Here is a 288,358-nt window from a genome sequence, read left to right on the forward strand (position 1 = left end):
CTGCTTATGAAGGAGCAATACATGAACCCACTCGTGTGATTGGTAGTCTGTTGGATATGGTCATCTTACAGTACAGGTGACCAGACTTTATGTTGTGGTTGGCAGGAGAGCCAACACCGTGTTACTAGAGGAGGCCGAAAGGCACGCGTTTTAGCTCACGCAGGCTGGCGTGAGGTCTGGAACAGGACAAGGAAATTAGAATTTAGAAAAACGGACGTAGCTGGTGAAATACTTAACTTTAATCCATTAATGACGAACGTCAGTATTGACGGTACATAATTCACTATATCAATAGTAACTGATAATGGCGCCTTGCTAGGTCGTAGCAAATAACGTAGCTGAAGACTATGCTAACTATCGTCTCGGCAAATGAGAGCGTAGAAGTCAGTGAACCATCGCTAGCAAAGTCGGCGAGTGCTAGGAAGTCTCTCTAGACCTGCCGTGTGGCGGCGCTCGGTCTGCAATCACTGATAGTGGCGACAACGGATCCGACGTATACTGCCGGACCGCGACCAATTTAAAGGCTACCACCTAGCAAGTGTGGTGTCTGGCGGTGACACCACACTTTACATCGGTCTGTGGAAGCGACTTCGATCACGAACCACCTGCTCCATGTATGTTGCGGGCTGCAGAATCCCTCTGCGGTCAGCTTCATATGTCATTTCTCAATAGTGTTCCGTTGAAAAGTACATCGTGTTCCCTCCACGGATTCCCATTTGACATTCCTGGTGAGTGTAATCCGACTACAGAAGAAACAAAAACAAAAATCACTCTCCATGCAAAGTGACTCTCACGATTAATTTAATTTCGGAATAAAGAGGACATTCTGCGGCGATTGGTAGTTTTCGCATCAAAACAGTCGAAGTTTTTTTCCTGAGTGTACAGAGTGTGGTTATACCTCTGCTGATCGTTTGTGATAGGTGGCGGTACACTTCGCTGGACGTCACAAACTAATGAGATGCGAGTGCAGTCGAATGTAAAAACCTATACCGATTTTGCTCATAAAATTAAATGAAAATGGACTTCATCGATTTTCTTGGAAAAAGGACATTTATTATCGTTTTGAATGCTTTTTTTCGTTTTTTGATAGTTGCTTTATTATAGGAGTCGAGTTGATGTTAAGTAGTCCAGCGGAGAACAGCGGGCGACTTCTGTACGAGTTCGCAACTCCCCCTCGTTCCCAGCTAGAGTGTCCTACAGACGTTGAACAGAAGTGTTTTCCATCCCAGAACGAGAGACCTGTTGGGGGTGTTGGGGACCTGTGTAGTCTGTGATAGCTCGTCGCCACAGCTGCGCCCCCTAACCATTAGGGGCGGCTGTGTCACTATGCTTTAGACGACCAAGATGCACTTGGGAAAGCCGTCCTTTTATCTTATATTCTTAAGTTAAATATACCTGCTTTTGTGTTGGCGAAGGACCTTCTTATTAAGGCGGATAGCGGCCTTCACGAGTCGGGAGGCTGGTGGTAGTGTACCTCCCCCCTCGGGTAATCCACCCTGTTGGTGAAGAGAGGGCCTCGATTTTCGGCAGTTTGTGATTTTCCCCAGTACATGTGCTGCACTGTTATGTGTTCAATATGAGTGCTGGTTTATCATGACAATTTCCACTTGTAATTAGAGCTGTGACGCATTTTTTCCATGAGTTGTGATATCGTGTGTGTGCTTCGGTTATCTGAGCTGTAGGATAAGTTTTAGTAGGTGTCTGCATCGAACTCTGATATTTAACAATGATAGATGCTGTTTGCTTGCAGGTAATACACTTTTTTAAACTCCTCTCTGTCCAACACCAGCGCCTACTCAGTTGAACAGATTTCCCACCAAAATGAATAAAAATAGTACCTTACATCCCAGCCGTTTCCCCCTAGCTTGTAGGCGTAGGGTAGAGATTGAGTGATTCTGTCACTGGTTTCGAGGATAACACCAGTTGTATGGTATCGTCAGTTTTTGTGTCGTATTGCGCTTTTTTGATGGCCTTGTGTAGCACTATGCATATAGTTGTGTAATTAGGCCCGATCTTTGTGATTAACTACGTAATTAGGATCGATGTTGGGGTCAGTTCCGAGTGGTATTGCGAGATTTTTTCCGAGCAGGATAAGACGAGTTGTATGGTACCATTAGTTTTTGAGCTGTATTGCAATTTTAAGCCGTCATTGTGCAGTGGTATGCATATAGCTGTGTAATTAGGATTTATCTTTGTGATTAATTATGTAATTAGGATCGATATATGCATCAGTTCCCAGACCAAAATAAATAAAGTACACTAACCTCTCCCGCATCTGGGCAGCTACCATGTGTTGGGGAGGGGGGGGGGGTGTACTTAGGCTTTCCATTCACTAGAATCAGGGTTCGAGTTGCTGATATGTTGCGTTTTGTAGGTTCACTGAGTGTTTGTTCACTGCATTATTTTCGGGTGTTTGAATAGCGTTACATATGCATTATTTCGGTGATCTACGAGTAGTTTGCACGCCTGTATGCTGTGTACTGGATTACTTCGGTAATTTACTAGTTGTTTGCGTCTCTGCACATCAATGTTCTGGATTATTTACGAGTAGTTTCTAGGTATGTAAACTGTATATTGTGACCTCAACCATGTCAGAGTGAGTGTTTTGTGTAAGCGTAATAAATAGTCTAGGTGAAAGCCGTCCCTAAATAAACTGTTCCAAAAACATGTAAAGTACACTCCTTCCTTTCTCCAGCAGCCCAGAACAAGCTGATTCCTTTTCCCACCAATTTTCCCCCTCCAGACCACCCTGGGGATGAGGATGCAGGGGCACACATGCAGCTGAGAAAAACACATGACGTCATCATGATGCTGTGCTCCTATTGACTGAACTGCATGATCATTGTTTGCAGGATGGTATCCTTCCTCTTCACATATTAAGGCATTAATACTCACTACCATTCTTCATGCAGTGAGCTGTGGATGCACTCCTTGGCTGAATGAGTGCATCTGATACAGTCCTGTCTGGCACCAACATCTTGCTAATTGAACACATGCTCCTTCTTCACTGACAACTCAACAAGCACTCATATCTCAGCCTCTTGTGGTGGTAACACTGCAATAAGATGTTAATGCTGTAAGTAGATAATAAATTTAAACAACTGTCAACACATTTAAAAAATTATATTCGAATTGAATGACATCATGATCAGTTTCTAGTGGGGGCAACGCCATACTAACTCACCTCAGCAACAGGAGTAAGCTCGTAGAGCCAAATCCCGTCAAAATTCAAAATTCCCGCCCATTTTCCAAGAGGATGACATGCCATCATACAAAAATTCGGGAAGAGGGGGAGGGGGGCTGTCGAGGGACCCGTAGAAGCACACAATTCAATTTCCCGCCAAAATTCAAACTTCCTGCCAGGGGGCCGTGCTACTTTCATGCAAAAAGCCACCATCTTTGATAACGGTACTCGCATCATCAGCTCACGTCAGGGCCGCCATCTTGAATGACGTCATGAGCTGTTGTCAAGTCTACAGACCACCATCTTGGATGACGTCAACGCCGCCATTTTTTATACATCTGGTCACAATGGAGAGTGGGGTGGTATGAACTTTGTCCCACAACTTACCTTACCGGCAATCGCTCTTCTGCCGGACCATTGGCGACTGGAACAGGAAAGAGGAAAATTACATTTGTTAACAAAGTACCCTCCACCACACACCGCAAGGTTTCTGCGGAGTATAGATGTAGATGTAGATGTAGAATGGAAAGCACTCAGTTAAGGATGGTCTACAGTCCTTATAATTTTGAATCTAAAGGTTTGGCATACCTTCATATGAGTGCAGCCTGTGCTTTCAAATGGTTCAAATGGCTGTAAGCACTATGAGACTTAACATCTGAGGTCATCAGTTCTCTCGACTTAGAACGACTTAAACCTAACTAACCTAAGGACATCACGCACAGCCATGCCTGAGGCGGGATTCGAACCTGCGTGCCCGCATCTCGTGGTCGTGCGGGAATCGAACCCGGGAACCCGAGCGTGGGAAGCGAGAACGCTACCGCACGACCACGAGATGCGGGCACGCAGGTTCGAATCCTGCCACGGGCATGGATGTGTGTGATGTTCTTAGGTTTTTTAGGTTTAAATAGTTCTAAGATCTAGGGGACTGAAGACCTCAGAAGTTAAGTCCCATAGTGCTCAGAGCCATTTGAATCATTCTGAACAAGCTCGCATTATGAAAGAATGGAGAAGGAAATTGCCGGTGTCCTTTTCAAAGTAATCTTCCTGGCATATACCTTAAACGATTTAGGTAAATCATGCAAATCCAATATGTGGATGATCGGATGGTGATATGAACCATCATCCTTCTGAAAACGAGTCCAATGCGCCACCCTATTTTTCCATACCTGCACCTTTCGCATTCAACAGCCAGCTTCTGTCATATATTTCCCAAAAATAAAATTTTCCGGTATGCAACATCATTACATTTTCTTGTTAACAGCTATCCGTTTTCCTTTAGAAATGCAATTAATAGAGAAAATGAGAACTTCATAGTGACATTCACTAAATGTAACGTGTCGTAATTAATTGAAAATGCTTGTACATTGCTCTAATTACAAACTGAAATAAAATTTCACCTCTTCATAAGGAATAAATTTAAATACTTTTGTCTTCTATTAACATAAAATAAGAGTTTCCAATGTGGAAAGAGTTAAAAAGGAATTAAATGAAAAATTAACGTTCTCTTGACGACCTTGCTCAGTCTCCGGTTCATAAGTAACAGATTCACAGCCTTTCCCATTAAAGAACTGTAACTGATCCACAACAAATTGCGATTAAGAGTACAGTCAATTCTGTACAAGGCCCGATTACCTAATTACTAACATCACCAATACTACAGACATCAAAAAAAGTTTTGCATCACTTCGGTTCCGAGAATTCCGAAACCTGTACAGAAAATTGGAATAGAGATCATCTTAAACAAAATTTCTGACCTTTTTATTGGTCATTAAAACCACACATTGTATATTGCACCACCACAAAGCGAGAGCCTCAGAGGTGGTGGTCCAGATTGCTGTACACACCGGTACTTCTAATACTCAGTAGTACGTCCTCTTGGATTGATGCATGCCTCTATCCGTCGTGGCATACTATCCACAAGTTCATCAAGGCACTGTTAGTCCAGATTGACCCACTCCTCAACGGTGATTCGGCGTAGGTCTCTCACAGTGGTTGGTGGGTCACGTCGTCCATAAACAGCCCTTTTCAATCTATCCTATGCATGTTTGATAGGCTTCATGTCTGGAGAACATGCTGGCCAATCTAGTGGAGCGATGTCGTCATCCTGAAGGAAGTCATTCACAAGATGCCCACGATGGCAACGCAGAATTGTCGTCCATGAAGACGAATGCCTCTCTAATATGTTGCCGATATGGTTGCACTATCGGTCGGAGGATGGCATTCACGTATCGTACAGCTGTTACGGCGCCTTCCATGACGTCGGCCCCACATAATGCCACACCAAAACAGCAGGGAACCTCCACCTTGTTGCACTCTCTGGGCAGAGTGTCTAAGGCGTTCAGCCTAACAGAGTTGCCTCCAAACACGTCTCTGACGATTGTCTGGTTGAAGGCATATGCGACACTCAACGGTGAATAGGACGTGATGCCAATCCTGAGTGGTGCATTCGGCATGTTGCTGGGCCCATCTTTACCGCACTGCATGGTATCGTGGGTGCAAAGATGGACCTCGCCATGGACGTCGGGAGTGAAGTTGCGCATCATGCAGCCTATTTTGCAGTTAGAGTGGTAACACGACGTCCTGTGTCTTGACGAAAAGCATTGTTCAACATGTTGGCGTTGCTGTTATGGTTCCTCCTAGCCATAATCCGTAGGTAGTGGTCATCCACTGCAGTAGTAGCCCTTGGGCTGCCTGAGCGAGGCATATCATCGACAGTTCCTGTCTCTTTGAATCTCCCCCATGTCCGAACATCGCTCTGGTTCACTTCGAGACGTCTGTACACTTACCTTGTTGAGAGCCCTTCCTTGCACAAAGTAACAATGCGGACGCGATCGAACCGCGGTATTGACCGTCTGGCATGGTTGAACTACAGACAACACGAACTGTGTACCACCTTCCTGGTGGAATGACTGGTACTGACCCGCTGTCGGACCCCCTCCGTCTATGCATGGTTGTTTATATCTTTGGGTGGGTTTAGCGACATCTCTGAACAGTCAAAGGGACTGTGTCTGTGATACAATATCCACAGTCTACGTCTATGTTCAGTAGTTCTGGGAGCCGGGGTGATGCATAACTTTTTTGAAGTGTATATATTCTGCATCATTCGTCTTTTCAGCAGTAGGCAGCTGAATTGTTGTAACATTAGACTACTTCTTTGCACAACAAATCTTCGGAACAAAATACAGCATTCAAACTTTCACTAAACCGTTTTCGGTTTAGTTATATGCCTCTCCATTAATTTTTTTCTCCTCTCTCTCTCAACTATAACGACTACTATAGAACATTCTGCGTCTTGTAATAAAGAATTGAAATCCTGAACAAAAATGTTAATGAATACGAAAGTCTTTTGCCGTCTCTGTTTCAAACAGATGTGCTATAAGGAATATCATAGCAACACCAGCGTTAGGTTGTAAATGATGGGCTGCTTCCCCTGCTTCCAAGACTAAATAAGGCTGTGGCTACTCGTTACCTTTGTACGGCGCACTGAAGCTCCTATAGATCAAAGAAGTCGCGACGCCCCGTCTGGCAGCGGGTTTCTCTCAGATTCCTTAGAGGCCAGTCGCAACGGAAAGTGGAATTGAAGGAGAGTGAAAGGAAGCAAATATGCGAGAAACATATTTTTCACCCACTAGTTCTTCCGACGTACTGAATCGTTAAGCTGAATCACAATTAGTCATCCATACGTAATAGCGGTATTCTGTGTACTTCATACTGTAGCCCTCGGTAAAGTAGGGGGATTATAGGTTAGTGAAGTAGAAAACAAGATAACAGTTCCTAGATGTGTTGGTATACAGAAGATCTCATAACACTCTAGGTCACAGAGTGTACAGAAAGCCGACTAACACAAATAGGTAGTTAGATGCCACTTCGCACCACCACCCAGCCCAGAAGCAAGCAGTACTCAGCACTCTGTCTTCACGTGCGTTCCGTATCAGCGATGACGAGAACTTAGAATCGGAGTTGAATTTTTCAAAGAGGACATTGAAGGCAAATGTGTATGACAGTTATTCAGTCGACAGGGCTTTTAGGCGGAATATTTATACCGCTAATAAGAATGACGAGGAACCGCCTTCTCACTCCTTCAGGTTACCGTTCGTTTCTGGGTTCACTGACCGCATAAGTAGAATTATAAAGAATAGTGGTATTCTGACATCTTTCTTCAGTCAGGACAAAATAAAAGACTTTTTCCGACGGAAAACGGATGCACACGATTACCTCCACAATGCAGGCGTCTATCAAGTGTCATGTGGCTGCGGCAAAGTGTATATAGGGGAAGAACTGTTAAAGAACGCATTAAGGAACATGAACGGCACATTCGGCTAAATCAAAGTGCAAAATCGGCAGTAGCGGAACATCACGAGAACTGTGGCTCTGACATCGATTTTAATAACATACGTGTACTGGCTAAAGAAACAAACATTTATAGAAGAAAGGTCCGAGAAGCGGTTGAAATTTCTAAGAATTCATCTAATTTCAATAGAGAGGGCGGTTATAGGCTTCCGGCATCGTGGCTCCTCGCCATCAACGAAGTAAATATGCGGCCGCGGTGTGTAAGTGGCATGAACAACGCGCCGCAAGTCATCTCGGCGGACAATAATATTTTGGGTAAACGTTCCCCCTCTATTTCTCTGTCCGTTTCGAATCTAGCCACTGATGACGACCAACCAATAGTGGTAGCAGGCATTTCAACCAATAACCCTTCTCCAGCATAAGTGTGGAACAGTGCCTTTCTATCCAATGACGATGAATGCCAATGGCATCCACAGGAGATGAGCCACCAACGCCCCTTCTTCTCTATTAGCCTATGACTATGGCCCATCAATGGTAGCCACATGTATTTTAACCAATAATATCACTTCTCCAGCACGAACGCCAGAAAACTCCCCCTTCTTAAGTGGACGTGACACTCGTCTCTGACAGTGTTCTAGCAGTAGTGGACACCAAAAGATCCTGAGGAAGATCCCAGCAGTGGGGTCGAAACGTCGAACATTTTAGCAGAAACATGACGCGGCCTAATAACCCAGAAGATTTTAACTTCAATAACAATTTTTATTGTTGGGACTTCAGATTTCAGTGAAATATAAACAAGCTGCGAGCGTCGTATTATGCTTTAAATCGTATTTAATGTAATTCAGCACTGCACAGTTTTCAGATATATCCAATACCTTGAGCTAGGTACTCTGTTGGGCAGAAACGGTCAATATTGTATTTTCCGTATGAGGCACCAGGCACACCGATACTCATGTAAGCCATCTTCTTTCCACCCTTTACAATCTTCATGGGTCCACTTCTCAAAGTTTATATATTTTACCCACTCATCTGATTTTCTTGTTGACGAGTAGGTCTCTCTGCAAACAAGACAAGGCGTTTCACTTCACATCTTCAGAAGAGCTTTTCGGCTCACGTCTCCAGGCTCTTCTGACTTTTATGTTCTAGATCCAGAGTCCTTCAAGAATTTTTTGAACCCTCTGGGAAGATGCCTTAGCTGCACTAAGTTCATTTTTGAAGGGAGACTCCGTGAACACGGCCCATTTTTTCTTTTCACCTGTTGAAAATGGTCTCTCGTAATGAGACACTCTCCGGTGATACGGTGAATGAAGACTGTATTTGCGCATCAATCGAAGCAGTAACTGACTTTTTTGGTTCTAGGAATCTGGTGTTATTCTTTTTGTTGCATCTGATGGTGCAAATTCCTCTTCGCCAAATACACAACTGATCTCTTTGGTACTTTGTTGCCACTCTTCGTGGGTTGCTTTTAAGCCACGTCTTAAGTTCCTGGCCGTATAAAGCGCTTAATCGTCCCATATCAAATGAAAATATACATCTTCAATTAGGAATAATTAATCAAATTATTAGTGACAAAATAACCTAAAAATTTGTGCAAAATAATTGTAAATTCTAAATGTAATTATTAAATGGTTGTTATTAAAACGTGTACACACAAGAAGCGTACCGTTAAAGCATATACTCCTTACATCGCACATACTATAAGTTATATGTAACGAAGTCATGGGGTAATATCAGTTAGTTCCGGTTTTACTTCATTGTTTCTACCCGGTTTTACCCCAACTGTACCTTATTCGTAAAATTCCTTCTGCAAAAGTAGCAAGATGAAGAATCATTTTGCAAGGCTAATGTTCATAGAACCCATTAAAATTATTACTCATTGTATTACTAGTTTCAGCTTGTAACTTCCATACTGAATACAAAATATCACAAAGTAAGATACACAACTACAAAAATGTAACAAATTGTTTTGCTAAACAAAACGAATCTGACAGTTCCAAGCCCAATGGCTGTTTTGAAGTTGCAGGTTGTCTTCGTGGTGTAACGGCAAAAAACAATTTTACCAACTATTAAATACCAATATGAGGGTTCACGGTTTCACTTTCATACCCAGTTATACCTGTTTCCCTTACTATGCACAGTACTGCGACTGACACATCATAAAGAAAAGTGCTACTAGAATTATATCTCTTGTGACTTAGAATAATTACTACAGTTAACTTTTGTTTAAGAGAACTTTGACTCCCTCTACAATTTGCACCCCCCATATTTCCCTCAGTTAACAAACTGACTATTCCTTGATGCCTCAGGATGTTTCCTACCTCCCTTTCTATTACGAGGAAACTTCGTCAACTCGACCTCTTATTTTAAGGACAAAAAGTACACTTGCCAAAATATCAGCCCCGGCTATTGATCCCGAGCGAAAACTTGGGCGATAATTCTGATATTACGCAGTTATGACCTTCTGAATTGCCATACAAATGATGATGATGATGATGATGATGATGATGATGATGATGATGATGACCTTCTGAAAGAACAGCCTTTAAACTTTCGCGCGTACCGTTTCTTTTCCATTTCCTCCGTCTCGCTGCAGCCGCCTGCTTCCCGAACGCGACGTATTGTACAGCGGAGTAAGTTACAGGGCTGTGAATTATTTTTTCGACATTGGTAACCAGCTTTGTTCATTGTGTCAAAGTCTACCGTTTCTAAACTGTAGCTGCTGCCAGAGATCTCTTTGCTTTGAATATTTTTATGGTGCGCTTCATAAATTCATTGAAATGAATGAAACTAATACCTGTGTTATTAAAGGAGTAGTGTAATGGTATTTAATTATTAACATCGCTGTTGTGTAGTTTTTTTTTAATTTTAAAGCTGGTATTGTTGATGTGAAGAACATTTGCAGGAGATGTGTTATTCTTCAACGCGATTGGCATGATTAAATTCTCAGTTACTTAGCTTTATTACGTTTTGTTTTGAGATGTATATACAGCTGCAGAATATCAATATGAGTATATTATTAACATAATATTGTGCGTGCAGTTGACATATTACATCCTCGTATCACTTACTATATTTCGCATAGAATAACATGGTTGTTCTTGAACAAGACTGCGAACCAGGTTAGGTAGATATGCCCATCTATCCCCTACTATTCAAGACCCCGCGAACAGAAGGCCGCTGTTAGTCATTCAGCTGTACGCTTCGCGCTCGGGCATTAGATGGCTGCAGTGAGGCGGACGGATGACAAACAACTGGTGTGTGCGAAGTTTAAAAGCTGTACTTTCACAATATCACAACAACGTGCTATCAATATTATGGCCCAGGTTTTCATCCAAGAGTGATTGCAGCGGCTGATACCTTACAAGCATGCCTTTTTCTCCTTAAAATATGATGTCGACTTGGTAACGTTTTCTTGCTAGTCAAATTGTGCCATTATTTTCTATCTGCACAATTCTATTCAGTGTCTACTCATTACTTATTCCATGTAACCTTCAGCAATCTTCTGTAGCTCGAGAGTACTAAATCATCTATTCTCTTCTCGTTTAAACTGTTTATCGTGCACGTTTCACTTCACCGAGCGATTTGAAGCAGTGGCTAGCGCACGGGACTCGCATTCGGGAAGACGATGGTTCAAACCCTCATCCGGCCATCCAGATTTAGGTTTTCCGTGATTTCCTTAAATCGTTCCAGGCAAATATCTCGATGGTTCCTTGACACAATCTCAGCTTGGGCTCCGTCGCTAATGACCTCGATGTCGACGGGAAGTTAAACCCAATATTGCTTCCTTCCACGTTTCACTTCAGACAAATACCTCAGAAAATGCTTATTAACATTTACATTTGTATTCACTGGTAACAAGTTCCTCTTTCCAGCAATTCTATTCTTGTTATTGCTAGCTTTTATTTTATATCATCTCTGCTTCGGCCACAATCATCTAGTTTGCTACCCAGATAGCAGAACTCATATACTATTTGTAGTGTCTAATTTACTAATCTCATTCTGTCAGTATTGCCTGATTTCATTCGACTACATTTCATTACCCTTGATTTACCTTTAGTGGTCTTCATTTTATAACCTTTTTTCCAACATACTGCCCATTCCGTTCGAAGGCTCTTCCAAGTACTTTTCTGTCTCTGAAAGAATCGGGAAAACATTATGACCTCAATACTCACGATTCATTGTCATTGACTCAGTGCTTCATAGTTTAATACACTGATTACAAAAGAGGGTGTTCAGAAGCAAAATAGTAACACTGTATAAACGATTAAACTCAGTTCGAATTAAATAAATGTTGACAGAGAATTATGAAACTATTCTCATGGACAGAGTTATTGGCGTATCACGAAAGTATTACTCACGCATAGTCGCTGAGTGACTCGGGGTAGTGTCCGTCTGGCCACTCCAAGTAACACGACCGCGACTCTTCCCCGTCAGCGTACCTGGAACACACACGGCGACATCCAGCGGTACATAACGCTTACAGAACGTAAGAATTCTGCTTTCTCTAGCTGCAGAACGAAATCCTTAAAACTTTTGTGTGAAATACATAACATATTCATGGTTTAGGCACCACGTTTCAGCCATCTTAGCCGGCCGCGGTGGTCTAGCGGTTCTAGGCGCTCAGTCTGGAACCGCGCGACTGCTACGTCGCAGGTTCGAATCCTGCCTCGGGCATGGATGTGTGTGATGTCCTTAGGTTAGTTAGGTTTAAGTAGTTCTAAGTTCTAGGGGACTGATGACCACAGATGTTAAGTCCCATAGTGCTCAGAGCCATTTGAACCATCAGCCATCTTAACCTTGCTGCTGCTACAAAAACAATATTATTATATAATTTAAGAACCTATTCTTTCCAAATCAACTTCTGGAATATTTACAGATGAAAAACACCACTGAGCGTGCTAATATTTGAAAGGAAGGTTCTACTTACAGTAACAGTTCAAATGGCTATCAGCACTATGGGACTTAACATCTGAGGTCAGGAGTCACACACGAGTGGCCATTTTCCGTCTTTTTTGATCGAAGGTTCAAAAATGGTTCAAATGGCTCGGAGCACTATGGGACTTAACTGCTGAGGTCATCAGTCGCCTAGAACTTAGAACTACTTAAACCTAACTAACCTAAGGACATCACACACATCCACGCCCGATGCAGGATTCGAACCTGTGACCGTACCGGTCGCGCTGTTCCAGACTGAAGCGCCTAGAACCGCTCGGTCACAGAGGCCAGCTACAGCAAGAGAAATTGTTTTAGGTTTATTGAATATTCTGTTGGTACCTGGTCGAACATAGACATATTAAACTTTGAAATACACGGTATTAATGTTCCTTTATATATGCAGGGTGGGGCAAAGAAAACTAACCCGGACGAGTGGCGTGTTACATTGCCACCATTTCGGAACCCTTTGTGGCAGCATTGACGGAGGCTCAAAAGATACACTTCCAATAGGATGGAGTAACTAGCAATACAGCTGGCCGAACATTGGAACACACATTCACAATCTTCACGCCTGACAGAGTTGTTAGCAGAGGTCAGTCTGGTCACGGTTCTAGCTGGCCATCCAGGTCATTTGATCTACCAGTGTGCGATTACTTTGTCTGGAGAACCCTGAAGTCTAATGTGTGTCGCAACAACCCCAATAGTCTTCAGAAACTGCAGCAGAACATTTCGGATCAGACTGTAGCAATTTTAGCAATCCGGCTTCGATCTGCCTTCAGCAACTTGTGACCAGGGACCAAAGGTGCCGGCCGGAGTGGCTGTGCGGTTCTAGGCGCTACAGTCTGGAGCCGAGCGACCGCAACGGTGGCAGGTTCGAATCCTGCTTCGAACATGGATGTGTGTGATGTCCTTAGGTTCGTTACGTTTAATTAGTTTTAAGTTCTAGGCGACTGATGACCTTAGAAGTTAAGTCGCATAGTGCTCAGAGCCATTTTGACCAAAGGTGCCAAGAGATGAATGGTGGTCACTCTCAACATTTCCTGTAGTCAGGTCAGTACTATATTTCCTTTCCTCTGCTATGTTTCTTTGCAACCTGGAACTCTGTTGTCCGGGCCACTTTTATTGGCCTCACCCTGTACTTATTCTTATTATTTACGATCTGCCTGTGAGTACCAGTTACATATCGAGAAGGGGTGTGAGCCAAGGTAAAATTCAGACTGGGACTGCTGTGACCTTTTGAGGCAAGAGACACTGTATTTGCCTTTTCCAAGTAGTGGTTAGCAACTGACTAAATGTCTCTGATCACAAGCAGATGGTTAATCTGAAGTCAGCAACTACGGCGCACAGCGGAAGTGTCCGCAACGATTTCGAAAATACCTATGGAGTGGGGACAAATCTGGTGTGCCTAGAAGCACGCCTTGAGGACTGAGCGAATTACAGTACAACAATTTTAATGCTTCGAAATTCTTTTTTAAATCTGATAAAATTCATATCGCAGAACATAATGTATGACAATGCGGAGGCTATAAAACTCATACATTTTTCGAATGAATCTGAGTTGACCATTCAAGCTCCCTTTCAATTATCTATGTGGACAGCGAAAATTATTATAAATAATTATAACCGCGATTGGAAGAACTTAACTCATTGAGTTTGTCTGTTGTCAGTCGGACCTGGGACGACGTTGGGTTCGATTAAAGGCACTGCTGTAGCAAATACTGGTTTGGTAAGAACTATTTAACTGTAGACGAACTGTATTCGCAAACTGTTAATATTATTAGACATAAGCTGTGATGTCATTAGTGACACATGCAAATCTTTGCCGGAGCAAGACTCGAACCCGGATTTCCCGCATAGCACGAGTGGTCGCTTTATCCACTTCGGCCGGCCTCGGTGGCCGTGCGGTTCTAGGCGCTTCAGTCCGGAACCGCGGGACTGCTACGGTCGCAGGTTCGAATCCTGCCTCGGTCATGGATGTGTGTGATGTCCTTAGGTTAGTTAGGTTTAAGTAGTTATAAGTTCTAGGGGACTGATGACCACAGCAGTTACGTCCCATGGTGCTCAGAGCCGTTTGAACAACATGGTTCCATGGCTTCGTGGGGTCTGCGCCACACTCGAACCTTATCATCAGCTCTTACCAACTGAAATCGGGACTAATCGGTTCAGGTTACTGTTTTCCATTCGTCTAGGGCCAAACCGATATAGTGACGAGCCCAGAGGGCGCGCTACAGGCGAGGTCGTGTTGTTAGCAAAGGCACTCACGTCGGTCGTCTGCTGCCGTAGGCCATTAACGCCAAATTTCACCGCACTGTCCTAACGAATACGTTAGTGGAACGTCCAGCACTGATTTCTGCGGTTATTTCACGCAGTATTTCTTGTCTGTTTGCAGTGCATACTCTACGCAAACGCTGATGTTTTCGGTCGTTAAACTGGAAATTTGTGGTAAGAACTATGGGACCAAACTGCTGAGGTCATCGGTCCCTAGACGTACACACTAATTAAACTAACTTCCGCTAAGGACAACACACACACCCATGCCCGAGGGAGGACTCGAACTTTCGACGGGGTGAGCCGCATGAACCGTGACAAGACGCCCTAGACCGCACGACTAACCTGCGCGGCTTGGTCATTTGTCGTTAACTGCATTGTCCGTGGTAATGAGTAGTGGCCGATATTTATAATTGTTGGCCCACTTTTGCTATTGTGGATCTCCGAATATTACCTAACGATTTCCAAAATGCCATGTCCCACGTGTCTAGCTCCAACTACCACTCCGCATTCAAAGTCTGTTAATTCCCACCGTTAGGCCATAACGATGTCGGTAACCTTTTCACATGAATCACCTGAGTCCAAATGACAGCTCAGCCAATGAACTGCTCCTTTATACCTCGCGAAAGTGACACTACCGCAATTTGTATATGTGAATAATACTATCCCACGACTTTTGTCATCTCAGTATATTCCATACCAAGACAGGCTCAGACAATGATAATAGCACTGTCCCTCCCTGTGAGAGCATCACATATTTTGGCGATCATTAAGGGTACAATGTGGCATACGGAAGTCCGCATCGATGCTGGAGCTATGCAAGTATTTGCCTTAATGATTCACTGAGAGTTCCCATCGTGCGGAGCGGCGCGGGCGCTCCAGGCTTGTTTACATCGCCGAGTGATGCTTGCGGAGCGGAGGCGAACTGCATGCAGAAATGTCTATGTGGTGAATTGCAATATACTGTGCCAGCCTGAGTGGCTGAGCGGTTCTAGGCGCTACAGTCTGGAACCGCGCGATCGCTACGGTCGCAGGTTCGAATCCTGCCGTGGGCATGGATGTGTGTGATTTCCTTAGGTTAGTTAGGTTTAAGTAGTTCTAAGTTCTAGGGGACTGATGACCTCAGAAGTTAAGTCCCATTGTGCTCAAAGCCATTTGAACCATTTTTACAATATATTGTGAGTAAAAGTGTCGACATTCACTAGAGCCAACACGGCTCAGTGTGTTTTTGACCGCAGTGCTTATCTAGTTGGGCTCTATACATTACTCGCTGTTTTTAAAATTCTGAACAAATGATATATGTTAGCAGTTTGTAAAAATAATACGGTGGCGCACGTCAATTGAGCATTGTTCAGATTGTGTCATCTGATTATGGTGGTCAACAAGAATACCCGAATGAATATAGTCCTATCAGTGAGTACAGAGAAATAGTCTGTTGCCTACCGATATAAAGTTAATAGTGACGTGAGAAATGTCCGCGTTAACATCAAGAGGAAACATTGCCTCTTACGCCCACATTGGTGGATGTTGCGCTCAGGTCACGTGTTTTGGTCAACCACCAATTCGTTCCATCTGTCATTCTATGGAACACTTAAGGATGGACTGTACCCGTAGAATCCGGCCACATCTTCGTACGAGTAGTATGGTCAGTGGTTTTGTTTCGTTATTTAGTGAGTCACGGGCACGGTACCTCAATCCCGACAGACGGCGCAATCAGATGAAATGGAAGCGCCTGTTCCTTACTAGTGAGGCATAGGAAAAGATGGAGATAAGTCCCGTTCCGTCACACCACAGAAACAGTTACAGGCGGCACACCAGGAAGCACCGGTTGAAGTAAAAAGTAGTGAGGTTCCTGAACAAATGGAGACCTGTTTACCTCCGCCGGCTCCACAGGCATAGGTTTCTGTGGACAACAGAAAATGACGCAGGAGGGGTAGCAGAGGTAATAGTGCAAAGATCAGACACCTCCGTATTGGAAAGCGAAAGTGAAACGGAAAGTCACTCTTCGTGCGTTCCGCATGACGAGAGAGTTGCTCGGAAGGCCAGCATCCACGATCAACCGAACACTTTGAAAAAGCTTGTAAACGCGTTGAAAGAGTAGACTGCGGCGCCCCCTGAGCGCAAAAACGAACAGAGTAGCGAGCACATACTACAACGCACATGTGGACATCAGGTTACGATACTCTCGAGCTCCGCCGTTAGCGGCGGTCAGGCGGAAGTGGCCACCTCAACCGATGCTACCGGGGACGGTGGTGGGCATGGTAGCGCGTGCTCAGCGCGTCACGCCTACGCCCGCGGGCTGTCGTAGGAGCTGGAGAAGGAAAACACGCATTAGCCTTCCTCTGTCCTGGCATCGTCTGTCGCGAAAGAAATGTTTTACACAAATGACTAGTAATAAAGTTGTGATATGATTTCAGAATTTTTACCATGTAATGTCTGTTAGTTTTGCCAATCACCGTGTCATAGGTGTTTTCTCAGAAGCAGTAATTGCAAGTCGGTTTTTACTTCAACGCTTGTTTTGCTTCTTCACCGGTTTTGCTTCTAGAAGCAAATAGCTGCACAATACTATTTAATAATTTGTTTAACGCCTTATATTAGTGCTCAATTTTAAATGCCTACTAGTAACAGCTATTTCAGAATGTTTTCCATTTCAACATTCAGTATTACAGCTCTTTAAACTCTGCATAAAACAGCATAGCAAATTTTATTGATATTTCAATGTAGGGAGATTTTACAATAATTTTACTTCAAGAAGTGACTGCCAAGAATTTTGGTAATATAACTGGTAACTATGCCACCTAAAATATAAAAATGGACACTAAATGTGCCACCACAATCCTTTGTACGATCAGAATCGTAATGTGCAATCAATGGTCCTTCATTGCTGTTTATGGTCTACGTTAGTTGGCGAGAAAGGCACCGGGCACACGTCTTTGAGTATCGCAACTAGTGGACGGGTGGCTCAGCACTACTAACAGACACGTCCAGTTGTTCAGCGAGGTTTTTATTGTGATCCGTCGAACAACTAGAGTGAGAGTGTCCGCACCTTCCTACATTGCACGAGTCACAGCTGTGTGCGTCCGGTCGGCACGCGGGACATCGGACAACTTTGCTCGACCTTGTTACGATGATGACAGACCCCTCGCCTAACGAATCGCCGTGCTTTTTTTTATTCACAGACAGGTCTCCGTAGACATTCTGTAAGTGCCTATGAATAGCTGCGATGCTCCGGTCTTCCCCCAAAAGAGACTGAATGACAGTGCTCTGTTTTTAACGCACGATCTTTACAGAAGACTACGTGTAGCGCAGCCACTTATGCGATACTATAGGGGGTGAAGCAGCAATATTCCACGATATCACACAACAAATTTCGGGTTTTCCAACCGTAACTGACTAATAAAAAAGTGTGTTGCATTAAATATTGGACGCTTTTTTTAATGGTGGTGCCAGGAGGTTCTGTGTCTCAAAGTGACTCAAAGACGATTTACAGAGTGTTGCAGTGACCACTATGACTTTGCATGTAAAATGACATTGCAGGATGTTAGTTCTCTGACCACTTCGCTTTTCTGGAAGTGGAATACAAGTCACCTTGCTACGGTCGGTCCCCGCGCGGAAGTACATCTTGTGCGGCAGCACGGTTTACAAAGAAATTGGCCCCTCCCTAGAGTGGTAGACCGATCTTGTAAAGTCACAGTGCAGGTTTGCTGCGCAGGGTTACATATGCGAAGTACCCTTCTGGAAATAGCCCATGTTTGCATTTTATCAACAATGTCTCCCACATGCACTCGACCCTCCTGTAGGTCTCAACGCAAACCTTCGCCTGTCTCTCATTAAAATTAGAAACAAGGTTATTCGCATCCATTGTGAACAGGCAAAAGGGATCCTGGTCCGCAGACACTACTGGTGTGGCTTCGACGACGAGTTGCCCTCAATCTACCACCCTGGGCGTGAGACACGACAGGCGCGCAGGGAACAACTTACAACCATAGTAACGGATGCTGATGTCCGTCTCGCAGAGAAGACAGTTATTGTAACTCATGTGACGGACTACTTTACAAACCTTTTTCGCACTATAGAAGATGACAGTGCTACAATATCCTCTTTGTTGGAAGGAATACCTGGATTATCTGTAACTCTGATCGCATTGCATTATGCGAGGAGGTGAATCAGGATGACGTCGATATGGCGTTGAACGGATGCCCTATAGAATAGGTCCAGACCCGGATGGTCTTCCAACGGAATTTTATCAGGTATTCTTGGATATAATGGAAGACACAATCACGGGCGTGGTGAAAGACACCATTCGTCGTACAGCGGCACCGAGCAAATTTCTAGCGCGCCGTATAATGCTGATACCAAAGTCACTGGAGACGTGTGCTGTTGCATAGCTAAGATCCATAACACTCCTGATGACCGATTATAAACTGGGGTGACATTAGTGATGGCTGGGTGTTGTCTGATGTCCTTAGGTTAATTAGGTTTAAGTAGTTCTAAGTTCTAGAGGACTGATGACCATAGATGTTAAGTCCCATAGTGCTCAGAGTCATTTGAACCATTTGAACATAAGTCATAGGATGTCTCCAAATGCCGTTTCGGACGTGCTTTGCCCCGCGTATTGCAGCAACTCGACGTGGCATGGACTCACAAGTCGTTCGAAGCTCCCTGCAGAAATAATGAGCCATGCTGTCGCTATAGTTCTCCATAATTCCGAATGTGTTTCCAGTGCAGGATTCTGTGCACGAACTGATCTCCCGATTGTGTCCCATAAACATGCGATTGGATATATGTTGGGCGATCTGGGTGGCCAAATCATTCGACTGAACTGTACAGAATGTTACAAATAAACGTAGGCTTCCGTGGCCATTGTTACAGTCAATCATAATTTTATGGGTTTGTGACCGCATTGTCAATATGTAAAACTACCGACGTTTCGGTCACTGCTGCAAGTGACCTTCCTTAGGATGTTTTCGTTTACTGAAACAAAACCCAGAAAATTTTTATTGACGGTACGTAATGTTCTTCAAACCAATCGGAAACAATTGCCGCCTGGTGACATGCCACATTGTCATCCATAAATACTCCATCTAAATGACTGCAGATGTTCTCCAAGTTCCGAACATAGCCATTTCCAGCCAATGATCAGTTCATTTGGACCAGAGGACCCATTCAACTCCTCGTAAACACAGTCCACACTATTATGAAGCCTTCTTGACAACTTAGGTCCATGGCTTTGTGCAGTCTGAGCCACACTCGAACTCAACTATCAACTCTTACCAACTGATATCGGCACCCATCTGACCAGGCCACGCCATTCCATTCAACAAGGGTCCAACCAATATGGCCACGAGTCTCGCAGAGGCGCTGCAGGCCATGTCGTACTGTTAGCAAAGGCAGTCGCTGCCGTCGGCAGCTGCCATAGCCCATTAACGGCCAATTTCGCCGCACTGTCCTAACGGAAACGTTCCCCGGATATTTCATATTGAATTCGGCGGTTATTTTACGAAGTGTTGCTTTCTGTTAACACTGACAACTATCCGCAAACGCCGCTGTTCTCGGCCTTTAAGTGAAGGCCGTCGGCCACTGCATTGTCTGTAGTGAGAGTTAATGCCTGAAACATGGTATTCTCGGCACACTCTTATCACTGTGGATCTCGGAATATTGAATTCCTTAACGATTTCCAAAATGGAAAGTCCCACGTGTGTAGCTGCAGCTACCATTCCGCGTTCTATGTTTGTTAATTCCCGCAGTACGGCCATAATCACTTGACAGTTCCGCCAATGCACCATCCTTTTATATCTTGTGTACACAATACTTCCACCATCTGTATGTATGTATGTCGTCATCCTGTGACTTTTGACATCTCCGTGTAAACTTGCACGGCGTGGCGAATGTAAGCTCGTCATGGACATAGTTATCTGCCCATACCAGCCGTCATACAATCATCTACGCTGCATCTGCATACAGGCACACAACCTCCAACACTGCACGCAGTCGTCTGTCTGTGGGAATTCTGACAACTGACTTCACCAATGCCTTCGACCACATCAGCCCCAACTATTTATTGTGTTTATAGCTAAAGTAGGCTGTGGTCACTAGGTCGTGTGTATCATCAAGAACGCAGTGTAATATTTATGGATTTGTAGCTATAGCTATAGCTGTTTGACTTCTTATGAGAAATACTTTGTCGAATTTAATGGTCGGCAATGTGATGGTAGTAGTTCACTGCCGTGTAAAATTTTGGGATTGAAACTTGATTAGGAGATGGTGGACTGCAGTAGAATATTCTTGCAGAAATGGTACACTGTAGGTTGACAAAAGACTACAAATATCATAAAGGTGCAGATAATGATACTTTGAAAATCTTTACTGCTAAAGCAATAATGTAATTAGTACTGAGAGTGTAGCTAATGTTTAATGATTTGGGGATATAAGGTTATGCACGAAATTATTGAGGGTAATAATCAGATTTTTTCTAATCACAAAATATTTATGTCTATCATTGTATAAGTAAATTAATAATCGGACAATGGAAAGTTAAAAAGTACAGGGATCCCTAAAGTCCCTTAACAACTGCAAAATTTTATTACAACGGCAGTTGTTGCAATATTTTAACAAAATTCTTTTATTGTAATCACTGTTTACTAAAATTTTTATATAGACTAAAATTTGGTGTTTCAGATACTCTGTTGATGGAAGGAACTGAACCTTTATAAAATGGTAACTCCTCAAGGGACCGAGCGAGGTGGCGCAGTGGTTAGCACACTGGACTCGCATTCGGGAGGACGACGGTTCAATCCCGTCTCCCGCCATCCTGATTTAGGTTTTCCGTGCTTTCCCTAAATCGTTTCAGGCAAATGCCGCATGGTTCCTTTGAAAGGGCACGGCCAATTTCCTTCCCAGTCCTTCCATAACCCGAGCTTGCGCTCCGTGTCTAATGATCTCGTTGTCGACGGGACGTTAAACACTAACCACCACCACCACCACCTCAAGGGAAGGCACAATGCGTGTCCGGGTTTATTAAGACAAAATCAGATGTTCAGAATCAACGAAACTTCAATACGTGCATGGTCAAAAAAAAAAAATTATGGAGACAGGGACAGTGTTGGATAAAGGGAGGAGATGTCGACCAAGAACATCCGAGGAAAACATCGATCGTGTTTCAAACATCTTCAGTCATTCACCTTTGAAGTCCATCCGCACAGCTGCCAGACAGTAGCAACTGCCACGTTCAACTGTGCATAAGGTCCTCCACAAGAACTTACGGTTGTACGCTTACCCCTCCCGTTGGAGGTTCGAGTCCTCCCTCGGGCATGTGTGTGTGTGTGTGGTTCTTAGCATAAGTTAGTTTAAGTCAGTTTAAGTAGTGTGTAACTCTAGGGACCGATGACCTCAGAAGTTTGGTCCCTTAGAAATACACACACATTTGCACATTTTGTGCGCTTAAAAAGTGCAGCTGTTACAGACACGTGAGCCAAATGACAAGCCAAAACGGACAGAGTTTTCACTAAACATGCTGGAACGCCTTTCGGAGGATGAAGCATTCCTCAAGTCAGTTCGCTTCAGTGACTAGGCAACATTTCATTAAACAGACACAATGTGAGAATCTGGGGATCTGAACACCCTCATGTGACTACGGGGCTTCACCGGGATAGTCCAAAAGTGAATGTGTGTGTGGAATCATGTGCAACCAAATAACCGCTCCTTTTTTCTTTCAACGAATCAACAATTACTGCAGATGTTGATGTCACACTTCTGACCGAATATGTAGCACCACAACTGATTGACTTACAACCAACTATCATTTTACAGCAAGATGGTGCACAAGCACATTGGGGACTGCATGTTCGTCGGTTCCTCAATGAAAAATTTTCAGGCAGATGGATTGGGAGGGATGGACCAATTCCTTGTTCACCGCGTTCGCCAGATATCACTCCCTTGGACTTTTTTTATGGGGGTATGTAAAAGATATCTGTATCAAACACAGATACGGGACATTTCTGACTTGAAGCACAGGATTCATAATGCCATTGCCACCACTGATGACGCTAAGCTACAGCGAACATGGCAAGAAAGTGATTACCGTCTTCATGTGCTTCGTGCAACTAAAGGCGCCCATATAGAGGTCTATTAAACACGGTCAAAAAAACTTTTATAAACTCTGATTACAATAAAAGAAATGTTGTTAAAATATTTCTGCAACTGTAGTCGTAATAAAATTTTGAGGTTGTAAAGGGACTTTATGGATACCCTGTAGATTCAACTTTTGAAAAAGATAAGAAATTGGAAGTATAGTGGAATGGTAAGGCTCTTGAGAGACGACAGTTGAAAATTTTTGAAAATTCGAATAAAAATTGTTTATTTCTTGTTTGCAAGAACAGCCCAATTTTTGAAAATCTTAGAATGAGGGGGATGTATAATATTTCTGGCTTTAGAGCCATAATATTTAGCTACTAGATGCTCTTTTTAGAGCAGTTGAGAAGGCAGCAGCAGCAAGATAACATGATGTGTTGTGAGGTATTGATGACAGAAGGTTAGTTCGGTACGGGTATCGTTAGAAAGACCGCTTAAATTATGGTTCTGCTCCGCGATTGGCTGCTGCATTCCGAAGCTGCGTGCCAAAACGATAATCGTATGTTATTAATATTAAACAAACTAAAGAGTGTATTTACTTGCATTTCATACTGAAGCATCTCCCAATCGCGTACTACCATACCATTATGTCAAAAGTATTAATAACTAGCAGAATAATAAACAACTTCGCTGATCTTCGGATAGCGCCTAACTTGGATGGCTGGCGAAGTGGTTGGGATCAGAGCTAAATCGGCAGTCTCGGAGGACAGACATGTTACCTGCTAAGGACGACATCAGTTAAGACTTTACAGTATAGTATGATTTGTAAATGTGAAAGCTGATTCTGCAGTCTCGGAGAACAGGTATGTTGTCTATTAGCAATTTCTAGCTATTTAGACACGTAATTGAGAACAGGGTGATAGTAATTACGGAAATACGCATTCATTATTTTGTTGAAGAGTGGAAACTATTTGTGACTCTAATGTGGAATGCAATTGTGCAGTTTCTCAATTTCTGCTAATAAAAAGCGAGTGGCATCCCGTATAAACAAACGAATTGGAATATTAATTATTTCTAAAATATTTCTTCCTCGCTAAGATTTTATTAAAGCCTGACGATAACGGATTCACGACCAAAGTGCTGTTTTCTGTGCAGGGGACAACAGCTATAGAAGACTGCAGGCTGGTGAACATTTATTAGAGCTTATGCATTCCACTCAGGGCGGTGGAAGCAAATAGGCACCTCGCGTGTACTGCAATCTTAGTACAAATGAGATCAGTGACGCATCATGTGTGATAACACAGAATAGGTATAAAGGAAAGAAATTTTCGAGGGAAAGGGTTTATCATACACACATACGTATATCTCCCTCTCTCTCTCGTTTTTCAACTTGACATGCATGGTAACCCCTGGCGGGAATTTCGAAATGGAAGGGCTTTGCAACTGTGAGATTAGATTTTATTATCGAGACAACTGTGATATACAACCGACCAGCGAACTGTGTAAGGACAGTGATCCGTGTGTAGAGTCAACGATCCGAGAACTGCATAATAACTATGATAAGTAGACTTGGGAATGTGTTTGAAATGGTTATGAATTTTAGTTGTAATATAATAATTGGTACCACAAAATCAAATTTTTTGTTACTATTAAAATGGTATCGAGGTGAATCAGAAACAGAAGCCCGCCAGGGTGGCTGAGCGGTTCTAGGCGCTACAGTCTGGAACCGCGAGACCGCTACGGTCGCAGGTTCGAATCCTGCCTCGGGCATGAATGTGTGTGATATCCTTAGGTTAGTTAGGTTTAAGTAGTTCTAAGTTATAGGGGGGTGATGACCTCAGATGTTAAGTACCATAGTGCTCAGAGCCACTTGAACCAGAAACAGAAGGTGCTGTAGTGCTACGGGAATAAAGTTAACGTTGACTGCGCGGTCCATGGGACTACGCTATTAATCATCGCTTCAACATTCTTCATGCTACGAGATGGTGCAGCGTGCAGAGTAGCGTGAGACAGCCACGGACAACAGGTGCGGCGACAGCAAACAGCGGTCCGTGCAGTTAGCAATACAGGGTGGTTTTGAAGTGCCAGCTTTAGCAAATCACAACGGCGTAGTTGCAGCCAGCGGTGCAGCCCATAACAACGAGAATCAGCGGCAGTGTGCCGACGAAGAAAAGTAGCGAAAGTGTTGCACTTACATATAGCAATCTAAGATTTGTAATTGGAAAATTAGTATTAGTAAAGTGTCAGAGGAAAGGGAAGTAAGTGACGGTACATAATTAGCTGACACTTCGCCAACTCAGGATGAGCAGGATATAAGGTCCATGCTAAAACTAATTTTGCAAGAACAAAAAGTAGCAAGAAAACAAAATAAGCAGGGGTTGAAAGAAGTTAAGATAAGAATAGCTAAACTTAATTCTAAGTTCGATACTTTGGAACAAGAGCTTACAAATGGTGAAGCTAAAACTGAGGAATGTTAGAAGAAAACACATGATGAAACAAAACAACGGGGTAAAAGAGGTTGACCATGAAATCAGAAAGTTAAATAAGGATTTGCAGGATCAAAATGGGGCAATACAAACAACAATTAATGACGCTAGTAATGTAAGATAGGAACAAAGCACAGCTACCAAAACAATTAGTGATAACTGTATACTTAGTCATAATATTTCAAATCTAGACTCCCCTTGTAAAGGTAATACAAGTGCGATTCAAAACGAATTAAGAGAAATAGAGCAAAAAGTGCTTCCTGTGATGCAAGACAAAATAGGAAATGAAGTTAAACAAGAGGTCGAAATTTGGTGTGATAAGAAAGAAAGGTTTTGTTCATGTAAATGACGTACAAATTCCACTATTTCTCTAGTAAGGGAACTGTACACCCAGTAGCCTTTCTAGACTATTTCAGGGCATTGTTCTTGAAAGCATGACTGAACAGCAAAAATTCAAATTCGTGACCAGTGAGTTAGAAGGAGAAGCAATATCATGGGAAACAAGGTCCAGTAACACAAGTGAAACATATAAAGAATTCGTGCAAGCATTCTTGAATCTATACTGGCCTTGCAGCACAGGAAACAGAGCGACAGGTGAAGTATTTGTGAGCGGAAGGTTCAGTGGTGAAAAAAGGGAGTGAAGTGTTAGTAGGTCCCGTACAGAAGTTGAATGGCGTTAAGATGTCAATAAATATAGACTTGATATCCAGCTTCTTTAAGTGGCAGCTAACAAAAATTGGTCAAATTTATACTGCATTCGTCCATAGGAGACGAAGCTATCAATTCAGTTCTAAGTAGCATCAGATGTGGGTAGATTACGTGCTTGAATCTGAAAAAGTTATGAATGAAGTGCTTCATTCTACCACGGAAATACCGCGACAACAATTGTTACGTGAAATGTCAAGCAGTGACAAGAAAAAATATTACCAATACTAACATCAGGGGGCAATAACGCTCTTTAGATTGCTAGGTAATAGACGATTACCAGGTGCCAGAGTTAACTGACAGCATACTTCATTTTCTTTTCCTGCTGTTAGTTCTTATTCAGAATTACATCTGTCATCTTTAACATTCTTCCCTTGTCAAAATTAAGATGATCAAATTTTCTTACATTGAATGTGACAACAAAGAAACAAGATGATAAAAACAAAGTAATCCAGCAAAATAAATAGCTGCATAGCATGGGTGAAAAACAGACATTTGATGGAATATATGTGGAGAAGCCAGAATATACGAAGTATAGACTACAGATACACCAACGAGAGGACACAATATATAGTTTTAACAAGACACCAGCACCAGATTGTTTGACAAAACAAAAACATACTATAAAGTATGTAGTGGAACAACTTTTTAATATTCACAACAACGATACATAAACCTTAATGCCTGAAAATATTTTAAGAATAGGAAAGCAAGACGAGGCCTATTACACAGAACACAAATGAAATAAACGCATAAAAATAAGCTAAAGGCTGCAGAAGAAAAGGATGACGCTAAACCAGGTACGTGAATATAACAATCTGTAATACAAGTAAATCTGGTGGCAAAATTAATGGAAATAACTGTTATCTTGAGATAAAGTACAGATTGTGTCAATACAGACATATCGTTACTTTTTAGCATGATTTGAAACGGCGAATTGGTCTCCGCTGTAACGAATTATGATACACTGATAGGTTAGGACGGTCGTGCCAAAGACATTTATGGTAAATGGAAACTTATCGTTACTAGGCGACAAAAAAGTCGGCCTATTATTTACATAGAGAGAGAAAGGAGAAGTACGGTTATTAGGTGACAGGAAAGTTGGCCAGTCATTAATGAAGACTGAGGGTGGAAAGGCAACAGGCGACGTGTAAGTCGGCCATTGCGTAGTATTTACGGGCGAAGTGGTTTCCCCTGACTATTTTATGAAGTACAAGGGAGAAGACATATTGTCGATATAGGACACAACACAGACATGGAAATTTCATAAAAGACATAAACGTAGTAAATAAGGATTACATGAAAGGCCACGTAATATGAAGGATAGAGAGTAAGGCCGTACACTGGTTTTAAATATGAGAGGATTGTGGAATAAAGGTCTAGCTAAGCATAAGGCATTCAGGCCCTACATATTATAAAGTCACATAATGCTCGTATAGTCAGTAGAAAATAAACAGCCATTACTTGAATACAGTTACACTAGTACGGTTGGTAGCAACAATGACACTCAATTATTGAAGGAGTGATAACCTCATACCATGGAATGAAGCGGCGATTTGGTAAATGAGTGTTTGTGCATTAAACTTCAATAAAGATTCTAAAAGGTTCCCTCAATGTATCTGTGAATCACAACGGTAAGCCTCCGTAGGTAAGATTTAAAGAGCAGAGTAGGTGACAGCGGCTTAGTCGTTAGCGAAGCACATCGGTAGTAACAGATGGTGCGAGCAAGCACAGAGCTCTTAAAGAGTGTGAATTGCAATTTCCCAGTTGTAAGTAGCTAAAGCTGTGACCAAAACAAAAATATTTATGAACTACTGTCGTAGGACGATGTAAACAGCGACATTGTTTATAACCAGCCAAAATCAAAACAAAACATTACATGTTATTTATTTATTCTGTAATAGTGTATGAAAACACGTTTATTTAAAATTTATTTAAAATTATTAGCAGTCTAATTTAAGGCTTGTTGTATTGTTTCATGAAGTTGTACTGGAGCTGCATACTGTGATTGGAGATGGCAGAATGGACAGACAGATAATGAACGCAACACCACTTTGCATAGTCTGGAGTTTCACAAGGCAAGGCCACATCATGGACAACAGAATCATCAGTATGGGTTGCTGTTATGGGCTACTTGCTTATGTTCTGGTAAAAACGTGTGAGCGTAATTTTCTTCCGTCTCCACGTATTTGTGAAATGTAGAGGTGTTGTGTGTCTTTCATTTGTAACCATGTGAAGTGGAAGTCTTTACGACGCATTCAAATATCAATAAGTGTACAGCGGCATGGTGCCAACATAATAGTGAGGAAAAGTGTAAAATGTAAATAATGTTTCATCGAAATGAAAGGTCGGCAATGCGCCGATAGCAGTGCTATAGCTGTTTAACGTCTTACGAGAAATACTTTGTCGAATTTAATGGACGGCAATGTACCGTTAGTAGTTCACTGCCGTGCAAAATTTTGTGATTGAAACTTGGTTAGGAGACAGTGATGTACTATAGAGTATTCTAGCAGAAATCGTACGCTGTAGGTTTACGAAAGACTACAAACAACATCAAGGTGCAGACTAATGATACTTTGAAAATCTTTACTGTTAAAGCAATAATGTAATTAGTACTGAAAGTGTAACTAAAGATTAATGATTTTGAGATATAAGGTTGTGTACAAAATTATTGAAGGTAATAATCAGATTTTTCTAATCACGGAGTATTTAAGTCTATCATTGCACAGTTAAATTAATAATCTGACAGTGAAAGTTTTAAAAGTAGATTCGACTTTTGAAAAACATAAGAAATTACAAGTATACTGAAATGGTAAGGCTATTCAGAGATGATATCTGAAATATTTATAAAAATTCGAATAAAAATTGTTTATTTCTAAATCTGATTGTTGCTTGCAAGAACATCCCAATTTTTGGAAATGTCAGATGAAGCGGGATGTGTAATATTTCTGGCTTTAGAGCCATGATATTTAGCTGCTAGAAGCTCTTTTTAGAGCAGTTGAGAAGGCAGCAGCAGCAGCAAGATGACAATGTATTGTGAGATACCGATGACAGATGATTAGCCCGGTACGGGTATCGTGAGAAAGACCGCCTAAATTGTGGTTATTTTCCGCGATTGGCTGCAGCATTCCGAAGCTGCGTGCCAAAATGATAATCGTATGTTATTAATATTAAACAAACTAAAGATTGTATTTACTTGTATTTCACACTAAGGCATCTCTCAATACCGTGCTAGCATACTATTATGTCAAAAGTATTAATAACTAGCAGAATAATAAACAACTGCTAAAAGTAAAGGCAGACGAAGCCCTTCAGTGATCTTCGGATAGCACCTAACTTGGATGGCTGGGAAAGTGGTTGGGATCAGAGCTAAATCGGCAGTCTCGGAGGACAAATATGTTGCCTGCTGCGGACGGCACCAGTTAAGACTTTATAGTAGTGTATTATTTGTAAATGTGAGGGTTGATTCTGCAGCCTCGGAGGGCAGACATGTTTTCTGAGCGTTCGGCGTCAGTTGAAACTCTGTTAGCAATTTCTGGCTATTTGGACACGTAATTGAGAACAATGTGATAGTAATGACGGAAATACGCATTCATTATTTTGTTGAAAAATGGAAACTATTTGTGACTCTAAAGTGGAATGTAACTGTGCAGTTTCTCATGTTCTGCTAATGAATAGCGAGAGGCATCCCGTATAAGCAAACGAATTGGAAATTTAATTATTTCTAAAATATTGGTACCTCGCTAAGAGTTTATTAAAGTCTAAAGAAAACCGATTCACGACCAACGTGCGGCTTTCTGAGGAGGGGACAACAGATGTAAAAGACTGCAGGTTAGTGAACAATTATTAGAACTTATGCATTCCACTCAGGGCGGTGGAAGCAAATAGGCACCTCACGTGTACTGCAATCTTAGTACAAATGAGATCAGTGACACGTCATCTGTAGTAACACAGAGGAGGTATGAAAAAAATTTAAATTTGTAGTAGGATCCTGTGGGACCACACTGTTGATTTCATCGGTCTCTATTCTTACACACTACGGAATCTAACTTAAACTAACTTACGCTAAGGAGAACACACACACCCATGGCAGCGGGGAGACTCGAACCTCCGACGAAACGTACAAGGCGCCCTAGACCGAGTGGCTACCCCGAGCGGCAGGAGGTACGAAGGAGAGAAATTTTGGAGGGAAGATGTTTAACATACACACGTATATGTATCTCCATTTCCCCTCACTCTCTCGTTTTTCAGCTTTTCGTGATAGGAGAAAGGTCTGTGTTGACCATTAATGAATGGCCAGAGAACGAAGGCAGTTGCCATGCAACGATGTGTCCGGCGGGGCCGCCTGCCGTCTACGTTTTTCTTTGTGATTGCGATTGACTCTCTGGTACGAGCCATAGGCCACTTGGTGGGTGGAGTGAGGACACAGCACGCCATCATGATGTGTATAGTCTAACCCGATGATATGGACGTCTTCATCGAACAAGCCAATGACACTGATTTAATTCGTCAATTGCTCAGTATGAACTCGCCTCGGGTGCGACACTCAGTCGCCGTAAAATCGTCCTTCTCCCAACTGACCAGCATGGAACTGACGTCGGTCGACCCTGATACGCGATAATGGTGTTTGATGTCACTGCATGCCCGCAACATATGCAGGAACGAACCTGGCTTCGAACCCTTGTCACTATAAAGCGTCTTTACGGAATCCATGCAAGTGGGCGGCTTAACCTGCATCAAAAATTCATACCTTCATCCTGTACAAGGCCTAGTACGTTGCTGAAGCCACAAGTGCACCAAAGCATCTCGGCGGGTCAGTCTAGCAAGTTGTGTATTGGCAGGTATGAAGACACGAGATTTTTAAAGCCAGTACAGTGAATTGAGCGCTGGACATGTCACCTGGAAGCCTTTGTTTGGTCGACTTCGAATGCAAGTGTGCGGAGCTGTTGGTCCACCGTACAAACACCTTGCAGGTAAGCAGCCCGGATGAATAGACGGCGCACTTCTGGTAATCTATCGGCCGCAGTCCAAGTAGGCCCCGATGGCGGTGCTGGGGATTCCGTACCAGATTCCTTTTCAATGAGAGTACTTTCTCGGCAGGAGTTGAGTTTAAAATACGGCCACGGATATGCCATACTCGAACAACCACAGGTCGACAAGCTGCAAGTTCGGATAGCTACAAGGAACTGGCAACAGGTGTGTAATAATAACAATCACCCAGTGCTGCCACAAGATTTTCGAACGAGTAAATAATACAATACCAACGAACCAGCGACTCGTGGAAATCAATCTACGTGCTTCAGCTACTTGTGGAAGGTGTGATGAACCCCACACATTAGAACATCGATTACGGTGTCGCTCTGTATAAGTAGTGTGGGCACTCTGTCAAATCATGGTAGCATTCGTTAACAAGACCACTCCTGCAAAAATGACAGGTTCAGTGTTTTCCTGTTAACTTAAACCCTTTCTAAAGGCGAGGCATAACACGATAGTGTAGCTCCTCGGCCTCATGGTCTATGCTGTCATATACGTTCAATTTTGTGGTGCGATTTCTTAATTGGCTTGTTTATGGCAACACTACTTGAAAGTTAAAAAAATCTGACAAACATTGAGAATTCTTTCCCAACATTTTGTCGGCTGCCCTGTAGCATTGTTATGAGCAAGTTCTTCGTACTTCATCATAGAATCAGTTTTCAGGGATGGAATCCAATAGATTTATCTTTGAAAAGTATTCGTTAAAGCAGATGAGTACCAATAAATTTATCTTTGAAAAGTATTCGTTAATGCAGATGAGTGCGAAAAACAAACTTATAATGTCCGAGTACAGCATTAGCTGTGTGTTACTTGACAAACACGTCGATTAAATATGTAGGCGTAACGTTGCAAAGCAAAATGAAATGGTAAGCATGTAAGGATTGTGGTAGAGAAGACAAATGGTCGACTTCGGTTTATTGGAAAAATTTTAGAAAAGTGTTGCTCATCTGTAAAGGAGACAATATATAGGACACAAGTGCGACCCATTTATGAGTACTGTTCGAGTGTTTGGGGTCCGCACCAGGTCGGATTAAAGTAAGACATCAACGAATTTCAGAGGTTGGCTGCTAGATTTGTTACGGGTTAGTTAGAACAATACGCAAGTATTACGGGGATACTTCTGGAAGCCAAATGGGAATTACTGAAGGGAAAGCGACGTTCTTTTTGAGGAGCACTGATTAGAAAATTTAGAGAACCGGCATTTGGGGATGACTGCAGAACGACTCTACTGCCGCCAACGTACATTTCGCGTAAGGACCAAGAAGATAAGATCAGAGAGATAAGTGCTCGTATGGAGGCATATAGATAGTCGTTTTTCCTTCGCTGTATTTACGAGTGGAACAGAAAACAAAATGACTAGTTGTGGTACACGCTACCCTCCGCCACGCACCATAAGCGGGTTCGCGGAGCAGGTATGTAGATGTAGACGTAGATGAACGCGGGTGTTCTTTTGAGGGTATCATTCACTTACGTCATGTTGTGGGCTGGTTGGCTCTGGCTGCAGATTTGTGTGTGTGCAGGAAGCTGTTCATCGAGCCCAGAGTCCATGATGCCTTCCATACAGTACCTCAACTGCAGTGGACCAGGTGCCAATCAGTGGACAGTGGGTAGCTACATCGTCGTCGCTGGTATGCTGAGGCAGTGCCACATCACCTTGTCAGCTTGGTGACGTAAGGGCAATCTAGACGGCACTCCGTGACACTGGGGTGAAGTGTGGTGGCTCCACGGCGAACGCAGGAGCCTTGGTGGCTGACATTTTGTTTCGGATGATGACTCCCACTGGTCAATCTTGCCTCGGCGGATCAAGTTCGAGGCCTGGAATCATCAGAACTCAATTATTGGCTTCACCTAGTTGCTGATACTGTTCGAGGAGGTTGGTATAGCTTAAACATACATTCAGCCAATGGCTGACGTGGAGACTGTGCCAGCTAATGCACGATGCCAATGGAATGATGCAACCTGTTAAGCTGGGATCATTTACACTTCCTCTGGCTGGGAGTATTACAAGAGATGGTAGGGTCCCGTCATATACTCTGCTGTGGAAACCTCGCTTTGTGCTACTGCATGTAGCATCACAGTCAGCCACTATATGGCAGAAAGCTACATTATGGGGTGCTACCCCAGCACTGTTGCAACACCCAGCTGCAGTATTAAGTTGGAGGTCGTGCATTGGTCACTACTCCTTCCTGTACAATGTCCGCGACTAGCAGGTAGTCTGTTCCAAGGCCTCCAGAGCTCCTTCTTCTGAGACTGCTTGCGGGCCTTGCTAGTACATCGTATGTTATAGACACTGTACTGATTACAAACCATTTATTGACAGGTTAAATGTTAGCAGGCGCCACCAGGAGCACCATCATCGCTCATAGGCGATGCCCGTAGCAGCAAGAGCGGTACTGCAATCGAGGGAACTATCTTACATTTGCGGGTTACACGGATATTCCTTCATATGCTGTGTACTTAAGTGGCGGCTCAACCTGCAGAAGGCAGCTCTTCGCTCAACTTCGGGGCCTTCCACACAACCTTTCCACCGAGTCTGCACTGCTCTGCGCCTTGAGACTGCTCCAGCAGCCGGGGTGACACTCCAGCTTAAGTGGCCATAAATCTTTCTTATAGCTCCCACTTCCTCCGATCCTGGCCTCCCCAGGACTCTGTGCCACTGTATCGGTGGAACGTTGACCGTCTACTTGTGCTCATGAGATGACTGGACCAACGTTACTGTAGACTCTTATTCTGTTACTCATATCTGATCATGGACGATCATTTCAGCTGTTACTCAAACTCTGTCTTATGTGGAACTTCACTTCTGTTGTGATGCTGTAACAAAAATACACTTATTTGCAATCTGAGCTCATCAGTCATAAATTATGTGCATGAAGTTTACAATAAAGGATATACGAGGTGGCTACCTTCATATTTCTTGGCTGGTTGCGAAGTAATGCCTGATTCTCTGGCTACAACAACTGTGTCCCACCTGTTACTGAAACCTTAGTCTGTCCATTCTTTTTGTAGTTTGGCGAAGTCTTCTTTTATCATTTGTTTAAATGACACCAACCTATGCTGAAATTTAGAATTCTGTACAGTTCAGCTACAATGGGATATTTCCAAGTTCCTCGAATTTCAGTAGTTTTGTTACTTCTCCAGGCGTGGATGTTTCAATTAACAAAGTAGTACTCCGGAATGTCTTAAATTATTTTAGGCCTCTTGTAATACAGTCTAGAACTTTTCGCATATAGAATGAGATACCACGCCTTTCAATAAGCCCAAAAACATTTAGACTGTCCTGGTCCTGTTACAATAACTGATTCTTACTTTGTAGCAGGGTGCTCAGGTGGCCTACACTCTCGAGGCCTTTCATTGTTTTGAATGTTAGTGTCTGGTCCACCCAATGCACTGGGACTGATATGATGAAAACATATATGCTCAGTAGAAATCCAACAAGTAGCTATGGAACTAAGAGCCCAATCAGGATGGACAAGACGTATACAACTGAAGTGCGGTAGGAGACCGAGAGATTACAACCTAACGACTGTTTCGCAACAGCCATTTGCCCCACTGTCGCGCAGCACACGTTGAGGGTGAGTTTTTTTTATGTGTAGCGGACTATGCTCTCATCACGATCCATCTGTTAAGCAACGTACCACCGCCATGCCGAACGGTGGTCGCTGAACCGTGCCCAGAGCTTACGATTACAGAGGACTGGCGGTGCTCACCTTTGGTTCGTCAAACCTGCATCCAGCGAATGAAGACTGAGCTGCCTGAGGTGCTTGCTATTTGGAACTACACAGGAACCACGTGTGGCTTATCGAGTATCACGGACGCGTTCAAAATTAATCTCTCTTCCGCCCTACTTCTCATTCACTACTGCCATCTCTCGCCTCGTAATTCAGTCGCGTAAAAGCACCTGTCAGACTGAAATGCGGATTGTATAATTACTTATCTAATAACTCACCTCAAGAGCTTGGAAAATACGGATTACAACACCAATAGAGATAGCAAGTAGCGTATTATATTACGCTCCAGTGGTCAGATCTGTGAAGTTTGATGAGTAACAGTCGAACTGCTGCAGGGGCCATATTATGGTAACTGTACAGTAACTGTGTCTCATTACCTTGTTTCACTGGCCATAGCAAGGCTCGCAGTACGTTCAAAAATAATTTCACGGGTGTAGGAATGTAAGAAGATAATCTGGATTTGATGAATAATGTTGCCTTCACCGACGGTGACGTAATTATGTCGCATACTTAATTGGTGCGTGCCGCACCTCGCCTGGAGCACTTGGACGGCGCAAGGAGACGCTTCTTCTTAGCGCATGCAGAGGAATTGAACATTTGGGCTCGCTCTGTATTATTGTTACTGCATGCCTCAAATAACTTTAACTTTCGCCATCTACCACTACTGCATTTGGCATTTGGAAAATTTCCACCTTTTCTGGAGGACCCCATTTAACCCGTGTACTGCAATAAACGCAGATTCTGATTCTAGATATGACTGTCAATCACCTCTGACACAACCACCTACTCATATTTTATTCGGTATTCAGTACAACCCGCTTGCAAGCTAACGTTCATCTAAACGTTGTCAAAAGATGTGCTCCTACTCCTCACGGCCTCCAGCAGCTGCTGTTGTGGATAATTGTATGCAAAACCCACTATTATCAAAAATAATTATCACTCACTGATTCCCATGGAATCAGTAAATGAGAAGATTCAGTAAGAAATTCCATGCACGCATGTCCGAAGGAATAATAAAATGTTCAGCCACTGCAATATCGTAATTTTCTGCCAACATCGGGCAGCTACTCTCAATTAAAATGCCCTCCCCTATATGGGAATTACATAATGCGTGTATGAGATGTTGTGACGCAGGAACGACGAAATACGGAAGTTTCCGTGTGGCCGTGTGTTATGTATGGATACCCAAGCACTTAAGGCGACCACTCGCGTAATGCGGAAAAACCATGTTCGAGTCCCGGTCCACCACAAATTTTCATTGTCGTTATCCCCTTATACAATTGATGGTTGTTCGTATTCGCAGTTCCAAATTTAGCAGTTGTGAACTCCTCAAAATGTAAAAATGTTATTTCATTAATTATTTCAGGACCATTCAGGTAATACTTCGATTATGAATGTACACGTTCGAAACTAACGCGAATAACCCAAATTCTCAGTGTAACTGATACGCGAAAGGAAAGGAATAACAAAATCACGTTTTTGATCTCTTGCTCCTAGTCGCGTTTGCATACACACTCACTCTCAAGCGTTCAAGCATGAAGACTGGTAACACAGTCACTGTCATAAGATGTACTATTAAAATAACAGTGCAAGAGCAGAGAAGGCACAAAACAGTGAGTTCGGATATGTTGGTTGACTGGTCACATACATAACTATATGAACCTGTAACACTATTATTCAGTCAGTAACATAATTTACAATTTTTTTGTTGCCTTTAACGCTTGTCATAATATAACCATGATATGCAAAGACGATATGGAAAGTGTGATATATGTGATGTTGGAATGCTTTACTAATGTGTGTTTGCAACTTATGTAAAGAAATGTGTAAAATATATAAAATTTACAAAATAATATTTTGTCGTGGATTAATCAAATGAAAATGATCGTGTGTGTAATTTTATATATTTGTGCAAGGTGCCATTTGTATAAAATGGTACAGGCTTAGGGACAATGTGTAGGTTATGTGTTATGCAAAAGATGGAATGCCTTTGTACCGCACGGAAATTACTGTGGGAAGCTTAAAGGGTGGCTTCGGTTTTTTTGCGCGCTACCTGTAGAGTGAGCGGTTACAAAAGGACACAGTCTGTAGGCAGCAGTGAAAGAGGCAACATTCGGACGGAGTAGGCGATGCCTTGCCTGTAAACTGTTGCACAATAGCCTCGGATGACGAACGCTGAGTTATTACGACTTTGGTACAAGTAGTTGTGCTGTGCTACGGACGTTAAAACGACGCCAAGAAGATTTAATTAGTTCATACTTCAAGAACCTTGTTTCCCATTCCACGATAGTGTAGCCGCCATCACTATCCGCTACACCCAACGACTACAGCCAACAGACTACGAACTGTATAATTAGAATTTCAGAAGTTTGAACCATTAATTTAAATTAACTTTTTTTGAATAATTATTGTGGTAAACATAAAATATGATTCACACTATATTATCCCTAATCATTCGCCTACACGGAATACATTCCTGGTGTTTGATTATTTCGAGTAAACCTGTTATTAAAACATTTGATGTGCTTTATTCGGTATCTACAAGCACCAGTTTTCATCTTTGAATAAATGTCTGAAAATAGTTGGTATGGGCTTATTTTTAAAGTGCAGGTAAAAGTACTGCATAATTTACGTAGTAGAAGTGTTGAAGCGAAATTTTCCTTAAGGACTAAAGTATATGTTTTCACACAAATTTAACGATTTTAATATTCTTACTCTCTTTGTGGTAATAAGTAAAGTGAAAGTGAGTATCCGCGTGGGATTAGCCGATCGGTCTTAGGTGCTGCAGTCATGAACTGTGCGGCTGGTCCCGGCGGAGGTTCGAGTCCTCCCTCGGGCATGGATGTGTGTGTTTGTCCTTAGGATAATTTATGTTAAGTAGTGTGTAAGCTTAGGGACTGATGATCTTAGCAGTTAATCAGATAAGATTTCACACACATTTGAACATTTTTTTGAAAGTGAGTAAATAAGTTTTGCTTAAAAGATGAACTTAGCATACATAAATACTGAGGTTTTGCAATCTAAATTTTCAATAAAAGCAAGATAATAATCTTTCAGTTATAAATGAAATTCGTTAAAGTACAAAAAGCCATAAAAAGAAAACTGCTTATGTGGCTCGGTAGCACCGAAGTAGGTTTGCATAAAAACACTGAATGACAGTATAGTCACCAAACCCTACCTTTGGCTTTTGACTGATCATTTGTTAAGCGAAAGTTATAAACAACGTGTCTTAATAAATTCAAATGTGTGTATTACACTATTAGAATAATTTAATTTGTTGGTTATACAAAATGCAAACATAGACGTTTCCTTTGCCATATTTTTTTAGCACATACTGATCATTAAAAATTCGTGGTCTTTCGAGATCAAAACTATATATTCCTGTGTCTTTCTCAGAACCATATCAGGAAAAGTTATGTTTATTTGTGAAGTTATGTTTAGGAAAAGCAGGAAACTAGGCTAAATTTACTTCTTCTGCTATTCTGAAACTTAACCATTTCTGTACCTAGATAGGCTGGCGACAGTAAATCCATTAACCAAAGCACTTATTAAACTTGTTATAGAAAGGTCCTAAATTCAGTATTATTCCAGTTTTGCTGCGTTTCTTTCTAACGGTTAGAAAACTAATAGTCTGATTTCCGTATCCATTAGTTATACATCACGGTCAAATCCTGGAAAAGGGGTAACATTATACGACAGTTGTGGAAAGTAGGCACATGTATACTATATGCACAATTCCGCGTATATGAGTGTTGTACGTGGATTTTCCCGTGACATGACTATTTATTTTGTTGGGGTGTAATGTTATAAGCCTTGCACCCTCTCTGCAAACATTAAAATTTCCTTTCCACCAGTTTAGGGAGAAGGTCAGACACAACATGAAATTTAAAAACACTAACGACATTCATCTCATCGTCACGTAAAACTCGGAGCAGGACTGCCAATAAACTGGCGTCAACCTTCTCGACGTGTTACAAATACAAGGTGTCCCATGAGGAAAGCTCACCATTCAGACATATGACAGGAACGATCATTTGAAGCAAAACACTTCATGTGGCCGTATACTGAGGTGACAGAAGTCATGGAATACACCCTGATGTCATATCGGAACTCCTTTGGCCCGCTAGTGTAGCAGCTCGACGTGGTATGGTCTCAACATGTCGTTGGAGTCCCCTGCTAAAATACTGAGCCATGCTTCCCCTACAGTCGTCCGTAATTGCGAAGATGATGCAGGATCCCTTGCATGAAATGACCTCTCTATTATGTTCCTTAAATTTTCGAAGGGATACATATAGGACCATCTGTGTGGCCAAATCTTATGCTCGAGTAATCCAGAACGTTCTTCAAATCAATGGCGAACAAATGTAGCCCAGAGAAATGACACGTTGTCATCCATAAAAATTCCAGCGCTATTGGGGAACATGAAGTCTATGAATGGCCGCAGATGGTCTCCAGGTAGCCGAACATGACTAGGACCCAGTGCACTCCATGTAAACACAGCTCACATTATTATGGAGCCTCCACCAGTTTGCACAGTACCTTGTTGTCAACTAAGATCCATGGCTTCGTGGGGTCTGCACCGCTCTCAAACTCCCTATCAACTCTTACCAACAGAAATCGGGACTCTTCTGAGCATGTCACGGTCTTCCACGCGTCTAGTGTCCAAACAATATGATTGCGAGCCCAGGAGACTCGCTGCAAGCGATTCGTGCTGTTAGCAAAGTCACTCGCGTCGGACGTTTGCTGCCATAGCCCATTAACCCCAGATTTCACCGCACCGTCACAACGGATACGTTAGTCGTATGTCCCACAGTGATTTCTGCTGTTATTTTAAGTATTGTTGCTAATCCGTTAGCACTGACAACTCTACGCAAACGCAGCTGCTCTCGGGCGTTAAGTGTAGGCCGTCGGCCACTGCACTGTTCGCGGTAAAAGATAATATCTGAAATCCGGTATTCTCGGCACACTCTTGACACTGTGGATCTCGGAATATCGAATTCCCTAACGATTTCAGAAATGGAATGGAATAAATAGGCTATGCGTCCAACACCAACTACCATTCCGAGTTCAGAGTCCGTTAATTCAGTTCGTGCGGCCATAATCACGTCGGAAACCTTACCGTCAAATGAATCAGTAGAGTACAAATGGCAGCTCTGTCAATGCAATGCTAATTTGGACTTTATGTACGCGATGCTACCGCTATCTGTGTGTGTGTATGTGTGCATATCGCTATCCCATGCCTTCTGTCACTTCGGTGTACGCCGTGTTACGAATGCTTTGCAAGACAGAACACATTTTAAGCAGATTGTTACTCATTTTCTGTAATATTCAGTACAGTGTCAGTGTCGGGTTTGCTCATGGATACATGTACAACAATTAGTAAACATTATAAGATGCGGTTTACAAAGTGTCAATTGAAAAATCCGAATTTTTACACATTCACCTCTATGCATTATCGTACAAGCACATTATAGCTGTTGTACAGTTCACAATAAACATTCAAATATCCCATTATCAACTTCAATGTATTTGAGCAGTATTGGGAGAACGTCTTGCTTGTGTCTGTGTCTCTGTACGCTCCGTAATGAGAGTAACAGCGTCCATGATGCCGCCAAGCATTCCATATCGCGTATTCACCTTTCGTTTGTATACCTCAGATTTCATCCACTTCCAGAAAAAAATCTAACGGCGTAAGGTGTGGCGATCTTAGTGTCCAGTTAATTCTATTAAACAACCACGGCCAATCCAGCGATTAGGGTAAGTGCACCACTAGCCCAAAACCAATGTTCATTACATGTATTCTATTTGGGAAACTATTCGGAATAGGGCATATGTCCAAATGAATTTCTTTTGCTTCAAATAAGCGTTCTTGTCATATTCCTGGATACTGGCTATTCCTCTTCGGACACCCTGTATAATGAGTTAAAATGTCGTGAACTGTTATCTGTTTACCACAAGAACCTGAAACTTGTGAGTATTCACCTCTGAGAAGTAAGATCTGCGTCTTAATCAGGCCTCATCGGGTCTAAACGGGTGGAAGGTTGTGAACCAGAGTCTTATATTCCATTTTATTGATCGTAACTTATTATCCTCCGTGCCTCTTCATTCTTCCTCCCATAGACACATTCTCAGCAATGAAGCTATAGCACGCAGAAAGCTGGCGCACCGCAGCACTTTACGGTTTCATGACGCCGTGGGCCCAGGTTTACATAAATATTTGTCTAGGTTCGTATGATCCTCGTTCGACCACGTCATCTTGTCACACTCCAGTAATGCATCTGCAGCATGGCCACTCAGAGCCATGTTCGCTGTGTTGATCACTTGTCTTTGGCGTGTATTACCGTCTTATTAGTGTGTATAGACTCTGTCAATCGGCATTGCCGTCATGGCTCCAAGTTGTAGCTGCCAGGTCTCTTCCAATGCAGCGACCCACATTGTGGCGAAGAATCGCCTGCCGATGTGGCGAAGTGTCGCTTGCAGTGAAAGGCCGTGATCGAGAGCGGCTGCCGCTGCTTTTTGCTTGCGGTGCGCAGTCCACATCGCATCAGCGTTCTGTTATCTGAAGTTTGTGTAGCCACTGGGCGATGTTAAGTCCCCACTTTTTTATTGTGTTGCTCACGCATCTAGAGTTAGTGTTGTCTTAACTTCTGCATTTGTGGCTGTTGTGTTTGTTCCCAGTAAACATTATCCCGTTCTTTGCAGTGCTAGCGGTAGTTTTTACTGCGATATTTCCTGCTGTACATGACGTTTCTGCTCAGAGAAAGTTCCCCTTTCCCCCTGTCGGGCGACGCACTGAAATTCTCAGTGGGTGTCGGAACTCGACAGGGAAAGTGAGTCGCTATTTGGCGACCTTGGCTGTTTTTAAGAATGAAAATGGAACTGATCACACAAGACCTGTATTTCTTTGTGTTGAACTTTCGCAGTTGAAAATACTGATTTCTATATAGCGATTAGTGTCTCAGTATATCACATAGTTAAATTAATGAGATCCTCAGTGCGTCTTCATGTTACTTCCTGGACTTAATTCAGTTTTCACCCCTAGCGAAATTTTGTGCTAGCAAACACTACTACGTTTCACCGTAGGTTTGTTTGCACCTGAATGTAGGTCCTTCCTTAACGGAATCAGATCGCCAGGAGAAAGTGACACATCACAGTCACATATAGATCTACACTTGGAGCGGCAGTGAGGTTTTCTAATAATACTACATCCACATAACTACAGTCACTCCTTCCTCCTCTCTCTGTCTTGCAGCTAGTATATCGGCTCTTCATCAACCACACAGAGCGACAGGGGAAGAAAAGAGACAGAAGGAAGTATTACGGATTCAGATTCGATTCATCGACAACCTAATTTTAGGTATTACGATAGAGAATGGCATTACGGATCAGTCAGCTGTAACTACACAGTAAATTCTCATTACTGGTACAGTAATTGATATTCTTTCGTAACTTATTGTATTCTTTCTTCGAGCTGTCTTGCAATATGCGAAGTTGTTCAGTCAAATTAGCAATCACATGCCGCACGTAAATGATGTGTATAACTAAACAACTCTCTATGGAATCTGCGCAAGAAAAGTTTTGACAAAAAAAAGAAAAGAAAAAAAGAAAATGCTCAAACGTATTGTCAAGTGGTTTGTCTAAAAGTAAGAAGTAAAATAGATTGGAAATATAATTGGCGAGCTTCTGAATTATGCTTGAAATCATGTACAGCGAATGACGAGAGACAAATGTTTCTCTAATTCTTTTTATTTCTTACTTTTATATGAATCATTTCACTAAACATTTTACCGTCTTTTTCCGAATTTATTGTATCATCAGGTTTTGTTCAGTAATCATGAAACATACTATGCGAGTATTTAAATGTCGATTAGTGTTCTGTTAACGTTATTATTAAGAGTACATCGTTCAAGGCAAAACAGAGAAATTGCAATTTATGCTGTAATTTGATATTTATTTGATTTTTTCAACATTAAAATTATTCCAAAATTTCTACATTAGTGTAACTTTTTATGTGCAAAATGGCTAGGCCTTGAAGAGATAAACTTTCTGACATGCTGTTTACAAGTTACAGCTGTTCGTGAAACAGTTCAATTTTCCCGTAAATCTCTAAGTTTTCTAAATAAACCACATTCCTTTCAAGTAATTAAATCTACTTTTGTATTACTAGACGTCATCCTGGTCAATTTGATACCTCATTTTTCCATTTCTCAATCTTTGTTCGGCTACGAAAAATCGGACATAAATCAAGTAATTTAAGGAGTGTGCTCAAAATGGTTCAAATGGCTCTGAGGACTATGGGACTTAACATCTATGGTCATCAGTCCCCTAGAACTACTTAAACCTAACGACATCACACAACACCCAGTCATCACGAGGCAGAGAAAATCCACGACCCCGCCGGGAATCGAACCCGGGAACCCAGGCGCGGGAAGCGAAAACACTACCGCACGACCAAGAGCTGCCGACTGTGCTCAAAGATTTGACAAGTAAAATAATCTATTTGTTTAGTAACATTTGATGATAAAATGGGAACCGTTTTATTTAGTGCTTGATTCTAATGTAAATAGTAGGGTGTCTAGAGTGAACAGAAAACTAGCTGGTTAGTTACGTGTTCCAAGGGTCATTTTGTATGCTAGATTGTAATGATGTAGAACGAGTCATTTTACATTCACATCGCAAATTAATTTGTACGTATGGTTTCATTCTGAACACTTCGAAGTCTTTTTTTTTTACAAATAGAAAAAAAAGATATACAGATGTTAGTAAGTCATTCCTACCCACTAATCTATACACATTACATTAATAGAAAATCTTCTACGGAATAGAAGGGGTTGTCAAGAAGAAATTTTCTCTGTTTGTTTTCAAATTTAGCTTTGCTGTCTGTCACACATTTTATATCATTGTGTACGTGATCAAAAATTTTTGTTACCGCATTGTGGACCCCTTTATGTGCTACAGACAATATTAATCTGTAGTAACGAATGTCACTTTTCCTTATGATATTGTAATTATGTACGTCGTTATTCCTTTTGAACTGTAGTGGATTACGTACAATAAACTTCATGAAGGAATAAATATACTGCGAAGCAGTAATAAGAACGCCCAACTCCTTAAACAGATGTCTGTAAGATGATCGTGGGTGAGTGCCACATATTATTCTTACAGCACGTATTTGCCCAATGAAGATATTTTTCCTTAAAAATGAGTTACCCGGGAACACTATTCCATATGACATTATTGTGTGAAAATATGAAAAATATGCCAAGTTACTGATTTGTCTGTCGCCAATACTTGCAATGATTTCACGTGCAAATGTGGCTGAACTAAGTTGTTTTAGGAGCTGCTAAATATGCTTTTTCCAATTTAAAATCTCATCAGTATGGACACCTAAGAATTTTGAAGTTTGTGTCCTATTTATTATTTCCTCAGCATGTGTTACACTTATCATTAATGTAGCACCCGAGATGCGCAAACTGAAGATACCGTGTCTTTTTAAAATTGAGGGTATGACCATTCGCAGAAAACAGTCTATGATACTTTTAAGAACTCTGTTTACCATTTCTTCTGTTTCTGTATGTATGCTTGGGCTGATTACAATACTAACGTCATCTGCAAAAAGAACTAATTCTCTTTGTTGTATTTTAGACGGAATATCATTTACATAAATGAGGAACAAGAGTGGACCTTTGAAATTTGATTGAGTTGTGATAAATTGGTATTTATGTTTAAGATAGATTTTGTTCCTTGCTGGCGAGGACGAAGGGATACTGAGTCAATCGGTCAGAATATGTGAGTCGCAGCAGTCGGTGTCAAATATGTGGTACGCTGTATTCGGGGTGGGATATACTGTGTCTCAGTTTTGTAGATGGAGCTACTACAGTACATGGATTGTCAATACCTTCGGTGTAATTGATAACGCTGTGATGGAGTAATCCTTAAGTGTGCCAGTGTAAACTTCGTCGACAACACCTGCACTGCGTTACCAGGAACATTCCATTAACCCAACTCGTTCTCTGTGAATATTATTTGGTCTAGAAATGAATAAATTACCAAAGTCTCATGGCATTTCAGACTTTGTAGTTGACGCCTATAACGTTACGTAAAAAAAGAGTGTAATTCATGCCAAAGGTACAAAATATATTAGCGCACAGTGAATTCTAATGAACGAACACGTTACGGTCAAACAAGCCACAGGATTATTTTATTAAAGTAAATACTCTTCGACTAAAAGTGATAGCAGTTTTCAGTGAAGCCTGTTCAAGTCGAGCTAAGTGGTTCAGTTGTGTGACTTTACCTATTAAAAGTTGTGAAAGGATTCCATATAAATTTTTCAAAAGAATAAGTAAGAATTTCAAGTATAAATGCCGCCTGTGTTCGTTACTGAGCTACAACTACTGGCACAAAAATTCATTTAAACATTCGTTGCTTCCATTTCACGTAATAGATATGATAGCGATTCGAATCTGAAGATCACCACAGTTTTATCACAACGACTACAAAAATCTTCATTGTTATTTTGCTTAGGAATTTTGCATTTCTTTTATTTTTGTGTATATTTAATAATAACGTAATGTACATGTGTCTGAATGCAGTTCCGTAGTGCTGCCATATTATTTTTTACGCAAGTATTATGCAAATGAAGTGTTTTTAGGTCTTATCGTAAGTCACTGATAACATCACCGCCACCTTAAGTAAATTATATTTATTATTTTGAACGACTTCTTTTCAAAACAACACTCGTTAATGTACAGTACTGGTGCAGTCGTGTGCTTGCATTTTGTTCATTGCAACACGACGTTGCATCTCTGAATCGTTATCGGTCAATATTCTTTTCTAGGAAGGTATTCTACTTTTAAAACCTGACGGCCGTGCTACGCGTCGATGTGAACCAACCCCATTTCTCAAAGACTGAACGGCTGTTACCACATCTTGGTGTTCAATGTATGCAGACGGACACATTCCTGAATTTGCTGTCCAACTTTTCTCATACGTCTATTGCATTTGGTAGAAACCACTGGTTTGACAGCTATCGTTTATCTTTATTGGAGCCTTCATCTTGGTTGCTATTGTGTGGCCAACAAAAGCTTTCTTCAACATTGTGAACCTATTCTGCAAAGAATGGAGCTTGAGTGTGATTTTGTACGGCCCCTCACGAAACTTCCACTCAGAAACTTCCCATAAATATTCAGTTGAATGCAAATTCGGTTTCTGAGCGTGACTATCCATAATGACAACGTTTTCTTGCCGTGAAATGGCTCCGCTGTGAACAATGCGGACTAGTCTATTACTCATTCATGCTGAAACCTTCAGTCCATACCCTACAATAGTTCTTCGATGATTTTCGGCGAGTGTGTGATCTTAAAATACTTAGAACCATATAATACTCCTTTTGTGATGTTTCTACGCTCTGCAACGAGAGCACTCGCTCAGCTGATCTTGTTTGATGTCCGTGAGCTGCATAAAATGTGCTACTCTAATTCCTCATGCTGGGGCGACGCGCATGGAACATGCAGTGAATTTCCCACAAAGCGTTTCTCACTCCGTAGCGGAGTGTGCGCTATTTTGAAACGTTCTGGCAGATTAATAGATATGCCGGACCGGGGCTCGAATGCGGAACCTTGCCTTTCTCACGCGATGCTCTTATGCACTGAGATATCCGTGTAATTTTACGACCCGCCCTCGCAGTTTCACTTCTGTCAATAGCCCCCTCCCACCGTGCAAAGTTCAGAAATGAAGCAGTGAAGAGTTTTACGTAGGCGATTAATGAATTCGATCATATAGTGCATATATTGTTCAAAAAACCTTTCGACCAGCTGCATATTTGCTAACGTGTTTGGGCTTAGATACAGGGAGAACAGGGAATGAAAAAATAGGTGATAGTGCACTAAAAAGTAACTTTGCTGTGAGATAAAAATCAAATAATAACTAAAATATAGGCGTTCTGTTAGAAATTGCACATCTTAGCACACGTGTAAAATCAAAATCTGCTTCTGGGTGACATTCAATATCATGCTGCTGCTCGCCGAGCATTATAACGTGTTTGGAGCCCTTTCGTATGCTATCCACAACGTGGTCGAGACGTTGCTGCTCAATCTCATCCCTCTCTTCGACGGTGGCTCTCCTGACACAATCCATCACGTGACAGGGTTCCTGCAATGCTGCACTTCTGTCAGTAATGCTCATTTCATTTCCGTAGATACGGTACGTCATTCCATTTGGGTGTTCGTGCCTCCAGGACGAAAGTGTTAACGAGAGCCGGCCCTTGTGGCCGAGCGGTTCTAGGCGCTTCAGTCAGGAACTGCGCTGCTGCTACACTCACAGGTTCGAATCCTGCCTCTGGCATGGGTGTGTGTGATGTCCTTAAGTTGGTTATGTTTAAGTAGTTCTAAGTCTAGGGGACTGATGACCTCAGGTGCTAACTCCCATAGTGCTTAGAGCCATTTGAACCATTTTCTTCACGAGAAGAGCACTGCGTGCTCACGTATAATTGTCTTGGGAGACTAACCCACTGCCGAACTGTTGACAGGAGGGCTGGAAAATAGGTTGAAGGATCCTGTCCCGATACTGCAAAGCGTTCAAATTAGCTAGACAACGATGAGACGCATCTAACATACGACATTATGTAGTTCATAACAAGACTTATTAACTCCATCCTGAACCAGCGTACTACAAGCATGGGACCCCCGTTGGTACTTGACCATCTCCACACAATTCTAAGACGATCGTCAGTGACCAGGAGAAATCTTTCACTCGTCAGTGAAGAGAACACGTCACGAATGACCCAAGTTCTATTCCAGTTGTTTTCTTGTCCACTTTCTTCGAGCGCCACGTCACTAGGTGTTTGTACTGTTATTCATAATGATCACCTGGATGCCCAATTGATCTTCTGGATACGATTGTGTTCTTTCTAGGTCGCCATAAACCTCCCAACTGCTGCCAAAAATGCACCGTTCAGCTCTGTTGCATTCTCCTCGGGGCACCTACGAGCCATATTTTGTTGGTAGCGATCATCATCTGGAGTTGTTGACGGCGATCGAACTCTCTCCGGCGGACATTCAAAGTTCTGTATTTCACGTTGAATATCTGAATTACATTGCTGTGGTTTATGCCAATTCGACGGGAAAACTTTCGTGAGAGCAACTCTTTTTGCCGTAAAGTTCGAGACATGCTGACCAACTGCTTTCCCGACTGAAGACATTGTGTACTCCGTTAAACTGCACTGCGAACGCAGGTTTACTATTACCCCCATTACGTAGATAGCTGAAGGTAGCAATTCCTGTGATCAAAAGGGTATTGAGTAAGACAATTCAACTTTCACTGGTGCGCAAAACTTGCGAAGTGACGGCAATACATGCCCTTGTAATCTCCCTCTTCCTTCCTAATTCCAGTTATTGTCCACAATATGCAAAGCCTTTTACGAAAAATTTGAGAGAAGTGAAGTTTACAGTAAACTTTCTAGTTTACGTTGCTTTTCGTGCAGAGTTGGCTCCAGTTATTCTTGTGTAGGGGTCTGTTTCTTGAAGCTGAAATTCTCGCATTTTAGGTCCTCATGGTTGAATTGATCCAAATATTTGAAGATTGCTGCTGCAGAATTTTTGTTGTTACGCTAATATATTTTGTCACATTTTAGTATTTCATACAGTCTTTTGAATTTTCACATTAGCAAAGCCGAATTTACATTGTTCGCCCAAAATACAACAGTACGTACGATCACGCCAGGGGCATGCTTACGTCTACTACACTCTGCGGTAATAACAATATTCAGAAGGGTTTACAGTTTTCTTGACAAGTAAATTTTCGTTAACTTCGATTATTATTTTATAAATGAATCCAGAAATAAACATAGTAAACAGTACTTCACTGCGTAATAAATAATAGAAATTTTAAGTGTACCAAATAATTTGAAATTTCAAATATTTAAAAAAAATTTAACTGTACATTCAGAGCTAGTACTTATAGACTGTAACATCGAAAATAAAGTAATTCCTTTTCATAAATTTTAACTTGAAATATTACACATTGTGTATAAACTTATATTAAAGTTTTCAGAAAAGCAGCTGAAATAATCCTGATCTGTCCAAAATTTGAAAAATAAATCTGGTATCGACAACTACTGTTGAGGAAAAATAGGGTGTGTGGATTATACACCATTCTTTCATGTGTGTAAGCGTTTGTGAATATTTCCCACAGTTCCTTTCTCTGCAGTAAGAAACTCAATGACGGCACGTTGCTTGTAGCCTACAGATGACATGCTCAATCAAAAATTGTTGAAGAAGAAAATGCGGTGTATTACTTTCTGGGCAACCATCGTAATTCTTGAGTTTGTCCCTAATTTCGTTATAAATACAGATCAAACAAAATGTATCAAATCTTTAGTAAGAGAATGTTATCATTTTGAAACAACAAAATCTATATCCCTCCTCATTACGATCTGGTTGTCGATGAAATGTTATCGACATCTTCATTACAATACGAGGGTTGCCCAGAAAGTAATGCACCGGTTTTTTCTTCTTGAACAACTCTGTATTGAACACAAGGGGAATTACACACACGAAAGAATGGTGTTTTATCTATACACCCTATTTTTCCACGTAATCTCTATCCCGTTCTATGGCCTTCCTCCGGGGCGAAACAAGGGCGTCTACTTATGTGCTGTCGGTATCAATCCTTGTCCTGGTGGCGGAACCAGTGCTTTACTGTGTGAATCACCTCCTCATCGTCCTCAAAATGTATTCCACGAATGCTTCTGTCCTCGCGAATGACCTCAGCTAGCTCCAAGATGTGACAGCAGTGATGCCCCAACCGTTGGAAATCATGAGCTCCGCCGAATCGCCTTCTGATCATCTCATCCTCCGTGCCTAGCGACTAACTGTACTTCTGTTGACAGCACATGCCCCATAGACGTCGCACAAGCGTTTGTGAATATTCCCCACAGTTTCTTTCTCTACAGTGAGAAATTCAATGACGGCACGTTGCTTGTAACCTACAGATGACATGTTGAAACTTTCCTAGGCTATCTATCAGAAGTAACGGAAACTTGGTGCGCTCACTCAGGAGACCTCGCCGCGCGGTCAGGGGGGCCTTGTCACGGTTCGCGCGGCTCCCCCCGTCGGAGATTCGGATCCTCCCGGGCATGGGTGCGTGTGTTTCCCTTAGCGTAAGTTAGTTCAAGTTAGATTAAGTAGTGTGTAAGCCTAGGGACCGATGACCTCAGCAGTTTGGTTCCATAGTCCTTACCACAAATTTCCAGTTTTCTCAGGAGAATTCAAACAATACGTACGCAACGTTTCGCATTCGTAATATTGTTCTCGGATGAGAAAAACATGCAGTGCATTACTTTTGGGGCAACATTCGTAAATTCGCGAAAGTTATGTCGTTCAGCCAGCCCTACGATGTATACTTTTCCTGACAGTTGGTGAATTACATTTGCTCATTACAAACCTACCCTTCTCTCTTCGCACAAGCGGAAATCAAAAGCAGAAACGACAAAATTAATAAAATATATGCCAAGATCGGTGATCAATTGCAGACTCCAGCTTTCGAGAAAACGCTTTAATAGGGTTCGTTTGCTGCGAAATTATCACCAGATCGCGAATATTTAGCGGTGTTTACGAAGCCGATTTTCCTAATAATATAAATATTAAAGAATGTGACCTTGCACGTTGTTGATGGAACTTCGATTTTTATGCTTTGAATATTTTATGATATAGATCACCTCAAGGAACAAATTGGTTCTTTTGAACTATAAAAGTAAAACTCAGATCAAAATTTGATATACCAGAATATATAGGTTATTTTTGTTTTCAATCACTGTTACTTACACAAGGCTATATAAGATTTGTGATTATACAATCCATTTTTAATAAATTTTGAAACGCTTATTACCTTTCTCAATAATTCCACAGCACTTCTTCTATGTCGCATAAATATTCATGTTACTGATGACAAATACTTCTGCGAAAAAAATGAAGATTTGAACATGATGCACAAAAATTCCAAAAGCGTCAAAACTTTTAATGTCATATTCTCGGAGACTATTGAGTGTAGGCACCAAAGACAAAATAAGTGTCCCTTCATTTTCATCTTTCTTTGACCAAGTGAAGTTTCGACTGTTTGGGAGAGCGACCTATTGCAGGTTACTCTTGTAAGATGATGTTTAGGAAAACCCGCTGAAGTAACTCCACGCACACGCGTGGAACATGGTGCTCGGTCAGTATTTCCACAGTCCAGCCCCGGTAGCTGAGTGGTCAGCGTGATGGAATGTCAATCCTAAGGTCCCGGGTTCGATTCCCGGCTGGGTCGGAGATTTTCTCCGCTCAGGAATTGGGTGTTGTGTTGTCCTAATCATCATCATTTCATCCCCATGGACGCGCAGGTCGCCGAAGTGGCGTCAACTCGAAAGACCTGCACCAGGCGAACGGTCTACCCGACAGGAGGCCCTAGCCACACGACATTTCATTTTCAGTATTTCCAAACGATAAATTTTAGCTCCCCCAATCCCTACGGATTCCAAATGTCTGTCCTGAGAAATTAATGTGCTATCGAAATTATTCAGCACGTCCTGCACCCTCAAGGACTCCTATGATGAGATTAGGCTTGTTGAAGTAAAATTAAACAATGCATGATGAGATTAGGCTTGCTAAAGCAAGTACGGATTCCTTGGAAACTATATGTTTCATTTCCCGTGATTTATACCCTTTTTATACTCTCTTTTGGGCTCTTTTCCTGAATATATATAATACTTGAGCTCTATGGTGACACTGTAGGGTGCTATTTGGGGATTGTATCGCACTGAGGCTGGGATAACGATAATGTAGGGTAGCAGAAACTCCCAACTGCAAAATCGACTTACCACACTCAATGCTTAAAACCACTCAAGAGAACTTTAATCACACGCACTTGGCTTTTGTTACCTTCGGAAGAAATGATCTATATTTCATTTCTAAATGTTTATTTTATTCCATCAAATTCGTTTCATCTGAATACTTAGCCTTGTGAGCGCTGAAATTTTTCAATTTATTCCACGGTGATGTAAAGAGTAAAGTGTCTAGTCTCCACACTTATTTTTACTATTGGTTTAACTCTGTTTATGTAATCATCAACTTTTTGGTTAAGCAATAGCTGATGCTATTGCAGATGTATCAGGCGACAAGTTAGCGTGCGCAGTGAAAGAGTTATGAAGCCTTTCCAATAGTCTCCTAGATGAATTGGAACTTCACTTAGCGTTGTCCACTGAGGAACATCAACCCCACAAGTGTCGTAATATTCAAATCAGAGATCTGTCTTAACAGTTACATTTCGATATTTCTCATATGAATGTTGTGATACTCCAGTGGGGGCGTTTGCGTGAAACAACCAAGAAATCAACTACGAATGCGCCCAGCCGGCCGTTGTGACCGAGCGGTTCTAGGCGCTTCAGTCCGGAATCGCGCGAGTGCTACGGTCGCAGGTTCGAATCTTGCCTCGGGCATAGATGTGTGTGATGTCCTTACGTTAATTAGGTTTAAGCAGTTGTAAGTCCTAGGGACTGATGACCTCAGATGTTAAGTCCCATAGTGCTCAGATCCATTTGAACCATTTGAAAATGTGCCGGCTGAGAGATACTACGCAGATATTCCCTCCGTGCTCACCTGGGACAATTGCTTCTTTTGCATTGGTTCCTCTCTGTCAAGTTGTCACTAATTGAAAATCTCAGTCTTCAGGTGTTTTCGCTTTTTTTCCGTTGTTTCACCCTCACAGCAAAACTGCTTCTCCTTTCGTGTTACCAGAAATTGGAATCGAGCTTACACTCCAATGATTCACTTGTTTAATTACCTTTGTGGCTTTTGAGTCCTAGTTTTTAGTCGTTGCAAAAGATTTTCTTGCACAGTTTGCTTTTGTGATTTGAAAATATATGTTGTTCGCAGCTTAAGAAATTTAATTACGAAATGAGAACATCCACAAATAGTGATATGTTGTCTTAACGTTTGTGTTATTATGTATTAGAGTTGTTGTCAATGCAATCATTCACAAAGAAACCTGTTTCCAAGTATTTAATATAAAAATAAATGTTATTTACGCAAATGTTGACAGCGTCTGGTGATATTAAAAAAGGGAATCGCTTCCAGTGAATGAGTTTTTTAGTTTTCTGTTCACTTAATGTGAAGAAATGAAAAAAAACCTATGACAGCTACTGAAGAGGATAACCACCCAAACAATTTTCATTTCTCTTTATTTATGACATTTCAATTGTGGTCGATCATTTGGATATTACTCGTAACTACGGTTTAGACTAAAATCATAGTTTCAGAAACTTGAAAAAACACATTGATCTACAGAAGTAATTTTTGCTCTCAGGCAATACAGTAGCAGCTGATTATATCCTGTCTTCGAAGGGTTATCTACCCCAGTGGCAGCCAGTCGCTAGTCTAATGGAAAATTGGCAACATTATAGAATACATTTGGCAACTATATGACCGTCTATTTACTTCCTGGGGTGTATCAGAATTTTCCGGTAAATTCACTTGATATATTCCGAATTATTCTCACTTAAATAAGGACATAGAAGTAACAAATTTTTGTTTCTGATTACAAGAAGCTGGTTCCAATACAAACTGCAAGTTACTTCGCCATTTAAGTTCCGAATAATTCTCCGCTTTGCCAACATTTGGGCAACAAATGAATCACCTGACAACTCCTCCCCCATAAGTTCTGTCGCTACCTTGGGTCTGTACCCTGTAGATCTGACGGTGGAAACTTGTAGAATTGCACACTTGTTAGTGCTTGCTTTTTCTGCTTCTGCCAATTGTGCTGGTTTAGTGTGGCAGTGAATGATTTATTAACTGGATTTTGTTATGTACCTATTGCTGCATTTGCATACTTTCATGATAGTCCTGTAACGCCACCTTAGTATGACTGTGGACTGAACGAAGACACAGACCGTTTAGAAGCCGAAAGTGCTCATTATCCTGCTAATTCGTTACAGTTTGGGATACTTCGTTTTATTTTCATAACATTATCATGATCAGTTGTAATTCATTTTTACTATTACAGTGTATTCTAAATAGGACTTTTCGTTAGGTTGTTGAACGCAGCAGATAGACGTAAGAAATAAATAAATCAGCAACTATACAGTCTCCCACACTGTCTACAACATTCTGTTAATGTTCGGATACATTTTCGATTTCACGCATGTAGACAATATGTTGGTAGCACTTCGTCTCACACATGTTATGCTGCGTTAACAGACAGTAAAGCTGTGTGCTTCAGCATAACGATAAAGCGAGGGCTCTCGCGATTTTTATCATCGACTCTATACAGCGTATCGTCGCACAGTGCGTTCAGTGAAGCATTCGGAGACTTCTAGGCCCACGGTGAAGTTCCATTCCTGGCTCGGACAAAAGTAGTAATAATCTTGGTCAATACATGGTGAGTCAAAAGGAACATTGGAATAATACAGAAATTTATTGATATGACTTACAGAATCGGTAGATGTGTCATTTTGTAGCAAACAGCGTCAAGTTTCATATAAAAATGCCAAGTGTCGTTTTGGTTCGATGTGACAACTATTAGTGAAGCGGCAGTATCCGACCGGTAATCAATATCTTCCCACACTCGTTGCAGAAACTCAGGCGTAGCTTGTACAATAGCAGCGTAGATTCGATTTTTCAGGTCGGCTAAATTGTTTGGTAGGTGAATACGGCCTTTAATGAAGCCCCAGAGAAGAATGCGGTGGTGTCAAGTCTGAGGAGCGATGTGGCCATGCAATTGGCCCTTCACGGCCAATCCACCGAGATGGGAAGCAATTATTGTGGAAATCCCGAACTTCCGTGAGGTAATGACGTGGTGCACTATCTTGCTCGTAATAAACCACCCCACTTGATCATCTTCATCGATCTGCAGAATTAAAAAGTTTTCAAGTATAACCAGATACACCATATCAGTGACAGTTATTTTCAAGAAGAAGAAAGGGCTGAACACTTTCAGTTTGCTAAGGGCACAAAACACGTTAACTTTGGGGCCGTCACGAACGTGTTCCAGGATTGCATGTGGATTTTCGCTGCCCCATTTTCTGCAGTTGTGGGTGATCGCCGTACCACGTCAGTGTTCTTTGTGGTATCGTGACGATACCAGGCCAAGCAGGCCTGCAGTTTCCTCTTGGCACAAGCAATTTTGTTGAGAGAGATTGTTCACTGCGACATGATGAATGACCAGACCGCCAGCGTGTCGATGATTATGTTGAATGGATGAGGGAGAGCTTCGCCTGCAGACCACAAAAATCAACACGACGTGCGTCTCGTGAGACTGGCATTCCACAAACGACTGTCTGGCGAGTGCTGTATAGACTTTACACTTGAAACCATACAGATTCACAATGTCACTGCACATCAGATATGCAGATAAGGTTGCTCGTGAGAAATTCTGTGCGGAAATGTTGCATCGGATAGAGGACGACGAGACATTTCAGAACACAATAACCTTCAGCCATAAGTCCTGTAGTTGGCCAAGGAGCCGTCATGATGCCAATGAACTTCCATATGCTACCAGAGATTATGTTAATGTCCATGACTGAAGGACATAGGTAGCGGCGCTGATTTCGTTGCATGGTGGATGACTCAGCTTATTTCTTTATTCTATTTCAGCATGAAGTGCCCGTTTGCATGCACCATTAAGGAAATAGCCGTTATCCCAATTACAATTGTTGTTCCACATTCTGATCTCAACTGCTTACTAGTAGGTAGATGCATAGGATAATGAGAGGGCTATTCGGAAAGTTAAGTTCCAGTCGGTCGCGAAATGGAAATCACTGTGAAAATCCGATGAAGTTTTTACAGATGTGTTGCAACGCGGCACGTTGCTCTTTTCAATTCTGAGCGCACAGTGAACACACAAAAATGCCTAGAAAATAGTGTCTCCCGCCAAGTATGGGGGCCTGGTGAGAGATTTCGCCTGACATCGTACAGCCCACATAACATAAGTGTCATGCGTTTCTTCTCGATGACAGTTCTCGGCTGCATTCTGTAAGGGCAATGAAGATGCTTTTGCACGTTTTAGATGGGAAGTGTTTGATCGCCCACATCAAAGCCCATAATTGGCTCCTCCTGAGTTTCATCATCTGCTCACATGAACCGCTGGCATTGAAGACAACATTTTGGCAGAGACAGCGAATTATAGACGAACGTAGAGAATTGACGGTAAACAAAGGCGGCTGCCTTCTATGACGATGGTATTGGAAAGTTGGTACAACGCTACGACAGATGTCTAAGTCGGAGAAGTGACTACATAGAGAAGTAGCTGTAAGATGTAGCTTACTGTAGCAAATAAAACACTTCTGATTTTCACGGTGGTTTTCATTTCGCGGTCGATCGGAACTTATTTTCCAAATAGCCCTCATATTCCCATTTCATAAAACGTAATCGTATGTTTGTTCATCGGGCCGTGTTCGGCAATAGTAGAGTTGCCAACATCGAAATATGTAATATGGCCTCGGTGCTCTGTGCAGCGTTCTGAAATCGTTCGGGTCGACTGACCTCTGTAGCTGCTGTCACATTCACTGGGCGCAGTATCTCTTTAGTTTTCTTGCATGGTCGTAAAATTGATTGAATACCGTGTACCCCCAGGACTCTGTTAATTTTATTTGTTGTAGCACCGAAGAAAGGAAGGACTGCTATAGGCTTATCTCCTTGTGAGGACTCACTATTTTTGTGTTTTTATTTCTGAGAAATGGATAAGTTAATATCTCATTCGATAGAGCCGTTCTTCTGGAATACTGTTCTTATATATCTAACACTGCAATCCAGATGTTTCTTCTCACCATTATTTTTAGCTCTATGTATCAGCGTGTTTAAAACTGCCTGCTTTTGGGTTGGCTGGTGAAAGCTTTGCTCACTGAGATACGGGCTAGTATGTGCTGGCTTCCAGTAAACATGGTGCCCTGGCTGCCCACCTAATTTACGGTCAAGTAGAATATCTAAAACTGGTAATTCGCTTTCCCTATGCATCTGAGCGGTGAACTTGATATTATGGAGCATACTATTCATATAATCACTGAACATGTGAAGACCTTCGATTCCGTAAGTCCAGATCATAAAGGTGTCGTGAACGTAATGAAAAAAGTAAGCAGAACGGACAGAAGCTGAATTTAACGTATTTTCTTCGAATTGCTCCACAAAGAAACTAGCCACTGCTGGTGACTATAGGAAACCCATGGCTATTCCGCCCGTCAGTTCATAAAATTTACCACTATACCAAATGTAGGTGGTCGTCAAAGTCTAGAGAAACAATTTCACAGTCTCGCAAGGGAAGCAATTTGTAATAACTTCAATGAATCTCCCTCAGGGACTTTTGTGAACAGAGAGATCACATCAAAACTGACCATAATTTCGTCTCTATTGATTCTAATTTGTTTAGTTATGAAATTTTGAGAGCTTTTAATATGATGTTCACAGCGACCAACAACTGGCTTAAGTAACAGGGTTAGATATTTCGAGATCCTGTTGCACAATTAGCACAACTAGTGTAAAAGAGACAGTGGGATAAAAAACATATCTTTTATTGTAATTTTAGAAAAATTTTAATATTTATTGTATTAGTTCCTCAAAGGTTAGCGATGACCCAAAATAAACATAATTCTCTGTGGAATACTAATCTGTCATCAAAAACTGACAATAATAATTACTTAGATATTATTATAACTTCCATACTTCTTAAAATTCCTTTGAGTGAGAGTTCAGTTGCTGTCTTAGCACTACTGTGTGCTCATGTGTAGGGTAATTAAACGCAACAGATAGTCAAACTGCAAACCAGAAGTCTGATTAAGAGACCAAGTCCTGCAGTAGTGCAGTATATCAAATTACCTAGCAATAAAACTAGACAGAACTCTAACTTTCAGGTAGTATCTTTCAGATGTAAGGCCTGAATTCAAAACGAGAAACAATATTCTTCAAAATCGTGCTGGTATCTCATAGGAACCCAATGCTATGTTTTAAGATTGTCAGCCTGAATACTGATGTTCGACCTGAATCTATAGTACTCGCTTGTAGAACATAGACGTACAACTTAATCAGAAAATGGGAATTATTAATGGATGTATTACTGTTCTCAGTAATATCCCACCTGCAGCTCTAAGAAGGCCAGAAAATCACCTGACTGGCTAGAACAAAGAAGAAGAACCATCAGCTACCCATTTCTCGAGATATTGCACTAGCAGGGCACCAATGCTTGAAATCAATGAAACCATCGAGGTGCACAACAAATAACGTTGTTGATTACTCTTCCATTGTCAACCGCTCATGTAAAATGGGAGCACTCATGAGTAGTCTACAAACATCTAGTTGAGAACGTCCCTTACTGTCTTATGGCGTTGCTACTTTGATATAAACAACTGCATCATCTGCGAGTGCCTTAAAGAGCACCCGACAGTTTCTACTAGATCATTTATATACACTCCTGGAAACTGAAATAAGAACACCGTGAATTCATTGTCCCAGGAAGGGGAAACTTTATTGACACATTCCTGGGGTCGGATATATCACATGATCACACTGACAGAACCACAGGCACATAGACACAGGCAACAGAGCATGCACAATGTCGGCACCAGTACAGTGTATATCCACCTTTCACAGCAATGCAGGCTGCTATTCTCCCATGGAGACGATTGTAAAGATGCTGGATGTAGTCCTGTGGAACGGCTTGCCATGCCATTTCCACCTGGCGCCTCAGTTGGACCAGCGTTCGTGCTGGACGTGCAGACCGCGTGAGACGACGCTTCATCCAGTCCCAAACATGCTCAATGGGGGACAAATCCGGAGATCTTTCTGGCCAGGGTAGTTGACTTACACCTTCTAGAGCACGTTGGGTGGCACGGGATACATGCGGACGTGCATTGTCCTGTTGGAACAGCAAGTTCCCTTGCCGGTCTAGGAATGGTAGAACGATGGGTTCGATGACGGTTTGGATGTACCGTGCACTATTCAGTGTCCCCTCGACGATCACCAGAGGTGTACGGCCAGAGTAGGAGACCGCTCCCCACACCATGATGCCGGGTGTTGGCCCTGTGTGCCTCGGTCGTATGCAGTCCTGATTGTGGCGCTCACCTGCACGGCGCCAAACACGCATACGACCATCATTGGCACCAAGGCAGAAGCGACTCTCATCGCTGAAGACGACACGTCTCCATTCGTCCCTCCATTCACGCCTGTCGCGACATCACTGGAGGCGGGCTGCACGATGTTGGGGCGTGAGCGGAAGACGGCCTAACGGTGTGCGGGACCGTAGCCCAGCTTCATGGAGACGGTTGCGAATGGTCCTCGCCGATACCCCAGGAGCAACATTGTCCCTAATTTGCTGGGAAGTGGCGGTGCTGTCCCCTACGGCACTGCGTAGGATCCTATGGTCTTGGCGTGCATCCGTGCGTCGCTGCGGTCCGGTCCCAGGTCGACGGGCACGTGCACCTTCCGCCGACCACTGGCCACAACATCGATGTACTGTGGAGACCTCACGCCCCTCGTGTTGAGCAATTCGGCGGTACGTCCACCCGGCCTCCCGCATGCCCACTATACGCCCTCGCTCAAAGTCCGTTAACTGCACATACGGTTCACGTCGACGCTGTCGCGGCATGCTACCAGTGTTAAAGACTGCGATGGAGCTCCGTATGCCACGGCAAACTGGCTGACACTGACGGCGGCGGTGCACAAATGCTGCGCAGCTAGCGCCATTCGACGGCCAACACCGCGGTTCCTGGTGTGTCCGCTGTGCCGTGCGTGTGATCATTGCTTGCACAGCCCTCTCGCAGTGTCCGGAGCAAGTATGGTGGGTCTGACACACCGGTGTCAATGTGTTCTTTTTTCCATTTCCAGGAGTGTATATATCGTGAACAACAACGGTCTTATCACACTTCCCTGTGGTACTCCGGATATTACCTTTACATCTGTCGATTTAGTTCCGTTAAGAGCGACCTGTTGAGTTCTATCTGCAAGAAAGTCTTGAATCCAATCGTAGGTCTGCTCCGATACTCCGAAAGCTCCTATTTTTTTCATTAAACGGCAATGCGGGACGGTGTCAAATGCCCTACTGAAATCAAGGAACACAACATCAACCTGATCACCGTTGTCGACTGCGTTGGGGATCTCATGGAGGAACAGAGCGAGCTGAGTTTCGAAGGATCTCTGTTTGCGAAATCCATGTTGATTTTTATAGAGGAGACTGCGTTTTCCAAAAACGTCATAATTCTTGAGCATAAAACATGTTACATCATTCTATAACAGATTGACGTCAACGATATAGGTCTATAATTGTGTGGGTATGTGTTACAGCCTTTCTTGGAAACGGGAATGACCTGCGCTTTTTTCCAGATGTTAAGTACCTTTCGTTGCTCAAGCGACCTACGATAAATTACTGCTAGAAGGTGAGCAAGTTCTTTCGCATAATCTTTATAGAATCTTATCGGTATCTCACCTGATCCTGAAGCCTTTCCACTACTAAGCGATTCTAGCTGCTTTTCAGTTGTGAAATAACTTCGGAAGACCGAATGCAGTATGTCGGCCTTCTCTCTGTTATCTTCCGTTTCGGTGCCGGTGTGGTCACTGAGAGAATGAATAGATGATTTTGACGCACTTACTGAGTTTACATACGACTAAAATCTCTTAGGGGTTTTACTCAGGTCGGTTGACAACGTCTTACTTTCAAAATCATTGCACACTTCTCTCATTGTTCTCCTTACGCTCATTTTCACTTCGTTCAGCTTTTGTTTGTCAGCTAGATTTTTACTTCTCTTGAATCTGAGATGAAGTGCTCTTTGTTTACGTAGTGCTTTTGTAACACGGCTATTAAACCATGGTGGATCTTTCCCATCCCTTAAAACCTTACTCGGAACATCCTTGTCAAGGGCATATTGAACGACGCATTTGAATTTTTTCCATTTATTCTCCACATCTTCGTCCTCATCAGCGAATATTTGATGCTGACTGCTGAGATATTCTGAAATTCGTATCCTGTCACCGTTGCTGAGCAAATATATCTTCCTACCTTTCTTAACATTCCTTGTAGGACCCGTCGTCATAGATGCTGTCACAGCCTTATGATCACTGATACCTTCCTCTGCGTTACCTGATTCGATAAGTTCAGGTCTGTTTCTTGCCAGGAGGTCTAAGACATTACCCTCACGACTTGGTTCTCTAACTATCTACTCAAGATAATTTTCGGACAAGACATCCAGAACAATGCCACACGGAAATCTGTACAGCATCGTGTGAAGGAGGGTTTGCCACAGCATACGTCGTTAACACTGCTGAAGATTTCACACATTGGCAATAATTTCAAGGCATTCCACACAAAACGGATAATTTTTCCGAAAACTGTCACTTGATTATACATCCAGATATACTAAACAAAACAGAAAACAATTTCATATAAGTTTTTTCATTAATTTATTGTTTTCATTTCCTTTAATTCGGTCACCAGGCATGCAATTAGTAGACGAATAAGGACCACGTCATTTCTGCATAAGTTGGAAACCATTCATATCAAGACTGGTAAACAAAAAGAAGTAGAAATATTTTTAAAGGAGATCACAATTCTAATTTTACTAGTTAATGAAACGAGGTTCCTAGATGAAAATGTAGTAGATACACTGAAGAGACAGAGAAAATGGTACACCTGCCTAATATCGTGTAGGGCCCCCGCCAGCACGCAGAAGTGCTGCAACACAACGTGGCATGGACTCGACTGATGTCTGAAGTACTAGTCGAGGGAACTGACACCATGAATCCTGCAGTTCTGTCCACAAATCCTTAAGAGTACTACGGGGTGGAGATCTCTTGTGAACAGCATGTTGCAATGCATCCCAGATACGCTCAATAATGTTTATGTATGGGGAGTTTGATGGCTAGCAGAAGTGTTTAAATTCAGAAAAGTGTTCCTGGAGCCACTCTGTGGCAATTCTGGGCGTGTGGGGTGACGCACTGTCTTGCTGAAATTGCCAAAGTCCGCCGGAATGCACAATGGACATGAATGGATGAAGGATGCTTACGTACGTTTCACCTGTCCAACTGCACACGCCCCACACCATTACAGAGCCTCCACTAGCTTCAGCAGTCCCCTGCTGACGTGCAAGATCCATGGATTCATTAGGTTGTCTCCACACCCGTACACGCCAACCGCTCGATACAATTTGATACCAAATGCGTCCGATCAGGCAACATGTTTCCAGTCATCAACAGCCCAATGTCGGTGTTGACAGGCCCAGGCGAGTCGTAAAGCTTTGTGTCATGCTGTAATCAAGAGTAGACGATTGGGCCTTCGGCTCCGAAAGCCCATGTCGATGATGTTTTCGTTGAATGGTTCGCACGCTGACACTTGTTGATGGCCCAACATTGAAATCTGCAGCAATTTGTGGAAGGGTTGCACTCCTGTCACGTTGAACGATTTTCTTCAGTCGTCGTTGGTCCCGTTCTTGCAGGATCTTCAACCGGAAGCAGCGATGTCGGAGATTTGATGTTATACTGGATTCCCGATATTCACGGTACTCTCTTGAAATGGTCATTCGGGAATATCCCCACTTAATCGCTACCTCGAAGATGCTCTATTCCATCGCTCGTGCACCGACTATAAAGACATGTACAACTTCACTTAAATCTTGATAATCTGCCATTGCAGCAGCAGTAACCGATCTAACAACTGCGCCAGACACTTGTTGTCTTATATAGGCATTACCGACCGCAGCACCGTATTCTGCCTGTTTTCGTATCTCTGTATTTGATTACGCACGTCTATACCAATTTCTTTAGCGCTTGAGTGTACTTGTAACTACAGCATCTTAAAAGGCAAACCAGCAATCAAAATTATGAATCAGATGCTATTATTGGGTACGGCTTTTCATGTTTATAAAAGTATAATAGGAAATGTAACAGAATTTAAATCCACCTCAGAGAGTGTATCTTCCATATCAATTACATGCAGAAATAAGATATACGCACTTATTAATTGCCTTGCACCAATTAATGAAGACAACAGGAAAAATCCACAAAAAACAGAGGAATACTGGGATCTTTTAGAAACTGAAATATCTGAAATTACTATTACGTGACTTCAGTGCACAAATAGGAAGAGAAAAGAAATTTAGAAATGTGGTAGGACACTACCCAGCTCCTACAAGAACCAACGTAAATGGTATGAAGCTAATCAATTTGTGTCAAAGCTCTCACCTGAAATTAATGTCAACCTTCCATAGGAAACTCCCAAGAAAAGCTAAAACGTCGATATCTCCTAGCCCAATATTAGGAGACTTCCAGATGCGGCTATTGCACAAAAAAGTACAATGGAAATTATGAATCTGAAAGTACTAAGGAATGGTAAATTTGATTCTGATCTTTAGTTCTCTAAAATTAAAGTCAAACTAATATCTAATAAAAAACAATGTTACAAAACTTAATAAAAATAATGCAGACAGACTTACTATAACAAAAGAATAAAAAAAACTATCAATTTAACTGGCTAAAATGGCAACTGGAAGGAAATATCCAAAACAGTTAATAATGCTGGACAGAAAACATTTGGATCAATAAAAAATAAAAGGAAAATATGGTGGAATGAAGTATGTGAAGAAGCCATAGCAGAGAGAGCGAAAAATGGGAACAATGGAAATGCTCCAAGAAAATAGAAAATCATGATTAGTTTAGACAAATTATGGTCATTTCATTAGAAAGGAAACAGTCAATAGCAGAGAGAGCTAAAAATGGAAAAAATGGAAATGCTCCAAGAAAATAGAAAATCGTGATTAATTTAGACAATAATGAAAGGAAACAGTCGGGTTAATCAGAAATACCAAACAAGCCTTAGAATAGAAGAAACTTTTGGAAATAGACAAAAAGTTTCTAAAAAATAATACTAGTGACTTTTATCAAACTTTTAAGAACAAATTAAAGGGGAACCAAACTCCACATGTGCTTCAAAAATGAAAACTATAGAATTGTGTTACGGAATACTGAAAATTGTGGAATACTAGCAAGATATTTTCATCAGCTTCTGAATTGTCCTGAACCAAGTCACAAATTGGAATACTCAGATATTAATGAAAATCAGATTTCTCCAAACTGCAGAAAACCAACTACAGAAAAATTGAAGAAGTGATTAAAACCCTAAAAAACAACAAATCTACCGGAGAAGATTGTATTACAGCTGAACGTTTGAAGTGATCCTTGCCATATATAGCAAGGAGCTAAATTTAATCTTTTAAGAAGTCTGGAAGACGGTAAAAATCCCAGAGGAATGGAAACTTCCCGTGTTACATAAACTCCACAAAAAACATAATATACAAAATGTGAACGACTACAGAGAAATCTCTTTACTGCTATTAGCGTATAAAGTATTTTCCAAGATTTTATTAAGCACAATAGACACAACACTAGACAGTCATTTACACTATGTGGCCAAAAGTATCCGGACACCCCAAAAAAATATGTTTCTCATATTAGGTGCATTGTGCTGCCACCTACTGCCAGGTACTCCGTATCAGCGACCACAGTTTTCATTAGACATCGTGAGAGAGCAGAATGGTGCGCTCCATGGAACTTCGAACGTGGTCACGTGATTGGGTGTCACTTGTGTCATACGTCTGTACGCGAGATTTCCACACTCGTAGAAATCCCTGGATGCACTGTTTCTGATGTGATAGAGAAGTGGAAACATGAAGGGACACGTACAGCACAGAAGCGTGCAGGCCGACCTCGTCCGTTGACTGACAGAGACCGCCGACACTTGAAGAGTGTCTTAACGTGTAATAGGCAGATATCTATCCAGATCATCACACAGGAACTCCAAACTGCATCAGGATACACTGCAAGTACTATGACAGTTAGGCGGAAAGTGAGAAGCCATACATCACTCCGGTACATGCCAAACGACGCCTCATTAAGTGTAAAGAGGGTAAAAAATGGACGATTGAACAGTGGAAAAACGTTGTTTGGAGTAACGAATTACGGTACACAATGTAGTGATCAGAAAGCAGGGTGTGGGTATGGCGAATGCCTGATGAACGACACCTGCCAGCGTGTGTAGTGCCATCAGTAAAATTCGGAGACGGTGGTGTTATGGTGTGGTCGTGTTTTTCATGGAGAGAGTTTGCACCCCTTGTTTTGCGTGGCACTACCCCAGCGCAGGCCTACATTGATGTTTTAAGCACCTCTTGCTTCTTACTGTTGAAGAGCAATCCGGGGATGGTGATTACATCTTTCAACACGATCGTGCACCTGTTCATAATGCACGGCCTATGGCGGAGTAGTTACACAACAATAACATCCCCGTAATGGACTGGCCTGCACAGCGTCCTGACCTGAATCGTATAGACCACGTTTGGGATGTTTTGGAACGCCGACTTCGTGCCAGGTTTCATCGACAGACATCGATACCTCTCCTCAGTGCAGCACTCCGTGAAGAATAGGCTGCCATACCCCAAGAATCCTTCCAGCACCTGATTGAACGTATGCCTGCGAGAATGGAAGCTGTCATCAAGGCTAAGCGTGTGCCAACAGCATACTGAATTCCACCATTACCGATGGAGGGCGGTACGAACTTGTAAGTCAATTTCAGCCAGGTGTTCGGATACTTTCGATCACATAGTGTAGGTGATTATCAAGGTCGTTTTAGCAAATGAAGGTCATGCTCGGAACAAATATTTAATCTCAAGTCAGTAATTCGCCACAGCAACTTAATTCAAAGAACAAAGTAGTTAAGTTTGTGGGTTTCAGAAAGGCTTTTGAATCTCTTAACAGAGAAACTATAGATATAAGAGTTCAAGAATTTGGCTTGAAGTCTAAACTGGCAAACCTAATCCGTGAAATACAGATACAGTCTGTAAAGTAAAATTTACAGCCTTTCAGAATAAGAACTGGTGTACATCAAGGTGACGGCCTATCCTCAATTCGTTTTAATAGTATGTTAGAGAAAACAGTGAGAAATTGGAACTAAAAACTTATTGAACTGAACATCTCACCTATAACGTTAGGTGAGCGCACCCGCCAGTCTCAGGGGAGTGGTGTAGCCACTTGGCACGTGTTTCTTAGTGTTCAAACGTAAGAAGCGAGGAGGTGGTTCTCTGCTCGGGCTGCGGACGACTATAACTATCAAGTGTCTGTTCAGAGTTATTTGTCACCAGACACGTCTGTCAAAATATTTATTTATTTATTTATGTAACCTGATCAGATTAGGGCCATCAGGCCCTCTCTTACATCGGACCAGTGTTCCACACATGCAGCATTTCACACATCAGAGTTACATCGTGACAATAGTTTAAATGAGAATATTAGCTTACTCTAGTGACAATATGAATAAAGAGTAGTGGCTAAGACCTAATAAAGTAAATGCGGCAGTATTTTTACAACAGGTGCTATACATACAGATTATGATAAAAGCAATAATAATAACAGTAAAAAACTGAATTGATAAACATGACTAAGACTTAATAAATTAAATGCTGGCAGTATTTTTACAGCAGGTGCTACACATACAGATTATGATAAAAGTAATAATAAGCAATAATAATAACAGTAAAAAAATCAAATAATAATGACAAACATGAAAAGGATTGGCAATAGAAATGAAGGTTTGTGCAGATGTACATAATATCTTGATGTGTAAAGTAGATGTTTACTAGTTTAGCGTGTTTTGGGGAATGGAGATTTAAGGAGGGGGAAAGAGGGAAGTAATGAGGTGAAGTGCATTCATGTACAGAGGAAGGCATTACTGTTGCTTAAGTAGATACGTCATTTACTGTTTTTTGAAGCTGTACATGTTTTTAAGTTCTCTAACACAACGAGGGAGGTTATTCCAGAGTCGGGTTCCCGCTACTGTAAATGACTTGGAGAAGGTGACTGAGCGATGCAGTGGAACGCAGAGGATTTTATTATAATGGGAACGTGTGTTTCTGTCACGTTGTTCCGACATGAGTGTTAGGGATGAGGAGAGATATGAGGGACAGTTTACATTTATAAGGCAGTAGATGAGACAGAGTGTATGGAAATCTCTGCGTTTATCTGCACACAGCCAGGACAATTTTGCATATGCTGGTGAAATGTGATCAAAAATTCGAACGTCACAGATATATCGGACGCAGGCATTCATGACCAGTTCTAGACGTCGGGAATTTTCCTGAGAGATGCCTTGTAGGATAATATCGCTGTAGTCAATGATTGGGAGTATAAGCGTTTGTACTAATTTCTTTTTCAGATCGAAAGGGAAGAGTTTTTTATATTTTTGTAGAACATGAAGGGATGCTGTTGCTTTTTTGCACACTGCAGTTACGTGCTCTGTCCAATTTAGATTTTCATCTATTATTACTCCCAAACTCTTTGCTGAGGGAGAGAAGTTAATATTTGTTCCATTTAGGATAAGAGGTGGTAAGGATTCCCGATGTTTTGGGCTAATGAGCTTAGAGTGACCAACAAGTACCGCTTGGGTTTTAGATGGGCTTAGTTTTAGACCTATGTCCTGTGCCCATTTTGACAGTGCATCGAGGTCAGTATTGAAATTTTCAATAGCTTTCTTGAGATTGCTTGGTTTCGCACTTAGATACAACTGAAGGTCATCAGCATACATATGGTATTTGCTATAGGTCAGAACCGATGACACATCGTTGACATACAGAGAGAAGAGTATAGGACCTAATACTGAGCCTTGGGGAATGCCTGACACTACCTGCCGCCATTGTGATTTTATATTCCCAGATAGGACGCGTTGTTGACGAGACGTCATGTATGAGCGAAGCCATTGCACTGCACTTGGTGAGAAATTTAGACCGCTAAGTTTGGCCAGTAAGATGTCGAAGTCGACAGTATTAAATGCTTTGCTGAAATCTAAGAAGCAAATGATAGTCGCTTCTTGTCTGTCCATGGCAAGTTTCAGGTCATCTGTCACCTTTATCAGAGCAGATGTTGTGCTTCGATGTTTACGGAAACCTGATTGGTATTCGTCTAGTAGGTTGTTAGTAGTGAGGTAGATGGTGAGCTGGTCATGAACTATATATTCTAAGGCCTTTGATAGTGCAGGAAGAAGGCAGATGGGGCAGTAGTCAGAGGGTGCTGTGGCTATGTCCTTTTTAGGCAGTGGCTTAATTTGTCCCAGTTTCCAGGCCTCAGGGAAAACACTTGTGATTAATGAAACGTTGAAAATGTCTGTTATAGAGGGCAGTAGTTGGTCAGTAATAAGTTTTACCATCTGGATAGTGATACCATCATGTCCAGTAGATGCTGATCTAATCTGCATTATGGCTTTCTTGGCAGTACTGCAAGTGACGTGCTGTAGATAGAATTTTTCTTTGCTGCTGTCGTTCAACCCCATGAAGTAATCAATGATTCTCTGTTTTTTGTTGCGGTACAATTTTGGTTGTAAGTAACGTGATGAATCGGTTTAGTTCTTCAGCTGGGACCATGTGATTTTCTGCAACTTTTATTTTGCCTAAACCGAGACTACGAAGATTTTTCCACAGGATAGCTGGTCTACATCTATTGTCAGCTAATGTACGGGCATGTCTGAGCTTAGCATTTCTCACCGCTTGACTGGCTTTGTTTCGTTTCTGCTTGTATACAGCATGATTTTCAGGTGTAGGGTGTATCTTGTATGCTCGATGTGCAGCATCTCTGAGATTCATGAGCTGTTTTAGTTCATCAGTCAGCCAGGGTGCAGGTTGCCTTTTTACTTTTCTGGTCTTTATTGGAGCATATTTGTCATACAGTCGAGTAATTTTGTTAGTGAAATCCTGGAGTTTGTCGTTTATGTCCATGAGGGGAGTAGAGGTCATCCCCCAAACTATTTCTTGTGCCTTAGTTTCGAGTTCAGGCAAATTTATGCGTTTGAGGTCTCGGAATGTAGACAGTTTTTGTTTCTTTCTAGGACATTCTAGTGAATACGTCATGGAAATGATGTCATGGGCAGATATGCCAGGCGCAGAAATTTGGGAGGTGCGGATTATTCTGTTAGGAGATTTCGTTGCGAATACACTCCTGGAAATTGAAATAAGAACACCGTGAATTCATTGTCCCAGGAAGGGGAAACTTTATTGACACATTCCTGGGGTCAGATACATCACATGATCACACTGACAGAACCACAGGCACATAGACACAGGCAACAGAGCATGCACAATGTCGGCACTAGTACAGTGTATATCCACCTTTCGCAGAAATGCAGGCTGCTATTCTCCCATGGAGACGATCGTAGAGATGCTGGATGTAGTCCTGTGGAACGGCTTGCCATGCCATTTCCACCTGGCGCCTCAGTTGGACCAGCGTTCGTGCTGGACGTGCAGACCGCGTGAGACGACGCTTCATCCAGTCCCAAACATGCTCAATGGGGGACAGATCCGGAGATCTTGCTGGCCAGGGTAGTTGACTTACACCTTCTAGAGCACGTTGGGTGGCACGGGATACATGCGGAAGTGCATTGTCCTGTTGGAACAGCAAGTTCCCTTTCCGGTCTAGGAATGGTAGAACGATGGGTTCGATGACGGTTTGGATGTACCGTGCACTATTCAGTGTCCCCTCGACGATCACCAGAGGTGTACGGCCATTGTAGGAGATCGCTCACCACACCATGATGCCGGGTGTTGGCCCTGTGTGCCTCGGTCGTATGCAGCCCTGATTGTGGCGCTCACCTGCACGGCGCCAAACACGCATACGACCATCATTGGCACCAAGGCAGAAGCGACTCTCATCGCTGAAGACGACACGTCTCCATTCGTTCCTCCACTCACGCCTGTCGCGACACCAGTGGAGGCGGGCTGCACGATGTTGGGGCGTGAGCGGAAGACTGCCTAACGGTGTGCGGGACCGTAGCCCAGCTTCATGGAGACGGTTGCGAATGGTCCTCGCCGATACCCCAGGAGCAATAGGGTCCCTAATTTTCTGGGAAGTGGCGGTGCGGTCCCCTACGGCACTGCGTAGGATCCTACGGTCTTGGCGTGCATCGGTGCGTCGCTGCGGTCCGGTCCCAGGTCGACGGGCACGTGCACCTTCCGCCGACCACTGGCCACAACATCGATGTACTGTGGAGACCTCACGCCCCACGTGTTGAGCAATTCGGCGGTACGTCCACCCGGCCTCCCGCATGCCCACTATACACCCTCGCTCAAAGTCCGTCAACTGCACATACGGTTCACGTCGACGCTGTCGCGGCATGCTACCAGTGTTAAAGACTGCGATGGAGCTCCGTATGCCACGGCAAACTGGCTGGCACTGACGGCGGCGGTGCACAAATGCTGCGCAGCTAGCGCCATTCGACGGCCAACACCGCGGTTCCTGGTGTGTCCGCTGTGCCGTGCGTGTGATCATTGCTGGTACAGCCCTCTCGCAGTGTCCGGAGCAAGTATGGTGGGTCTGACACACTGGTATCATCGTGTTCTTTTTTCCATTTCCAGGAGTGTATATCAATGAAAGTGTGACTGGTAGTCGTGTGATGAGTAGGTGCCAGCTGAAGTAGCGTCATATTTGAGGAAGAAAGCATCCTCTTAAATTTCCCAGTGGAAGGACTATTGCACAGAAAATTAATGTTAGTGTCACCTGCTATAATTACATGTTCATATGACGATTCGAGACTAGAGAGGGCAGTTTCGAAGCAGGCGAACCCACCTACTTTAGGAGGTTTGTAAAGGACACATATTAAGCACTTTATGTTAAGTGATTTGATCTCTATGAACATATATTCCACTTGTTTATCTACATTGTTGTCGGATGTGTGTAGTACTGCAGGTGACAAATCAGAGCGTATGTGCGCCCCTACTCCGCCCCCTCGTATGTTGCATCTGTGGTGCCTGAGAAAGATATAGCCATCTAGGTTTACGGAAGTTGTAGGAATACTTGGTTTGAGCCAAGTCTCTGACAAAAGTATTACGTGTATATCAGCAGTTTGAAATATATATATGAACTCGTCGAAGGGAGCTGGCAGAGACTGGACATTTGCATGTGCAATATGCAACTTGGTGCGTTCGGGTGTTGATTGCCCGAGGAGGCTGCCGACGGATGTTTGAGGGTCGTGGTTGGCGGTGACAAGAGGGTCTGGCATGAGGAATGCGGAAGGCGTGTGAAGGAGGGGGGTGAGGGAGTGTCCTCCCAGTTCTGTGCAGTGAAAGAGTTCGGGAAGGGGAGGGGGTAGGTCCCCGGGGAGGCAACGGGATCTGTGGCCAAGGTCAGCAAGGTCTGCAACGGTTCTGGAAGCACCTGTGGGCTGGCAGGGGAAGGAATTTCGCTAAACACAACGGGAGTAATCTGCACGTTACGACAGAGTGTGATATTAATTTCACTTATGAGGATTGCAACTAAAGTATGATGGTGGGTTGCTAATTAAGCATGGAAGTGAGACTACCTCATGTAATAATTAACAAAATTACATGAGAAAAACAATTAAAGATGAAAATAGTTATGTGGAGAAACGAAAAGTTGATAATACAAATAATAACAAAAATTACACGAGAAAAAATAATTAGAGATAAAAAAATAGTTATGTAGAGAAACGAATAATTTGATAATACATTAGTTAAGATATAGTTGAAAGTGTAAACAGTATAAACATACACGTTAGTGACAGCAAGATTAGACATGATTTAGCTTCTAATGCACAAGCTTTCAAGTTCATTAACACTACAAATTGTTTTCTTTCCGTTTTCGGTCTTAACCATTATCCTGCCGTCATTTGTCCATACGTTCTGTAGCCCAAATTTCGAAATCGTGTTCTTCAAAATTTTTAGTCTTTCAGAGGTCAGATCCTCGCGTACTGTCAGACCCGACTTCGTGAGATTCTTCTTTGCTCTGAAGATTTCAGATCTTTTCCTATACGACATAAACTTCACTATTATAGGTCTTGGTTTTGTAGATCCTGGCGACTTACGACCCACTCTATGACTTCTGTCAATGTCACTCAGAGTCACCTGCACGCCTAGCTTTTCTTGGACAAGGTTTATCACAGCTTCATCTGTGCTCTCTCTGCTGCTCTCTGGAATGCAGAACAGTCTGAGATTATTGCGTCTCTGATATTGTTCGAGCTCGTCTGTCTTCTTGATCAATTTCTGTTCGAGCACTAGTGCTTTCTCCTCACTTGCTTTTAACGATGTGTCCAGTGCACGGATCTCGCTCGCATTCGCCTCCAGAATTTTCTGTATTTTGCCCGTCACTGCTGCAGTGACAGTATCAGTGATGGTTTGAACTACGAGCCCGAGCATCTCCTTCGCCTGCAGCGCGGCACTCACCTCAGCCTTCACGAGTGCGGCGATGTTAGCGATGCCGGGCGAAGCGGCCGCAACTCCCGGTGTAGACTCCACGGCTGCGCTGTCTCCGGCCTGGCCGTTGGCTGCACTGCGCGTTGTTCGGCGATTTTCCATTTTAAGTGCGATTCCGTGTAATTGGTGCTCAGTACGTTATGTGAAATACGACACTCGGCAGTAGATATACGGCTTTAGTATATGTAGACTAGCCTAACTGTTTAAAACACCTCCAGATTTCACGTAAACTTGCGAGCCAAGCTAACGCACGTCACTCACTCGCCGCCATCTTTGCACCTGTGAGGTGAGGATATGGTCAAGTCCCAATGGAAATACGTGGCCTGGTTCCTTTGTGGTCGCGTGAATTGAATATGCCTGTCTATCGAATACTTCGAAACATTGGCCATTATAACAAGTACACGAAGCACTACAGCTATATATGTGATATGCATACAAAATAAAGCTCTTTTCAAGACAAAATAAACGAGCACTTGCTGAACTTTGTAGTCCCGTTATTTCAGCCGGCACAGACTGACAAGAAACGTAGCTCTTATTGTAAACTGTTTAATACAGAATCAATACCTGGCAGTTAATCTTACTGACATTCATCACTGCTCGGATATCTCAAGAGTTTGTTAAGTTTTTGGTCGGTGTAAAGTAAATCAAACATCACCATCGCTGAATTCCCACTGCACACCTATAAACTTTAATGACCAATAAAATATAATACTGAGTCCCAGTAAGATCACACATTGATGTTTTTTTCTTATTTTTTTAATTATTGTTATAATTATAATGTTTAATTTTCGTGAGGAATAAATGACATTCGATGAAGACAGTCTACGAAATATTTGGAGGTTTAATGCTTCTAATGATAGTCTGTCAAAGGATATTCTTACTGGGTTTTGGAATTATTTATACTGGTATTTTTTCACATTTTCCACTAGGCCACTATTAACTCAAAGTGACTTTCAACTGTCAACCTTTCTAATTTGATACTGTAAAGGTTTACCTGATACAGCTGTTACTCCAATTTCTGCTAGTTCCGTTGTTCATTTATCATTTTCTGTCAAATCCAATATTTCACAGGGACACAGTACTGTAAATTTTAGCACCTCACCATGTAACCCCATTCTTAGCCTTTTTCTCGTCGTTTCCACTAATATTTTTTATGCATCAATTTAAGCTACTGTATTTATTACATCTTTTCTCCAATTTATTATTATTCTAATGATCACCTGCCATGAGTAATACTTCACATACAACGAAGACAGCCTACAAACTATTCGAATCAAGTCTGTAAAAAATAATTCCCCGTTTCATTTCTACATCACGCTCTTGATCACAATGAATTAATGTGGTATGGAATACCTCGTGGTCTGGTCATATTTAAATGTGATTTGCAGAGTATCCATGTAGATGTAGATGTAGATATTTTATACTAGTCAGAAAAAGTCAGATGATTCTATATAAGCAATGAGCTTAGCGTGGCTTACGTGCGGACGTTGGTGGTGGAGAAGACAAGGCAGGGAGCGGCTAGCAGGGCGCTGGCCATCCACACTGCCAGTAGCGCCATCAGGGCCCTCCGCCGCGTCATGCGGTGCTGCAGCGGCTTCACGATCGCCATGTACCTGCGACACATACATATCATCACACACATTATATAGGTCATGTACCTTAATACCTACAACACACACACACACACACACACAAATCCCCAGATACACACCATACTATGTGGGCCACATGAGCCCCATGTACCTGCAATTCACTGACATTATTGCTGCTGCATGACCGCTATGAACCTTGAAGACACACACACACACACACACACACACACACACACATTACGTGGGCAGCATGATTGCTATGTACAGTCGTGGACAAAACGAGCGAGACCCCTCGCCTTTTCGTTATGCTGATCCGCACAGCTTTAAAGTCTCCCACACAGCATAACAGGCAAGGCGACGAAGTGCTACCAACATACTATGAAAGTTCGCTCAGCTGATGTGCTGAGATAGCTAGCATAGGAGAAACTCGCGCTTCCAAGACGCCACAGCATCGTCTGCCACTTCTTCGTGGGAAACGAAATGCCTCAAGTATAAGCCAATGCGTTGTATTCGCATATCTGTGACTGTGACTTGGAGCTAAAGTGTGATTATGGATAGTTCGTATGCTTAGACTGCGAATCTAACACCATGAATAAAGACAAGGGGAAATGAATTAGGTGTTCTTCCTCTTCCCTAACATCAAATATATTTTAGTTATTCTTTCTTAAACTGACTACGCAGAAAATCATTCACCAGAAGTGAATAACTTTTTAGCAACACAAGACGATATTAACAGCTTGCAGTCGCGGGTTAGCCGTGCGCTCAACGTCGTAATATCGCGGACCGCACAGCTGCTTGCGCCGTCAGCTCGAATCCTTCCCAGGGCATGGATGTGTGTTAGGTTAGGAGGGTTGAAGTAGTTCTAGGTCCAAGGAACAGATGACCTAAGCAGTTTGGTGGCATAGTTCTTAAAGCCATTTTTTGACCTTTCGCGTAAATTTTCTTTACATAAACGGCCGTATCTTTAGATTGCGTTGACATAGCTCACTTTTTACACCACCAGGGGGCCGTATACAGCAGGAAGTGCGATACATTTCCGCTTATTATGTCCACCCGTACTCGAAGTAAACGGGTTTTAAGGGTTGGGTAGAAAAATAGACGGTCGAGAAAGTGAGACTAGTAAGGTACCATTTTTACCGATTTACGTGGCGAAATCCTAACAACGAAAGTAGCTACCACAGTTACTGAAGATGAGGGCCGCATAATAATTTCCCCTACTCTTTATTCGAAATGTTCCAGTTGCAGTCGATACATCAGCATATTAATCGTAGCTACGCTTTAGATCCAAATCACGTTTACAGAAACGCAAATAAAATCCATTTGCCTATACACGTGGTAATTCAGATCCCACTATTAATCACACCGCGTTTTAGATGTGCAAGCCTTCCCATTGCTAGCTACCTTAAGGAACACTTCGGCTCTAAAGGAGAATTCTAAACATTGTAGAATACGTTTGGCAGCTACGTCTCCGTTTATTTCCTGGGGTGGTGAAGAATTATCCTACTATATTTACTCGCTAATAACAGTTTTTTGTTATTTAGATAAACATCCCGAATGATTGTCACATAAGCGGTGACATAAAGCCAGACAATACATGTTTTTCAATCCAGAAATCTCTATGCAACAGAAACTGTGAATCATTTTGCCATTATCATTGCGAAATTGCCGGCTTATTCATGTCTGGGGCAATAATAGAGGGCTGTTTGCCTGGGTTGTCTGCTAGCGAAGTGAAATGTGTTTCCTACTGCAAGGGAGGTTTGGTTTGTTTTCGGTTCTAATCTCGATGTTGGCAGATAGACTATCAGTAAAGGAATTTTAAGAAATTCTCGCGTCCCCAATACGTTTTAGCGCTACATTTACTGTGTACCGGCGCCCTGTGGATGTCTATATGAAATCCTTGTAGAATTTCATACTTGTTACTGCCTACGTTTTTCCGCTTCTGTCAGTAATTGAATTGACGTAAGTGTGGCACTGAATGATTTTTAACTGAATTTCGTTATGAATTTTCACACACTGCTAAATTTGCGCACTTTCATGGAAGGTCAGCAACGGCAAATCAGTATGACTGGTCTGAACGTTGACACAGACCATTTCGCGGCCGAATGCGCATAATATTTTGCTAATTCGTAATGATCTGGGTTACTTTGTCTTACTAAAACAGTTATGTTATCTCGATAAGCTGAAATTCATTTTTATTAGTACAGTTCGTACTAATTAGCGTTTCTTCTTTCATTTATATCTTATATTTAGGTGTTGTGGTTAACACACTAATCAGCATTAATATAGTCTTGCACATGATTAAAAACAGTCTGACAAATTTCGGATAGTTTTTCAATTTCACGCCTGTGCATAGTATGTTGGTAGCACTTCGTCGCCTTGCCTGTTATGCTGTGTAGCAGACTTTAAAGCTGTGCGGATCAGCATAAGGGAAACGCGAGGGGTCTCGCTCGTTTTCTCCACGACTGTACTTACAATACATGCACAAGTTACATGGACCACACTATCGCTCTGTACCTTCAACACACATACAAACGTCCATCAAATGTTGCAACTTCAACTATGACATATGGTACTGCAGGCGCTGATTTGATATCTTGTGACTGCAACACATATATTACATGCTATAACTTCCGGCACGTCCCAAGAGTCTACAGGACAATAATATAGCCAGACGAGAGCCAAATACACACTCAGTAAGTGTTACAATGCATAGCACACCATGTGGTTCTTCAATCGACACTCGACTTTTAGTTACTTGTGGCACATTGTGTTTGTTGCACCAGATTGAAAAAGAGATAATACGGCGATGAAGTTTCGATACACGAACACCTTCCCCTTCTGATATTCGTGTTCACAATTAATCTTCTTCTGAAACTTTAAATATTAACGTACATATAGAATATATCATCTTTATTACAATATGTTGAAGACCCTGCGAATGTAGATTCCGAAAAATTCAGTTCTCATTATTCTATACTACATCCTTCTCTCTCTTCAAATTGTTGATAACTGTAGATACACTGGTGAGTGACTGCTGTATCCGGCGGGACACAGGCGGGACACAGAGGCTACGCGCTGTAGTTTGTGTCGTTTGAGTCGCCAGCTCAGCGGTCGCTAAGCGGCGAGAGGGCGTACTACCAAAACCGTGGTTTCCGTCTGGCCTATAGCGATCAACACCTTTGTCGCTCTACTTTGCATCCCTGTCACACGGACGGGAATAGAGTGTTGCTCGTATCCTTGCGCTCGCCAGTTATTTGTGTGCCCTTCACAGCAAGGAGAGTCGACTGGAGAGTCAATCGGTAGGTCTGCTTCTGGAGCCGACGCCTAGCCTTCCAGTTACAACGAGCGCTGGCGGATAACAGTCTTCAGCCAGTCCAGTCTTCAGCCAGTCTCTGGCGACAGCTTCTTGTCCACTACTTAATCGTTTCGCGAATGGACTCTGAAGAATTTCATGGAAGTGCTATCAACAGGATTAGAAATTTGGTTGACAGGGGTACTAGTCAAATTGTGTATATGAGATCTGATGTCGTCCAAACGAGAGTTAAGTATTGTATGTAATTGATTCCGTAATAAACAGAGTGAACTTCGACTCTCAACAGTCGCTCAATATTTGAGTTAGTCGTAGTCACCATGTTGGAACTGCTGAAGTCTGTTTTAAGTTACGCATATGTAGTGTAGTCCGCTGAATCCTATTCAAATCTCGTTGCTAATGTGTATTCTGCAACAGAGCACAATACAGCAGTGATGAAGCAGAAACGCTGTCACACAAGCAGGTATAAGTGACTTCGAGTTTCGAATTTTTATGTAAGATATTTATTTATTTATTTAGTGTATAGCATTACACATGAACAGCGACTAGCAATGGTGGACTATATAGTTTTACAAAATTTTAAAAAATATATTTATTTCATAATTTATAATTTAAAAAATAAGTCTATAAATTAATATCTAATTTGTCGATCCATTCAGGGGGTGCCTCTGTCACTTCAAAGAAATCTACCAGGCTCTTCTGCTACAGCTTGTTACAATGTGATCGATCGTCTGGTGTTCATTTCCACAGTCGCACTGTGAAGATGAAGCCCTTCCCCATCGGTAGAGGTTTTGAGCACAGATGCCACGGCCGGCGCGGATCCGATTAATTGTTTTCCAGGCACGTCGCGTTAGTTCCATACCGGCTAGTCTTGTGTCCTTACATCTTTGGAGGATCTGACTTTCCTCATGGGCAATAGTGTTCCACATTTCTGTCCACTGTTTGTTGATATTGAAAGTAGCTGCCTGCAGTGATTCTGCCAGTAGGACAGATGGCTGCCTAGATTTTAATCGGTTCATTCGGAGTGCAGGAACGTCAGAGTGCGTTGGAAGCTAGGGATTTTAAGTGATTTTTGGCATTCCTTGAGGAGGGCATTCTGTCTTCGGAGGTCTGGTGGCGCGATGTTGCTTTATGTAACATAAAGTGCCTTTGGGAACGATATCACCATACCGAACCAATAGTTTAGGACCTAGTGCACTAACCATTATTCCATCTAGTGTGTATCCGAGAGGCTACAACACATTTTGTGGCTAAGACGTAAAGTTTCCTGCTTCTATGTTTGTCACATATCGTCTGCGGCTTCACCATAGTGACATTATTTACTTATCTGCATCATCACCTTAAACTTGCAGGTGGGTCGTCCCGTCACCAAAACTACCTGTTTCATAATGATTGCTGAAGTGCGAGGTGATAACACACATAGCGTAATTGACGGTGGTGTAGATAGGGGCTGTCTACGAATATAATGTGCAAGTAACTTTACGATGTGACGTGGAGGACATTTCTGGTACCACTGTAATTTTCCCCTCCCCCTTCTGTTCTCGAATGGAATATGAGAGGAATTCATGTAGATAGACCTCCGTACGAGCTTTTATTTCTTTGATTTTCTTGTACTGGTCATTTCGCGAAATGTATGTAGGAGGAAGCAATATGTTGCCTAACTTTTCTTGGTAGATACGCGCTAGGAATTTAGCAGAAAACCTATTTTTGATCCACAACGCTTCTATTGTAGCGGCTGCTACTGGGTTTTTCTTAGAATCTCCGTAACTCGCACGCATTTACTAAACGACTCTGTAATGTTTACGCTGCTCTGAATTTCACGGACGAAGATAGTAAGCTGAATTTCGCCAGATACCTGTTTTTGAAATCGATGTTGTTTTTCATAGGGTAGATATTCGTTGTCCAAAACCAACATATTCCATAAACTTACAACATACTGACATCAGCGAAGTAAGTCTGTCATTATGAGCACCTGTTAGAAGGAGAGTAGTTAACTATATATAATCTCTGTATAAACTGATATGTATCTCATTCAGCCTAATTGCCTTTCGACTGCTGAGTAGCCACTGTATCTCATACATCAACAATGTGCTAGAAAGGATGTGTTTCTGGGGAAGAGCTAGCCAGGATTATCAGTTGTCAATAAGTAATTATACTCGCCTTCGTAGCTGACTGGTCAGCGTAGATGGCTGCCAGTAGGAGGAACCGGGTTCGACCCCTGGTACAGCCAAGGATTTTTCCTTGGTGCGAGGACTGGCGTGGGGTGCCCTCAGACTCGTGATGTCATTTGAGGAGCTACTTGACCGAGTAGTAACGTCTCCAGTGTCTGGAAAGTCTCTACACCGCATCCGCATGACGCCGCAATTGAGGATGGCAAGGTGACCGGTAGATACCCCGTGACCATCACGGCCTTGACAAGGAGCTCTTCATCGTTATAATAAATAATTAGCTGGACTGCTAGTCGCACATACCGCCACAGTTATCAAGGAGCCTTAACTACTGGGACAGAAATTTTATGTTGGTCTCCTTTTTTGGATATGTAATTGAATTTCCAGAATATTTTCTGCATAAATAGTTAGTTACGCTCAAAACCTCGTTACACTAGTAAATTATTTTCACTAACCTCTGTTCTTGGATTCGCAATTACTTAACTAGAACACAACATAGAAGTCTTCAATAGGATTTCCGGTGAGTATTAAAGGTTACCAGTGTTTTCAGAAGTACTGACGTATCGTCTTCTGTACTTCATCTGTATTATTAAATTTCCTTTCTTTAAAACTGTGGAATTTACACGCCATTATTACAGCGAGCACTCACCAACCAATCAAATACACACACACACACACACACACACACACACACACACACACAATACTCAAAAAATCTTATTTGTTACTTAAAATTAAAGTTCTACTAAGCAATGGTTATTGTTTAACAGACAATACTAGTAAAGCATATTCACTGGTCAATCTAAAAGGAACGCTCGTGTATTTTAACTGAAAAACGTATCATAATGTGGAAATGTGCTGAAGGACAAAATGAAATGGAACTCGAGAGTACACATTCACTACTGCAGAATCTGAAAATATTTTTTTTTTCTGATGACTGGAATATCACTAACGTGGAAATACAAATGTGGTGAGGACGTTCTGTGTCCAGGAAATATGCTTTTGGCGTCAGTGGTAATATGCGAATTCCAGTGAGAAACTTTTTCTCTCTCAGCCAACGAAATTAAATTGACTACCCGCAAATCGTTGCCCTCACGTACTTTTTTTTTCTTTTTCGTTACTATAGTTATCTTAAGTCTCATTAGGACATTAGTTGCAGCTCCACGATTTTACATTTCCCCACTTTTCTATAATTCTCTTTACCCAGTGAATATTTAAAGCTTTGACTCCATAGTGTCTGCCACGGGAAAACAATTTCCACTATGGAGAGTACTAATTCTTACATAGTTGCCAAATGAGCTTGGTTCCAAATCTCTTTGAAGACGTATCTCTCTACTTTATAGTTTCTTTATGACCAAGTGAATATCACTTTGAAATTTGCCTCGACAGTCAATATCGAGAACCCAATGCCGTCTCCAGGACGTTAGCCGCGAATAGGGTATGCAGTATTACACCATACAGACAGTGTCTTCAATACCGATTTAGTTTTCCGGACGCTAACCGTTCTCCAGGAGGTGTTAGAGTGAATGAAGAACGCGGCAATATTCGTTTTCCGTATTAAAACGAGAGCTTCATGATACTGAAAATTTGCAGCAGTGCTACTCATTACCTATGACAAGACCACTCTAACAGTGTATAAATCCCCCAGCTTGTAGAGCAGGTCATCGTCACGGCAGGGTCATATACGACACACACCTTGTAATCAGTAACCACTACGGGGTTACGATGGGTTGCTGACGCAGTTACCGTCATCGCAGTCTGGTTGCGAAGCAACGAAAACGGTCTGAAGTCCTCGTCATCAGGCCCCCCTACACTCTGCTGGTGTCTAAATGGTCCGAGGCACAAACGGAGGTCTACCCAACTCTGTACCGCTGGGATATCACGCCGCCTGGCGCAACGCCACAAAAAAAATTGAAAAATTTGGAAATTTGTGGTAAGGTCTTATGGGACCAAACTGCTGAGGTCATCGGTTCCTAAGCTTACACACTACTTAATCTAACTTAAACTAACTTACGCTAAGGACGACACACACACCCATGCCCGAGGGAGGACTCGAACCTCCGACGGGGGAAGCCGTGCAGACCGTGACAAGATGCCCTAGACCGCTCGGCTACCCCGCGCGGCAACGCCACAGCCAACGGTCCAGAGTTCGTACCCTTGGCAACATCACATCCAGTACGTCGGCAACATACTGGATACGTGGCCACCACGCAATAAGACCTCGATAGGCTGCCGCCTGCCGATTGCTATGACCAGCCGGCACCACTTGAGAATCCAGTGCGCCATGTAAGTACACTGCCTTCCAGCAGCGTGCATCAGCTGCAAGGGCTACCACCATGCTTGTTGCAGCGGCATCGGGACATCATATGTTGTGTCCAGGACTTCGATTCCCGGCGGGGTCAGGGATTTTCTCTGCCTTGTGATGACTGGGTGTTCTGTGATGTCCTTAGGTTAGTTAGGTTTAAGTAGTTCTAAGTTCTAGGGGACTGATGACCATAGCTGTTAAGTCCCATAGTGCTCAGAGCTATTTGAACCATTTTTTTGTCCAGGACGAGGGCGCTCACATGTAGGTATTCGAGTCTAATGAAATAAGAAAGAACTGTTACGTTCAACGACTGTTTTGCTGCAGCCAACCACTATTGACTCCCGTCTTCATCACCAGCAAACAAATCCAGGCTACCTCAGGTGGAAGTTCAACGCCTGCTCACAATCACGAATATGTGTTGGCGTGCCACAGGGGAGTGTTATGGGACCATTGCTTTTCACAATATAAATAAATGACCTAGTAGATAGTGTCGGAAGTTCCAAGCGGCTTTTCGCGGATGGTGTTGCAGTATACAGACAAGTGGCAGCATTAGAAAGTTGTAGCGAAATGCAGGAAGATTTGCAGCGGATAGGCACTTGGCGCAGGGAGTGGTAACTGACCCTCAACATAGACAAATGTAACGTATTGCGAATACATAGAAAAAAGGCTCCTTTATTGTATGATCATATGATAGCGGAACAAACACTGGTAGCAGTTACTTCTGTAAAATATCTGGGAGTATGTGTGCGGAACGATTTGAAGTGGAATGATCATATAAAATTAATTGTTGGTAAAGTGGGTACTAGGTTGAGATTCATTGGGAGAGTCCTTAGAAAATGTAGTCCATCAACAAAGGAGGTGGCTTACAAAACACTCGTTCGACCTATACTCGAATATTGCTCATCAGTGTGGGATCCGTACCAGATCGGGTTGACGGAGGAGATAGAGAAGGTCCAAAGAAGAGCGTTACGGAGATGTTTAGCATACTCAAGTGGCAGACTCTCCAAGGAGGCACTCTGCATCGCGGTGTAGCTTGCTCGCCAGGTTTCCAGAGGGTGCGTTTCTGGATGAGGTATCGAATATATTGCTTCCCCCTACTTACACCTCCCGAGGAGATCATGAATGTAAAATTAGAGTGATTGGATCGCGCACGGAGGCTTTCAGACAGTCGTTCTTCCCGGGAACCATACGCGACTGGAACAGAAAAGGGACGTAATGACAGTGGTACGTAAAGTGCCCTCCGCCACACACCGTTGGGTGGCTTGCGGAGTATAAATGTAGATGTAGGTGGATATGCTCACACCACCCATAAGCAGTCATTGCACCCCAGACCGACGCCATTCTGATGTCAGAAAGCCGCGCGGGATTAGCCTAGGGGTTTGAGGCGCTGCAGTCATGGACTGTCAGGCTAGTCCCGACGGAGGTTCGAGTACTCCCTCGGGCATGGGTGTGTGTGTTTGTCCTTAGGATGATTTAGGTTAAGTAGTGTGTAAGCTTAGGGACTGATGACCTTAGTACTTAAGTCCCATAAGATTTCACACACATTTGGTGTCAGAAGCGAGATGGCGTAGACGGAGACAAAGTAGCGAAGAATCAGCGTGGACATCACCCACATCTGTGAGTAGCAGCTTGGACTTCAGTTTAAAACTACTTGTGGGATTCCGTACATCCTTGGGCTTGACGACTGTCTACCTTTCCCATAATATCAGGATTAGACTGTTGTAGTATTCAATAAAAGACGAAGGGTTGAATCGTTAACGCCTGTAGCATGCACTCGGTGCGTTTTTCCTGGGTGCTCCACTCTGTGCACTGGGTCACACACCACAGTGTGGTGGTTATGCCACTGAAAAGGGCACTTTGCCAGTCAATGTCGAGAGTGCACCTGGCTCAGCTGAGATAAACTTGTGTTCCCTGAAAACTTCGTATTGCATCAGAATAGCCGTTGGGGTTTTCTTTGAATAGTAATTTTATAGAGTAGAATGAAGGTTCTAGGATGATTAAGGATGATACGCGTACCACATATATCAATAATTAAGGTTAGATATCACGTAGGATTTGAGGTTAGAGGTATTAAGTATAATTCACGTATATTAGAATAAGTCGAAACAAGACCCCTGGAGTGGACAACATTCCATTAGAACTACTGACAGCCTTGGGAGAGCCAGTCCTGACAAAACTCTACCATCTGGTGAGCAAGATGTATGAGACAGGCGAAATGCCCTCAGACTTCAAGAAAAATATAATAATTCCAATCCCAAAGAAAGCAGGTGTTGACAGATGTGAAAATTACCGAACTGTCAGTTTAATAAGTCACGGCTGCAAAATACAAACAGGAATTCTTTACAGACGAATGGAAAAACTGGTAGAAGCCGACCTCGGGGAAGATCAGTTTGGATTTCATAGAAATATTGGAACACGTGAGGCAATACTGACCCTACGACTTATCTTAGAAGATAGATTAAGGAAAGGCAAACCTACGTTTCTAGCATTTGTAGACTTAGAGAAAGCTTTTGACAATGCTGAGTGGGATACACTCTTTCAAATTCTGAAGGTGGCAGGGGTAAAATACAGGGAGCGAAAGTCTATTTACAATTTGTACAGGAACCATATGGCAGTTCTAAGAGTCGAGGGACATGAAAGGGAAGCAGTGGTTGGGAATGGAGTGAGATAGGGTTGTAGCCTCTCTCCGATGTTATTCAATCTGTATATTGAGCAAGCAGTAAAGGAAACAAAAGAAAAATTCGGAGTAGGTATTAAAATCCATGGGGAAGCAATAAAAACTTTGAGGTTCGCCGATAACATTGTAATTCTGTCACAAACAGCAAAGGACTTGGAAGAGCAGATGAACGGGATGGACAGTGTCTTGAAAGGAGTATATAAGATCAACATCAAAAAAAGCAAAACGAGGATAATGGAATGTAGCCGAGTTAACTCGGGTGATGCTGAGGGAATTAGATTAGGAAATGAGACAATTAAAGTAGTGAAGGAGTTGTACTATTTGGGGAGCAAAATAACTGATAATGGTCGAAGTAGAGAGGATATAAAATGTAGACTGGCAATGGCAAGGAAAGCGTTTATGAAGAAGATAAATTTGTTAACATCGAGTATAGATTTAAGTGTTAGGAAGTCGTTTCTGAAAGTATTTGTATGGAATGTAGCCATGTATAGAAGTGAAACACGGACGAAGAATAGTTTGGACAAGAAGAGAATATAAGGTTTCGAAATGTGGTGCGACAGAAGAATGGTCCGCAGCTCGTGGTCGTGCGGCAGCGTTCTCTAATCACGCGCCCGGGTTCCCGGGTTCGATTCCCGGCGGGGCCAGGGATTTTCTCTACCTATTGATGACTGGGTGTTGTGTGATGTCGTTATGTTAGTTAGGTTTAAGTAGCTCTAAGTTCTAGGGGACTGATGACCATAGATGTTAAGTCCCATAGTGCTCAGAGCGAGCCACAGAAGAATGCTGAAGATTAGGTGGGTAGATCACATAACTAATGAGGAGGTATTGAATAGAATTGGGGAGAGGAGGAGTTTGTGTCACAACTTGACTAGAAGAAGGTACCGGTTGGTAGGACCTATTCTGAGGCATAAAGGAATCACCAATTTAGTATTGGAGAGCAGCGTGGAGGGTAAAAATCGTAGAGGGAGACCAAGAGATGAATACACTAAGCAGATTCAGAAGGATGTAGGCTGCAGTACGTACTGGGAGATGAAGCAGCTTGCACAGGATAGAATAGCATGGAGAGCTGCATCAAACCAATCTCAGGACTGAAGACCACAACAACAACAGAATATGTACTTTTGGTTAACGAGTCCACCAGGATGTAGTCAAGGCAAGGTAATTTTAAGCAATGGTACAGCGCCAATGAGTTAGAACAAGAATGAGGAGACGAAACAGCATTGTTTGGTTAGATTTTGCTGTCTTCACATCAAATGGGATTCTCCCATAGAAAAAAGGACAGCGCTGAGGTATCACACGGATGTAAATAGTCCTCATGGGTGACGTCATCATTTAAACTGCTCCTAGTTCCACTAGAATCAATGTTCATGATAGTGATATATTCACCGACAACAGAAAACCAAGCGAAGAATGTGACATAGTTGGAAAGCCTATCAGATATTAGGAAGATATGTGGAAGTAATGGAATTAAAGGGATTTTTTTATACGGCACAGATGGAGCTGTAGCCAGCGAAAACCGACAATTACGGAATTACTGGACAGTGCAGGTGGAGCTGGTACAGCGCGTCTAACTGCGAGAAATATAGGATTAAAGACAGCACAAGCGGAGTTGATACAAAGCATGTAATTGGGTCAGTGGTACTGGAGACCTCTTGAAGTGGGGTCAGTGGATAAATCTCTTCGAGTGAGAGGAATTAGTAAAGAGTTAATAAAAATTGAAAACGCTATTTGGTCACGAAAGTTAGAACAGATTCTGCAGCCACGATCTCTCAGAAACCGAAGTAATGCAAGGTTACCACAGATTTCTTATTGTTGAGAACAATTTTTTCCTAACTACTAATATATAAAACGTAATTACGGTGCATTTGTACATAGTACAAATTCCAAAGTTCATGCGTGCCAGCTATAGAGCAGTGTACATACATTTCAGTTCACGTATATCAGTTTTGTTCCCCTTAAGTTAATGGAGAGCATCGTTCATAGCACATGTATTCTTCCTGTCGTTGGTTAGAGTTACTGTAGGTAGTAAATAATAAAGTGAACGTTTGGTTACCGAGATTCGACAGAAAGTTAGGAAAGACCAAAGAACTCTCTGGGTTGGAGCGATCGGCCGGAGGTTGTCAACATCGGTTTGCCTTCTATGAACAGGACAACAACAAGAGGAAACATAATAAGAACGATATGAGAGCGCACCGAATACACAAATAAGACAAAACCAGTGCACGACTAACTTCATAGTCCGATCGCGGGCACTAATTGGCTAGCAAGGGGGGGGGGGGGGGGGGAGATGGGGTTTCATGGTCTTTCTGCCGGCCGCGGTAGCCGAGCGGTTATAGGCGCTTCAGTCCGGAACCACGCGGCTGCTACGGTCGCAGGTTCGAATCCTGCCTCGGGCATGGATGTGTGTGATGTCCTTAGGTTAGTTAGGTTTAAGTAGTTTCTAAGTCTAGGGGACTGATGACCTTAGATGTTAAGTCCCATAGTGCTTAGAGACATTTGAACCATTTGAATCATGGTCTTTCTAAGGCATCGCGCGGCGCGGCCAGTGGTGCAGAGGTGGTACCAGCGCTCGCAGGCGAAGCAGTGCAGTCTAGCAGCCATCATAGAGCTCCACGTCCTCTGACAGGCTTTCAAATTGATTGTCCAGGATACCAGACCGCTCCCACCTAAAATGGGCTCTTAGACCCAGAAGTGTCGTGGACAGTACTTGAGAATTGGAACTGCTGACACAGTTGGTGTCCCAGCGTTTCAATCCGCCAGCTGGTGGGAGGAGCTAGCAGCCTCCAGCAACATGATGGGATGCGACGATGTGAGCGACGATGGCCGAAGTTCCTGAGTCCTTGTAACACGCCAGCTGTGTTCTGGGGTGCAAGTTGTACATGTGTAGTGTTCGGGCCAGCAAAGGTGGGCTTTCCAGGTCCGATGGGGCCACCAACAGTGGTGCAGTCAACAGTCGTGGATGGAGTTGGCTGTAATGATGCAGCCCCAAAACCCTGGGAGTAACTATCGTAAGGTGCCGCTCATGGGTGGAAACCAACGTAGCCAGCGTCCACGCGTCTTTTGCCCTGTACGAATGTACCCACACTGCTGTGCTCAATGCGTAGCATACAGTATACCATGTCCGTGCTTCGTGGGTCTGTGAAGCTATAAGATGAAGGAGAGTATGCAGCTACTGTCCATGGTGGATCTCCGTTGGGCTACCATCGTGGACAGGAGTGGTTCTGTATGTGCTTGGGAACCTCAGGTAGTACAGATGTAGAAGTGTTGTGTCACACTACTTTAACATTTCTTGTTTAAAATTCTACACCATATGCTTTGTTCTTGGAGAAGAGGTGAAATGGCGGAATAAACACGTGTTTGATGCCGTTTGAGGAGCAGAACTGCTCCAAATACGTCATCGTGAATTACGGTCCACTCTCCAGCACGATGGTGCAGGGAAGCTCCTTCGATGGCGAGAATCTGAACGAGTGCATTAATTTTGGCGTCTGTGGTGACGCACACCATGCCGGCCACATATGAGCAGTTAGAGTAAGCGTCCACGCAGTAAGCTACATAGAGGTCAAATGAGGCCCACAAAGTCAAAATAAATGTGGTCCCAGTGGTAACAGTAGACGGCCAGTGGTGAAGGATTGGGGTGGAGCGGCCTGATGCGGAGCACAGGCGTAATACCTGTGCAACATGACTCTCATGCCTGAAGGCACAGACACGGCAGTGACTGCAGCATGCATGTCCGAAGGAATATTGCACCCTACTTCTCAATAACACGGACATTGCAATATCGTATTTATCCGCTGCCAGTGTGCAAGCATCTTTCAACTAATATGTCTTTCCTGTAAGGGAATATACATCATGAATGTACGAGTGCAGGTTGTAGACAAGTGGTTGACCATATATGGAAATTTGGATCTCGCCAACAGCTGTGCTCGTGATAAGCTGGAAATCCGTGTTCGATTCCAGGTCTGGCACATATTTTCATTATTGCCATTCCATTATACAGCTGACGGTTGTCCATATTCACAACTGCGAATACGTTTCATGTTATTCATCCCCGGCAAGTAGATGTGTCGCCGCACAAGGACTGAAAAATATATAGGCCACCAAAAAGCGGAATCCTAGAGTGAAAAAATAGGAAAACGATACGAGGGCGCAGCGAATACACATCTGAAGACAGGAACCACCGCTCAGCAAGCTTTATAGTGTGGCCGTGCAAACTACTTGGTCAGCAAGTGTGCGTGGCCAGCAAGTGTGCGTGGCTAGCTCCGCGGAGGCGATACTAGTGCACGCAGATGTAGCAGTGCTTCTAGAGGCCGTTGTTGTGTTCCATGCCTTCCGGTGGGCTTTCAGATCGCCGATTGAGATACCAGAGAATAGGTAGAATACGATACAGGAAGTAGATAAACGTAAATAAAATCGCTGTGCTAGGAAGCAACCCTGATAGCCACTCTCTCCCATGAGGTGAAACGACACAGATACTCATCGACTATAAAGAAAGAACTGAAGTAAGATAGTGCAAAATAAGGGCCTAAAATACACCATCTCTGTGAGACAGAACTTGAGCAGAAGACAGGGACACCAAAAGGTGATGGTTATGCAAAAGTTTTTACTCCACATTTGAGTAGAATACTGTGGAGTGCAAAACAATTGTAATATATTAGTGCTCATGTTGCAGTCAGTTTCTCAAGCATGAATCTGGAGGGCCTGATTTTGCTTATGAGGGAGGAGATTTATCAGCACAGGACAAAACCCTGTGCCTAGCACCGTCTACAGGGCATTAGCCACAAATAGCAGATGTATTATTTCACCGCTCCGACAGCGCCCTCAATACCGACCCAGTTTTCCAGGCACTGACTATCCCACGGAAAGCGTCAACATCCTTGAAGTATGTGGCAGTACTGATCTTCCGCATCAGCAGGGGTATCCGACGGCACTGAAAATATGGGGCAGGGATTGTCTTCCTCATAGAGTAACACACTCTGGCCGCACGTAAAACCCCGGGCTCGTAGAGCAGGTCGTTGGCACAGCAGGACCATTCACGACACCCGTCTTGTTCAGTCCCCGCCGCGGGGTTACTTGTCAGATTACATCAGATGAAAAATCGAAGGAGAGACTGCGAACTCATTGTTTCTATAACGCAATATCTTCCCTCACCTCACGGGCTTGCAATGACCACACAAAATTGTTTTTAATTGGAGCTATAATTATTGTAAATAAAAGAAGCAAGCAGTGCAAATTCGGATGAGAAGTGCATGTTCAGTGACCGTGACGTTTGTACAGACAAAAAAAAAATCTGCATTGGTAAGCCATTATGGCCGGGTTCTTTGTCCTGATACTAAATCCATCCATTTCTTCACAGCTGATGACGTTTCTCCAGATGTTTCCGTAATTTTTGCAAAAATCGCTGAACGACAAACCACAGTCTCAGTAGACCACCATACTGCCGTTGTCGAATTTCGATATCTGCTCGTAAACATCTTTCTTTCTTACACGAGGTAAACACGATCTTCTCCTAAACAACCAACATTCAAATGCGATTGCTGAATTAGAAAGCAGCCGAGTAATGTTTCCTTCTATACAGATTGTAGATGAAATTTCAACTACCTACTTCGTGCGGTTGCTTATCTGAACACATAGCAAGTAGATTACATGCCAATTCGACATTTGTTGCTTGCCGTCTTTATGACGGTGCAAGAGTGATAAACAACGGTGTACATCTGTAGCTGACACACTAGCCTACTACACTCATATTTTGCTATAAGCAGTTTTGCGTGAAAATATTTTCTTGTCTCCAATAGACACAGGATAGTGATTAACATAGACCAAGAAAATACCTCAAAAGTTATAACACCTGAAATCTTCATATCTTGAAACTCACGAAACTTAGAATAAACATAAAAATACACATCCAAATTAAGAATTTTCGCCAGCACTGTGGCCGAGCGGTTCTAGGCTCTTCAGACCGGAATCGCGCTGCTGCTGCGGTCGCAGGTTCGAATCCTCCCTCGGGCATGGATGTGTGTGATTTCTTTAAGTTAGTTATGTTTAAGTAGTTCTAAGTCTAGGGGACTGATGACCTCAGATTTTAAGTCCCATAGTGCTTAGGGCTATTTGAACCATTTTAAGAATTTTCGTTTGAGCTTCGTGCTGGTTAGTAACGTACTTAGTGAATAAGTCAATTTGGTACAACACAACTAACGCCAATACAGTGTTTGATTACTATAAACATGGTACAGCACCTATTTTGAGGTCCGTGTATATATGAAGTGAATGGAAGGGCCTAGAAATGAGGTGAGCAAGCAGCTAAACATGCGCAAAAGGATTAAGGATGGAAAATCGTCATGCTTTGAATTTTTTGCAGTTACAGATACCCATTTACGTAACAGTAACCCTTTTCTCAAGCGTACGAATTTTTTTGTTTTTGGAGAGTAAAGTAATTGAAAACTATTTACAGAACAGGCTTGTATACAATACTCAGTTTTCTTCCCTGAACAATTTATGGACCTGGTGTGTGCACTTTATAGTACAAAGGTTAGCAAACCGAGCGAGGTGCTGCAATAGTCAGCATACTGGACTAGCATTCGGGAGAAAGACAGTTCGAACACACGTTCGGCCATCCTGATTTAGGTTTTCCGTGATTTCACAAAATCCCTGCAGGCAAATGCCGGGATGGTTCCTTTGAAATGGCACAACCGACTTTCTTCCCCATTCTTCCCCAATCCAATGGGACCGATGACCTCGCTGTTTGGTCCCCACCACCAAATCAACCAACCATGGTTATCAGTCTTCTTTGGTTCAGTTGGGGTATTTTTTATTACAATACTGTGACAATTTTAGTGACATCCAGTCCTTCAGGCATGGCGATCGTTAACACATGCTTCCACAAAGTGCAAGCATCATGTTCTTTATTACAAATTGAGGTAGCATCATTATCACTATTAGGTATTTCACCACTAAGAAGACAGTCAGTGTACTGCGCACAGATGTATCATGTAGACAGGTCAATGCATGTGAGGCAAATTTCGAGTTTAGCAGTTCATAGCGTCCATCCAACACTTTCCTGCCCCCATGACCTCACTCTTGAAGGCAACAGTAACAAATTTTTTCATATTTTATGCAATCTCCGTGTGATGATGAGCCTGTTCCGATAACAGGTCCGGCGTTATCTCGAGCCTCGTGGGGTTTCACCTCATGGTTGTAAAAAGATCTAGGTGCGTTTAACCTAGATGAAAGTGTCTTGTGCCCTCCCAAATAACTACTTCAGGAAGGCAACAAAAGTTGTGTAATTAGGTGAACTGCATTAACCACTTCATCATTAGCAATTTCGTCCCTTTGTCCTTCCTAACTCTCAGTTCTCTTCCGGCTGTGGTTGGGTTTAATATAAACAAGTCGATGACTCTCAGTCTCGGGGCGTATTTCTATAATAAACTTGTTTAAGAGCTTCTTGTTTTAAATCATGATATTGTTTCCTCAGATCTTCAAAGGACGTCTGTAGAGGTCCATACCCGAAACTGTCATGTTCCTCATAGGTTGGACTCTCGCTAAATTGATTAGCAGAATTTCAAAATAGTAAAAGCCCTTGGCATTCTGAAAAACAAGATTGAATATTGCGTCATGGTGTAGTATCGATGCAGTGCTGCGACTTGAATCAGGCTTTCATCAACGTTCCATAAATTAATGTCGCGGTTCTAACGTTCATTAGTACTATCATTATTTTTAGCTCGTGTCCTATTGGAGCGCTACTGCAGCGGTAGAACTCATCAGGCGGTCGGTGATTGCTACACATAACGAACTCGTAGTCTACGTAGTCTATGGTGTTTTTAAAAGAGCGAACAGGCTGATTTTCTTCATGAGAAAGAAATTAAACCTTCATATATGCCCACGAGACACGCAGGGAATGCTATAGCAACGAATACTTTTTTCATGGTCATGGTTACACACACAAGTAAATTTAGAGAAACCTTTGATGCCGATTAGGAGATAAGCGTGCGAAATGAATTGCTGTGTAAATTAGGCTTTTAAGAGTGAAGGGGGAAAAAATCATCGAAAACGCTTGAGTAGTCCAGAGGCAAAAGCCGCTAAATGAATTTTTTGTCGATTTTGAGTTGAACATACTACCGTATACATTTTTTTCAGCGCCGACACGATGGAATAAGTTGCATGGTGCAAAATCCACTGTAAACCGTTGAAATTGTCTGTAGAAAATCGCGTTCGGTTGTAACAGCTGCTAACTGCACGTTGCCTTCGGGTGCAAAGCCCGCTAAATGTCCAACGTTTGCAAAACCCACCAAGTTCAATAGGCATGGCGCTCGCCGTGCCACGACAAACGAGAACTGTTATCAGACTTACAAGTCTAGACATTCAATGCTACTTGTCCGTTTGTTACGATTCTAAGTGGTATTTTTCTTCAAATGGTTCAAATGGCTCTGAGCACTATGGGACTCAACTGCTGTGGTCATTAGTTCCCTAGAACTTAGAACTACTTAAACCTAACTAACCTAAGGACATCACACACATCCATGCCCGAGGCAGGATTCGAACCTGCGAACGTAGCAGTCGCACGGTTCCGGACTGCGCGCCTAGAACCGCGAGACCACCGCGGCCGGCGTATTTTTCTTATTCAGAGTTAGGTTGACTGCGCTGTAACGAACGCGTACGCAAAAATGAAGCTCTCGCTGCAGATTATTTATTTTTAGAAAAGAATTGAAGTCTTTAACTTTATGTTTGGATAGCGAGAGTTTTTCGCGATTATCTCAGTTTCGTCTATCGTGCAGTTAGCTTCTTTTGCGTCTAGGCTACTCACTTGATAAGATGCACCGAAAGATGTCATCTGGAAGAACCTGTACTTAAAAATTCTTCTTTTTCTCATTGTTTCCTCAACAGCAAGATATCAAATGCTTCGGATGATTCTTGTAACACAGCAAGCTTCTCATGTCCATTAGCACAACATAAATAATTGGATTAATTTTTCCTGCTGAAATCATCGAAACTTACAAATTTCATCATTGCTTCCAGTGAGGAAACAACCTATAATTGTTAAAGGGTTCAGTAGGTTTATATCTAAATCCAGTAATCTTAAATCCATTCGTTGATATTCTCCGCAAATTTTATCTTTCAGGCCTACTCTTACGAAGAATGGTGCTTTGTTCTTCAGAGGTTTGTGATAATTTGTTGGCTATATATTTAGTAGCGCCGTCTTCTGGTCGGGACTGTACCTCTTACATGGTTTATGGCGAACGCTGGAGCGGTATTCTGCCTGCATTATCCACCAATAAGCCCGATGTGCTGAGATGCAACCTCATTATTGTTAACGCCTAATCACACGCGACGTGTTTCTGATGACGCTCCTCTGAGCTTTCAGAATCATGTTATTAGGCTTGTTTCACAGCGTTCAATTGTAATCATTGCGCTAGTACTTTTTCAGATTCATTGCTCACACAGAGATAATTTACTTCTTCAGCTGTCGTTCTTTGTGGGTGATTACTCTTTCTACTATTATGAATGAGGTTTGCTCTTTATTAGTGATAAATCAATAACTTTCAAAGCTGAATTATTCATTTAAGTTGTCTATTGTGTAGAGGGACCACTATTAGGAAATCAACATTTAAGACTAATGCAAATCCAAACATTAGATGTGAAAAAGAGAATTCTAGAGCTAAGCAGATCCAGTGTGTTCAGAGCGCAAAAAATGAGTTTTTGATGTGTTATATCACAGTAGAGAGTCTTCATCACACTTTTATGCCACAGAGAGCTGTGAACGTTACTTCATAAAGGTGGTACATCAAGTTATAAATTCTGTACGTCAAGATTAGCTACAGCACTCTTGTTTCAACTGTACAATGGTACAACAGATACAGCCGACAGCACCGTGAATTCCTTGGAGCAGTGTATTCGTCGACGACTGATCTCGAAGGAGTTAGGGCCTCCTAGGTCTAATGATTTATCTATATGATTTTACCTTGTGAGGATAGCTTAAGAAAGTTGTTAACAACACTTAAATTCTCATTATTCGCAAACTACAAAACGAAGCTGCTCGATGTGATGCAGCAATTTCCACAGTAATCATTACATTCCCTTTCGCGGGCAAGTGCTCAACCTACAGATGAGCTATCTAAGCATGACTCACGACCCCCTCTCACAACTTAAGCTTACCCGCGAAACCAGGTTCGAATCCCAGTCCTGCACACAGTTGTAATCTGCCAAGAAGTTTCAGTTCGGTGCACACTCCGCTGCAGAGTGACAATTCATTCTGGATTTTGATATTTCTTTAATAGGAGATCTTTTTTTTTACATGAAGCAAAATATGCGATAGGATTTAAATTGGGGATTATGCCAATATTTTTGGTATATTTATACTATATTGTATATGATTAAGCACGGAAAGGTCTCCATGTAGTATAGGAGGACACAGAACTTAGATGTGAGTAAGTGGTCCCACAGTCCGTTATAGCAATATTCGTCGAATGAGATGAGATGAACGGTTATGGCCCCAACAGAGCAAGCTAATACCTTAAATGTGCAATTCTGAAGGTTAGGTAAATAATACGCTGCGTGCACACATGAAGTAGTCCGAACATGAAAGACATATATTGTGCATACCGCCAGTTTACCATCGCGTAAGAACTGCACTTTCCAAACCATTATGTAATACAGTGGAAGGACGTGGTTGCATCAAGACTTTGTAGTGTTGAGCATAGATTTATACGGCTGTTAGAACTTACATCATTCATGTAAAATTGCTGTGGAAATACAAATGAACTTTAATTAACACTGCAATTACAATAAACGGTCATTAATATCCTTATGAAGATTGTATGTATTTAGAAAGCTATTCATCCCCCAGTTATCAAACCAATAGCTTCGGAGAATTATGGAAGCTTATATGGCAACAACACCAGGAAATACCGTGTTAAAAGATGTTTCTTTCATCGTGTGGCATTCAATGAATGACTTTTGAGATTAGTCTTGTGTTAGCCCTAAATAGGAGTCGTCATTGTAAGATTTCATTAGCAGAACACAATGCGATTGCGTGCTGTGTTCTAGTTTTAGACTCGTTGCACGTTATAAGATTACGACGTGTGAGCCTTTGTTTGCAAAATGGCCGTTACATCACTGCAGGACATGATGAAAGATTATATATTACCCTTCATGTGTAAAATGACTGATCAACCAGAAATCGGCATGACATCTTGTGACCCGTTTCTGCTGCCTTTGCTTCAGTTTACCCTTTTTAGTGTCCTTTTCGTAATATTTGAAAGAAGTGTGGTTGCAATTATTAATACAGCTTTCCAGGTTTGTGATTACATTTGAAAATGACGACTCAGTGCGTCGAAACTGGTAACGTAACCTTTTACAAGTTTTATTATTTTAGTGACTGTGGTTTGAAGACCGTTCGCGGTGTCAAATAAACATTTTATCTTCTTAAGTTCGTTGGAATTCGGTCACCGAATAGCTAACCAATGCAGTTCGGCGAAAGATTATAATTTACAATCAAAAACACACATAGAACATCCACCACACCAAACCATACCACTCCAGTCAGATTCGAATTTATTAACTGTTTCTTCACACAACAGCAAGCACTATTTTTCGTGTCGATGAAACGCCTTTCCTACCTCATTAGCAGGTAGGTAGCGTGTATCACTACAGTCCGCTCCATAGATAGCAGGCTAGCAGTACTCTCGTTCTTACTAATGGAAGATTAACATCTCGATGATAACGAGGTCAGAAGCAGAAGCTTGCATTGTGGAAGAAAATCGGTCGTATCCTTTTCAAAGGAAACCTTCCAGCATTTGCCTTAAGCCATTTAGGGAAATCTCAGAAAAACTAAATCTGGAGTGCCTACTCTAGATATCTCCATTTGTTCCTCGTCTTCCATCCGTCAATTCTCTTCCTTCGCAGCCCCTTTACGCGCATCCCGAACTTGATGTAGGCTTTGCTGCAGCCGGGGTTCATAAATAACAGAAAGATAGGTGCCATGTACGCCGTCAGACACGCGATACGACAGCGGCACGCGGCCGATGAACTGGAATAACGACCACAGGTCTTCATTATAGCTTCCGCATAACAGCCGTTACGCCTCTGCGGTCGCGTTCCTCGAAAAGGAATGAACAGCGGGTTTTCAGGCAGAGCACGGTAGCGAGACAGCACATATCGGAAGCGTTCATATCGGATTTAAGTTTACGCTCCATTTCCGTACTGCTTAACGTCAGACGTAATGCTATGCAACAAAATTCCAGAAGTGGTCATTTTTCTTTGTCTGATACCATGGTAATTGTTCTCAATATTTTACTATGTGTTGCTGAGATGTCTGAGCGTAACTATATACCTATCTACTATTATATTAGAAAGAGAATAAGTTATTCGATGACGCTAGTATGTATAGGATGACAATTATCGAACTATATGAGAGAAATGTAAATTCGTTACTATCTACGGCGTGCAGACACTTTACTCAACATGTAAACGTCACTACATTTGTTGAGGTTTAGGTTATGTTATGTTCGATATGCCTGCCATCATTGGCGATGATGTGGAGCAGACAAATAACGAAATTCTGCATGATTCACAAGTGTGTCGGAACATCGATGCTGTTGACCTCCAGAATGGCCGTTTTCAGCTCAGCAATGGTTTTGGTGTTGTTACTGTACGCCTTCTCTTTAATATAGCCCCACAAAAAGGAATCGCATGTGTTCAGATCCTGGGAATATGGCGGCCAACCGAGGCCCATGGCAGTGACCTCTGTGTACCCCAGAGCCAGAATGCGGTCCCCGATGTGCTTCTACAGGACATCGAGCGCTCTCCTGCTTCGATGGGGTCGAGCTCCATCTTGCATGAACCACATCTTGTCGAAATCAGTGTCTTTTGGATAATGAGGATAAAATCACCTTCCAAAACCGTCACGTATCGTTCTGTATTCACCGTGCCATCAAGGAATATCGCACCGATTATTCCGAGACGGGACTCTGCACACCACACTGTCACCTGCTGAGGGTGAAGAGACTTCTCGATCGCAAATTGCTGATTCCCAGTCCCCCAAATGCCCCAATTTTTGTTACTGACGAACCCGTCCAAATGAAAGAGGGCTTTGTCACTAAATCAAGCCATACTAATTCCCATCGTGTCCCATTGCCAACCGTACAGTTTGAACGTCCCAAGGCAAACCGCTCAAACGTTATGACGATTTATTTCACATAGTTCAATAATTGTCACCCTGTAAGAGGGACCTCAATAAACAATAAGTATTTGAGTGTCAATTGGAGAAACACTGAACTACCTATTAGATTCGTTTACTACTTCATGCAATTTACACAGACTGCACTTTAAAAAGAAACTGTGCCTACTTTTTCATGATTTAATGCAGTCTGAAAAGTACACTGGCGTGCAAAACTAAAGGCCTAAAGTAACTTTTGCATGACGTATCACTGCCAAGTAAGGGAATGACAGTCTACTGAGTTTCAGTGAAACCAAAACAAGCTGCTTCCCACCTGCTTGCTAAGTTTGACGTCGAGCCGAAGCCATCCTGATGCAAGCAACGGTCGTGGTCTGCAGTTGCAACCCACTTGGACGTTACGGATGAGCAGAAGACGGAGGTGCCGACAGCCCTCCTCGTACTGAGAGTCGTTCATGGATGATCTGCAAGCTGTCGTCCCCACAGCGACCTAGCGTGGTTCGTTCGTGCAGCCCAATGGCCATCCCGTGAACAACTGCAGCAGTCTGGTGGGAGATCGGGACCTGTCCTACAAGATGACCATCGTCCTGGACCACCTAGATGACTACATTCACCGGAGCACTCGGCGGACCATCTACGATATCACTGAGATGTGGAACTGCCCCTAGTTGTCAAAACGTACAGTGAGGCCGTGTCCTACGTAAGCGTCAGAAGCGCCCGACAACGAGCGACGTCTGGATACGCGACACTCCACCAACAAGCAGCAGCATCGGGCGAAAAGCTCGGGTGTCCTGCGTGCGAGCGACCATCTCCCGCTACAAGACGGCTGCTTAGAGCCGACCAGCTGTTCCTATAAAACGGCGCCCCTAAACTGTAGAATACTGTAACTGGAGAGTAAGGCTACAAAATTAGCTTTACTTAGGACAATAAAGTGAAACGGAATGCTGTACATGAAATTTACAAAAGGAGGAGTCTTCATGGAGAATTTCATAATTTATATCATCAACTACGAAAATCACCAGGTAAATTCTTCGAACACACGTGAATGAGCAGAGGAGCATTCAACTATCTCATCAGTAAATTAAAGACGAATGGTTTTTTTTTTAGATGATCAAGAACTTTTAACAGCCTATAAATGCGGTAGAATGACTAACTAACTTAAATACAAAAGAATGAACATGGCATCAGAGAGCTAGCTTTGGTGTACCAGTAGCTGGTTTATCCTCTGGGGAAACGGTTTAGAGGGAGTTCCCCCTCCATTCATTACGCGAAGACGACTCGGAAGCTTCTGGTGGCGGTAGTGGGATCCAGTTAAAAATAATAATAAGAAAAACTGTATATATATATATATTATCCGTTTACCTTAAGGCTTTCCTCTTTCTTGTTGAAACTGTTCGCGTGTTTTTGTATTTCTACTGTCTCTCTGAACAAGCGCGTGTTATAGTGCCACTCGTGCTGGCAAAACGTCAGTAAAATCATTAGATGAACGTCAGCCGAAGAACCCGAGACAGAAGCCAATAGGCAATTTTTCAACAAGTGGACACGAAAGCCTTAACAATTTTGTACTTCGCAAAATATTTGAACGATTTCTTTCATTTTTTACCCAGAAAACATGATCTTACTGACACCTCATTTGTCTTCCTAACTTCTTCTGTTCTCTAAAATCCTAACTTAGGTGCGTGATTCGAAGGAAGTATTTTTGACATTTAAGTATCGCACTAATGTATCTTTTTATGTGCAAAATAGCTAGGACTAAAACAGATGAACTTTTTGACTATTCATTTACATAGCTGGGCATCAGCTTTTTGTGAAATATTTCAATTTTTCCTCAAGGCAGTAATAAATTTTTCCTTACTTACCCTGAGTACTTTCAAGTAATTAAATATTTTAATGCAAAATGGGACCTCACGCTGGTCACTTTGATACTCCGTTTGTCTGTTTCTATCTCTTTGTTTGGCTATGAAAATTCGGACAAAAACTCACGGTTTATTATAGGGACCCTAGATTTCGCTGTGCTCACACGTTTGACAAAAACATATGAAAACATATGGAGGATTTATCATTCGAAAAAATAGTTCTTTCTGCGTGCCGTCATTTCCAAAGGACGTCGTTAAGCTATCTTGAACCGTTTATGAGATACGACGATTTTGACGACCACTTGATTCCCGAAGAGGAGGAAATGATCCGGTCGCGCCGAGCGACCGGTCCATAGATATAACAACCAATATCTCAAGAATGAAAAGAGATTTCATTCTTCTCACAACTTTAAATACAATTTAAATATATTCGTTACATTGCATACGCTATAATGTATGGCCTAGAATGAACTATGCGGAAAGTCTACGCTATGTGATTTTATTTCAGCAATCCCTTAAAAATTCCGTACAACCATGTACTCAGTTTCGTGCAACACAGTAAGTATGACGAATAACGAATATAAATTCAGACCGAAGATATCAAGCTGTAAGATGCGGAAGGCCGGGCGCGGTTCTAGGCGCTTCAGTCCGGAACCGCGCGACTGCTACAGTCGCAGGTTCGAATCCTGCCTGGGGCATGAATGTGTGTGCTGTCCTTAGGTTAGTTAGGTATAAGTAGTTCTAAGTTTTAGGGGACTGATGACCTCAGATGTTAAGTCTCATATTGCTCAGAGCCATTTGAACCATTTATGATGCAGAAGAATCAAATTTTTTCGCCGAATAGTTTTCTTAAAACTTTATATTTCATAGCTGCCGGTGCGTTCGCTCCACTCCTTTGACGATAAAACTTGCTGTCGCTCTCATTGTCGCGCGTGCTGCAGCGACGAGGTTCAAACACATTTGAATTAGAAAGCCGCTGATTGTAGTAGAGGACAGGCAGCGCCACGGACGTCGCCCACGTAGGCCACTTCCGTAACCACACCTGCGGTGGTGTTTTGTCGTCTGAAGCTGTCGCGCGCTGTCGGTCCCTTCTCTTGCTTATTACGTAGGACGCGGCTGAATGGACAACACCTAATGCCTAGTCTTCTCCTCGCTGCAGAACGCACACCTCGCCGGTGGCCACTCACTGATCTGCGGATCACTAACAAGGTGCATCAGTGGTTCTCCCCAGTGCGCACTGAGGTCCACAAGATGCACGACGCTACAGGACAGCTATATTATTCTTTGTATTCATCCTCACAATAAAGTGTCATTTCAAATGTTAATGTGTTACTGATTCCTCCAGACATAGCACCCGACCACTCTCTCGCCACCACTCAGCACTCTGACCTGTAGTGGTCTTGGCTAATCTGGGCCGCTACACATTACACATAAACGTTACTCTCATGATCATAATCATCATCATCATCACCATCATCATCATCGTCGTCGTCGTCGTCGTCGGCATCATCGTCATCATCGTTGTCATAAGCTACTTGACATCCACAGCTGTACTTACACACTTCTAGACTTTTCCATGCTTTACGGTCTCAAGTGTACGCATTCCTGCTGCTCCTGCGTATCTCATAACGTTATCTACACACCTTCCATTATGTCATTTTGTAGGTCTTTTCTTCTTACTGGGACTCCAGAAAAGAACTTTTTGGTTAATCTACCATCCATTCGTCTCTTTGAATACCCCATACGCCTCTATTTCATTTCCATTACGTTCGTAATTATGTCTTCCATTCCAGCCTGTACCTAGATATACGTCTTTGTTTTTCTGTCTCTCACAGTTGTTTGTAGTATGCCTTTTTCCATTCATCGTTGACTTATCCTCAGATTTCGATTAGTTTTTGCATGTACCACCGCCATAAGTCAAAACACGTAACAGACGCGGTTTTGAGACTTTAGGTTTCAGATTCATCGGAATTTTCGTTTTGAAAATACTAGTTACTTTACAAAAACACTCCAGGCCAATTTTAATCTTACGATTATTTATGTTTCTCTCCATCAAGTCATTTTCCTCTTGTGTCCATAATATAAAAAACAGTCAACTGGTCCTGTAGCCTCGTAGATACAGTGTACTATTTTATTTTCGGTACATTAGTTACATGTTTTCAGTTTTGTAATTAATTTTCAGGCCTGCTTTAGAACTATGAAGTTCTTTCTTTCGTTGTTGAACTTCAGCTACGTTACAGGCAAGCAGAACAGTGATCTAGGCAAAACGAAGACAGTCGAGGCATGATTCATTAACATACATTCCTTTCTCGTCATCCTAACTTAGAGATCTGAATATTTTCTCTAGGATGCTGAGAATGATTTAGAGTTATGAAAACTTTCTGTTGGAGGCTGAAAGTAATTTGTTTATATGGACTACAAATTCATTTCTGGATTTCTCTCTATCGTTTAAAGGTTGAGCTGTTACCAACCTGCAGATTGGTTTGTACTCCACAGTGCTTTACTAGATATCATGCCGTTGCCTTCCTCCGATCCTTAAACTAACTTACCCTGCAGTTTAACTTGGATTAAGAGTCACGACACAACTTGGAATTTTTCACGTTGCAAAGCGAAAAAGGAGTGATAAGAAACTTACCAAAATCCTTCCCATGAGTGGGATTGAGCCGGAGTTCATTGCATCGGTAGTTTGGCACTTAAGCGTAGAGTCACTTTCCTGACGACCTCGAATGAAAGCTGGAGTAGGCCCTACACATAGTTTCGTCAGTGCAAGATGATAACATAGGTTACTTAAAATCTACGAATCCCAGATAGAACAGTAGTTTCCAAAGCGAATTTGTTTCGCTTCGTTAAAATCCAATGAAATTAATATGAGATCGGTGTTAAAACTACCGAATAAGGTGTAGGTATCCGACATGATGCTGTTTTTGAGCATTCAGATCTGAAAACCGTTTTTTTCTAGATCCTGACAAAATTTCATATGACAAGGAACACTTTTCGTCGGAGCGTTTTCGTCGATTTCTGTTAGTTTTCATACAACGCCGTGAATTATCCTGCCATGTGGGAAGGAACTCCAATAAACATTTTATTCGATACTATTTTCACATACGTCGAAATATTTTCACGTTTAATTACCGTCAGTTGGGTCTTATATCAAGCTTCGGCATGGAACACAGTGTTGAAGAATCGTGGCTACGCGTCGATTCATCCAAGATAAGTTTGAAACTAGTGTTATTACACAACGGAAGCAGACATGCGGAGAAGTACATCCTTGCATCGCGTCTACGTAACTGAGAGACAGTAGCAGGCAGGCAGTCTGTTTCACACAAGTTATGTCTCGCATGACAGATGCGCCCTGATCAAGTAGACAGCAGTTACTAGTTAGAACTGTGACCGAAAGGAGTCAGCATCTTACGGACTATGAAATTATCAAGTAGTTGAAACATTTATTGGAAACAAAACTGTAATTATCGTGATTATTATGACTGTCATTAATTATTGCTAATTTGTTTATTAGTGTGAATAATGTTTTGACTAGAAAATAAGATAATAAATGTATATCGTTATATCTACACTCCTGGAAATGGAAAAAAGAACACATTGACACCGGTGTGTCAGACCCACCATACATGCTCCGGACACTGCGAGAGGGCTGTACAAGCAATGATCACACGCACGGCACAGCGGACACACCAGGAACTGCGGTGTTGGCCGTCGAATGGCGCTAGCTGCGCAGCATTTGTGCACCGCCGCCGTCAGTGCCAGCCAGTTTGCCGAGGCATACGGAGCTCCATCGCAGTCTTTAACACTGGTAGCATGCCGCGACAGCGTGGACGTGAACCGTATGTGCAGTTGACGGACTTTGAGCGAGGGCGTATAGTGGGCATGCGGGAGGCCGGGTGGACGTGCCGCCGAATTGCTCAACACGTGGGGCGTGAGGTCTCCACAGTACATCGATGTTGTCGCCAGTGGTCGGCGGAGGGTGCACGTGCCCGTCGACCTGGGACCGGACCGCAGCGACGCACGGATGCACGCCAAGACCGTAGGATCCTACGCAGTGCCGTAGGTGACCGCACCGCCACTTCCCAGCAAATTAGGGACACTGTTGCTCCTGGGGTGTCGGCGAGGACCATTCGCAACCGTCTCCATGAAGCTGGGCTACGGTCCCGCACACCGTTAGGCCGTCTTCCGCTCACGCCCCAACATCGTGCAGCCCGCCTCCATTGGTGTCGCGACAGGCGTGAATGGAGGGACGAATGGAGACGTGTCGTCTTCAGCGATGAGAGTCGCTTCTGCCTTGGTGCCAATGATGGTCGTATGCGTGTTTGGCGCCGTGCAGGTGAGCGCCACAATCAGGACTGCATACGACCGAGGCACACAGGGCCAACACACGGCATCATGGTGTGGGGAGCGATCTCCTACACTGGCCGTACACCTCTGGTGATCGTCGAGGGGACACTGAATAGTGCACGGTACATCCAAACCGTCATCGAACCCATCGTTCTACCATTCCTAGACCGGCAAGGGAACTTGCTGTTCCAACAGGACAATGCACGTCCGCATGTATCCCGTGCCACCCAACGTGCTCTAGAAGGTGTAAGTCAACTACCCTGGCCAGCAAGATCTCCGGATCTGTCCCCCATTGAGCATGTTTGGTACTGGATGAAGCGTCGTCTCACACGGTCTGCACGTCCAGCACGAACGCTGGTCCAACTGAGGCGCCAGGTGGAAATGGCATGGCAAACCGTTCCACAGGACTACATCCAGCATCTCTACGATCGTCTCCATGGGAGAATAGCAGCCTGCATTGCTGCGACAGGTGGATATACACTGTACTAGTGCCGACATTGTGCATGCTCTGTTGCCGGTGTCTATGTGCCTGTGGTTCTGTCAGTGTGATCATGTGATGTATCTGATCCCAGGAATGTGTCAATAAAGTTTCCCCTTCCTGGGACAATGAATTCACGGTGTTCTTATTTCAATTTCCAGGAGTGTATTAACTGAGCATACGTTACGGTGAGAACTGTAATGATTTGGTGGTAATTTCCTATGGGGCCAAACTGCTGAGGTCATCGATCCCTAGGCTTACGCACTACTTAATCTAACTCAAACTAACTTACGCTAAGGACAACACACACACCCATGCCCGAGGGAGGACTCGAACCTTCGACCGGGGGAGCCGCACGAATCGTGTCAAGGCGCCCTAGACCATGTGGCTACAATGTACTGAGAGAGTGAATCATACTTAGGGGAAATTGTAAAGTGCAACTGTCCAGTTTATGGGACTGAGAAAAAAAGATATGTTTTTCGATAATTATGTTATTTAAAGATGGATTTATTTCGATATTTTCCGATTTTATAAATTTGTTCTTTTGATAAACTGTTCATAAAAAGTATTAGGTTGTGATTGGCCAAAAGTAAAAGAAGCGGGATTGGGTTGTTTAATACTACTATTGGACTGGTTACGATGTGTTTCAGCCAGTCACATGACTTTCGTTCGCACGTATTTGATGGGATCAAAGAATTGCTTAGTGAAGACTAGGGTCAGTTCGGATCTCGGCCGTGATCACGTCTGGTTGTGGATATAAGGAACTCTCAATAGATGTGCAAATTTCACGATATAATAGTTAAAACTTGACCGTAAAGTGCGGCAAAGTGGACGCAAACGTGTGAAAAGGACTAACACGTGAAATTCCGATTTTAATATGTAAGTTGTGACTTTTAATAAACAAAATCCGCATGGCGTCTTATACAAGCCGTGACTGTAAACTGAACATTAGAAGTGGTCAAACTGAGTGATATCAGAGCCAGCATTCTGTCACAGACAATCTGTTTGTTAATGCTTTTCGTAACGGATTTGGTTAATTACCATAAGCTGTCTATTATGAGTGAGTATGATGCGTGTGAATGACGAAATTACCACCGGCTTGGCGGTGTTTTGTATATACGTCGAAGTCTTCACTCACAAACTACCTTTCACTTAACCTGATACTGACATACATTTATTGCAACTGATGGACTCGTATGATGCTATCGGATCTACTGCACGCTTTCCTGTAGAAAAACATTCATTTTCAACGCGGAAGGCGTATGGACCGGAATTCAGAAGAAGAAATCACCGCAGGGTGAGTGAACATTGTTTTTGTAGAACGGGCACAAATAACCGAGCCGTTGCAATGCGTCCGAACCTGCTGACCTACTCTGCCAACTTGAAAGAGGCATAAGAAAGTAAGTTGTTACTTATTGAAAATATTGGCAAGTATAGTTCGTGTATATGCAGTGATTTTACAGTAATCGCCAATGTCATGGGAATGCAGACAAGGCACAGTAGGTACTGCTGTTTTTCCTGCGTGTGGGACAGCAAAGATAGAAAGCACCGTTACATGAAGAAGAAACGGACGATCAGAGATAGAATACGGCCAGTAAATAAAACGGTTTGCCTTTCTTCGACCATCGCAAAGCACCAAGCCACAGCTTCGCATACATCTGATATTCGTGAAAAATCTCGTAAAGATATTAGAAAGATTCTCAGATGTTTTTCATTACCTGTGTAACAGGTTTCCGGAGTTGAATTGTGGGAAAGGGAAAGAAGGTGTGTTCATAGGTCCAGAAATAAGGAAGACCATCGCTGATAGTCATTTCAAGACTTACCTAGTGGTACTTAAAGACATGCATGGAAAGCATTCAAATAAGTCGTTGCCAGCTTCCATGTAAATTAAAACCTATAGACTATTTGGATGTTTTGCGGAAGGATGTTAGGGCACACTGACGACTCAGTTGCAACCTTTCCCTCGAAATTCACCTCCTCGACTTACAACTTGTCATCTTCTCCAAGAACGTATGTCCGCTCAGAGACAAACATGGTGAACGTTTTGACCAGGGCACTACGGTAACGGACTCGTACTATCAAGGGCAGTGCAGTGTAGTGATAACAACTGACTACTGCTGGAAGCTTCAGCGCGACATGCAAAACGTTCAGAACAAATGCAAGTCCATTGCCAAGAAATTCAAATCAAACATACTTTAAACTACGGAAGTGTCTTCTATAAGAATAAGTGTATATTTTCTATGAATATGATACGTAAACTCATGTCTGTTACTACTTCATGTTGTAATTATTTCTCTAGTGAAATTACTGACAGGCTGTGGTTTGTCTTCATGCAGAATTACCCATATATTGTATATATAACAGCTGTTGCACATTTCAAAAATGGTGTGCAATAGAGGTAAATGGTTTTGACATTATAAATCAACATTTTGCAGTTGTCTTAGAACACATTCTGAATACCAAGACATGCACTAGTTTTTAAATATTTTTATCACAGTAATTTCATTGAATTTACACAGTATATTGTAAGACATCACTGGCAAACTGTGAGAAATGACAGCTGGCATGTAGCGAATTATTACGTTAAGGCATGTATTCCGTATAATACATAAATTACACTTATCTAAAGGTATTCGGCAACAGTTATTCGAACAGCCTTACCTGGGCCCCACTACTTCGCGTTTCCACTCTAAAGTCACATCACGTTTGACATGGGCAGCTTTAGAAGGGTTGAAATGTCCTTGATGGATTTGTTACTCAGCTATCATCCAATGACTAGTTCACGTTCGAAATCAGTAAGTTCTCCTAATCGTTCCATTCTGCTGTTACTACTTCACTGCTAAACACACGCTACTACTCTAAATCCTTCCTCTATCCTTAACGGTTGAGTAAGGAGAATGGTTTTGTCTCCATTAAGACATGTATTCTGTAGAACCCGTTTTTTATGACTTACGTGCGCGAAACTTGCTTAAGCTTGTGTGTGTGGTGTGTAGCTGTGCATTTATGTTGGGTGTTCTTTTGTTTTTAGAATGATGTGCTTTCTTTGCAGCTACTCGATAAGTATTGATTTTGGTCTTTTGTATTTGTCGAATTCTTGGTCGTTATGACCTAGTGTATTTATCAGTTCATTTCGCAACGTTCTCGCTTTTTCGCAGAACTGATCTGCCAGGGTGTAGAATCCCGTCTGCCGATTCTCTATGTCTGCCGCAACATGTAAGTCTTCTGCAGGGAAGCTTGGTCGTACATGTAGGGCTCGTCAGAGTGCTCTGTTTTGTATCATTTGTGGGTGTTCTGTCGTCGATCTGCCTTCATAATCCCATACAGGGCACCCATACTCCAGTATCGGTCTAATTAAGACTTCGATAGACCGCTACTCCAGTGGTTGGTTCTAGGGAACTGTTGCTCTTGAGGATAGGATCTGCATCCTACCAAAAGCTTTCTTGTGAAGTTCCTCAGTGTGGCGTCGTTCTTTTTTTTTTTTTTTTTTTGTGGCATGTTATGTACATAGAGTGATCGCCTTTGGCGATTTTTTTCTTCTGGACTGTGAAAAATAGTTTCGCTTCCAAAGGGACTTGGTCTCTCCGTGGGTCCTTGAGCCCTTTGAGGGTGTTGGTTAGGTAGTTATACGAGTGATTGCCAGTAAATATTTACATGTAAAATATCGAATAACTGAAGATTACAGGTACATCATCTTTGATGGTCCTGTGGGGGTGCAATAATGGCTCGAGGCACCTTTTATTTGTGTCAATGTCGTGGTAGGGCCTGGCCTACATTCGCAAGGTGGCGGACATTTCCCCGATACTAATTTGTGAAAAAGACGAGTTGCCTGGTCTTTTATCTTCTCAGCGACGCATTTTTCTCCAGTCAGCTCGTGTTTTTCTCTCGTCCTGGCCCACCGTGGGGCGCCTAGACTCCACTTCAGATATCTGTTTTGTAATGGTTACAAACTGCGTATATTAGAGTCACATGATGTTCCTCAAGTCATCGAGCCATACAGCAGGAAGGGTTGTACCGTTGCTCTATAAAGTTTTAATTTCGTTGATGGGTTTAAATTCCTGCTCTTGGAAAACGGCGTGAGTGCCGGATCATCTGCATAGTATTCAGTTTTCTATCTGGAATGTGTGGGTAAAAGTCATCCCTTTATCCAGTATCACTCCCAGATATTTCGTCGTCGTAGTGTAGGATATTCGCTGTCCATTGATGGCAAGTCGCGTCCTCAGGTCCGGCCGTTTCTTCGTAAACAGTACTACTGCAGTTTTCGTAGGGTTTGGGGTGATTTTATTGTTCTTTGCCCATTGTTTGGTGACGACAAGTCTCTGAATCCTATTGACAAGTTGTTCGATGTTCCTTCCAGAGGTTAGGAAGGCCGTGTCATCGGCGTACAGACTAGCGGCGAGGTGCGAATGGTGGGAATGTCGTCAACATACAAATTAAAGTGACAGGGCCATATCACCGCTCCCTGTGGGATGCCAGCTCTGTGACGTCGTGCTCCCCGCCTCCTCTTCTGCTGGTGATTCCGCCTCTCGTGACATCTAGTGGTCAGTTCCGCATTACATAGTGGAGTCCGAATGCTTTAGATCAGATAGTGTATATGGCCCCCCTGTCACTCACCTGCTTTTGCATACATGTCATGTTCATCTGCATTTCATTTTCAGTACAGTCATAATCACGCCTTTTACTCCAGTCCTATTCTTAATTTTACTATGTTCCTTGTCTCTCTACATTGCTCGCTGAGCATTAAAAGTCTTTGTTAGACTATTGCAAGTCGAAATTCACTAAGAGATTCTAAGAGTTTCGTTTCAGATGGGTTGAAAATTGAGTTCTTAAAACTATGTTTCATTCAGCGAAAACATTCTAGAACATTATCACTCTTCTTTATTATTTCTTTTCCTGTCCATTCGGTTATTGCCTTCGTTTACCCTGTTACAAATATTTAGGTGGGTCTATGACTTCATTGTTACCAAGTACCATTCTATTTTCATTATGTTGACTACAAACTGTTTTAGTCTTATTGAAATTGACATACAGAACTACTTTCGAACTTGTTAAATAAAGCTCTTCCTTGAGTTGTTGCAGTTCATCTGCATTAGGGGAAAACAGCATAACGTGGTTTACATCTATATAGATAACCCGCAAGCTATCGTACGGTGCTTGGCGCAGTGTACCCTGTACCACTTCTACTCATTTCCTTTCCTGTTCCATTCGCAAATAGAGCGAGGGAAAAACAACTATATATACGTCTCCGTATGACCTGTAATTTCTCGTATCTTATCTTCGTGGTCATTAAGCGCAGTGTATGTTGGCGGCAGTGAAATCATCCAGCAGTCAGCTTCAAATGCCGGTTCTCTAAGTTTTCTCAATAGTGTTCCATCGAGGACAACAACAAAAAATGGCTCTGATCACTATGGGACTTAACATTCGAGGTCATCAGTCGCCTAGAACTTAGAACTACTTAAACCTAACTGACCTAAGGATATCACACACATCCATGCCCAAGGTAGCATTCGAACCTGCGACCGTAGCGGTCGCGCAGTTCCAGACTGAAGCGCCTAGAACCGCTCGGCCACTACGGCCGGCCGAGGACAACATACTGGGTCCTATTACTTAAGAAATCTATGAGCTGCTCGCATATTTGTAATCTTATTCCATAAATTCGTACCTTCGCTAGCAGCCTGCAATGGGGCACCGTATCAAATGCTTTCCGGAAATCTTGAAATATGGAATCTGCCTGTTGCCCTTCACCCATGATTCGCAGTATATCATGTGAGAAAATTAAAGTTGAGTTTCGTACGAGCGATGCTTTCTAAAACCATGTTGATTCGTGAACATAAGGTTCTCATTCTCAAGAAAATTTATTATATTCGAACTCAGAATATGTTCAAGGATTCTGCAGCAAACCGAAGTTAGGGATACTGGTCTGTAATTTTGTAGGTCAGTGCTTTTATCCATCTTATATACAGGAGCCACTTATGCTTTTTTCCAGTCGCTTGGGACTTTGTGCTGGGCGAGAGATTCGTGATAAATTAAAGCTACGAAGGAGCCAATTCCGTAGAGTACGTTTTGTAAAACCGAATTGGGATTCCATTCGGACCTGGTGACTTATTTGCTTTCAAATCTCTGAGTTGTTTCTTTGCGTCAGGGGTGCTTATTACTATGTCGTCCATACTGGAGTATGCCCGGTGGTTAAATGACGATATTTTTGTACGATTGTCTTGAGTGATCTATTTCTTGAATGCAGAATTTAAAACTTCGGCTTTCGTTTTGCTATTTTCAACTGCCACACAAGACCGGTCAACAAGGGACTGACTGCAAGCCTTACACTCGCTTGGCGACTGTTCAGTGGGCAGATTATATCTGAAGTGATTGGTGTATCAGAAATGTACAGATGCCAGTTTCTGAATGCTGACACCTATTTTGGTCGGAACTGAGGTTAGAATTTTCTACACGTCGGTCAGGGGGGCTGAAGATGGCGTAAGATTACGCCGAAACTGGCAGACCCATAAAATAACAGTTTGGAAATTAGACGATCGAAAGTTGTTTGAGTTGACGTTCTCCCAATAACTTGTAAACCACTCCCTCCATGTGTTTGTTCGGCCCATGCTGAAGCGGCACCTACATGTGTACTCGCAGAGTGAATGGGCGAGGCCAGACGGCCATTCCCCACATTGGTCCTCCGCCGCAAGCGACGCGAATGCGTTACCACCCACCACTCACTCTGCAGTGAGGACGGATCAACCTCGACGGGCTACACTTGGAGGTGCCTCGGCAGCAGAGCCCATGGGCAAAATAAGCGACACCTGAGGTGTCCCGTGCTTCGCGCCAGATTCTCCGCCACCGCTGCACCTCGAGGCAGCAGCGTGAATGTGACTGACCTTAGCCAAATGCCCATTCATCTGTTCGTGAACTGCGGCCAGCTCCTCCTGAGTCCGAACACAGCATGCACACATTCTAACCATCCTAGCAAGACTAATTGAGGAAGTAAACTATGTGAGCAGACAGAATCCCAGATATGCAACTTGCTGCCCTACTGATATGTCACCAAACCACACTGATGCTTTAATGGGGTATGTAGCTGGCTGTTCAGTGATCAACTACTGCGCTACAGACTGAATGAATTTACCCTTACAGAAACGTGAGATTAAACCTCTTAAACAAAACAATACGCACGAACTTTAATAAATATACTACTAGGAAAAGTCAGAAAAAGAGAAACACATAACTTGCTGATCTCTAGATGTTTATCAGCCGAGAGCTGCGGCCTGACACAAAACGAAGGTAGTGTGCCGATAGAAGTGTGACAAAAATTCGAAAGCCAGTTTGTGTTGCCTATACAACTTCCGATGAAGCCAAGTACAGTTACGTCGTCGTAGCTCTCAACGAGCACAAGCCCACGGGAGTTAAGGACATTTTGGCCTCGCCACCAAGCGCTGACAAATACGTATCTATTAGAAATGCTCTAATCAATCACTTGTCTCAATCTGAAACCAAATGGTTAGATAAGTTACTCCGCACAGCAGAGTAGTATAATCGTACCCCTTCATAACTATTCTGTTGTATACGGACCCCGGCTAGCAATGCTGTTAATGAAGATATTCTACGAAACATCTGGCTGTCACACATACCGCCTGACGCATAACAGATACACACCGTATGTGCCCGTGCGTGACCTTCACGCCCTAGCACGAACAACGGACCGTATTGCCAAGACGTGTCCGTCCACAAGCGTTGCAGCCGTATGTCCACAGGCAGGCAATGTCCTGACTTCATTACAAATATAAATCGCTCACCTTGCCGCGCAAGTTGCCGAACTTCAAACATAACATTCCAGTCGACCAAGCGAGGGGACGCAGTGGTTAGCACACTGACTCGCATTCGGGAAGACGACTGTTCAAACCCGCGTGCGGCTATCCTGATTTAGGCTTTCCGTGATTGCTCTAAATTGCTTCAGCCAAATGCCGGGATGGTTCCTGTTAAAGGATACCGCCGACTTCCTTCCCCATCCTTTCCTAATCCGATGTGACCGATGACGTCGCTGCTTGGTCCCCACCGCCAAATCAACCAACAATTCCGGTCGCCTGTCGCAACACCAACGGTCGCCGTAGAAAAGCAGCCGGTCGCCTTCCGCTGAAAATGTATGCTGCTACATCAGACGATTTGGGTCTGAAGCTTGTGAGTGCCGTTCCCTGGGAACGGCACATAGGCCTGCGGGTCAGTAATGATAGCAACTGGCATCCCAGACGACAGCCATCAACTGTTTGTCGCCGTATGCTGTACAAAATTACAGTTTCTAGTGCACACAGGTGCTGACGTAACGGTGCACCCGTCTCCTCGATTACCTTGCTGCAACAGTGATGGCAGTCGCTTCTATAATGAGATGACAAAAGTAATGGGATACCTCCAAATATCGTGTAGGACTTCTTTTTAGCCGGCGTAATGCAGCAGTTCAACGTGGCATGTACACAAAAAGTCGTTGGAAGTCCCACGCAGAAATATTAAGCCATGCTGCCTCTACAACCGTCCATAACTGCGAAAATGTTGCCGGTGCAGTATTTTATGCACGAACTGACCTCTCGATTATGTCCCAAATTCGATGGGATTCATGTCGGGCGATCTGGGTGGCCAAAGCATTCGCTCTAATTGTGTATAATGTCATTCAAACCAATCACCAACAATTGTCGCCCGGTGACATAGCACATTGTCATCCATAAGAATTGAATCGTTGTTTGGGAACATTAAGTCCATGAACGGCTACAAATGGTCTCCAGGTAGCCGAACATTACCATTTATAGTCAATCATCGGCTCATTTGGACCAGAGGACCCAGTCTATTCCATGTAAACACAGCTCACACCATTATGGAACCACCACCAGTTTGACAGTGCATTGTTGACAACTTGGACTCAGGGCTTCGTCGGGTCTGCACCACACTCGAACCCTATCATCAGCACTTACCAACTTATTTTTGGGACTCATCTGGTCAGGCCATTGTTTTCCAGTCGTCTAGGGTCCAACTGATATAGTCACGACCCCAAGAGAGATGCAGCAGGCGATGTCGTGCTTTTAACAAAGGCGTCGATCGTCTGCTGCCATTGCCCATTAACGCCCAATTTCGCCGCACTATCCTAACGAATATGTTCCTCGTAGGTCCCACATTGATTTCTACGGTTATTTTACACAGTGTTGCTTGTATGTTAGCACTGATAACCCTATGCATACGTTGCCCATGGTGAGGGGTAATGCCTGAAATTTGGATCTCAGAATATCAAGTAACCTAATTATCCCTGAAATGGAAACTACCATGCGTCTAGCTCATATTAACATTCCCCGTCCAAAGTCTGTCAACTCCCGTCGTTCGGCCATAATTACATTGGAAACCATATTTATCAAATGAATCACCTGCGAACAAATGACAGTTCCACCAATGCTCTGCTCTTTTATACCTTGTGCACGCCATACTACCGCCATATGTATTTGTGCATATCGCAATCCGATGACTGTTGCTACCTCATTGCAACAGCATGGTTCAATATTTTTGCAGGGGACTTCCAACGAATTGTTGTGTCCATACCACGTCGAGTTGCTGCACTACATTAGGCAAAAGAAGGCGCTACATAATATTAGGGGGTATCCTATGACTCGTCAAGTCAGTGTATTCTAAGAACGAGAGGACCTTCGATTCACTCTCGACTTCATCAATTACCACCAGAGTAATTGAAGATAGCGGAGCAAGAATTTTCTTTCATCCTCACTCAAGGAATCCGTCGTCCGTTAAACAGCAGCGGGGCCTCATCTCACCAACAGATGGAACCCATGTAGTAATTACCAGCAACTTATGGCTGGAACAATTCCTGATCGCAATCCTGTTCCACACGTTGAAGATTTCTCGTTCAGTACCCACAGTAAACACGTCTTCTCAGCAATAGACTTGCTGAGTGTTTTGTACCAAATACTCATTTCTCCGGAAAACACATCTATGACCAATGTCCGTTCTCTGCTTGGCCTATCTGAGTTCACTAGGATGCCTTTTGGATTATGCAATACTGCGCAAGCCATACAGAATTTTTCGATGAAGTTATACAAATTTTAATTTCTGCTGCATTTATGTTTTGGTTATGTCCAACTCCGAAATAGAACATCTGCAATATTTATCACAAATCTTCATTCGCTTCTATTCACATGGTTTACTCATCAACCCATCAAAGTGCGTGTTTGGAGCACCAGAAGTTTAATTATTGGATCATCCTATTATTGCTGAAGGAATTCACCCATCACAGGGAAGAGTGGAAGCCGTAAGCTACTTCCCACAGCCTGTGACAGGCCATGATTGTGAAGGTTTCTTGGAACTGCTAATTTTTATCACCATTTTGTGCAGAACCATGCACTGCTGGCTGCTCCACTGACAGACGTCTTACGAGGTTCTCCAAAACCAAGTGACAAATAACAGTGAACTAGTGAGGTAGAAACTGCATTTAACAACATGAAGGCATCTATCACTGAGACCACACTTTTAGTACACCTTGTTCTGCACATGTCTCTCACTTTGATGGATGACGCATCTTCTACTGCAATAGAAGCTGCACTTCAATAACAAACAGACCAACACTGGGAGCCGTTGGAGTTCTTTAGTCATAAACTATCTCCATCGCAGCTGAGCTGAGCTCGTCAACATGCAACGGTGAGCTGTATGCAGCTTATGCTTCCATAAAGAAATTCCACCTAATGCTGGAAGGACAACAGTTTACTCTGGTCATTGACCAAAAAGCCGCCAGTTTATTCTTTTTCTCATAGACCAGATGCAATTATGGTCAAAGTCGACTACAAAGCATTTTCCTTGGCACAGCAACATGGCAGTGAGCTGTAAGACTTCCTTGTACACCAATCTCATTTACAGCTTCAACACATCCAGGTACTAAATTCAAACCTAATGTTCTATTGTGATGTTCCTACATCAAACGCACACCCATTAGTGACAACGAACTTTCGTCAGCAGGTAATCTGTCCTTTCATGATTTGTTCCACCCAGGTTACAAACTATGACAAGGTTGGTGAAACGAGTTTTTGTGTGGCCAGATATGAACAGACACTATAATGCTTTTGTGGACCAATGCATAGCCCATCAGCCTGATGAGATAATCTCTCATGTCACCTCTTCGCACTTTTGGTTCATCGAACCAATAATTTTAACACATGCTCATAGACACTGCTGGGCCATTAACACCAACTAAGGGACGCACCTAAAACTTAACTGCCAAGGACCTCTTGACCCGTTCACCTTAAATTTTTTCATAGTTTAAACCACCACTAACACTGTTGTAGCTACATTCTTTTGGAGATTGAATGCTCGTTCTGCAATACCTCTCCGTATCACCACTCACCAAGGCAGACAATCTGAATCATGTGTATTCAAATCATTCACCGTTTTTAGACATGAACTGTATTTGAACTGCTGCTTATTACCCAGTAGCAAGCAGCTTAGTTGAGAGTGTGCACCGCCAATTAAAAGTATCTCTATGACACCGTGAATCATAACATTGAACAGAAGATCAGTGGTCCTACGCACTTCCATCAAGTGAGACCTTAACGCCACAACAGCAGAAGTGGTTTATGGTCATTCAATTCAATTCTCAAGTGGATTCTTCAGCAACATGACTAACCACCTGATTGAGGCATCAGACGTTATTCAAACACAATTTTCGCTAGCTACGTCCAGTCACACAGAGAGGGCAGCATATTCACTGCCCTTTCATTTACGTTGACCTTTGGGAATGTAGCCAGGATTTTGTTAGACATAAAGGTGTGCAAGCTGCTATGTCTGTGAGTTCGCAGATAGCAGAACATGCAACAGAACACAGCTGAGAGTTGGGTCATGTCACAAAGTGTTGTTCTTTGACAAATATATTGCCTGTATATCTAATTAAACATGGTTCGTTCTATGTGTACCTGTATTATTACGTTATACAGCGTGCCTCACAGTTCCTATTACAGACTTCTACGAGTGTAGAGGGAACTTATTAGGTAAAGTTTAGACAAGGTACATATTTCCTGAAATGTACCGTTTGGGAATAAAATATCAGATCAGTTTCAAATCTCCCGCTTCACTATACATACACAACTGAGGCGATGAACTCTGATCTGTGTGCTCTACAGAAGCGAGATGGCGACCATGCTGTTTATTGCTCATGGTGTATCTGCCAACTTCCCCCCCCCCCCCCCCCCCACACACACACGCACTCAAACACACACAATCCACACAGTCTACGAACCCCTGGTGAACATCCTTGATGCACCACAGTCAACCCTCTCTATCTGCGAGTGCACCGGTTTCTCGCAGTTGTTGTAGTCGGCCGAAAATGATGAAAATGATTCTTAAAGGACCGAGGCGATCTGGAAAACGTTCGCGATAAATTTTGTTTCATATCCAAATGATACATTGCTGGACATAGGTATCTTATCAAAACTTTGTGTGCGAAATCCACTCTACAACCCCTACAAGCCTTTAATAGTAATTGTGAAATACCATGTATACCTTCCAGGATCCATTTTTCTCATAAATTATAAATGGTACGAATTTCAACTCTGAAATACAGTGGTCAGACAAATATTATTACCACCGACTTACCATCGATATAAACTCGTCCAGGAGACTGCAGCATCACCTGGCGGGGAATGACTGCTAGGCAGACACATGCACGGTGCATACAGTATCAGTGAGCGTGCTGTCCGTGAGTACAATGAAGAAGGCACGTGATCTATGTAAATTTGATCGAGGGCAGATTGAGACGACCCGGCATTTCGGAAACTGCACGACTTGTCGAGTGTTCGAGGAGTCCTGTGGTGAGTGTCTTCAACACATGGCGAGAACCAGACGTCGTGGGGTTGGGCGTCCACCCCTCATTACAGATGTCGGATGTACTAGGCTGGGCAGGCTGGTGAAACAGGATAGGCGGCTAACTATGGTGGAACTAACATCACACTTTAATACTGGGCAGAGTAAAAGTGTGTCTGAATACACAGTATACCGAACAATCCTAACGATGGGCCTCCGCAACCGACGATCCATGCATGTGCCAATGTTAACACCATCGGTAATTACGAGTGAAATGGGCACGTGAACATCTGCACTTGGCTTTGGCGCAGTCGCCGAGCGTTGCATGGTCTGGTGAATCCCGATACTTTCTTCATCATTCTCGCGCGAATCCGTCTTGTTGCACAGGAACAGCTCCTTAACACCTGTCCTGCGGAACAGAGACAAACTGGCGGAGGCTCCATTATGCTCTGGGGAACATTCACGTGCGCATCCATTGGTCCAGAGGAACTCATTCAAGATACCACGACGGCCAAAGAGTAACGTACACTGATTGCAGATCATGTACACCCCTTTATGACGATCCTCTTTCCCGAGTGCAGTAGCATTTTTCAGCAAGATAATGCGCCATGTCACAAGGCCAGGTGTGTGATGGTGTGGTTCGAGGAACACAGTGGTGAGTTCCAGTTGGTGTGCTGGCCTCCCAACGCGGCAGATCTGAACCAGATTGAAAACATCTGGGATGTGATGGATCGTGGAGACAGAGTCCGTCGCGCCTCCTCGGAATGTACTGAAATTAAGTGACTTGTGTGTGTAGATGTGGTGACAACTCCTTCCAGATACCTATCAATGCCTGATTGCTACCAGACCACGACGCGTCGCAACTGTTATCCGTGCCAAAGATAGACATACCGGCTATTAGGTAGGTGGTGAGAATGTTCTGACTGATCAGTGTATGTATACACGTTACATGCGAGTGCATCTTTAATGTTTTACATATGATTTCAGTGTGTTTATTGTATGTTGTACTTAAGGAGTAATCTCTGGTCGTGTTCCAGAGTAAAAGGAGTTGATAAAGTTTCCACTGAGAGCCTAAAATAAATCCATGCATCAGTATTTGAAGTAGTTTGCATTGCGCTATATGAACAAATATAGGACATACTACGATTTAAAGTCAAATGTAGAATGTTAATGAGTAATGAAATTATTCAAATGACTCTGAGCACTATAGGAATTAACATCTGAGGTCATCAGTCCCCTAGACTTGGAACTACTTAAACCTAACTAACTTAAGGAGATCAAACACATCCATGCCCGAAGCAGGATTCGAGCCTGCGACCGTAGCGGTCACGCGGATCCAAACTGATGCGCCTAGAACCTCTCGGCCACATCGGACGGCAATGAGTACTGAATTTTACTAGTAAATTCATAAAAATATTACAGTTTCTATTAGCAGACATCAAATTGATTATGTAACGGTGCATTAAATAATCCATTTATTATGACGCATGCCTTGTAGTTCAGTTGGCATGTCAAGACAGTTTTATGGTACATTAATTATTAAAATGATGTAGTCAACACATTCGAATTAATCTTTTACTAATTTATGTCTACAAAGACACACATCAAAATCTCATCCAGGAATACCACAAAACTGGCCAAGAACTGAGCAATACTACGACATGTCTAGGAGGCGTTATATTGAGATACCACTGCTACTGCCGTTGGTCCCTATGTAACATCTAACAATTACGAGATCACTTAAGGCGTTGTTTCAATTGAACATAATTAAAATTACAATTGAAATTTACATGCTTTCATAAAAGCGGTTGCAAATTTGAGGTTAATAAATCATGACAACATCTCTGAAATTATTAGTATGTTGAAATATTTCGGTTTTCATAATGTAATTTCATGTAATGTATTGTTACTGTTCTGTATATTGTTTTTACAAGGGATGGTTGGTTGGTTGTTTGGGGAAGGAGACCAGACAGCGTGGTCATCGGTCTCATCGGATTAGGGAAGGATGGGGAAGGAAGTCGGCCGTGTCCTTTCAGAGGAACCATCCCGGCATTTGCCTGGAGTGATTTAGGGAAATCACGGAAAACCTAAATCAGGATGGCCGGACGCGAGATTGAACCGTAGTCCTCCAGAATGTGAGTCCAGTGTCTAACCACTGCGCCACCTCGCTCGGTACAAGGGATGCTTTCTGTCTATGTTTATATTTGATTTAAGATATTTTTGGTTTATAGCACAACATTTCTATAAATTAACCATAACTGCAACTATTGGTTTAGACACATTAAGCAAGTAATCATACAACTGAATCTTCAGCATGTATATAACTTTGCTTAAAGGTCGCATGATAGTATCACAATCTCTGAAATGTTCACAGTGATACATTACTGCCGCATTCCTTCCCCTCCCCCCTCCCTCCTCCCCCAACCTAAGAATTATGGGCGAGACTTTGTCATGACCGGCATGCACAAGAGTGGACGTTTGTTATACAAAGGGACTGTAACGTCTGTATATGTTTTCATATTTTTATTTAGTTAATTTTTTTTCTGTAAATGAAACAATGATAGATTCTAATCTATTGTTTACATTACATAAAAATTTTATGAAACGTACTCCTTTAACATACATATATCATAACATAGATTGTTAACACATTTTTCGTATACATTCTAAGGCAAAGAAAGCGAGGCACCCTGAAGGAGTTATCTGAACGAGACGGAAATCAGTAGGTGTGATGCACTTGTACAGACAAACAAATGATTGCAATTTCAGAAGAATTGAATGATTGTTCAAGAAAAAGACCTTCATAAACTGAGGAAGACAAAAGCACGTTCATCCACTTATGGCACTTACGCAAGCAGGTATTCAGCTTGCCAATGATTGAGAGAATCGTTGGATGTCCTCCTGAGAGATATCTTGCCGCATTCTGTCTAAATGGCGCATTAAATCATCATAATCCCAAGCTGCTTAGAGGGCACTGACCATAATGCTCCAAACTTTCACAATTGTGGAGAGATCTGGCAACCTTGGTGCCAAAGTTAGGGTTTGGCAAGCATGAAGAAAAGCAGTAGAAATTCTCGTCTTCTGCAGGCGGGAACTATACTTGTTGAAACGAAAACCCAAGGTGGCTTGCGAATATCGCCGACGTACCACTGTGCCTTAAGGATGCCGTGGATGACAATCAAAGTGGTCCTGCTATGAAAAGAAATGGTATCGCAGAGCATCGCTCCTAGGTTTCAGGCCATTTGGCAGGCTGATCTCCCACCGCTGTTCAGGGCATCTCCATACACGTCTTCGCTGGTCATCGGGACTCAGTTCGTAGCGTGACTCATCACTGAAAACAATGGTACTCCAGTCAATGAGTTCCAGGTTGAAGTGAGCTGTGGCATACCAAACTGACTCTAGCCCATCATACGGTCCAACAGCCAGGACTGATGGTCTTTGGTGGAATTTCTTCTTATAGCAGGACCTCTTCGGTTGTTCGCGGCACCCTTACAGCACAGTGGTAAGTCAACGATTTTCTACGCCACATTTTGTTGCCTTTCATGGCAACCCATCATGGGCTTAAATTTTGGCAACATAATGTCTGCCAGCACACGGCGAGAGTTTCTACTGCTTATCTTGGTGCTTGCCAAATCCTACCTTGGCCTACAACGTCGCTGGATCTCTCCCAAATTAAGAACAATAAGAGCATTATTGGTAGGGTCCTCCAACCAGCTCGGGATTCTGACGATCTACACATCAATTAGGTATAATTTGGCATGATGTCACTCTAGAGGACACCCAACAACTCTATCAAGCCATGCCAAGCCGAACAACTACTTGCATAAAGACCTGAAATGGAGCAACACATTATTGAGTTGCTCAGTTTGTGAAAGTCTTTCTCTTCAATAAATCGTCCAGTTTTTCTGAAACTGTTCTGGACGATTTATTGAAGAGAAAGACTTTCACAAACTGAGCAACTCAATAATGTGTTGCTTCATTTCAGGCGAGGAGAGGGGATAGTGTAATTGGTTTATACAAACCATAAAAAAATGCACGGAAGTATGTTTTTTAACACAAACCTACGTTTTTTTTAAATGGAAACCCGTTAGTTTTGTTAGCAAATGAACATATAAACAAATACGTAATCAGTGCTGTTTGTTGCATTGTAAAATGTTAATTACATCCAGAGATATTGTGACCTAAGGTTGACGCTTGAGTACCACTCCTCCGCTGTTCGATCGTGTGTATCGGAGAGCACCGAATTACGGAGGGATCCAAAGGTAACGGTGATGGACCTTAGGTACACAAGAGACTGGAACAGCACATTACGTCCACATGCTAACACCTTTTTATTGGTCTTTTTCACTGACGCACATGTACATTACCATGAGGGGTGAGGTACACGTACACACATGGTTTCCGTTTTCAATTACGGAGTGGAATAGAGTGTGTCCCGACATGTCAGGCCAATAGATGTTCAATGTGGTGGCCATCATTTGCTGCACACAATTGCAATCTCTGGCGTAATGAATGTCGTACACGCCGCAGTACATCTGGTGTAATGTCGCCGCAAGCTGCCACAATACGTTGCTTCATATCCTCAGGAGTTATAGGCTCATCACGGTACACATTGTCCTTTAAAGTACCCCACGGAAAGAAGTCCAGGTGTGTAAGATCAGGAGAACGGTCTGGCCAATTATGCGTCCTCCACGTCCTATGAAACGCCCGTCGAACATCCTGTCAAGGGTCAGCCTAGTGTTAATTGCGGAATGTGCAGGTACACCATCATGCTGATACCACATACGTCGACGCGTTGACAGTGGGACATTTTCGAGCAACGTTGGCAGATCATTCTGTAGAAACGCGATATATGTTGCAGCTGTTTCGGCCCCTGCAATGAAGTGAGGACCAATGAAGTGGTCGCCAATGATTCCACACCATACATTTACAGTCCACGGTCGCTGTCGCTCTACCTGTCTGAGCCAGCGAGGATTGTCCACGGACCAGTAATGCATGTTCCGTAGATTCACTGCCCCATGGTTTGTGAAACCCGCTTCATAGGTAAACAGGTAGAACTGCAACGCATTCTCTGTTAATTCCCATTGACAGAATTGCACTCGATGATTAAAGTCATCAGCATGTAATTGCTGATGTAGCGACACATGAAACGGGTGAAAGCGGTGACGAAGCAGTATGCGAATGACACTACTTTGACTCAGTCCACCGGCTCTCGCAATGTCCTGTGTACTCACGTGTGGGTTCATGGCAAGAGCAGCTAATACACCAACTGCACCTGCTTCTCCTGTGACGGGCCTGTTACGGACCCGTTTGCGTGCTACGACTATACCTGTTGCATACAGTTGGTGGTACATGTTTTGCAATGTGCGGCACGTTGGATGCTCTCTGTCCGGGTACCGTTCTGCAACCACCCTGCAGGCTTCAGCTGCATTTCGTCGACACTCGCCATACATGAGTATCGTCTCCGCCTTTTCAGAGTTCGAATACACCACGGTCACAGTTCCTACAACACTACACTATCACAGACGTCTGGTAACACGGTGTACTACAGTTGGTCTGCGTGCGGAGACGAATGCAGAATAACAATAGCAGCAAGCGCTACATGCGGACTCTGCGACAGCTAGACCAAACCACAACAGTGCACTACAGCCACACTCGTAAACACGGTCGTCATCGTAAACATGTCCCTGCAGATGCTGCTCGCCGACCGTGGCTCGTGTTGGTTACAATACGCAACTGAACGTCGGAGGTTTCAAGCGTCAACTTTAGGTTACAATATCTCCGGATGTAATTAACATTTTACAATGCAACAAACGGCACTGATTACGTATTTGCTTATATGTTCAGATGTGCTAACAAAACTAACGTGGTTCCATTTTTAAAAAAACGTAGGTTTGTGTTAAAAAACGTACTTCCGTGCATTTTTGTATGGTTTGTATTAAAGGATTACACTAGCCCCTCTCCTCACGTTCGGTCTGTGGAATCGGTTCGTCAGTATTTGATGTGGTTTACGAAATACATCCAGCGGTAATGTTAGGTGACTCACCCTATATATATATGCTCTAACACAATAAAAGCGACGCACCACAAACGAATTATCTGATTGGGAAGGAGGAAATGTTCATCAACATGACATTATAAGTGTTCAATCAGGCATAAATTGTTTTATATTGTTTATTCATTAACATTCATTAGTAAATGTAACAGTAGTAATTAGATCTATCTTCATGTTCTTAGATGCTCCCCTTTTACTAAGACAGTTTGCTTCTGCAAGGAAAAGTGTTTCCTCATGTGAACATATACCAGTGGTAAATCAGTCTCACCCTAGAATCCCCCTTCCTAGTGCAGTCACCTCTACATCTTTTGGCCAACATAGGGTACACAAATGTTTCATCCTAATTTTTGTACAAGATGTTTCAATTTTCTGCATATAATGGCCATAATTATGTAAGTGTGCACCTAAATAATAATGATGCACAAATATTATAAATAGTATCCATCATATTATAATGTTTTGTTTCATTAAAGCGATTTCTCACAATTATGAATCAGCTGTGTTTGTTACTTCAGCTATGTAACATATCTTTTTGTAGGACATTACGTGTAAGCAAACGACATGGCAAGAATTTAAACACAGAAGCTGTCATTAAAAAGATCGTGTATCTTAAATAACAATAGCCATTTTACCTTGTAGAAAAGTTAATGCTATGTTTTTGTTCCTGTGAAAGGTTTTACTGTTTTGAATTAGTTTCCTAAAAGGTAATAAATTCAATAGAACACCAGTGTGTTTATTCTTAACATATAAAAATTTCTTAGCTTGTACAACAATAGTTGTGTGGTTTATAATTCAGATGATAACGTTATATTAGATTCAATATTAACAGCTGAAACAGGTTGTCATCATTTGATAACAGCTTCCTCTCATCATTTCTTATGTAATTAGACATTTATAATACAAACTTCTTACAAACTATCTTACAAATATAGTCAAGCGTGTTCACATGCAAATCTCATATAATTAATGTACAATCAACTCGATTGCATCGAAAATTGAGTCATGTAAGTATTTCTTTCACAACAGTACAGTTCTATAGCAATGGTACATCTTATTATACTTCTTATAGCTTTGAGAATGTAATGAAATTGTTGGACATAGTACAAGCTACTTCACATTCCTTTCTTAAGAGTGTATTGGAATTGACAAGTGTTGACGACAACTAACAAGAGAAAATTTTGCATTTATTTCTTATGGGTATATTGGAATTGAGAGAACTAATAAGCGAAAGCTTTTGCAGTGTCTTTGCTGTACTTCATGTATCATTTGTTCATTTCAAGAAGGAGATTTTCATTTTGAGTTGGACATTTGATTTCAAGATGGAGAACTGATTTTTTCCATATAATAAGTTTAACAAGATATGTATAAGTGTGATTTTGTAATCATATTGCCAACATAGTTTTCAGGATAAACGTGGTAATATTTCGTTCTAACGCTATGTCATTATTTGTACAAAGGTAGGAACATCTAGCAAGGCCAAGGCAGATATCCCTCCCAAATGGAACCATTCATATTTGCTACGACACCACACATACGAAACAGAATCATGTGTAAGCTGGTTACTATGCTCTAATGAGTGACCGACTAATCCTTCTCTGTTCAACATAATGATGGTCTCATATAAATTTTAGATGAATAGGACAGCTCAGTGTAAAAGTGGTATAATACTTGCAGGATATTCATAACTTGATATTACTGATTCAAGCAATAACTTTAGTGATGAACAGAGTATCAATATTATACATTTTCTGAATGCATATAGTCATATAAATCTGTATATTCAACATGCATAAAATTTGTGTAAGTTTATGATAGTGTGTGTCAAAGTAGTAATCGTGTTACATGTTTTACTAATGAAGTTTACAATTAATAAATGTGATTGTTTGCTAAGCATCCAGTTGATCTTTGAGGTAGCTTAGTGTGTACATTATTTTGTTAAGGTGTGCAAAATACAAACTGGTAACTCTACTCCATGTGAGTGTTCAACAGACCTCAAAACCATGTGAATTCAACACCTCTAATAGCTGTGAATCATCTAGGATTGACTAGAATAATTCTATGAATGTAATTTGAACCCTGAAGATATAATTCTTTCAGTAACATTGGTATTTATTCTTCATTTCTGTGCCTAAATAGATAGCTTTCCAAATGCACATATATACACTCCTGGAAATTGAAATAAGAACACCATGAATTCATTGTCCCAGGAAGGGGAAACTTTATTGACACATTCCTGGGGTCAGATACATCACATGATCACACTGACAGAACCACAGGCACATAGACACAGGCCACAGAGCATGCACAATGTCGGCACTAGTACAGTCTATATCCACCTTTCGCAGCAATGCAGGCTGCTATTCTCCCATGGAGACGATCGTAGAGATGCTGGATGTAGTCCTGTGGAACGGTTTCCATGCCATTTCCACCTGGCGCCTCAGTTGGACCAGCGTTCGTGCTGGACGTACAGACCGTGTGAGACGACGCTTCATCCAGTCCCAAACATGCTCAATGGGAGACAGATCCGGAGATCTTGCTGGCCAGGGTAGTTGACTTACACCTTCTAGAGCACGTTGGGTGGCACGGGATACATGCGGACGTGCATTGTCCTGTTGGAACAGCAAGTTCCCTTGCCGGTCTAGGAATGGTAGAACGATGGGTTCGATGACGGTTTGGATGTACCGTGCACTATTCAGTGTCCCCTCGACGATCACCAGAGGTGTACGGCCAGTGTAGGAGATCGCTCCCCACACCATGATGCCGGGTGTTGGCCCTGTGTGCCTCGGTCGTATGCAGTCCTGATTGTGGCGCTCACCTGCACGGCGCCAAACACGCACACGACCATCATTGGCACCAAGGCAGAAGCGACTCTCATCGCTGAAGACGACGCGTCTCCATTCGTCCCTCCATTCACGCCTGTCGCGACACCACTGGAGGCGGGCTGCACAATGTTGGGGCGTGAGCGGAAGACGGCCTAACGGTGTGCGGTACCGTAGCCCAGCTTCATGGAGACGGTTGCGAATGGTCCTCGCCGATACCCCAGCAGCAACAGTGTCCCTAATTTGCTGGGAAGTGGCGGAGCGGTCACCTACGGCACTGCGTAGGATCCTACGGTCTTGGCGTGCATCCGTGCGTCGCTGCGGTCCGGTCCCAGGTCGACGGGCATGTGCACCTTCCGCCGACCACTGGCGACAACATCGATGTACTGTGGAGACCTCACGCCCCACGTGTTGAGCAATTCGGCGGTACGTCCACCCGGCCTCCCACATTCCCACTATACGCCCTTGCTCAAAGTCCGTCAACTGCACATACGGTTCACGTCCACACTGTCGCGGCATGCTACCAGTGTTAAAGACTGCGATGGAGCTCCATATGCCACGGCAAACTGGCTGACACTGACGGCGGCGGTGCACAAATGCTGCGCAGCTAGCGCCATTCGACGGCCAACACCGCGGTTCCTGGTGTGTCCGCTGTGCCGTGCGTGTGATCATTGCTTGTACAGCCCTCTCGCAGTGTCCGGAGCAAGTATGGTGGGTCTGACACACCGGTGTCAATGTGTTCTTTTTTCCATTTCCAGGAGTGTATATTGTTACAATATTATTTGACATCTCTCTGCAGTTACAAGGCAACTCCATCATAACAAAAGCTAGGCGGTATCTTCATTTAAAAGTGTGTATTGCCTGAAGTGTGTATTTGTAGTTTTTGATTTAATACACCACATGTCATGTAAGACTACTTTGTACAATGTTTCATTTCTATATCTTGGACTGTACAAATTTGTTACAATCTCCAAATTAATATAGAGTACCATGACAATATATATGTGTGTTTATAAGTCTTCGTAGTGTAGCCCCAGTAAGTGTATGTGTGGTTTAGCATCTCTAAATAATAGTAGCATATAACCTTGTTTACAGGTGGGTTTAGAGAACTGTGCTACAGTTAAGCAAGTAATATTAGTCTTTGTAGGAGACTAGATTAATTACTTGGTGTAAAATATCCTTGTTTACATTTTTTTGCTCAAATGGTGCATGACTAGACGAAAATTCTTGTTTGATTACCAACTTTTCATTATACAAACAGCTTGACATCACAGTGGGTACAACTATACCATTTCATTTACAAGGTGTAATATCAGGTTCAAGTATAGTTATTTTATTCATGAGTGTGAGTTATGCAGTAACAGTGAGTTTGATGCGTGCCAAATCAGTGTCTTACCAATGCAGAGTCTAGAAAAGATCGGAAATAAAACTCTACCAAGGTAACATAGTAATCCTGCCTAATTAAGTATGAGATTACAATGATGTAATAATTCGTAAATAAGTTTGTAACGTCAATCAATAGGCGTACAGTGTAACATAATGAAGTGTAAATACAATAATTGTAGGTAAGTGCAGTGACCTTAGGTACATTTGAAAACAATCTGAAATCCGTGAATTTAGCTTTGAAAACGATGTGTAAACAAAATATTGGAAGTAGTACATCTGGTTTTCATTGAACTGATCGTTTGGCTAACAGCTAAATACGTGCTGATTCTGAGTCTATAGAATGTATCTAATACCTTTCCATCTTCCATTGTGAGGTCACCTGGGATACAGAGTAATTTTTCATTTTGAATATATATTTGAATGTAACATAAGCCATATAAATATTTTTGTGAATCAGTTAGCTCAAATATTAGAAGTTTCATGTGACATGGTTCATAACAACATACTTCTATTACATTATTTCTTACCCTTTTCATGGGGTTAAAATAATAACACAGATTCAACATGACTGAGCGCATTATCACTGAGTGAAGGTAGTACGTAGTGGGTGTTGTGTACATTGATGAGCCAAAAAATTATGACCACCTGCTTAATAGCTTGTTTGACCGTTAAGGAATATATCACTGATTCTGCGTATTATAGCGACAGTTTGTTGGTAGATTTTTGGAAGTACGTGGGATTAGATGTCTACACACAGGTTATGTAATTCGTGTAAATAACGGGCCGCTGATCTGAATATGCGATGATGGCGCCCGATAACGACCCAGATGGATTCCATAGGATTTAGATCAGGCGAATGTGGTCACCGAGGCATTAACAAGAGTTCATTATAATGCTCCTCAAATCACTTTAGCACGGTTCTGGCTCCGAGACACGGGCAGTTATACTGCTAAAAGATTATATTGGCTTCTGGAAAAACATCAAGGGACGCACGTGGTTCATAGGAGTCAGTACGTCTTCGATTACTACCACAAGTCCCATCCAATAGCAGGAGAATGTATGCCATATCATAATATTGCTCCCACCAGCCTGCGTCCGTGGAGCGCTGTCGCTTCGAGACGCCGTTAACCTCGATGACGGTGTTTGTGGAGACGATCATGAGCTTAGTGTAGCAAAAATACGATTCACCCGAAGAGCCGACACGTTTCCATCGATCGAAGGTCGAAGCCCTATGGTCCCTTGCCCACTGCAGTCGTAATTGACGACGTTATTGGGTCTACATGTGAATAACATACAGGGGTGGTCTCCTGCAGAGCTCTATGTTTAACAATATACGCTGAACATTGCGCTCCGAAACACTTATGCGTGTACTAGATTTGTGCTCTTTCGGCAGAGACGCCACAGATCATTATCCATCCTGCTTTAAAGAGAAGAGAAGCTGTCGAACCTCGCATTTTGTGAAGAGTCGTGGACATCCAACCATTACCGTGTAGTGGTAGTTTCACTGTCCTTCTACCTCTTTCCGTAGCTGCTCACGGGAGCAGCATGTGAACATTCGTCCAGACTCGTCGTTTTCGAGATACTCGTTCGCAGGATCTGCATAATAATAATCTGCCCTTTGTCAAAGCCGCTTATCTCAATGGATTTCCCCATGTGCTACCCATATCTTCGCTTGGGTGATCCCCGTCCGAATCTGCTTGGATTACATACTTCTGTTATCGCGTCATGTGCTCGCATGGCCACCAGGCGGCATCCAACGTCGCGGTGGACCGTGGTCATAATGTTTTGGCTCATCAGTGTACAACAGAGTGAAAGACGGAACAAAGAATAATGAGCCTCTAGAAACCGAAATTTGTGAAATGAGTACCACATGGCTAGGCACATATTTTCTGCCACACACTTGATGCATAAAGATGATGGATCCTCTGAGGGTATACTTTGATTCCAAAAAAGCATATAGCATTACTTATATCATTTAACATTAGTGGTATGATATTTCTTAGCCCAAATAACTGTCTTTATTTTGGATAAATTTTCCCGTAAGTATTTGGATGAAAAATCGGCAATATTCCAATAAAAATTCTTAATTTAAACAATGTCGTGCAGAGTGACCGCGCGGTTAGATGCGCCATTTCACTTATTGTAAGGCCTCCCGCCGTAGGTTCGAGTCCTTCCTCGGGCATGGGTGTGTGTGTGTTGTTCTTAGCATAAGTTAGTTTAAGTTTTGTGTAAGTCTAGGGACCGATGACGTCAGTAGTTTGGTCCCTTAGGAATTCACGCAAATTTGAACATTTGAATTTCCTCACTGACTGATATTCGTTTTTTTCTTGTTCTCCACAAAAAACAAGCTTACATATCTTAAATTATGTTACTTTCAACCTCCCATGACGTCTCTACTTCCTAATGTTCAGTGTCTGTCCATATTTTTCCTGACTATTTGTTCTCTTCCTTGCACAGTAAGACTTTTGCATGCAGAGACTTCTATCATGTCATTTATCAAATTAGTCGTTTTCTTGTTACATATGTTTTCATAAGATAGAAATCCAGTCAATGAACGTTGAAAACCAAACTTATTGTCGATTCGATCGAATTTGAATGCTCTTTACTGCAGTAAGTCCTACATAACATTCTAATTTCCCTCATATATCTTCCAGTGTGGTCGCTTGGTGGGTTATATATTAAAATGTGCTTTACATTTTTTCCTAGATAACGATTTTCTATGATTTAGGAATAAACTGAGCTCCATTATTAGAATCAATAGTCAATGTGATTCCTACATTTCCAAAGCAGTCCTTTTTAATGTCTAGTTTTATGCTTTTACTGAGTGCTTTCTTTATGGGGTACAATTTTATGAATTTAGAAACTAAGTGTACCATAACATAAATGTAACCGTAACTCCCTTTATCTTTTGGCAATTCCCAAAGAATTCGGCTCCTACTAATTCCATCTATTTTTTTCGGAATAATGTCTTCTTTACTGGACTGGTTACTGACCTTCTTACACATCGACATCTGTTACAATTGGCTAAATTTTTTCTGACTGTTCTGGTTAAGACGCAAAAATATAAATTTTATTGAAGACTTAGGATACATTTCAAGGGTCCGCAGTATCCATAACTTTGGCATAATGGGCCGCTATAATTAAAGTGAAGCTAGTCACAGAGGTCTAGTGCGGTGTGTAATTATCATATGGCAGAGAAACTTGATAGATATGCTAACGTATTAATGCGGAATCGATTTACCCTGAAAAAAAATGTATTTACAATTGTGTAAGTCTGGTGCCGTACACTGTTTTTATGTTGGTATATCATCCATGCTGTGATTTAACAAGACATAAAATGATGAATAGCAAGGCTATCGAGAAGAGAGACCATGCGCTGTTAGTGAAACTGGTTTACGTGAACGGCAGCAGTTACAGTGCTGCACTGAGATAGTATTGCCAACTGAAAAGTCTGAGGAGAGGCCCGATCCATTAAATGGTTTAAAGAATTTGATAATTAAATATGAAAATACGGGTGAGTTTGGTATGGTACCTGGTAGAGCAAGGCTTCCTATCCTGGTGGAAGTTACTGCCGAGGTTGCTGTTGCTGTAACTGACCAAGCAGCACGTGGTCTGGATAGTGCTATTGCTCGTGCAGTGTCACGAAAATTGTCCACCCGGTGGCTAACAGTATTACAATGTTTTGGGGTATGTTATACACTGGTACCCGTAAAATATCTAGAAGATGTCGCAACTGAAACCACATGATCTGCAAACGTTCTGAATTTGCTCTTCAGTTTCTAGCACGAATCGAAGTTGATGGCATGTAGCTGGGCCATATTCTATGGGGGGATGAAGCACATTTTGCAACACAGGGTGCAGTGAATACACAGAACTGCCGAGTTTGAGGTACTGTTAAACGACATGTTGTGCACGAAGATCCTTTACACTCGCGGTATATGACTGTGGTGTGGTTTGACAAGCACCTCCATTCACAGTCTATTCTTCTATATAGAGAATATACCCAGAGGGCCCGTTTGGTGTACCGTGACGTCTGCGCGTTATCGACATAACATTGAACAGCATATGCTCCCTGCCTTATAAGAGCGGAACTGTGTGTAAACCCCTGTTTTCATGCAAGATGGAGCAAAATCTCATGTTACCCATTCAGTGAAAGATCTGCTTAATGCAACTTTCCACGAACGTGTTATCTCCAGAGGTTTTCAAAGTGCATGACCTACATGATCACTAGAACCCATGTGTCTTTTGGCTCTGGGGATAGCTAAAAGAGTCGCTTCCGGGGGACACGTCGTCTCTCTACATGATCGGAAGGCCAATACACAGGAACACATTGCTCAGATTGCACCAGAACTGCTGCGAGCAACTATTGATCACACCGTTGTACGGATGCGACATCTTGTCGACGTCTCCGCTGCTCATACTTAAGAAACTGAACAAACTGTATAAGCGGCGGTTGATAATAAAATCTAAATTATGACTTTCTCACCTGGTCGATCTTTATTACCCATGCCGTTTTCCTAATTTTTTATAATATTTTCAAATATTTCTGTACGCATTTCTTACAATCACAGCGCCGAATTCGCACCTGGTGGCCTAAATTGGAACAAATTTTTTTTCCAGTGCAAATCTGTTCTGCATTAACCCATATAAATATCTTCCACGTTTTGCTGCCCTACCATAATTACGGCCCACGCTGGACCTCCGTGAGTAGCTGCATTTTAATTATAACCAATCAATACATACTTTATGAGAACATCTGTATACTGTTCTGGCCAGTACAACTTCAATTTATCACTGTCTGGACTGTTTCTCTTAAATAACATTCCTTTGTAAACTTTATAATATTTTTCCACTTTTTCGTTTCCCTTCTTTCAAATAACTTTTTACGGGTAGCCATTTATTATCATTGTTTTGGTTTCTTCTTACCTCAGTACAAATCCTCCTACTTCCTTTCTCATTTTTAATTCCTTTCATATACATAATCCTGGAATCCTTCTCTCCTATATTCCCACTCTCTTCGCATTCACCCACCTCCCTACCACGTAAATCTAGGTAACGTATCTGCAGTAAGATTTTCCTTGCCTTGTATGTATGTTATTGAACAGTGAAATTGTTTTAAGCTAAGTGCCCACCTTGTAATTCTACTTTGGTGCAACATACACTCCTGCAAATAACTTAAAAACTAGTTATCAGAAAATACAACCGTTCTGTCTCCAAATAAATAATTTCTAAACTTGGTGAAAGCCCAATATACTGCCAATAACTCTTTTCAGTCACATTATAACTTTGTCATAGTTCTGTCATGTTGTGCTTGCAGATGCTACAGCATAATGTTCTATTCTACTATCTAAGACTTTCTCTTGAAATAAGGAAGCTCCCCCTCCGCGATTATTACTGTTGTGTCATACTGAGAAACATTAATGTCAAATTTGGCCTGTACAAAATTCTGCTATCACATAACTGTCTGTTTACTTCATCAAAATATACTGACATTCGTTACGCCATATCCATAATACGTTATTCTTTAAATCATTATTCGAACCAAGTGCATTCAGAGCTTGAGTCCTTACGTACTTTCTACACAAATTAACCAACCTGAGGAACGATTACAACTCCTTTTGTTACTGAGAGACAGGAAATTTTGCTCTGGCTAAAATCTTATCACCGTCAGCCAAAATTCTATCCCCAGAAAGGCTGTGGCCAAGAAATTTCAACTGTTTCACAGCAAATTTAGACTTTTTCAACTTTGATGACATACTGCTTCCCTTAACTGTCTCGCTACTTCTCTTAATAGCTCCAAATGCACTTCCCAACAATTTCTTGTGGTTAAAATATCATCTACATAAACAATTTTGCAAATTAATTCTTTCCCCAGAAGCCTCATATAAACTCTGCAACAGAAATATTTAATCAAAAAAGGTATGATACAGTACTGGTAAAACCCACTCTCATGTAGAAAATCACTGTATTTTCTTAAATTCGGTGCACATGATAACTGACGAAAACCTGAGGTAAGGTCAGACTAGTCATTAAGTTACATCTTTAAATTTATGCAATAATTCGTCTATATTTTCTGGGTGGTCAGTTTCTCTCTCTAACATTTTGTTTGAGTGCCTTGAATCCAACACAAGTCTTACCCCTCTTTCTCTTTTACACATCACAATGAGTGGGTTATTGTATTCGCTACACCTCCTTTATATATTTCCCCAACTTTCCACCTTCTGTAGTTCTCCTTCTCCAGCCTTCCATATACCTGTAGGTATTCCATCGGGTTTAATAAAAATGGTTCATATGGTCTTAAGTCTGTTTCGTAATTCTTCAGTCTCCCAGGTTCCTCATTAAATACATCACAAAATCCTCTTCTTCACTCTTGTTAAGTTCCTTAGTGGTTTCATCTACAGTATGGAAATATTCTAGATATCTCCCTCTCATTTAAACAAACTTCCTCCTCTATCAGGTATCCTCTATCATCCATACAGTTTACTCCCCTGACCTCATTAGTACTACTTGTGCTACCTACATTAAGCAGTTTTGTTTGAGAAGAAATTTCTCTTCTTGGTTCAGTAAATCTTAATTCTTTATCTGTTCAACAGAATCCTACTTCAGCTTTCATAATCCACCTTCAATCTTAATTCCTATTACAGGTAAGTTAAAAAATTTGGACTGTTTTATTCTATCTCTTAATTTTCAGACACTCCACATACTAGACTTCATGTATCAGTCAGACAGTTACCTTCCCATTTATCAGTTTCATTATGAATGTATGGACGCTCCTGCATATCACTATCACCTTTGTTTCTTGATTCACACAGAAGATCTTTTTCAGTTGCTCTCAAACCCATAGCTTTACCTCATCTTTCTTTATGTATGTTTCTACTTCCAGTTGCGTGACATATCAGTTTTTTCTAAGTTCTCTAAATTATTCCTTATCTATTCATACCATTCCGGATACAAACTTTCACACACCTTTTTCAGTGCATCTATTACACTACTATCACTAGCTTCATTACCTTCATGATCGCAAGCTACCTTTAAAATTTCATTCAAAAATGTTCAAATGTGTGTGAAATCTTATGGGACTTAGCCGCTAAGGTCATCAGTCCCTAAGCTTACACACTACTTAACCTCTAAGTTATCCTAAGGACAAATACACACACCCATGCCCGAGGGAGGACTCGATCCTCCGCTGGGACCAGCCGCACAGTCCATGACTGCAGCGTCTCAGACCGCTCGGCTAAATTTCATTACCTACACTTTTTCAGACTCCCCCTCATCGTTACAACTGTTTACTGTTTTACTGTTATCTGCAGGCCAAATTTCACTTTGATGTACCTCCCTATTACAGTTTTGACCTCTCTGAATGTGTTCATTGGTATCCCCATAAATACCTTCCTCTAGTACTTTATCTTTAACTTCCACATTCATGCCATCTAATCCTCCATGAAAGTCAATCTCACTTCCTATTTTCTCCTGACTTCACCAACTTCTTCACTATTCTCATTACTATTGACAGTCCCATCTTCTATACTGATTTCATAATAATTATCTAAGATATCCTCTCCAGTCTTCTTACTACTACTATCCACTATAACTACCCCCCTCTCTCCCCCCAGGTGCAATAAATTTTCCTTTGTATCTGCTTCACCCTCCATTACTAACTTACAAATTCATCAAAATCACCATCCGTTCTCTCCTCTCCCACTAAAAGTTCATTACTTGATACACTGCAAACATTTATTAATGATTCTGCATCTGTCTATACACATATATGTTGAGTAACTTTCTTTTATCTCCCCCACACATGTCAATGTTAATTGCCTCCCAAAATTTCCTGTTAAAATTTAATCTATTAATTTTGTATTTATCCCTATCTAGTTGCCTGTAGAATCCACAATTTCGCCGTCTCTGAATTTCTTTTGTGATAATTGGCCTGATTTCTTTAATTTTTCCTCACCCTTAACTGAAAGGGTCCCAATGGGACGATCCCTGGGTTACCTGTTCTTTACCACCATTCTCATACTTATCATAGCTAATTTTTAAGCAAAAGATGTGACGGTGACAGCATAGCTCTGTCGAGACCAGTCATGCAATAAAATGCTGTTTAAGTGATTTTGGCTTGCGAAGTTTTCTTCAGTTATCACACATTGCAGACCTCTCCCAAAATGACAATGTCAAGAACCTATACCTACTGTGGTTAAATGGTCTACAATTGCCTTCCCACATTCTGTTCCCATTTTCATGTATTCTGCTCTCACCCATGTTCCTGTCAGTCTACGGTGGCTCTCTGCTGTCACCTCCTCCCTTATAATTACTTCTATAATGTCACCCTCTCTCCTTCCATTAGTACCTGTATTTTTGTAGTCTTGATTCGTCCCCCCCCCTTTCACCCATCCTGATTCCTAGAATGCCTGATTAAACTTACGCTCATCATTTGTTTCTAGTGTTCTGTCAAGTTTATCTACATGTTTCAGAAACTGTTCAATACAATCATGTGGCCAATAAACCCAACCCTACTGCACTTTCCCTGGTAATCACGTCTTTAATGCATCTATTTGTGTAAGCTCATCAAATGTATTATATAAGATAATTAACCGTCTCAGTTGCTTTGAACAAAACTCTTTCGCATACCATTCCTTCCTCAATAACATTTTAAAAATTCACTTTTGATCCTTGCTTGTTCAGTTTTTGACCAGAATTTATTCAGAAAGCTTCTTTCAAAATCATGATAAATCATGTTTGTATCAGGGTTTTTGTTAGCCCAAGACAGTGCTTCTGCACACAAAAGCTTTTTAAAAATTTCATCTTAAGCAAAGCAGTCATTCCACTAACAAAATTATCATGACAGTGTTATAGAAAATCAACTCAATGAAGTTTATTATCTCTTGCAAAACATTTAATTGGCACATTGACCCACATCCCACCACAGTCACTACTGAAACGCTTAGTAGCAAAATTTCATCTCGTTTTCTATAAAAATTATATACATTTCTCTTACATGCATCCACAATGCTTGTTACAAATTTCTCCTCCTCGACACTACTACTATTAATTACCAAAATTTAATTTTCTGTTTTAGTTTCTAAATTACTGATGTTATAGTCTACGTTTTCATTATTTTGACGTATTTCAAATCTTAATACATGATCCTCCTGTTTTATTATGTTGTGCATTATTTCGAAACTTTTGCCAGTTTTCTAAACTGTATCATATTTTTTTAAAGTCACTTTCCACTCTACTAATCCATGCATCTGACTCTACAGGTAATTTATATACATGGAAATTCTCTCTTATTTTAGGCACTTGAACACCAGTATTTAAAGTTTTCTTGCTCGGTATCTGTGACACCGATTTTACAGCTTAAATCACTTCTTGACATTCCAAGTTCATCGCCCAAATCATTAATTACATCATTTCTTGAAGCCTTGATTCTTCCGCCCAAGTATTTATGGCGGTTACTTAGTTCACTTTTTATTTCAGTCATTTCTTTACTTTGGTTCTTAAATTGCTCCGTCTAAATATCAGTAGCTGTTCAGAAACATCGAATTTGGGTCCTTAACGTTCTATGGGATTAAAAACTCGGAATGAACTGCAAGCACTACTAATATTCTCATCCACTGCACCTTTGTCACAACTCTGATCACGTTTCTCATCACTGTTCAAAATTATTTCTGCCTCACGAAGACTATCGCTAATGTCCATATTGTCATTTAAAACTGGTTCGTTGTTAACCGCTTCTTCCTGATTTTCCGTACCTAATATTGTTTAAATACTTTACAACGTAAAAAGTATTTCACACAACCTAATCACTGTGTTTCACTACATAACTAAAAAAAATATGAAAATACAGCCTCATATTGTTGTTCCCGATGAGGACATCCCACGTCATCAATTTGTAGTCATTTAATTCGTCACTTTATTTTGTTGTCGTGTCCATCACATTCTCGGCCAGTCTTGCACTTATTGTTGTCCAAATCGTTCTACAAAATTTTATTTTTGTTCTGATTACCAAATTGTATTTCTATTCTTCCGACATAGACCTGGAACTGAAAAAATAGTTAGTATAGCAGAGTTTGTGTTTTCAGCACATCCCAGCTCGTCTCCTCCACGTTATAATGTTCCGCTATTCTGAGAATAATATTGAATACTTAACTTTTTCGTTGAATGGGTGATGTGACTGTGCATTAAATAAATGATCTATCCATTATGATTCATGCCTGTTAATTCAATTGGCATGTCAAGCCAGTTTTTACGGTACACTAATTATTAAAATTATACAGTCAAAACGTCAGAATTACCCTTTCACTAATTGATTTTTCCAAAGACATGCACCATAACCTCATCCTGGACTAACACAAAATTTTAAAATTCGGTCTCCATAGTAAGCCCTGCAATACAAAGTGGTTGAAATGGCTCTGAGCACTATGGGACTTAACATTGGAGGTCATCAGTCCCCTAGAACTTAGAACTACTTAAACCTAACTAACCTAATGAGATCAGACGCATCCATGCCCGAGGCAAGATTCGAACCTGCGACCGTAGCAGTCCAGCGGTTCCGGACTGCAGCGCCTAGAACCGCACGGCCACCCGGCCGGCCCCTGCAATACAATAGAAATACATAAACAGAGGGATTTATGTACAAAGATACCGTAATATGACTAAAAAACATCTAAAATAAAAGCTGCAATAGTAAATTGTACGATATTATACCCATAATGGCGGCTAGGGGGGAGGACGGAGCAATACTGCTAAATAGCCAGCATTACTCGAGAATATATCCTAGTTAAGAAAATTATGGCTGTACGTATTATCGTACCATGGCTATACCCAATAATGGCCACTTAAATTCTTTTTCTTTTAACAAAATATTTTAGGGTTTTAATGTTTTTAATATGAATACTGCATGGTTCGACAAACTGATATGTATAGCAGTCATTCATTCTCTTACTTGTGTTACTGGCACATATTTTACGTACACCAGACGTGTGTCTTCTATTTAAACGATTTTTTGTCGCTAGTTAACGTGGTGACACATTTGCAGTTTTTGGAGTACCTTACTTTCTTGTTGTCGCACACAGAAGTTGTGTATAAGCAGAAGCGTAAAATCCATGCGAATGATTTATTCTGATCACTGGAGGCCGAACTGTGGCAGCCAGTTTCTTCACTGCTGTCGTCTATCAGAGCTGAAACACGACGATCTACTTCCATGCCATCGGGTAGCGGATGCCTCCTCAGTGTTCCGTCCACTGGCATGGTGTCTGTGGTGCGCCTCTCTGCAGCATAACTGTCAATAGCGGCAAGCCCTTGTCGTGGTAACTGAATACAGCCATCTCTGCTACGACTACTGTCAACAAGTTCATAGAGTCTACACACAAAAACCATCCAATCATGTCCGTTACTTCGTTTCTTTACTTTAAAATAATTATGCTACGATTTGTTGTGTACCTTTATGTACGTAATTCTTGTATAAATTTCTAAATCTATTTTTCTTGTAAATTCGACTACGCCATTCAAAGCAGCATACCTCACGTAGGTACACGTTTGCTTCTCAACGACGTAATGCTGTATACGATTGGAAGAACTTAACGGTGTATATTTTCGAGTAACGCTGTCTTATTTAGCAGTTGACGTCTGTGCTCTTACGGATACTGCTCTGTCCACTGCTACCGGCCACCATCGTGGATAAAACATCGTACATTTTTATTATTGTAGTTTTTATTTCAGATTCTTTTTAGATATATTACCATCTCTTTGTACATTAATACTTCTGAATATGTATTTCTGTTGTATTGCAGGCCTACGAACGGAAGATGGTCTAAATTATAGACAGAAACGGATGGCCAGCCTAAACATAACCAATAGGAGACTGTATGACATTTTACCGTAATGTCTTATACTGGGTAGATTCCGAGGAGCACCATCAAAGCATCGATTGGTGTAGTGGCAAAGGGGTCTGTGAGTATGAGGAGCACACCCCGCCCTGCACGTCGCAGGGATTTTATGTTCCAAAGTCTGTGTGCAGAAAACACTTGCTCCATAGCCTGTGATAAGGCATCATGATAGGTTATTACTGCATGCAGCGGCTGCTTATAGTTTGCTGTTGAGATACAGGCAATTCTGTGCACATTTTTGCTTGCTTTGTTTACGATTGTTTGAATGCGATGTATGAAGTTATGTTTACGAAGAAACGAAATTTATATTTTCAATCATAACATGCTAAGGTTCGTCACAGCTGATGCAGCTGTCTACTGAGGTCCACATAAACAGATGGCGGTAGTATCACGTACACAACGCATTAAAGGGCAGCGCATTGGCGGAGCTGTCATTTATACTCAGGCGATTCATGTGATAAGGTTTCCGACGTCATTATGGCTGCACAACGCGAAATAACAGACGTTGAACGCGAATGATAGTTGCAGATAGACGCAGGGGACATTCTGTTTTGGAAATCGTTAGGGAATTCAATTTCCGAGATCCACAGCGTCAATAGTGTGTCGAGAATACCAAATATCAGGCATTACCTCTCATCGCGGACAACGCAGTGACCGACGACCTTCACCTAACGACCGAGTGCAGCGGCGTTTGCATACAGTTGTCAGTACAAACAGACAAGCATCATCGAGTGAAATAACTGCAGAAATCAATGTCGGACGTACGACGAACGTATCCGTTTGGACAATACGGCAAATTCTTTTTCGTTAACGGTCTATAGCAGCAGATGACCAACGCGAATGCCTTTTGTAACAGCACGACATCGCGTGCAGCGCTCGCCTGGGCTCTTCACCATATCGGTTGGACCGTAGACGACTGGAAAACCGTGGTCTGGTCACATGAGTCCAGATTTCAGTTGCTAAGGGCTGATGGTAGGGTCCAAGCGTGGCGCAGACCCCCACGAATCCATGGACCCAAGTTGTCACCAAGGCACTGTGCAAGCTGTTGGCGGGTCCAAAATGATGTTGGCTGTGTTTAGGTGGAATGGACTGGATCCGATGGTCCAACTGAAGTGATCATTGACTGGAAATGGTAATGTTCCGCTACTGAGAGACCATTTGCAGCCATTCATGGACTTCATGTTCCCAGACAACAATGGAATTTTTTATGGATGACAGTGTGGAGTGTCCCCAGGCCACAATTATTCGTGATTGGTTTGAAAAGCATTCTGCACAGTTCCAGCTAATGATTTGGCCACATAGAAGGCCCGACATCAATCTCATCGAACATTTATGGGGCTTACTCGAGAGATCAATTTGTGCACAAAATTCTACACCAGCAACACTTTCGCCATTATGGACGGCTGTAGAGGCAGCACAGCTCAATATTTCTGCAGGGAGCTTCGAACGACTTTTTCAGTCCATGACAAGTCGAGTTGCTGCACTACGCCAGGCCAAAGAATATACGACTCGATATTAGGAGGTACGCCATGACTTTTGTGACCTCAGTGTACAGCAGTCATGGTAGACTTTGCCGAACTGCTGAGAGACTTTGAGTTGACACTGGATTTATAATATACAGGTGAAGAAATCTATTACTGTTCTAGTACACTATTGTTGGAGACAGTAGTTATCATAAAAAAACTGGAAATAGTCTACCTCAAGTGGAAAGGATACATATGGCAGAAGTAGTTGCCAGGCTGAGAGAAATGAAATTCACGCAGGATGTGGTTTTGCAAACACTACTACTGATAAAATCGCATTACATGATTCGTTGTGGCTTCTCGGATCATATTAGGTAGGTATACTCTAGTCTCCCCCTTGTCTTGTAACTCTATGGTGGTGGTGCTATGCATTTTTCATTGGAACAAGCAGTATTTCGTGCTAAGTTATGTAACGTGTCAACAGTACCATAGTATGCATTTAACGGTTGCGAGACGGTTTGCTAATGTGCCCTGACGATAAAAGAAGATAATGTTAGGCTTCGATATATAACCAATGTGTTTGAGACTGCACACACAAGAAACATTAATAAAGTGCCAATTACAAATCCAGTGAAGAGCAGCATGCATGCAGTCGTATAGTGTAGCGAGATGCTAAATAGACTCCAGGGTCGGTGGCTACAAGAGAGACATTGTGCATCACGGAGCGTCATACTGTTGGAAAAATCGGACAGAATGTGATTATTGCGGGTAATATACTGCTTCCTCCAACAACTAGGAAATGGGGCTAATCTGGGATTTTTATACATACTGTCATTCTTTCCATATGAACGGACATGGGTTAAATGTCACATGTGCACTCTATCACACATTCTAAGGTGGTGTGAAAGTCTTACGAACCTTTCTTCTCAATATAGACACTAGCTTTGGACGTTCGAATAACTATGGTATTGACCTATGTGTTGCAGGCAAAATGCTGCAATCCAATCCTCATGTCACCTACAGGCTCTAACATTGCTATTAGGAAAGATATGAAAGTAACAGATGTGTTTCTAAGCTAGCCAGCACTACATGCATGCGTACTGTCCATGTGCTCTGGCCTGAATACGATATCAGGCTCATTCCACACTTGAACAGAACATGAGGAAAAATGAAAATTCTGTGATTAATCTGAATATCATAAAAAACACTAACCCAACCTAATCTGTATATCATTCCATACTCTGACAGCAGGTTTGCATTGTGGCTGATGTGGAAAGCAGCCACATCAGTGTAACTGATCCAGTGCGTAGTTAGTGTCGGAAGCTGTCTGACATTGATAGGATCGTATTATATTGGCATACCCCACTCGAAAAAAGACAGTGCGTTTCCTGTGAAACGGTATTGGGTAAAATTAAAGAAACTACATTCAACCAAGACTCTGCTACCATTATGCCATCACCGTCGTATATCTCACATATCGATCATAAGAATATCGTAAGAGATTTATGACGCAATCATTTCTTTTCGTCGATCACTACGTTACAGTGGGATACAAAGGAAAATCTATAATACTGCTAGGATGTACTCTCCACCATGAACTGTATAACGGCTTGCAGGGGATTTGTTTGGATGTAGTACTGGATGTTCGCAGTTGTTTATGAGAAGGAAGTCGCAAATTGTGGAGGATCAGGAACTTGTAGTTGACCAGAACGTAAATAAATGTAACTATCGCACATAAATAGGTCTAGACATAGACTGCTGTACAATTACACTATCTCTCGAAACATTAGCTACCGTAAAATACCTATGAGTAGGCATCTGGTCTGAGCTAAAGGCTTTGCTATGTTGGAGTACTGGCTCTTCTCCTTTCTTAAATGTCCCTGTTAATACATGTCGATTGAATGAATATAGAACTGGACTAATTCGTGATCCCTCTATCGAATGACTACTTAACGTTCCGACTTAAAATCGCTATTTTTTATGAAACAAATAGACTCTTTCCATCGACAATGGGCGTTGCATTAAAGACTCTATGAGAAGTATTTATCTGTGATGACTACACCTACAAATTGCAAAAACGAAATTGCAAATATCTGTTGAAACACCTGAGAAAAGGCACATAGCGACTGTTACGAGCGATATGCTGTATTTCCGCTCACTAAGATAGTTGGCGCAGTATTAGCAGATGTTCAGACAGTTTTCATCAGGTATCGTATGCAAAATATAGATTACACGTCGGTAAGATCACGCGCTCTATACTCGAACAAATTTTGTAGTTAAACTGGCAGTTAGCAGGACGATGCACGACAATAATGCTCCCGCCATGGGTAGAGGCAGGAGGCATGACCCGAGCTCAAGTAATCTCATGTTATCGGCATCAGTTAGTAGTAAAGAAAGCTGCTCTGTTCGATCACAACGGCAATCGACGTAGGAAGTTTCCTATAGCTCGTGCAGGATACGGTGACCGGTTCATAGTGACTAATTTTATTCCAAAGCGTTGGGCGAGCTCACTCGTTTGTTCGGCCAGTCAGCGATGACAGAACCGAGGCGCGCACCCTACAACCTTCCTCAAATGATTTTACAGAAACCATTAGGTAAAAAAAATCATTTTTGCCTCACTTATAGCTATAGCTTTATATTTCAGGTTCATGAGGATGTGCCCATCATTTCGTTAATGGTCATAGTTATTGTGATGCGTGAAAACTAAGACACTGCGCAATATCCAGAGAAGTGTGCAATGAAAAATAGATGTCGATATTATTTGCGTTTGGTGCACGTTACATAAAATGTTGTTGCATATGAAATTTTGCCAACATATTGAATTTTTCTTTAGACTTCGGTAGCGGTATATATCTCTCGCCAAACCACAGAAAACTAATCGGATATAGCACACTCATTTGCAATCGCGCCGTGCCAGCGGTAAGGCCAAAGTGAAATATCCACAATGTTCTTCATATTTCATAATCGGTTTGAGATATAGAAATGGGATTTTGGCAAACGATAGCGCGCAAACTGGAGAGTACTTTATCATATCGTTATTATATAAAACTTCATTATCTATCATGTTATTCCAATATCCTCAGACTTTTGAGGTGCAAGAACGTAATTTTTAAGGGCCATCGATAGCTGGTGAAAGGAGAAAGGCAATGGGTTTTGGAACAACATATGTGAATACATTACACGTTTTTTTGTACCGAGAATGTGCTTCTTCATAAGCTACTGACTTTACTTTTCCTCAGTTCATCACTTAATAAACCACTTTTTCAGAATTCTCTCGAAATTCTGTTTGCACAGTACGTTTGTGAGGTGAGACAGTGTAAACTCCGCTGAGTTTTGGCAGAAGAAACAAATTTGCAAATGGAAACTCGAGAAACATGTAAGTTTTACACAACATTCGCCACTCATGACGCTTCTCTGACAGTTATAACCGGTTAACAAGCCAGACGAAAATAAATCGCAGCATTTTCAGCAGAGTTCTATTTAATTACTAACGAAAGCAGAAGCGACAGTAGATCTCTTTGAACGGTCTTGTGATGCATGTGTGGGCGTAGAGGGCCCACTCAATATTTACAAAAAATGTGAGTGTACGCATCAGTTTAGAGCGGTTCTTCCCCTCCAGCGCTAAGCGTTTTCCCTACAGCGCTCTGAGCGCCCCCCACCACTGCCACTCCCTCCACGTTTCCACTACCGACTGTGCATTTAGTGGCCATGCCATTTTGGGTGCACTATACTCTGCTGATGCCAGTGCACATGAAAAGTCTGGCCTTCCGGATAAGTCATGGGCACAGTGCTGCATTGCATTCGCTATGAGTGTGAGGGCACTCCATTGTGCTGTGTTCACTTAAATATGGACGTTCCAATTACTCCTGTCCCATTCCAACACTATTGTTGCTTACTTAGACATTAAACATAGGTATCACCAGTGCTGATAATGTTGTATGATGTGGGCTTAAATTCCTCACACCTTCCAAACGTCTCTCCTAAAAAGTGGATAGTCAGATGAACTTGAAGTGTAGCCAAAACTATGTATGCAAAATCATAGCAATCCTCATTTCTTACCTATATGAATTCACAGTGCTTGGAGTATTGTTTGTCAAATCTAAGCACGAGGCTGGTACATATATTGAATGATAAGTATTAATTACTGAAATCATAGAAGGCTGTCAGTTTTTTAAATGGGTATATTATTTTTTTGAAAACCACCATGGTAATTACTATACATTTATTTATAATCTCGAAAAATGAGTATTTTGGAAAATCATGAAAATTGTAAAGAAAAGCCTCAAAACTGTAGATAGCATTGAAGAAGGCGGTCATGAGTTATACAAATGCTACTGGGCAAAATACTCTAGTGAAAATTGAAAAAAAAAAATAGATTGCATGAAAGGTTGAGGGACATGACATAACATGAGTGACAAATCTGTCTTTATATATAGTGCTCCACAACACAAGATCAGTCTCTGTTTGGGTTTACCATTGGTGTGCCTCCCACTGCGGAATGAACGTTTGTTTCAGCTTTTCACCCTCTCTTAATTTAAAATGTACATTCGACAAAACAAAGCTGTTCGCATGTTCTGATAACATCAGGTACCTTCGGTTGCGTACAGCTCGCACGAGTGGTGACACAAGATACACTGGACGCGGCGGCAGTACCACATGTAATACACATTTAGCATTGTATTTGTCCCCTTCTTATTGTAACGATATTTCTTATCGATCTTTTTAGTTTTCTGTAATTGCATAAAATTACCACATGCTGTTTCATATGTGCATTATAACAAGACCAGTATTTGAAATGCGGAGATATTTCTATGTAGAATAAACAAATAATAGTTGTATGGTAGACGCGTGGCAGCCTTCGAGGAGTTGCAATTCAGATGAAGTAATTAGGATTCGCATCCTCTCGATACCATATTTAATTTACAGTTCATTGTTAGGTGATGTGTTGCAAGCGTAACACGAATATAGCTGAGTGATGCCAAACATAACACACTATGCAACAAAGAGGGATATGACAAATACTCATTTGCTGCCAGGATGTCTCAGTATATGCTGGTCACGAAAGATAGCGTCCTGACACACGGGCAGTGCGACAGCTTCAGTAAGTGTGAAGCGGCAACCAGGTGCGGTGTTCAACCACACGGTTCCCAGAAGTGGATAAAGCGGTTGTGCGAGACGGGGAAAAATGGCCAGCTTCGATGGTCAGACTTAGGAAAGGTGACGATGCCTCAGCAAGACAATGTGTTAGTTCACACATAAGTGGTACGTCTCATATTAAACACCAGCCAACTCAAGAATGAGACTTTGGAAACTACTCACAACTCCTTACATACAGGACGCTGGTGTTAAGAGTCCATACTGAGGCGCAAACTTTATAGGCTTGTCTTGGCTGAATTGAATGTAGACTATAACTTGCACCATTTCATGTTCTCAGACGAGTTAAAAATTTAACTCACTGAATGAGGCTCCGAAGATGGTCTACATGTCATGGGGAGCACATTTCGATCCACAGTACATGGTGCAACATTCGCGTGTTGGCCACATCACAGTCTCGTGCTGGTTGCGGATGTCACCACATGGAGTAGGTTTCTTATGGAATGGCACCCCATTCTTCACGAAGTACTGCACTGACGAGAGGTATCAATGTCGGTCGGTGAGGCCTGGCACGAAGTCGGCATTTCAAAACATCCCAAAGGTGTTCTATAGGATTCAGGTCAGGGCTCTGTGCAGGCCAGTCCATTATCAGGGATGTTATTGTCGTGTAACCACTCCGTCACAGGCCGTGCATTATGAACAGAGGTGTTGAAGAATGCAATCGCCATCCCCGAATTGCTCTTCAACAGTGGGAAGCAAGAAGGTGCTTAAAACATCAATGTAGGTCTGTGCTGTGATAGTGCCACGCAAAACAACAAGGGGTGCAAGCCCCCTCCATGGAAAACACGATCATACCATAACACCACCGCCTCCGGATTTTACTGTTGGCACTACACACGCTTGCAGATGACGTTCACTGGGCATTCGCCATACCCACATCCTGCCATCGGACCGCCACATTGTGCGCCGTGATCCGTCACTACACACAACGGTTTTCCACTGTTCAATCGTCAAATGTTTACGCTCTTTACACCAAGCGAGGCGTCGTTTGTCATTTACCGGCGTACAGTGTGGCTTATGAGCAGCCGCTCGACCATGAAATCCCAGTTTTCTCACCTCCCGCTTAACTGTCACAGAATTTGCAGTGTATCGTGATGCACTTTGAAATTCCTGTATGATGGTCTGGATAGATGTCTGCCTATTACACATTACGACCCTCTTCAACAGTCGATAGTCTTTGTCAGTGAACAGACGAGGTCGGCCTGTACGTTTTTGTGCTGTACGTGTCCCTACACGTCTCCACTATCACATCGGAAACAGTGAACCTAGGGATGTTTAGGAGTGTGGAAATATCGCGCACAAACGTATGACGCAAGTGACACCCAATCACCTGACCACGTTCGAGGTCCGTGAGTTCCGCGGAGCGCCCCATTCTGCTCCCTCACGATGTCTAATGACTACTGAAGACGCTGTTATGGAGTACCTGGCAGTAGGTGGCAGAACAATGCACCTAATGTAAGAAACGTATGATTTGGTGGTGTCCAGATACTTTTGATCACATAGTGCACTTCACCGAATTATTGCCATCTCGCCACGGATGAGTATGTGCACATGAAACATACTACGATGCCAGTTGTGAGAATGAGCTGTCCCAATGCAGTAATCCAGTTCCAGCAGGACCACTCACCACTTCACTCGAGCCGAATTGTTCAGCAATGGCTTTCGCAACAGGCTGAGGTCGACATGATCGATTGGCCTGTTCGAGCTCCGGACTCGACTCACATTGTAAATTTATGGGGCAAAATTAAGCGTCACGTAAACATACACTCTCCAACATTGGCCCCACGCATATCTGACCAACTGTGGAACCTAATACTGGATATATGAAAGAGTCTCGTAGACGTTGAGACAAATTTCCAGAGGCTTTCCTCGTCTATGGATGCTGCAGGTAATTGATGCCAGCTGTGTGTGGACAACATACCAGCCTCATCTCTAATGTGAAGTTTCCTCATCTCACATTACTCCACTTTATATTTCAATATTTGATATAAATGTATGTTTTTAAATTGGAAATCTACTTGAAGTCGTGAAATTATTGTACCTTCAACTTTATTTATTGAATTCTTACTACCTAACAATTAATACACGTAAATTGGAAAAAAAGTACAAACAAGTCAGTTTGAATCGAAATATGAATCGTGTCCTAACATGGGACAGTAAGAGAAAACTCTTAATATCCACCAACATAAGAACATGTCAGCCCCAAAAAAAAAAAATTCTGTTTCTTACTGCAAGTATTTTTTGCATTTATTGTTCAAAAGAAGTGCAACCGGGTCATAAAAAGCTGCTTCACAGGTTAACTTTTTTCGATAGCTCAAGGATAGTATTCCGCGCACTATGCTCTATGTTAGTCTTGAGACTAACGACCGCTGCATAAAACGCATTTAGTGTCTTCTTCTTCAGATTGCACGTCTGAAGCATTGTCGTCATTTAAATTTGTAGCAGACTCCCAATGACTAGAATGTTATGTTTCCTGCGATTCTATCATTCTTTCTTTTCCAAGAACAATACCTTCGCTTCTGTCTTCTTAGATACCGCTACAGGTTTCCCCTCAAATTGTTTCAAACGTTCCCTCTATGGAGACGATTTTAGCTACTAACCAGATTCAGAAAGCGCTGATTTTAATAGAGCTGGTGGCTCCTGATCTGGCTTGCTGATTTTGGGAGCTGGCCGGATACTATTTAGATTGACATTTACTCCTTTGTTTGCATCTTGTATGTAAAACTCCTGGTGTATTGCAAAGTCATTGTCTCCAAGTATAAGCGGATCACACTGGAAAAGTTTCGCTTTCCAGAGGCCGTTTATAGCATTTTCCATTCTTACTGCTTTCAAATAGGTAGCTCCAAATAACCGCGTAATTTAAAATGAGGTAACTACTTGACCTGGGTTATTTGCCCATCAGGTTTCTATTTCTTGGGGATAGTGCGTTTTTAACGCTCCCACAAATTCCACACGAGAGACAGCATTTTATGCGTGGAATGGGGTGCTAAACAGATGATGTGGACACGGTTTTCTCTTGCGCAGTCTATCACACAAATGTGACATGATGCCCATCATGTATTACCACAACAGGATTATCTTCAGATGGCTTCAAAGAGCTCACAAAATTGTCAAACCATTTAGTAAAAAATTGAGTATGAATCCAGCTACCAGGATTGCAAGCTGAAATTATCCTAATGCGAGACAGCATATGCGATACCGTCGCTTAATAGGATACCCATGGTATAGCATATTAGGAATGAGACATTTTGCGGTGGAAACCTAGCCTCATAGTAACACTGCAGAGTTTGAAGAACAATTAATTATAGAAAATGAAAGAATATTTTGCTAATAATGTAAACATGTTGTATACATGGAAGAACCCTGGAGATACTAAAAGGTATCAGATAGATTATATAATGGTAAGACAGAGATTTAGGAACCAGGTTTTAAGTTGTAAGACATTTCCAGGGGCAGATGTGGACTCTGACCACAATCTATTGGTTATGACCTGTAGATTAAAACTGAAGAAAATGCAAAAATGTGGGAAATTAAGGAGATGGGACCTGGATAAACTGAAAGAACCAGAGGTTGTACAGAGTTTCAGGGAGAGCATAAGGGAACAATTGACAGGAATAGGGGAAAGAAATACAGTAGAAGAAGAATGGGTAGCTCTGAGGGATGTAGTAGTGAAGGCAGCAGAGGATAAAGTAGGTAAAAAGACGAGGGCTGCTAGAAATCCTTGGGTAACAGAAGAAATATTGAATTTAATTGATGAAAGGAGAAAATATAAAAATGCAGTAAATGAAGCAGGCAAAAAGGAATACAAACGTCTCAAAAATGAGATCGACAGGAAGTGCAAAATGGCTAAACAGGGATGGCTAGAGGACAAATGTAAGGATGTAGAGGCTTATCTCACTAGGGGTAAGATAGATACTGCCTACAGGAAAATTAAAGAGACCTTTGGAGAGAAGAGAACCACGTGTATGAAGATCAAGAGCTCAGATGGCAACCCAGTTCTAAGCAAAGAAGGGAAGGCAGAAAGGTGGAAGGAGTATATAGAAGGTTTATACAAGGGTGATGTACTTGAGGACAATATTATGGAAATGGAAGAGGATGTAGATGAAGACGAAATGGGTGATACGATACTGCGTGAAGTGTTTGACAGAGCACTGAAAGACCTGAGTCGAAACAAGGCCCACGGAGTAGACAACATTCCATTAGAACTACTGACGGCCTTGGCAGAGCCAGTCATGACAAAACTCTACCAGCTGGTGAGCAAGATGTATGAAACAGGCGAAATACCCTCAGACTTCAAGAAGAATATAATAATTCCAATCCGAAAGAAAGCAGGTGCTGACAGATGTGAAAAATACCGAACTATCAGTTTAATAAGTCACAGCTGCAAAATACTAACGCGAATTGTTTACAGACGAATGGAAAAACTGGTAGATGCGGACCTCGGGGAGGATCAGTTTGGATTCCGTCGAAATGTTGGAACACGTGAGGCAATACTGACCTTACGACTTATCTTAGAAGAAAGATTAAGAAAAGGCAAACCTACGTTTCTAGCGTTTGTAGACTAAGAGAAAGCTTTTGACAATGTTGACTGGAATACTCTTTTTCAAATTCTAAAGGTGGCAGGGGTAAAATACAGGGAGCGAAAGGCTATTTACAATTTGTACAGAAACCAGATGGCAGTCATAAGAGTCGAGGGGCATGAAAGGGAAGCAGTGGTTGGGAAAGGAGTGGGACAGGGTTGTAGCCTCTCCCCGATGTTATTCAATCTGTATATTGAGCAAGCAGTAAAGGAAACAAAAGAAAAATTTGGAGTAGGTATTAAAATTCATGGAGACGAAGTAAAAACTTTGAGGTTCGCCGATGACATTGTAATTCTGTCAGAGACGGCAAAGGACTTGGAAGAGCAGTTGAACGGAATGGACAGTGTCTTGAAATGAGGATATAAGATGAACATCAACAAAAGCAAAACGAGGATAATGGAATGTAGTCCAATTAAATCGGGTGATGCTGAGGGAATTAGATTAGGAAATGAGACACTTAAAGTAGTAAAGGAGTTTTGCTATTTAGGAAGTAAAATAACTGATGATGGTCGAAGTAGAGAGGATATAAAATGTAGACTGGCAATGGCAAGGAAAGCGTTTCTGAAGAAGAGAAATTTGTTAACATCGAATATAGATTTAAGTGTCAGGAAGTCATTTCTGAAAATATTTGTTTGGAGTGTAGCCATGTATGGAAGTGAAACATGGACGATAACTAGTTTGGACAAGAAGAGAATAGAAGCTTTCGAAATGTGGTGCTACAGAAGAATACTGAAGATAAGGTGGATAGATCACGTAACTAATGAGGAGGTATTGAATAGGATTGGGGAGAAGAGAAGTTTGTGGCACAACTTGACTAGAAGAAGGGATCGGTTGGTAGGACATGTTTTGAGGCATCAAGGGATCACAAATTTAGCATTGGAGGGCAGTGTGGAGGGTAAAAATCGTAGAGGGAGACCGAGAGATGAGTACACTAAGCAGATTCAGAAGGATGTAGGTTGCAGTAGGTACTGGGAGATGAAGAAGCTTGCACAGGATAGAGTAGCATGGAGAGCTGCATCAAACCAGTCTCAGGACTGAAGACCACAACAACAACAACAATGTAAACATATGAATATTGTTGAAGTATCGACTCAACTTCAGATATTAAAGCCCTACAAGCACAAACAGTGAAAAAAAATTGAAATTCGACACTTATAAAATCAAGGATTCTCGACAATCTTCAGATACGTAACGGCCTAACTGACACTCAGGCGCTGTGCGAACTAAATTCTGTTACTTCTTAATAGAGATGAGCACTTGCTTTAGTCAGAGTCTAGCTGTATCACATTATCGATCTCTCCCATAATAGGCATATTTCCTCGACAGAACGATTCATAATTCCTATTACAAGCTTCCAGGAGTTGTAGAAGGAATTTAGTAGGTGAGGTTTTATAAGGAATCCATGTCCTAAAATATACGGTTTAGATATAAAATAAGTTTGAAGTTCGGATCACTTTAAATTTCCCACTTCAAGGTAGGAACACAGTCTAAGAAGAGGTCCGTCGTCAGCCCCGGTTATAATTATGACATCACATAACACCTTCATCCGACTACAGCTATGGCTGCGAGACATTGATACGTTCGAAACTAGGAAGGTTGGCTGTGGTGCTCTAAGGGCGCTCTGCACTCGACTTTGAAGAGGACGTCCGTAATGTAGAAGAGAACCCGAGGACATATACTCGAAACATTGCTCGTGCCACTTGCTCCTACAGCACACAGGTCAGAGCCCATTGTCTCCTGTATGTGTGAACCGTGACGTGGGAGATTTTGAAGTGATCCGATCCTCAAAATGACTTTATATACAAACGGTACATTTCCGGACATGGGTTCCTTATCTAAACTTCATCTACTGAGACTCATCTACACCTCGTCGAAACGTGTAATAAGTATTTTGAATCATCCTGTATATTTAAAATCACTTTCAGCAACGATAGTATCTCGTGGGTAAATTTAAAAATGTCAAATCAGAAACATTCGTATTCTGTAATTAACTCACTGTAGTAAGACGAAACGTGGTGGATTCTGTCGTTACTTTCATACCCGCAGACAACAGAAATTATTGACTTCTGTTTTCGTTGGAAGTTATGGAGAAGCGAACCATCATTTCCGTTGGATTACAATTTTCTACGCTTATCCTGTCAATTGAAAGACAGTACATTTTCGTACCTGATTACTTCTTTCGGATCATTTATAAACGTCCAACCGAATTTTAATAAATATTGTCTGACAGAATTTAAACTTCTTATTCGGACTCATGAAGCGTATAGCTGAACTTGTTTCTCCCAACGTATTTGTAAATTTACTTCGCGACCTCAGTTTATGAGCTCATCGTCAAACATTTATTCTCTCGCACTCAGTTTCATCTTAATCAGTTTTTCTGCTGCATTTGCATTTCTATTATGTCTGCTACTTCTGTAAATAGATTTAAGCATACAGACAAAACAGAAAAACGCCGAGAATGCGCGGCATGTGACTTAGCCATTTCCTTGCGAACAGTTTTTGTTTGGTCGACTGTGTGTTTACGAAACCTCTGTAAGCCCTCTTAATAGTTAGAATATCAGTAATCAGGAAATGTGTTCACCTGTCGAGAGATATGGCAGCGAGCGTGAAGGCGCTGGAGGAGACGGTCACGTTGGCAACGAAGTTGTTGACCGAGCAGTAAACGACCCCGAACGGCCAGTCAGAGTTGAGCATGAAGGCGAAGTTGAAGGCGCAGTTGAGCAGCGCCATCAGCAGGTCGGCCACGCTCAGGTTCACCAGGAAGTAGTTGGTCACCGTGCGCATGCGCCGGTGTGCTGTCAACACACAGACAAGTATCTAAGCGACTGTAAAAGCTACCACAACTGATATTTCTAGATAGTTTTTAGCATTTTTCAAATAAGACATTTTCTGTTAAATCGTGCCGTTTTGTGGATAACTTCACAAAGCACTGATGAGGAAGTCTTGTGTCTGGAAAAGGGCTCATTCATTATCGTGAGGTGAACTCAGCAAAACGTCATCGGACAGATGGAGAAGCTAGAAGTTTACCACAAGGTTTCGAGGCACTTAAACTTGTTTCTATTCTTGTAACATGAGTAATCCATTAAACGTTGTAAACAGAAGATATTTCACTAAACAGAATAAATCTAATATTTTAGAAACAGTTTCTTTATTTGTGTGAATTTGATAACATTCCATTGCGAAATGGGAGAAATTTGTCTTAAACTGCAAGAGGTCGTGCGTAATCCAACGATATATTTTAAAATTCTATTTTATGACTTTAAAAAACGAAATACTCTCAGTATGATGTATAATTTGATGCAGAAAAACTTGACTATTTAAAAAAATTATTTGTTGACATATTCCCACAAAGCAGTACTCTTAAGTATAATATATTTGTCCAATGAATACCCGTTTATCATCTGTATTTCTTCTAGGTGTAGCAATTTTCATGGCCAGTAGTGTATTACATGCCACGTAAATTTTATGTATTTTACGTAATTATAAAATACAATTTAAGTACCGGTCGTGGAGCCTGAATAGAATACGAAGAGAACAAGAAGTTCAGAGTTCAAAATAGGTTTGAAACAGATCTAGAATGGACGTGCGAAGCGAAAGAAACAAACAACACCTCGATACTGAACCATGAGCAGTCGGCAGTGGAACTGTGACGAGTGGCAACGCGAAGAAGGACGAGGCCGGCCGAGCGAGAGCAAGACCGAGACAGGCTGGAACGAGACCGACCGACGTGCCGTTCCTAGGAACTATAAGTAGAAAGCCGTGACCGAAGTTAACTATGAAAGACCGTTCCTTAGAATTCGTTCCTCGCTCGTTCCGTTCATCTTGGTGAACCGTTCCTTTGGACCCGTTATTTCGCGAACGGCCCATCTCTAGTGGATAATATCAGGTGAGACAAATACCGAGATTTTTTATAATTATGCTGGTATCGAGTGCAGCAGGCGCACATCTTGTGGTATGGACAGTAGATTCCTGTCGAGCACAAGCTCGAGCCTTCACTCATTCCACTGCACGTAGTGGTGTACAGCCAAATGTGGTCGTCTGCGAGTTCCACTGTACGTTGTCTCCAGCTCTTACGCGCTTCACTCTAGTCTTGTGCAGGCTACATGAGTCTTTCTCAGTAATCCATCCTCCAGTGATCTACATGCTACTGGAAACGTAACAGTTCCTTCTCTGGTCTCCATGGCGACGATTGCGGATTCTATAGCGGTCAGTGCAGGTGCAGGTATCTGATAATGTGCGAGCGCGTTGCGTATATAAATTGTTGTTGGACGACTCGCTGTTATTCGGTGTATACAGTAACACGTGACGTTCGCAACTTTTTACCTGGTTTCAACTGAGTTTGAGGTCCACAGCAGATGGCACCTTTCTCTTACCAATTGTCTGAACTCGAGGTGGTATATTTTCAAAAGCTCCGTTTCTCGTTAGGACGATTTTTAACGTTCAAATGTAGGGTGGAGTTAGTCTTCAATGGAGGGGGCAATTGTCTCTGGGAGACTATTTAGCAATGCAGACACCATTTGCAGTCGGGCAGTTAGTGTCATAAACATTTAATAGAAGTTTCGAAATACATAAAACCTGTTGAAAATAATGGAGTAATCACAAAGGGAGAGGTCCAGACTCTATAGAGGGTGGCTGAGAAGCTCCCCTTTGAATTTCTGCTGGAGTGCCGTGACTGTGTTGGCCGTATGAGGCTTTGCTTTGTCGTGGGGCACAATGACTCCACGGGTGAGATTGTCTGGTCATTTTGATTTGATCGCTTGGCGAAGAGTGGTCAAGATTTGCGAGTAACGCTGGGCATTCACTGTTGTCCCTGTAATTACGCCATTTTTGGTCCCCTTAAAAAGGCTCTGAGCGGCAAACGATTCACCTCGGAGGACGACGTCCAGCTATACGTGCGGAACTGGTTCACATCGCAGCCGGGGGAATTTTAAGAGACAGCCATTCACCGCCGTGTGTCACAGTGGGACAAGTGTCTCAACAGCCAGGGTCAATACTTCCAATATACAGGTACTGGTTTCTGTAATTATGCCTCCTGCTCGTTTCGTTTTGAACGCCCGTTATAAAATAAATCCCCTGAACAGTTAACACACCTCTGCTCAGACCACAAAGTGTTTCTCCCTCACTACAGACTGCTAACGGCGAATGACGCCATCAAACTGTTGTTGAGCTGTAGTTGAGCCTCCCCTTTTACTTTTGCCCAATTAGAGGCCAAGAAAGACAACGCTACTATACAAGGCCATGTTACGATCAAACAATGAGAGGTTCTCATGTGAACACCCACGCCTTAACTCTTGATCACGATGCAACAAGCTATACTGTAATGAGATTTAAGCCATGCTGAACGACTTTACACTTTCCAACAGGAAGTTTACCCATAAATATTACAAGTGTACCTGGATTCATGGTTAGTGGATAGAATAATGTGTGCTGGGAATTGGTTTTGCGATTAATGTACTAGATGCTAAACTGTGGAAAGTGCATAAGTCGATATAGGATGCGAGATGGGGAAGATACTTGGACGCAGAAGGCAAGTGTGGAATGCACGTCTTTCCAGAATTTCAAGGGATTTGTAAAATTTAGCGGAGCCAGAGCTCCGGGCCATGTTGGCATAAGTTGGTATGGGGAAGGTGAGAGACTTGTTGGTGAGGATAGCGGTAGAAGGTGAGGACTGTTAGTAGCCTTAGTCGGTTTCGGTCTTTGTGTTGGATAACAATGAAATGCACACTTCTTACTAGTTTTCTGTAAATGGTACTGTGTTAGATGGAGCGATGGGTTGGTTGTAGACTGATAGGTGAAAATCTGGGCGACGAAATCGCTGAGTGTTGCGACTAAAGATGTTTTTTTTTTACTTTTCTGTGGATTAATTTCAAGTTCCCTAGTATTACACCACTCGACCAGGAGTTTCGTGTGGCTCTGGTGGGAGGCATCGGAGAGTTGTAAGGTGTGGTTGCTATCTAGGTAGGCGCTATCGTCAATATATTGCAGGAGCCAAGTCGGGGGGAAAGGGGGGAGGGGGGTTGGGAATGTCTACGACGTGCAGGATGTAAATGAGGGTATGGGAACAGGAGAGACCCTTGACGCACGCTTGCAGGAACATAAATAGTTATTCTACGGTAACATATGTAGGACAGTGGTACGGGAAAGATGCTAAAAGGTGGATGTAGTTAACAGGGCATGTGTAGGTTTGTAGCTTGAATCGCAGTCCAGAAAGCAATACTTACTTATTTTCTTGAGCGCATAAACCACAATTGGTTTTGGTCTCGCCAAGTAGCCTCCCATACAAGGTTCTGTACTTGACACCTTATTCCAGTTATATGACCATCCTTGACTACATGGTATCTCCATTTCATTTTCAGTCTGCCTAAAAGATTTCGTCCTTTTGCTTTCTTCCCTGAGATTTCATTCAGTCTTGATTCTTCCTGTCTTTTACAGATGTGACCGGCCCACTTCAGTGTCTTTACCTTGGCTTCTGCATCACATCTGCTCTCCGTTATTTCTTCTTCGCTATTCTCTTCTCTCACAAATTGGTCCAAATATCTTCTGCAGTACTTTATTTTCAGAACCTTTTCCTTTCTCTCTGTATGCTTATCTATTCTTCATATTTCTCATCCATATATTAATACTGGTCTGAGTATAGGTTTATATAACCTTACTTTGGTTACTCTTGAAAAAATTTTAGATGACTAATTTGTTGAGCTAATATGACGCTCGGGATGCTGCTTTGTTCCTCGCTTCTACTTCTTGTTTCTCATCATTTCTGTTCTTTATTACAACCCACAGATATTTAAACACTTATGCTTCCTCAAACACGTGGTTACCAATCTGCGTGGTATCTCGCCTTTCTGTCTTGTAATTTCTTTCTACTCTCATGAATTTTGTTTTCTCTCATTTACCTGTAATCCAGCTTCCTTTGCTTCCCAATATTTCCAAGTCGTCTAGATTTCCGGCGAAAAATGCTACATGATCTGCAACGACCAGCTCATTCATTTTTATTCCTATGTCGATTTCCTTTTCTGTTTCGTTTGCTGCACCCAGTGCTTCTTTCATAATTATGTTGAACAGGAGTGGTAGTATTTCACCTCCTTACCAAACTCATGGTTTTACTTCAAAAAGAGTGGAATATTCTCCATCCATTTTCATTATCCATTCAGAGTCTTCCAGTATAACATTTACAAGATTTGTAATTTATCTTTGGTATTGAAAACTTCTGCATTTTCCCCCACAACTTTTCTCTCGTTTTGCTGTCATAGGCTTTCTTACAATAAACCAATACCGCCATTGTTTCAATGTATTCCCTGTATTCTGACATAGCTTCTTTTAGTACAAATATCTGCTGAGTGGTGCAAAGAATCTTCACAAATCCCGCTTGTTTCTCATCTGTTACTTCTTTTAATATGGTTCTAACTTAGTCTGGAGAATCTTGGAGAACAATTTATAGGCTGTGGTAATTAATGAAATGTCTCTATAATTTCTACGTTCCTGTTTCTTGCCATTTTTATGGACAGATGCTGTCATCGCTTCTGTCTACTAAGATGGCATTCTTTCTCCGTTGGTCACGAGTTTGTGTATTTCCTTTGCAATTGTCTCCCCTCCATTTTTAAGTACTTCAGCTGTTATTCCATCTTTCCTTGGAGGTTCCCTGTTTTTTAGCATGTTGATTGAGCCTACTATCTCTTTCACTGTCAACTGTGCAACTAAGAGCTCTAAGTTCGGATATTTTTGTTGTTCCTCCATTTCTGCACTTCCGTCTTCAGAATTTAAAAGCTCCTCAAAGCAGTCCTTTCAAATTTCCATTTTTTCTTTCCAAAACTAAATTTCCGTTTTTATGTTTAATACCATACACCCACGGTATTTATTCTTTTCTGAAGAACCTAAATGTACGTATACTACGGATGTATCCAGTTAGGTTTCTTAGAAGAGGGTATATACCACGGATATATGGCTTAAAAGAAAAGAACTGTAATACAGATTTGGAAAGAACAAAAGATATTCAGCGTGTTTCGTTAACGAGTAAGAAGGAATTCTCTGTAGAGACTTCGGCATCCCAGGAGGAGAGCAGGAACACGTAGAGGGAGAAATGGGAGGTTATAGCAGATATTTCAGAGTGAAATATGGTTGTTAATTGCATTTACGATTGTGTGTTGTAGGAACTCAGCCTCACGCTGGGCAGAGTCAGGATTTTGAAGGTTGGATTCATGGATTTTCATTTGGCCATAGTATGAATTGCAGCTGGCACTGGAATAGCCCTCAATTTGTCAGCGTAAAAATTACGAGAGATTTTGGTCTCGTTCGGTACATGGCATGAAATCGGGAAAAGGACAGGTAGATGATACACTCTCAGTTGGATCTAGGACTTTCACTGTGGTGCACCTCATGTGGTTAAGGGAATCAATAATGCCGTCTGTGTCAGTTCTGGCGTGGGCAGGGATGTGGATTTCATGGTCATTGTGGATATATATTGATGTATTGATATACTGATGACACTGTTGTTTGTCGGCAGGTGTGCGTAAGCGCTGGTTTAGATTGGAAGCCATTTTGGACATGTTTGGATGGTTAAGACAAATGGTGATTATAGCAAGAGTTAATACAAGTTTTTGGAGAAAGATGGCGAGGGTGATGTGGTTATTATGATCGTTTCAGAGTGGCTGGAGGTAGAAGAGATATTTCAGAGATGGACGATGGTTTCTCAGCCAAGGGAGATGGGACTGGTATTATTAGTTCGTGAAGGGATGTAAGGAGACTAGCGTATGAGTTGGTGAGATTGGAAGAAGGTTCCGTCGGTGAGGAGGGCATGGATTTTGGATTGCCTGAAGATATGGATAAGGAGATATTTATTGGTTCGGAGGGAATGGATATTTTGATATATCGTATTGTATGGGTGCTGCGCGATTTTCAGTTAAAATTGGAAGTATCTGAGGACTATGTTCTAAATATTCATGGTGGTGTCTGTTTGTTCTATATCGTGTCTCCCTACCACTTTCGCGCAACGACGCTGTGAGCGTGTTTTTTAGGGAATTAACTAGTTTGAACCTGGGACCTGTTGCTGGTAAGGAGACGCCAGACCACACATGACATGTAGAATTCAGAAGAGTTCAGTGAGACTAGCGATGATATAACCAAATACTTAATGATCTCAGCGTCAGCTCCACTGCACTCCCTGTAAAAGAATCTTAATACTAACTAAATTTAGTGGAAAGGGTTCACGGCTTTCCTATTTTTAGTTAGCTGGTAAAATAACGTCGAAAAAGCAGTTAAGTTTACCATTGGAAATTTTATTCTACTCACAAAACATCGTTTATAAATTGCACTATTGATAAAAGGAAATGTTTTAATACAGGATGGTAAAAACCAACTGCGTTCAACAAAAATGTGAACGAATATTCCCTGAATGGGTTTCCAAGTTCTACAATCGATCGAAGGATGACCTATGCTATATCACATCTATAATCTCGGTTTAATTTAAGTTTCACAAAAGAGAAAACTATCAAAATGGTCTACAGTGACCCTCAATTATCTTTAATTACTTATCTAACTTGTCGTAAATTACAGTGGCTTCTCAATAACTATATAAAAGAAAAATCATCGCGTTTCATATCTGTTCTTCAAGTGGCAAATGTGAACACCATGAGTTTTAATTAACGATCGACACTAGTATTACGCAAAAAAAGGGGGTGTAACAGATGAGTCTTCTGCAGTTCTGAGTGAAGCTTTATGCGCTCAAAAATGCGGCATCGCGTGCGTTCATTACCTTGTCGGTGTTTAAGCAGCGTCAGGGCGGCAGCGGCCGGCGCAGCAGCCATCCAGCTCGCCGTCTCGGAACCAACTCTCATCTAACTTCTCCTTACTACCATTTACCGAAGTTGGTTTTAAAAAAACTATCTGGCTATGTTTTCATCTGACCAATCAGTGTCTCAATGTTAACCTTAAGCTTCGCCTACAAAAATTCTGTCTATCCAATGAGAAACGTTATACTTTTCGTGGTGGGGCAATGTTTTTAAAGTTTGCAACGTAACAGAGATGCTAAAAAGTCTCACGCTAAAACCTGCAGCTGGTGTGGTCCTTTTAGCGTTATCATGAGATCTGTACTGTTCTTCTGGAGGGCTCTATCTTTTAACATGGGCTGGAGGATTGTCCTAATGTAACAGACACGCGAAAAAATCTCACGCTAAAACTTGCGGGTGGTAGTGGCCCTTTTTGTGTTATCGTAAGAACTATACTGCTTTTCTGGAGGGCTCTAGCTTTTAACATGGGCTGGGGGTGGTCCTTGACGTACCTGAGACGCGAAAAAGTCTCACGCTAAAACGTGCGGGTGGTAGTCGTACAGGTAGGCTGGACTGTCCGTCCCTCATCGTAGGGCCTTCTACCTTAACACGGTTCTGCTCTCGGCTTCTGTCCTCGTTTCTCCCCTCGGAACTGCGTCTGCCTCACGGTGGGAAGGTATGACATGCATTTAGGCATTCTTGTGTTAGTCTGTGGTATTCCATTTGCTCACTCGTTACTCATATTACTTTGGTTAATTTAATGTCACGATTTATTCGGAGCTATGTGATATACTACTGTATTTGCTTATCATGTCAGGGTTTTCATGGAAGGTGTTGGATTTGCCTGAACCTTATAATGTATAAACGATATTTAGAAGCGATCAAAAAATAAATGTGTTTCATTTTGGGAATAGGTAACGTGTGTTTTGAGATGGAAGACAGTGGGTATGCCAAGGCTTTTTGTTGTAGAATATGGCGTCCCTCAGATGTGTGGCTATTTTGGAGGACTGAGGTCACGAAACGGATTATGTCTACAGTAGTGGATGGAGAACGAAGGGAATGGTTTGCCTTGACTGTTTTATCGGCAGTTCATGTGGGGATAGAGAGTTCAGGTTTTTGAAGTGGGGGTTTGGATTTGCACTTTGAGAATAAATATGATGTGTGGTTCACGAGTGTTGCAGGTGGGTGATGATTTTAGGTTTGGGTGTTGTTTTGGAGGATGGGGTTACTTGCAGTGAGGACAGGTGGTTGGATTTTTGTAACAGATGGTCGGAATATTGCAGACATTGCTGACATCTGTATAATTGTGTCGTTATTTTAGATGCTTCTTCATGATTCTTCCTGTGGTAAATCAAAGTCACAAATTTTTGTAAGTTTGTCTGTTGTGTCGGGTGATTCTTGAAACGCGTTTACCAAGTAGCGAGGTACATTATCATTCCGAATTAGTAATGTATCGCGTACATAAATTTGTGACATCTGATTCGATTCACTTTCGATTTTTTCGTCAGGGTATTCTAAATCAGCCTCTTTAATTACTTCTGTCAACGTTTGAAGGCGGCTGAGAGGCTGTGGTAGGTTTGAAGAAAGGGTTGTGTGGGTGAATCCGTGGATACATATCCTCCAAAAGAGGGATAATTCTGAGTAGGGTTGAACGGGAATGTGGGTCATTGGTTTTGATGTTGATTGTATCTAACCTGGGAATCAGTTGTTGGATTTGCAATGCTGGTATGTATCTTTGAGTATGCCTGAGGAGTTTCTTGGCTTGGCTAAGCTTTGCTTAGTCAAAAGAAAATGAAGATACTGGGATTTGTGATTCTGGTGTGGTTTCGATCTGAATGTCGTCAGAGTCTGATACGATTAACTGAGAACTTGTAGTTTCACTCTGACGCTCACTTGTATTGGGCTTGTTATTGTCTTTTGTAGTAGGATTATATTGGGCGTGTAAGTGAAGTTGTGAGATAAAAGGTGGAAGGAGATGTTTAACAGCAGGTGGTATTGTAGGCGCTGTAGCTGGTGTTGTTGCTGGCGGCATTGCAGCTGCTATTGGTGATAATGTGACTTCTGCTGCTGCTACTGCTGGCGAACTTGTGTCCGATGCCGCTGCTGGCGATTTTGGGGCTGTTGGCACTGCAGACGAAGTTGCAGCTAATGCTGTAAATGCTGGCGGTGGTTGTGCTGCTGTCTGTGGAGCCAGTGGTACAGGGAGTGGAGCTGAAGAGTTTTGGAGAAGTCCAGCAAATATCCGTTAGTTGTTGTCCAGGTAGCAGTTGGTGTAGTGCAGATTGCGGCATATATAGTGTACAAATGAACATCCTCCATCCCTATAGCATATGGCTCCTCTGACTTGATGGCTGATGTTCTATAACTCCTACTATCGTGTTGGTGTTTGCAAAAACGAGCACGCGAAGAGCTCTCCTTTACACATATGTGCAACTGAAAAATAGTTCTTTCATTGGGGAAGGACTTTTGCCGGTGGGCCAATCAGAAGAGATTTATAGTTTAATAAGAAACACAGTGCACTTACAGGTGCCGTGGCTTGGTTGGTTGGTTGATTTTGGGGGAGGGGACCAATGAGTGAGGTCATCGGTCCCATCGGATTAGGGAAGGAAGTCATCGGTGCCCTTTCAAAGGAACGATCTCGGCATTTGCCTGAAGCGATTTAGGGAAATCACGGAAAACCTAAATTAGGATAGCCGGACTCGAGTTTGAACTGTCGCGCTAACCACTGCGTCACCTCGCTCGGTAACGATGGCTTGCTAAAACGGTACATAAAGAACAAACTATCAAGTTGGCGTCGAGTTTTGAACCTCTTGTGCTCCACCGAAAACTAGAAGTACTGCTCACTTTAACCTGATACTGCCAAGCGGGTCTTACGTATTAATTCACGACTACAAAAATCTCACCAAATAATAGAGCTTTCTCAGCAGAAACGTTATTTATCGCGATCCAGCGGTAATTAGCTGTTTAAGTACCATCGTCAAGAAGACCCAAAACAAGAAGCGCTAGCAAGTCAAAGTCTTATTTGTGAGGTGAGGAAAGTTTTGGAACTACGCATCCACCTCACGCACCACGGGATGGCATAACTCCAGCTGCTGAATTCTGGGGCTGCCCTCGGCGGAGTACATCGTGATAGAACACCAGAACTGTATGGTAGCTTCCCTGCAGTTCTTTTAGGGATTAGGTCCAAAGTGTCTATACCGTTCTCATGGACGTCGTTTTTGTATCGATCACTCCGACACAGACTTCTGTCAAGTGAGCTGCAGAAACTTCTTCCTCACAGAAACAAGAAGGCGCCCCCACTTACAACCTCTGTTAAGTGATACTCAGTTACTATTTTAAGTAAATTTTTTTCTGTAAATACCTACAGAGCTTAATAAAGTTCATTTATGCATCTTGCCACGTATCCTTCTGTCCAACTCTAAAAAGAGCATTTGTAAAATAAATGCTGTGCACTATTTTGCGTCTCACTCCACTCGGGTAAACGGTCGGTCCCATTCTTGGAGAGGAGGGGTGTCCTCGCAAGAAAAATGCGTCATAAACTAAGGAGCCAGCGGAAGTATTAATGTGCCACTGTTTTGGAAGCTTCCAGATGTGGAATCCGACTTGTAACTACAGACAGAAGCCACGTCAAGGACACGTCTCTAGCGGGTACAGTAAGTCAGCCATAGTGGCTCTCAGTTCGTTTATTCTTAACACACTCCTCCGATGCAAAATTTAAGCTCACACTCGCTCATGAAATCAGCTACATAGCCAAAGTTGTTCAATAAATATTGGCTTCCACATCGTCATACATACCCTGAATTCGTATTTGCAACTAAATAAACTACGCAACAAGTGTCATCTTGGTGGAATGAGAGGAAACGGAGTGTGAACTCCAACTCAGTGTCACGCTACAAGCTTACCTCTCGACTTAGATCTGGCGACGGATGTAGTAGCGACGATGAGATTAATTTGCAGTGATGGAGTGGTTTTAACAATCAGATTTCGAATCTAGAAAAGCCGCTTCTAGCACTTTAGTGACTGAGAGTCAACGGACGTCAACCTTTCCTTGGGCTGTGAAGTATTCCCGCACACCTTGTACAGGATGAATCAGGAGGAAAGGTAAATGCTTTGACGGGTGATAATATTGGCGATTCTGAACAAAAAATTTCATTTGGACATATGCCATATTCCGAATGATTCCTGAAATAGAACTCATTTAATGTACATTGTTACTTATTTTTGGTATTATTCAGTACATTGTTATTGTTTACAAGGTATCACAGTAGTGTAGAGGTATTCTAAATGAACAGTTTGATACAGGACACTTGTGGTCTATCAATTCAGGAAACTTCTTTAAATTGTCCTACAGTAACTACCTAAATTACACCGCATGCCCGTCGCGCGAGATTTTCAATATTCTCTCTCTCTTTTCGCGCAAACTATTAGCCCTAGAGAAAATATAGATAGGATATTTTTCGTATGATATTTCTTTTGGTTTAATTTTGTACTGCGCCACGTCTTCTCTAGAGGCGTGGTTTTCGAATTATTCACGAAAATCTGACATTAAAGGCTTTCTATCTCGGAAGCCATTTGGAACTGGGCATATGTTCATATGAAATTTTTCATTTGGATTTACCAATACTATCACCCTTAAAAGCATGTACCTTTCCTCCTGACTCACCCTGTATACTGGCAGGGCGACTCAATTGTGCATAATAGTGGAAGAAATACCACACGGCTGGCAGAGATATATGCTATCATGACGCCTTCTGTAATGGATGTCGTGTGACAAATTCAGGCCGACAGTGAACAGTATCGTTGTCTGTGACAGTTAACCGTTGCCAGTTGTGTCACTGTTGACGGTGATCAGTCGCTCGGATGGAGACGTTAAGGTCGACGACTATTCCAGAGGAGATGGTTATGTGCTGGCACCGGGTTTCACTCTATCCTTTCTCTCATCATTATCCGACACAACGTAACATCACGCCACATATAACCATTACACTCTCCTACACTTATAATAAACACTTAAACGCGCAACACTCTCACACTTCAGGAAGGAAAGACGCCACTGGGCGCGAAAGACAGAAAAACCTTTCCAATTCGGGGGCTGAACTTTGCCCCTCAGGGTCTTCCAGCCAACAAGCCTTACGAGTTTACTCTTTTAACTATTGCCAGTGCCAGATTCCACATTTTATCAAGATTGAATTAATTAAATGACTCGTCAAAAGTATTTCAACATCTTTCCTGAAAATAGAATAGCAGACGGAAAAGATAATACAGATATTAAAATCAGAAGTTCTAGTCGCCCATAACGTAATCTGTGTGAATACAGCGCTCGGCCACCGCAGATTTATCAGACTGTAGCAGGCGAGTATGGCGTCGTCGTTCCACGCAACGTTCTTGCACAGTATGTAGAGTGCGTTTGAAGTATGAAAATCGACACTGGACAGGGAGTGTTACACACGCGTGAATGGTTTTTACTGATATTAAAAATGGTTCAAATGTCTCTGAGCATTATGGGACTTAACTGCTGAGGTTATCAGTCCCCTAGAACTTAGAACTACTTAAACCTAACTAACCTAAGGACATCACACACATCCATGCCCGAGGCAGGATTCGAGCCTGCGACCGCAGCGGTCGTGCGGTTCCAGACTGCAGCGCCTAGAACCGCTCGGCCACTCCGGCCGGCTTTGCCGATATCATTTAATACCATTGCACTTTGAACGATTTAATTCAACGCGTTTAATTCAATTCACATAGTCTTTTTAGCCAATAGTTTATCAGTTTCACACAAGAGATGCTGGTAGAATTCGCAGAAACATTACCAAAAATTGGACACAAATTATCTTTCACTGGATGTGAGTTTCAACGAATTTACAATGGCTGCTCAAATGATCTGCTTAGAGCCTCATTAAGTGGTTGGTACCTTCTCAGTAATGTCCGTGCAACAATATCGAGCATGCCGGGTTCTGATTCACGTCGTGAAACATGTAATTGGTGACCAACTATTCCGTACAATATTTTCTCGAAAATTATTTTGTTTAATCTCACTAATAGTAATTTCATGTAGGTTCATGGTTTAAAATGTGACTATTGTAATTGTTGAAGCGATCGTCACGTGTAAAGGAGACCTCAATTCTTTCACTATAATTTTTAACACTTCGGTGACTGTCTGGCACTGACTAAACAAGCTTGTGACTTGAAATGTTTCCACATGCCAAAACCCATAACAACAGTCCGTCGGAATACAGCCCATCAGTCGCAATGTATTAAACCTGGAGGAGGATTTCAAACTGGAATCAGGCCTACATAGTAGATATTAACTGCTCGGAAAACGTTTTGCACCATTCTCACGATCTCTTTGGTTTATGTTTTCTCGATGAGACACCGCTTTCTTAATACTTATTTGAGTACAGGAAATCGCTATACACAGAAGCGTGTGTAATGGACGTAAAAGTAAACGTATACCATTAAGTCCACCAACATTTGTTGATGAACCATTTCTAATTTAGACTGTGCGCCTATAGTCACTTTTCATCAAGGAGGGTTGTCAGTACAGAAAGTTGCCCGTCGAATCGACCTGCACCGCAAGAGGCGTCACTCGAAAATACAGTCGCTATCGCGAGACGCTGTCTCTCCTGTCATACGCGGACGACAGCACTAGCAGATTCCCTCTATCTAAAAATTATGGTTCGTGGGTACAAACGCAAGTCTGAGACGTAAAATCCTCGAACCCACTCTTCAGTCTACAGCCACAAATACAGCGGCTGGTTTATCTCCCAAGAAGGTAACGCACGAGCATATCGTGACCACCGAACACCTTCCTACAGGAAGCAGGAATCAACTTAATGGAATGTCCTGTGGTGTCCGCTGATATGAAACCGACCCAGTATACTTAGGACCAGCTGAAACATACGTTGGTTGCATGATTGCAGGAACTTCCCTCCATATTGGATTACCTCAAGAGGACTGGCGTCGCCGGCCGCGATGGTCTAGCGGTTCTAGGCCCTCAGTCCCGAACCGCGCGACTGCTACGGTCGCAGGTTCGAATCCTGCCTCGGGACATGGATGTGTGTGATGTCCTTAGGTTAGTTAGGTTTAAGTAGTTCTAAGTTCTAGGGAACTGACGACCACAGATGTTAAGCCCCATAGTGCTCAGAGCCAGTTGAACCATTTGAGGACTGGCGTCGAAGTGCGTGACACGCTTCATCAGCAACGTCATGACCAGTTTGTGAACACACGGCCAAGGAGGATCCAAACATCTTCAGCTGCATGGGGTGGAGCATTACGGTACGGTATTCAACGTTACTCAGTAGCAAAATTCAAATGGCTCGGAGCACTATGGGACTTAAAGCTATGCTCATCAGTCTCCTAGAACTTAGAACTAATTAAACCTAACTAACCTAACGACATCACACAACACCCAGTCATCACGAGGCAGAGAAAATCCCTGACCCCGCCGGGAATCGAACCCGGGAACCCGGGCACTCAATAGCAGATATTGATTTCGCATTGTACAGTTTTGAATAGACTACTGTATTTTAGTAGTACTTTGATTTTATTTCACGAAGAAGATTTTCTTTCAATTTCAATTTTCTTTCTATTTCATTCTCTCCTCCTCTTGATTTGAAACCCACTCTTCACAGATATTCAGGTGATGAAAAATAGTATTCAGAGAATTTGCATTCACTTGCGTTTTTGTATGTAGGGACCAGCTATATAAGAATATACGAATGCTTAGTTTCGCGGCGATATATACTGATAACATTTTTTTGGTCTTCCATTCGCGTCCAGTGGTTTAAAATCCACGAGCTTTCGTCCGAGTTCTCCTAGGCCATTGTCTAGTGGTAATTGCTGCCGTCCTTATATTTAAGCTCAGTCTGACGTCATCGTGTTTTTGTATGATGGATATTATTTTTACCAAACGGACGCGCCGCGATGGCAAGACCATTAGCTCCAGTTATGGCCAACCTCTTCATGGAGTACTTTGAGAACATAGCCCTGGACACGGCTACTGCAAAGCCTAGTTGCTTTTATCGCTACGTCGACGACACATTGGTTGTCTGGCCCCATGGGCGTGAAAATCTGACAGAATTTTTCAACCATATCAACAGCGTCCATGATAACATCAGATTCACGATGGAAGTAGATACCGATGGTGTCTTGCCTTTTCTAGACGTCCTTGTCCGCCAGAAAGAAAATGGGTGTCTCAGCCATCCTACCAGCTATCACCACCCTTCGCAGAAACGTTCTGTTCTGAGGACATTGGTGCATCGAGCGGAAGCCATTTCTGACGCTGAAAGCCTTTCGAAGGAACTGAGCCACTTGCGGAAGGTCTTCAAAGGAAACGGCTACAACAACTGCCAGATTTCGCATCTTGCGGAAGAGACATAAGCAGAAGACCTCCGAGGAGGGTACGAAGAACTTGCGTTCTTGCTGTCCTGTAGCTCAATACCAATAAATAGTAGCCGGCTTCTAAAGAAGCATAAAATCGATACAGTTTTTAGGGCACCGGCTAAAATTCTACAGCTAATGAGGCCTGTGAATGATGATGTTGGACTCAGAATGCCAGGTGTATATAAAATACTGTGTGGGTGTGGACAGTTCTATATCGGACAGACTGTACGTACTTGAACAGCGGAGTGTGGAACACGAGAGATGTTTTCGCCTACGGTATCCTGAGAAATCAGCTAAGGCGAGACATGTTTTAGAAAACGGACACCGTTTTGCATTTGCCGAGACATCTGTTATTACGCGGACTACTAGTTTTTGGAGCAGTACTATAAAAGAAACAATAGAGTTAAAAATTTATGACAACACCTTCAATAATGACGGCGGCCTGCAGCTAAGCACAGCTTGGAATCCGGCTATCGGAAAGTTAAAGAGGTCCGGCAAGCGAGCAATGAAATCATTACCATATAATGCGCTGGAGAGAGCACCAGTGACGTCACTGAAGACAGCGCAGCTATATAAGGATGGCAGCAGCAATCATTCGACAATCACCACTTGACAGTGGCCGAGGGGAACTCGGTCGAAAGCTCGTGGATTTTAAACCACTGGACACGGCTGGAAGCCCGAGAAAATTTTATCACTATGTTAAAGCAGCACAACCTTCACGCAATCATAGAAGTGGAATCAAACCTTCGACAATCGAAATAACTTACGTTTAATATAATTAGTTTTCATAAGCACATCAGACAACAATTTGTACTCCCCTATTCTTCACGCACTCCACACGCGAATGCGAAGAAACCTAATATTTCGTGCGACTGGGAGCACTCTCTGACAAGTTACATTGTGGTTGGTTAAATATAGACGCATGAGGAGAATTTAGATTTTTAATTACCACTTCGAAAAATAAAGTTCCGTAATTAATGTTTTTTAGGTATATGTATGCAATTCCAGTAAACACTGAAACTTAGCGCCACAGTATCATAGTACCGTAGCACCTTGCAAGAGGACGCAAAACAAACCGTACTTGCCCATCTATAAAGGTGTATGTGCGGTAACTCGTTTTCTGCATTTGAGGGGAACAACGTCGCAACAATCAGTGCTGATTTGGTGGAAGTGTAGGCAACAATGCACCACCGTATGTTTAGGTGATACAGGCGCCTCCAGTGAGATCGCATAAGTCTGACAGACGGAGAGCGAAGTGGGGCACTATATGTATGTGAAGAACCGAAAATCGCAAGAGAAATGGATGTCCTACTGCTGCAAGACTGGCGTATCACAACCGAGGTGCAAGTGCAAAAAGATGATCAGTCTTGGATCAGTTTTCTACTTAATGCACGATGTTTTGATAATGACAAAGTTTGCCTCCTCTGGGCTTGCGATTGTTCCCATCCATTTGAAAAGCCATCCGAATAGAGGCTGAAGCGGAAATGCTGCAACTGCATCAAGGCAATCCAAATTATTCCTTAGCTGCCTAATCACCATGGACGGGTGCTCGGTGTGTAACTATGATCCAGGGACAAAGGAGCAAAGCAAGCAATGGAAACATGTGAATTTATTACCTCCGTGGACGGTGAAGACCCAAACATTATAGGAAAGGCGATGGTGGGTGTTTTCTGAAACAGTCATTCTTCGGTACTAACAGGATATGCTCATACCTGGAAAAGTGACAGGAGACTGTCATGACGAATCGTTAAGGGAGGCTGTCCAAGGGGGGAGTTTTTGTTCCACGACAACGCCACAGCTCTTTCTGTACAGGACATTCACACAGTCACATATGTTGCTTCTATGGGCTATCAAATTTTGTCTCTCCCCGTTTCCCGCGCCCTCCAGTTTTCTTGCCGAGGCACTCAGTCATTTCCTCCTCTTTCCTCTCATCCAGAACCCCCTTCCGTGGCAGCTATTTCCTTAGTGACGACAAGTTAATTTTAGAGGTAGAAATTTTCTTCAACAGACAAAATGCAGACTTCTGAAACGAAGATCTTCGTCAAGTGATTCATCATTGGGAAAAATGTGTCGCACTCCAGGTTGAAGAAAAGGCTTAACACTGTCAGCGAGTTCCACGGTCGCACTTTGATTTTTTCGCGGTAACAATTAAAATCTTATGACTGTGTCTCGTAAATGTAGATCCCTAGTAAAATTTTACATTATCGTATTACGACAGTTACACAATGACAGAATTTGAAAATCTTACACAATTAACACCTCTACCAAACGTTACCAAAATTATACTCCAGTACTTCCATGCCTGTGACATATGTTGACTGAAATGTCATCCTTACGAGAATATATTTTTAATAGAGAAAACTGTCATTCCTACATATGAAGAGCGGAAATTTCAAGCGTTCTAAGTGCCATTTTTCCCACAAAATTCGTTTTCTGTACTATTGAGTTCTCGTTACTCTGTTGCATGTCCCTAGACTTGTTTCTAGGGTCAAAATGTGGAGAAAATGTTGCAAACATTCATTGCGAAATGACTCATTGTGTTTATGCCAATGCAGTAGTGTCGTCGCTGCAGACACCATCATATGCAAGGATGGTCATACTGGTCCAGGGACCATGTGCAGGTCGACGGGTTACGTACTGTATGCACTATGGTGGGTACAGAGTCAGGAGAGCTCTATTAGCAGTAACATTTTTTATGCCGAAGGTTGGCGATGACAGCTCGGTGGCGTGCATAGTCTCGTAGGCTGTAGTTGGTACCTCTGCATAACACATAACACATTGACTCCGGCAATGCGAACACACAGGCAAGAGTGCTGCTTCAGTAGGATAGCAACAGATGCAAGGTTGACGTCAGGCGTCCAGCAGACAGCATTGTATGTGAAGTGTCGGCCGGCTGCTGCGCTGTCGCACAACGCCGAACCCAGGACCCCTCGGAAGCACACAGAGTGACAGATACAGACGCCCAAGAGGAGGTCTTCTCTTGATGGCACAAGCTCGATGCCCAGAAACAACAGCTCTGGTAGCAGCTCGTGGACCATTGGCTAGCTGATGACGCTGCTACACTTAGTAGAAGCTGCTTGGCCTCCATGGGACCGACGGCTGACGTGGAGTATGTCACGGCATCAGCAGAACAGTGGACTGTGGTCTTGCACACTGCTGTGTCACTAATAATTTAATAGGCAGCTCGCCTGACGGCTTCTCAGCCAGTTGCGAGGGCTGAACGAAGGGTGTTGCTGCAACACCAACCAGTGCTTGACACTGGAGTCCCAAGTGCCATGCGTCCAGGTCTCCTCCATTTAGTTTTTAATGGTGTTTCTGGTAAACGTGAGATGGTTTGGAAAAATAACACACAAGTTTCGGTGAGTAGGCACAGCTGTTTGAACTATGACACAGATTTTAGAATTATGGGGAAAGGAAGACTGGTTAGCTTGGCCATTTGTTCTGTAAGAATTACTGACACGTATTCAGTCAGTTAAAGCGTTGAACTCATCTCACGTAATTCCAATACAAACAATTGATTCCTTTGATTTTAAAGTTTAAAGACGCTGCTGAAATCTTGCTGTCAACGCAGGCATGTAAGATCTCGAAATGCAGTATGATCAAAGTCACTCAAATTCATCCATCTCAAACAGGTTTTCAAAATTCTTACTCTAAAACGAAAGAACTGAAAAAATCATTGTATTCAAAAGAGAACGACTATGGCTAACGTACGCCATACCGAACGTCATCTGAAATTCCAGCGATGTTTACCGGTTGCAAAACAGAAGGATCTGTTGATGATGTTGCCATTTCTTCCTGGCCATCACAGGAAGGTCTATAGTAATTTTTGCAACACCTAATATGAAGGCTGGAGCTATGTAAGAAACAGATGTCAACACTGAAATCATTTTCCCTGAGTTTAATTGTTACTCTCTTGCAAAAAAAAAAAAAAAAAAAAAAAAAAAAAAAATCTGAAAAGATATGATAAATGGTTTTCTTTGACTAAATTTATACTGGTTAAAATATTACTGTCGTATTTCTGTACTTGTATTATAACAAATAAAACGTATTACCTCAGCATTAATGGAATTTGAAACAAAAACTAACTTATTGGCATCTAGAATCAGTCAGTTCCCTGGTATGGCAATACAGTGTTCTTAATAAATTATTTATTTCTAATTTGTTCCATTGTTTTATGCTATGATGAGATGAGTAGCTAATTCTGTGATATCAGAATCCATTCTCAATTTTTGGATGCAAATAAATTTTGTACTAAACAAAATACATTGTTTTGTTCATTCTTCTGACTAATGTGGAATATGGAACTTAGTACATTTGACATCTCCACTCTTCATATGAAGTATGGAATGGGTACGTGACAATTATTGTATGGTGTAACAGGAGATTTTCAGGTAGCGATTGCATGCAGAGACGACGTGCACGCGTAGTTTATCGCCATCTTCCGAACTTTGAGAAAGATCTAATCATTGACATGAGGGATAGGGCAGCGACATCACGCGAGAAAATCATGCGATTGGTTGACTAGCTCTGACGAATAGGCTGATAACACAACAGCTACAATTCGGTCAGAGATTACAGGCAATTTCATCACGAACCATCGGGAACAGATTACTGGAAGCTGGGTTAAGATCTCGTACTGCCATGCGTTGTTTACCACAGGCAACAGAGACTTTAATTTCATAGATCCAGAGGTAACTCGAACACTCAGTGGCTTTCTGTAGTATTTAGCAATGAGTCTCACATCTGTTTGCGGCTATCACATTGACGCCAATATGTCTACAGAAGACCCGCTGAAAGCTTACAGGAAGCAACGGTTCTGGAGACCCATAACTCTCCAACTCCTGCAGCTGGAATCATGGTGTGAGGACTGATTTAATAATCGATGAAGGGAGCCTGAATGCTTGACAGTATGTGGCTAGAAGGATAAACTCTGTTGACATAACCCTTTATGATCAGGGAACCAAGTAGCATATCTCAGCAGGATAATCCAAAGCCTAACACTGCAGTTCACACCACAAAGGCCTAGAGGAATGCATGGGTCATTGACTTGCCTTTTCAGTCCCCTGATTTGTAGCCATAGGGCATGTCTTAGATTCGGTGGAAAGACGCATACTTTCATATCAGCCTCCAGTTGGCCTCTTCATGAATTTCCGAGATGTTACTCCAGGCGGGTGTGAAATAAATGTGCGCAGTGGAAAATACTGAATGCGAAAATCAATATTTGGCCCTGTCTGACTATCCCCTGAAGCAGATCTTAAGATCTCTTAATTGTGATATTATTTCCTCCTTCTTGCTCTATAACATATAAATTACAACCTAAACATGAGCGAATGATTAAGGGAACTAGTAACTACTAAATGATAATTGTTGTTTCTGCTTATACATTTATTGTAGATTAAAAAAACCTTTATATTAAAAATGTTTATATTTCCTAACTAATATTACTGATCAATTGCCCAAATCTGCCCCTTTTTATGGTTACGTGATCTAATACAAATAACGCGAGATGACTGACATCATGTACGTACCAAACACTAGAAAACACTACATTCAAGGATAATCTACAATAGTGTGCAACCTCAGTGGACATAAAAGTTACGTGATCACAGCTGTTTAGCTTTATAGCCCTATCAAGCCGAAGCAATTAGCAATATCACCGTATGTACTGCGTCCGGTGCATTGGAGTGATGGTTCTCGTACACGTCTGTGACGACGGAAGAACTCCAGCCACAAAATATAAAAACAACTCATTGAAACACTAGGACGGCAAAAGGGCGTCCTCTGACTATAATACGTTCATCGTAAGAATAAACCTGATGCAAGCAAATACAAACGCGATGATTGGTCAGAAGCCGTAGCACACGTACACTGATGTTGTTACACTCTTGCAAGTAGGTCCTACTTAGGTATTATGTATCTTATTACTAATTTACGTTAAATGAAACTTTAAGATGTTCAAACGTATTAACAGCCATCAATGTTTTTCTTAATCACGATTTAGCTACATAGTTTTTATTTCAAAAATCATGTACAGTCACAGCCTCTGTAGCGTTGTGCACTGATTGTCGCGCTGTTAAATGGCTGGGGCTGCTTTCTGTTCAGTAGTGAAACACGCGTGTGGAAGACGGTTAAAAACTGGCGATAAATAGACTGTTCTTAATGTTTTTCATAAATTTACGGAGATAATCGACTCTGAAGTTTTCCCAGAGTCGTATATAATGTAGGTGATAAACACACCAAGATTGGACGGGTACCGCAGTCGGTAGCGCAATGAAGTATGAACACAATGCGGTTATTTGTGCGTTGGTTCTAATCACCCCACAATCAATTCTTTCTCCTTCAATTTGGAACACCTACATCTCGTAATTATAAAACTCATCATCATTTTTTATGAATAATGCACTTTTTCTTGTTTCTAATTACATATTGGACGCGAAATTCCTGTTTCCATTTCATATAGAAAGTCTTAATCATCAATGTTTTATTAAAGGTTATTCATAAAAGTTGTTTTCCTAAAACATGAGTTTAATTTTTAAGGCAAAAATGAAAAATCTAATCCACTTTATTTTGACTATGTCATTGGTTTTATACCACATAGGTAGATAAGTATCGTAGAAACATGAAAAGCAATCTTTTTCACAGCATCGAGCATATCATACAAATGCTGCATTTTTACATTTGCTACTGTTCCATTACAATATGAACCCAAGAGAATTGACCTGGAGCCAACCTGCGGGATTTGGACCGAAGAGTAACAAAGACTGTTAAGCTGCCAGACATATTAGAACTAACGCATGCAGCTTTTTCACGCGTCACTGCCGAACGCTGGCGGGATATAGAAAGGCTCGTCATAAAAGAGAAAATGCTGCACCTGGTTCGCTTCCTGGATTCTGTTGTTGATAGGCTTGTTATCAACGTAGCGCGTGACACTTCCAGAACTGAAATGTATTTCTCGGATTCGGATAAGGAAAGAGCTAAGAGATTACCAGACGACTGACTGTAAGTAATACTCGTACCTTCGGTAACTTCAATATTTAAATATACGGTGAAATCCTTTAGTACTCTCTTACGTTACTCATAGCTTATGCACAAAAATTACCCTGTGGGTAAGTCAGGAATTTTCATCATTCTTGTTTTTAATTACAATATTACGTTAGCTAAAAACGATAACGTGTTGCGGTTTTCGCCTAGTCGTCCAAGGAGCGTATTATGGGAGATTTGCAGTGTATTGTTTCGTTCTACTTAAAAATTAAATGACATTCGAAGCTGTATTGTTCCTTCACTCGTCTCTTCTTACGTGTGAACTGCAGCTGGCCACGTTACTGCAGCCTAGCTGTACCAGCTGACCAGCCAGCTCTGTCCAAGCAAAATGCGCCGGTAAAGCTGTTGTCCCGTATTATCGCTAAGTCGATGTGCACGTAAAGCACAGCACAAAACGTACCCATTTTATCGTACTTGACAGTACTCGAGACAACTTGGCTGCAGTCCCACATGAAGCGGATATCCAATGAGGTTCTAGCAAATACGGAAGAATACATAGTGCAATGTTTGCATCAGGTTTATTCTTATGATGAACGGATTATGGTATAATATAATACTGTCTTCTCCTCTCTGTGTTCTACAGACTAGAAACGCGAACTTCCTGGCACAAGGACAGTATTCAGATAATGTCTCTACGTGAGTATAGACAAAGGAAGTGCTCTCAATCACTGAACGCTGCGTACTCAACGACGATCCCTACCCGTAGGCGAAGTCCAGAATCGTATAAGCTGTCAACAGTACAGTACCTAACCGTTCTAACTATATAATCTCCTGAGAGCAAAGACAGCAAGTCCGTCTGTACCAACAAAAGCTGATACTAAGTGACCTTCAAACAAAGGCGCACAAAACGGAAGACCTCTTTCTCTCCACCGCTGGCTTCCCAGTAAAGCTCGGCTCCCCTCCCTCGTAACTGCAGAAGGCGTATCATATTCTCGAAACCACAGAATATTCTCCCTCTCTACAGATTCTTCCGAACGCCGACCAACCATATTTTAGTATTTTGTTGTCCAACGCGGAAAGTTTGATGGGAAATATCTATACCTGTTAATTAGGAATTCATACAATGGTACGCTTCTCAGAGTAAAAATCCTCGGAAATAACCCAGGGCTACTTCGTCTGTTAAGCAGGGCCAACACAACTGAGCAGGCTTCTCCTCCCAGGGTCTGAGTTACGCTTAACTTTTCATTTCTACTGGCGTTCCAACCTCTACTAGTACAGGCAATCATTCATCACGCCATTTTGATAATAAAGGCACTCCATCACATTTCATGCAATAAGCGTTAACAAATATTTACAAAGTGTACATGACAATGTAAGCCTTCTTTAAATATTCATATATACGATGTACAACCTATCAAATGATACCTAATTCCGGTTGTAAATCACTGCAAAGTATGTAGATGAGTGCTTGTAAGATGCGAAATTATAGTCACCTTACAAATTGACAAAGCATGTTTTTCAGATGTGGCAAGAAAGTACCCAAGATACATTTTTAGTGTTCGTTGCTTTCATCCCCAACATACAAGAGTGTATTAGGGAACATTCTAATGCTTACGATGGATATCATCAATGAATGGAATGAGAGTATAATAATTTAATATAAGATGAGTGATAAAAATCTCCATGAATTATGATAAATTTATTACTGCTGCTCCATGGTGTAACATTTCCATTACAGTCCTTGTGTGTTGACATAAACTAATAGCTGCCGAAAGACTTAACGTATTAGAGCTGAGAGTATTATGGTGCTTGTTATATGGCTCTGAGCATTATGGGACTTAACTTCTGAGGTCATCAGTCCCCTAGAACTTAGAACTACTTAAACCTAACTAGCCTAAGGACATCACACACATCCATGCGCGAGGCAGGATTCGAACCTGCGACCGTAGTGGTCGCGCGGTTCCAGACTGTAGCGCTTAGAACCGCTCGGCCACTCCAACAGGCTGCTTGTTATACTATGTGTTAATACTATAAGGGAAGAAATGGGGGACCTAAAATTTACCATCTGCAACGACAGTAGTGCCATGGTTAGATCCAAGCTTAGGAGGACTGGAAGATCGGCTGTTACCGAGTCCCTCATCTACATTAACAACACCAAGATAAATATAAACACAAACCAAAGAAAACATTTTGAGGACACTGTAACAGCAATTATATATGGCAGTATTAATAAACTGTTACAGATACAGATGGCAAAAAACGTAAACACCAAAAAATAATTAATGTGAGTAATGTAATTTCGGAAATACATTTTTATAGGTAACTTAAGTGATTAATATCGCAAGATCACAGCTTAATGGAACCGCGAGACAAGCCTTTGCAAATGTCAAATGCTGGTACTTTAATATAAGGTGTAACCGCCAAGTTGTCGAATGCAAGCATGCAAACTTTCATACTCTATGCTGTACAGGGGCCGAATGTCAGTTTGTAGGTTGGAGTTCCATGCGTGTTGCAATTGGTCGGTCAATACAGGGATGGTTAATGCTGTTTGTGGATGACCCTGGAGTCGTCTGATGATTTCCCATATATGCTCTATTGGCGACAGATCTGGTCATCGAGTAGGTCAAGGCAACAAGTCGACACTCTGTAGACCATGTTGGGTTTAAACAGTGATATGAGGGTGAGCGTCATCCTTTTTGGAAAACATCCCTTGGAATGCTGTTCGTGAATGGCAGCACAACAGGTCGATTCGCCAATTTGACATACAAATTTGCAGTCTGGGTGCATCGGAGAAGCACTAGAGTGCTCCTGCCGTCATAAGAAATCGCATCCAATACCATAACTCCAGGTGCAGGTCCAGTGTGTCTAGCATGCAAACAGGTCGGTTGTAGGCCCTCAACTGGCCCCTTTTTAACCAACACACGGCCATCACTGGCAACGAGACAGAAGTAGCTTTCATCAGAAAACACAATAAACTTGCATCCTGACCTCCAATGAGCTCTCGCTTGACACCAATAAAGTCGCAAATGGTGGTGGTTTGGGTTCAGTGAAATGCACACTACAGAGCGTCTGGCTCCGAGCTGTCCTCAGAAGTAACCTATTTCTAACACTTCTTTGTGTCTCTGTGGAGCGAACTGCTGCTTAAATAGCTGCTGCAGTTGCAGTCCAATGCGCCAAAGCCCCACGTCGAACACGACGGACGTCCCTTTCGCCCATCCCTCCCGGTAGTGCTACGTGGTCGTCTGGAGCCCGGTCGTACGGTGGCTACATTCCTGCCAAGCCTTTTTGCAGTATCACAGAAAGAACGTCCAGCCTCTCGTTGACCTATTACACGACCTCGTTCAAACTCAGTGAGGTGTTGATAATGGCGTCTGACGCCTTAAAGGCATTCTTGACTAACATTAACTCACCACGTCCAATCTCAACGACGACTAACGCTCACGACCGTTACAACGCGTATTTAAAGCAAACCTGACTTGCATCCTCATAGCTGCGCTAATAGCGCCACTCTTATGCGACTCGCAAGAAATCTGAATAGACACAATCTTTCAGAAGTGGAAATACGCGTACCAACTTTCGTTTATGTCGCACAACTCCTTCTTGGGGCTGCGATTTTTTTTCCGTCAGTGTATTTCAGTTTACCTACAGTTATCAATAAAGTTCTTTCCTCTTGCTCGTCATGATAATTGAATTGTAAGATCTATAAAACGTTCAGCACATTTCTTTTTTCAATTTTAAAACGTTAGTGAGCTGTGTGGCATTGTAGTGAGACACTGGATTCATTTTCATAAGATCGGTAGCTTATTTCCCGCCCGGGCACCTGCAATCAACCTTTCCGCTGGTTTCATAAATCCCGTAAGTAAAATTCTGTGATGGTTCCTTTGAAAAGGACAAGGCCGATTTTCACCCCAGTCCTTTCATAATCCGCCCGAAACACCCATACCGAGCGTGTTGGAGCAGTATTCAGACATTGTGGAACTTCACTGTGGCTACTGCAGCAATAAGTGTCATTAAGCTCCACTCGATACCACCTAGTTGCTGACTAATCGGCAAGGGGCAAGTACACGACCTCAGATTTTAGACTGGCTCGCTTAATCAGCTGTCGCTTTAAGCTCTAATAAAAGCATGGCTAAACCATGAACCGCACTCTTTAGCAAAGACATTGGTAAATAATTAAATAAGCCATAAATAGATATTGAAAATTAAAGGATAAACAATATAAAATAATGGGCTACAAAACATGGCTTAAACATATTTATTCAAATGAGCACACACAAATTATTTCGACTTGTGGCCTCACATCGAGTGTTAATTTAACACAACGCTGATTCAAGATAGCAATTAAATATCGATCTGGAGACAATTCGCAGACAGTGGCTAGTACAGAGTAAATGCTTAAAGCCGAGCAAAAAAGGCACGAAAACCTGCAGATAAAATCTTAAAGTTCGATGGCTGCATACAAGCCTTTAAACAGTAACAAACTGAGTGAGGCTGGAATATATTCAGATGTTGATAGCCAGGCTGTGATCTAAGTACAACAGCATTCAGAGTTCCGAAATATTGGTGTTCTCAGCTGAACTGAAATATTTGCAAGCCAGAAGTAACACTCTTTGAGACCAATAGGCTCTGTGGCAGCACAGTACCTCCAAAACTCCTTACCAATCCAACCTTAATCCAACAAAGCCACTGAGCTCTCATTTGTATGCTTATTTAAAAAATGGTTCAAATAGCTCTAAGCACTATGGGACTTAACATCTGAGGTGATCTGTCCCCTAGACTAACTAACCTAAGGACATCACACACATCCATGCCCGAGGCAGGATTCGAACCTGCGACCGTAGCAGCAGCGCAGTTCCAGACTGAAGCGCCTAGAACCGCTCGGCCACAGGGGCCGGAACTTATTTAAAACCTTGGTCACATTACCACTATGTTAGTTATCGTAGTATGTTTCAACCTGACCACCATTCGTGAAATTAGTCATATTATCGCATTTGTACAACTTAAATACATACACCAATAAAAGTTTTCCGTTACCCCTTGGTTTCGAACGTCGTGGCACAGAAAATAAAATTGTCTTTGAGATATGCATACATATTCATCTGAAATGTGTCCATATGACCAGATCATTTAAAAAATAATTGTGTAACGACAAAATCGTCTGTTTCTCATGGGGGGTTTTTCACAGCACTCCTGAGCATCATCAATACGTGGTGTAACGTCCCGTTATCAGATGCAGGCTTGAATCCGAAGTGGTACACCATCGATGAAATAATCAAGTCAGACCCGTCCAAGCTGTACCTGTACAGCAGAGCAGTGAGACTGCCCTCAACAACGACAAGAAGTGTGCAGTGGCCCTAAGTAATGCCACTCGAGAACACCACTCCACCACTGCCTTGCTGCACATGTATTAAACAGTGTTGGAGGCGTTCGATGTTACTGCTCTGCCTCCAGACACCTATTCTGTGGTTACCATGATACAAACAGATCAGACTTTCGTAGGTAAACAACACCCGATGTCAATCCTGCAGCGTCCGTTCTGCGCGATTTCTTGCACATTTGTAATGGAGTCCATGGTCCTGTGGTGTACGATGTGGTGTTCGCTAAAGTCGCCATAAATGGAGATTCAAACAATACAATAGTCTTCTAACAGCACTATGCGATACTTGACGTCCCGTGGCCTCTTCAAAAACCAAATTCATTTCTGGAGTACTCATTTCATGTTTCGTTAGACTCAAAAGTCGCACATATCCACATCCTGTGCACCTATCGAACGTGGGTAGCCTTTGAGATGTACGCCTTCAACATTACATGTCTTTTGGAACCGATTCCTCGGCAACAGTCCGCAGCTCGTGGTCGTGCGGTAGCGTTCTCGCTTCCCAGGCCCGGGTTCCCAGGTTCGATTCCCGGCGGGATCAGGGATTTTCTCTGCCTTGTGATGACTGGGTGTTGTGTGATGTCCTTAGGTTAGTTCGGTTTAAGTAGTTCTAAGTTCTAGGGGACTGATGACCACAGATGTTAAGTCCCACAGTGCTCAGAGCCATTTTCCTCGTCAACATCACATCACTTTGAATCAAGAACACACATCGAGCAGTTTGCTTAGTTGACAAGCCTTTTGTTTGTACTATGATGGTGCAGAACCTATGGATGTTCACGCTACTGTTCTACAGACATGTCTAATGCATCCCTACTGGTGCTTTACTTACAACTGAACTGCTGCAGTCCATGTAAATGCAGCACTCTACCTATATGTACCGCTCATGTACATCAATAAATATGCATTACCATTTCTTGTGAACTTTTCACAAAGTTTGAAAAATTATTATACTTCACAAAAAATCAGTCGAAAAACAGCAAAAGAATCCAAAAAATAACATTTTACCAAAATATCAGAAAACCACAACAAAAAATGGCCATCACACACACATGAATAAAATTATCACTTTTCTGTTGGTGTTCATTATATCTCATTTTTCGAATATTTTCATCATTTTTCGTATATTTTCAATTTTTTCACCAACTTTGTTTTCGAAATTCTTTTTAACAACAAATATTCTGCTATCATTTCCCAAATATTCTGAGGAAAAATCATGACATTACAAGCAAAAACATTCAAAAAAAATTTCAATAATAAAATCTGATATGAAAGTTTCAAATCTTTTCCTCACTGAAAATGTTAACTGAGAAACCTATGAAAATTTAATTAGCGAAAACACATTCGATATTGAGAATTACGATGACACAACTTTTTAAAATTTTATTAACATTATGAGTTTAAAAGATTATTATGATGGTTGAAAATATAGCTTAAGAATCGGAGAACATACAATTGATGTATTTTTAAAGATAACATGAATACCCCACTCATACGGTTATAGTTGGTGGGACTTCAACCTACCCTCGGTATGTTGGCAAAAATACTTGTTCAAAACCGGTGGTAGGCAGATAATATCTTCAGAGATTGTCCTAAATGCTTTCTCCGAAAATTATTTCGAGCAGTTAGTCCACGAACCCACGCGAATTGTAAATGGTTGCGAAAACACACTTGACCTCTTAGCCACAAACAATCCAGAGCTGATAGAGAGCATCATGACTGATACAGGGATTAGTGATCACAAGGTCATTGTAGCTAGGCTCAATACCATTTCTTCCAAATCCATCAGAAACAAACGCAAAATAATTTTATTTAAAAAAGCGGATAAAGTGCCACTAGAAGCCTTCCTAAAAGACAATTTCCATTCCTTCCGAACTGACTATGCGAATGTAGACGAGATGTGGCTCAAATTCAAAGATATAGTAGCAACAGCAATTGAGATATTCATACCTCATAAATTGGTAAGAGATGGAACGGATCCCCCGTGGTACACAAAAAAGGTCCGAACGCTGTTGCAGAGGCAACGGAAAAAGCATGCGAAGTTCAGAAGAACGCGAAATCCTGAAGATGGGCTAAAATTTACAGACGCGCGAAATTTGGCACGTACTTCGATGCGAGATGCCTTTAATAGGTTCCACAACGAAACATTGTCTCGAAATTTGGTAGAAAATCCGAAGAAATTCTGGTCGTATGTAAAGTACACAAGCGGCAAGACGCAGTCAATACCTTCGCTGCGCAGTGCCGATGGTACTGTTATCGACGACTGTGCCGCTAAAGCGGAGTTATTGAACGCAGTTTTCCGAAATTCCTTCACCAGGGAAGACGAACGGAATATTCCAGAATTTGAAACACGAACATCTGCTAGCATGAGTTTCTTAGAAGTAGATACCTTAGGGGTTGCGAAGCAACTCAAATCGCTTGATACGGGCAAGTCTTCAGGTCCAGATTGTATACCGATTAGGTTCCTTTCAGATTACGCTGATACTATAGCTCCCTACTTAGCACTCATGTACAACCGCTCGCTCACCGATAGATCTGTACCTACAGATTGGAAAATTGCGCAGGTCGCACCAGTGTTCAAGAAGGGTAGTAGGAGTAATCCATTTAACTACAGACCTATATCATTGACGTCGGTTTGCAGTAGGGTTTTGGAGCATATACTGTATTCAAACATTATGAATCACCTCGAAGGGAACGATCTATTGACACGTAATCAGCATGGCTTCAGAAAACATCGCTCTTGTGCAACGCAGCTAGCTCTATATTCGCACGAAGTAATGGCCGCTATCGACAGGGGATCTCAAGTTGATTCCGTATTTCTAGATTTCCGGAAAGCTTTTGACACCGTTCCTCACAAGCGACTTCTAATCAAGCTGCGGAGCTATGGGGTATCGTCTCAGTTGTGCGACTGGATTCGTGATTTCCTGTCAGGAAGGTCGCAGTTCGTAGTAATAGACGGCAAATCATCGAGTAAAACTGAAGTGATATCAGGTGTTCCCCAGGGAAGCGTCCTGGGACCTCTACTGTTCCTGATCTATATAAATGACCTGGGTGACAATCTGAGCAGTTCTCTTAGACTGTTCGCAGATGATGCTGTAATTTACCGTCTAGTAAGGTCATCCGAAGACCAGTATCAGCTGCAAAGCGATTTAGAAAAGATTGCTGTATGGTGTGTCAGGTGGCAGTTGACGCTAAATAACGAAAAGTGTGAGATGATCCACATGAGTTCCAAAAGAAATCCGTTGGAATTCGATTACTCGATAAATAGTACAATTCTCAAGGCTGTCAATTCAACTAAGTACCTGGGTGTTAAAATTACTAACAACTTCAGTTGGAAGGACCACATAGATAATATTGTCGGGAAGGCGAGCCAAAGGTTGCGTTTCATTGGCAGGACACTTAGAAGATGCAACAAGTCCACTAAAGAGACAGCTTACACTACACTCGTTCGTCCTCTGTTAGAATATTGCTGCGCGGTGTGGGATCCTTACCAGGTGGGATTGACGGAGGACATCGAGAGGGTGCAAAGAAGGGCAGCTCGTTTTGTATTATCGCGTTATAGGGGAGAGAGTGTGGCAGATATGATACACGAGTTGGGATGGAAGTCATTACAGCATAGACGTTTTTCGTCGCGGCGAGACCTTTTTACGAAATTTCAGTCACCAACTTTCTCTTCCGAATGCGAAAATATTTTGTTGAGCCCAACCTACATAGGTAGGAATGATCATCAAAATAAAATAAGAGAAATCAGAGCTCGAACAGAAAGGTTGAGGTGTTCGTTTTTCCCGCTCGCTGTTTGTGAGTGGAATAGTAGAGAGATAGTATGATTGTGGTTCGATGAACCCTCTGCCAAGCACTTAAATGTGAACTGCAGAGTAGTCATGTAGATGTAGATGTAGATGTATCAAATGCGAATTTTATAAAAATAAAAATATATTAAATGCATGTTTTATCAAACTATTATTTTATAATGTGTATTCGGTAATGTATCTATTTTACTTTCCAAAATATATCCATTTACATCATATGGACTCAGAGGTTTTTTACTAATCACAACAGAATAAATTATATACTTATTGCCAGATCATAAATTCATTGTTCCATATTATTCTTTATTTTTAAACAAGTAATTTTATAACCCTGTAAGCTTATTTTATTTTTGCAGCATATTTCTTAACCCCTTGCAATTCTGTCTCCATTAAATCACCAGTTTTAGAAGTATACATTTTTGATATTCCATTATTATTCCATCACACTCACTTCCACTTTCTCTAAAACTTTTTTTAATTTCTGAATTGGTGTATAATTATCATCAGGATAATCACTTATATTACATTAATAAAGAAATTTCTTCATATCTTCATATAAATCTTCTTTTTCTGTACTATAAATATAACTGTCAGTATCTTGGTAACAAAGATCAATATTTTCCATATATTCTTGATTTATAACACTGTACTGAAAATTATACATCGATCTTTTAGATAAATTGAGTATGGTCATCCCAATATAAATGGCTCATCAAATGTTAGTTTACTTTCATTTATGTGAACTGCAACAAGATTTTCATTAAATATTAGTCTTCCTTTGAAATTTGATTCTGCTATAAGTTTTACATAATTCCATGTACTTGAAACTAACTTTCTTATATCTTCCATTATTTTTTCAAAAACTAAATTATTCAGCAACTGTTTTCAAAAACATTTTTCTCTTTAAACCCCATTCCTTTATTCAAATCTATAATTTTTCAACCAATCATCAAATAAAAATTAAGAAGAAATAAAAACTTTGAGGTTCGCCGATGGCATTGTAATTCTGTCAGAGACAGCAAAAGGACTTGGAAGAGCAGTTGAATGGAATGGATAGTGTCTTGAAAGGAGGATATAAGATGAACATCAACTAAAGCAAAACTAAGATAATGGAATGTAGTCGAATTAAGTCGGGTGATGCTGAGGGAATTAGATTGGGAAATTAGACACTTAAAGTAGTAAAGGAGTTCTGCTATTTGGGGAGCACAATAACTGATGATGGTCGAAGTAGAGAGGATATAAAATGTAGACTGGCAATGGCAAGGAAAGCGTTTCTGAAGAAGAGAAATTTGTTAACATCGTGTATAGATTTAAGTGTCAGGAAGTCTTTTCTGAAAGTATTTGTATGCAGTGTATCCATGTATGGAAGCGAAACATGGACGATAAATAGTTTGGACAAGGAGAGAATAGAAGCTTTCGAAATGTGGTGCTACAGAAGAATGCTGAAGATTAGATGGGTAGATCACATAACTAATGAGGAAGTATTGACAGGAATTGGGAAGAAGAGAAGTTTGTGGCACAACTTGACCAGAAGAAGGGATCGGTTGGTAGGGCATGTTCTGAGGCATCAAGGGATCACCAATTAGTATTGGAGGGCAGTGTGGAGGGTAAAAATCGTAGAGGGAGAGCAAGAGATGAATACACTAAGCAGATTCAGAAGGATGTAGGTTGCATAGGTACTGGGAGATGAAACAGCTTGCACAGGATAGAGTAGCATGGAGAGCTGCATCAAATCAGTCTCAGGACTGAAGACGACAACAGCAACCATCCCAATTCAAAAATAATAGTGGAGTGCATAGCTCCAAGACTACATGAAAGGATAATCTTTACTGTGTTAAATCGACTTTGACACAGATTAGGGTAACTAAGCTGCCACAAAAATTTTCGTTCTTTGCCAAATTACATTAAAAGTCTGACAGATAGCCAACCAGCATTTAAAAACAAATTAAAAGCATTTCTGAATGACAACGCCTTCTACTCAAAAGATGACTTTCTAGATATTGAGTAGTAATGGGTAGTAACTATAAAAAAATTATATTGTGTAAAAAAAACTTATGTTAAACTGACATGTTCCACATCATTTTGATATGTCATATTCATGATGTATGGAACAAGTTTTACTGTAATGCAATGTAATATAATTATTTCTACAAGATATATATATCTTGACATTTGTTTATCATAGTTCTTGCTTATAATGATTTCCTTTTATAACTTTCAAATTGTATGTAACTGGGTATGAAAACATAATATCTTCAATTTCAAAAATTTCTGTAGACCACTTTTCAGTATATCTTTCACCCAATATCCTTTCTTGTTGGTTACTCTCACTGTACCTTCTGTTTTATAACTGTGGTTAATAATCATTAGATACAGTATTATTCAGACTTAAATGAAATGTGTTTTCATCTTTTGGCTTCCTTTTTAGTGTCAAATTTGGTATTATTGCATTTTTCAAACAGTCTTTTAGTTAAATCCACCCAATGTAATTATCTTGAAGAGCAACTTATTACACATTTTTGTTTCAATATCCTATTAGATCTTTTAATAAGAGCTGCTTTTAATTCTGAAGAAGTTAATATTATTAGTAAGTTCTAGAAAATGTTTGTTCTAAAATGCTTTTTCTTCATCTGTTTAAAGATTTATCAGCATTCCTAATATCTAATATCATTCAATAGCTTCTCAAACATTTTTACTTGTTTTATCTGTAACTGGTATAGTCCAAACTCATCCTGAAAAAACACCAGTAACAGTTAATAAATCTTTATATTCTTTATTTATTTTTTATTCTTTATTTATTTTTTATTTTTTGTTTTTCAAACTCTACAAATTCCTTCAATTCTCTGTATGGAATTTTTCGTTATTCTTCTTTGATGAAGATGAATATCAGTAAATTTTTGCTCTTACGACACCAAATACAATCATCCTTAAGTACAGACAATCACTTTCGATCATCCATTTATATAGATTACATTTCACCAGTTACAATTATTTTTACATCTACTGCTACAGTTTTAAGTATATTTTTCAATCTTACAGTTAGAAAATTTAACTTATCCACTATTATTGATTGATTATCATTACTTATTTCATTTACATTGTCATATAAACATAATTTAATCTCGAACTATTATACTATTAAAACTTTGGAATATTTTTACTGTTGACAGTAATTATTACATATTATAACATATTCAAAATTAAACATTTTTTGCTTATTTCCTGTCATTAATGAAAACACAATTATTTGTTTACCAAATATCTTATATTAAATTACATGACCAAAAATCTCTGCTAAAATTATTAATCTGCCATTAAGATCTGTTAAGATAGTTATTTAATTGTCATAAGATACTTGTGTACTGAGCTTTTGAAACCAGATTACTTAATTCAGTTTCTATTCGTATTTTGTAAACTAAATCTATTTATCAGTTGGATCATTTACATCTATTAATCTTCTGTCATTTAAGACAATATAGCTTTTAGATACTTTAAAATATTGCTCAATTCATTACGAAATCAACATTATATTTTTTAATTTTAGATTCAATCCTTTTTAATCTAGTATAATTTATTTTTTCTAATTTTGTTCAATTTTATTTTTCCAATATTTTGCCGTTATTTTACTTCTAAAAATTTTCATTAAGTAGATTCAAAATATAATGAAATCTGACAGTAGTTTTAACACAAATAACACAAATGGCCACTTCTTTGTTCCTCATAATCTTGTACACTCTCAAAATTGTACTATATCTCATTTTTCCAAAATAATTTACATATTTTTGGTGTATTCCTGCCAAATGATTCAAATACATGTTTATTTATGTAATTTTCATGACAGAGTCATTGTGCACCAACATGATTTGAAGTATCTAAATTAACTATTGCAAATTTTAATTTTATTTTATTGCATAATTAGTCAATTCTAAAAACACCATGAAAGTGTTTCATTTCACTCGTGGAACAATATTTTCTATATAAAAATTAGTTAATACTTTATCAATTTCTTAATAATGCCTAATGTAGAATCTTGCACACTGATAATTTTTGAAAAAAAATTACACTTTATTTATTAAAATTCATGATGAAGTTCAGGATTCAGAAAAAAACATTACTGATGAAAATTGGTAGTTTGAATAATTTCAATGGCGCTACTGTAGCTGTTATTTTAAAAAGAATTAATGAATTTTAATCTTTGTAAATGAACAAGACTGAGTGCTACCAGTTTTATTCTTTATCTGTGAATGAAGAAAGTCAAAATAATTGAAATATTCTTATTGAAGCTGTAAAAATTAACATTCTTATTGATGACGGATGGCTGCATCCATATCATGCTCAGTTGTGCATGAACTTTTAGGTAATTAGCATTGGTTGAAGAGATTGTCCAACATATGATAGAATATCCAATAGCAAATTAATTGATAACTGTATAGCAGAATTATTTGAATTTGTCACCTTAAAGAAACAAAGTAATATTTTATCTAAAATTCACTTTTTCATTATCAGTTTTATTACATTTAACTTCACCTCTTGCTGATGAAATATGTATGGAAGAACATACTTATCAGTGGTAAAATAAAGAGTAAAAAATGAAACACTTTATTCACATCAGATTTTTGGTGTTTTGTTTAAGTCTGTAATAAAATAATGTGGGAAGGCACTATAACTGTAATTTTTATTCAATTACAAGTTATTTTGCAAGGAGCTGGATATAACGATTCTAGAGTCGAAATGAAAGATACAGTACCAAAAGAAGGTAAAATTATAGTTGAGAATATGGAGATTTGGGAGTTAGTTGTTAAATATGAACCAAATTATGAAGATGAACAAGTTTCAATAATATAAAACTCTAGAATGTGGATTTCTTTTTATGAACTACAGATTAATGAGGCAGTTGGATTAAGAAAGATTACCAGATAGATATAAATATTAGTGTAGTTCAATAGAGTTTGATTATTCTTGATGTGCTTCAAACTAATCATAAAAATAATCAGTTAACTGATCCATCATTACATGATTATGTTAACTCATGTTCATTATAATTTAAAAATGCAAGAAGCGAAGTATTTCCACAAAAAATGTGGAATTTAGTATGAGCCATGAGGCAATAAAGGAAAGCTTAGGATTTGTCTTGTGCTTTTAAATGGGTTACACAATTAAAAGTAGATGTTGATAATATTTCATTTAATCATATCACAAATTAACCTATTTATATCATAAATATAATATGTGGAGAAAATATTGTAGTGACATAAAAAATGACAATGAAATTATACAATAGTTTTAATGCTAATATGCTAGTTGATAACTTATGTACATAATTATCTACAGAAAAAATAATGTAACTTATGATGCTCAACATGGAATATTATCTCAGATTTTTTACAGCTTTTAAATTGATCAGCTTTCCTTAATCTTCCATTATATTCTTCAACTTCATGATTAAAAACTGGAATATTTATCTTTTTCTCTTGAACTTCAAAACACTGAACATTATTACATGTCATATATGCTGTTTCTTGAATTGCATAAATGTTTAGTTTTGATTTATAGTTTTTGTCTAAACTAAAGCAGTTTTTGGACTGGAACTTGTTTTTGAGTTCATTTATAATAAATAAAACTTTACTTAGAAAAAAATTTAAATTCTATTGTGAAGAAATTAAGATTTTTATCATTAATAATTTTTTCTATAGAAATGGAGTTTTTACTTAAAAATCACAACAGTATGAACACTGCAAAATTGTGTAAGGAAATTAATGAGCTATCGATAGGTGTTTTCTATAATATTACTAGATGCAGTTATTTTAAAATTATGGAGAAATATGGAAAAAAGCTGTATTGAAATCAATAATGAATTTAAAATTATTTTGCCAGATATTTGAAAGTAATAAGTATATGGGATTTCAATTTTTGAAGATGGAAATATTGAACTGAGAAATGAAGAAAGAAAAAAAACAATATGATTATAGTGAATTTCATGATATATAAATTTTAGTTTGAAAATTACTTTTTTTGAAATTTTTGATCTTTTTACCCAAAATTACATGATTGTTCCTTGAAATGTCTAGAAAATGAATGGGGAATAATTACCATAAAAAGAATTTAGAAAATAGTGAAAATATTTGATAACAATTATGAAAATATTTGGGAAAATTATGAAACATGATGTAAATTACCGAAAAACGGGTAATTTGATACGTTCACATGTAATGACACTTCTTTGTTTCGATTTTCTGATATTTTTGTAAAATCTTGGGTGTTTGGTGTGTTTTGCTGGTTTCTGACTGTTTTTAGTGAAATTTTACAATTTTTCAAAAGTTGTTAACTGTACATTCGAAACAGCAATATATATCTTCTTACATCTACATATATACAGTGCAAGCCACTATTTGGCGCATGTGGAGAGTACCATTACACTTACTAGTCATTCCCTGACTTGTTCCACCCTCAACTAGAGCAATTGGAAAACTACTGTCTATGTACCTTCAGCAGCAGAATTGTTCCCCAGTCAGCTTCAAACGCCTGTTCTCTAAATTTTCTGTATAGTTTTCCTCAAAAAGGACGTCAGTTCCCTCCAGGGATTCCCATTTGAGTTCCCAAGAGGTCTCCGTACTACTTACATGTTGTTCGAACCTACTAGTAACAAATCTAGCAGACCGCCTCTGAACTGCTTTGATGTGTTTCTGTAATTCGACCTGGTGCTGGTCCTGAAGACTCGAGCAGTTCTGGTTCTCAAGAATAAGTAGCACTAGTACCCTATAGGCAGTATTCGCTGCAGATGAACCACACTTTCCTAAAATTCTCCCAATAAACCGAAGTCAACCATTCGCCTTCCCTAATACAAACCTTCCATGCTCGTTCCATTTAATATCGCTTTATAACGTTAAGCCCAGATATTCAAATTGTGTGACTGTGTCAAGCACCACACAGAAAATAATAGTGGTCCTGTCACACTTCAATGGCGAATTCCTGATGGTACCTTGGTCTCTGGTGAGCAAGTCCACAGCTGGTGGTCTAGTAGCTAGCATTGCTGTCTCTGGATTACGGGATCCCTGGTTTGATTCCCAGCTGGGTTGGGGATTTTCTCTGCCGGAAACTGGGTGTTTGTGTTGTCCTCATCATTTCATCATCATCATTCATGTCAGTGGCTAGATTGGACTGTGTAAAAACTGGGACTTTCTACGGGTGCTGATGACCATGCAGTTGAGTGTCTCGAACCAAAACATCTTCAACATCATACGATGATCAATCGCCATCGAAGACAACGTACAGAGTTCAATTATTTGAGAGGTCTTCGAGTCACTAACATATCTGAGAACATATTCCATATGCTCCTATCGCCATTATCGGTCTACAGTTGGACACTGTGTCAAATATTTTACGGAACTAAATAAATATGAAATCTGTCTGTTGCCCTTCATCCTTAGTTAGCAAGACATCGTGTGAGGAATGTGACAGCTGAGTTTCTCACTAGCGATGCTTCCTAAAACCATACTGATCCTTGGACATAAGCTTTCCGGTCTCTAGGAAATTTTTTATATTCGAACACAGAATAAGAACTTTAGCAGTCACTTATCTTTTTTCGCTGCTAACCTATCAAAATCATGTCAAATAATAAATGGCACTTATAGTAACCTAAGTCACATTCTTTAATTTTGCAGAGGGGAAAGGAACTGGAGTCTTCATTTCAAGCAGTACGGTCATCACTTGTTATGCAACACAATCACATAGATACCTTGTGAATAAAGCAAAGCAAAGTCTGCGATTTACTCAGAGAACACTTTTAAAGTGCAACAGGTGTCCTAAAGCGATACCCTACACCCAGATTGTACTCACTCATCTAGAGTAAAGCTGTGTGGTGCGGCATCCGCATCAGATGGGACTGAAGGAGGACATCGCAAAAATTGAAAGAAGGTTCAGCTCGTTTTGTATTGTTGAGAAATAGGGAGAAAGAGTCAACAGCCTTGCCGCAGTAGGACCACCGGTTATCGTCAGATCACCTAAGTTAAGCAATATTGGGCTTGGCTGGGTGACTCTCCAAGTCTTGTACTGGATGACCATTTGAGTCTGCAGAGCGTTCTTGGTAAGTCCTTGTTAGGCCACTGGAGAAGCTACTTGCTTAAAAGTAGCAGCTCAGGTCACGAAACCTGACAATTGCCAGAAGAGTGGTAAACAGACCCCGTAAGTAGTGGGGCAAGGTTCGTACCACCCCACTTTAAATTGTTGCCAAATTTATTCAATATGGTTGCGATGACGTCATCCAAGATGGCGTTGTGCAGACTTGGCAACAGCACATGACGTGATCCAAGATGGCGGCTTTTGGTGGGGAAATAGGCCAGGTGTGCTATGTACACTAACCGAACCCCCAGAAAAAATGGCGGGAATTTTGAATTTTGGCGGGATAATAGGCCAATTGGGCTACCTCCAATAACCTAACCCTCCAGAAGAAATTGGTGCAAAATTCAAATTCAACACGATAAGGCTTGCAAAACCATATTTTTCCTTATTATTCTTGATTATCATTTATTATCATTTATTATTATAATTATTATCTATTATTATTGGTCTACCTCCACTAGAAAAATCGTGCAAAATACAAATTCCAGCACGATAATGGCTGCAAAACCGTACTTCTCTTTATTATTATTGATTAGTGTTCACTATCATTCATAATTTATTATTATTATTGGTTTACCTCCACTAGAAAATTGGCTCAAATTCAAATTCCAAAACCATAATGTCTCGAAAATCGTACTTCTATTTTTTATCATTTATTATTACTTATTCAAGATGTCCGACTTTCACGGTGAGAAAGCCAGTTGCGTTACATCGGTAACAAAAATCTATCATAAGTTCAAATCCCAACACCATAATCGATCACACATACGAAATAGTCAACATCCCACGAACTTTCGCGGTCACTTACCTTTTTTTACTGCTAACCTATCAAAATAGCGTCATATAATAAACTGCACTTATAGTAACCTAAGTCACATCATTTGATTTTGCAGAGGGAAAGGGACTGAAATTATTTCAAGCAGTACGGTCATCACTTGTTCTCCAACACAATCAGTACACATCTTTGAGATCGCAGCAACACCCAGTGCAGTGGCCACGACATCTGCGCTCCAACAGAATTAGCTCAAATCGTCGCCACCCCTTGGCCCCGCCAGCCAGCGCGCGGGCCGTTGCTGACGGCGGTCACATGAGGCGGCTGCTTGCGCGCTGGATTGGCGGCGCACTGGGGCTGGCCCGCGCTAGCCACTGGACCAGCGATCACTCCCACATCGTAAACACGTTTTTGCTGGACACACTGGAACTTGCCGAGGTTGACGTCACAACGGTCCCTTGTTCGTTCACCACGTGTATTCGTCGCCTCCGCACGTTTCCCGCCAAAATTGTTTGCCTAGGAGCAGAATCACACAACGGTCGGCCGTTCGGTTCAGCACGTGGTTCGAGAAAGAACGCCCTGCCACTCTTTTGGAGCGAAGGTTCTTTTCCTGGACACGTTGAAACCTGGCAATGCCGACCGTTTGCCATCCTCTACATGTCTTTGTGCGACCGAGAACCCTCTCCACGTGTGCCAAAACTAACTTAATGATAAAAAAATCATTCTTCCTTTCTAAGAATAGATGAGTATGCATTTAGAACAAATAGGCAAACATATTTCCAAGCAGAAGTCATACATATAATTAAAAAAGAAAGACATCAATTTAGGTTATCCAACATTTATGTAGATGTCATGATACAGTCGTAGATGAGTCGTGTCCTCCACTCGCTCATTCCTTCAACACACACTTTCACAGAACGTGTCCTACTTATATGCCACCCACCCTGTTATAATAATTTTTTACAAGCATTTACGCCCCCACACACAATCCAGCTTAATAGAACATAATAATTCCTTTTTCCACAGATAATCATATTCGGTGAAGAATTGAACATACTAAATTACGCATACATGTAGTCAATTAAACAAATACCTTCACTGACATACACACCCCTCTCACTGGGTATAGGTCATTTAATATTATATACTTAAACACAGACCAATGATAACAATATTCCGGCGTGCACCTTATCCTTGTAGGAAAGATAAAATTCATTTTCCTATACCAGACAAAATGACCATTCTGCATCAGAGCACCCTCAGTCAACCCAAGTCACTCGCAGAACAGTTCAGCTAATTCGAGAACCTTTTCCCGTTGGCAGAAACGTGTAAGGAGTAAATTAGATCTTATTTTATAAAAAAATGTTGTAAAGTTAGAATAATATTGAGAAGGTTTTAAATGGCTGGTCACGCGACGAGGCGAGAGCAGGGATGTGTAGTTATGTTTACTTAAAGGGCCGTATAATGTCGAGTCAGGGCAATGCGCAGTGTGCTATTGTGTCACAGGAGGTAGAGACATGTGCTGCTTTGATGTATGTAGCGTATGGAGGCTGCGCTTTGGAATTATTGGAATTTGACTTTCACCCGCGTTCGGTGGTCGCGGCTCGGGGTTGTGACGGATCGTGGTCCTGGACGGACGTCTGTGTGTGCTGTGACAGCTGACGAGCGCGTCGACCGCGCCATCTCACGCTTGCAGAAGCCAAGCAGGGGCTGTGCGTGGTCTGAAATCAGACGGATGCATGACTTCACGATCCTGTGGACAAGGTGTGGTGGGGGGTATCTTCGTACGTCTGCTGAGTTATTTTCGAGCGGATCTGCAGGCTCTGCTATGCGTTATTTTGATAGTTTACGTGTACCATACTGAGCGTATCTACACATCCGTGTGAAGAATTATTTAGTAGCAGTATGCTATTGTGTGTACTGAAATTATGAGATGGGTGCGTGTCTGTGGGCTGTGCAACATGGCCCAGGGCACATCTGGGTGAGTGTTTTGTGATAGTGTGATAGATATACTGTATGGTTAAATAAGTTGTTTGAAAAAATAAATAGAGTGCTGTCAATCATTACACGCCCCTGCAGCGCAGGTAAGAGTGATTGATTTTCCGTCACCATCTCGGTTGCAAGCGAGTAGTAAGTGTTTTCGCTGCGGCTTGAATCATGTGTATCAACGAGCTATGGGCTATTCTGACAATAGACGTGAAGGCAGGTCCAAACTTGAGACGCCGGCGGTATACATGAGAAGAACAATGCAGCTTTCACATGTGTCAGAGGAGAGTGGCCTTTGTGGTCGGCTATCACGAGCGAGCGGAAGCTGAACCTGGCTGGAGGCTCTGGAACAGCCCCCCCCCCCCCCCCCCCTTCCCGCCGACCGTACGCGCGCGTGGCCTGCCTTGGAGAGTAATCTAAGGGGCATAGGTGATATGAATATCTCCGGTGTCAGAGACGAATGCGACTGTGAGGAGGTCATGTTTGGGGGAGTACGAGTAGAGACTTTTCGTCAGTTTGGCAGCTGGGGGCAGGGTATTGGGTGAGGGTGTTTGGGCGCGTCTGTTGCACTATTTTGCGAGCATGTCTGTGAACTGTGCTGTGCATTATTTGGAGTGTTTAAGAGTACAGAGCTCGTCTGCGGATATTGTGTATAACATTATTCAAGAGCAGTTTGCTATTGTGTGCTGAAATTAGGAGTTGTTAACGTGTTTGTGGGCTGTGTCACATGACCACAGACAGATCAGTGCGGATGTTTTGTGACAAATATACTATCTGCCTAAATAAAAGGGCTCGAAATAAATAGAGTGCAGTCCTTCCTTATTTCCGCGAGCAGCAAACTGCAGTCTGAGTGGTTTTTGCGCAAGTTTAAAGCAGAGGATCTTGCTTTACGTCAAGAAAAGGATGAAAGAGTAGCGTGGTGGTGGGACTGAGACCTAGTGGACAACATGCTGTTTGCCTACATCATGGATAACTGTGCTTGGGAAATGATCCGATGTCAGGGGTATGTACTGTGTCGATGTTTCTGTGTACTAAGTCAGCTGGGCCGTCGACTGAGTAGCAAATACAGAGTGTGGTGGTGCTGTCTATATCTAGTTGTTTAAATAAAGACAGGGGTGTGATTTTGGAAAGTTGATGATTAGCGAGCAGGGTATTTTAGATGGATTTTTTTTTAGCGAAATTAAGAGCTCTTTGGTTCTATGGGCGTGAATGTTTAGAATTATTTAGGTGTGCTTCACATGTCTGTAGGCTGTGCAGTGACTTTTTTGACGGTTTACAATTAGCAAGCGTGTGTGTAGAGCCTTATACATGAGTTATGTAGGAGTAGTTTGCCGGTTTGTATGCTGTGGGGACATGTCAGAGCGTGGTCTGTGATACATATACTCCATCCCTAAATAAATTGCTCCGAAATAAATAAAGTACACTCCTTCCTCCTTACATCATCCTAGTGCAGGCTGAGTCCTTCTACCACCTGCCCCCTAGGAAGTGGTGGATGTGGTACGCTTCGTTTTCAGCAGTTTTCTTTCATTGGTAGGAAAGACGCAAGTGAGGTTTGTTTACTGGCAGATTTCACACTGGGCGCCTCATCTTGGAGGAAGTGGTAGTCGGATGGATGAGGTTAGTACTAGTGCGAAAGTGCAAGTGACTTTCCTTCACCGACAGAATTCAAACTCGGTGAAGGTTCCTAGGAGGAGGAGGCGGTCTCGCCCTCCTAAAGTAGTTGAAAGAAGGTAGTTGAATACATTTTCATATGTATATGGAATTGTAAATTGAATTATTTAATATGATTAAAACTGAAATGGAATTAAGTACTTTGGTAATTGATAGGTTAGATGCGGGATGTGGGTGTTAGCATATTTACAGAAGACTATGTCCATCGCGTGTATGGAGTGGGCAATTGAGGGTGTGTGACGTACGTTGTCAGACGTCCGCTGGGCGGAGGCGTGGCGCGGGTCCGGCTATACCGCGTGCGCGCGAGAGTGAGTCAATTATCATAGCGAGGGGTTTCGTGGCGACTAAACATGCTCTTGTACAGTCATCGCGGATTCAACTCTCGAGCCAACTTTTGCGCCAAAGGTGTAGCACGGCGTTCCCGGTCGCACAAAGACACATGGTGGATGGCGAATGGTCGGCATTGAAAGGTTTTAACGTGTCCACGAAAACAACTTTTGCGCTAAAAGTATGGCAGGGCGTTCTTTGTCGAACCACGTTCTGAGCCGAACGGCTGACTATTGTGAGATTCCGCTCCTAGGCAAACAATTTTGGAGGGAAACGCGCTGAGGCGACGAATACATATGGTGAACGTAAAACGGACCATTGTGACGTCAACCTCGGCAAGTTCCAGCGTGTCCAGCGGAAACATGTTTACGATGTGGGAGCGATCGCTGGTCCAGCGGCTAGCGCGGGCCGGCCCCAATGCGCCGCCAATCCAGCTCGCGAGCAGCCGCCTCACGCGACCGCCGTCGGCAACGGCCCGCGCGCTGGCTGGCGGGGATAGGTGCTGGCGACAATTTGAACTAATTCAGTTGGAGTGCAGATGTCGTGGCCACTGCACTGGGTGTTGCTGCGATCTCGAAGATGTGTACTGATAGTATTGGAGAACAAGTGATGACCGTACTGCTTGAAATGAAGACTCCAGTCCCTTTCCCACTGCAAAATTAAAGAATGTGACTTAGGTTACTATAAGTGCCATTTATTATATGACATGATTTTGATAGGTTAGCAGTGAAAAAAGATAAGTGACTGCTAAAGTTCGTAGGATGTGGATTATTTCGTACATATGATCGATTATGGTGTTGGGATTTGAACTTGTGATGGATTTTTGTTATGGATGTAAGATCTTGAATAAATAATAATAAATGATAATTAGAAATAGAAGTACAGTTTTCGAGACAATATCGTATTGGAATTTGAATTTGAGGCAATTTTCTTGTGGAGGTAGACCAATAATAATAATAAATGATGAATGATAATGAATGATAATCAACAATAATAAAGAGAAGTACGGTTTTGCCGCCATTATCGTGCTGGAATTTGAATTTTGCACGAATTTTCTAGTGGAGGTAGACCAATAATAATAATAAATGATGAATGATAATGAATGATAATCAACAATAATAAAGAGAAGTACGGTTTTGCCGCCATTATCGTGCTGGAATTTGAATTTTGCGCGAATTTTCTAGTAGAGGTAGACTAATAATAATAATAATAATAATAATAATAAATAATAATAATAAATGATAATCAATAATAATAAAGAAAAGTATGGTTTTGCAAGCCATATCGTGTTGGATTTGAATTTCGCGCCAATTTCTTCTGGAGGGTTAGGTTATTGGAGGTAGCCCAATTGGCCTATTTTCCCGCCAAAATTCAAAGTTCCCGCAATTTTTTCTGGGGGTTCGTTTAGTGTACATAGTACACTTGGCCTATTTCCCCACCAAAAGCCGCCATCTTGGATCACGTCATGTGCTGTTGCCAAGTCTACACCACGCCATCTTGGATGACGTCATCGCAACCATATTGAATAAATTTGGCAACAATGGAAAGTGGGGTGGTACGAACCTCGCCCCACTACTTACGGGGTCTGTTTACCACTCTTCGGCAATTGTCAGGTTTCGTGACCTTAGCTGCTACTTGTTAAGCAAGTAGCTTCTGCATTGGCCTAACAAGGGCTTACCAAGAACGCTCTGCAGACTCAGATGGTCATCCAGTACAAGACTTGGAGAGCCACCCAGCCAAGCCCAATATTGCTTAACTTCGGTGATCTGACGATAACCGGTGGTCCTACTGCGGCAAGGCCGTTGACTCTTTCTCCCTATTTCTCGACAATACAAAACGAGGTGAACCTTCTTTCAATTTTTGCGATGTCCTCCGTCAGTCCCATCTGATGCGGATGCCGCACCACACAGCTTTACTCTAGATTAGTGGGTACAATCTGGGTGTAGGGTATCGCTTTAGGACACCTGTTGCACTTTAAAAGTGTTCTCCGAGTAAATCGCAGACTTTGGTTTGCATTATTCACAAGGTATCTATGTGATCGTTATTATTTTCGTTATTTGTAATTGTAATCCTTAGTACTTAGTTGAATTTTTGCAGTCTTTGAATTTGTGTGATTTATCGTGTAACCGAAATTTAGCGGATTTCTTTTAGTACACATGTGTGTGTGACTTCACACTTTTCATTATTTAGAGCCACCTACCACTTTTCTCACCATACTGATATCTTGCTTAAATCATTTTGCATTAGTTTTTGGTCATCTGATGACTTTACGGGAAGGTAAATGACATCATCACCTGCAAACAATGTGGGAGGACTGATCAGATTATCGGTTATGTAGTTCAGGAACAGCAGAGTGCCTATAACACTTCCTTGGGGAGCTCCAGATATTACTTGCGTTTTACTCGATAAATTTCCGTCAGTTACTACGGAATGTGACCATTCTGACAAGAACTCACGAATCCAGTGGAACAACTGAGGCTATACCCAATAATCACGCAATTTGATCAGAAGACGCTTGTGAGGAACGGTGTCAAAAGCCGTCTGAAAATCTAAAACTACGGAATCAGTAACATCCCCTGTCGATACCACTCATTACCTCATGGGAATAAAGAGCTAGGTGTATCTAACAAGAACGATATTTTATGAATTTGTGCTGACTATTTGCCAATAAATAATTTTCTTGAGGTGATTCATAAAGTTCGAAAACAGAATATGTTCTAAAACTCTATTTCAAATCGAGTTTAGTGATACGGGTCTGTAATTCAAGGAATTATTCCCGTTTCCTTTCTTGGGTGTTGGTGTGACTTTGACAAGGATATCGATAGCGACACCCTTAAAACGACAGGGTGGCCAAATTAGTACTTGTTTCAAGTATTTTGCACGTTTAGAGATAACTGAATCTTAAAAGAAAATAAAAACGAGCCTTAACACCAAAAATATCGCTCAGGTGGATGACGGTCTGCTGAAAGCTCTGTTAAAATCGAAGTTACCGAGTACTGATTCTGACTGTGACTGAATGAAGCTTTGAGTTGTGAGTCGAGCCAAGTGTTCCTGCTGGCGCCGAAACAATGGTGGAGTTATCACATTTAACAGACGTCATGGCAAAACGAGCGGACGGTAGGTAATTACGTCAGTTTTGTGTCAAGTGATACGTCGAAACAAGATTGAAAGTGTCATTCGTGTTTGTGCATTCGGGGTGCAACGTAACTAATATACTGTGCCAATCCAAAAGGTTTCGAGACTAGATTAATAATAAAGAAAGAACAGCCGAGGTGGTCGTTTTAATACTTCACATATTCTACATAGTCTTCCACCACTTGAGTACAGCACAGAACGTTCATAGAATCGTGTGAAACTGACATAAAAGTTATTCTTTGGGATTTTATTAAACTCTCGCATCACATTGAATGTCAGTTTGCCGTCAAAACGTTGACCTTTCCTGTGCATTTCTTCACTTTGCCGTTTTGTTGGTAGTTCGTATTGGTAACACCAAATCTCGTCATCCTTAATGACTTTTTCCAGGGTTTTGCATTTCAACCAAGTCGCGTCAGGCGTTCATGTGTTGTTCTTTTTGTTCGGAAATCAAGGTGTGTTGGACAAGCTCTGCACTGTTTTCTCTTCTTCAAAACACTGTGAAGAATGTCTTGAACCCTTGATTTAGAGATGTTGCTCCATTAAGATTTGCGACACAACAACGTTGACACACTATGGCCGCACGTCCACTACTTAGCTCTGCCTGCTCACAACTGACTAATCGAGTGCACATCTGTTGCTCACAGATGTTAGTTCAAACTGACAACGTAGCTACTCCGCTGTAGTCGCTTATGCACCAAGAATAAAATCAGTCTCGGAAATTTATGGACGATCGGTGTATACCAGATGAAGTTTAATGCAGAGAGAAACAGTAAGTACCTGACGACCAGTACCAATCGATTGCACCGTGGATATGAATTGAAACGACGAGATTAATGCCGGAATAGACTGTGCGTTTGTTCTAAAGGGACTTCAATATTGTTCACTGACTGCTTATGAGGGTCTTTTGCTCCGGAGCATTACGCAAAGTGTCGACAGTGCGGCAGAGAGTTGTTCACAGAATGATACATAATCGCTTTTAATAACAATAACCTTCTACTAAAGTATGGACAGACAGAAACATTAACTATGCTTATGACAACAGTATACCAGTCTGCCTTTATACTGTGGCTCATAACTTTACTTCAAACGTGTGCCCAATTCTAGAGAATATTCATCAGTTTCACTGCACCATATAACCACAGTGACTGGGAAGAACAGTAAGAACGATATTTGTGGGTGAATAGACGTCACATGCCCGAGCTAAGTGAAATTAGCAACTAGTAGTATCATTTTCATCGTGATGATTACCAGATACACAGGACAGCATGTCTGAAGGAACGGTCACTACTACGATCTGCAACTGTATAAAATAAAATAAAAGTTTATTCGCAGTTATGAATATGATTAGACTTCAGATGCCCAATTTATTCAGAAATGCATGCATGTCATTGCTGTACAACGTAAAACACTGGACACTGCAAAATAGTATTTCATGCCCAGACAGACCGCGACAATAATAAGTAATTCGCGCGGCTCCCCCCGTCGGAGGTTCGAGTCCCCCCCGGGAATGTGTGTGTGTGTTACTTAGCGTAAGTTAAAGTTAGATTAAGTAGTGTGTAAGCCTAAGGACCGATGACCTCAGCAGTTTGGTCCCATAAGACCTTACCACAAATTTCCGAAATAATAGGTAAGTACCTCACTGTGCGAGCGTGACTGCAACTGTGCGAGTGCAGGACGTGGACATAAAGTGACTTGCGGGGCTTTGGGTCGGTCCGAGAGGCTGCATGGATAGGCTAAGTGATTAAAGCGACCGCTTACGTAAAGCACGAAATTCTTGTTCGAGTCCTGGTCCAGCCCGAATTTTCATATGTCACCAATAAATTGTGGGGATGAAATGTAATCGTATTCGCAACTGTGAATACATTTCTTCTAATAAAGAGTCTGTTTATACCATCTGTGTGATAGCCAGTCCGCTTACAGCAGGGTCGGCCATGGCGTGACAAACTGCTCGCCAGCATGACGTGCAGGCCATGCGTGGGTACTACACTACTGGCCATTAAAATTGCTACACCAAGAACAAATGCAGATGATAAACGGGTATTCATTGGACAAATATATTACACTAGAACTGACATGTGATTACATTTTCACGCAATCTGGGTGCATAGACATCAGTGCCCAGAACAACCACCTCTGGCCGTAATAACGGCCTTTTTACGCCTGGGCATTGAGTCAAACACTGCTTGGATGGCGTGTACAGGTACAGACGCCCATACAGCTTCAACACGATACCACAGTTCATCAAGAGTAGTGACTGGCGTATTGTGACGAGCCAGTTGCTCGGCCACCATTGACCAGACGTTTTCAATTGGTGAGAGATCTGTAGAATGTCCTGGTCAGGGCAGCAGTCGAAAATTTTCTGTATCCAGATAGTCCCGTACAGGACCTGCAACATGCGGTCGTGCATTATCCAGCTGAAATGTAGGGTTTCGCAGGGATCGAATGAAGGGCAGAGTCACGGTTCGTAACACATTTGAAATGTAACGTCCACTGTTCAAAGTGCTGTCAATGCGAACAAGAGGTGACCAAGACGGATAACCAGTGATACCCCATACCATCATGACGAGTGATACAGAACGGCGTTCCGTATTACGCTCCGGAACCCACCGATTCCATATTCTGCTAATAGTCATTGGATCTTGACCAACGCGAGCAACAATGTCGCGATAGGATAAACTGCAATCGCGATAGGCTACAATCCGACCTTTATCAAAGTCGGAAACGTGATGGTACGCATTTCTCCTCCTTACACGAGGCATCACAACAACGTGACGATGCAGCGCCGGTCAGCTGCTGTTTGTGTATGAGAAATCGGTTGGAAAATTTCCTCATGTCAGCACGTTGTAGGTGTCACCACCGGCGCCAGCCTTATGTGAATGCTTTGGAAAGCTAATCATTTGCAGATCACAGCATCTTCTTCCTATCGGTTAAATTTCGCGTCTTTAGCACATCATCTTCGTGGTGTAGCAAATTTTAGTGGCCAGTAGTGTATTTTCGAATTTATGAAGGAAAAAGGAGTGCAGAACGAAAATTATAACATACGGAATGAATTGCAGACCTCGCATTTTAAATGGAGTTGACTGCCCACTGCCCACAATAAGACATTTCAAGGTGAAAAACAAATTATTTATGATTTGATGCGGCTGCATTTAAAAAGAAAATCATATTTTGGAAGGGACAAATTCCAGGAAAAACGCCATACATTTCCCAAAACTCCTGGCATTAAAGGTACGTGATATATGACAATTCGTTGTGGTCTTGAAAGAATTACAAAGATATTTTTCCAAACTTCTGAGAACACTGCCCACCTTACATCTGTTTTCGACAGCGTTGGCCTTTCCAGTTCAAAGCGCCCTTGCACATTTGCAGATGTAACTGACTGATCTGTAATGTAATTCCCGTTTAACAGACTTTTTCTTTTACATTAAAACTGCATAGAAGGTCTACGTTCTACCACATCTCCTTAATGACGTTGCAAACATGACAAAATATTTCAGTCAACGTATGTGTGTGAAAGTCCTTTTACCGATTATGAAATTAAATGAGTCAGGGTTACATAGCAATCTGAGTGCGCAAATCAGTGAAATTTTCTGTATCTGTCCGTATGCCGACTGTTTGCGCCAGATAAGAATTATATGATGTCCTCAGTGAAAATGATGAAGAATTGCAGGACCTATTGAGTGGAATGGACAGTCTAATCAGAACAGCTGTGGATCGGGAGAAAAGTGAAGAAAGACTGGAGTAATAAGGAGTAGAGTTTGTGAGGCGATGTGTGTGTGTGGGGGGGGGGGGGGGGGGGAGGGAGGGGAGGGGTGACAAGCGAGATCCACCGAACCACACTCCTAACCTAACACGCACCGATATTATCTTACCTTCACGATCTACTGCTGCCCCAAATCATATTTCTTCATTTGATCAGTCGATCTTTCCTCATTAAAGGTAACACTTTCAGTGTAGCTTTTTCACTACACTACGCAGAATGATTCTTCTGAGCCATCATCTTTATCGATAGCTGATGTCATAGCGAAACACAATCTGCTACAAATAACCTCCAGATCGGTGCCATTTATTTATGGCTAGCGTTGGTTTGGTTATATCGTGGATTTTTGGCGTTAGTTCATCGTAAGTTTCTAAACTTAATCAGCCTCGTGATCTGCCTCCATTTGCGTAAAATTTTGTACCAGTAAGAAACCTTAACCACCCAGGAGAGGCGAGGTGACGAAATAACATTAAGTAAAAATTTTCCGATTTCAGTTTTTCATAAACATACATGTGAAAATATAAATGAGCGCCTTCATTACAGTGTTTTGTTCTGACAGATCCGATTAACTTGTCAGCCCCAACACACAGTTATCGCTAACGAGATGCGGGGCCTACAGCTTATGGAACACGATCCATGAAATTAGTATCTGCATTATAAACTAGACACTTTCGTTCTTCCCGCGGTGTTCCCGCCGGCGTGACATCACGCCTCAAATTTCTCACTCCTAACAATAATCAGCTGTCAGATGAGGAACTGTGTTCCTCAATATCATCCGCGAACAAATAGATATTATTCCACTGTGCAGCTGATGACCGCTGGTTGGTTAGCAGACATTTGCAGCGAAACGAAAGGTGCTATTTGTGGCAGCAGATACATTTTAAATACGGTTTTCACAGTATGCTGGCGACAGGACAGCACTAAATGAATCTAATCTCCCATTTACAAAAATAAAATTATCAGAAAAACGAAGATTTTATTTTGTTTTCCGCTCCCTATGCAGAAAGAAGACGTAAGGAAAATTTGCGTCTCGTCAACAACGAAGATACTAGAGATGGGAAACAAGTGGGGATTGGGGAAGACTGAAAAAGGAAATCAGCTGTGCTCTTTCAAAGGAACCTTGCTGGTATTTGCCTAAAGTGATTTAGAGAAACCATGGAAAACCTAAATCTGGATGGCCGAACCATTATTTCAACCTGCTCCCTCTCGAATACATGTCCAGCTGTGACGTTATATGTGGAAAGTCCACTAAGAATTATATGAGTCAATTGGTGGCAGGCGAGTTGCCGTAGTGTGGCCAAGCAAGGTGAGTGAGGCTGGTCTCCAGGCAGAGCGGCCTAGCGGTCGTGGCAAGGGTTGGCACAGGTCTGGCGCTGGACGGTAGGTAATGGCGACTCAGCGGAAACCCTATGGAGAGGGAACTAATGTGTCATGTCTTTTCAGGAAGAAACATGGTGAAGTGACTGAATATATAAAATGAAACCTTTACACGGTAAGGCGCGGCGTTATCCTTACTTGAAACGTGTGCCACATGGCTGCTATTACTCGTTTCTGAGTGGCGCTGAGCGCATTCGAAAGGCGGGACGTAACTTTTTTTTAAGGTTACTATAGAAGCGATCATAAAGTGCATAACGTGTTCGAAAGAGGAGCGTATGACCTATCCTCAGTGAGAGGGGTGTGTATGTCAGTGAAAGTATTTGTTTATTTGACTACATGTATGCGTAATTTAGTATGTTTAATTGTTCACCGAATATGACTATCTGTGGAAAAAGGAATTATTATGTTCTATTAAGCTGGATTGAGTGTGGGGGCGTAAATGCTTGTAAAAAATTATTATAACAGGGTGGGTGGCATATAAGTAGGACAAGTTCTGTGAAAGCTTGTGTTGAAGGAATGAGCGAGTGCATGACACGACTCATCTACGACTGTATCATTAGGACATCTACATAAATGTTGGATAACCTAAATTGATGTCTTCCTTTTTTAATTATATGTATGCCTTCTGATTGGAATTATGTTTGTCTATTTGTTCTAAATGCATACTCATCTATTCTTAGAAAGGAAGAATGATTTTTTATCATTAAGTGAGTTTTGGCACACGTGGAGAGGGTTCTCGGTCGCACAAAGACATGTAGAGGATGGCAAACGGTCGGCATTGCCAGGTTTCAACGTGTCCAGGAAAAGAACCTTCGCTCCAAAAGTGTGGCAGGGCGTTCTTTCTCGAACCACGTGCTGAACTGAACGGCCGACCGTTGTGTGATTCTGCTCCTAGGCAAACAATTTTGGCGGGAAACGTGCGGAGGCGACGAATACACGTGGTGAACGAACAAGGGACCGTTGTGACGTCAACCTCGGCAAGTTCCAGTGTGTCCAGCAAAAACGTGTTTACGATGTGGGAGTGATCGCTGGTCCAGCGGCTAGCGCGGGCCAGCCTCAGTGCGCCGCCAATCCAGCGCGCGAGCAGCCGCCTCACGCGACCGCCGTCGGCAACGGCCCGTGCGCTGGCTGGCGGGGCTAGAGGCTGGCGACGATTTGAACTAATTCAGCTGGAGTGCAGATGTCGTGGTCACTGCACTGGGTGTTGCTCCGATCTCAAAGATGTGTACTGATTGTGTTGGAGAACAAGTGATGACCGTACTGCTTGAAATGAAGACTCCAGTCCCTTTCCCCCTGCAAAATTAAAGAATGTGACTTATGTTACCATAAGTGCCATTTATTATTTGACATGATTTTTATAGGTTAGCAGTGAAAAAAGATAAGTGACTGCTAAAGTTCGTAGGATGTGGACTATTTCGTACGTATGATCGATTATGGTGTTGGGATTTGAACTTGTGATGGATTTTTGTTATGGATGTAAGATCTTGAATAAATAATAATAAATGATAATTAGAAATAGAAGTACAGTTTTCGAGACAATATCGTATTGGAATTTGAATTTGAGGCAATTTTCTTGTGGAGGTAGACCAATAATAATAATAATAATAAATGATGAATGATAATGAATGATAATCAACAATAACAAAGAGAAGTACGGTTTTGCCGCCATTATCGTGCTGGAATTTGAATTTTGCACGAATTTTCTAGTGGAGGTAGACCAATAATAATAATAAATGATGAATGATAATGAATGATAATCAACGATAATAAAGAGAAGTACGGTTTTGCCGCCATTATCGTGCTGGAATTTGAATTTCGCACGATTTTTCTAGTGGAGGTAGACCAATAATAATAATATATATGAATGATAATGAATGATAATCAACAATAATAAAGAGAAGTACGGTTTTGCCGCCATTATCGTGCTGGAATTTGAATTTTGCACGATTTTCTAGAGGAGGTAGACCAATAATAATAATAAATGATGAATGGTAATGAATGATAATCAACAATAATAAAGAGAAGTACTGTTTTGCCGCCATTATCGTGCTGGAATCTGAATTTTGCGCGATTTTTCTAGTAGAGGCAGACCAATAATAATAATAATAAATAATAATAAATGATAATAAATGATAATCAATAATAATAAAGAAAAGTATGGTTTTGCAGGCATTATCGTGTTGAAATTTGAATTTGGCGCCAATTTCTTCTGGAGGGTTAGATTAGTTGAGGTAGCCCAATTGCCCTATTTTCCCGCCAAAATTCAAAATTCCAGCCATTTTTTCTGGGGGTTATGTCATGTCATGTGCTTTTGGCAAGTCTACATGACGCCATCTGGGATGGTGTCATCGCCCCCATCTTGAATAAATTTGGCAACAATGGAAAGTGGGGTGGTGCGAACTTTGCCCCACTACTCACCTACCCCTGCATATCCAATCCAGCGATGCCTATCGGCTGAAGATGGGTCGTCGGTCGGTCGGTACCGGTTGGCCTTCTGAGGCCTGTTTGGACAGAGTTTAATTATAGTGGAGAGAGTCCCGTGGACATTATTAGGGGAATTGGGAAGGCAATCATTAAAACGAAGGCGTTTTTAGTTGCAGCAGGATCTTCTCATGAAATTTCGATCACCAATTTCCTACTCCGACTGCGAAAATATTCCCTTGTCGCTCTTCTACAAAGGGAATAATGATCATCATGATAAAATTTTAAAAAAATCTGAGTTCGTACAGAAAGATATAAGTGCTCGTTTTTCCCGCGGACCTTTCGAGATTGGAACTGTAGAGAAATAGCTTGAAGGTGTTTCGATGAACTCTGTCCCAGGCACTTCATTGTGAATTGCAGAGTAATCATGTAGCTGTGACTGTAGATGTAGAAAGATCTAAAGTAGCGGTCAATTTACGGTGGCTCTGGTATCACTGATATTGTAGAAGGTTCTGGAATTTAGCCGGGGATTCCCAGGAAGACTGACACTGCTCTCGAGACGTCGGAGTTTGTCAGTCGGTGGCCAATGGTAAAGGGTGACGGTCGGGCTGTGCCCCAGAAGCGCGGACAAAAGTTTAATTTTGAGGTATAGTGGGTTTTAAACTACATCTGAGAAATATTTGAGCCGTTTTCATGATTACATATTCATGGACGTAGTTTTGTGAAGCAAACGAGTGAACAATGTGAATTTTGAGCGGTTCGAAGATTTCAGGGTCATATTAGTAGTACAGCCATTAATTAATAGCACATAGAGAATGAAGATTTTAGGCTACTGCGTAAAAAAGATGAGTGTTGGAAGAAGTCTTGAACAATGTCAGGTGACGTAAACAAATAAGTGAAATATTCGTATCGTGAAATAGTTAAAAGAAACTGACTTACGTGACTAAGCGCGATGAATGATACTGGATTGAGAGAAACTGACGTAAGAGCAAAGCTCCACGTTCTGGCCTGATGGACAGTCTGGGCCGGCCGACCGCCGTGTCATCCTCTGCCAGTTGCGTCATTGGATGTTGGAGGGAGGAGTGTGGAGTAGCGTGGAGTCAGCGTACCTCTGTCCTGGCCCTTATCAGCCTTCTAGATCTTGGAGACACCACTTAATGCTCAAGTAGCTCCTCAATTGACATCACAAAGCTGGGTCGACCCTGTACCAGTTTTCTCAACAAGGAAAACTACCTGGCATTACAGGAAATCGAACCCAGGTCCTCCGCAAAGTAGTCATACACACTGGCGGACCAAAGATATCTATGGGAGACCACAAACTGGCTACAAGTGAAAGCATAAACTGTGTTTAACTTGAGCGATCTATTATTTCATCAAAGTTATTAAACATAGTTTCCAGTGCACACAGTTCAGTTTAATAATCGCCCGCGTATATGATGTAACAAACACCTTCCAGTCGTATGATTGCCATAAAACTAGAGTGAACACTTCAGCTACTCAACTCACCGAGCACTATCCAGATGACGGTGGCATTGCCGGCGGCAGCGACGAGTAGCATAGTGCCGTACAGCAGGCTCCAGGCGAGTTTGAGCGCCCAGTGCAGCTGGTAGGGCCGCGACTGCGCCAGCCACGGACAGACCGGCGCGCTCGAGTTCGACTTGTAGCCCGCCTTCCACGAGCAGTTCAGCCACTCGTCGTACTCATCCATTGTAGCTACCCCCTCACATCTGATGCCTTGTCAATGGGTCGCTATCATCACACGGACCACCTGGGAACAAAATGGTCGTAGGAACATATAAAAATAACTTTCTTAAAATCTCATAAATGAAAAGCACACGATTGTGGATGTTTTGCAACATTTCGTTAAAAGGTTTTCATCTTACAAGTCCATCATCAGACTAGCTGACTGTAGTCATCAAAGGCATATAATACTGGAGAACAACAGTGAACAAGGATTTACACAACGAGAGTGAGGTGGAAACAGAAAGCACAGGGCGGTTAAAATACTTGAGAGATCCTCCATGACAAATGAGTGACTATAGGACAAAGAAACTTTGTGAAAATATTTACAAGGACATGCGGAAGAAAAATAACGAAAAAAGCATTTAAAGAAACTCATTTTAATTTCCACATGAGATTGTTACATTTGCTAATTGCGTACAGTGTTTACATTCCGTGTTACAAACGTTGCTTCCTGTGACGACAGCTTGAAACTACATCGGACATACCATTTCACAATTTTCGCAGCATTGTTCAAACGGTGGATCCTGGAATGTTCAGCTGTCGTGACGCAGCACGTGCAGTGCTTGAAAATCGCACATTGCGTCCAACATTTTTAGCCATGGAAACAGTAACTTCTTCAAAAATTGGTGGCGCCATTGGCCGTCGGCTTCTCGCAGGAGCAATTCCCAAATCACCTGTTAATGAGAACCTCCGAATCACGCTCTTCATCCCTGGTGCGGAAAGAGGTCCTCTACGTATTCCGTTAATGCGTCGATTCTCGCCAAGAGAATCAGCACTATTACTATTGTTTTGATAAAACAGCTCTAGAGTAATGATCTACTCACCGTGTTGACTGTCTGCCACTGTAATGCACGCTCATGCTTGTGTTTTAAAGCTACGCCCCCGTACCTGAACCGGCTCCTAATGGCAAATCATGACAGCAACTGGCAACGCAAAGGCTGCAGCTGACAGTCTAAGCGACATTCCTATTAAGTGGGGTACCGATATTGTAAATATCGTTTTCCGTCTACACTGACTCAAATAGCGAAAGTTTAATTATGATCAGTCTGTAAACATCATATTTGACAGTGCAGTAGTAACATAATAGAAAGTGTTTAACCGTAAATAAATATAAAGGGAACAAATGAGAAAAACATTAACATTAAATGATGATAGTCTGTTAAGATTTGATGATGACCTCGTAAGCCAAAAACCAGCTAACGAATTGAATTAGTACTCTAGAATACCTACTGTTTTGTGTTTCCCATTTGTAATTATGAAGTTTCTCTAGCAAGAAGGGATGGCATAATCATTTAACAAATTTAAACTCTCATTTGCAGCACTGATTAAAAGTTGTTGTTAATGATTCCAGATTTTAGCGTCTCGGTGGGCGGGCCTTTCATGTTTTCACTGGTAGATGCGTTGAGGTTTTCATGCCACAGTTAGTACCTCAAGAAAATTTCTCATATAATTCTTCACCTGTTTGACCGTAGAAACCGCCGTTGGTTTATACTTGTTTTGTCTTGGTAGCTACCACCATACTCGTTTAGTTTTATTGATTTAAAGTGATCATTGGTCTGGAGTGAAACATATTTACAATTTTGGTTTGCTTTCTAGATCTTAAACAGTTCATTACAAATGCTCCCTTTTTCTTCTTCATTTCAGCTTACATCTGGAAGTGTCATCTGCTTGCACATTTCCCAAGTATTCCTGCATTACGCACTGATGTTTTCGGTCTAATATGTCGTTTTGCGGCACAACACAGTACTTGATGTAGAATACAATATAGCAGCATTAGTATTTGTCCACTTTCACCTGGAATAACACACATCTCTAAGTTTTGTGTGTGTAGTGTTGCCAAGATATAGCGAAAACAAAAACTAAAACGTTGCAACACAACATACACGAAACATAGAGACGAGTCTTCCCAGGTGAACGCAAGTAAACACCAGCGGTGTCATATTTCGCCGTATTTCACGTAAAGAAATGAGATGTGCCACAAACCAACATAACATTAGGCAAAGTCCATCACTCACCAAGACAGGAAGAAACTGTAAATGCGCAAGCAGATAGCAGTTCGAGATATAAACGGAAATAGTAAAAAAAAAAAATCTGTTTGTAAACATCTGTCGTCAATATCTTTTGTAACGGCCTGTTTTAGATGAAGCAAACCCAAATTGTAAATATGTTTCATTCCAAACAAGTGGTGAGGTTCTAAATATTTAAAAAATGTGATATGAATACTCAGTTTTTTGTAACTACGCCACCCTGATGATGTGCATAGTTCGTGTGTTTTTGATCGGAAAACTCTTTCTCAAAACTTTTGACCACAAGAAATCGCTACGTAGTCTCACCCAAGTATTTCTATTTATTTCTTTGTTTTTAGCTTTGGGTAGCAAAGACTATACAGCTAACGGTAGTGACAAAAGTGACATGTTAACATAATTGCAATTTTCATAGTAGCACAATAAAAAGAAGTCGAGTGAAAACGCAAGTCCTTAAAGTAAAATAAAAATGCAACAGGATAAGCACCATACAGTCAGCAGCAGTTACAACAGTTTCCAGCTAACATTAGTCCAATTCTTACAGTTCAACAACAATAAGAGCGTCGTGAAGTTCAGAGGTGAGTTATAATACAAATTAAAAACACAAAATTACGTCCTAGGTATGTAAATGAGCCGGCTCCAGAGAATACATCCACAGCAACCTATAACTGAAAGGTGGGAAACAGCGTCATTTACTAAGATAAGTTCTCAATGCAAAGTAAAACCACAAACAGATGTCGCCGCCCGGGGCAGCCATGCGATCTGAGGCACCTTGCCACGTTTCGCGCGGCTCCCCCCGTCGGAGGTTCAAGTCCTTCCTCGGGCATGGGTGTGCGTGTTGTCCTTAGTGTATGTTATTTTAAGCAAGATTAAGTAGTGTGTGAGCCTAGGGACCGATGCCCTCAGCAATTTGGTCCCATAGGAGCTTAACCACCACAGATGTTCCAGTTTTTTAACTAGGCTGGTTCCATGGGAGGACACGATTTACAGCAACTTCGAGGTCAAAGCTGGATACCGACGTCTTTTAAATAGTTCGCGACCAAATACACTATATCGAATCGCTGAATCAAAGCAGTCACGCTTATGGGGAAGGGATAGCCCCTCGCAACCAATTTCTTGTATAGGATCGCTTGTGCGGCCAAGTACTTAGTAGATGCCAATATGACGTGGTTCAGATCAGCCACCGCCGATGGGTCCTGATCACAGTGCCAGATGTGCTGATTTTGAATTTATATAGGTGGGTGGGGTAATACTGTGTCCCAGCCTCATGCAGTTGAGAGAGGCCACATGATATCTAGCAGACGACTAGCAGCTGCATCGAGGGCATGGTCGAGAGGAGACGTTCGGCTGTGTGACCGTCAGGTTGCTGCCTGCAATGGTACTAAAAGTACAGCTGCATCCTCACAATGGAATGGTCCAGTCTGACATGTCGTCACCTAACTTGAAGTTTTTCACACAGGAATAATACACCGAAAGAAATGCACTATCAAAATTTTAGATTCTAAGGCGCACTGCAAGTATTATTTTTTTAAGTGTTAAAGTTACATATTTTAGCCGCACGACGAACCGCTTATAGTAGCGGTTTCTACAGATCTTCCTGTAAAGCGCCCAAATCGGCAAATAAGCAGACGCAGCCGTGACAAGCGAAGGTAGCGTTGCGTAGTATGAAGTTTAAAGTTCACACACGTGAATTTTAAGCACTTAAACCACACCTAAAAAAAAGAAAAATGAGAGCATTCAGGCACGTCACAGTAATTATCAGTTTTATTTACACTTAAATGTGATGCAGTAAGAAATGGTCGTGGCCTTGTTCTGCATATTGTGCTGCGTACAAGGCATAAATCGTAAATATGTTTTATGTGATGCAGACTGACAATGCACAAACGACTAAAGTTTAAGAATACTGTTCCGCTGTTGAACCTGAACTGACAAAGAGCTGTCGGAAATTATATTGTCTGACAATTTTTTAAAAAGTGTTTATACTGTCGAAAAAACTTCTCTATAGAGCGACTGAATCACACTATTAGTTCCAGGTGGAATGCGAATTATATTAACAGTCTTTTCATCACACTGCAAAAAACAGGGATGTCATTATGTCCAGGCCAAGAGTCCAACAAAAGCAATGAATTTTTTTCTGCGACTGGTAAGATGAAGTTTCGGATGTAATACTGAAAATTGTTCTTTCCCATTTTCCAGATTTTACTACATCGATTACAAGATTTTTGTCACTAAACCGTTTTTGGTCCTAATTTGCCTTCACGTTCCTGAAGAGAGATATAAAGCTACGAAGACAGTAAACTACTGATACTTACCACTATCATTGTTGTCTGTGAATATGTCGTAGCATTCATTAATTGCACATTTCTATACGAATTCATAAAGTGCAGTTTGCACTCCGTTTCTGCACGAAGCATGAATCATTGGCTACATACGTACCAAGAAGCTTCATCTTCACATCACCTACTAATTCCTCTATAGTATAGTCTTTTAATGATATCTCCCTCCTTCGTTTAACCAGAAAATTTGCATCCTTTTCTTTGTCACTTAAAGCTATTATTGAATATGTTTCGGCTACGAAAGTACTACGTTTTTGTTCTGGACTTTACATACCACAACAATCGTAGTTCGAACCACAAATCATGGAACCGTCAGAGCTATTTCCTGCTCCTTCTAATGTCACCGCATTTTCTAATGGAAACGTCGACATCATTCTAACGAATGTATAAGAAATTAACTAATAAATAAGGCACATGTAGGTCTTCAGGAGAAGTATGTAATTTCGACTGCATATCACGTTCTTCATATTTCATCTTTGCAAAGTTGGAATTCGATTCCACATTACTACGAAACTCTGCTACCTGCATAAACACAGATGCTATTAGCAAGTACATACAAAGAAACAAACAAAACAGATAAATAAAAAATCAACTATATCTCGATTGTTAATATTTAGCAACACGGACTGCTAATTATTATCGATACTAAATGAGTTGCAAATTCGAACGACTGTAGCTAGGAACAATTGCGTCAGACAAAGTATCAATGAGAACTGAAATTAGCTTTAGAAACGATGATTACATTGTGTTGTGATATCTGTTTACCGATGTGCCGTCAACCAAGCATATGTGCCTACCATGTGGTGCATGCGCTCTCTGCTACAGCTAGGGTAGAGGTGTACATTTCTCCAAGAGCCTGGTGAGCTATGAATTTGGCAATTTTAAGCATTTCTTAAATACTTACATTGCGTCTTAGTAGCTAAAATTTTCATATTGTGTACGTTTCCGTCCATTCTTGCTACATAAAAAATTTCAGGGCAGGTTTCCACATGTCAGATTCGATTGTTTCCTTGTGAGTGCAGTTCAATAGAGCACTCTGTACAACTATTCGTGAACGATCAAGCTGTCGACATATCTCGAAGAGGTATACAGTGCTCACCGCGTGGACAGCGTCACTTTACGGCAAGAACGGTTGTCATCACAGAAGTTGCTTGTCTAATTGGCGGAGACATTTGGGACGTCATTCGAACAATCAGCTGCTATCGTGAGACACAAAACACTGAAGATCTGAATCCTAGTGGTCGTCCGCGTTCAACAACACCAACTGATGGCAGCTAACAACTAATTGTGGTTCATAGAAACATCAAAGATAATAAAATAAAACTTTGCACTGCCTTCTAGCAGGCAACAAGAAGGGGTGTGTTGACCCAGACACTACGCAACCATCTCCACACGATTATTTTGGCCCCTATTGCGAAGAACAGTACAAATGTCCCAGTGCAATGGTATAGAAAATCGGGTATGATAACTACTGGAACATAGCCTAAGCCAGTAACATCACGTTCTCTTCAGTGACAAGTGTAAAATTTGTCTGAAACTTACTGATAGTCATAGGAGTGCGTGGTGGCAGCCAGGTGCCAACACACGTCTCAGGATGCAGTATCACTGGTTTAGCAGTGAGGTAGGTCGATCTCATTTTGGACCGGTATCACGTACGGATGTCGGAAGCCTGTCATCGCTGTCGAGGATGACTTGAGGGCTGGGCAGTACTCAGACAGTATCTTGCAACCTACTTTTCAGCGTTTTAGACAATTTTTTGGAGAAGGGTTCGTCTCTCAAGACGATAATGCTTCAACACACGTCAAGAACCTGGCGAACATCTTCCTCCTGGTGGCAGGCATCAATCGAATCGAATGGCAAGCCGTACCAGGAGACACATTATTTTTGGGGTCGTTTGAAACTTGCAGTCTGTTATTGCACGGACCTTCCTCCTCACACTGGACGATCTCAGGACGGACGCCGTCGGGAAGTGGGAGAGGTTTCAGCAGCAGAGTCTCGACCACCTTATGAATAATGCAGATGAGGATATAAGCATGTTACAATGCACGGGTGGAGCATATGCTGCCCCCTTCATTGGCGTACGTGCGTGAGAATTAATCACCTGGTTATTTCTTAAGTGAGCATATCTCTGGTATCCGATAAGAAAAACAGCACAAGAACGGTACAGTCTTCTATTATTTAGCTCTTTAAATCAATTTTTCACCGTAAGGTAAAGTTCCGTAATCGGCGTATATTAACTACGAAACAGCCGTAAACAGTTCTACGGAAGAAACTGTGCCGAAATCAATATAAGTTTCAAAATATTTTGGTAATAGATTTGATTCTTTCAAGTAAAAATACACTTTCGTAACTGTGAATACATTAGTTCCCAAAACGGCAGGCCGCTGTGGCCGAATGGTTCTAGGCACTTCAGTCCAGGAATGCGCTGCTGCTACGGTCGCAGGTACGAATCCTGCCTCGGGCATGGATGTGTGTGATGTCCTTAGGTTAGTTAGGTTTAAGTAGTTCTAAGCCTAGGGGACTGATGACCTCAAATGTTAAGTTCCATACTGCTTAGAGTCATTTTTTGAACCATTACTTCCCCACAAGCTAAACATGATTTCCGTAAAAACCAGTACTTATATTTAAAATTTCAACCAGAGATATAAATAGTTATATGCAGAAGCAGTTAACTTTGTTCATATACCAAACTCCTTTATCTGTAACTATTTTCCCAATACTTTTATGTTTTATAAATCAGAGCAAAAATTAACTTTTCCTTTAAAAAAGTTATATTTTTCTGTTATGACAATACACAACCGTAGCAGAAAGAGCGCCGGAGCTTAGCAGTCGAAGAACTGAACAGCAGAGAGTGAAACAATGCGTTATGTGTCACAAATTTTGATCGCATTGTGCCATGTTCCCTGTTTACGAGATGCTGCCAACCAGGGATACATCCTGTCGTGTTGAGCACGTGCTGTCTGCTACAGCTAGAGTAAGTGTATATACTGTATACGAGGGTCGTTCACCCGCCAGGGTAGCCCACAGCGCTAATGCGCTGCTTACTGGATTCGGGTAGGCGCGCAGGCCCCAGATCGAATCCGCCCGGCGGACCGAGGGTCGGCTGTGGTTCTCAGGCGGTTTTCCACATCCCGCTAGGTAAATATCGGGCTGGTCCCCAAGATCCGCCTCAGTTACACGACTCAAAGACATTCGAAAACGTTCGCACTATTTAATGGCTGACACTCAACACAGACAGCTGGGGTACACTACTTACGTCCCGGGCGGTTTGAGGTGACGGCAGGAAAGGCATCGGGCCACCCGCTGCAACTAACAGTGCCAAATCTGTAATAACACGGCCGACCCCGCATTGGAGCGGGACAAAGGCCCAGAGAAAATATACGAGGGTCGTTCAGTAAGTAATGCCTCACATTTTTTAAAAATCCAATAATATACATAGATGAACGTCTTGTTGCCTTGTTGGTGCTTCACATTTGATGTTTGTTCTGTGCACTGGTGAAGTTTCGAACCGTTCTGGCAGATGGCTGAGTCGTAGTACAGCGTCTGTACGACTCACGTTACAAGGAGCGTGCTGTTATTGAATTGTTGTGTGCAGAAAAAGAAACAAAAAGGCAGTCCAAGGAGTGGCCTCATCCTCATTCACCACAAAAGAAGAAATTCAAGGCAACCCCCCCCCCCTAACGGAAAAGTCATGGTGACAGGCTCCTGGGTTTCTGATGGCGCCGTTCTAGTGGATTTGGTGCCAACAGGGTCAACCATCAATTCAGAGGCATATATAAAGACTCTAAATAAACTCAAGAACCGTTTCTGACGTGTTCGATCGGAAATTAATCCGGAAGAAATCTTGTTCCAACACGATAATGCACGCCCATATACAAGTCTGAGAACTCGGGAACACATCACTAAATTGGGTTGGACATCACTGCCTCATCCACCCTACAGTCCACACCTGGCACACTCGGACTTCATCTCTTTGGGCCACTTAAAGATTCTCTACGGGGAACACACTTTGAAGATGACGGGAGTATCAATGGATACGCCGACAGGGCAAGAGCTGTTACCAGCAGGAATACATGCTCTTCCATAACGTTGACCTACAGCTATAGGACGTGATGGAGACAAAGTGGAAAATTAGGACATGAACAAGACATGTTGATGTATATTGTCACCAAATTCTGACTCTTAACAATAAATATGTTCCGAGAAAAAATCTGGGGCATTACTTATTGAACCACCCTCGTATACAGGGTGGTCCATTGATAGTGACCGGGCCAAATATCTCACGAAATAAGCATCAAACGAAAAAAGGACAGAACGAAACTCGTCTCGCTTGAAGGGGGAAACCAGATGGAGCCATGGCTGGCCCGCTAGATGGCGCTGCCATGGGTAAAACGGATATCAACTGCGTTTTCTTAACTGGGAACTTTCATTTTTTATTACATATTCGTGTGTTACGTAAAGAAATATGAATGTTTTAGCTGGACCACTTTTTTCGCTTTGTGACAGATGGCGCTGTAATAGTCACAAACGTATAAGTACGTGGTATCACGTAACCTTCCACCAGTGCGGACGGTATTTGCTACGTGATACATTACCCGTGTTAAAATGGGCCGTTTGCCAATTGCGGAAAAGGTCGATATCGTGTTGATGTATGGCGATTGTGATCAAAATGCCCAACTGGCGTGCGCTATGTATGCTGTTAGGTATCCTGGACGACATCATCCAAGTGTCCGGACCGTTCGCCGGATAGTTACGGTATTTAAGGAAACAGGAAGTGTTCAGCCACATGTGAAACGTCAACCACGACCTTCTACAAATAAGGATGCCCCAGTAGGTGTTTTAGCTGCTGTCGCGGCTAATCCGCACATCAGTAGCACACAAATTGCGCGAGAATCGGGAATCACAAAAACGTCGGTGTTGAGAATGCTACATCATCATCGATTGCACCCGTATCATATTTCTATGCACCAATTGCATGGCGACAACTTTGAACGTCGTGTACACTTCTGCCACTGGGCACAAGAGAAATTACGGGACGATGACAGATTTTTTGCACGCGTTCTGACTCTTGGTTGAAATGGCTCTGAGCACTATGGGACTATGCGTCATTAATCAACAGCGGTAACGTAAACCGGCATAATATGCACTATTGGGCAACGGAAAATCCACGATGGCTGCGAGATGTGTAACATCAGCGACCTAGGCTGGTTAATGTATGGTGCGGCATTATGGGAGGAAGGAAGGATAATTGGCCCCCATTTTATCGATGGCAATCCAAATGGTGCAGGGTATGCTGATGTCCTACCATCATGTTCTACCGATGTTACTACAAGATGTTTCACTGCATGACAGAATGGCAGTGTACTTCCAACATGATGGATGTCCGGCACATAGATCGCGTGCGGTTGAAGCGGTATTGAATGGCATATTTCATGACAGGTGGATTGGTCGTCGAAGCGCCATACCATTGCCCGCACGTTCACCGGATCTGACGTCCCCGGATTTCTTTCTGTGGGGAAAGTTGAAGGATATTTGCTATAGTGATCCACCGACAACGCCTGACAACTTGCGTCAGCGCAATGTCAATGCAAATGCGAACATTACGGAAGGCGAACTACTCGCTGTTGAGAGGAATGTCGTTACACGTATTGCCAAATGCATTGAGGTTGACGAACGTCATTGAGGATTTATTGCATTAATGTGGTATTTACAGGTTATCACGCTATAACAGCATGTGCTCTCGAAGGTACATGTATCACGTTGGAACAACCGAAATAAAATGTTCAAACGTATCTACGTTCTGTACTTTAATTTAAAAAACCTACCTATTACCAACTGTTCGTCTGAAATTGCAAGCCATATGTTTGTGACTATTACAGCACCATCTATCACAAAGCGAAAAACTGGTCAAACTAAAACATTCATATTTCTTTACGTACTACACGAATATGTAATAAAAATGGGGGTTCCTATTTTTTAAAAAAAAGTTGATATCCGTTTGACCTATGGCAGCGCCATATAGCGGGCCAACCATGGCGCTTTCTGGTTTCCCCCTTCAAGCTAGGCAAGTTTCGTTCTTTGTAATTTTTTCGTTTGACGCTTATTTCGTGAGATATTTGGCCCGGTCACGATCAGTGGACCACCCTGTATATATGGTACACTCCTGGAAATGGAAAAAAGAACACATTGACACCGGTGTGTCAGACCCACCATACTTGCTCCGGACACTGCGAGAGGGCTGTACAAGCAATGATCACACGCACGGCACAGCGGACACACCAGGAACCGCGGTGTTGGCCGTCGAATGGCGCTAGCTGCGCAGCATTTGTGCACCGCCGCCGTCACTGTCAGCCAGTTTGCCGTGGCATACGGAGCTCCATCGCAGTCTTTAACACTGGTAGCATGCCGCGACAGCGTGGACGTGAACCGTATGTGCAGTTGACGGACTTTGAGCGAGGGCGTATAGTGGGCATGCGGGAGGCCGGGTGGACGTACCGTCGAATTGCTCAACACGTGGGACGTGAGGTCTCCACAGTACATCGATGTTGTCGCCAGTGGTCGGCGGAAGGTACACGTGCCCGTCGACCTGGGACCGGACCGCAGCGACGCACGGATGCACGCCAAGACCATAGGATCCTACGCAGTGCCGTAGGGGACCGCACCGCCACTTTCCAGAAAATTAGGGACACTGTTGCTCCTGGGGTATCGGCGAGGACCATTCGCAACCGTCTCCATGAAGCTGGGCTACGATCCCGCACACCGTTAGGCCGTCTTCCGCTCACGCCCCAATATCGTGCAGCCCGCCTCCAGTGGTGTCGCGACAGGCGTGAATGGAGGGACGAATGGAGACGTGTCGTCTTCAGCGATGAGAGTCGCTTCTGCCTTGGTGCCAATGATGGTCGTATGCGTGTTTGGCGCCGTGCAGGTGAGCGCCACAATCAGGACTGCATACAACCAAGGCACATAGGGCCAACACCCGGTATTATGGTGTGGGGAGCGATCTCCTACACTGGCCGTACACCTCTAGTGATCGTCGAGGGGATACTGAATAGTGCACGGTACATCCAAACCGTCATCGAACCCATCGTTCTACCAATCCTAGACCGGCAAGGGAACTTGCTGTTCCAACAGGACAATGCACGTCCGCATGTATCCCGTGCCACCCAACGTGCTCTAGAAGGTGTAAGTCAACTACCCTGGCCAGCAAGATCTCCGGATCTGTCCCCCATTGAGCATGTTTGGGACTGTATGAAACGTCGTCTCACGCGGTCTGCACGTCCAGCACGTACTAGTGCCAACATTGTGCATGCTCTGTGGCCTCTGTCTATGTGCCTGTGGTTCTGTCAGTGTGATCATATTATGTATCTGACCCCAGGAATGTGTCAATAAAGTTTCCCCTTCCTGGGACAATGAATTCACGGTGTTCTTATTTCAATTTCCAGGAGTGTATAATATTGCTCCACATGTTTGCTAATCGCTAAGAATCTTAGCACCACATGTTCCATGGAAATAACAGAGTGAATACAAGCAACATTGTATTGAACGTAACATATCATTGAATTATTGTTTCACAGATTTACAAAGACGTGCATTTGCAAACACATTGCCCTTTTTGGTCATAATTATTTTATTTTAAAATAAATTTATCTTTTAGTTTCACAAAACTTACTGTTTCAGTCCTTGTGCCCCTTGAAATTAAACCCACACTCGTTCGCAGATATGTAAGTTGTGAGGGAAAAAAGTTGAGCACTGTGTTTCGCCATGTTCATTAAGAAATTTATTGTCTTACAACAACAATAACAATACGAATTAGTTTGGTTGCTGCTCACCACGTGCAGGAGGTATCGCGAGACAAGTGGTACATTGAGGCGTAGCGCCATATACCGATCCTGCCTTGGAGGCAGTTAAGTGGGAGAAGTGTCTCAGAGCTGGATAGTGACAGATGGTGACGCGAGACTAGACGCGCCCGTAGTTTACGTATCAGCCGATAGAGGACAGTATTGGATAGGGGACTGTGATTTAGTTTCGATTGTGCCCACTAGAGTGCACTAAAATATTAGAATGTTTTTCATAAACTGTTCTAGTATTTTCATAAATTGTTGTTATGCCTGTAAATGTAAAATGTAAAATGTTATATATGTGTTTTAGCGGTATGAATGATGCGTAAGTGTTGTTTAAGGTTAACATGAAGATAATTGTTTAACGAGTTATGTAGTGGGATTTAGTGTGGGAACATTTCAATGAAGTATGGGTGTGGACAAAGGGGATATTTGTAGAATAGATTTGTAAAGTAGGTTTATGGTAAAGGGAAAGTTAATTTAGGTATAAATAACAATAGTAAATAACTTTATGCATAAACAAAACTTCAGCATATTAGATAATTGCGTCGGAAAAAAAGTGCAGTCGTTAGGTTTACTATTTTGCGATTGGTTATTGATGGAAAGCGCGGACTGACGCGGGAGAATGCTGTTTTGCTATTGGCTGTTGAGTAAACTGACCAATGGTAAAGCAGTATTCTTCGATCGCCTTTCTCTGCTGGTAGAGAAGACTTAGAGTATTCTAGAGAGGAGTCGGAGCCTTGCCATCCACGAAACAGTTCGGACGTGTGTACTAGTAGTTCCGATGGAAATGATAAGTCGCCGGATCTAGCAGTGTTCCATACATCAAAAGTGTTGTAAAGTGACGGCATAATTATTCCGATGGGTGTGTAGAAATTTCGAGATTTTTAAGTGAATTTTGTGACGAGAAAAGATATAAATTGAGCAGGTCGGTGGCTAAAAGCTGTGACTGCATTCGGTGAGCATCCTCAATCAAAAACAATCCGTATTTTTTTAGCTATTACGTTTTCGAGAAATGCAACACCATAAACTTGCTAACGTGAGTGAAAAGGATTGTGCGTGACTGTGTTAAGACTAGCACGGGATTGGCACTGATACTTGTTCATCTAAGTTTCAGAATATGTTAATTAAGGACAAAATTTCAAACCTTTCATTTCGTGTGAAAACTTTCTCCCGAAACGTAGATTAGTGACTTTAATTGCAGGCTGGTTCACGTCGAAGCACAGTAGGTTTCGCTCGGCTTCCCTACTGATGATCTGCTGAGACAATGTACACACGTAGATGCAGGTTCGTCGTAAAGGAACAGAAGGAACCTCGCCGACACAACATTTAAAAGTAGACTATAGGAATCAGATGAAGAAACGCACACACACACAATCATTCATAGAGGCAACTCAGACAGACATGCTGGATAATACAATATACACTCCTGGAAATGGAAAAAAGAACACATTGACACCGGTGTGTCAGACCCACCATACTTTCTCCGGACACTGCGAGAGGGCTGTACAAGCAATGATCACACGCACGGCACAGCGGACACACCAGGAACCGCGGTGTTGGCCGTCGAATGGCGCTAGCTGCGCAGCATTTGTGTACCGCCGCCGTCACTGTCAGCCAGTTTGCCGTGGCATACGGAGCTCCATCGCAGTCTTTAACACTGGTAGCATGTCGCGACAGCGTGGACGTGAACCGTATGTGCAGTTGACGGACTTTGAGCGAGGGCGTATAGTGGGCATGCGGGAGGCCGGTTGGACGTACCGCCGAGTTGCTCAACACGTGGGGCGTGAGGTCTCCACAGTACATCGATGTTGTCGCCAGTGGTCGGCGGTAGGTGCACGTGCCCGTCGACCTGGGACCGGACCGCAGCGACGCACGGATGCACGCCAAGACCATAGGATCCTACGCAGTGCCGTAGGGGACAGCACCGCCACTTCCCAGCAAATTAGGGACAATGTTGCTCCTGGGGTATCGGCGAGGACCATTCGCAACCGTCTCCATGAAGCTGGGCTACGGTCCCGCACACCGTTAGGCCGTCTTCCGCTCACGCCCCAACATCGTGCAGCCCGCCTCCAGTGGTGTCGCGACAGGCGTGAATGGAGGGACGAATGGAGACGTGTCGTCTTCAGCGATGAGAGTCGCTTCTGCCTTGGTGCCAATGATGGTCGTATGCGTGTTTGGTGCCGTGCAGGTGAGCGCCACAATCAGGACTGCATACGACCGAGGCACACAGGGCCAACACCCGGCATAATGGTGTGGGGAGCGATCTCCTACACTGGCCGTACACCTCTGGTGATCGTCGAGGGGACACTGAATAGTGCACGGTACATCCAAACCGTCATCGAACCCATCGTTCTACTATTCCTAGACCGGCAAGGGAACTTGCTGTTCCAACAGGACAATGCACGTCCGCATGTATCCCGTGCCACCCAACGTGCTCTAGAAGGTGTAAGTCAACTACCCTGGCCAGCAAGATCTCCGGATCTGTCCCCCATTGAGCATGTTTGGGACTGGATGAAGCGTTGTCTCACGCGGTCTGCACGTCCAGCACGAACGCTGGTCCAACTGAGGCGCCAGGTGGAAATGGCATGGCAAGCCGTTCCACAGGACTACATCCAGCATCTCTAGGATCGTCTCCATGGGAGAATAGCAGTCTGCATTGCTGCGAAAGGTGGATGTACACTGTACTAGTGCCGACATTGTGCGTGCTCTGTTGCCTGTGTCTATGTGCCTGTGGTTCTGTCAGTGTGATCATGTGATGTATCTGACCCCAGGAATGTGTCAATAAAGTTTCCCCTTCCTGGGACAATGAATTCACGGTGTTCTTATTTCAATTTCCAGGAGTGTACTTTATACTTTTAAATGTGCCTGTCCGCCGCTCAACGGCTTCTCTGTGTCGTGAGGAGCAATCACTCCTAATCCATAGTGTTGTTTTTTTCAGTCCAGATTTCCATAGCTTTAACTTAAAAAACGTTTGTATAAACACTGAAGCATAATTCAACGAAGAGTACATAACGCTTATGTGCCACGTGAGGCAGATAATGAATAATAGACAGTTACTTTCCATCTACTGCTCGCTTACACATTGAAAACATGTGCCAGCGACATATGTCTCTGCTGCATTACATATAGATTTAGCCGCGTTCGGTAGCCGCGCGGTTTGAGGCGCCTTGCCACTGTTCGCGCGGCCTCACCCGTCGGAGATCCGAGTCCTCCCCCAGGCGTGTGTGTGTGTGTGTGTGTGTGTGTGTGTGTGTGTGTGTGTTGTGTGTGTTTTGTCCTTAGAGTAAGTTAGTGTAAGTTAGATTAAGTAGTGTGTAAGCCTAGGCACCGATGACCTCAGCGGTTTGATCCCATAGGAAACCACCACAAAATTCCAAAAAAATCGATGTAGTTTTTTGTTTCGTTGGTTTTTTGTCTGCCACATAAACAACAAGTGGTAGGCTTTTATGGCTTTTGCGCTACTTCGTACGACACCTGGTCAGCAGGAGTATCTTGAGAAAGACAGAGCGAGGTGGTGCATTGCTCAGAAACTAGACGACAGAGTTTCAGGTGTCTGTCTGGGCATCCAGAATTAAGTTTTGTGTGATCTCCGTAAATCACGTAATCATAAATAAAGCATTGATAGCCACAGTACTAGCGCAATTTTCTGATGACCACTGCAACGTCGTGGAGCTGTCGACACAATCATGACGTCCGCAGCTCGTGGTCGTGCGATAGCGTTCTCGCTTCCCGCACCCGGGTTCCCGGGTTCTATTTCCGGCGGGGTCAGGGATTTTCTCTGCCTCGTGATGACTGGGTGTTATGTGATGTCCTTAGGTTAGTTAGGTTTAAGTAGTTCTAAGTTCTAGGGGACTGATGACCATAGATGTTAAGTCCCATAGTGCTCAGGGCCATTTGAACCATTTGAACAATCGTGGCACTACAATTAATGGTCGCTAACAAACAGGGGAACCCTCCCACCTACGCTGGTGGCGGAGGTTCAAATGGTTCAAATGGCTCTGAGCACTATGGGACTTAACAGCTATGGTCATCAGTCCCCTAGAACTTAGAACTACTTAAACCTAACTAACCTAAAGAGAGCACACAACACCCAGTCATCGGTGGCGGAGGGCGGGGCACAATCATCGACGTTACTCTTGTAACTCCGAACTGTGTAACAAAGATATCGCACTGGATAGTATGGAACCGAATCACCACAAGCGACCATAATGTCATAACATTCACCATTGGAGACAGCGAGTGCCACTGGGACATGGGGTGGGAAACACAGCTCAATTATAAGAAAACGGACTGGGACCGCTTGGTGAGGGAGTGCAACATTCCAGCATTGCTGGAGGGTGATGAAAACGTGGAATAATATGCCAAAGAACTAACGCAAGCAGTAACCAGGGCGGTGAAGGCAGCTGTGCCAACCAGGAGGAGGGCCGTCGCCGCCCCCCTTCACCATGGTCGGCCGAACTAGGGCAAATGCACCAGGCGGTAAGGAGGGCGAGGAGGTATTACCAGCGGTGCGTCGTCTGGCATGAAAAGCAGAGATGGCTGCAAGTGTACAGAGAAGCCAGAGAACAGTTTCAACAGGAGCTCAAGGCTGTAAGGACGAGGAGCTGGGAGAAGTATGTACATAGCCAACTGGCTACCGACCCTTGGGGGATCCCGTACAAGTTAGTACGTGAGAAAATCAAATCACCCATGGTGCTATCTACCGTCAGAGACGGGGACCGGATGACGGAGACGCAGGAAAATGCGGATGTCCTCTGAGTCCTGTTGCCTGACGATAGAGAGGAAGATGACTCTGATGAACGACAGATAATCAGGAGAGAGAACCAACGGGCCTATGTAAACAGTAGGATGGTTTACCCCTTCTCCGAAGAAGAGGTAGGCGCTCAAATCAAGGCTCTTAAAAAAGGCAAAGCTCCTGGTCCTGACGGCATCACTGCAGAAGTAATGCAGTTCCTCGCCCCCCGGCTTGTGGAACCTCTCACTAAGCTATACAACGAGTGTTTACGGCTTGGGAAATTCCCCTCAATATGGAAAAAGGCGAATGTGGTCATAATTAAAAAAGGCCCAGATAAAGACCCCCTGGAAGCCAAATCTTACAGACCTCTCTGTTTATTGGACCTGTTGGGCAAGCTTTTTGAGAGGTTGCTAGCAGACAGACTGGCAGCACACCGAGTCCTGTGCGGGATGAGTGACAGACAATTCGGTTTTCGGTCGGGGCGGTCGGCACCTGACGCAATCGCCCTGGCTCCGGATGTCTGTGACTCTGGCCCGCACAATTACATTGCCGGCGTCATGGTGGACATCAGTGGCGCCTTTGACAACCTGTGATGGCCTTCACTCTTCTCCTGCCTGCGGGAGAAGGAGTGCCCAGGGCCGCTGTATGGGTGTCTCAGAAGCTATTGTGCAGAAAGGGAGGTTTGGCTATCGGCCCCTAGCGGCAAATTCAACAAGAAAATAATCAAATGGTGTCCACAGGGTTCCGTCCTGAGGCTCTCTTTTGGGACATAAACATGGAGCCACTCTTAGACGATCTAAAGAGCAGTGAAGATGTGCTACGCAGACGACCTCCTCCTGCTGGTCGGCGGCCGTAGCCGCGGAGACTTAGAGCCAAAGGTAGAGATAGCGATAGCTGTATTGACCACATGGTGTCACAAAACAAAAATGACTATCGCACCAAACAAGTCCACTTACCTATAACTCAAAGGTCAGCTACTAAGAAACCCTACAGTCAGAATTAACGGTTTGCCGGTTCTCAGGCGCCGTGAAGCCCGATAGCTAGGTGTAATCGTCGACGAGAGGTGGAACTATGCATCACATATTGACACAGTAACACAGAGATCACTAACAGTGCTAAACAATTCAATCGGAATTAGGCATAAAAGATTCCATCTCCCACCTGACTCAATCAAATTGTACCATAATAGCATTCTGACATCTATTGTAGGATACGGGTCAGCGATCTGGGCACACAGGCTCACGAGGGTCATTCCTGTCATAGCCGTAAGAAGAGTACAGCGGAATATGCTCTTACGTTCAGTAGGAGCATACAGAACAACTCCGGGAGGGGCACTTTTAGTGCTAATGGGGCTATGTCCACTTGACATAAAAATAAGGGAACAGGCCACCTGGTACTAGATAAAGAAGGACAGAAGAGAAAAAATAGAAGAAATTGTGGGGGGTATAGCTGGCCGGTGTGGCCGAGCGGTTCTAGGCGCCACAGTCTGGAACCGCGCGACCACTTCGGTCGCAGGTTCGAATCCTGCTTCGGGCATGGATGTGTGTGATGTTCTTAGTTAGTTAGGTTTAAGTAGTTCTAAGTTTAGGGGACTGATGACCACAGAAGTTAAGTCCCATAGTGCTCAGAGCCATTTGAACCTTTTTATGGGGGTATACGTAGGAGATAAACCAAGTATTAAAAGAAGGGGGATTGAATTATGGCAGGATCTTTGGAATAGCGATGAGACAGGGCGTAGAACACATGAGCTGCTTCCAAACATAGAGGAACGCTTAAAGCTCTCATACATCAAACCAACTAGAGGCTTGCTGCACTTCCTTACTGGACATGGACCCTACCCGCCATATCTGTGTCGGTTTGAGAAGCGGGCTACACCAGTGAGTGACTGTGGAGCAGTGCAGGGCACTCCAGACAATGTGGTGTACGAGTGCCCCCTCTTCGACGATGTTGCACAACAGCGTAGGGAACAACTACCCAACAACGACACGCACCACCTGCTCAGGTAATAGAACACATTTAATGTCCTGAATAAAATAGCAGATGGGATCTCAAGTAAAGTCCTCAAAGAATACCTAAGAAACAATTAAAGAATAAACACCAGACTTAGACTTCGTACACCTTCCCTTTTCCGCCGGGACATGACCAGCCGCCTCACGGCTGGAATCCGCCATGTTTAGGACTAGGTAGGAGGGGGGGGGGGGGCAGTACATATCACCGGACTTGACAACGCACCCATCATGACAGTAGATATAGAGATAGATTAGTTATAGGATCAGAAACAGGATAGTTAGAGTAGTATAGAACTGCAGTGAAAAAGTCATCGGCCAGCCCAGTGCCAGAGGCACACTCACTGGGTTTAGCTCAGTGGGAAAGGCCAGCAAAATTAGGTTTGTTTCTACTGGCACACCTGCAAGGCTGCAGGTAGAGTAGTCAAAGTAACATATTAAAAGTAGTATACAAGTCTAACAGTATAAGAAAATGCAGTTAATCAACACAACGACATGCATAATAAATAACAGTAGAATACTCCCCATATTGGTAAAGGCATTGTAGTATTAACCTGTAGTGTTATAAAGTAAGAGCTGCAGATTGTCAATTGTTAACGGTTAGAAATAGGACCTACTAATGTACTTAGGTAGTAGGTTAACTTGTATAACTGTAATGTTTTGAATAATTTTTTTTCAAAAAAAAAAAAAAAGAAAAGTCACGTAAGGAGAACGCCGGGATAGTTCCTCTGAAGATGAAACGACCTAATTCCTTCCTTTAATTTCCCAATTGGAGCTTGTACTCCATCTCTAACGACATTATCGTCGTCGGGACGATGATCTGTACTCTTCCTGCCTTCTTCCTTTCTTGGAAAGTATTTGAAGTAGTTATTATTGTTTGAAATATTCTTCCATCAAAGTGCAAGCCATTAGATAAATCTTCCGTCATCGTTATCAGGGGTGTTTAATTTGAAAATTGTTTTTTTAATTTGTCCCAGTAATATTGACAAGTATGAAGATAAGCGCCAGTGGGTGTCGTCGCGTGATGTTGCGATTGGTGCAGAATGAGAAAACCTGGTATATCGTATGTGCTCTTCTTTTATTTTTTTCTTCTGATAATTCTCTTAGTAGTTCTTCAACGTAGTGAGAACGAACTATTTCATGGGATCTAATCCAACAGCTTCTTTTTCTTCTGATGTACATTTTAATCGAATGTCATGAAACAAATTCATTGAAAGAAAGATATTTTTTCGAAATTAGTATTAAGAAACATCGTTACAAAACTAAGGAAAATGTGAAGTTATCTCGATTTTTAATAATTTTTTCATAATGTCACAGTCATAATATATTTCTTTTTAGTTAGTACCACCATTATTATTTCGTATTAAAATACGAAAGTACGCCATCTTAGGCAATTTGTAACACTTAAAACACTTGGTAATGGCACTTCTAAGTCGAAATAATGATTTTGTAAGGGTAAATGTTACACTGTAAATAAACAACAGTCTAATGTCGGTACTGACTGTTAAGAAATATCTCGATTTTATTAGAAAATATAGTAAACACGAAAACCAAAAATGAGGAAAGAATTACAAGGACACTCGTAAACCGCGAAGCAGCGAAGATATGGCAAACACGATACTCATATTAGAAACCTCAGCAGTGGGTAGGCTGTTGTTTACAACATCTACATAAGTGTTGTAAGTGAAAGAAAGGAAGAGCGATTGAGATTAACGTCTTGTCGACGACGAGGTATTAGAAAGGGAGCATAAGCTCAGATCGGGGAATGATGGAGAAAAAAACTACCCGTGCCGTTTAAAAGGAATCATCGCGGCATTGGCATTAAGTGATTTATGGAAATCACGGAAAATCTAAATCTGAACTGGCGACCTCCGTACACGAGTCCTGTCTGTATCTTACCACTGCGTCATCTCTCAGGGTCAAATATTGTAAGTGAAGACATCTACTAACGCAAATCAAATCTTGCAGCTAATAGCCGTGGGTGTGCCCACGGAAGGATTAATGAACTATATTTCGTTGTCATTACTCCGCTCCTGGTCATTATGATAGAACGATGAGACTGATACAAGTCGAAATAATTGTCTAGAATACTAGGTTACATTGCGACCCTCCGGAACGTCAAAATGTCAATAAATGGTTTTATGCCTTTCCACACATGAAATACACTCCTGGAAATTGAAATAAGAACACTGTGAATTCATTGTCCCAGGAAGGGGAAACTTTATTAACACATTCCTGGGGTCAGATACATCACATGATCACACTGACAGAACCACAGGCACATAGACACAGGCAACAGAGCATGCACAATGTCGGCACTAGTACAGTGTCTATCCACCTTTCGCAGCAATGCAGGCTGCTATTCACCCATGGAGACGATCGTAGAGATGCTGGATGTAGTCCTGTGGAACGGCTTGCCATGCCATTTTCACCTGGCGCCTCAGTTGGACCAGCGTTCGTGCTGGACTTGCAGACCGCGTGAGACGACGCTTCATCCAGTCCCAAACATGCTCAATGGGGGACAGATCCGGAGATCTTGTTGGCCAGGGTAGTTGACTTACACCTTCTAGAGCACGTTGGGTGGCACGGGATACATGCGGACATGCATTGTCCTGTTGGAACAGCAAGTTCCCTTGCCGGTCTAGGAATGGTAGAACGATGGGTTCGATGACGGTTTGGATGTACCGTGCACTATTCAGTGTCCCCTCGACGATCACCAGAGGTGTACGGCCAGTGTAGGAGATCGCTCCCCACACCATTATGCCGGGTGTTGGCCCTGTGTGCCTCGGTCGTATGCAGTCCTGATTGTGGCGCTCACCTGCACGGCGCCAAACACGCATACGACCATCATTGGCACCAAGGCAGAAGCGACTCTCATCGCTGAAGACGACACGTTTCCATTCGTCCCTCCATTCACGCCATTCGACGGCCAACACCGCGGTTCCTGGTGTGTCCGCTGTGCCGTGCGTGTGATCATTGCTTGTACAGCCCTCTCGCAGTGTCCGGAGCAAGTATGGTGGGTCTGACACACCGGTGTCAATGTGTTCTTTTTTCCATTTCCAGGAGTGTACATTCTCGTTCTCATTATAGCAGCAGACAACCAATTACCATTGTCAACATATCCTTCAGGTAACCATCAGATGAATTTTACACTGGTGGCCTCTGACATACACCAATTCAGACGGTTTATGAGGACTTCAGTGTTTCTTCATCAGGGAAACTGCTGTTGAAGATTGAAGCTGATCTGTTTATGACTATGGTGGCGAAAGAATATCGTAGTTTTGTTCTTACCAGCACGATTAACCAACGACGTTTACCACATCTCCTTGAATTTGGTTCAAATTTCATAAACTGAACAGGAGCAAAACTGCTTCACTTTCTGTCACACTCAGATCCATTCTCACTCATACACTACCACACAAAATTAAAAATTATTAGTAGTCTATAGTTTAATTAAAAGGTATTAAAGTTAAGCCACAAATATTAAATCAGAAAATCGAAAACTGTGGCAGATTAATCACCTACAAAAAGCAACCACACAAAGTATGAAGGGAATAGAAATCAGCCACTCTACATACACAGTAAAAGCTTTTTTCTAACAAAAAAGGAAAAATATCACAGAAGAGATGCATTCTCCTACAACATACTGATGCAGCCATCGGTTAAGTAATATGGGCTATTGCGAATGACATCATTGTCGAAACCGGTCTAGCCAATGAATAGTATATGTGAGCATGACTTAATATCTTTATTAATATTTAACCCTTGTACAACACTTGTCTTCCTGTCGTCTAAAATTGAAGGCAGGCTATTAGGTAGTCTGATTACTATCCTCAGACTATGAAATACTACCCTTTAAAGTGTAGTTTACAGTAATCAATGTGCACCAGAAAGTCCTCTCGCTGAAGGTGGAAGCCACGAGCCATTTATTGCCCTTCAAGAATAGGCTCTCTTCAGAATGGTCAGCGCGACAGAATGTCAATCCTAAGGGCCTGGGTTCGATTCTTGGCTGGGTCGGAGATTTTCTCCGCTCAGGGACTGGGTGTTGTGTTGTCCTAATCATCATCATTTCATTCCCATCGACGGGCAAGTCGCCGAAGTGGCGTCAAATAGAAAGACTTGCACCCGGCGAACGGTCTACCCGACGGGAGGCCCTAGTCATACGACATTTACATTTACCACAATGACACATAGCCGCAAGTTATAACACTGAGTTAACAAGATAGAGATAGTTTGTATATAGTGTCACAAATTGCCCGCAACTAAAGTACACATGCAGTTAAAGTATAACATAGTTGTTTTTATTTTCACAGAGTATCTCTATGTTTGAGTGGGGTAAACTGATTGAAAATACGGGTACTTTAATAATATACCAATTCTGTTAATGATAATCCTCTCCTGGGTGTTGTTACTTTGAATTAAATGAAACACGGTAGGCACACTTTTACTCAGACGCATTAGTGCGCTTCGTTGACAGTGTGCTGGAGTTCAGTGACTCGTGAGAAAGGAGAAAGCAACTGTTGCATGTTTCTGGCCTAGTAGGACTAGTCCAGACATTAGTAGCAAATGCCTCAGCTGTTGGTCCTCGATTACACTCACTACAAGTCTCGCGTTACCTTCCGACAACGGTGAAGCTAAAGTGTCCACCACTAGGAGGATCTCTCAATTCGTCTGGAGTTTGCAAATTATGCCCTGAGCATGCCCTTACAGTCGATTTGCAAGTTCAGATTATTTTTCTCGCCAATAGAATTATTTAATAGCCACTTCCATTCCTCTTATGTAATTCACTCGCTTCCCACACTTCAAAAGCATACAATTGAGAAACAATATTCCTTCTGAAAGTGTTCCGTGGTTGCCAGTATCTCTCTCAGAAGGTGCAAACGCAGTGCTCTGTATAGAGATAGAACTTCTTTTCCTCATGCTGGTAAATTGTTCACTATCGCTGCCGTGCAGGTCTATAAACTACAGGTCCAGTCCCCCCCCCCCCCCCCCCCCCCCCTTCGTACAAGTACAGTGGATGTTCGCCTGCGGCATCTCTGGAGGAGGAGGACAGGAGGACATTGGTGTTTAACGTCCCGTCGACAACGAAGTCATTAGAGACGGAGCACAAGCTCGGATTAGGGAAGGATGGGGAAGGAAGTCGGCCGTGCCCTTTCAAAGGAACCATCCCGGCATTTGCCTGGAGTGATCTAGGGAAATCACGGAAAACCTAAATCAGGATGGCCGTACGCGGGATTGAACCGTCGTCCTTCCGAATGCGAGTCCAGTGTGCTAACCACTGCACCACCTCGCTCGGTGCGGCATCTCTGTCCAATGAGATGCTTCACCTCCTGTACCTGTGGCCTCCTTCCGTACGGGCGCATCACGCATCACACCCCGTTGGTCCATTACTGTGAATTTCCCTGTACCACATACATTCCGTTGCTTTTCTACGCAAGTCCTGAAGCACCGTCTCATTGGCCTGTTTCCCTTCACTGCCACTTTTTGCATGACCTTATAGCGATCCTGTCTATTCCACAACATACTGAAGTCATTAGCAATAACCAGTAAGATTAGTTTAAACATAAGGGGGGATGCCAACAACAGCAGCAGTCACTATTACACTTGGAGTAGAGGGCAGAGGCGAGCAGCAAAGTATCAAGCGAATGTTCAGAATTGACATATCTACAGTTTTGAATCTGTGAAGTCTCTGTGCTTAAGAAATTTCGGAAAAGAGGTTGACCGGAACTGACTATTATGAGATGGAAAAATCTGTAAACGTGATGATTCTATAGACTAAGTTATTTACAGAAATAAGCAGAGTCTAGGGAGTAATTGATTGTCGCTAGAGGCACATTTCGAGGTGAATTATTTTTTGAGAAATACGAGTGAGAAATGAAAGGTGAAACGCCTGTCTTGATTGCTGTTTTCCACAAAAAATTGGTCAATCGAATACAAGATGAATTTTATGTTGTCGCCGTATGCCCATGAAGAGAGTAAGTCACCATCAATCCTTAAATCACACTTTTTCAGACAACCTGGGTAAGCTGCAGTCATACCACGCCAATCGAGCTGTAAGATTTGAAAACCTCCGAGACATTTATCAGTTCCTACTCTACTTTAAGTGCTGTAAAATGGCTACAGCTTGCGTCTTGAAAAAAATAGTCACCCTCAAACTGAATACTATACAATATCACCTCATAAATACCCTCAATCTGTACAATTTAGCACAACACTATGATAGAAATGAACATTATCAACGTTTAAATAGCTCTGGCTAACGTGCAATCAAATGAGGAGTTTACGAGAACTGTGAGAGAAGACAGAGGAACAGTTCTGGGATAGGTTATTTAGTGTTCGTCGGAGGGCACTCCAGTTGCCCCACGGTCGCACATATATTGAGGGTTGAACCCTCTGCAGTTAACGAAGTTTTAGCTCAACTAAGGCGCTTCTTCTTCTGACATGAAGATTGATGTGGGTGATGTGGGATGCCGTGACAGTGTGGTGGTTGCTTGACTTTAGTGCTGTTTTTTTTTTAAAAAAAAAAAAAAAAAAGAAGAGAGAATAGTCAGAGAAAGAAATGGGAAAACGAACGGCCCAATTGACTGGCCTTTTTTTTCCAAAGAAGACAGGACAGAGGAAGGGACAGTAGAACATTGGCGGAAAAAGAATGGCCCGTTGACTGGCCAGGGATATTACATTAAATTATAGAATAAAGGAGAGAAGGAGGAATAGTTAGAGGGAGTGAAATCGAAAGGCCATTATCCTGGCCTCTTCTTCTACATAGCGGCGTCTTGATGGTCGTGGCAGACAATCTTGAAATGATGGGTTGGTGGGGGGGGGGGAGAGAGAAAGAAGTCAGAGGGTGACAGATGAAGAAGTGGAAAGAGGAAGGGCCTGTCGTGATTAGGCCAACATTGGGGACAGAGTGGGTGGAAGGGGGGGTGGCGTGCTTGGGAGGGTGAATGACATGACATGTTGGGGGATGATCGATGATGTGAGGAAGAGTAGTTGACATAAGATGAGGTGGCTTGTGCATGCAAATTCATGGGGGGCGGAATAGAAGGTCGGGCCATCGAGTGGTGGCTATACGGTGAACACGGGTACCCAGGGAGAGGATTAAGGGATTATGAGAGTGACGTGTTTGTTGGTAGAAGGAATTGGCTGCGGAGAGGATGCGGGTGCGAAGGAGCGGCACCTCGGACAGGTTGTGAAGCTCTTGGGTTGGGAAGTCGAAGGGGAGGGGGAGGGCACGCCGGAGAGCCCGATTCTGGACGGTTTGGAGTCGGCGGAGGTGTGTGGGGACAGCATTGCCCCACACCACCGCCGCGTATTCAAGGATGGGACGAACAAGGGAGGTGTACAATCGAACAGCAAGGTGTGTGGGGAGTGAAGAGGTTGGATTGATGAGAGGGTAGAGCAGGCATAGCCACCCTTAGCCTTACGACGCACGTCATCGATGTAGGGGCGCCAGGTGAGGCGTTGGTCCAGGGTAACACCCAAGTACTTCGCAGTACATGTCCAGGGGACTGGGGTACCAAGGACCGTCACCTGAGGGAGCCGAATGGGAATATGGCGTCGGCAGATGATAAGGGCTTGGGTCTTGGAGGGATTAAATGCCAGACGCCAGGTCCTAGCCCAATCGGTTAGGGAATCTGTAGCCCCCTGGAGCCGCTGTAGTAGACCTGCCGCACTCCGAGAACGAGAGAAGAGTGCAGTATCATCTGTGTAGAGAGCTAAATGTACCCTTGGCGCAGAGGGCAGATCGGCTGTGAAGAGGGAGTAGAGTAGCGGCCCAAGTACGCTGCCATGTGGTACTCCTGCCCTAATGCGTCGTCGTGTAGATTTCCCGTCAGGGATCCTAACATGGAAGGTGCGACCTTCCAGGTATGTGGCTATTAGCCGTACATGGGACACTGGAAAGCCGAGGGAAAATAATTTGTAGAGCAGCCCTTCGTGCCAGACCGAGTCAAACGCTCTGGACACGTCAAGGAGTATGGCCCCAAAGTACTCCCTACGTTCTATGGCGTCCAGTGCCTCTTCTACAAGGCGCAGGAGTTGGTGAGTGGTTGCGTGTCCCTGCCTGAGCCAAACTGCTCATCAGGGAGGACTCGTTCTCAGGCAATATGGATGAGCAGTCGTTTAAGGTACAGCCTCTCGAACACCTTGGAAATGGCGGGCAAGAGGCTGATGGGGCGGTAGCTGGCAGGGGAACAAAGATCCTTCCCAGCCTTGGGGATGGCGACAACTTCAGCATGTTTCCAGGCAGTGGGATATTGCCTGGTTGTGAGGATGTTGTTGAAGGTGGCCGTCAGGATGGGAATAGAAGCTGGGGGTAGCTGCTTGAGGAGGGCATTCGTCAGCTTATCGGGGTGCCAGCTTTCTTGGATTTTAGGTACCGCAATTGCAGTTCGACCTCTTCTTCATTGATGGAGGTGATTTCAGCATCAGTGTCCTGAACGGCAAGGAGTTGTGGGAGGCGTGCCGTTACCAGGCGAATGTGGTTGGGGTCAACGGGTTCATTGACTGGGGTGAAGTTGTGTGTGAATACATCAGCCAAGGCATTAGCCTTGGTGCCTGGTTCGGACACAAAATCATTGCTCACCTGGAGGGGGGGAATCCTTTGCTCTCGTCTCAGAAGGCTTTTTGTGAGCCGCCAAGTGGACAGGTCACTCAGGTCAATGGGAGAGATTTTGTTGTCCCATGCCTGATTGTGGTGGTCTTGCTCCGCAGCCTTGATTTGACGCTGTAATCTGTTGATGAGGCGCTTGGTTGCCGGATTCCGAGTGAGCTGACATTCTCGGATGGTCCGGTTTTTCTCTGTGATGAGAGCAAGGATGTGGGGGGGGGGGGGGGGGAGTGGACGCAGATGGTCTGGGGGCCGGTGTGGACGGTGAGGGATCGCTGCTGCTGCAGCATCAAGGCTATGGCGGTGAGGTGTATGAGGGTGCGATCTGCATCAGTTTGATCGGCAGCAGGGATTGTGAGTAGGGCTGCTTCGACCAGTCGCTGGTAGGACTGCCAGTCAATACCGCGGATGTTCAGGCCTTCACTCAGCGCGGTCGTGATTTCAAAGAGATCGATGGAATAGATGACCGGCTGGTGGTCAGAGGCTAGAGCGATGCGGGTGGCTGCAGTGATGGGGTGGGGTAGACCTTTCACCACTGCGATGTCTAAGACATCTGGGGGACGTCCTCCAGTGGGGTATATGGTGGGGTCGTGCGGGCCGATGGTGCGGGCATGGTGGCGCTCAGCGACCCGGAGAAGTCGACGACCAGAAGTGTTTGTTAGTCTACTGTTCCAAGCAGCATGTTTGGCTATGAAGTCACTGCCAACGAAGACGTCGTTGCTGAGCGACAGCAATGACTCGTAGTCTGGATTTTAAAGAAGGCCTCGAGGTGGTCTTTAAAGAGCCACGAACGTGATGGGACCCCTCACCGTGTGGACAACAACGCCAGTGGCTTCCGCGGTGTTAAGTTGGGGGAGGCGAATGGGGTAGTGATGGAGGGAGTTATGTACGTACACCGCCGTGCCGCCATAGGCGGTGGGCCTGTCTGTCCTGTAGCAGGAGTAGTTCGCTACATGGACACAAACACTAGGTTTGAGGTGCGTCTCAGCAAAAAGGCAAATATCAACCCTCTCATCTAGGAGGAATTGTCGGAACTCGCCCTGTTGTTTGGGGAGACCATTGGCGTTCCAGATCATGGCTGTCAGTCCGTGATGTCTAACAGCCATGACTGGTTGGAATGGGAGTGGTGGTGATGATGGGGGACATGGATTGGGAGAGGGTGGTGGCAAGTTGGTGCGGGATGATTTGGAGGAGGGAGTTGAAAGTGGTGGAGATTGCCAAGGTCAGTGCCTCAACAACATTGTTGATGAGGTCACTGAGGTGGGTGGGAACAGAGGGTGGGGTGGGGAGAGGGTGCTGCTGGTATTGTACCGGGTTGGGGAAGGGGGCAGCAGTGCTTAACACATGCTGGGTGAGGAGGTGAGGGAAGGCTGCTCGGGGGGGGGGGGGGCATGGGGATGGAGAGGAGGGGGGTGGGTAGGAGCCCAGAGGGGCAGGATGGGACCGAGACGCATGTTGGGAGTAATCCCGCGGCGCCGATCCCACCACGGCACCAGAGTAACTGACGCCCCCACCGGTCGCCGTCGATGGCCTTGCAAATCTGTTTTGACTTGCCCTGAACAACTTGATTTTTGGGCAGCCCGTGTAGCTGCCCGTATGATTCCCGCCACAGCGGGCACAGGTGGGGGGGGGGGGGCGTCTCGGGGTTTAGAGCACTCCGAGGAGGCGTGACCACCGGCACACTTCACGCAACATACCTCACGGGTGCAGTCACCCGTGAAGTGCGCCAGTCCCTGGCACCGATAGCATACCAGGGTCATCCTCCTGGAGCGCGGTTTCTCTATCGTCACGCTATCGTGATCGAGGAGCGAGAAGGTTAGGAGGTGGCGGTTCTCCAGCGTGTCGGGGGCGGAGACGCAGAAGAGTGGAGTGGGGCGGCGGGTTCGAGGGGAGATGATGCTTAATATAACTGTGGTGGTGATGTTTAATGACGTGAGTGCCTTCCTCAGATCATCATCAGAGTACTGCATGGGAAGCCCTCTGACGACCACCCAGAGGCGGCGGGTCCTTTTTGGGGGGTGGAGAAACCTATATTTAACTTGCTCAGGATGATGAGTGTCTTGGCAAGGTCAGTGGGGGACTGGGCAGACAGTCGGTAGTGTTCATTGCCTGACCATTTTATACGGAAGGGGTAATAAGTGTGAGTAGTTAGGATGTCTACAAGCTCTTTGTAGGGCCCCTTGTGTTCGATATAGGTGGGTGGGGGGGGGGGGGGGCAGGAGGGCTGGCTGAGGGTGGGGGGAGGAGGATTTGGTGGGGTGTCTGCGGCACCATCAATAGCCGCAAATGTATTACTGACGGGCACATCCGTCAGTGACGTGGTGAACTGCCGTCGGGGTGCCGTTTTGCGCGGCACCTGGAAGCCTTCCGCGTCAGTGACGGCTTTCTTCTTCTTGCCAAAGGTTGCGTTTCATTGGCAGGACACTTAGAAGATGCAACAAGTCCACCAAAGAGACAGCTTACACTACACTCGTTCGTCCTCTGTTAGAATATTGCTGCGCGGTGTGGGATCCTTACCAGGTGGGATTGACGGAGGACATCGAGAGGGTGCAAAGAAGGGCAGCTCGTTTTGTATTATCGCGTTATAGGGGAGAGAGTGTGGCAGATATGATACACGAGTTGGGATGGAAGTCATTACAGCATAGACGTTTTTCGTCGCGGCGAGACCTTTTTACGAAATTTCAGTCACCAACTTTCTCTTCCGAATGCGAAAATATTTTGTTGAGCCCAACCTACATAGGTAGGAATGATCATCAAAATAAAATAAGAGAAATCAGAGCTCGAACAGAAAGGTTTAGGTGTTCGTTTTTCCCGCTCGCTGTTCGGGAGTGGAATAGTAGAGAGATAGTATGATTGTGGTTCGATGAACCCTCTGCCAAGCACTTAAATGTGAATTGCAGAGTAGTCATGTACATGTAGATGTAGGTCATCCCGCGTTCGGCAGGCTGAGTGGCCTCAGAGTCGGACGACAAGGCTAATTGCCGCTTCCGACGCTCAGCGACCGGGCGCCGATGGTCGTCATCAAACTCCATCACGCTCCCGTCATCGCTGTCGTCGGCCACGGCAGTCATTTTGGGGAAGAGGAGGGCCTGGAGCCGAACACTGTCCACCTGCTGCCCCCCCTCCTCTGCGGCATCACGGAGGGCAATCAGTTACTCTTGCAACCCTCCTGTATGTCTGCGTCGGACATCAGTGACGACTCGGCGTCTCCTTGAGGTGCCGGAAGCGTTTGTGGTACGCATACAGCGTCCTCTATGTCCGGCATGTCGAGTGGTTGGTCTGGGGGGGGGGGGGGGGGGGAAGGGGGGAGCGAAATCTAGAGCGTGACGCACGCGGGCTTGTCCCACGTGAAGGGGGTCCTGATGCGCAGATTTCCCTATTCCTGGCCCTAGGTGCAGCTTCATTGATGGCTGCATCAATGAAGCTGCAACCGGGAGTGGCAGGGGAGGGGCAGATGACTGTGGATGTGATGGTTGTGGTGGTGATAGTGGAGGTTATCGGCAATGTAACATCGCCGGCTGCGGCAGTCTTCGTCCTTTTTGTAGTCCCAGCGGTGTCCGTAGTCATGTGCGTAGTCGTAAGTGGGGAGCCGGATGGGGCCGCCGACGAAGCAAGCTCCGGCGGACGGCGATCCGCCACACCCGTCGCATCAGAACGCACATCCTTCACCCGCGGCATCCCAGCTCGGAATGTCCAGTTGCCCCGTGGCAGAGAGATTCTTTTATACTGGACAGCAGCACCCCCACCAGACCTACAGAAACGTGGCCGTCGATTTTTACTAAGTAACGCCCTTCCTCATAAATAACATTGATTGTAGACTATTCGGACAGACACTGCCGAGTTACAAGAAAAAATTCAACATCCATAACACAGGAGTATTTAGTAAAGAATAACTTGATACATCTACAGAAATTCATTCACACACACACACACATTCATGCACACTAAGTCGCTATTAAGCATGCACAACAGTAACATTACAAGTTTTGAAAACAAAGTAGTATCTAAATTATTGTGCAGCTGATACAGAGGTGTGAAGTGACTGATGACTTCTTAATACGTAATGCTACCAAACTAGTTCGTAAAGCGAAAATATGATCCTTTGAAATTGAATTTTAATGTCATGTAGCAACAATGAACTTAAATACCTCTACTCAAATTTAACATTTCATTTCAATACAATAGTTAAATCTTTCAGTCAATGTTCTAATATTTCACCACAGGTCTAACTTTATCGTGATGGGTAAAATAGTCATTAAAACTCGGCATTGTGCTGTTATCATTCATAACAGTTTATTTTGGAAATTTCAGTTGTTCAAGAAATGTCTAGATCTGTGCTCTACAAAGCTTGTGCCACTTATTAGCCGGATATACGCATTGTCGCAGTGGGTATCGCAATTTCAGGGGAAGCCAGGCGTTTTCGTCCCTTTCACACATTTGTAGCACAAAACAAACAAACCGACACCGTCTGAACAGGCCGTGAAGTCCCAACGGTATCGACCGGCCGCCGTGTCATCATCAGGCTTAGGCCTCACCGGATGTGGATACGGAGGGACATGTGGTCAGTACATCTCCCTCCCGGCAGTTGTCAATTTTCGTGACCGATGCCGCTACTTCTCAATCAAGTAGTTCCTCAATTGGCCTCCCAAGGGCTGAGTGCACTCTGATTTGCCAACAGCACTCGGCAGACCCGGACGGCGACCCATCCAAGAGCTAGCCAAAAAAATTTATGGCACAACTTGACCGAAATAAGCGATCAGTTAATAGAACACATCCTGAGGCATCAAGCGACAGTAAGTCTGGTAATGAAGGACAGTGTGGGGAGGTAAAAACTGTAGAGGGTGATCTAGGCATGAATACAGTAAGCAGGATCAAATGGATGCTGTTGTAGTAGCTGTTCACGTATGTAGAGGCTTGCACGGGATAGACTAGTGTGAACAGCTGCATCAAACCAGTCTTCGAACTGAATACCACAACATAATGTACAGTACATTATTTACGTTCCTGCAACATATATACCTAATCGTTTTACTTGTTATTATTTTTAAATGCCACAGACAAGGGCCAAAAGTTTTATGATTAATAAATATTATTGAATTAATTAGCTTCACAAGGTGCGGCCCAACACAGCTATGGATACAAGTTCTGTTTAACACTCATGTGGTGACAGGATGTTTGACAATTGTGTCTGAACATTTCTGTTTCACACTTAGTTCAAGAATTTGGTCATAAGTGCTGATGAGAGGGCTAAGACATAGATGTTGGCTGTTGAACGAGGTTCCGACTGCACCAGCTCGACATCAGCCAGTGCTGATACCGACTCTCTGTGTCTGCTGTGCGGAAATCTTGTGTCCCATGCCACCACGTGAACTCCGGTAATAAAATGCACTATCACACAAAATTTAAAGGCCGAACACTTAGGAAAAGTTTCCTGGGATTATAAATAGAATACACGTTAATTTTATTGAGAATAATTTAATTGTGAGAATGTCTCAGTTTATATAAATACTGCAGAGGAAGTATATCAATGATTATGCTGTTCTGAAGCAGGTATTAGTATTAAAATTTCAATGAAGAAAAGCCCGATAGCTTGGAGAAACTCCACGTCTAAGTCAAGAAAACGTTTGGCGACAATTAGCAGCAAGTCCGGTTAGAGGAAGAACAATTGAATAACAGGCCCCAACGTCATGGGGCAACGATACAGCCCTATATTCAAAATATTTTGGCTCTATGCCACGTTGTGAATCCTAATAAGACAGAATGCGACAAAATCTCACGCTTCATGGAAGGAGTCGCATAAGACATGCACCAAGCTCTTCTGGTAAAGGACGTCATAACAAATTTTTACAGCGCATCGAGGAAACGCAGCAGAAAAAGAGTCGGACGAGAGAGGTGCAAACGACTCCCTAATGTGGTCCCTATCGCCACTTTGGAAAATCACCATGACCTTGGCTCTCTCGTATACCAGTTTGAAAGTAAATTTTATGGCAGCCACAACCGTCGGACCGAATCAGCAAGAGATAGCAGCCATGAATACTGGCCCTTACGGCAGAAGGTAATAGAGACTTGAAGCAGAGGTGTGTTGACCTTTAGCACCAATTTCCGCCACTAGCCGAGCGCCCCAGGGACAATGGATTGGACCAGCTAGGAATTACATGGTAGCCATCAAACGACAACCTATGATTTGACCAATTCAGGTACAATCAGCATCTTCGCCAAGTATAATGCCGCGCAGAAGAACAGACATATCGAAGACAGAGGACACAACTCGCCAGTGTGTTTCCTCTCCGCATGCCCTACATACTTTTTACGTTACTGCAGAGAAAGAATGGGTGTTTTCGATTATTCCTACGCCGACATATGTCAACCATCACAACAGTTCTACTCACGCCAGTCAACTGCAGATGATTATAGTCGACCACTGGCAAGAAGCCCATCTTCGTACACTGGACGAGGTCGCTCCCCCACATTACCTAGCCGTTATCCATCGCTGTTCAGAGGTACCAACCGCTCGCCTACAGCCGAATTCAGGAAAACTAAACGAGGCGACCACAAATGGAGGTGAGGCTACCACATATGAAAATATTGCACAGACAACGGTCGCCAAAATTTCAGGAAATCTCGTTGACGTCATCATCAACGGCCAACCTGTCCGGCACTGGCCGCCTCAGGAGCTTCATTTTCTGTAACGTCGAAAGCTTATTATAGCTAGCTAAAGAAGACTATATTCCGTGATACGTCGTTTCATCTGTAGTCATAATGTTATTTTCGGAGGAGGCTTCTTGAAGTTATTTATAAACAGTCATAGACTTTGACAGATCAGAGCTCCGGTTTGATGAACCTGTTCCAACAAGCACACGTCTTAAAGATTTCTCTGGTTGATTTTTTTACCGTTGAAGGCGTTTTCACCCGCTTCATCAACGAGACGAGTTCCAGTCGTCAGTATAGACCCTCAGATAAACTGTGAAGTTTTTGTCGACTGAAAAACGCTACTCCGTGTCACAAAAGAAATCTACATGCCAGTGACGATCATAAGCATTGTAGGCGGTCAAGGAGAACTTCATATCATTAATTGTCATGAGCAGCGAACAGCTCATCACAACTCACGCTAAAGGTATGTATGTAGGGACAGCCGAACGAGTCCAGGAATGATAGCGTATTGCCATCACCAAAGATTCGTGCTCCACTACCACTAGAGAAATTTCAAAGTTCCTTGTAGAAGACATCATTCTGAAGTATGGATTACCCCATGTGATAATCCCTGATAGTCGAGTTTTCCAGTCGAGACTAGTATCAGAGGTAACTTCACGTAGCGCCATCACCCGCAGGACAACAGCTGGCTATCAACAACAGACGAATGAACTCACGTAACACTTTTGTAAGACGTTGACAAATATACTGTCGATGTACACTGACGTGCAATAGAGAGACTGGAATGCAATACTGTCCATCGTGACATCCGCGTATAACACAGCGAAGCAAGGTACGACGGTTTCACACAGTTCTTTCTGCTCCACGGTCGTGAAGCTGAAATATGATGGATACAAGTTGTCGTTTAAACCAGAGAATACTCAAGATGATGACGTGAAACATGTCATCAGTGGGACTGAAAAGGAAGGCAGCTGATTCGCTTACGGAGCCTGGACGCCCATGGGAAAGAAAGACTAAAACGCCAAGCATCGGCCAGTGAGATAGAGCGCGGGACACTTGGCATGGTTTATGCACCTGTGCGGATAAAGCGCTACTTTGGGCCGTATGGTATTCTTCGTTATTGTCGGACGTCACATATGAAGTCGAGGGTTATGACCGTTCATAAAGAAAACAAAAGCGCATAGACGTCGTCCATGTCGTCTTATGAAGCTCTACTACAGTCAAGAGGCGCAGATCGACGATGGCAGCTTCAAGGAAGCTGAAGACCCACTCGAAGATCACGCTGCGTCAGTGGAAAGTGCTACATTCGATGATCATCATAGTGAAGAGGATATAACAACACGAAAGGTACGTGCCGAGTAAAACTGTGAGGGACGGGAAAAACCCACCGTGGTTCAACAACAAGTTAGGAAACTACTGCGGAAGCAAAGAGAGCTTCACTCCAAGTTTAAATGCAGCCAAAATCTCTCATACAAACAGAACCTAAATGATGTCAAAGTTAGCGTAAGGAGGGCGCACTGCAGTTCCTTCTCTAAATCCTCGCACAAACGAAGAACTGGCTGACATCGAAATAAGTGTCCAAGGAATAGAAAAGCAACTGAAATCACACAACAGAGGAAAGTCCACTGGACCTGACGGAATACCAATTCGATTCTACACAGAGTACGTGAAAGAACTTGCCCCCCTTCTAACAGACGTGTACTTCAAGTCTCTAGAGGAATGGAAGGTTCCAAATGATTGGAAAAGAGCACAGGTAGTCCCAGTCTTCAAAAAGGGTCGTCGAGCAGATGCGCAAAACTACAGACCTATATCTCTGACGTCGATCTGTTGTAGAATTTTAGAACATGTTTTTTGCTCGAGTATCATGTCGTTTATGGAAACCCAGAATCTGCTCTGTAGGAATCAACATGGATTCCGGAAACAGCGATCGTGTGAGACCCAACTCGCTTTATTTGTTCATGAGACCCAGAAAATATTAGATACAGACTCCCAGGTAGATGCTATTTTCCTAGACTACCGTAAGGCGTTCGATACAGTTCCGCACTGTCGCCTGATAAACAAAGTAAGAGCCTACGGAATATCAGACCAGCTGTGTCGCTGGATTGAAGAGTTTTTAGCAAACAGAACACAGCATGTTGTTATCAATGGAGAGACGTCTACAGACGTTAAAGTAACCTCTGGCGTGCCACAGGGGAGTGTTATGGGACCATTGCTTTTCACAATATATATACACTCCTGGAAATTGAAATAAGAACACCGTGAATTCATTTTCCCAGGAAGGGGAAACTTTATTGACACATTCCTGGGTTCAGATACATCACATGATCACACTGACAGAACCACAGGCACATAGACACAGGCAACAGAGCATGCACAATGTCGGCACTAGTACAGTGTCTATCCACCTTTCGCTGCAATGCAGGCTGCTATTCTCCCATGGAGACGATCGTAGAGATGCTGGATGTAGTCCTGTGGAACGGCTTGCCATGCCATTTCCACCTGGTGCCTCAGTTGGACCAGCGTTCGTGCTGGACTTGCAGACCGCGTGAGACGACGCTTCATCCAGTCCCAAACATGCTCAATGGGGGACAGATCCGTAGATATTGCTGGCCAGGGTAGTTGACTTACACCTTCTAGAGCACGTTGGGTGGCACAGGATACATGCGGACGTGCATTGTCCTGTTGCAACAGCAAGTTCCCTTGCCGGTCTAGGAATGGTAGAACGATGGGTTCGATGACGGTTTGGATGTACCGTGCACTATTCAGTGTCCCCTCGACGATCACCAGAGGTGTACGGCCAGTGTAGGAGATCGCTCCCCACACCATGATTCCGGGTGTTGGCCCTGTGTGCCTTGGTCGTATGCAGTCCTGATTGTGGCGCTCACCTGCACGGCGCCAAACACGCATACGACCATCATTGGCACCAAGGCAGAAGCGACTCTCATCGCTGAAGACGACACGTCTCCACTCGTCCCTCCATTCACGCCTGTCGCGACAGCACTGGTGGCGGGCTCCACGATGTTGGGGCGTGAGCAGAAGACGGCACTGCGTAGGATCCTACGGTCTTGGCGTGCATCCGTGCGTCGCTGCGGTCCGGTCCCAGGTCGACGGGCACGTGCACCTTCCGCCAACCACTGGCGACAACATCGATGTACTGTGGAGACCTCACGCCCCACGTGTTGAGCAATTCGGCGGTACGTCCACCTGGCCTCCCGCATGACCACTATACGCCCTCGCTCAAAGTCCGTCAACTGCACATACGGTTCACGTCCACGATGTCGCGGCATGCTACCAGTGTTAAAGACTGCTATGGAGCTCCGTATGCCACGGCAAACTGGCTGACACTGACGGCGGCGGTGCACAAATGCTGCGCAGCTAGCGCCATTCGACGGCCAACACCGCGGTTCCTGGTGTGTCCGCTGTGCCGTGCGTGTGATCATTGCTTGTACAGCCCTCTCGCAGTGTCCGGAGCAAGTATGGTGGATCTGACACACCGGTGTCAATGTGTTCTTTTTTCCATTTCCAGGAGTGTATATATGTATAAATGACCTAGTAGATAGTGTCGGAAGTTCCATGCGGCTTTACGCGGATGATTCTGTAGTATACAGAGAAGTTGCAGCATTAGAAAATTGTAGCGAAATGCAGGAAGATCTGCAGCGGATAGGCACTTGGTGTAGGGAGTGGCAACTGACCCTTAACATAGACAAATATAATGTATTGCGAATACATACAAAGAAGGATCCTTTATTGTATGATTATATGATAGCGGAACAAACACTGGTAGCAGTTACTTTTGTTAAATATCTGGGAGTATGCGTGCAGAACGATTTGAAATGGAATGATCATATAAAATTAATTGTTGGTAAGACGGGTACCAGGTTGAGATTCATTGGGAGAGTCCTTAGAAAATGTAGTCCATCAACAAAGGAGGTGGCTTACAAAACACTCGTTCGACCTATACTTGAGTATTGCTCATCAGTGTGGGATCCGTACCATATCAGGTTGACGGAGGAGATAGAGAAAATCCAAAGAAGAGCGGCGCGTTTCGTCACAGGGTTATTTGGTAACCGTGATAGCGTTACGGAGATGTTTAGCAAACTCAAGTGACAGACTCTGCAAGAGAGGCGCTCTGCATCGCGGTGTAGCTTGCTCGCCAGGTTTCGAGAGGGTGCGTTTCTGGATGAGGTATCGAATATACTGCTTCCCCCTACTTATACCTCCCGTGGAGATCACGAATGTAAAATTAGAGAGAGTAGAGCGCGCACGGAGGCTTTCAGACAGTCGTTCTTCCCGCGAACCATACGCGACTGGAACAGAAAAGGGAGGTAATGACAGTGGCACGTAAAGTGCCCTCCGCCACACCGTTGGGTGGCTTGCGGAGTATGAATGTAGATGTAGATGTAGAAAGGGAGGATCCGCCATCGCCGCCATACAGAGGACCATCGACAAGATATATATTCAGGGTACTGTAGCCGGCTCCAATGAGGACTTCTGAAACATCGAATTGCTGTTTTTTCAGGAGACGGAGCAATACCGTGAGCTCTCCTAGATGTAGTGTGTCATAGTGATTAGAGTCACTGGCTGGTGTGCTGCGAGTCGCTTGTACGAACCGAACCAACACCAATTATTTGTTATTTTGTATTTATCAATTCTTGAATGTTCTTGAAACATCTTACGTTTGTATAAGTAGCTGCAATCTCTGTCCAATAGTTAAGCACTGTTCTGGCTGTACATATACAGTGGTGGCATTGTTTATTGCGTCACCAATTATTACTTCGTCATTTTGACTTTGGCGGCTATTTGCTTCAGGTTATACCGCTCCTTTGTTGTTAAACCGCCGGTTACATATTCTTGCCTTTATTGTTTTACGTCCTATCTCATTTTTCCAACAATATCAAACTCCCTGTTGCCACTGTTGTCATCTACAAGAAAACAGTTCGTACATACATTTTGTGTTGACACATTGAAGTAGAAAGATGGGCGTTTCAGTAGAATTAACGCCATAGAAGAAGGTTGCTATACTTTCTTATACGTCAGTTGGTCTCAGCACAAGAGAGATATCCTCCAAGATAGGAATTAATCAGTCTACAACTTCGACGTCACTGAAAAAATGCAGGAAGAAAGGGAATGTTGATCGTGAGAAAGGAAGAGATAAAGGGCGTCTGCTGTCAAACAAGATAGGATATTGAAAGGACCTACTCCCATGGATCGTCGCCTGTCATCAACTGAACTACAGCGAGACTGGGAAGAAGTTCGTGTTGTCTCAGTAACCAGCAGAAGTGTCAGAAACAGACTGATGGAAGCTGGAGTCACTGCCCATCGACCTAGAAAGAAGCTTGTATTGAAGAAAAAAAACAATGCGACAACAGCAGCAAAAATGAGAATAACACATGTGACATGGACGCCGGAGATGTGGAACAGAGGAATCTTTTCAGGTCAGTTTAAATTTAATCTGCATGGCTCCAATGACAAAGTGTTCGTGCGTCGCAGAGTAGGTGAATTTTGCCTTCATGTAAAGCACAAACACTGTGCGACTGCTACGGTCGCAGGTTCGAATCCTGCCTCGGGCATGGATGTGTGTGGTGTCCTTAGGTTAGTTAGGTTTAAGTAGTTCTAAGTTCTAGGGGACTGATGACCACAGCAGTTGAGTCCCATAGTGCTCAGAGCCATTTTATAGCACAAACAGTCAAACGTGCAGCAAGACAGATGGTCTGGGGATCCATTTCCACCCACGGAGTGGGTTATCTGGACTTCCTAAATGGCACAATCAATGCAAATGTAGACATCAGCATTATTGAAAGAAAGCTTATGACCACAATAAGAGACCAACTTGGAGATGTTTCTAGTTGCCTTTTTCCAATATGATAGTGCTCCTTGCCACAGTGATTTGTAGGTAATTCCTGTGGAAATTTGAAGTTAAAAGAATTTCTTAGACAAAAAGGAGTGCAAACGTTAGAATGGCTAGGAAATCTCCCCGTTCTCTGTCCTACTGAGAACTGTTGCATGGTTATGGGAAATGCTGTCGAAAAAAGAGCTATGGAATAGACAGGAAGTATTGGAGACACTTGTGTGTGTGTGTGTGTGTGTGTGTGTGTGTGTGTGTGTGTGTGTGTGTGTGTGTGTGTGTGTGTGTGTGTGTGTTCATGAACTGAGTGAGGAATACATTGAAAAGTTACTTCTCTGAATGCCTACGCGATGCAAAGGAGGACCGACCAAGTGTTAAATGGCAACAGTGGATTAAGATGATTTGACTGTGTATACGTAAACACTGAAAACTATCAATGTTATGTCATCAAATTGATATTCAGTGTTTCTGTCGAAATTAAGACTCATAGTTGCAAAAACACAGATCAGATGACATATGTACATTCGCCCAGTTCTTTGAGAAAGTGTTAAAATGTAAATAACAATCGATTTTATAGAAATAAATCAAGAGAATAAAATAAAATTGATGCAAATTGTTGGTGTACATTTGCTTCCTATAGAAACAGAGAGAAATCAACAGCCCCGGATCTATGATATTTCCGAACAGGTGAAAAATTTTATAGTGGTGTCCCCCATCCCCCTCGAGCGTTTAAGATAGGACATCCAAAATTTAAAAAAAGATTTTTCAAAAATATGTTCATTTTGTAGCGAATATCTTTATGAAGAGTTTGATATAAAAACATATATGGTCGATGAAATGTAAGACATGTTATTTGCTCTTAAGTGTCCCAAAGTGTAGTGAAACGCCTCTTTATTCAGCACTCTTCTATCACAGGTCACTGTATATCGCTCCGTGGAATTCAAATGTGCATTTTTGGTAATGGAAGCCATCAAACCTACATTCAGGAAAGTGTAAATTAAAATGTCCTGTGGTACCTCTCCTGTTCCCAGTCGGCCGCTTTGACACCCTAACCCCCCCCCCCTTAAAAACAATCCACAATTAATACTGGATGGGATTATTTGTGACCGGGAGAATTAGAACTCTTCAGAAAATTGCACTCTTCATTCCCTATTAGCTTAACTTTCTCCTTTGTCTGACATACAATTAAATACAGGAAACATCAAGGAGTGAAGACAAGAGACAGGCAACATAGTACACATTTCTCCAATCCTTAAATTCCAGCATTTTTTTCTCTCTAATCTTGCTACAGTTTTACACGGTGTGCTTTCCATTCTGCGAAATAATCTATTACCTCATCAAAGTTCATCAAACGTTTTGCTATATGAAAAATCAAAATGTCGTTGTCTAATACTTAAAAAGCTTTTAACACGAACATTACCCAAGGCTGGTGTGGTTTTTCGATTTGATTACGTCTATTTGTTACATTTTAGTATTTTGGTACTGTCTGCTAGATAAAACGACATAGGCTTTTCTAATATTGCAGGAATTGTAACACATGCCCAATAAGCGAGACTGTTTTGGAACAAACGGTCATTTTTATCTACCTCATTTACATAACTAACACGACAGAATATAATTCATAAAGTCCTATTATGAGGTGCCTATTAGGCCTACTATAAGCAAAAAGTTTTATGTTAGAAAATAGTTTTACATTTCATTCACATGCTCCTGTTTCTCAAGTATGAGGTCGAGAAGTAGTAGGACGAAACATTTAAATAAATTTGGAACCGTCATATTCTTCCATTAATCTGTGTGATGTCCCCATTTCTTCCCCTTCTTCGCTCTAACAAACAATCCTGTCATCACGATTTATGTAACTATTCCTACCATTGTCAAAACTTATTCTCCGATTAACTATACTAACTCTGCCAGAATCACCGCTTCAGCTATCCCACATTTATTCTCCGTTTAGGCGTTATTACTCTTTCGCACAACGCGTTTTCCGTGCTATTCCGAGAACAGAATTAAGTAGCTGCTAACCGGGGACTGTACGACTGGCCCTTAGTAGTTTACAAACCTTGCAAAAATTTTCTGTCAACATTTCATTTTTTTGAATACACCGAGAAGATAATATGGAATCTTTCTTACCTGTTATTCCTGTTATTCGTTTATTTCCACTCTATTAGTCTGAATCTATGGATTTCGCTACTGATTATATGAACGCTTATCATTCACACACCTAATCAACCACATAAATAAACAGCGATTAGTATTCACCCGCTCGGGTTTATTCAGCTCAGATCCTATAGCCCTGTCCCCTTTCTTCTGCGGGAAAGTTTTTTTTATTTCAAGATGCGACGAGGATTCCGCCGGCACAGACATCACGCACACTATGCACGCATTCAAAAATCAACTCATGATTCGCTCAGAAATCAACTTAGAATGTGTTCAAAAATGTTCAGAAACCATCAGGGATGGGTTTCTAAATCATATGAACAATCGATAGACCAACGTGCTCTGGGTGCTAGGTATTTTGTGAAACAAGGTTTTTTTCTTAATGAACATGAATTTAGCGCCCCCTGAATTTGCCGTCCGAGTCAGATACCCCACCCACCTCTCTCTCTCTCTCTCTCTCTCTCTCTCTCTATATATATATATATATATATATATATATATATATATATATATAGTTGTGGTCTACAGTCCTGAGACTGGTTTGATGCAGCTCTCCATGCTAATCTATCCTGTGCAAGCTGCTTCATCTCCCAGTACCTACTGCAACCTACAACCTTCTGAATTTGCTTAGTGTATTCATCTCTTGGTCTCCCTCTACGCTTTTTACCCACCACACTGCCCTCCAATGATAAATTGGTGATCCCTTGATGCCTCAGGACATATCCTACCAACCGATCCCTTCTTCTAGTCAAGTTGTGCCACAAACTTCTCTTCTCCCCAATCCTATTCAATACCTCCTCATTAGTTACGTGATCTACCTACCTAATCTTCAACATTCTTCTGCAGCACCACATTTCGAAAGCTTCTATTCTCTTCTTGTCCAAACTATTTATCGTCCATGTTTCACTTCCATACATGGCTACACTCCATACAAATACTATCAGAAACAATTTCCTGACACTTAAATCTATACTCGATGTTAGCAAATTTCTCTTCTTCAGAAACGCTTTCCTTGCCATTGCCAGTCTACATTTTATATCCTCTCTACTTCGACCATCATCAGTTATTTTGCTCCCCAAATAGCAAAACTCCTTTACTACTTTAAGTGTCTAATTTCCCAATCTAATTCCCTCAGCATCACCCGACTTAATTCGACTACATTCCATTATCCTTGTTTTGCTTTAGTTGATGTTCATCTTATATCCTCCTTTCAAGACACTATCCATTCCGTTCAACTGCTGTTCCAAGTCCTTTGCTGTCTCTGACAGAATTACAATGTCATCGGTGAACCTCAAAGTTTTTATTTCTTCTCCATGTATTTTAATACCTACTCCAATTTTTTCTTTTGTTTCCTTTACTGCTTGCTCAATATATAGATTGAATAACATCGGGGAGAGGCTACAACCCTGTCTCAGTCCCTTCCCAACCACTGCTTCCCTTTCATGCCCCTCGACTCTTATAACTGCCATCTGGTTTCTGTACAAATTGTAAATAGCCTTTCGCTCCCTGTATTTTACCCCTGCCACCTTTAGAATTTGAAAGAGAGTATTCCTGTCAACATTGTCAAAAGCTTTCTCTAAGTCCACAAATGCTAGTGACGTAGGTTTGCCTTTCCTTAATCTTTCTTCTAAGATAAATCGTAAGGTCAGTATTGCCTCACGTGTTCCAACATTTCTACGGAATCCAAACTAATCTTCCCTGAGGTCAGCTTCTACCAGTTTTTCCATTCGTCTGTAAATAATTCGTGTTAGTATTTTGCAGCTGTGGTTTATTAAACTGATTGTTCGGTAATTTTCACATCTGTCAACACCTGCTTTCTTTGGGATTGGAATTATTACATTCTTCTTGAAGTCTGCGGGTATTTCGCCTGTTTCATACATCTTGTTCAGCAGATGGTAGAGTTTTGTCAGGACTGGCTCTCCCAAGGCCGTCAGTAGTTCTAATGGAATGTTGTCGACTCCCGGGGGCTTGTTTCGACTCAGGTCTTTCAGTGCTCTGTCAAACTATTCACGCAGTATCGTATCTCCCATTTCATCTTCATCTACATCCTCTTCCATTTCCATGATATTGTCCTCAAGTACATCGCCCCTGTATAGACCCTGTATATACTCCTTCCACCTTTCTGCCTTCCCTTCTTTGCTTAGAACTGGGTTTCCATCTGAGCTCTTGATATTCATACAAGTGGCTCTCTTTTCTCCAAAGATCTCTTTAATTTTCCTTTAGGCTGTATGTAACCCCTAGTGAGATAAGCCTCTACAGCCTTACATTTGTCCTCTAGCCATCCCTGCTTAGCCATTTTGCACTTCCTGTCGATCTCATTTTTGAGACATTTGTATTCCTTTTTGCCTGCTTTATTTACTGCATTTTTATATTTTCTCCTTTCATCAATTAAACTCAATATTTCTTCCGTTACCCAAGGATTTCTACTAGCCCTCGTCTTTTTACCTACTTGATCATCTGCTGCCTTCACTACTTCATCCCTCAGAACTACCCATTCGTCTTCTACTGTATTTCTTTCCCCCATTCATGTCAATTGTTCCCTTGTGCTCTGCCTGAAACTCTCTACAACCTCTGGTTTAGTCAGTTTATCCAGGTCCCATCTCCTTAAATTCCCAACTTATTGCAATTTCTTCAGTTTTAATCTGCAGGTCATAACCAATAGAGTGTGGTCAGAGTCCACATCTGCCCCTGGAAATGTCCTACAATATAAAACCTGGTTCCTAAATCTCTTTATTACCATTATATAATCTGTCTGATACCTTTTAATATCTCAAGGATTCTTCCATGTATACAACCTTCTTTTATGATTCTTGAACCAAGTGTTAGATATGATTAAGTTATGCTCTGTGCAAAATTCTACCAGACGGTTTCCTCTTTCATTCCTTAGCCCCAATCCATATTCACCTACTATGTTTCCTTCTCTCCCTTTTCCTACTATCGAATTCCAGTCACCCATGATTATTAAATTTTCGTTTCCCTTCACTACAGGAGTAATTTCTTTTATCTCATCATACATTTCTTCAATTTCTTCGTCGTGTGCAAAGCTAGTTGGCATATAAACTTGTACTACTGTAGTAGTCATGGGCTTCGTGTCTATCTTGGCCACAATAAAACGTTCACTATGCTGTTTGTAGTAGCTTACCTGCACTCCTATTTTTTAATTCATTATTAAACCTACTCCTGCATTACCCCTATTTGATTTTATATTCATAACCCTGTGTTCACCTGACCAGATGTCTTGTTCCTCCTGCCACCGAACTTCACTAATTCCCACTATATCTAACTTTAACCTATCCATTTCCCTTTTTAAATTTTCTAACCTACCTGCCCGATTAAGGCATCTAACATTCCACACTCCGATCTGTAGAATGCCAGTTTCCTTTTGCCTGATAACGACGTCCTCTTGAGTAGTCCTCGGCCCGAGATCCAAATAGGGGACTATTTTACCACCAGAATATTTTACCCAGGAGGATGCCATCATCATTTAACCATACAGTAAAGCTGCATGCCCTCGGGAAAAATTACGGCTGTAGTTTCCCGTTCACAGTACCACAACAGCAAGGCCATTTTGGTTAGTGTTGCAAGTCCAGATAAGTCAGTCATCCAGACTGTTGCCCCTGCAACTACTGAAAAGGCTGCTGCCCCTCTTCATTAACCACACGTTTCGGGCCAACCATAGGGCCATCTGGTTTCCCCCTTTAAGCTAGACAAGTTTCGTTCTTTGTAGTTTTTTCGTTAGAAGCTTATTTCGTGAGATATTTGGCCCGGTCACGATCAATGGACCACCCTATATATATATATATATATATATATATATATATATATATATATATATATATATATATATATATATGAGGGTAGGTTGTCTTAGAAATAGTTGTTAAGAAAACATTCGACACGTTGTGCAGCTTTCGAGAGTTAATTTGCACTGAAGTCTTAGCCTATGAGACGGTTGCGAAGGCAAATTCTAACGGTCTGCCAGATACAATTAGTGTCAGTTGTTCTTGCAGCGTAGATGATAGCGTCAGAGACTCTGGTTCGATCCTTACTACAGTCCAATTTTTGTATCGCTCTCTTGTTCGGTTTAAGGGAACCAAATGAAGGACACGTTTGGTGACATTGTCTCTGGGGGGTGCTTGAATTTGCACGCTCAACGGGGTGACTGGCTAACTTCAATACCAATGAACCCGGAAACAGTGCAACATATCGAAGGTTGTTCACAACAATTATTTCATAGCACAATCTACCCCGCAACACCTCCGAAACTTCTCAAACTGTTTTTGACAACACTGTATTTACAGGGTGAAGGATATAAGAGGAGATATTGCTACTGATGACTGAGGACAGTGTACTGAACAACAGTACATCAGTGTTTACTTCATTTTCAGACTAATAATGATAACTATTTTCAGTAGTTTTTTTTTAGGTTGGTTATTACCTCCGTGTGTCGTAGTCCACTTCACGGCACTGTTACGACTGAACAGAAAACATAAGATAGTTAATTATGTGATGTGTTTTCTGGAAAGACTGTTAGATGCAGAGAAAAAACAATTAACACACTGAAGTTGGTACATATTAAGATACCAATTGCCACAATATTTGTCCCAATAACCGTAACACTATATATATATATATATATATATATATATATGATAGCGTATAAAAAAATCTATGTGTAGTTCCATGAGCAGAACTAAAAACTAATATGTTCGTGAATGATAAAACTGAATGTGTATACATATCCTGTAAACTGACTCGTTCCACATCGCTTAGACAAAAACTGGTTTAGGTGAGTTATGGCACATGTAACAAGCACAGTGAGGGCATTTGTAGCGCATGTACGTGTATTTACTGAAGTGCTCTCTGTCGATACTGCGGGAGGAACAGAGCGAACGTTTCTGTCATTACTGTGGTGGATGCTGTTGTCAGAAATGACCAACGACGGGCCGTGGAAGACATTCGGCTCATATTAGTCATCAGTCACGGTACCGCTTACGACATCATGACAAAGGATTTAAACTTACCGAAATTCTGTGAGCAGTGGGTTCCTCTGAGCATAACAGAGAAGCGGAAGTTGAACAGAATGTGGAATTCACTTCTGCATCTGGAACGATATCATGATAATCCCGTATTGTCACGGGAGATGAAACACTGTCATTTTATTTTTAGGCCGGAGAGTATGCGTCAGAGCTAACAATGGAATCATATGGATTCACCCTCACCGAAAAACGTCCAAATCCGTTTACGCCAGTCCGGGAAAGTGATGATAACCGTATCCTTTAACTGCAAGGGCTCGCTGATCGTTGACTTGCTGGAACATTGCGCCACAGTTAACGTACATGGACACTTTGAGAAAACTGAAGACCGCCATTAAGTCCAAATTCCAGGTAATGTTGACAGACGGCATCGTTCTGTTGCAAGATAATGCCCGTCCACATGTTGTTACGGTTGTTTTTATCAAGCTGTAAAAATTTCGTTGCGAAGCCCTTACACATCCTCCATACGTCCCTATCTTTCCCCATGCGATTTCCATGTCTTTTGAGACCTGAAGAAAGACTTACGAGACCATTGATTTGCTTCAGAGAAAAGGTGCACTCCTAGGTAGAATCATGGTTCGGTAGGAAACCGCATACATGGAGGCACCAACAGTTCTGGCGATTGCTTTTGAAACAATAAACAGTTTACTTATTTTCCTCCCATCTGCCTCTTTTTCATTTGGGAACTTTTATAAAATACACACAGTTAGTTGTAGCTTATTCGGTAAGTAATGAAATAAATTTTGTTTTATGAAAGCTGGTTGGTTTTATTCAGGATTCCAATTCGTCATATTATTCCCCACACTTTTAGCTACAACGTCCTATTTTTCAACAGTATCTCCGTTTAGCGCGACGGTCTTACGCCACCTTATTGGGAGGGCTATATGCCCGCATGGTACCACTCTACTTGTTGACGTCGTAGCCAACGTCTTGTTGCATCAATAACCTCCCCATCGTCCACGTAATGTTTTCCGCACAGTGCATCCTTCGTTGGACCAAACAGATGGAAGTCGGAAGGTGCGGGATCCGGGCTGTAGGCTGGACGAGGAAGAACAGTCCAGTGAAAGTTTGTGAGCACCTCTCGGATACACAGACTTGTGTGACACATTGCGTTGTGTAATCTAGCCCCTTCTTCCTACTTGCAGCTATTGACTACATTAGTCTTTTATGATGATTTGAGAGGAGCGAAGATTACAATAAACTTTCTAATTTACTTATCTCTTAACGTAGAGTTGCCTGCAGTTCTTCTTGTCTCTGGGTCTGATTCTTGAAGCTGAATTTCTCACATTTTAGGTCCTCATGGTTGAATTGATCTAAATAAATTTCAAGATTGTTGTTGCAGAATTTTTGATGTTACGTCAATATGTTTTGTCACATTTTAGTATGTCATACACTCTTTTGATTTTTCACATTAATAAATTACACTGCTCGCACAAAGTACAAAAATACGTCCGACCTCATCAGAGGCATGCTTACAAGTGACTCACTAGGCGGAAATAACAATATTCCAAAGGGTATACAGTTTTTCAAAAATGGTTCAAATGGCTCTGAGCACTATGGGACTTAACATCTCAGGTCATCAATTCCCTAGACTTAGAACTACTTAAACCTAACTAACCTAAGGACAGCACACACATCCATGCCCAAGGCAGGATTCGAACTTGCGACCATAGCACCAGTGCGGTTCCGGACTGAAGCGCCTAGAACCGCTCGGCCACAACCTCAAGCTATACAATTTTTCTTGACAAATAAATTTATATTAGTTTCGATTATTATTTCATAAATGAATCCAGAAATAAACATACTAAACAACACTAGATTCTGTAATTACTAATAGAAATTTTGTGTGTGCCAAGTAAATTGTAATTTCAAATGTTTTTACAAAAATAATTTTCGCTGTACGTTAAGAACTAGTACTTGTCGAGTACAACATCAAAAATAAATTAATTCCTTTTCACAAATTTTAGCCTAAAATATAATGTACTGTGCATAAAGTTTAATGCAAATTTTCAGAAAAGCAGCTGAGATAATACTGACCTCTCCAAAATTAGAAAAATAATAGTGGTATTGACAATTACTTTTGAGGAGAAGTAATGCTAGAGGCTATTGTCAAGTTACAGTTGTCTCTGAGAAGAAGTTCGTTTGCATTTTTTGTGGTGACGAGCGCGCTGAAGAGGTTTCTTCAATTTCCTGGGGGTAGTACAAGACACTGCAGAGTTGATCGTTGCATCAGAAGGGAGGACATCAACCACAATAAGCCGTTCAGAGTCCCATAAGACCGTCGATATGACTGTGCCGGCTGATGGTACGGCTTTGAACTTTTTCTTTGGAGGTTACGGTTAAAAATGGTTCAGATGGCTCTGAACAGTATGGGACTTAACATCTGAGGTCAGCAGTCCCCTAGAACTTAGAACTACTTAAACCTAACTAACCTAAGGACATCACACACATCCACGCCCGAGGCAGGATTCGAACCTGCGACCGTAGCGATCACGCGGTTCCAGACTGAAGCACCTAGAACCGCTCGGCCACAAAGACAGCTTTGGGAGGAGAGGTGATTGATGTCACTCCGTGGATTCCCGTTTTCTACTGGTTCGAATGACAAACCCATGTTTTAATCCCTGTGACGCTGTTCGACAAAAAGTTGTCACGATCTGCCTCATAACACCCAAGCAATTCCGCACAGTTGGTCCCTAGTTGCTCTAGTGGTCTTCTGTTATTTGGCGAGGAACTCTGCTGGCACACTCCTTTGAGTTCCCCAACTGTTGGAGGAGTGCGTCAGGATTACCAACAGTTACATCTAGTAGTATAGCGAGGAGTTTGATTCTAATCCATCGATCATCTCGAATGAGAGGCTCCCCACGTTCCAACACTGAAGGTGACACAGCCGGCGCGCGGGAGATTGGGCAGGTGTACACGGCGTTGCTGCGATTATGACAGACGCCTCGGCCAATGACACTCCGTGCTTTTGTTCACTTCCAGGTCCCTGACGGCATTCTGCAAGCGCCTGTGAATATCAGTGATCCTCTTGTTTTCATCCAAAAGAATCTCAATGGCAGCCCTTTGCTTGGAACGCACCACCATTAACAAGCGTCGTTTTGAAGGCCTCATATAGCGCCACCACCAATTGGAACTACGTGAAACTATAGGCGCTGAACTGGGAATATTCCAAGATGATCCACAATAATTCCAAAGTTTTTCAATCGAAACTGGCAGATAAAAAAAATGTGTTACATTACTTATTAAATTACACTCGTATATCTATATCTATCTATCTACCGATATCTACACTAATAATTAAACTGTAAAAGTACTGTGCATGTATATTTGCCTGTTTGAATACGCTTTTTTCCAAAACTGCTGGACGAATTTTCATAGAGTTTTCACAACTAACTTGAGCATAGCTTGGACTAACATTTAAACTTTATTCAGCAAAATTGGATTACAGGAAAAAAAGATACCAAGATTTCAGATCTTATATAAAATCGTCTGCTGAACTTAGTAGTTCGTGTTTTTTATCACAACATGTAGAAAATTGAAGAACACATAGATGGCACTTTTAGTTTTGCAGTAAACCAAAGAGCCAATAGATTGTGCTGTTAACTTTTTCAACTCAATGGTAAATGTATTTTTGGAAGTTTACATCAGTGATTAGAATTAAGCACCTCAATCTTATATTAACAAATGCAAAATAGCATTGAATGTACTTGGCTAAAACATATGGATTTATTGATTTCATTTTGAATATTACAAACTTAATGACATTGTTTTGCTTCTTTCGATAGGTTTTATTGATGCTCGCTGCTAGAAAAAATGAATTTCTCACATACAACCACTGTCACAAAGTCGAACCCTCCGAATTCCCCATTCTTTATCCTAAATATGTTAAAAATGCTTCCTATATGCTGTGCAGAGCTTTAATTTGGACAAATTTCAATACGAAATTACCACTTTATTGTAGTCCCACCTGAGGTCACGATTGGCATTCTTGAAAGCCATAGGCATCTAGTAAACAGCCAGAACCTCAAAATGGCAGACATGTTACTGACAAATGCGGAATACAACCTAAGAGCCGCAATTATCGAAACTATTCACGTTGGTGTTCGCTAACTGAGATAGTTCGATTGTTCAAGTTCCTGATATCATATGTTTACAATATTGTGGCCCTTGGAGAAGTCATAGTTCACATCCTAGGTGTTTTGTCCAATGAGAGGGATATCATGCCACCACATTTCTTTGAAAAGCGACAAACTGCAACAAAATTAGTTTATCTACATGTTCTAACGGGTGTCATGAAACTGTGGATAATAACTGTAGCCGCGGGGAGGAGATATATTTTCTAGGTTCTGGCTCACTAACTCATTTTGAAACGAAATACTGTATTTTATACATAACACAAGTGATCTTAAACATCAGTAAAAAAGTATATTTAATTAAGTAAAAGATCTTATAATGTTAACTAAATAATTATTTTTTTAGAATAATACAAGTAATTGAAATAAACAACTAATTTCTAACTTCATTTACAACTTGATCTGTAAATAAGTAACATCAATTATTTAACAAAAGTAATTTATTTTTAAAATTTTTAAAGTATAATGGTAAGTAAATTAATTGAAATGAATTAGTTAACAAAAAGTACATTATTTTAAAAAATCACATTGTGAATGCAAGTAAATTAATTAAAATGTATTAGCTAACAAAGTACATTATTAAAAAATCACATTGTGAATGTAAGTAAATTAATTAAAATGCATTAGTTAACAAAGTACATTATCTTTAAAAAAATCAAATTGTGAAGATAAGTAAATTAATTAAAATGTATTAGTTAACAAAAGAAAATTAGTTTAAATTTTAGTTTCTGGTTGTTCTATCTTTCTTAAAATGTTTCAGAAATGATTATAAGCATGAGGTAAACACTTTTCTAAATTTTTCATTCATTTATATAGAAATAAATATTAATAAATAAAAATTTACAGTAATTAATCTATGTTGTGCACCATATGTAAGACTTTTTTACCATACATAATCACATAAGCAAGTGTATCATTTGGAATTTCATCACTAAATTTTGCACAAAGTTTCATATTTGTTTCATGCGTGATTAAAATATTTTTCTACATCTCACATTAATTACATAATTAGTTACAAAACTAAATGGATTTATGTCAACAGCAGATTTTCAAAAAAGTAATTCTTTTAAAATCTAGAAATGCATCACATCCTTTAGAAAATTATTTGCTGGATTAATATTACACATTACTTGAGAAAAAACTTCATTTTTACTATTTTTTATATATTATGTAGTTTAACATGATCCAATAATGATGTATCAACTAACTGATTATTTTTACGATTTGTCTGAAATACAACAATAAGGCAGATCAAATTCGATAGATTTATAGTAATTCGTTATTATCAAAATTATTTTACCAGATAATCCAGCAAATCCTTCTATTTGAAGTTCATAAAAGGAAACAAAAATCATAAAGATTTGGAAGAACAAAAAAGACATAATTTGGGGGTACGGGGTGGCGGCAGAAAGGGCATTCGGCCATCTCTAACACTAACATTGCCAAATCCATTGTGACCACGCCGACCCTGCGATCGCTGCGGGACTATGGCGTAAGAGAAAGAAAGAAAGAAAGAAAGTTTCTGTCGTCTCACTCTTGTCCAAGCACCAGCAAGCTTTTCCTGTGGCCTAGCTCAGCCATGCCACTGGGTGCCCCCAGCTCCAGCCACCACTGGCTAATGGGTCCTGTACTTAGCTGTGTTGTTAGCAGTGCAACGACGTCGGTGCTGTCAGCATCTTACACGTCACTGTTATTAAATGCTTTAGTATGCATGGTTGTCCCATTCTCAGGCTGTGCTGAGTGAAGCAACTTCTGCCATCTTCATGAGACTGCTCGCCACCAATGGCTGTGAGGCGGACGTGTGACAACATTGTGTAACAAGGACGCCACTGATCAACGACAAGTTGCCCAATATACCAGGATCGTATATCTGTAGTAATTCAGTCTTGTTGGAGCAATAAAGAGTTTACATGCACGCTGTCATCTTGCTGTAGCCACCTTACTTCTCAGACAAACTTCCATAGCGCTCGCGAACCCCTCAAACCTACAACTCCCAGGTAAGAGAAAGAAACGGCATCCTGACAACTAGACGAATGGCTCTTCGACACCTCCTCGCGACAATTGCATCCGCAGCCACTACGTTCTGGTGTCAGAAGTGAGATGGAGACTGTATTCGCCGTTCGGCATTAAAGGGCGACACAAGTATGCCGCAGCATGTGCAATTTATAACCACTCATGGGGTCCTCATATCTATTTTTGATTGGATTTTTCCTCTTACAGTTGTCCTATTTTTCATTGCGTCAGCCACAGTCTTGTTTATGGGTACCGGGGAAGGTCCCAAGGGATGAACCAATGAAACCAGTTGTGTGTACGCAATGCAACCCACTGGATCATGTAGCCTACGCACTCAATCATGAAGTATCAAATGCTGAGTACGAGGGAATAAGAGACATTATGCTAGGCAGTATAGGGAGAGTGCTTGGCTGAGACAAGGAAGGCTGTGTGTGCCAGGGGCGTTTATGTCAATGTAAGCGATTGAAGGCGTAGGTTGTTGTTAATAGAGTTGATTCGGGAATCACGTAAGATTTCTCGAAAGGTCTACACCAGTAGATACATCGTCCACAGTCTTCCTGAATCACGTGTGGAGATTACCTCTTCCTTGTTTGCACTGCACTCCTTCTGCATGTCCTACTTTTTACTGAGGTAGTAGTGCTAATGAAATAAAAATTTGATCAGTGTTGTAGCAGTATCTTACGCTTAGGACTTTTTATCTTAAAATCACGTGAAGCTGGCTCAAAGGAGCGTAGCAAGGCGCTAAGATACCATGGATGCAAGATGAGCTTTTGGAAGTGACGTCATCATGATACCCCTCAAAGTACCTCGATTTCAGCGGGCATCATAGTAGAAAATTCACCTCAGATAATTGTCTAAACCAATGTAAGGCATAATGGCAGATCGTATCAGGTATCAGGGATTATGACTAAGAAAGTATTATGGCGTGTTATAGGATTGTTAAGGGGTACAGGGTGTAGCTGATAAACTGCCTGTGGTTACGTATATACATCAGTGAAACTGCAAGTCTCAGGAAGCATGATATGCTCCCTGGGTTGTGTGGTAGATTCTTTTATGTGTTTGTCTATTTTTGTTTGTCTGTTGTCGATGTATTATGCTCGCTGTACAAGGTCGTAACAACGTGATAAAATTGTCTCTGATAGTGCTGTTAAAAAAATTACTGTTTATTACGCGAATGAATAGTCTTGGGAGAGACGGATGGATATTTTTAGCACTATTCATACATGAGATTGGAGGTTCGAGTGCTGCTGTCAACGTCTCTTCCCGCACACGTCGCATTCAATCTGAAACAGTTCTGCTATTTCAATACTTCCAGAAATACTAATAAAGGTCGTGACGCACACCTTTGTTCTCGTGAAATAATAACGGTTTATTGTGTCTCTTGTACAATACTCCACATAACATCAAAAGAAGAGAACAGAAAACTCTAGTTACCCTTAGTTACGAGTAAACCACAGAGAAAGTAATATTTCGAGTCAACGATATAATTATCATAGTCTCTCAGATAACGTCTTTGCCACTTAGCTTTCTCACAGTCGATTCAGTGCATTACATATTTATTACACTACAGTTGCTAGGCAAGAGCGGTAAAGTTTAGGGTCCAAGCGACAGTTGGAACATTATGATCAGGAAAGCAACTGTAGTCTTTATCATGGATTTCTTTCTTTTTGTTAATTGTTCAGGTTAAGCTCTTCATTTTGAACTTATGTGCTTATTTTTCACTGAGTACTGATAATGTGTGGTTGGCTACTAGGATTATATGTCACGTGCAGGATGTGACGGCTATGTTGATGATGATGAGTGGTACACTGCTTAGGTTAGGAATAGAGTCGCTGAGGATAATACACTCCTGGAAATTGAAATAAGAACACCGTGAATTCATTCTCTCAGGAAGGGGAAACTTTATTGACACATTCCTGGCGTCAGATACATCACATGATCACACTGACAGAACCACAGGCACATAGACACAGGCAACAGAGCATGCACAATGTCGGCACTAGTACAGTGTATATCCACCTTTCGCAGCAACGCAGGCTGCCATTCTCCCATGGAGACGATCGTAGAGATGCTGGATGTAGTCCTGTGGAACGGCTTGCCATGCCATTTCCACCTGGCGCCTCAGTTGGACCAGCGTTCGTGCTGGACGTGCAGACCGCGTGAGACGACGCTTCATCCAGTCCCAAACATGCTCAATGGGGGACAGATCCGGAGATCTTGCTGGCCAGGGTAGTTGACTTACACCTTCTAGAGCACGTTGGGTGACACGGGATACATGCGGACGTGCATTGTCCTGTTGGAACAGCAAGTTCCCTTGCCGGTCTAGGAATGGTAGAACGATGTGTTCGATGACGGTTTGGATGCACCGTGCACTATTCAGTGTCCCCTCGACGATCACCTGAGGTGTACGGCCAGTGTAGGAGATCGCTCCCCACACCATGATTCCGGGTGTTGGCCCTGTGTGCCTTGGTCGTATGCAGTCCTGATTGTGGCGCTCACCTGCACGGCGCCAAACACGCATACGACCATCATTGGCACCAAGTCAGAAGCGACTCTCATCGCTGAAGACGACACGTCTCCATTCGTCCCTCCATTCACGCCTGTCGCGACACCACTGGAGGCGGGCTGCACGATGTTGGGGCGTGAGCGGAAGACGGCCTAACGGTGTGCGGGACCGTAGCCCAGCTTCATGGAGACGGTTGCGAATGGTCCTCGCCGATACCGCAGGAGCAACAGAGTCCCTAATTTGCTGGGAAGTGGCAGTGCGGTCCCGTACGGCACTGAGTAGGATCCTACGGTCTTGGCGTGCATCCGTGCGTCGCTCCGGTCCGGTCCCAGATCGACGGGCACGTGTACCTTCCGCCGACCACTGGCGACAACATCGATGTACTGTGGAGACCTCACGCCCCACGTGTTGAGCAATTCGGCGGTACGTCCACCCGGCCTCCCGCATGACCACTATACGCCCTCGCTCAAAGTCCGTCAACTGCACATACGGTTCACGTCCACGCTGTCGCGGCATGCTACCAGTGTTAAAGACTGCGATGGAGCTCCGTATGCCACCGCAAACTGGCTGACACTGACGGCGGCGGTGCACAAATGCTGCGCAGCTAGCGCCAATCGACGGCCAACACCGCGGTTCCTGGTGTGTCCACTGTGCCGTGCGTGTGATCATTGCTTGTACAGCCCTCTCGCAGTGTCCGGAGCAAGTATGGTGGGTCTGACACACCGGTGTCATTGTGTTCTTTTTTCCATTTCCAGGAGTGTACGTCAAAATGGACGAGTCAAAGATACAGACTGTAATAGAGCGATGGATTCCTTAGTAAGACAGTTTGGAGTGTGCTGCAGGAAGAAGCGAGTGAACTAGTAAATAGAATTTAATCGTGCGTGGTGTAAGGGTGGTAATATATGTCTAACACACTGTAGCAGGGCGACTGCTTGTTTTCAGGGGCAGCGAGTGACCAACCAACAGAAAGCCCACAATACACTAAACAGTACTAACCAACAGAACATGGGGACTACTCCCTTCCACTATCCTTCACACTTAAAATCACTGATACACTCCATCCTGTGGAAAGATTTTAAGTGTATCTGTTTTGGCTGTTGTAGCGTTGCAGATGCACTTTTACAGATGTAGTGAGCCAAAGACCAAGCAGAACTACCAGCAATAAATGTGAAGAGTTAACTAATCCGATGTGCTACAAAAAGGAGAGTTTGGTATTCCAATTTCTTCGAAGAGGAGAAGAACGTAAAGACGCTGGTATAGTTAGATGGGCTCATAGCCGCAAAGTGGGCCATATGTGGCAATACATAGATCCAGCATTGAGCCACAGCATCGCCATCAAAAATCGGCTGTGACACTGCATCTGGTTGCCAGCCACCACTGCCCGAGCATCCTGTAACAGGCCGCCTTACCCACAGGTGCTGTGGAATGCTTTATAGTTCAAGGTAGCTCCGCGCTGAGTCTGTGGTGAGGCGCAGCAGCTACTGTCGTCTTCAGAACACTTCTCCACCAAGAGCAGTGAGATCGATGCCCGACCACGCCGTGAAACATGGAGGACCTGGATGGATTCCAGGTTGTTCACATAACAGGGAGTATGCCTATAGCGATTCAAGCTAGTTAGAACAGTAAAAAGTGTACGTGTTCACCATTTGTATTGCTACAGCCACCTCACTCCTCCGAATGGCTCCCGTAATTCCCGCCAACCAACTGAACCCACAACGTCCAGACGGGAGAGCCAGCCGCCTTCCTGACAACTAGTAGATCGGCTCTTCCACCCCTATGTGGTGGTATTGGACTCCAACCCGCTACAGATCACATATGATTGTAGAGTTTTTATCTATGAGGAAACTTTTAAAGATACTAGTTGTCAGAATCTTAGTGTGAATATCAATATATGGAGGGCTTCAGCATACTATATTGTATAAGCTTTGAAATTAGCTGTTCTACTATCTCAAGTGGTTTCACCTGAGAAGATGGGAACCAATTATAAGAGTACATAAGGATTAACATTGTTAGTACTTTTGCTATTGACTGTTTCATTTATTTTACTACAGATGGTAGGTAACACTGAAAAAATATATTTTATTCAAATATTTCGTTTACATGTATTGCTGCAGCATTGGCTCGAGTAGGCATCATGTGGGGTGTCAGTTACGAATATCCATTGGCAGGCGCTGGAGTACTGCTACTTCAGTGTCCTGCAGGCTGCTAGCCACCTTGTGACAGACAGGCCTGCTAAACGTACAACGCCTGTGACAGGTGAACGTGACATCAAGTGCGGGCAGCCGAGCCGAAGATCACTTGCTCTGGTACTTCCACTGGGGACGCGTCTCTCGTCCGCCAGAATGGGACCTTTCCTGTGCTGACGTCAGTCTGGTCTTCTGACGTAATCTCTGAAGGCGTCGGGGAGTGTCTCCACTTCGATCCTGACTCTGACTCTAGCCACAGCATTGATACATCAGCACCTGCTAACTGTCTCCTCTGACCACTTACAAGATGTAGTCATGGGCCTGCTAGCTCCAGCTACCTAATGCTCGAATAAGGTCCACTCTGGTAGAACCACTTCGTACCTGCCAGCTCCTAGCATTTCGTCGTCTTCAGAGGTCCTGGGTTAGTCGCTGGTGACATCAGGTCCGACTTACCACCACCCAGCTAGCGGACAGTATACACAGCTGACTTTGTTATGGTCTCCCATGGTCATGTGTGACACTGCAGATTGGCGTTTGAGAGCCTAGTGCCATCTCTGCTGCACTAGGGTATGTACATGGATGGCTGCTTACTCTCTGCCAGACACCCTTTACCTCGCACATCGATCAGGGGATAGCGGTTTGCTGGAGAGATAGAGAGAAAGAGATAGAAATCCAATCGCCCATGGCCAGCATGCCGTAATTCATGGAAATCACGCGCCTTGGCTGCCACAACTGATAACTGAAATGAAGCGAGAGGGAGAATACTCGTTCTCTTTGTTAGCTGAGATGGCTAACTGCCATGAACAGGCCTGTCTACAACTGCGATGGGGCCAGCAGGCCTTATACTGTCGAAGTGGACACAGCAGAGAAGAATGCATGTCATGTTAACCGCTCTGATAGATTTTTTATTACATTTCCCTCCAAATTCCTAGAATAATGCCAGTAATTGGCTATTATTCAATCGCCCATGGCCAGCATGCCGTAATTCATGGAAATCACGCGCCTTGGCTGCCACAACTGATAACTGAGATGAAGCGAGAGGGAGAATACTCGTTCTCTTTGTTAGCTGAGATGGCTAACTGCCATGATAACAGGCCTGTCTACAACTGCGATGGGGCCAGCAGGCCTTATACTGTCGAACTGGACAGCAGCAGAGAAGAATGCATGTCATGTTAACCGCTCTGATAGATTTTTTATTACATTTCCCTCCAAATTCCTAGAATAATGCCAGTAATTGGCTATTATTAAAATAATCACACCACAAGTGGGCAGTGTTCCGCCAGTGCACTATTCCTTCGTTATTTTCCTAAAACTCATTTCACAACTACGAAATTGGTGGGTTACTATGAATTTTGCATGGCAATGGAGAAGCACTATAGATTCACCTCTCTCGTTGAAGGCAAATACATCAACTATGCAAGTATTCTTGTCTTAGATGCTGGAAGCACTTTGACGTCTATATACATAAATTTCTGCATGCTTATTTCATTAACACTCATTGATTTAAACATTATCCATTTCCACAGTTCGCTAATGTTTATAGTGCGTGTGTGTGTGTGTGTGTGTGTGTGTGTGTGTGTGTGTGTGGATGTGTGTGTGTGTGTGTGTTTCAACCTTATAGCAGTGTTGGCAGTATGGATGACTTTTCAGTTTTATTTTTAGGTGACACGATACTGTGAGGATTAGATGATTTATAAACATACTGTTTACATTTCACTGAGCATGTGAGAAAGTGAGAAAGTTTTATAAAATTCATAGCAGATACCGTCTACTCCAGGGCTCCTGTGTGTTGAGATGATTTTTTGTTGTTGTTGTTATATTTCTTCTTCAGATATTGGTTCTGACGAAGTAGTGATACTTTCATGTCATTAATATACATTAAGTCTTGTAACAATTTTTTGTATCATCATATGGTTGTGCTTCATACAGTCATTCAAAATGGCCTTTTTATAACCTCTCAGCTAATATAATCGTTACCATGTGCAGACACGAGCTTTGATGAGAAATCATCAATCAAACGCACCATGAAACAAACGTTCCCAGCTGATCCATGAATGATAACGAGCACTGAACTCTAATTTTACCTATGCTATTTGAGGCATTTTACCATTCAATTTCTAGTACACTCTGCTAATTATTTTGGGTGGAGTATACATTTTACTTTAATGATTACAGAATGGTGGTCAGAGTAGCTGATAGGGATGACATGATAACCTTGCACGTCAATTCCAGTTGTGGTGTAGATTCTATCAAGCTTTTATGTTGATAATGCCGAAACATACATGTGGCGAGTATAGCTCTCTTTTTAGTGGAGTATTGAACAAACTACGTGGTTTACCGTTGTCAGCCTTTTTCTTTAGTAGCGAATCGCTGTTTGGTATTGCATCCCGCCATTAACAAATCTCCCCTGCGGGTCCGGGGGTTAGAATAGGCCCGAGGTATTCCTGCCTGTCGTACGAGGCGACTAAAAGAAGTTTTACAGGTTTCGACCTTTATGTGATGGTCGCCTGTAGGGTGTGACTTCCATTCTTCAAAATTTTCCAGAAGAGCGAGCCAATTGGGGAAGAGCGCCTTACAATTTGCATCATGTCCATCGTGCATTGAGATCTTCTGCCCACTTTTTCGTAGTCGCTTTGCAGTCTCCATCTCTTAGGCGAGGACACCTTTCTGGGTGCATTATTCAGCATGCACTATGCAGTGTCGATTTCTGCGTCGACAATGATCATGGACTTCTTTGCACCTGATATCCAGCACGGTAGCCAGTCTGTTATAGTGGATCCACCATGTACCCTGTTGGTTGTAGCCCCCTGACCACACAGGGATCGCTTTGCTGATGCCTGCGCCGTTAACTCCCCACGTATGCCAAGGGGTAGATGCCCATCCCCCTGGGGCATCGGAACTCCCGGCAATGGCCATCCTGCCATGTGGCCTTTGCTGCAGCTGCGTGGCGTCCATTGGGAGGGCCCCTGGTCGGAGTGGGTGGCATCAAGGCGGATGACACGCAGCCAAACACCAGCAGTCTCTAAGCAATCACGAGCTCAGTTCAATGCACAGATGTACGACCCCAAATCGTTCCCCTCCCTTGCCACACAATGGGAGGAACGTCAGACTAAGAATGGCAGCCGATCTTATTCGCCCTGGTACCTTGCATGTTCGAGAGCTGATGGGGCATCTTTCATGACGATGAAGCCTCAGTTTTTTGTTGAGCATTTAGAGGACAAGTTTGGGGCTGTGGAGGGCTTGTCCAAAATGGGTCAGTCTTGATCAAAACAGCATCCTCTGCCCAGCCATGGTAGCTACTCACTTGTGACAAGCTTGGGGATGTTTCTGTAAGCATCATGCCCTATAAGAGTTTAAATATGGTCCAGGATATCATATTTGACAGAGACTTTCTTTTGCAGTCCGAAGATGAGCTGCACACCAATTTAGAGCGGCGAGGTATACATTTTGTCCAGCGTGTCCACTGGGGTCTGAAGGACAATCAGGTTGTCACCAATGCCTTTATCTTGGCCTTTGAGGGAGACACATTGCCCGAGAAGGTCAAGGTGATGGTCTGCCGGTGTGATGTAAAGCCGTATATCCCTCCCCCGCTGCAGTGCTTTAAGTGCTGGAAGTTTGGCCATATGTCTTCCCGATGTACTTCCAGTGTCACATGCTGAGATTGAGGACGCCCATCACATCCCACTACTCCACGTGCCCCGCCTCCCATCTGTGTCAGCTTTGGAGAGCACCATTCGCCTTGCTCGCCTGACTTCAGGATTCTCCAGAAAGAAAGGAAAATCATGGAGTACAAGACCCAGGACAGACTGACTTACACTGAGGCTAAGAGAAAATTTGAGCGCCTGCATCCTGTGCGTACGACATCGTCTTACGCCGCAACGACAACAGTTCTGGCACCATCAGCTCCACCAATTTGGGTCACCTCTCAGAGCCAGAAGACTACACTTCCTCCCTTGATGGTGGGACAATTTCCCTCCCTGTTGCTCCTGTACCACCTACTTCGGGAGCAACACCCCTCCCCCCCCCCCAACCACTGGGGATGCCCGTCCCCACATCTATGCTAGAGAAGTGTAACTCTTCTTTGGCTTCTCTCGCTAGGAAGGGGGCCCTTGGGACACTCCCTTCCCAGGTTTCTTCCAGTGGGAAAGACGACACCTGCCAGTGGCTGAAGAGCCCAAAAGTAACTGGTCATAGGGCTTTGCACTCATCCTCAGTCTTGGAGACTGAGCCAGTGAAGTCCCCCTAGCCTGGGAAACACAAGGAGCTGCGAGAGAAATCCTAAAAGAAAACCCCTAAGACCAAGGAAATTGCGGTGGCACCCACACCACCACTACCTACAAGCTCTGCAGCTGAGGATGGGGTGGAGATTTTGGCGACTGCTGAGGACCTAGATCTCGCCAGATGCTCAGACACAATGGATATAGACTGCTCAGGCAATAAATCGGCGCTAGCAGGTGACTCTGCGGCGTAAACTGCCACATTGAATGTTCCATACCTTCCCAGTCTCACAATGTCATCCTCTAGTGGAATTGTGGGTTTTTTTTCCACCATCTGGCTGAGCTCTGGCAACTGGTAAGCTTTACACCTGCTATCTGCATTGTCCTCCAGGCGGACCCCCTGCCCCCCGCGGCTATAAGGGATATTACAGGAACCATAGCGACTATAATCGAGTGTCAGTTGGAGTTTGCGTTTATGTCCTAAACTCGTTCTGTAGTGAACATGTGCCCCTTCAAACCCCTCTTGAAGCTGTGGTTGTCAGAATAAGGATGATGCAGGAAATAACTGTCTGCAATGTGCATCTTCCTCCAGATGGGGTAGTACCCCTAAATGTATAAGCAGCACTGATTGTTCAACTCCCTAAACCTTTCCTACTTCTGGGAGATTTTAATGCCCATAACCCCTTGTGGGGTGGTACCATGCTTACTGGCAGAGGCTGAGATGTCGAAACTTTACAGTCGCAATTCGACCTCTCACCGGCTGGTGTGGCCGAGTGGTTCTAGGCGCTTCAGTCTGGAACCGCACGATCCCTCTTGTCGCAGGTTCGAATCCTGCTTCAGGCATGGACGTGTGTGATCTCCTTAGGTTGTTAGTTAGGTTTAAGTAGTTCTAAGTTCTAGCGGACTGATGACCTCAGATGTTAAGTCCCATAGTGCTCAGAGCCACTTGAACCAATTCGACCTATGCCTCTCAAATACTGGAGCCGCCACACATCTCAGTGTGGCCCATGGTAGTTACTCGGCCATTGATTTATCAGTTTGCAGCCCAGCACTTCTCCCATCTATCCACTGGAGAGCACATGACGACCTGTGTGGTAGTGACCACTTCCCAATATTCCTGTCACTGCCCCATCGTCAGGCATATGGACGACTGCCCAGATGGGCTTTGAACAAGGCGTACTTGGGAAATTTCATCTCTGCTGTCACCGCTGAATCTCCCCCACATGGTAACATCGATGTGATGATTGAGCAGGTGACTAGCACAATTGTTTCTGCGGCAGAAAACGCGATCCATTGCTTTTTAGGGTGCCCGATGTGTAAGGCAGTCCCTTGGTCGTCGCCGGAAGTCGCTGAAGCAATTAAGTAGCGTCGGCGAGCTCTAAAGCTGCATAAGTGGCACCTTTCCAATGAGCACCTCATAGCGTTTAAACGGCTCCGTGTCCGTGTTCGCTACCTTATAAATCAACGGAAGAAAGAGTGTTGGGAGAGATACGTCTCCACCATTGGGTGCCACACGTCACCTTCCCAAGTCTGGGCAACGATAATACGTCTTTTCGCCTACCAGGCTCCAACAGCTGTCCCCAGTGTTACCATAAATGGCTAGTTATGTGCCGACGCAAACGCGATTTCCGGACACTTTGCTGAGCACATTGCTCGAGCCTCTGCGTCGGAGAATTACCCCCCAGCCTTTTGCACACTCGAACGGCGGCTGGAAGGGAACGTCCTCTCATTCACTACACGCTACAATGAATCCTATAACGCCCCATTTGCAGAGTGGGAACTCCTCAGTGCCCTTGCACATTGCCCTGACATAGCTCCTGGACCTGATCGCATCCACAGCCAGATGATTAAACATCTCTCATCTGACTACAAGTGACATCTTCTCGTCATCTTCAACCGGATCTGATGCGATGGCATCTTTCCATCGCAATAGCGTGAGAGCACCATCATTCCGGTGCTCAAACCCGGTAAAAACCCGCTTTATATGGTTAGCTATCGGCCTATCAGCTTCACCAACGTTCTTTGTAAGCTTCTGGGACGTATGGTATGTCGGCGGTTGGGTCGGGTCCTGGAGTCACGTGGCTTGCTGGCTCCATGTCAGGGCGGCTTCAGCCAGGTTCGCTCTACCACTGATAATTTTTTATCCATCGAGTCTGCCATCCGAACAGCCTTTTACAGACGGCAACACCTGATTCCCGTCTTTTTTTGACTTACGTAAAGCGTACGACACGCCTTTGAGACATAATATCCTTGCCACATTGTGTGAGTGGGGTCTCCGGGGAATCCAAAACTTCCTGTCGCTCTGTACTTCCCGTGTCCACGTTGGTGCCTTCCATAGTTCCATCCATATCCAGGAGAATGAAGTCCCGCAGGGCTCTGTATTGAGTGTCTCTCTATTTTTAGTGGCCATTAACGGCCTAGCAGCAGTTTTCGGGCCCTCCATCTCACCTTCTCTGTACGCAGACGACTTCTGCATTTCGTACTGCTGATCCAGTACTGTTGTTGCTGAGCGGCGCCTCCAGGTAGCCATCCACAATGCGCAGTCATGGGCTCTAGCCCACGGCTTCCACTTCTCAGATACAAAGTCGTGTGTCATGCACTTCTGTCGGCGTCGTACCATTCATCCGGAACCCGCACTTTACCTTAATGACGATCCAATCACTGTAGTGGAAGCATATCAGTTCCTAAGACTGGTTTTAGACACTCGATTGACTTGGCTCCCTCATCATCGTCAGCTTAAGCAGAAGTGCTGGCAGCAACTCAATGCCCTCTGTTGCCTGAGCAACACCAATTGAGGTGCAGATCGTTATACGCTGCTGTAGCTCTACAAAGCCCTTGTCCAATCCCAAACTGACTATGGGAGTGTGGTTTATGGTTCGGCAGTACTTTCAGCATTGCATTTACCCGACCCTGTGCACCACTGTGGGGTTCGATTAGCGACAGTAGCTTTTAGGACGAGTCAGGTGACCAGCGTACTGGTGGAGGCTGGTGTCCCTCCACTGCAAATCTAACGTACGCAACTGCTCGCCAGTTACACAGCACACATTCATGATTCCCCTGAGCATCCGAATTACCTTCTCCTTTTCCCACCCGCGACAGTCCATCTGCCGTATCGGCGGCCCAAATCGGGGCTAACGATTGCTGCTGCTCGCGTGCGGTCCCTTCTCTCCGAACTGGCGTCCTTCCCTTTACCACCTCACTTGCGGTACGTTCACGTGTGTACACCTAGGCCGCAGCTTCGTCTGGACCTTTTGCATGGCCCCATGGACTCTGTTAACCTCGCCGCTCAGCGCTGTCACTTCCACTCCATTCTTGACGTGTTCCTGGGCTCTGAAGTGGTTTACACCGAAGGCTCAATGGCTGATGGTCACATAGGCTTCGCATATGTTCATGGAGGACATATTGAGCAGCACGTCTTGCCAGTTGGCTGCAGTGTTTTCATTGCAGAGCTGGCGGCCATATCTCTTACTCTTGAGTACATCCGCTCATGCCCTGGCGAGTCATTTCTCCTGAGTACTGACTCACTGAGCAGCCTACAAGCTATCGTCCAGAGCTACCCTCGCCATCCTCTTGTAGCGTCCATGCAAGAGTCCATCTATGCCCTGGAACAGTGCCGCCGTTCCGTGGTGTTTGTGTGGATCCCAGGACACGTCGGAATCCCCGACAACGAACTTGCCGACAGGCTGGCCAAACAGGCGATGCGGAAACCGCTTCTGGAGATAGGCATCTCCGAAGCTGACCTGCGTTCTGTCTTACACCGCAGGGTTTTCCGGCTTTGGGAGACGGAGTAGGATAAAAGCACGCACAACAAACTGCGTGTCATTAAGGAGACTCTTAATGTGTGGCACTCTCCCATGCAGGCCTCTCGCAGGGAATCAGTTGTCCTCTGCCGGCTCTGCGTTGGCCACACGTAGCTAACGCATGGTTACCTACTCCGTCGCGAGGACCCACCTTAGTGTTACTGTGGCTCCCAAATGACAGTCGTCCACCTCTTGCTGGACTGCCCACTTTTAGCCGCTCTGCGGCAGACTTTTAACTTTCTCAGCACCCTGCCTTCTGTGTTGGGCGACAATGCCTCCACAGTAGCTTTAGTTTTACGTTTCATACGTAAGAGTGTGTTTTATACTTCTATTTAATTTTTAGCGCATGTCCTTTGTCCCTCTGTGTCCTCCACCCTAGTGCTTTTAGGGTAGAGGTTTTAATGTGTTGCAGAGTGGCTGGCTTTCCCTTCTTATTCTCGTGGTTGGCCAGTCACTGTAATCTGCTTTGGCATTGTTTTATTACGAAGAAGTGACCGATGACCTCGTAGTTTGGTCCCTTCTTCCGCCTTTAAACCAATCAACCAATCATTAAGAAATATCCCATTAACAAACTACAGTCTCATATGACATTTACGTCCTCTACTGAATCTGAAATGCAATTTGCTTATGAAGAATACCTAACACTCCAGTACAAAAAAATAAAACTATAGGAGAACAGAGCGCAGTTTATAACATTTTCTTCGTCCTGATTGTCTGTAAGGTGTACATCATCATCAACCAACTTTTATGTGTTATTATTATATCAGTAGACAAATTTCAGAGTGATAGTAATGTTTTTTACTCAAAAACTGACAATCCAAATTTAGAACCTTTCAAATTTTTCATGGTACTGCCTGCACCAGTCCAACTAGTAGAATACCTATTTCTAATGTCAGGAAACACCACTTTGTAGGAAGAGTGTATTTGTTTGATTTTAATGCAGTGAAGTAACTTGTAAGCAAAGAAATTAGGATAGAAACATGCTGGCTGTTAGATAGTGTTGCGGCTCTGATGAGTCACAAGCAGTGGCAGTCCTAACCACCGCACATTGAAATGATATAGGGGATGGTTTTCACTCGGACTGCATTTTTGGCTGTCTTTGAGGATCGGACTTTATATTCTACAAATAAGTATTTTTAATGTAATGAGAAACTTTGTAGAACATCCAAAACACCAACTTATATTCTACGGCCGTCGTATCCAAAGCATCATGTAAATTAATATGCATATAGTAATCTTTGTGTAAATCGTGCAGTTCCTTCGGATATTCAAGATCTACCTCGAATATGTATCCCTCTCGAGAAGTGTTTGACATCCCGCCTGTTCTTGCAGAATCAAAACTTTTTGGATCATCCCACTTCAATCCGCCATATGGCAGATATTGGATCATGGCGTATCCATATAAGTTGTTCGCGCCCAAGTACAACAGATAATTTGGTGTCTGGTTGACGCCATAATCCTTCATATATTTGTTTTTCGCCTTGACGTATCTCTTGCAGCATTGTGATATTCCTCCTCATTTGTCATTTTCAACCATCAAAACCATATCATAGTCATTCAGCAAGTCAAGCGGTTGCTTGGTCGTTTTCAGAATCGCAACCTATGACAGTCCAGGCGCAGTAAAATACCGACATGGATCCAAACCATATGCCTTTTTACACGTTTTTCTAAAATTTTCGAACACATCAGACAGCAGCAACACGTCTGCTTTTAGGTACAGATCATGATATTCACCGAGATTCTTCATGTCAAATTTTTCCCAGACCATTTTTGCATGCCTATAGTCGTTGTCACTGATGTCACACTTGTCCAGATTGATGTAAAATTCCCTTTTTGCCGGTAGCTGTGCCTCTTGAAATTTTTCCCAAGAGTCCATGTACTCGTATGGATAGACGCCCTTTGTGACCACCAAATCGATCAGTTCTGCCGGGAAAAATTTTCTGATGTTTTTCACCTGTTGTCTAGTCAAATTCAATGAAAGTTTATCGAGTGATAAGCCCATAAAATTGAACATGTCAATAAATCACATCAACAAATTTTCTGTTGTCTTCCCAAAACTGATGTATCTGTCCTCGTTGTATGGGATGAGATCTGTCTCATTCTTATCATACCCAAGTTCTTTCAGAAACAAATGCGAATCGTACCCGGGCGGGCTATGCAAATAGATTGGCACAAAAGTTGGATGTTACAGCTTATGATCACATTCACTGCACAGTGGAGCGATGTATTTTCCAGTCAAATGATCAGGATGACAGACCTTTTTATTTTTTCGTGTAGCGGTATTCGCACAGTGTACATACTTTAGACTCATCATGTCTTCTTCTTTCTTCAGCAGTCAACGGAGCCACCTCTTCAGCGTCATCATAAATTCTTCCAATCACTTCGACCTCTTTCCTCATGCATTCTACAAATTTTTTATGGCAATACGGTCCTCTGTACACGACTGGATCGTTATAGTGCCTATGTACGTACTTCATGTAGTAGCAGAATCCACTCGGCGCATGTTTTTGTATATCTCATCGTATACTGTAAGGTGTCAGGCAAATCCAACACCTTCCATGAAAACCCTGCCATTATGAGCAAATCCAGCAGTATGTCACATAGCTCCGAATAAATCGTGACATTAAATTAACCACAGTAATACGATCAACGAGTGAGCAAATGGAATACCACAGACTAACACAAGAATGCCTAAATACATGTCATACCTTCCTACCGTGAGACAGACGCAGTTCCGAGGGGAGAAACGAGAACAGAAGCCGAGAGCAGAAACGTGTTAAGCTAAAAGGCCCTACGATAAGGGACGGACACCCACGTCGCTAGCTAACCGCTAGGACCACCCCCCAGCCTATGTTAAAAGCTAGAGCCTTCCAGAAGAATAGTATAGATCTTATGATAACTCTAAAAGGGCCACACCAGCAGCAAGTTTTAGCGTGAGACTTTTTCGCGTTTCTGTTACGTTGCAAACTTTAAAAACATTGCCCCGCCACGAAAAGTATAACGTTTCTCAATGGATAGACAGAATTTTTGTGGGCGGGGCTTAAGGTTAACACTGAGACCCTTATTGCTCGGATGAAAACACAGCTAGATAGTTTCTTTTTTAAACCAACTTCGGTAAATTGTAGTAAGGAGAAGTAAGGAGAGAGTTGCTTCCGAGACGACGAGCTGTATGGAGCTGCGCCGGCCGCCGCCCCCTGACGAACACTGACAAGGTAATGAACGCACACGATGCCACATTTTTGAGCGCATAAGGCTTCACTCAGAACTGCAGAAGTCTCATCTCTTACATCCCCTTTTTACGTCATACTAATGTCCATCGTCAATTGAAGCTCGTGGTATTCACATTTGCTATGTAAGTTAAAATCTGAAACGCGATGATTTTTCTGTTATATAATTATTGAGAAGCCACATCAGCCACTGTAATTTACAACAAGTTAGATAAGTAATTAAAGATAATTGAGGGTCACTGTAGACCATTTTGATAGTTTTATCTTTTGTGAAACTTAATTTAAACCTAGATTATGGATGTGATATGGCATAGGTCATCCTTCGATCCATTGTAGAACTTGGAAACCCATTCAGGGAATATTCATTCACATTTTTATTGAACACAGTTGGTTTTTATCATGCTGTATTAAAATATTTCCTTTTATCAATAGTGCAATTTATAAACAATGTTTTGTGAGTAGAATAAAAATTCCAATGGTAAACTTAACGGCTTTTTCGACGACATTTTACCAGCTGACTAAAAATAGGAAAGCCTTGAACCCCTTTCACTAAATTTAGTTAGTATTAAGGTTCTTTTACAGGGAGTGCAGTGGAGGTGACGCTGAAATCATTAAGGATTTGATTATATCATCGATAGTCTCACTGATCTCTTCGTCGTTGCGCGAAAGTGGTAGGGAGACACGACTTAGACCAAACAGAAACAACGCAGAATGTTAGAATATGAGCTTTCCGGATTTGGCTGGCACTTGTCCATCTTCGATAGTAAACTTTCAAAATCGGCATAAATAACGAAAGGAACTATCTGCTTGTGCTGATAATTTTTGAAGTTGACATATGTGTCATACGGCATTTCTACCTTCATGGGCCTGTTAATTTAACAATTTTCTGTATGCTCATCCAAACTCTGCTTGTTGTTGAAGTGAAGAAGGCACACGTAACAAATAAATTTTTCATGCTCTTGTTTGGTGATTTGGTTCGAGACAAACAGAGTTAATTTTTTATAGCGCAATAATGCGACTTGTCTCCGTCCTTGAAGTAGAGAAGATTTACATGCCTCTCCTTTCTACGCTTCGTGATTTTTAATGGGTGCACCTGATATCGTTCATCGAACGAATAAACATTGACGGACACATCGATTCTATTCTCGATTTTTGGAATATGATCGAGCACCACAGGAAATTGAACATTTTCAAGCTTCTGGCCGAGCTCAAGGCCCATATTTCCATACCTCGCTACACTGTCTGAATGTATGTCTATAGGGTAAGCCCAGATTTTACAGCCCACAGACAACAATTTTTGGTCTGTATTTTTTACATTGATGCATGCCTTTTTTTGTTTTTTTATGGCGTTAGGTAGCTCGATGTATGATGATCCCACCAGTGGAACATACCTGTTAATTCCTACTTGAAGCCTGACAATTCTGTTTAATGCCCTGCCTGACCCACGAGCTTGAAAATCATCCGTTCTTGACAAGATGTTTCGTCTAGCGAGTCTAAATTTTTTGGCCAGCTCTCCTTCATTTGTGACTCTATAGTTTTATGTTTGGAGCTGAAACTCCGTAAGATCACGATTAGGTACGTCCCGAAGATTGCATAAGCTGCCGCTCACGTCCTACTGGTACTCACAAAAAAGTTTCATGGTCATCTTCAATCCGCGATGTATTCTTAGCTCATGCTTGACAATTCGCATAATTTTCGGCTTCAGTGCAGCCAAGAAGTTACTAGGCTCAATCGAGTTGATGATCAAAAAATTTATGGTCTGCAGCCTCTTCGCAAATGCTGTGTCGATCACATAGTCTCTAACCATGTTCCTGTATCCCCTCAAATAAATTCGTATAGAAGAGAAACAATTTTTCTTCATTAGCGTGAGTTTTTTGAGTCACGAAGACATCGTCGGCATCATCATCAATCTTATAAAATGGCAATTTGGTCCAAAGATTGCGTCCTGCAGAATGTCTTCTACCACGTGTTGACCGATGATATGCTACAACTAATCTAATTAGACCAGCCTTGTACAGTCTGCTGTGGCCTCTCAAATTATGTCTCGTGCAATAGTCACGAAGTTGGGCAACCGTGAAGATTGTCATCCTCGTCATCATGTTAGTCGAGATCTGCGTCTCCATGTTGGTCATCAAACAAAATTTGATCAATGAATAAATTTTTTTTTTAATTTGACTAGAAGGGGCATTATTTAGCGTGCAAAGTAGTTGTGATCTTCAATGCACCTCAGGTACTCTAGCAACTCTGTCGATGTGACTCAAGAAGATGCAGACAACATCATTGTTGTGAGTGAACAAGACTAGCAATGTTGTTGTTTCGACTGAAGAAGGTGCAAGCACTTTAAGTGATGAAAGTCATGAACAGCCGCTTTCCATCTTTGACTTCATCAGAGAGAAGAACCACGACTTGAACATGGGAAAGTGGTTCACTGACATCTGGAATCCTCTCTTCGAAGAGAAGAATGTTCTCATCACAAGCGACATCCTTGCGCTTTTGTATGGCGTTCCAGACGAAGAATATTCTTCAACATTGAATGGAAGCAACTCAAGCATCAGAGAATTGAAGTCTTAAGTCAACTCACTAGAAGAGAGCAGCTTGGTTGAAAATGTAAAGATCAATTATATGACCTCGGCAAATTCAGTGCAAAAATTGGCATTGAAGAAGAGAAAGAGTTGTACAACATGAACTTCGATGACATTACACACTACTTCGAGGACTTCGTTGAAGAACTTACTTCAATCCTGCACATGCACGATCTCAATCTACTTCAGCTGACTCTCCCTCCTATTCTTCGTATACGCAAGAGTACATGTTTTACATCTGCTGTCGTGTCCGTCTCTATATGATGTTTGAACATAAAAACAGCTTAAATTTTTAATTTCTTAACAAATTCTGCATTTTTCTGTAATGAACGCAGCTCTGCATCAGCTAGCGCCACCGTCCTATTCTTTATGTATGGAAGAGAACATGTGTTACATTTGCTGTCGTGTCCGCCTCTATATACTGGTTGAACATAAAAACAGCTTAAATGTTTTATTTCTTGGCAAATTCTACATTTTTTGTTGATGGACGCGGCCCGGCAACTGCTTCAGCTTCAGCCATCGCTGTCAGTATTTTTTAATGTTCTTCGCTCGGAATTCAATAGGCACAAGAAATTCGATTTTCGTTGTATCTTTGCACATTACGCATATTTAAGCATTGCTTGCACATTGGTGTATAGCCGTCTTTAGCATACTTCTGTGAATAAACATTTTCTGTCGATTTCTCAGTATTGCAATATTTACAAATTTTTGACTTGACCTTCGCTGAGTGCGGTCCTAAGCTCACTTCAGTTGGAGTCGACTCCATTTATTTGGAAAAAAATACATTGAAAAAAAATTTTATTGTGGCAGTAAAAGTTGTCTTCAGACGTGTTCGAAGATTGCGTCTCTATCTACCCAACTGTTGAGTGAATTATCCAAGCCTAACCACTTAACGTATGCCCTATCCCCCTTCGTTCTCAAAATTTTTTCAACGAGGTACATGTCAGGAAATATTGTCTTCTGCAGTTCATTCTCATAAAAATTTCCTATCACTTCTTCACCATCGTATCAATTCGTATGTGACTGGCCTGGAATGGATGACTGACGCAATTCCAAAAATTCCCGTTGACGAGTTGGCTGTGTAGCCCTTCTCAAAAATTCCCTTTAATATGCGTATTTTCACTTTGTCACCTATTTCAAATTTGGGCTCAGCATCCTGCAAATTTGTCGTGTAGACGGTCTTCAGCAAGATTTTTTTCAGCCTCTTCATCTACGTCTCTTGGAGCAATGTTTATAGTTGAATGTCTCGTGTTGTTGAATTCATCAACTGATTTGGAGACCAAGTCAGCGTCAGCTGAAGCATCCTTCCAACCTATCTATAGTTTCCTTGAAGAGCAATATTCTTTCCCATCTTCTCCTTAAGTGTTCTGTTGAATCTCTCAATAACGGATGCCTTTAATTCTGTGAGCTTGAATACTGGTTGATGCCGTATTTCCTAATCAGCCCCTGAAAATCTTTGTTATAGAATTCTTTCCCGTTGTCAGTCTGCAAATTTTGTGGCCTCCTAGCGACGAAAATTTCTTCTAGTGCATCAGCTGCATTCTTTCCTGTTTTATCCTTAATTGGGGCGGCCCAGGCAAATTTAGAAAAGACGTTGATGATGGTCAATAAATATTTGATCCTCTGTTTATCTTCGAAATTCCCTTCAACATTCCAAAGTCAATTTCGACTAAGTCAGCCTGCCATAGATCATCAACCCCAAAAGAGACTACGCGTCTTCTTCCAAAAAATTTTCTCATTGGCTTATGTAGCTCATCAATGATTTCTTCACGGGTAGAACGCTGTCCGGAGACTGCTTTAGCTAACACGCGTCCTTCAGGACTTAGCACATCTTCGATGACCTCGCCTACAAATTTTTTTAACGAACTTGCTCTTATTCGTTTTGCAGACTGACCAAAAACCTTCGATTCTCTGACGTCTATTTTTGGTCGTCAGTCTATGTGGATGAAGTGTGTCAGTGTAAATTATGCACTTCAAGCAGTAAATGTGGTCGTCCTCAAGGACGAGATTCGTTCGATGATGATTCTCCATTTATATAGAAGAAAAAGTTAATTGCTCGAGTCCAACGTCTTCAGCGTTTCTAGGTCTTTACCAACTGTTTCATCCAAATCAGAGACTAAAATTTTGAGTGCACTTTCTAATGAGTTGACCTGCGTCTTCATCTTATCCAGCTCTTTGTTATGATGTGCCAAGAAACTGTCGTAAACATCCTTCATTTCTTTAAGATTTTTCACTGATTCATCAAGACCGGCCATGTTGTTCAAATATGGAGTGAAGTCCCCCTTTGAGAAATAATATGCAAATACCTTCTTCAGTTTACTTCTTCGTATAATACCTACTTAGCGCCTCGCTATTGACTTTGGACTCTAGCTGTTTAGCTAAATTTTCGACTTTCACCTCTAACACGTAACATTTTTCTACGACATAGTTAATGGATGTGCTTATGCTGTGCAGTTTTTTTTAAGTTGGTCTTCAATAGTACCGTAAAAATTGCGTTTCGCTTGTTAAATTCTGTCTTACGAGCTCCTAGCTCTTCTATCGTGGGATAATTGTTGAACTGTGTTAGAATAATCGTGTATTCGGGCTTTGTAAAAAGACTAGACAACGCACCTTGCAAATAATGCTTATTCACCACATCTTTCGCATTTATTGGTTCATTTGCATTCGCGAGGCGTCTGGCATTAAGTCGATATACCCTCTAGTCACCTTAAAAATGTTGTTAATCTCTTTCCGAAACTGCCTGGTTAGATTGACTATCTTTGGGTCCCTTGACGCCTGAATATCTTTGATTTTTTATCGAAACTCTTTAATTGATTTTTAATCGATATTCGGCTCAAAGTCCTTAACGAGCCTGTCTCCAAAAATGTCCACTAACCAGGTTTAAATTGTCATTGAACCCATAATCCTCACACAAGAGTTTCAAGACAAAAAATATTCCCTCGCTATTGTTGTACAGATCATTTTCCCCCAAGTAGCTAACGAGTTGCTTAGGGATAATTCCGCCAAACGAGTAGAAAACGTACTTTATGTCATTGTTTTTATAGTGGTAAATCCAGTGAAAAATGGTTCAAATGGCTCTGAGCACTATGACACTTAACTTCTGAGGTCATCAGTCCCCTAGAACTTAGAACTACTTAAACCTAACTAACCTAAGGACATCACACACATCCATGCCCGAGGCAGGATTCGAACCTGCGACCGTAGCGGTCGCCCGGTTCCAGACGGTAGCGCCTAGAACCGCTAGGCCACTAAGACCGGCCAAATCCAGTGAGTGCCGACATAGTCAGAACGGTCTAAGCTCACTATGCGCCATTCAAAATTTTTCACTTCATCTAGCACTTCATCAATCATAAAAACGCGCCGATTATGATCAATTTTTAGCGGTTCAACCAGTGTTTCTATGTCAAAATTAGACAGCGGATTGTCCAATTTTTTTTTTCCTTCAGACCAGCACCACCTGCAGTTGAAGTAGACGCAGGACTACGTCCAGCTTTCTTCTCCGTTTCCAAATTATGTCTTTTTTGTTCTTCCAGCTCTTTATCGCCTTTTTTTCTTGTTTATGACCGCGTTTGCGATAGCTACAGATCCACCATAAAGTGAGCCGATTGTTGCAAGATACGGTTAAGCTGCTAAAAGTAATGGAGGAAAGCCGCCCTCATGCTCCTGTTTTGTTAGATACTCGATGATTTTTTTCACGACAGGGATGGATAGTATGACGAGCAAATTTCCTCCTCTCTTTTTCTCTTTCTTCCTCTTTTGGGTATCAGTAAAAAATGGTTCTATCGCGGCTAATTGTTCATTTTCCAGCCTCAATTTAATTGCCTTTGGCCTCGGAATCAAAGTATAATCAATCGAAAAGCTGCCCATTTATCAAGGCAAAGAACTATGAAAAAAGTTTTATAGGCCCCACCCATTTTTGTCAACTTTCAGCCCCATGCCTAATTTTCGTTTCCCATACATTACCCCTCGAACTCTTGTCGCTGCGATGTTTGCGACCAATGAAGCATCACTTGCATGCATTCTTTCTTTTGCACCTACTTGAAGCTCTTTGTCTACCTCGCGTCTTTTTTCTAAGCCTTTGCAGTCTCTGTATGCTATGTCGTGACGTTTGCACGTCTCATCCAATGGATTGATTCCTTGATCACCGCGTGCTAGTCGTTCATCCAATTTAGTTCCTGGGCTACAGTACGAGTAGCCTGGAAGATGCATTTCGAAGTGTAATTTGTTGAATAGTGTGTTTACATCTACATCTACATCTACATGACTACTCTGCAATTCACATTTAAGTGCTTGCCAGAGGGTTCATCGAACCACAATCATACTATCTCTCTACTATTCCACTCCCGAACAGCGAGCGGGAAAAACGAACACCTAAACCTTTCTGTTCGAGCTCTGATTTCTCTTATTTTATTTTGATGATCATTCCTATCTATGTAGGTTGGGCTCAACAAAATATTTTCGCATTCGGAAGAGAAAGTTGGTGACTGAAATTTTGTAAAAAGGTCTCGCCGCGACGAAAAACGTCTATGCTGTAATGACTTCCATCCCAACTCGTGTATCATATCTGCCACACTCTCTCCCCTATAACGTGATAATACAAAACGAGCTGCCCGTTTTTTGCACCCTTTCGATGTCCTCCGTCAATCCCACCTGTTAAGGATCCCACACCGCGCAGCAATATTCTAACAGAGGACGAACGAGTGTAGTGTAAGCTGTCTCTTTGGTGGACTTGTTGCATCTTCTAAGTGTCCTGCCAATGAAACGCAACCTTTGGCTCGCCTTCCTGACAATATTATCTATGTGGTCCTTCCAACTGAAGTTGTTCGTAATTTTAACACCCAGGTACTTAGTTGAATTGACAGCCTTGAGAATTGAACTATTTATCGAGTAATCAAATTCCAGCGGATTTCTTTTGGAACTCATGTGGATCATCTCACACTTTTCGTTATTTAGCGTCAACTGCCACCTGACACACCATACAGCAATCTTTTCTAAATCGCTTTGCAACTGATACTGGTCTTCGGATGACCTTACTAGACGGTAAATTACAGCATCATCTGCGAACAGTCTAAGAGAACTGCTCAGATTGTCACCCATGTCATTGATATAGATCAGGAACAGTAGAGGTCCCAGGACGCTTCCCTGGGGAACACCTGATATCACTTCAGTTTTACTCGATGATTTGCCGTCTATTACTACGAACTGCGACCTTCCTGACAGGAAATCACGAATCCAGTCGCACAACTGAGACGATACCCAATAGCTCCGCAGCTTGATTAGAAGTCGCTTGTGAGGAACGGTGTCAAAAGCTTTCCGGAAATCTAGAAATACGGAATCAACTTGACATCCCCGGTCGATAGCGGCCATTACTTCGTGCGAATAAAGAGCTAGCTGCGTTGCACAAGAGCGATGTTTTCTGAAGCCATGCTGATTACGTGTCAATAGATCGTTCCCTTCGAGGTGATTCATAATGTTTGAATACAGTATATGCTCCAAAACCCTACTGCAAACCGACGTCAATGATATAGGTCTGTAGTTAAATGGATTACTCCTACTACCCTTCTTGAACACTGGTGCGACCTGCGCAATTTTCCAATCTGTAGGTACAGATCTATCGGTGAGCGAGCGGTTGTTTATGAGTGCTAAGTAGGGAGCTATAGTATCAGCGTAATCTGAAAGGAACCTAATCGTTATACAATCTGGACCTGAAGACTTGCCCGTATCAAGCGATTTGAGTTGGTTCGCAACCCCTAAGGTATCTACTTCTAAGAGACTCATGCTAGTAGACGTTCGTGTTTCAGATTCTGGAATATTCCATTCGTCTTCCCTGGTGAAGGAATTTCGGAAAACTGCGTTCAATAACTCCGCTTTAGCGGCACAGTCGTCGATAACAGTACCATCGGCACTGCGCAGCGAAGGTATTGACTGCGTCTTGCCGCTTGTGTACTTTACATACGACCAGAATTTCTTCGGATTTTCTACCAAATTTCGAGACAATATTTCATTGTGGAACCTATTAAAGGCATCTCGCATCGAAGTACGTGCCAAATTTCGCGCGTCTGTAAATTTTAGCCCATCTTCGGGATTTCGCGTTCTTCTGAACTTCGCATGCTTTTTCCGTTGCCTCTGCAACAGCGTTCGGACCTTTTTTGTGTACCACGGTGGATCCGTTCCATCTCTTACCAATTTATGAGGTATGAATATCTCAATTGCTGTTGCTACTATATCTTTGAATTTGAGCCACATCTCGTCTACATTCGCATAGTCAGTTCGGAAGGAATGGAAACTGTCTTTTAGGAAGGCTTCTAGTGGCACTTTATCCGCTTTTTTAAATAAAATTTTTTGCGTTTGTTTCTGATGGATTTGGAAGAAATGGTATTGAGCCTAGCTACAATGACCTTGTGATCACTAATCCCTGTATCAGTCATGATGCTCTCTATCAGCTCTGGATTGTTTGTGCCTAAGAGGTCAAGTGTGTTTTCGCAACCATTTACAATTCGCGTGGGTTCGTGGACTAACTGCTCGAAATAATTTTCGGAGAAAGCATTTAGGACAATCTCGGAAGACGTTTTCTGCCTACCACCGGTTTTGAACAAGTATTTTTGCCAACATACCGAGAGTAGGTTGAAGTCCCCACCAACTATAACCGTATGAGTGGGGTATTTATTTGTTACGAGACTCAAACTTTCTCTGAACTGTTCCGCAACTGTATCATCGGAGTCTGGGGGTCGGTAGAAGGAGCCAATTATTAACTTAATTCGGCTGTTAAGTATAACCTCCACCCACACCAATTCGCACGGAGTATCTACTTCGACTTCACTACAAGATAA

At 42.6% G+C, this 288,358-nt stretch overlaps 1 protein-coding gene and 1 non-coding gene across 2 annotated transcripts; one reads left to right on the forward strand and one right to left on the reverse strand.

Moving 5' to 3' along the window:
- Positions 1 to 11,461: 11,461 nt before the first annotated feature.
- LOC126298076 (tachykinin-like peptides receptor 86C) lies at positions 11,462 to 209,590 on the reverse strand. The gene is made up of 5 exons (XM_049989395.1): positions 209,389 to 209,590; positions 152,593 to 152,806; positions 73,422 to 73,556; positions 11,833 to 11,913; positions 11,462 to 11,607 (listed from the first exon to the last, which is right to left on the reverse strand). Exons 1-5 carry the CDS (start codon positions 209,588 to 209,590, stop codon positions 11,538 to 11,540), a joined length of 702 nt encoding a protein of 233 aa, XP_049845352.1. The 3' UTR covers positions 11,462 to 11,537.
- Positions 21,414 to 21,486, forward strand: Trnaa-cgc (transfer RNA alanine (anticodon CGC)). Its single transcript has one exon. It is a non-coding gene; the product is annotated as a tRNA-Ala (tRNA).
- Positions 209,591 to 288,358: the final 78,768 nt, after the last annotated feature.

Source organism: Schistocerca gregaria, chromosome X, assembly GCF_023897955.1.
Source record: "Schistocerca gregaria isolate iqSchGreg1 chromosome X, iqSchGreg1.2, whole genome shotgun sequence".
NCBI classification, from domain to species: domain Eukaryota; kingdom Metazoa; phylum Arthropoda; class Insecta; order Orthoptera; family Acrididae; genus Schistocerca; species Schistocerca gregaria.

Coding starts and splice junctions, on each gene's coding strand:
- LOC126298076 (XM_049989395.1), bottom strand. CDS start 209,590: ATGGATGAGTACGACGAGTGGCTGAACTGCTCGTGGAAGGCGGGCTAC. Junction 11,914..73,421: donor TCCACCACCAACGTCCGCAC/GTAAGCCACGCT, acceptor TGTGTGTTCCAG/GTACGCTGACGGGGAAGAGT. Junction 11,608..11,832: donor GAGTCACTCAGCGACTATGC/GTGAGTAATACT, acceptor CGATTCTTTCAG/AGACAGAAAAGTACTTGGAA.